Source organism: Chamaea fasciata, unplaced genomic scaffold (assembly GCF_029207755.1).
Source record: "Chamaea fasciata isolate MVZ Bird 193981 ecotype frontalis unplaced genomic scaffold, bChaFas1.0.hap1 SCAF_2, whole genome shotgun sequence".
NCBI classification, from domain to species: Eukaryota; Metazoa; Chordata; class Aves; order Passeriformes; family Sylviidae; genus Chamaea; species Chamaea fasciata.
In genome coordinates, this window is record NW_027094087.1 from 592326 (window position 1) to 795398 (window position 203073).

Genomic DNA, 203073 nt, shown 5'->3' on the forward strand with positions numbered 1-203073 from the left:
CTGATGGAGCCTCTGCGTCCGCAGTGCCCTCCTGCTCCCAGGCTTGTGCTGGGGGCAGGAGTTTCTGCCTGCAGGATGCTCCTGGCACTTCCACCACGTGCCGGATAAATCTTTGGGCAAAAACAAGGCAGCAGATCCCAGCTCGGAGGGGAGGCCCGTTTGCTGTGATTTATCCACTTGCTGCAGAGGATGAGCTCTGATGCCATCACGATTGCCCCTTGTAAAGATCCTGCCGTCTGCAGCAGCCTGGCTGCTCCCGCTGCTGTTCCTGCTGCTGCGCGGCAGGAAAGCCCTGCAAGGTGACTGCAAGGGCCAGGCTGCCCTGGCCCTTGTAACCCTTTTAACTCTTCCAAAGCCAGGAAACTCCTCCTGTGCTCCTCACAGTTTGGCCAGAGCTTCTCCTCGCCCTGGCGAGAAACACTGAATGTCTTTGGGTCTCAATTCGAAGGTATCCCCGAAAGGAAAACGGAGAAGCCCTTTCTTTCCCTGGTAGCTGCAAATCCCTGCTGGTACTGCCTTGGAGCACATCTGAGCATGTCCCCGTGATCTGCTGGATGTCTGAGCTCCCTCTGCAGCGTTCTCTCCGGTTTGGGGCACAGCACAACGTGCCAGGGTAAGAGAGGAGTGTTTGAGCATTTCCTGACAGTCCTGGCACTCAATCCCACACCCTGTAATCTCTTCAGCGTGTTGCTGCTGGAGAGCACTGGAGTTTCACTAGACACCGGGCATAAACACACTCCCACACTCTTAAGATTTTCATCAACCTGCCAACTCCCTCTTATCTGAGACTTGTTTCATTCTGTTTCCCTCTCTTTATCCCCTCTGTGTGCCAGTCCTTGAGCCAGCGATGACAGGAGATGGGAAGTTCGGAGCTGCTGCAGCGCTCCCATCCCCAATCCCAGCAAAACCAGCTCCTCCAGGAGGGGAGAGGGAAATTCTCCCTTTGATTTCCTTTGGGTTCCTCCTCTCCCTCCGTCGCTGCCCTGAGCAGCTGTGCCAGATGAGGTTTAAATATGACCCTTTTAATCAGGTTACTCAGTGTAATACACGGGAAATGGTGATGAGATGGATGCTGTTCCTGCGCTCCCTATTTTTATCTCCATTGATTCTCCCGTGTCTCTCATGAATCACCCTCCTGAAGAAGTGACAGCTTTATGTCAGCCACAACAGGGCTGTGACAATATTAGCTCCAGCACGAAGCCAGCCTGACACCAGAATTGTGTCATGCTTGACCCTGTTTGAAATATTTGTGTGCAGAGCGGGCAGCTCTGAGCTGAGCTGCACAGAGCAGGGCCAGATCCTTTTCCTTCCCTAATCCCACCTTTTCCTCTCGAAAGACAGGTTTGTGCTTTTACTGCTGGCTGCCCTGGCTCCAGGCATGGGGTTGTATGCAAATAAGAATGGTATTTCTAGGGACTGGGGCTAAAAGATGTCCCAGCTCCTCACCCCATCCCAGCTGGGATAACTCACACCCAGCAGTGCTGGTTCTTCCTGCAATCCAGGGAACTGGGGGGTCCTGTCCCTGGCTCTGCTCTGCTGAGAAAGGCGGGCAACAGGAGGAAACCTTTGCAGAAGTGGGGCAAAATCAGCGGCTGGAGGTAAAACCAAATAGGAGGAGGCCTTTCCCTGCTGATTTCCTCCAAGTGAGGGAACACAGAACCTTCATTTGCAGTTTGGATGAGCTGCACTAAATTGACCAACTGTTCTCTTCTGCCAGAATAATGCACTTGCCAGAACCTCATCACTGTAAACTGCTGCAGCTCCATTGACTCCGGCACAGGCAGAGCTAAAGGAGTCTTTGGGTCATTTGTTCTTCTTTTCCTTTTTTTCTTCTTCTGAGGAAAAGTCTTCTGCCACTTAAAACAAAGGGCAGGGAGCCAGAGGAGATGATTTGGTACCCAATTTTCTCACAGATTTTCTGTGAGAACCCACAGATGAGAGCAAGGGCTTGGATTTGAAAGAAGTTTTGCAGTTAGACTTGCTAAATTTAAAGCTCCTGCCACTGAAATTTCCTGGAGAGGCTGGATGTGAATTCATTGGGAGTCTAACAAGGTGACTCCCATGGGACAAGGACCAAGTTTTGACTCTTTGGAAGCCTGTGGCCGCTTTCTTCAGCCCTGCCAACAGTAGAAAATTATTTTAGCTATGAGGCACGAGCTTGTCAGCAGCACTTTCCTTAGCAGGAATCCAGCCTCATTCTAAGAACTGCCATAAAGTGCACTCTTGGTGTTGCAAACAGATGAGTGCAGACATAAAAGTCTGGGATTTTAGCGTTCATTAAAGCTCCCCAGCAAAGTTTGCTCCTCATCTCCTCAATTACCCAATTTAAATTCTTCAAATCCTCCCAGTTCTCACTGTGCTGGTGCTCTGGCAGCACAGAGCAGCTCAGCCCCAGCTAAAAGGCAGGGACACCTTCCACTATCCCAAAGTGCTCCAGGTTCTGTCCAGCCTGGCCTTGGACAATTCCAGGGATCCAGGGGCAGCCACAGCTCCCCAGAGCACTCAGGGCACATCCCAGGACAGGACAGGGCTCAGCCCCCGGGAGCTGCTGGGGAAGGGAAGGGCTTGGGCAGCAGAGCAGAGGGAGCACGACAGGCTCTTCATTTCAGAGAGAAAAATCTCCATTCTTGGGGAAACACTGCTCAAAAATTCCATCTTCATTCAGCTCAATGGAGCAGCCTCCTCGTTTACAGCAGCAGATAAAGCTGGGAGATGTAATGTGAAACACCTGAAGCAGCTCTCCCCCTGATTTAAAATGCGCCTTGGGCAGCAGAGCCTGAACTGCCCTCGGCGTGTGTTTCTGGCAGATAAGTGACCAATTTGGAACTTTCTGAGATAGTCACGGGCAGGGAAGCAGGAGCTCCCATGGAACTGCAGCTGCAGGGCCCCGCTGATAAGGTTTTGGGGTGGTTTGGCACAGCTGAAAGGAAGTGGCGCCGCAAGAATGAAAAGCTTTTTGTGTACAAGTTGTTGGATCAGAGATAGCGAGAAGAAAGACATCATTTTTTACAGGAGAGCTCTGAGCAGTGGCCTCGGGGGCAGGGGTGAGGCTGAGGCACAGGGCACGTGGCAGGGCAGCTGGCAGGCTGGGAAGCTCACAGGACATTTCCAGTCGTGTTTCACACAGGGACACAGCGTTGGGCTCGGACCTTTCCTGTAAACACCGAAGATTTAACAGTGAGGAGGGGAAACACCGCACCAATGTTGACTGAGCAGCTCCAAAATCCCACTTGCACACCTATTCCACAAGATTTCTCCTCCTTTACTGCAGCCTTTCTCTGGGGCATTTTCCATTTAATATTTGTAAGAAATAAATTGGGTCTTTAGCCCCCTGTTGGGCCCAGAGCGTGCTGGGCTGGCAGGGCTCCGTGGCGATCCCCCAGACCAGCCCTGCCTTGCATGGACACCCCAGGACCCCCGCCCTGTGCCCTGTACCAGCTATTTACTCATTCCTCTCCCATTCCAAGTGGCCATGAGGGATCATCCCTTTAAGTCGCTTCCTCTGCTCTTTCTTAATTCTAAAACGAATAAAAAGGCAACCAAACCCAAAGCAAAACAAAAATATTTCGGTGAGCAATTGTAATTTTGCCTCCAAGCCGCGGGGAGGAATTCTGAGGTGGCTCACAGCCCTCGGTGGTTTATTGCCCCATTATTTCCCGTGGCCAGCCCAGCTGTGATCCACGTGGGACTGCTGAATTTATTCACGGTGCATTCCCAGTGCCCGGCCCTGAAGTGGCAGTGACTGACAGCCCCTGGAAAAGTGTAGCGCAGCTCCAGACCTGACCTAACTCTCAAGCAGCCTCCCGTGTGACAGTGGCACCATCCAAGGGACTTTTACACGTGTCAGCCTGTTGCTGCAGCAACCCGGCTGCTCGCAGTGCTGATAGGCTCAGCTCTGCCTGAGCCGGGCTCACAGGGCTCAGATTAATCCCCCGGGAGCGGGCCAGGGAAATCGGGATTCGTTCGCAGTTCCTGGAAAATGAAGTGACTGTTCCACGGAGGCACCTCCTGACATTCCTCCCGCTCCCCGCCCTCAGCCACAGCCTTGATGGGGATGGCTGGGCTGGCACGGGGCCCCGGGACAGTCAGGACAAAGCTCTTTGTGCCGCAGCAAGGAGTCCCGCAATGGGTTTGGCTCTTGTTGTGTTGTTTTTTTTTTCCCGAGTGTGAGCACAGAAAAGGTGATTTTTGGGAAGGCAGGAGCCGCGTTTTGGGGGGCTGTTTTCCCTCTGGGTGTTTGTATATCAGTGCATCCAAACTCCAGCTCTCCATCGGGGCTGGGAGGGAGGCAGGGAAAGCCAAGGGCTGTGAGCACTGGGCTGTGCCTTTCCCAAAGCCATGGGGACACCTGCGGCTGGGATGGGGACTTCAGGGCGTGGAGGGACATCCCACATCCCTGTGGCTGCTCCAGAAGCCTCTGCTGGGGCCCTGCTGGCAGCAGGAGAGGAAAACCCGGCCAGGGTGCTGCCAACAGGGTTTGCCTGGAAATAGGGCGAGTTTGGGTGTGCAGAGCCGGGGGCAGGACGTGGGAACAATCTCGGTGCTAAAAAGAATTTATAACTCTCCTCTTTTAAGCTTGTGCGGTCTGAAAGCTCCAAGGGAAAAAAAAAATAAAATAAGACAAGCCAACAACAACCCAGCTAGAAGGTGTGATTGCAAAAAGCCTGGTGGACCAAGAAAAGAAACTCCAAACTGAGTCTGTGACACCAGTTCTGCCTCTTTGGCCACAGAGCTGATTCCCATTTCCCACTCTTTGTGCCACCCTAATGTAGTGAAGCTCTACGAGTATTTAAGGAACCTTCTGCTCTGTCAGAGGAATTTTTAAAAAAAAGAAAGCAAAGAAGTTACCTCACCAGCCCTATCAGATACTGGCTCCTGTAGCTGAAGTGAAAACAATGCCCATGTGGAATGATGAGGCTGTTTTAATTTGGAACTTTGATTTTTCCCTGAGAAAGCAAATTCATCCTTCCAGAGCTCATCATTTCCCGGAAAATACCCTATAACCTTCAGCAGGGAGAGAGAGGGAAGGGTAATAACCTCCCTCCGCCAAGCTTGCCCAAGATCATAAACTCATTACTGCAAACCAAAATCTAAAGTCAGCCCAAACTAGGACAGGCTGGGCTTGCTGGTCACAGCCCCAAAGCTGTGCAGCAAAACTAATCAGTTCTGGGATGGGATTTGTTTCCTTTGCTGCAGCACAATCTCTGGTTTAGTTGGTCAAATCAAGCCTTTCTGAGAAAAGAGGATTAGAGGCAGTTGTTCCAAGTATTGAGGGGGGAGAGGGATTTAAGCTTCATTACCCACCAGGATATACAAAACAGACTGTAATGAAACAAACAGTTTTGGGATTGGACTGCCAGCCCAAATGGAAAATGCTGAGAGAGGACAGGGCCATATGGAGGAGCTTAGAGCCGGGCCAGGGGGGGGATGTCCTGTGACTCGGGGCTTGTGGGGAGCTTAAAACAACAACGAGCGCACCTGAACGCCACAGACAGGCTGCTGGGCAAGGGAGGAACTCGGGAAATGGCTCTTGACCTGTTTGTAAGGAGGTTTGTGAGGAGGGCTCCCCCTGCCCAGAACACCTCTGCTGGCAGGGGCTGCAAAGCGTTTTGCCTTTTTTAGGGAATTTTAACTCAATTACCCATTTGGAGCCGGACAAACATTGCCCTGCCTCCCACTTGCACAGTGCCCTCAAATCCAGCAAGGAGGGAGAGGCGTGAAAACCAAAATCTGGATGCTTTGGTAACAATCCTTTAGAAATACTTGCAGCAAAAGAGTTTTCCCTCAGTGTAGAATAAGGAAACTTAGGTAAAGTGTATCACAAAGGATTGATAAACCACTGAGCATTCAGAGTCTAGAGAACAAAATGTATTTAATGTCTCATCATCTGGTAGGCAAAATGCAGCTGCACTTCCTATAATACCATAAAATAGAATAACTTGTAGATATCCAGTAACAAATGCTGTAAATGGACATTTTTCATGATGTTCAAATACGGTAAGGGACTTTCCAAGAAGGGTTTTGGCCATTTCACACTGATGAAGCTCAGATGTGTGTTAAAATCGTCCCCTTCACAAACAAAATCTCAAAAAGAGTTGGCAAAAAGTAGCAGATTTGCAGAGAAATTAATGAGGTTTCTGCCTTTATCATTCTCACAAGGGAAGAATGGCAATTTCACACCAGGAAAAGAACCCACAGCTTTAGCCCTGCTTGGGGAAATCCAGCAGAGATTGTGAAATCTGTACTGAAAATTTCGACTCCGTAGAAATTGATATTGTGTGGGTTAGGTTGACTGGCATGTGTTTGGTTTAAATCTGATATTTCTCAGTTGGAGATAAACATTATGGGGCCAATCCTGTAGTGTGGAAAACACAAGTCACTAAATGTGGGAATTTTGCTTGAGTAAAGAGTAAATCAGTGCAAAGGACGAGGCCTTATGTAAATACTCCATTTACAGAAACACACAAATTACTGAAAATCCTTTTGTGGTCTGTCTCCTCATGCCGAGCAATTCCTACAAGCCCTGAAACCTGCTCACTGGTTCCTGTGCAGGAGCTGCTAATTTCAGAGACAACTCCAAGATTCATCCAAGCAACTCCCTTTCTCTTTGGAATAACTCCAAAGGAGCTTTGTTAAGGACTCGCTGTTGGCCAGTTCTAACCCAGAATGGAGCTCAGAGACAACCAGCTGTAAATCTTCACAGAATATCACTGAATTTTACCCTTGTAACCTGTTCAGAATCTGTAATGCATGTCCAGGAGCGAGAGCTCTGCATCCAGCACTAACAAATGTTCTGTTGCTGCTGAGATGTCTTTGGAAGCTGTTTCTGCACCTGAGCAGCTGCTCCAGTTCATTGCTATTCTTCCTTGGAGATCATTTGTTTTGTACAAGTGGTGCAAGTGGCATAGATGAGGAGGACTTGGTGTAAAAACTGGGAATTCCTTGGAATTCAGTAAAAAGTATTGGGGTGGTGAACTGTAAATCCACTTTAATGTAATACAGTGTGGAGGGTAATGTGCAGATAAAGATGGTCTTTCCTTGGACAGCTCCATGAGCTCCTGTGCCAAGGGAAAAGCTTTTGAACAGGAGTGGGGAAGAAAAACCCAGTCAGACACCAGCATTTTATTTTATTACTCAGACTTGAAACTCTATCCTATCTCAAAACCCATCACTTCTATCCTAATGAGTCAGTTTCAGTGATCACATTGCCACCCCTCATTTTTTGTTTAGAGAGCTGGAAAAGGAGTCATTAGTCAGATGCTGAGCAATAACCAGCATTCATGTCACTCACACGTCCTTTCTCAAATAATTAAACACCAGCAACACCATCCATTCATTTCCATTACAAGCCAGGAAAGAAAAAGATTAATAAAAAATAAATCTGAGAGCTCCCTGACAGTGGCAGATGCAATTAAAATCTCAGTGTATGAACCCGGGTAGAAACTGCTGCACCATTGTAGGGCAGCACTTCTCTTCCCTTAATTAACTAAAACACGGGAGGGCAATCTGATGGCTCGATGGCATCTCCTTCGCTGTCAGAAATGCTTGGGGATGATTTTATGATGTTGTCACCAAGAGATGTGGAGCAGTTACTGCCATTGCTCCCCTCTGCCACCTCCAGGAGTGACAGATTCCACTGAGAAACTTTGCTGCTGTTCAGCGGCACGGACGTGAAGGATTAATATTTTATATTTTTATATAAATTCATATTTTATATAAATACATATTTACATTAATATTTGATAACATCGTAGCTTTGTAGGCAGCATCGCCACGGCAGTAATATTTTATACTTTATATTTTATATTTTATACTTCATGCGTTCCCAGCCCTGTAACACACCTGGGGCACCGATTCCCCCGCACATCCCTCTGCATGGGTGCGAGAGAAAGAGGATCAGTTTGTCAGCTTTGTGGCTCTCGCTGTCCTGGCGGCAGTGGCAGCGGGGAGTCAGCGCTGGGCTCCCATCCCCGCGTGCCCCGAGAGAGCAAATGTGAGCCAGGAATTTCCCCGGCCCTGCGGCAGAGCAGTTTAGGGAAAGGAAGGCGGGCAATGGCCCGGAGCCCCGCGGGGCACAGCAGAGGCGGCGCACAAGTTCTGCAGGGCACAGGAGGGACCCAGAGCTCTGCCCTGCGAGGCTGAAGGCGGCTGTGAAGCCGAGCTTTCCTCCTGCACACGGGCATTTAGGCTGAGCTCAAGCCCCTTAAACACCTCCGTCCCTCAGAGGCTATTCCCACCAAACCAGAGCGAGTTAAGGCAGCATTCTGTGCGTGCCCAGAGCATCCCGCCGGCGCCTGTGGCTCAGGGAGTTGGACACGACTTTCTTCCCCCGGTTTCGCTCGAGGAAATTTCCCCGAATTCCCCCTGTGGGATCACGGCTCCCCTGCAGGGGTGAGCCGGCAACAGCAGACTCCACCCGAACCCCCGGGATGCTCTCTCTCCCCGCTGCCGCTAACAGCTCCTTTCCTTTCTGCTTTTTTGATTTGTTTGTTTCCTTCCCCCCCCTCCCCTCCACGTTCAGTGTTTGCCAAGCGACAGAGGGACAGGCACAAACAGCAGCGTGCCGGATCCTGCCCACAGCTTTCCCACAGTCTCTCCTAACCCCGAACTCTTCCCGTACTTTGTATTCACCGTCTCGCTTGACTGACACAAGAAACCCACTGTAGGAAGAGAGGCTTCCTGTGAGCCGAGCCCCGTTTCCATGGTGCGGAGTTTTCGCCTTAAAAATAAATTCCCGGAGTTTTCCGCGCAGCCCCGCGGAGCTGCCCCTGCCCGGGGTTAGCGGCGAACACGTCCCGCATCCCCGCCCTGTTCCCCTCGGGAACCACAGCCGCCCGCCCTGCGCTCCCACCGGGACACTCCGCATCCCTCGGCGCAGATTTCAGGGTCACCGAACCCTCCCTGCGGCGGGGACAGGGGTGCCCGCCCGGCCTTGGGGGCTCCTCGCACCGCGCCCCGCGGAGAGCCCGGAGCCGAACCCCGCAGGCTCCGGGGCTGCTCCGCCGGGATCCCCGCGCCCGACTTCCCCGGCACCGCTCACCGGGGCCAGCTCTGGTCACCCGAGCGCTGCAAACCCGAGCATCCGAGCAGCCCTGAACGTCCCCGGGAATCCCGAGCAGCCCTGGAGATCCCTCAACATCCCTGAAACAGCCCCGAGCATCCTTGAACAGCCTCGAGCATCCCTGAACAGCCCCGAGCATCCCTGAACAGCCCCGAGCATCCCCGAACATCCCGGAGCATCCCCGAGCATCCTGGAGCATCCCCGAGCATCCCGAACATCTCGGAGCATTCCGAGCATCCCCGAGCATCCCGAGCATCCCTGAACATCCCCGAGCATCCCGAGTAGCCCTGAACAGCCCCGATCATCCTCGAGCATCCCCGAGCACCCCGAGCATCCCTGAACATCCCCGAGCATCCCGAGTAGCCCTGGACAGCCCCGAGCATCCCCGAGCATCCCCGGCTCCGGAGCGGCGGCAGCGCCGCGCGGGTCCCGCCGCCCGCCCGGGCGAGCTCGCCGCGGCCCGGGGGATGCCCGGAGCCCCGGCCCGGCCCCGCCGCGCCCCGGCGGCACTCACCGATCCGCAGCACCTGCTGTGCGCTCCGGGGCAGCCCGGCGGCGGCGCAGAGCAGCAGCAGCAGCAGCCCCCCGGCGCCGCCCGGGGCCGCTCGGCGGGGCCAGCGCGGGCCGAGGCCGCTGGCCATGCTCAGTTCATGCCGGCTACCCCCGGGCCACGGGCCGGCTCCGCTCGGCTCCGCGCCGCCCGCCCATGGCGCCGGGGCTCCGCGCTGCCGCCGCCGCGCCGCCCGCGCCCCCCGCGCCCCGGGCACCCAGGGAGGGATGGAGCGGGAGGGACGGGGCGGGAGGGATGGAGCGGGAGGGATGGAGAGGCAGGATCCTCCCGCGGGGCGGCCCCGGGCGGGGCCAGGCGGATCCGGGCTCGGCGCGCACGGGGACACGCGCGCGCGCACGGGGACGCGCACACGCGCCGAGCGGTCCGGGCGCTGGGACAGGGACAGGGACAGGGACAGCTGCCCAGGGAGGGCGTGGAGTCTCCCGCTCTGGGGACATCCCGACCCCGCCTGCACGCGTGCCCGTGTCACCTGCTCCGGGTGGCGGCGGGGGTCAGTCTGGATGCTCTCCAGAGGTCCCTTCCGACCCCAGCCGTGCTGGGACCCCGCGGTTCTGGGACAGGGACAGGGAGAGGGAGAGAGGCAGAGCTGTCCCTGTCGCTGTCCCTCCAGCCCCCGCGGGTCTCGCCCCGCAGCCCCTCCTCGGCGCGGAAGAAGCTTTTCCCCCCGTGCCCTCCAGCCCCGCCAGCTGCTGATTTTTTGACCTGCCGGTGGCACGGGGCTCTGGAGGGATGCCCTGTGCGGGGCAGCTCCGTCCTGCAGCGCCTGGCAGGCACGGGGTGGCGGTGACAGGTGTGCAGGCAGAGGGACAGCCCTGGGGACCAGCGGGAGGGAAGGAAGCACTCCCAGCAGCCGAGCAGGGGACAGGCGAGCTGTCCCCTGAGCGCTGTCCCCAAGCGTGGCAGGAGCCTCAGCAAGGGACAGCAGCGATGAATCCTCGGGGCCGATTTTGAGCTCTCAGTCACGGGGATCATCACAGCATCCCCTGGCCTCGCCTTGGCCACCAGATCGCTTTCCCCGAGTCGGAGCTCTCCAGGGATTTTTTAAATCTGGCGTTTGGAGGTTCAGTGGGACTCCGAGTAAAGCAAACATATGGGTCCTGAGCTGCTCGGAGAAAAGAAAACACCACCCGAGGAGAACGACTCCCACCTAGCAACAGAGCTAAAACTGCAGAGCCGAGATCCAAAACTGAAATCATTCAGATTTGTGTGCTTAGTATTCCTCTCCAGCCCCCCTAACTATTGTTGCAGAAATTCACTCCTCCGAGCAGTGGCAACACATGCTGGAGCGCAATGGAAAGAAAAGCATCCACATTCTGTCTCCCATGGATCCTGGGAAGAGCTGCCTCCTGTTTCTGGAGCAGTCCGGGCTGTGCAGGAGTTCCCAGCGCTGGGATTCCCAGGCAGGATTCCAGCTGGAGCCCCGCTTGGCATTTCTTAGGCATGTTTTGGGCTCACCAGGGACAATTTCCCCCTGAAATCAGCAGTTTGATTTCTTGTTTGTTTACCTGAGGGTAAACACGTAGTGCATTGATCTTAACAATGGTGACAGAGCCCTTCACACAGGAGTTTGAAGTCTTCACTCTTGCTCCCCAGCACCGAATTCCAGCTGGATATAATGTGTGACTATTACACAAATTGCAGATCAATTCATATACACATTCAAATGTGTAGGGAAATGTGCAAGTTTTCCCCGAACCCCTGGAGGTTTTCTCAATTTCTTGGTCAAGTTCTGAGAAATTTGAGCTCCGTTGCCCTCAGGACTTTTGACCAGACCCTACCCTGTTTAAGGCACTACAGAATATTTTAATAAGATTTCCCCCTCTCTTTAACCGCATGTGACCAAAACACCCCTGAATTCCACGGAAGTGAGGAGGTAAAATTAGGTTTTAAATTCAAAAATGCTAAAAATGGTGGGCAGTGTTTCTGCTCCAAGGTCTTTCCATTGTTCCTTCTTACAGGAGAAATAAACCCCCCCAAACCAACAACCTTTTAGCAGATAATGAGGAAGGGAGAAGAATTCATTTCATGTTTTTATTCCACTGCTCTGGTTTCCCAGTGCACAGTTCTCTTTTCTGCCATTAGTAACTATTAATTATGAGCCAGCAAATTAATGACTGTCCCAAATCTGTGCCAGAATCATTTTCAATGTGTCCAAACTAATTTTTCCCCCTCCACACTTATTTCAAAAGAGTGACTTAAATGTCAACAAGAGAGTATTTCACCTTATTAACTTTGTTCACCCCGGCCCTGGCATTGCAGAGCCTTTTCCACTCATCCACAGATGTGAGACAGGGTTTTGGGAGGAAAAAAAAAACCGGTTCCACTGCTTAAGAGCTAGCAAAAGTTTGCACACAGGCAGGAATATTTCAATTTAAACACGTGTAATATGTGCTTTGATAGGCCATATCATCATTTACCCAGCACCTGGCAAGATTAAACCCACAGACAGCTGCAGCTTTTGGGTTTAAATCTCTGTGTTCTGAGGATGACTCTGTGAATGTTTTGTGTCTCCCTTGGCATTTGCATGATCTATTTTATACACCCCCGCAGGATATGTGATAAAAACAATGGATAGGCTTTGGAGTATGTGTGTGAACAGGTTTAAATTTATATGTGTCAGCGCACAACAACTGAAAGGATGCTTGGGATGTTTCAGGGTCTGTGTATTACACACTCTTGCACATAGTTGAAATACAATCTGTGTGTATATTCTATGTAAATGTGCCACTTGGAGCTGGCTCCAGGGAGGAAAGGTGCAGGAAGAAGGGGCAGAGGAGCTGCAGGGAGGCAGGAATTATTTGGGCATGGATACGTCTCAGGAACATCCCGTTCTTGTGGCTGCCGCCAAGGGTCCAGGAGCCCCTGGGCTGGGTGCAGAGGTTGGCAGGGAGGAAGGAGAAGGATTTTATTCCTCGGAGAAAGAAGAGGGAGTTTGCGATGCCTCCCCTGGGTCTCAGGGAGCCTTCCCCAGGCTCAGGCAGGCCCCAGCTCAGCCTGGAGGGGTTTTCCCCAGCTCCAAGGAGCACAGGGAGCTGCCAGTGCCTGCTCTGCTCCTTTCCTGGGGCTGCAGTCACAGTGGGACTGGGATGGAACATTCCCTTTCCTGCTCTGCTCCTCGGGCTGCCCGTTCCTTTGGCTTCAGGGCTTGCACCAAGCCCTTCAATACTCTCCTGTCTGAGCTGATTCTCACCTCGTGCACTCCCAGGGCTTCTACAGGAACACAATTCCCGTGTTACATGCCATCAGGACGAGGAGAGGTCCTGTAGAGGCAGCCAGGAGGGACCAAACCATGTTCTCCTGACAGCTCTGTGTGACTGGGATATTCCTGCAGGGCTGCTGGAGCCCAAACCCGACACAAACCGCACTTGTCAGCACCTTGTGCACGTTCCTGAGGTGCCTCTGCAGAGCTCACACTGATCCTCAGCTGCTCTGGGGCATCTGCAAACCAGCTCCTTGCCTGGTGTGCCTCCTGCCTCTGGCACCTCCAGCGACGCTGAAGATTCTGGTGTGAGCACGGTGCTGTGAAGTGGAAGGAGTCCCGTTCCCCCTGCCTCTCGTTCCTGCCTGGTTTGGTTTTGTTTGGGGCTGCCTTTGTGCGGGCTAATTCACATTCTGCCCGCTGCATTGTGTTGCTGCATGAATGCTCTGCAGCAGCTGAGCAGAGACCACGATCTGACCCAGGAGAGGCCCTCTTCTCCTGCTGGAAGCAGGGCAGCAGAACACACATTTCAGCCTCTTCTTCTTTCCCCTGCGCTGTGTCAACAAATCAGGGCTGGCATCATCGATGGCTGAAGTGTCCCTTTGGAAAAAGTCCTGTCACAACAAGCCCCGATGCCTCTGAGCATCTTCTCCTTCTCCAGCCTTGGCACTGGTGTCCTGTGGCCCAAGGCAGGGCCAGGGGAGATGCTCAGCTCTGGAACCATGCAGCTGTAACTGAGGAACCCGAGGGCAGCATTCCTGGGCCGCTTTTGGCGTGGTCCTTAAGGAGCTTGAAGTGCATCCGTCTCCCAAACCGGTGGAATTTGCCCATTGGATGTGAGGTTCCAGTGCTACAAGCCGAAACGACGTGAAAGCCACACACAGTGAAGTGAAATCAAATCAGATTCCTACAGCCCAGGGACCCAAAAAATCCTCTGTCCATGGAGGAGTGCCATTGAAAATAATGAGCTGCTGTTGTCCCCCGTGGCCGGGAAGGGGATTCCCAGGATAAAACACCCGAGTTTAACTGTGGGGCAGACAAAAAAACCCCCAATAAATCCATCCTCACCAGCAGCAATGAGGGCTTTCCCTCTGGGCATTTGGGATTAAATCGCTGGCACTGCACTCAAACGATCTTTTTTTATTTTTTCCCTCAGATTAGGTGTAGCATTGAGAGCAGGCAGAGGCCCAAATTCCTCACGTGTTCTTCTGGTATTTTACACTCTGTATCCTCACCTGGTGTTCCCCGCAGTGGATTTCAGCCTCAGTGGGCTTGGGTTTATTCTGGTTAAGCTGCACATTCACCCTGCTGCTATTCATGGTGGCATTTGCTCCTGCACAGCGATTTTTATCAGCTTTGCTCGTTCTGCGATAACCTTGCTGGGCCTTTCTCCACGTGTAAATATTTCAGGGGAGGAGTGAAAACTTTTTCTTGTGCTCAGAAGCCACCCCCAGGTGAGAAGCCATCTTAAACCAGATTAAAAATGGGACGGAGGGTTTGTGCTGCAAAACCTTCTAAATATATTAAAAATTTCCTCTGTGCAGCAGCAAAATGAGGTAAAAAAAAATATTTTCTTCCTCTATTCAGCAGGAAAAGCGTGAGCTCCACAAGGGGTGACCTACATATGCACTTGCTTGTTTGTTGAGCTCCAAACCTTTGCTCACATCCCATAAATCAGAAGCATTTATGTTTGAAAAGGCTTCTAAGATCACAGAGTCCTCCATGAGTTCCTTAAGTATCCACATTAATTCATATTGAATCTCATTAATCTTGAATTGACAGAGGGGAGGAAAAAAAACCCAAAAGAACCCACACAAAATTGTGAACAGCATTTCTATTAAAACACCAAAGCTGAAATTAGGGCTCCTCCTGTCTTTGACAGAACAAGTGCCTGGTGTGAAATGTGACTTTTAGTGTCAGGAGCAGCAATTTCTGGCCCAGAGGCATTCCAAGACGGATCCAGAGACCTGGGACACGCACACGAGAGTCTGACATGTTTTTTAGTGGCACCAGGGAAACAATTCCAGGAGCAGCTCCCCGTGCCTGGCCCGGGATGATGTGATCCCCAGTGAAGGCCCCTCCTGCCACAGCCCAGGGACATTTCCACGTGTGGTCCTGCTACATGTATTTCCATGTGTGGGCAGCTCCAAACCAGGTCACGCAGGGCTTGGAGGGTTGGAACATCTGCTAAAAAGAGCCCAGGTGTGAGAAACATCCTTGTGTCCTGGAGGAGGGGCTGTCAGAGGACTGTGCAGGGCTTTAAAACATCTTTTCAAACACTTCAGTTGCAGAGAAAAACCCTAAATGAAGAGGGGGGCACAGCAAATCTGTTGTAGGCTGTGGGACAACGATCTCAGTGGAGCAGTGGATGAGATGGTGAATGAGATCCCTATAAACACAGAAAACCAGAGCGGCTGGCAAGGAATTAGGTATAAAACAAAAAAAGTTAACACATACAACCAAGAGATTCACTGTGTGCAACAGTGTGGCGTGCGCAGGGTAAGGGGAAAACATTTCCTTTGTTCGTTATTTCCTAATTTTAATAATTACGGTCACAAAGTTTCCCAGGCAGGGTTGTGATATATAGAGCTCGTTGTAGTTTGGTGATTCTCCATCTGAAACGATGGAGAAGAGAAAAATGATTGCTCAGATTCCTGCCTTTGCATATCCCTTTGCAAATCTATCATTTATTATCCCGTACCTGTGTATATTTCAGCCTTCATTTTTCAAAAAGATCTCCATAAATTGAACAGGAATTCGGCAATCGCTGAAGATTTATTTTGTCACTAATGATGCTCTAGCAGAGATACAGGTAAAATCCTAAAGGCAATTTCTTAGGGCTTGAATAAATTTGCTTTTTTAGCTGCTTCTTTCTGGAAAAGTTAACAAGAGGCAGCCTGGCCATTTCCAGGAGAAAACCGTCTTTATTTCCCCAGGGTTATGAAACAACAAACAGATCTGACAGATATTTCTTTGAATTGTTCATTCATGTTCCAGAGCACGAATTTCGCAGGCCGCTTTCCATGTGGCTGCTCAGGGGTGTGGTTTTCCTCCCAGAGAGCATCACTGCCTGCTCTGCCTGCTCTGGTACCCCGCTCTGCTCCCTTCCCCGGGCTGGGGATGGTGGGGAGCACGGAACTGTGCCCAGAGTTGGTTCTCTCTGCTCTCAGAGCTCTGGAGCAGCAGAGCTGTGCCCTGAGCAGCTGTCCTTGGATCCCTGGCAGTGCCCAAGGCCAGGCTGGATGGGAGCTGGAGCAGCCTGGGACGGTGGAAGGTGTCCCTGCCCATGGCAGGGGTGGCACTGGGTGACCCTCAGTGTCCCAACCCAACCCATTCCATAATCCCAGGGGAACTTTGCTGTGCTGTCTCAGAAAGGATTCCTTTTCTTTCCCAGGGAAATCAGGACAGGGCTCGTGGTGTTTTTGCCTGAATGACCTGCCAGCCATAACAATTTGTGATTTTTGCATCTGACTCAGGCTATTTTCATCCCGAGCAATGTAAGGAAGCGAAGCTTTCTGCTGACACAAAAATAACCCGGCTCTTGTTTGTGGCAGGAGGACTCTGACTCTGGCTGCTGCAGCACAGAACTGTGTGTGCAGAGAAAGAAAAGGGAATTGTAACCCTCCCCCTGAGCTCTGTGGGTATGGCAGCACTTTGCCCTGGTGTGAAATACCTGTAGAACAAACCCCAAACGCGTCCCTTTCATGAAAAATGTCACAAGAAATATTTTCTTGCACAAAAGCACTCCGCAGCCGTGTGCCACGGGGGCGAGATTTAATTCATGCTTTGGCAGCCCAGTGAAATTCCCACGGCAGGGGGCAGGGGCTCAAAGTACTCCGACAGGGGATTTATTTTCCTGTGCCGGGATGTCAGCGGCATTGCAAGGCACGAAGACAATGACAGAACTTTGCCATTTGCCACCTAACCTCGGGAAAATGTGCTCTGCCATTATCCCGCGCTCGCTTAATTGGCAGACCTTGGCTGTTTGTAATGGGGTTATTTGTAACGATGAATTGCGCTCGGGGACCTCCTAACAATGCTGCCGGAGAGGAGCTGGATCTCTGCTGAGGTTTAGAGGAATTAACAATAACCCCGAGGAGTCGCAGAATGCACTAGGTTGGAAAAGACCTTTGAGAACATCAAGTCCACGCTGTGTTTATCTGAAGCACCCACTGCAGGATGTTGTGCTGACACCTCAGGCAGAGACAGAAATTCAGGGGAGCTGGGGAGGTCCTCAGGCCCGAGGGACAGGAGCCCCCTCTGCAGAGAGGGACTGACAGAAAGTGCCATTTTATTATTCCTGGTCTCTGTGATCTCTGCTTTGCCTCGGCCACGCTCTGAGGCCCCACACAGGGAGTGGGTTTTCCAATTCACCCTGAAAATACACTTGAGAAACGTTTGCAGGTTTGCAGGGATTGGGTGACCGGCAGCATTTCTCTGAAAGAAGAAGGGTTAATTGTTAGTGGCATCACCCTTATGACTCCAGGGTCTTTTCTGTTGGAAAGAAATCAGAGTGACTGAAAGTGTTAAATGCTGTGCTGAGGATGAAAGGGGGTGAGGAGGGTCATTTAATTTGATTATGAGGATCCGAACGCACCGAGTGACTGGAGTACACAAAATCCTCGTGATGTGCCCTTCGGTTTTGGGCTCCTGTGAATCCTTGAACAGAGTGGTTGTCCCTGAGCCAGCAGAGAAAGCAGTGAAATGTTCCATTTCTGCTGCAGCACGTTTTCATAACGGCTTGGGGTGTTTTATTCATCCCTGTTATCTCCATCTGAGGTGTCTGAGGCAGGGAAGAGCTGCTGACAGCAGGCGAGGCTGGGAGGGAAGGGTGTTACAGATGGACACCGCCAGAATTCTCTTCACTCAGTGACATTCCTTGAAGCTGAACTTTTCAGCAGATTTGCATTCATTAAAATGTGTTTTATCTTGGTGCCATAATTACTTGTTGTCGCTTCAATGATGTCTTTTTGATGTATTGAGATGGCAGGTGGGCCCTGTGCCGTGCCAGGCTCGTGACTTTGAAACCCAAACTTGGTTTTTTTGTCCTTGGTGACTCCCTGTGGGTGTGTGGGTGCTGGGATCCAGGACACTTCTGGGATGTGCAGGTCACTTGTGCTGCCTCTTAAAGACACACCTTGGGCAGGACAGAGCCAAGGTGGACCCAAAATGGTCACAAAATGGACAAACAGCCACGAGCTCTTACATTTTTATGAGTTTTGGTCCATTTGCACGTTGGGGTTTAATTGTGCAGTTCCAGCTCCAGGTTGTGAGGTCCCATCCTTGTTCCTTCAGCCCACCCTGGTTTGTTCCTTTGGGCTGAAAGTTGTCCTTGGTGTGCAGCAGGAAGAGGAATTGTTTTGCCTCCCTGCTCTGTGCAGAGCTGAGTGACGCTTTCATAAAGCTTCTCTCATCCCCCTAAAGGACTTTGTATGGTTATTTATCCGACTTTTATTCAGGTGTCTCATTTCTGCAGCACCTGATCCTCCCTGGGCCGTGTGGTGCCTAAACTTTGCCTCCTTCTCTTTGGTTCTCTCAGGGTTTTGGTTTTTTTTCAGGGACTAGCAGGGGATGGGATGAAAAGGAGAAAAGGGGTTTCTACAGAGTGTGGGTTTCTTTGGGGGCACCTGAGATTTCTGTAGGGAGGGCTCTGTTCCCACAGGGAGCCCTAAGGTGACAGAGGAAGGGAATAAGGTGCTGGGGGCTTCCTGAGAGGGAAAAGAAGAAGCAAAAAAAGCTTTTAGTGTGTGTGTAATTCCTGATACATAAAGAGACCCCCTGGCCAGAACTGTGCATCAGCTGAGGCTGAGTTTGTGCTTTAGAAAGGAGGAAGAGGAGGCTCCTGCTCAAGGTGGAACCCAGAGGAGCCCAGCATTCCAAGGCTGTCACCTGGCGGTTTGTTGCTTTTTCTGCTGGAGGAGGGCAGGGAAATGTCACGTGCGCATGCAGAAAAACCCTGTTTGACATTTCCTTTCCATTCAGGAGAGTCGTTGCTGCGCAGCCCTTCCCCACGTGTCACCATGTTCTCGGTGAAGTGAACCAGATTAGAACATATTGTTGGGGGGAAAAAGAAATGACTCATTTCCCATTTAAAAAAAAAATGGCTTTTAAACCTTCAGCTTCCCTTTTGATGAGCTAAATACCAGTAAAGGGCAAAAATCAGCTTTGTGCCTGGGGGCCCTCTCCCCTTCCCCACCGGTGTGACGAGGGTTCATCTCTTTTGTCTGGACTGCGTTCAGTGCAGCAGCTTTTAGGCTCCTCTGAATGCCAGGGTCTGGCCTATATTTTCTTTTCCCAATCATGGCTATTAATCCAGGTTTGTGCAGCCCTGTGGGTGGGCCTGGCCCTTTGTGGGTGAATAAAAAAGCCACCTCTTCTCTGCAGAGCTCAGCATTGCAGCGTGGAGCTCCCGTTCTGCGTTTTCAGAGCCCTTTTGTAGAGCACAGAGCAAAGACCTGGGCTCTGCTCCCTGCAGGGACACGTTAAATGTTTCAGTCGTGCCCCTGAATGGGAAAAAACGCCTTGTTCACGCTGCACTTGCAAATATTTCAGCATTTTCTGGTACTGGTGAGGAGCAGGCTGGGATGGGGCTTGGAGCAGCCTGGGACAGTGGGAGGTGTCCGTGCCCATGGCAGGGAGGTTTGGAATGAGAGGATCCTCGTGTCCCTCCCAACCCAAACCCTCTGTGAGCCCATGGCTGGGGTTTGGGTTCCCCATTCCTGATGCCCCAACACTGACAGTGGGAGCTGAGGACCCCGGACTCTTCATTCCCTGCTGGGGAAATTCCACCTTTGGGCCTCCCCAGGCCCTCTGAGTTAACAGCTTGTTACGCCTAAGGAGCACAGAGCCCTGGAAATTATTATGGCCCATATGTTACTAAAAGGGTTTTAATGGGGATTAGGGGCTTATGTAACGTGTGAGCCTAACCCACATCGGGCTTAATTTATGGTGTTTTCTCCTTGTCTTTAAAAAAAAACCGGCTTGTTTCCTAATGGTAAGCTTGAGCACTAATTTAATTTACATTTTACTGCTCCCAGGCACAATCAGAGCACACTGGAGTAAACACTGAAAGCCCCTTACGAAACTATTGGTTGGGTCTGCCATTATTTGAATTTTTTTTGAGCAATGTTCTTGTTTCCCCCTGATGAAACAGTCTGCTTAGGTTGGATTTGGAATGATAGGATCCACAAATTAAAACAACGAGTCTGCTACAATCTGCAGTCTCCTTGGAGAGAAAAAAAAAACCAAACAACAAAAACTTCAGGAAAGTTCGGCAACAATAGGAATTTTCCAAGCTCTTGGAATAAGAAAAAAAACAGAAACATACAAAGAAAATAAAATCCTAAAACTAAATAATTACATAGCGTAGTTGGTGGGGGGGGGGGGAAATAGAGGGTTAAATTGGTGATGAATTCTAAGTTTATCACCAAAAAAAAAACCAAAACCACTTTAAAACTTTCAGATTATTTTATTCCCCGTGTTTCCCAGCAGACAGTGCCGCTGGGGAAGATGTGGGCTGTGTTTCTCAGAGCAGACATATGTTTGCCTGTGATGTGTCAGGGCTCTGTTGCCAGCTCGGCGTACTCTGGGGCAGCTCGGAAATGCTGAGCTGGTCTAGAAACTGTTCCAAATGAAATCACAAATGTGCAGAGATTCAGATTCTCTGCCAGCCAACTCAAAAAAAGAAAAAAAAAAAAAGCAAAAAAGACAAAGAGTCATCTGTCTTTTGTTATCTGGTATTACAGTTATTGCTAATTTGCAAAGAATGTCCCAGATGCACCAGGCATTTCTTCCCTGCACAGAAGCCAGGGGGGTGTGTGCCCAAAATCCATTTATTCCTGTACAGAACATTCATTCATTCATTCATTATTTCCCAGACACTGATAAAACTCCGGAGTTTCTCTGGAATATCTCATGCTGGATGCCAAGAATTCCTTCATTAATTACATCCCAAACGCTGATAGAACTCCCATTTCTGGACACAGGTTTTCAAATTCCTTCCCCAGACTGTGACCCATTCCTGCCAGGGATGCATTTGGGGTGGGATTTTTCCCCTCTGGAAATCTTTTTTTAACGTCATTCCCAGCCTGGGATGTGGTGATGCCCTGAAGTGCTCTTTAGGTTACCTGCAAACATTTTACCTTTTCAGTGGCTCCTTTCAGTGCCTTCTCAAGCTTCTTTTCTTCCCCCCACCGCCCTGCTTGTAATTCCACTTCTGAAGTGAAATGTTATTATGGTGGATTTGTGTTTTGACTTTTCAGCCTCCCAAAAGGTCAGATTTGAATACTTTATGGCCTCCTTTGCCCAGAAAAAGTTCAGTGGCTGCATCTCAAGGCAGGTCACGTACTCTGCTCGGAACTAAATCAAGGATGGCTTTTCCTTTGTGGGTTTTGGGGCCAATTAATTGAAGAGGCGATCCTTGACAGTGTTTAAATTCGTGCTGTCTGCGAGAGGCCCTGTCCTGACGGGGACTGGGTCTTCATCAGCACAAAGCCAAAATCCACCAGGACACAGAGAACATTTGCCTTTTTTGATTCCAAACACTCCTTATGTCCTTGTTTTCCTCCCTGAGAGCAGCCCTGGCCTGATCCCCCCAGTTTTCTGAGCTCTCACTTGGTTCCTGCTGTGGATTTTGGGGCAGCCAGCGTGGCTGGGAGCTGTGGCTCTGTGCACGCCTGCTCCAGCTGAGGCTGCTCCCTGATTTCTGCCTGTGCTGGGCTGGGGATGTTCCTGTTGAGCTGGCCTTTGCTGTCACTGTGTCGTGTCTGTATTCCAGCCCATCCTTGCCATCCTGTCCTTTGTGCTAGTCCCATTCCCTGTCCCTTGTGTTAGTCCCATTCCCTGTCCCCTGTGCTTGTCCCATTCCCTGTCCCTTGTGCTTGTCTCATTTCCCTGTCCCTTGTGCTTGTCCCATATCCCTGTTCCCCTGTGCTTGTCCCATTCCCTGTCCCTTGTGCTAGTCCCATTTCCCTGTCCCTTGTGCCTGTCCCATATCCCTGTCCCTTGTGCTTGTCCCATTCCCTGTCCCTTGTGCTTGTCCCATTCCCTGTCCCTTGTGCTTGTCCCATTCCCTGTCCCTTGTGCTTGTCCCATTCCCTGTCCCCTGTGCTTGTCCCATTTCCCTGTCCCTTGTGCTTGTCTCATTCCCTGTCCCCTGTGCTTGTCCCATTCCCTGTCCCTTGTGCTTGTCCCATATCCTTGTCCCTTGTGCTTGTCCCATATCCCTGTCCCTTGTGCTTGTCCCATATCCCTCGGTGCCTTCCCAGGCCTGGTGACACCTGGTGACAGCTGTAATTCCCCCTCCCAGGAGTGCAGGCAGCCCTGGCTGCCCTGTGCTCGCCTTCAGGATGCCCCATTAGTGTGTTCATCCCACTGCTCCTGTCTCCCCTCGGGGGACACGGGATGGGCTGGAGCAGGATGTCTCCAGGACATCCCAGGGAATGCCAGGAGCCTCACCCGCCATGGTTTAACCACGGCACACTCCAGCAGCAAGCTTGGGCTTAAACACGGGGCTGGATGTTTGCTGGGTGAGCCCCAAAGCACGAAAGGAAGGGAGAGTTTCCTTCCTCCTCCAGCTGCCTCTTACAAGTGATTCCTTCCGCTCTGCCAGGGAACCGCTGCCGTGGGGAGCTCTGGCTCTGCTCTCAGTGAGCTTTCCCAGCACAGAAAGGGAAACGAGGAGGAGCGTGGTTAATTCTGCTTCGCGGGAAACAATTACCGCAGGGCGTTGTCCAGGTGCTCCTGCGAAAGGTGCAACTGGTACAGATACATCGGCTCTTTCTCCTGCGAAGCAAATGACGCTGACCCTTGCTGCTGAGCAGCGCCTTTTCCCCGCACTGTAAGCGATGCCGGGAAAATCTGGGGGGTCGTTTAGTCCTAGCCTGGGCAGCCTCAGGGTGGGGTTTAGTCACCTGTGTGGAGCGGGCTGTGGGTAAACATGCGTTCAGTATTTTGAGCCACAGCAGGGCTGCGTGGGCAGGGAGCCCGGGGCGGGACTAAAGCCCGGACCCCGCTTTAGGCCGCCTTTGGGAGGCGTTTCCCTGCCCGGCACACGGCAGGGGGAGCGGCCCCAGGTGCCTCGGTCTCCCTGCTTTCCCAAGGCCCGTGGTGGATAAAGCTGGGAATGCTCAGCCTGTGCAGATGGAGCCACGCTGGCAGGCAGCCTCAGCTCCGGCTGCAGGCTCCAGCTTTGGGGAACAGCCTCGGGGCCGCCCCGGGAGCTCCCGTGTAGCAGCTTTGATGTGGCAAATGTGCTCGCACACGTGCTGGGTCGGAAATTAAAGGGAGCGGGGAGAAGAGCGAATAAAGAGCCCTAATCAGTGCTCAGGGTGACGGGTGAGATCCAGATGCCGGAGGGAATGCAGGGAGAGGCTTGGAAAGTCTCCCTGTTCCCCAGGGATGGATGCCACCTCCGGAGGCAGGCAGGGCAGGGCTGGGTCCCATCCCCAGGGTCCCCAGAGCAGGCTGGCCATGGGATATCCCTGATATCCGAGCACAGCCCCGCCCTGGCAGCCCGGGCACTCCCCGTCAGGAATGTGTTGTCCTGAATTTATGGCCGAGTGAGGAACGTGCAGGACACGTTACCTGGATAAATGCTGAAGGTGTCAGAGGAATGGGTTTCATTTGTAAAAGTTCAGGATGAGGAGAAGCTGATTTACAGGCAGGCAGCGTTCTGGGCCCTTTCCAATATTTTTGCACATAAATACAAGGGTCGACAAGTGGAGCTTGTTTTTCCACGGAGGCTACAACAGCTCTTGATTTAGTAAACCACAAAAGTCAATGTATTAAAGCAAATAATTTCTTAATTCGTTGTAGCATTTTAATGACTCGCTGTTTATTTGGATTCCAAGCTGGTTTTTTAAGCCACCCCAGCTCCTTTCTACTCAGGTAGAATAGATAATTCTGTCTGGCATGAAGCAGGCACTGCCACATAGTATAAAAACATCTCTACGAGCTTCAAACCCTGCAGGAGATTCACTGCACTGACCCTGTACCCAGCAATAAGGCTCAAGTGTCTCCTGGAAGGTCTCAATGGTCCCTGGCAGGATTTTGCCATCATTCTTATTTAGGTAAAGCAAGACAATCCCTGATTTCTGGGGTTTGTGGGTTTAGAGTCTTCATCTCAGTCTCTAAATTCGGGCTCACAGCCTGTGCTTCACTTTTGTCTTTCCAGTTTCCTGGCTGGAGGTGACTTGCAGTGATTGAAGAATCCTGCCCTCCTTGTCTCCTTGCTCTGTCCAGCAGCCTCGGCCAAGAGAACAGCACAACAAAGAAGCAGGAATTTGGACCGCTCCCCACTTCACTTCCAGTAAGTTCAGCTTTTAATCTGCCATAATCAGAGGTGAAAAACGTGGCAGGATATTCCTTTTTCTCCAGGCTGCTTTAGGCTCGTTGCTCTTTGTCTTTAGAACCGTGTGTGTTGTTCAGACTCCAACAGCTGGCATTTGAAATATCCTCATGACACAGCCTACATGAGGGCCAGAATTCCCAAATCTGCGGGAATTCTGCAAGGCTTGTGTGCTGGGAGTCTCCTCCTCAGCCCCCTCACCTGCAGGAACTCTGGGGCTGCAGACTCTGAGAGTTCTCAGCCCAAAATTAGCAGCATTTTCCCATTACCAGGCAGGTATTGGCTGAGATTGCAGAGCTGCAGCACATCTGGGCACACCTAGAGCAGGAGAGAGCTGATGGAGCAGCAGAGACATTCTTATTTCCCCTGGTGGGTTTTTCCCTTGAGTCTCCTGGTTGCTTTCAAGGGCACCTCTTACACACACAAAAACTCTAAACAGGCAACCAGAAAGTGGAAAATTTGCACAATGATTAGATGTCACTTCCAATCAGTGGGTGGCTGGGTCAGCAAACTCAGAGGCCAGCATGGGCCAAACCTGCTGCATAATCTGCATTTGCATTACACTGGTCTTTCTCCAAGCGGTGTGCTGTCACTGAGAAGAAAAGTGGCTTTTCCAATGGCCAGCTTCTTCCCTGGAAAAGACTGTTTGGCAAACCTGAGCCTTTGTGCTCAGCTCAAATCCTAAACTGGGTGTTCCTGTCAAATCCTAAAGCTGGGTGCTCCTCTGGGCCTCTGTGCACAGCCCCAGGCAGTGCCCAGGCTGCAGGGAAGAGCCAGCACTGGAGGAAACAGCTGGGAAACGCAGGATGCTCAAACCCTCCGCGCCTGGGGAGAACGAGTGCAGAGAAGGGAACCTGGGCGTGTTCACATTTCCTTCAGCTGAGCTCCTGAACATCCTGCAACCCCCCTGGGAGCAGCTCCCAGTGCCCCTGGGGCTTTCTTACCCAAACCCATCTGGAGAAGGTCAAAATCGTTCTCACTTGAGGCAAACAGGAATTGGTGACTTTTCAGAACCTTGTATCAGTCTGGGCTCAGCTGCTTCGGTGTTTATTCCAAGGATCTCCCTCACAATCAGCTTTTTTCAGGGGTGTGAAATCACTGCAGGGAGTGATGCCCCAGACATTCCCTTCCAATTACCCCGAGCTGGAAGACTCAATTGCTCTGAGTCATTTCATCCTGCAATGACTGTTTTCGTGGATGTGATTTAAATGATGCCAAAGGTTTTTAATTAAAGTCACCCTTGTCATGCAAATATTTAATTTGGATTGATGCATTTTAGCTATAAACCACTGCCGTGATTTTTTGGAAGAGGCTCTTTAAAATGCAGAGGAGTGTTTTAGTACAGCACAGTGTTGGTTGTGACATGAGGAATCTCTCACTCACTCACTCACTCACTCCCTGCCTGGCTGCTGAGGCTGCAGAGATGAAATTCCACCTCACACTCTGCCAGAGCAGCAGAGGTTGTTGCTAGGTTTGGACTGTTTCAGCAAAATATGAATAAAAATAATACTTCATAAAGGTGGGCTTGCAAAAATCTCACACCTTTTCCCGAGCTGGTGGAGTCACCTGCCTGCAGGAAGAGCTGAAGTGTTTTTCTGAAGAGTTCTGGCTTTAGTGTTCAGCATTTTGAATACGTGTTTTAATACAAGAACTTCCAAGAGTCAGAGTCCAAAAAGTGAGCAGAAATAGCTGCAGACATCTTTCTTTTCTTTTCTTTTCTTTTTTTTCCTGGCACAGCACTGAAGTGGAGAAGCTGTGGAGTGTCTGTCCTTTGAGTTATTCTGATTCCAGAAAGCAGCTGATGCAGAGTTGAGCAGGAAGCCAGATTAGCTGGCCTCTGGAGGTCTCTTCCAGCCTGTGCTTCCTAAAATTGCTTGATTTGAAAGTCATCTTCACCAGAAGTTATGAGCCCGAGGATTGCCACATACTGAAAACCAGTATTTTTTCCTCTATAGACCTCAGAGGAGCTCTCTATTTACTATGCTTCCACAGTTCCTGCTGCATAATCCCCTTCTCGGAGCCTGTGCTGCGTGCTGGGGAAAGGACGAAACAGAAGCCTTTGGTTTGTGTGTTCCCGGGATGTTTGAGGACCATGGGATGGTTTGGGCAGGAAGGGGCCTCAAAGCCCATCCAGGTCTGTTTTACACCCTCAGGGAGCAGTAGGAAACGGGGCAGTGGCTCTGAGGCTGCTGCCAGCCCAGCAGGAGTGACCCTGGAGGGCTCCCAGCCCTGGTGTGGGGCTGGGGAATCCCTCCCTGAGTCAGTCCCTGCCCTGGACTCTGCCCTTGGCCGTCGGCTCCGAGCCCTCCTGGGCACAAAGAGGCCAGAAACCATCCCTGAGGTGGCACAAGGGATGTCACCTCACCTCAGCTGCTTCTCCTTCTTTGGTGGAGCCCTGGGCTCTGAGGATTTCAGGCTTTCTGTGCTGAAAATCCACATTGCGGACCACAAGTATTTGGTCATCGGGTTAAAAGTAGAAACAATTTGGGTGTCATTTCATAATTGGAGAGTTTGTGCTTGAAAGACCTTGGAATGAGTTAGAGACAGAGCCATTTTCCACTTTGTTAGCCAGAACTCACAGCTTGTGAGACTGTAACATGGATGAGAATTAATACACATCTGAGTCCAGACACGAACTCCATCTCTTGGGCATTTAATCCTGGCTCTACCAGAAGAAAAGAAGGTAAAACCCCCATGCCTCTCCTCCTTGTGAGGGCTCCTTTTCCTGACCATGGGTACAAGGCCCCCCCGAAGCAGTCAGTGACATCCCGGGGATTTTTCTGTCCCCACAGGGACTGGGTTAGCACCAAACCCGCTGTGACAACTGCACGGCAACCCAACAGCAGAAGGGGATGGCACTAAAAGGGAGCTGGCCGTCTGTGTGTGGCCTCCTAAAGAAAGGGAACTGGAGCAACAAAGGCAGCAAACACCTCCGAGAGAACTTCGCTGCTTTGCACTCCCTTGCACGGGATGCCGAGGAGGGCTTTTCCGCGGAGTGGCGGGGGCTGGAAACAGAAATATTCCTGCAGCTTTTGCCTGTGAGATAGCGGTCTGAGGGAGCCGGGAAGGCTTCAGAACAAGTTTCTGCTCGGTTCAAAGGTTCTCTGTCCCTTTTTTGGCAGCCACATTTAGTACTCTCTGCCTGTCTGAGGTGCCTCCAGACACACAGCATCACCAGCCGGGCTTCCCAGGAATGTGTGTGGTCAGGAGGAGAGCAGCAGGGCACGCCTGCAGGGACGGGAGGCTGCACCCACACCGGGGAGGGGATGCTGCCTGCAGCCTCCACTCCAGGGATTCTGCTCTCGCTCGGGAAATCCGCTCCTCCCTTTGCTTTGGGGCACGAGTCGGACTCTGCTGTGCGCTGCTGCCTTTTCCAGGTGACCTTTGAGACGAGCGCAGGGAATGTGCTCTGAAAAAACGTTGTTAACTCAAGAGGTGCTTTGGGAAGCAGAAAACCTGCAACGATCTTGGGTTTTCTCCGTCCACCAGCCAGGCAGAGATTCCCAGGATCAAAGCAGTGGCACCCTTTGGTCCAATCAAAGGTTAATTGAGTGTGCACTGTCAGTCAGGCTGAAGGGAGCGGGGCAGGGCTTCAGAGAGCAGCATCAAAAAGCCCCATTTGGTGATCTGCAGAGGCTGTCAGCTGCTTGACAGCAGCGAGCTGAGCTCTTTTTAAAACAAGCTTCTCTTCTTAATAACGCTCCTGCTTTCTCCAATTATCTGCTCATTGTTCTGTGAAAGACTGAGCACTCTGAGCATCGCAGCGAAGGAATCACAGCCTGCTGGTGTACGGCGAAGCGATGCCACAGAAGCTGACCCCAGCACTGCTTGTACCAGCTGGTGTCTCCCTCTAGGCCAGCCCAGACCCAGCTGCCTCTCCAGACACAGAGCACCGGCCTGATTCCCTTTCTGAGCATCCTCCGACGCTGTGGCTCTGACCCAGTCAGCTGGGATGTTGCTCTCTCTGTTCTCCCAGAAACAGCCGAGATAAAATCACAGATATTCCAAATGAACCGGGGCTTTGCTCTGCAACAAAAAAACCAAGGGAAGCTTTTTCTTTTTCCCCCAGAGGAAGGCAACAGGAACGCTTCATGTGCTCTTGTCTTCCCCTGCACCTCTGGAAAGCCAGGTGAGGGAATCGGAAGGTGAAATGGTTTGCCAGAGCAGGAATTGTCCCCGTGTCTCACGGGTCCCAGACACCTCTCCTTGGCTGGCAGTGGCAGATTTCTCATGGCACTGGTTACCATTCCCCTCAGCACAGGGCCCCAGCAGCCTCTGACCCACAGCTCTGAGAGTTTATTGATTTCCACGCCTGTTAGGGCTGCCTGCCTCAATTCCAGTGCAGTGCGTCCCTGCACTGAGGATCAACGGGACCTTTTGGAAATGAGGATCAAACTTTTGGCTTTGGAGATTGTGGTGCTGGCATCAAACCCACCCAGTTTCCCTGTCCAGGTTTGATGGTTGAATTCTGGAATTTGGGATTTTTGGGATGTCTCCAGAGATGGAGACTCCAGGCCCTCCCTGGGCAGCTGTTCAGGGCTCTGCCCCCTCCATGGACAGAAGTTCTTCCTCAGGGTGAGGTGGAACTTGTGTTCAAGTTCATGGCCACTGCTCCTCACCCTGTCACTGGCAGAGCCTGGCACCATCCTCTGACAGCCCTTGGGGATTTTTGTGTGGAATTGTGGGATATTTGGTGGGTTGATTTGCCCACACTGACCCAGCCCAAGGCTTTGTGAAGCCCTCCACAATCTCCTTTTGGAGAAAGGGTTTGGATTTTCCATCTGATCGGTCTATGTCCATGAGTCAAACTCACTCTGAAATGTAAATCCATGCCTGTGTGACTATTGGCTTCCCATTCCCAAAGTCTTTCTCTGTTTCTGGTTTTTATCCAGTTCTGAGGTGGTTTTTAGCCAGTGTGCTTCATCCAAATGGGATGTAAGCAGTCATTTGCCACCACCACGTTTTTCATCTAGAGTGAGAGCAGTCCCTTCCTCATTTGTGCCCCTTTGCCACCCGGCACTGTTGTGTTCCAGCACCTCCTACACCAAATCAACAGGAGGCAGGGAATTATTCATACATTTGGGAGCCTGAGGCTCTCTCTTCTCACCTTCCGGTAAAAGCTCCCTTCAGGCTAAATTGAGGGAGTTTATTTTTCGCCTTTTCATTCTCACACGGACAAACCCTTGATTGGTGTTATTTGCTTCTGAGGAGTGTTTAATTCAGGCTGCTTAATCCTGGCTTTTCTGCTAACAAACCGAGGCATGGGCCATCAGTGCACCCGAAAAGTGATTTCTGAGCGTGTCCTGAACAAACATTCCGAACGCAGTTTTTGTTCCTTGTGTCCTGACGTGTCCAAATCAGGTTTGCCACTGACCTCTTTGGTTTCTCCTCTGGCAGTTGAGCAGATGGAACTCGCACAGAGGCCAACCTCAGTAAAGGTGTGATGGGATCAGTGCCTGCAGTCATTATTGATTCTCAGCATTCAGCAACCAGGGTGGCTGGCACTGCTGCTTTGCTGCAAGGGACAGGGTGCAGTCCAGTAATAATTGTCATTATCTGTCTGCCACAAATTAAAACCTCTCTGTCCCTTGGCAGAGCTCTGTTGCTCCGCCCGCTGTGATTAGAGATGCTTTCAAAGCATCTTCTGAGAATCAGACTGGGATTTTGACAGACTTCACTTCCACATTTATTTTTACTCTTCTTCACTCCTTTTGCATATAATGTGACTGTAAATAATAATAATAATAATAATAATAATAATAATAATAATAATAATAATAACCCGATATGCAATAATTCCATGGGTTTTATCAGAACAATTCTCAACAATTCCTGCTTCCCTCCTTCACCCCGGCCCTGCCCTGCAGCTCCAGCAGCAGCAGCTCCCTCTGTGTGATGAAACTTCAGCAGTGTGTGCTCGAGGTGCTCTGGGTGTTGACACAGAGATTACAGGGGTTCTACCCTGACCTGCCCAAAAGGAGAAGTGTGGGCAGCAGGGAACGGTGAGCAGTGTGGGGGTGAGGATTTGGGGCAGCACTTCTAACAGAGGCCAGCTCACCTCCCCACTGAATTCTAAGGAGAAATGTGGAAATTTGGGCCAGTTCTGCTGATCTGAATGCTCCCAGGTTTAAACGGATTCACGGCAAAGAAAGGCCATTCCTGGGGCAGAGAATTGCCCTGGAACGCAGCACCAGCACAAATGTTCACACACACTTTGGATATCTACCTCAGGGTGCTCTTGTGCACGGCACCTTCTCCTGAGCTTCCTTCACCTCATCAAGAAGTTTCTTCTGCCAAATTTTCCAAACTCTGCTTCGTGCACTCATTAAGGCAATGACGAATGATACAGCACGAGTGGGGGAAGTGCAGGAAATGATCAATTTAGGTGCCTCCTCGAAGGCCAATTAGAACAAGAGACACAGTAATTAAGAAGGGGCTGACAGGTCTCGCTCTCTCGCTGCAGGTGCAAAGCTGCAGCTCCCACCTGAGGGGAGACATTATCCCTCTGTCCGTCCCCTGGAAACAGGAAATCCGGGGGTCCTGTTCGGAATGCACCTTTCTCTGCTCATCCTCCAGGCAGAGCAGTTATCCCTCACTGCAGAGCCCGTGCCCTTTGCCCGGTGGGCGCTGCACTCACCCCCAGGGGATTTCTGGCTCCAGAGCTGCCTGTGGGTGGCCTGCAGAGCCCTGGGGTGTCCTTGGGGTGAAGTGTGCTGCCTCCAACTTTATTTCAAACTGGGCCCTTGGAAATGTTTTGTGACCTGGCATGTGCTGTTTGGGGTTTTCGGTCCATGCTCAGTTTAAATGCCATGTGTCCCTTGTCCGAGTTAATTACATGCTTGGGTTAATGACTCCTTGCTCCAGGCTCCTGAGTGGGGAACGTGGCCAGCCACTGATGCAAACTGGCCATTTCACTGCCCTTGGGGTGGGCTCTCCATCCAAAACCTCCACGCTGGGGCCTTCAGCGGCCAGGCAAGGCCCGGCAAGATCCCTTCTGGTGGGAAACTGCCACTGAGTTCAGGAGGGTGGGGTGGTGGGCAAAGGAGCCAGCTCAGAGTCCAGGGAGCTGGACCAGTGTCAGTGGGACATCAGGGGAGTGTTATGGGACTAATAGTGGGACATCAGAGGAGTTCTATCAATATCAGTGTGATGTCAGGAGAGTTCTATCAATATCAGTGTGACGTCAGGGGATCTATCAATATCGGGGGAGTTCTGTCACAGTAATACCAGTGTGACCGAGGGCTCAGTTCCCAGCCTGTCCAGAATGGCAGCTGCTGCCTGGAGAGCAGGAGCAGCTACCACACCTCTGTGGAACACTTCACCAAGAGCTACCTGAGAACTTGTTTTGGGCTGGCAAAACCTGCACGTAGCTCAGAAACCGTGAAACCCCGGTGAGCTGGAGCCACAACGCTCGGAGGGAATCGAGCCAGGGCATTTGGAGCTGTGGCCTGTGGGAAACAGGCGCTGCTTTTGATTCTGGGAGACGGAAGCTCATCCATGGCTGTGATTCTCTGGAGAAGTGAACAAGAAATCCCTCCCAGCACCTTTGAAAATTCCCATCTCTTAAAAAAACAACAGATGTCATTGACCACTGGAGGCATTTTTTTCCTCTGAAGGAGAGAGGAGGTGGAAGCCCGGAGTGCAAATTTCACTGTGCTGCTAATTATAAGTTCCTCTCCTGAGCTGGTTAGCAGCTATTTTGATAAGCTGACGTTCAAGACCACTTAGTGTCAGGATTCTGGCGGCTCTTCCCAAACCAAAGATCTGTTTCAGGCAGCTCCGCTCCCCTCCTCAGGTGAGGCAGCTGCGTGCAAGCCTCGGTGCATCTGTTGGTACCTGGCATCCCGAAGGCGATGTCTGTTTCCATTGCTCGGGCAGGCGGAGGAGTCGCTGCTCTCACCTTTCATTCATGCCAGTATTTCTCGGGAATGCGGCTCCAAAAGGCAGGAATGTCACTGACGGCGACGCCTGAAAGGCTCTTTCCCTGCCTTACAAATGGACACGCGAATGAAATGACCGCTGTTAATGCGTGCCCACGCCGGGACCGCAGCCGGGTTTGGAATGCTGCTGAGGCGATTCTCTCCTTCTGCAGAGCCCCGGGACACAGGGACGGGGTGTGCCGAATTCCCGAATTCCCGGGACACAGGGACGGGGTGTGCCGAATTCCCGAATTCCCGGGCACAGGGATGGGGTGTCCCAAACTCCCGAATTCCCGGACACAGGGATGAGGTGTCCCAAACTCCCGAATTCCCGGGACACAGGGATGGCAGGGTCCAAACTCCCGAATTCCCGGGCACAGGGATGGGAGGGTCCAAACTCCCGAATTCCCGGGCACAGGGATGGGGTGTCCCAAACTCCCGAATTCCCAGACACAGCGATGGGAGGGTCCAAACTCCCGAATTCCCGGGCACAGGGATGGCAGGGTCCAAACTCCCGAATTCCCAGAGATGGGGTCTGCGGAGTCCCGGGTGCCTGGACACAGGGATGGGGATGGTCCAGAAAGGAAAATCAGGTGTTCATGGAGGAAGCTTAGTGCCAAAGCAGAGGTGACACCCAGCTCCCACCCCGGCTTAGCTAATAACCTGCTGTGGCTGAAGATTGATTTATTTCGCGCCACCATCCTCATCCTTTGAGGGAACAGCTCCCAGGGAAAACAGAGCTCTCTGTGCTGCAGGAACTTTTGGAGGTCACCGAGGCAAAACTGGGTTTTATTGTCACTGTGCTGCTTGACAGGGCCCCGGACACAAACTTCAGCCAAATGTTTTCCTGGAGGATGAAACTCTGCCCGAAACTCTGGCTGTCCTGCCATGCACATGCAGAGCACAAGGAAAGAGTTGCAGCTGAGGAAATGGGACAGCTTTGGAGCAGGGATGTGTTCTGAACTCCGAATTAACAAGCCCTGTGACATGGAAAAGCGTCAGGAACCGCTCCATTCCTCCCGAGGTTCAGCTCAGGCCCTTCTGCCTTCTTAATGCTTCCCAAACATTTCACCTTCTGATACCAGAGCTGGAAAATTGGAACTTCCCGGGGGAAATCAGTTTAAAGCAGGGCTTTGACTAAGAATTTCTGTTCCCAGGGCTGGGCAAGGGCCGAAGTGCAGAGCCAGCAGCCGCTGCTCCTCAGAGCAGTCCCAGGCTCAGGAGAGAGCATCCCATCCAAATCAGCAGCTCAGGAAAACCCCCCTGGCAGGCCCAGAGGAAATAACCTTTGCTCCCTCTGCAGATCCAGCCTTCCGTGGAGCTCCAGAGCCACTGCAGAAGGAACCGATATTAAAGCTCTGCCCCCTTGGCTGTGCCCGAGCAGTGTCAGACAAAATGACAACAAGACCCCAGTGAGCCCTGGGGGAAACAAACAAAGAGATCCAGAGCTGATCCTTGCCGACATCCATGGATTGGTTATGCCAGAGATGACAGACACGACCTTCAGGAATTCAAACTCAGAAATTCCTTTAAGGAAGGGAAGGAGGATTTTTATTATAGTTCTGTGCCTACATGCAAATACATATGCATACATATACATATATATATATGAATTCATTACGCCAGCTGTTAGGATTTAGTTGGAAGTGTAGCTGTGTTTGATGTTCTTAAACTCCTTTGAGTCGATGGATTAAGGAAGAATCCAAACTTCTGAAGTTCTTCCTAACTTAAAACATAACTCCAGCTTTTATGATTTAATGCAAAATTCATGAAGAAGAACCCGAGGACTCTGAGACACAGAACACACACAAAAAGTCTAAGTCAGTCATTTGGCTTTAAAATAGGATTTTAAGCAAATTTGGAAAATTTCATGGTGGTGGCAAACAGCTCCACACACTTTGGTGTCTGCAAGTTTGGTTCAGGTCCCAGACTCTGGATCCCAGACTTCAGAACCCCCCAATATTTAATGGTGCCAACACTCCTGTTTCTTTAATGATTTTAAAGACATTTTAAACTCTTTAATAATTTTAAAATTCTTTAGTAGCAATTAAACTCTGTTTAATATCAGAACATCCAGAGTGAGGCACTCAGTGGCCACGTTCAGTGTGTCCATCTCCCCAGGGCCGAAGGAATTTGGGGTTCATGCCCAGCAGGAGATGCTCTGGATGCTGTCCCAGTGCTGGCTGCCAGTTTTTACCCCGTGCTGGTGTTTATTGACCATCTGAGCTGGCACAAAGGACAGAGGTGATCCGCAGTGCCAGGGCACTCTCAGGGTGGGGAGGTCTGGGTGCTCAGACTCTGTGCTTGTGGGAATTTGGGAATTTAAGCACTGCATGTCTCCTCTCACAGCTGACCTGGCTGGAAACCCGCTCTGCCTTTTTTAGGCGATTTATTTCAGCAGGAGCTTCCAGCCCTTCTTTTCTGTGTGGAACCATTCCCCCTTGTCCTGTCCCTCCAGGCCTTACAGCTGTTGTCCACTTCATGCCACGAATAAATGCATTTGTTTGTATTCCCTGCCCTGCTGAGTTATGATTTTATTTTTTTAAGGCAGCTGTGTGAAAAGGAAATTATTTTTATCCTGGGAAACAAGGCACAAGGACAGTTTAGGAACGTCTGGGGGTCCCCAAATTCCCTCATTTCCAGCACGTTTGTTCCTGGTTCTCCAGCAGCTCCCCGCTGGCACTGGCAGGGGACAAGCCCAGTGTCAGTGATGGAATCTGATTCTCACTTGGGCTTTCTGGAGTGAAATGGAAGCCAAACTTACACTTGGGAAGCACAGAAAGGGACCCACCGTGGTGAAATTAGCATGACAATGTTAAAAAAGAAGTTCTTCTGCTCCAAGACAACCACAACCTGCCAATATACATATTAGCAGCATAACTTGGTGCTCGGGAAGATTAAAAAAACCTGCAATCTTTGGGCAGATGCAAAGAATTAATGACAGCAAGTGAAAGGATGCTGTGAAGAGCACAAAGCCAGCCCTGAATATTCTGAAGGAATGCTGTTGTCAGGCAGGCGTGAGTGTGTGAGAGAAAGAATTGTTTTGCTGTTGCAGGCTTTAGAGAGAGCCCGGACGGATCTCGAGGGCGGGCTGTCCCTTTGCGGCGTCCAGAGCGGATCGAAAGGATCAAGTGGAGCACAGGCGGCCACACCATCGAGTCCCGCCTGCGGCCGATCCCCCCTCGTGGGGCTCTTGGGTGTCCCCGGGAGAGCCCGGGGCTCCCATCGGCCCGGGAAGCCCGGCAGGGAGCGCTCGGGCTCCCGCATCCTTCGCCCCACGCGTGGAGTCGGCGCCGCCGGGCCGCGCTGAGCCCCGGGGGAGGGCGGCGGCGTGTGGGGCAAGGTCTGCCGGGCTCCGGGGGGGCGTCCTGCCCCCGGCCCCTCTGGATCCGCCGCGGAGACTCCAAAGGCGGGAGCGCTGCCGTTTGGGAGCCGGAGCGCTGATGAGCCCGTCCCGTGTGTCACCTGGCGATCGGCTGAGCCCGCAGCCGGAGCGGGTCCCGCATCAGCGCGGTTACTCCGGCTGCTGCTGCCGCAGGGACGGGTGAGTCTGCGCTTTCCGCTTTGGAAGCGCCTTTTTGGCACAAACGTGTCGGGGTTGTCGCCGCAGTTGCCGCGAGCTCTCGGTGTTTGTTGCGGTGGTTGTCGTTGGAGCGAAGAGGAATGTTTTACGAGAGCGGGAGTGCCGAAGGGAGCTGTGCGGTGTGTTCCTGGCCGCACGGGTAGCGTTTGGTCGCGATCACGCCTCGTCAGTCTCCCCGCAGCAGCGGGGTTTGTTCTGGGGGCAGGGAGGGGCCGTGGGGAGCAGCAGCCCCGGCACAGACCCGGGTGGGGCTGGCTGCCCCGGCCCAGCACCAAAGGAGAAGTTTACACGGATTGCCCGGAGAGCCGGGCCGTGTTTGAACAGAATCCCCTTTGGTCTCGGTGCCCCTCTCCCCTCGGCACTGCGGGCTGCCTGTATTTATTTGTCTCAAAGCCTGTCTGCGTCGCCGGTAGGGACACGAGAGAACCACACTCACCCGACAGGTTGAAGTGAGGAAAGAAAAAAGGCCGTTTGTTGTCGGTTTGGGGTTTAAATAGGATTTGGAGTTTGGTCTGGGATTGGAGGACAAAGGGGGTACTCCTCTGACCCCAGTGGTTATCTTAGAAGTCTATTACACACTGGTGTGTGAAAACAATCTACTTGTTTATGTTACATCTGTGAGAAACTCCACTAAAAATACGTAAACAGTCATCAGAAGGCTGAAAATCAAAACAACACGTCTGCGTCCCCCCTCTGCTCGAATGAAGTGTTTGCTAAGCCGTTGTTTTGACCGTAAATATATTCCCTTGGCTGCATCCTTGTGGTGGGTTATTTGCTCCAGAGTCTTTTCTTTTCCTCTCAGAGATGAGTATACATTTCAGGTGTTGGAACACCCGTTTGCTTCAGGAAACTTCTGCTGAGCAAGTCTGGGGAAGCAGCACTAAATCAAACTAAAATGTAGATTTTATTTCCCAAGGAACCAGAGCCACTTTGTTTATTCTCTAGCAGAACCCCAAGCAGAATGTAAACCCCGAGGCTGAATCAGAGAGGAGCTTTATAAAAACACCGAAGCTGTCTGTGCCTGGCAGTGGGGAAATGCGTTCCTCCGCTTTAGTCTGGAAAGAGCCGATCCGGTGGTGAGGAGCCAAAGCCAAGGGTCGGGAGGGAAGCTCCCGTCTTTCCAAACAGCTCCGCGGGTGAAGCTGTGGGTGTGAGCGCCCCTGACACGGGTCCCGGTGTCTCTCCCGCCTTGGGGCAGCACCTCTGGGGCAGGGTTTGGCTCCTGGCACGGACACGGCTCTGCACAGCCCGAGCTCCGGAACGCGGGGCTGAAACTGGAGTTTCACCGGGGGATGGTGGGGGCGGCTCGGGGCGGCTGAACGTGCCCGGAACATCGGGCCATGCGGCCGGGATCGGCCTGGGATGGAGGGAGCGGCAGCCCCGGGAGAGAGAGAGAGGGAGGGAGGGAGGGAGGGAGGGAAAAAAGCAGGAGAGAGGGAGAGAGGGGGAGAGAGAGGGACGGCTTTGGGGTGCCTGGAAGGTACATGGAGCGGCTTTGGGGTGCCCTGTAGGGTACAGGACCGGCTTTGGGGTGCCCTGTAGGGTACAGGACCGGCTATGGGGTGCCCTGTAGGGTACAGGACCATCTTTGGGGTGCCCTGTAGGGTACAGGGACCGGCTTTGGGGTGCCCTGTAGGGTACAGGACCGGCTATGGGGTGCCCTGTAGGGTACAGGGACCGGCTTTGGGGTGCCCTGTAGGGTACAGGGACCGGCTATGGGGTGCCCTGTAGGGTACAGGGACCGGCTTTGGGGTGCCCTGTAGGGTACAGGGACCGGCTATGGGGTGCCCTGTAGGGTACAGGGACCGACTTTGGGGTGCTGAGTAGGGTACAGGGACCGGCTTTGGGGTGCCCTGTAGGGTACAGGGACCGGCTTTGGGGTGCCCTGTAGGGTACAGGGACCGACTTTGGGGTGCTGAGTAGGGTACAGGGACCGGCTTTGGGGTGCCCTGTAGGGTACAGGGACCGGCTTTGGGGTGCCCTGTAGGGTACAGGACCGGCTTTGGGGTGCCCTGTAGGGTCCAGGACCGGCTTTGGGGTGCCCTGTAGGGTACAGGGACCGGCTTTGGGGTGCCCTGTAGGGTACAGGGACCGGCTTTGGGGTGCCCTGTAGGGTACAGGGACCGACTTTGGGGTGCTGAGTAGGGTACAGGGACCGGCTTTGGGGTGCCCTGTAGGGTACAGGGACCGGCTTTGGGGTGCCCTGTAGGGTACAGGGACCGGCTTTGGGGTGCCCTGTAGGGTACAGGACCGGCTATGGGGTGCCCTGTAGGGTACAGGACCGGCTTTGGGGTGCCCTGTAGGGTCCAGGACCGGCTTTGGGGTGCCCTGTAGGGTACAGGGACCGGCTTTGGGGTGCCCTGTAGGGTACAGGGACCGGCTTTGGGGTGCCCTGTAGGGTACAGGGACCGGCTTTGGGGTGCCCTGTAGGGTACAGGGACCGGCTTTGGGGTGCCCTGTAGGGTACAGGGACCGGCTTTGGGGTGCCCTGTAGGGTACAGGGACCGGCTTTGGGGTGCCCTGTAGGGTACAGGGACCGGCTTTGGGGTGCCCTGTAGGGTACAGGACCGGCTTTGGGGTGCCCTGTAGGGTCCAGGACCGGCTTTGGGGTGCCCTGTAGGGTACAGGGACCGGCTTTGGGGTGCCCTGTAGGGTACAGGGACCGGCTTTGGGGTGCCCTGTAGGGTACAGGGACCGGCTTTGGGGTGCCCTGTAGGGTCCAGGACCGGCTTTGGGGTGCCCTGTAGGGTACAGGGACCGGCTTTGGGGTGCCCTGTAGGGTACAGGGACCGGCTTTGGGGTGCCCTGTAGGGTACAGGGACCGACTTTGGGGTGCCCTGTAGGGTACAGGACCGGCTTTGGGGTGCCCTGTAGGGTACAGGGACCGGCTTTGGGGTGCCCTGTAGGGTACAGGGACCGGCTTTGGGGTGCCCTGTAGGGTACAGGACCGGCTTTGGGGTGCCCTGTAGGGTACAGGGACCGGCTATGGGGTGCCCTGTAGGGTACAGGACCGGCTTTGGGGTGCCCTGTAGGGTACAGGACCGGCTTTGGGGTGCCCTGTAGGGTACAGGGACCGGCTTTGGGGTGCCCTGTAAGGTACAGGGAGTGGCTTTGGGGTGCCCTGTAGGGTACAGGGACCGGCTTTGGGGTGCCATATAAGAGACAACGTGTCACCAAAGCTGGCCTGGTACACGAAGGGCTTGTGGTTGCGCCATGGGTGGGGTGAGTGATTTTGGAGAGAATTTGGTGGCTGTGGGGGCTGAGAGGCCCCGGGCAGTGGGAGCAGGGGATGGAGAGGTGGCAGGAATCGGTCAGAAAGGCACATCAGGTGTGTGACGGATGTGAAGGGCGGGCTGAGGAGAAGGCAAAGGAACAGGCAGGGATAATGGCACAGTCTGAACAAGCCCTGAGGGGGAAACGTGCAGGGAGCCCCGGGAGCAGAGGGCAGGGGCAGCCACGGGACAGCAGCTGGGAAGGAATCCATGTGCCATTTGTAAAAAAGAACACGACAGTGGATTGTTCGGGGTGTCAGGATCTGGAATATTCGAATAGATTGCTCAGGGTGTCAGGATCTGCTGTTCTACCAGGGGCTCACCACACTGGAGCCCTCTCTGGGCCAAGACGTGTTTCCTGGTAGTCCCAGGAACTTCCGTGTCTGACTGGAATTTTATGCCAAAGGGGGAACAAATGTTCAGATGTTCTTTCGCTCCGTGGGGAAGGTGAGCAGGCGCATTTGATTCAGGCGCTCGTGGTGACTGTGTGGATGGGAATTCCCACTGTGGGTGTTCCATCCAGAGCTGCCTCTGCCCATCCCCTCCAGACTCGCTGTACAGGGCTGGGAGAGGCCAGGAGCGTCCACTGACTTGGTGTGTGCTTTTCCCGTGGAACAACATTCGTCGCTTTTGGGTTTTTAACCCAGGTTAAGACTCTGTACTGGCTGTGCGCAGCAGAACTGAAGGGCCACCCTGAGCCAGGTGAATTCTCTGGCTTGCTCAGATCCTGCTGCTGAGGAGAGGAGATGAATGGAGGGACCAGGCTGGGAGGGGAGCTGTGGGAGAGTCTGATTTGCAGACGGGCTGCTGCTCCCTGGGAGCTGAGGGCGCAGAACCCCAGGGGCTGCTTGAGGACACAGGGGTTGCTGGAGGGGATGTGGGGACTCCTGAGGTCCCTGGGCAGTCTTGGGTGACAGTAAGAGACGAACCCAAAGTGTGAGTTCTGTCACCGTCTCCATAAGCTGCTCAGACAGGTGAGGCAGTGTTCTTCCTCTCTTGCAGGACTCGTCTCTGGCAACTCCCCCCGGGGAATCTCTCTGCTAATGGCATCAAACCCCTCTGCATGACCCCTGAGTGACATCATCCCGGGGGAAGGAGCCAAGCAGTCCTGCCTGGAAACAAGCTGAGCCTTGCAGCACCACGAGCACCTTGCCTGCTGGATGCCCAGAGCAGCAGAGCTCCGTAATGAGAACGGGACCTTCAGAGGAAGAGCAGACCCTTCTGCCATCAGGAGCAGATGTCCCCCGGCCAGGGAGAGAGGACACACTGCACAAGGTAACCTCTGGTTTTCCCTTCAGGAGCAGGGGATGGAGAACCCACCTCCTCCTCAGCAGCCGGCGCAGGGGAACTGAGAAGAGCGACATCCAGCCCAGGAAGCTCCTCTGGAGTCACGGCTGCTCCGGTCTCGGCACAGCCGGTCCCAGAAACGGGCGTTTCAGAGACCCCAAAGGACCTGGCCGGGCTTTTGGGACAGCGGCTGCAGGGACAGAAGGCACCGGCCCACTGAACACCCTGCCTGCCCTCTGAGGACCCCTCTGCTGTGGCGTGGGGCTGCTGAGGGCTGAAGAGCAGCAGGTGCCAACAACAGTGCACCAGCAGCAGCTCATCAGCAGAATGGGAATTTGCTGTGGAACATCTCAACAAGGGCAAAGTGCTGCTGCTGCTTTTTTTTTTTTTTTTTTCTTTTTTTTTTTTTTTCATAATTGAAATAAAATAAAAACCTAAATCAGACTTATCTCAGCTTGTGTCTGTGGGAATCACAGGAGCTGATTTGGGAACCCAGGCTGCTCTGACAGACATTAAGGAGCATTTGTACAGGGTGCTCCAGGTCATTTGAGAGCTTCATCAGGGTAACTTGAAGTCACAGGGGTCACTGGAGGTCAGATCCAGGTCATTTCGGGGTCATTCGGGTCATTCAAGGTCATTTTGGGGTCACCGGGGTCAGTTGAAGGTCATTTCTAGGTCATTGGGGTCATTTCTAGGTCATTCGGGTCATTTCTAGGTCATTGGGTCATTCGAGAATTTTTCGATTTTCCAGGGGTTACTTTAGGTCATTTCAAACCTCGAAATTAGGTCACCAGAGGTCAGTTCAAGGTCGTTCAGGGTCATTTCTAGGTCATTCGGGTCATTCAAGGTCATTTTCGGGTCACCGGGGTCAGTTGAAGGTCATTTTCGGGTCACCGGGGTCAGTTGAAGGTCATTTCTAGGTCATTGGGGTCATTTCTAGGTCATTGGGTCATTCGAGAATTTTTCGATTTTCCAGGGGTTACTTTAGGTCATTTCAAACCTCGAAATTAGGTCACCAGAGGTCAGTTCAAGGTCGTTCAGGGTCATTTCTAGGTCATTCGGGTCATTCAAGGTCATTTTCGGGTCACCGGGGTCAGTTGAAGGTCATTTTCGGGTCACCGGGGTCAGTTGAAGGTCATTTCTAGGTCATTGGGGTCATTTCTAGGTCATTGGGTCATTCGAGAATTTTTCGATTTTCCAGGGGTTACTTTAGGTCATTTCAAACCTCGAAATTAGGTCACCAGAGGTCAGTTCAAGGTCGTTCAGGGTCATTTCTAGGTCATTCGGGTCATTCAAGGTCATTTTGGGGTCACCGGGGTCAGTTGAAGGTCATTTCTAGGTCATTGGGGTCATTTCTAGGTCATTGGGGTCATTTCTAGGTCATTGGGTCATTCGAGAATTTTTCGATTTTCCAGGGGTTACTTTAGGTCATTTCAAACCTCGAAATTAGGTCACCAGAGGTCAGTTCAAGGTCGTTCAGGGTCATTTCTAGGTCATTCGGGTCATTCAAGGTCATTTTCGGGTCACCGGGGTCAGTTGAAGGTCATTTTCGGGTCACCGGGGTCAGTTGAAGGTCATTTCTAGGTCATTGGGGTCATTTCTAGGTCATTGGGTCATTCGAGAATTTTTCGATTTTCCAGGGGTTACTTTAGGTCGTTTCAAACCTCGAAATTAGGTCACCGGAGGTCAGTTCAAGGTCGTTCAGGGTCATTTCTAGGTCATTCGGGTCATTCAAGGTCATTTTCGGGTCACCGGGGTCAGTTGAAGGTCATTTCTAGGTCATTGGGGTCATTTCTAGGTCATTGGGGTCATTTCTAGGTCATTGGGTCATTTGAGAATTTTTCGATTTTCCAGGGGTTACTTTAGGTCGTTTCAAACCTCGAAATTAGGTCACCGGAGGTCAGTTCAAGGTCGTTCAGGGTCATTTCTAGGTCATTCGGGTCATTCAGGGTCACTTTGGGGTCATTTCTGGGTCATTGGGGTCATTTCTAGGTCGTGACTGAGTTTACTTGAGGTAATTTAAATCGACCTGGGAGTGCTTGAGTTCATTTGGGATTACTGGAATAGGAAGCCCAGGCAGCAGGGATGTGGCCTTTGGTGTCCAGAAGGTGCAGGCAGGAGCGCAGGACCTGCAGCCAGGACAGCTGGACACGGGGGGACCCGGGGGGGACACTCACACTCGAGCCAAGGTCTCTGAAGCCCCGCAGGTTTGGATCTCCCAGCTGGAAGAGAAGGCCGGCAGACCCGGGCCCTCCTCAGCCGTGGGCGAGGCCCTGCAGCGATTCCCGGCTAATAGGAACCGCCGGCCCCTGCTCTGTCCTCTGGATTGATCGGCCGCTCCGAGAGGCTGCGAGGGGCTGCTCCCACGCTCCGGCTCTGCAAAGACAAACTGAGAGGAAAGGTGTGCGCCGGTGTCCTTACAAACCGCGTGACGGGTGAAGCTGTGGGTGTGAAATGGTCCCCGATGTCCCCGCTGACTCCGGGCGGCTCGGCTCCTGAGATCCTCAGGGAGACTTCTGGCACCTGTCGGGACACAAATCTCCGGCACCTGTTGTGTTTTCCCGAGCCCGTGCGTTCATTTCAAACTCGGGCAGACCCCGGCCAGACACGTTTGTCCCCAGGCACTCCGCCCTGCAGCCGCCGGGCGCTGAAGCGCACGGAACACCAGGCTGTCACAGCGGAGGGCTCACCGCGGCGTGTGAGCGGCTCTTCCCGGGCAGCCCGGGGAGGCTGCGGGCTCTGCGGGGGCTGCGAGCGCACAGAACCCGAGCCACGCCCGGGCTGAGGCAGCCCCGGCCCGCCACGGCCAAGCGCAGCCGCAGCCAAAGCGAAGAGCCGTCGGGAGTGACCGCCCGCACCTGCCTGCTCCACCACGGGGACACGCTTCTGTTTCCGGGGGCTCCTTCCCCAAAAGTCTCGGCTGCTCTACTGACCGTGAGCGCCCTCTCCTCACCTGGCTCCTGGAAGGACGGTCCAGCCGCCCCAGCAAGCTCCGGGAATCCCCTTGGACACTCGGGGTGCCGGACACGGGCTCTGCCCGGATACAGCCCAGCAGGAGCCAGAGGTTTTCCGGAGCGAGGGCAGCCTTGGGCGTGGGGATGTGTCCCAGCCCCTCCCTCAGTCCCCCCAAGCCAAACTCCTCCCGTTCCCCATCAACAGCAGCACTTCAGTCTCAAACTTCAACCGCTGGGCTCTTCCCGCTGCCTTTTCCTGCTCCTGCCCCCAGGCTGCAGCCCCCGAGCCAGTTCAGACACCTGAACGGGAAAGGAAAACCCCCGTGTCCCTCGGCAGGCACAAAGGCGCCCGCGCAGTGCCAAACGCCTTCCCAGCACCCAGAGAGAAACACCGACCGACCCGCGAAGCGCTTTTCTTCCCGGCACAATCCGCAGTGTGGGGATTGGAGACAACCCACCCTTACCTCTCCCGCAGATTAGCTCCACCTGACACAGCTGCTCCTGCTCCGAACCCAGAAACGCTCATGGCGCGGGCTCCCAAACCTCCTCCCGCCCGCCCGCAGGGCTCCAGCCCGTCCGCAGGAATTGCCGTCGGCGCCGCCCGCGGCCGGGACGCGCCACCGGCAGCCCGGGCTGGCCCCACCCCTGGCAGCAGGGCCGCCTTCCAAACCCACCGCCAGCCCCGCCTCGGGCTCTGTCGGAGCTCCGCTTGCCATCCGCTGCGAAAAGAGAGCGATGGGGCGATGAGCGGTCGCCAGGTGCTGATGCCAGCCGTGAAAAGCTCAGGCTTTCTTTGAAATCGATCTTAAATGCTCGAATAAAACAGCTTTACCTTTCTACTCTTTCAAAACAAAGTTGCCGCTGCGAATGGCGCACCCAGCCCCAATTTGATTCCTGGATGAGGCCACCGATGGTGGAAGCATTCAGGATCCTCTAATTACTGTCAGAGAAAACCGTATTTAATTACTTCTTAAGCTCTTACATCTGCATAAAGTTGCATTACGCCGAACACATCATCATTTAAATCCCTCACCTACACATAAATATGTGCCAGACTTGCATTGCAAATGTCTTCGTCCTCTGCTTTGTTAATCACAAATATCACACCTAAATGACTCCAAAATGCGCGCATCTGGCTTCCTCACCCAATATTGCCCTACGGAACAAGATACGCGTGCTAGGACAAGATTACAATAAAATAGGAGGTGCCGTTCCTCGGCGTGGTGGAAATCAGTACCAAAGTCACCGGGATGGCTCCGCTGAAAGCGGCTGTCAGTGACAGCTGCCGTGACAGACTCCATGAGACAACAGGAGAAAGCACTACATGGTTTGGTGCTAGAAAACCCGTTTACCGCTGTTTGCTTCAATTTCCGTCTAGAATTAGCAAGTGCTGATTTGCCTGCTCAAGTGATGAGCTGGAGACATTAAACCTGTTGTGTGGCGCCTCGGAAATCCCCACCGCAGGATCCGAGCCGGTTGCCTTCCATGCAAATGCTCCGGAGTTAATGCGTGTAAGGAATGTCTGTCTCCTCTAAGTTCAGCTGAAGCCGCGTTAATAAAAGGTTTCTTTAATTCAACGCAGCTTTCCGAGTTCTCTTTCCAGCCGAGCAGTCAAATGAACACACAGAGACATCGCCCTCCCCGGCCCAAGCGGTCACGACAGCCTTGTCTCAGCCCCGGCCACGGGCACAGGAAAGGCTCGGGCTGAGCCCCGTGCCATGAAATTACCCTGGAATGTGCATCCACCACTGCAGGGGGAAGAACCAGAAACTGCACCGCCTTCGGGCACCCGTCCATGACGTGGGCACACTCCAAGGGGTTCAGCTGGGAATGACAAAACGCCCAGCTGCACACGCCGCTGGATCCTGCCGGACGGGCAGCCAGGGTCGGGCTGCATCCCCAGATCAGCCTGGCAAGCGCGAACCAGCCGGAGCCGGGCCAGGGCTCGGCTTTTGGGGTGCGCTGGGGGCCGGGGCCAGGAGCTCTCCCTGCCTGAGGGGCCGGCGGGCATCGCCTGCGCGCTCCCTGGCGCGGTTAATCACCCTGGAAATTAGCGCAGGCTGCCCGGCACGGAGGCGGACGGGCTGTCCCGGCTGTCCCAGGGCAGCGGGAGACGCAGGGGAGGAGGGCTGGCAAAGAGCGGGGCAGCCAGCGCTCCCACGGCAGGCTGCGGGGAAGAGATCAAAAATGGGCCCCACGAGCCACGTTCCGCGCCCTGCAGAGGAGATGAGGAGGATACAGCAGCTCCACAAGCGTCAGGGAAACCCATGGACAATCCCAGAGGCCTCTGCTGGGGCAGCGCAAACACCTCCGTGCCGGCCCTGGAAACTTCTCTGTCCGCTGGGCTGCACACGGCTGCCAGAGCACTCCTCACGGAGTCTCTCCGCTCCAGAGGGAAATGCCCTGCTCCCCCTGCGGCTCAGGCTCCGGGGGCAGCAGCTCCTTCCCTGCAGCCCGGCACAGGCTGCTCATCTTCCCGAGAGCCTCGTGCCTGCTGCTGTCCCCGTGCCGCTCCTCATCCCCGGAGAAACGGGGACTGTGCTCTGGCCAAAGACCTGAGTCAGGGCGGCTCCTGCCAGGCTGCTAGAGAGCAGATATCCACGTCGACAGGGAGCGGCAAAGCACCGAAGTCACTCCTCCGTTACGCACCCAGAGGTGAACTCAGAAGTCGATCAGCACGCGTCCGGCAGGAAGATCGCAGGATGCCCCTGGCAGCGTCCAAAGCCGGGCGGGACGGGGCGCGGAGCTCCCTGGGATGGTGGAAGGCGTCCCTGCCGTCGTGGCCGGGGCGGGCGAGGTGGTCCCTGAGGCCCTGTGCGGCCCGGAGCAGCCCCGGCTCCGTGCCCGGGGGCAGCCCCTACACGTAGGCACGGACCCGCGGGGCCGGGCCCCCCGCCCGGGCCGGCCCGGGGCAGCTGGGGCCGGGGGCAGCCCCGCAGCGGCGGCGGCAGAAGGCGGCTCCTGCGGCCAGCAGCAGGGCCCCGCTGCCCCAGCCCACGTACAGGGCGGCCCCCAGCTCCCGCTTCAGCGGCGCCGGCACCGCGGGGTCGTAGAAGTCCCGGACCACGGCGGCGCCGGTCCAGGACACCGGGATCAGCAGCAGGGCGCCCGCGAGCAGGAAGGCCACCCCGGCCGCCAGGATGAGGATGCTGACGGCCCGCGGCTCCTGCTTGCCGCGCCGGCTGTACTTGACCCCCGCGATGGCCGCCAGGAAGGAGAGGACGGACAGGAGCACGGCCACGCACGCGAGCGCCCGGCAGGCCTCGAGCGGCGGCGGCAGCGCCAGCGCCGAGTCGTGGAACTTGCACTGCAGCCTGATGCCCAGCTGGCTGATGCAGTCCATCCACAGCCCCTCCCAGATGGTCTCGAACACCACGATGTTGCCGTCCACGTAGGCGGACACCCTCCACTGGGGCATGGCCGCGGCCGCCAGGGCGCCCGCCATGCCCACGCCGCCCAGGATCAGCCCCGTGGGCTGGAGGGCACAGCAGGCCATGCTGCTCCCGGGGCTGCTCCCAAAGCCGGGCCCAAAACTGCTCCCAAGGCCGCTCCCAGAGCTGCTCCGGCCGCTGCCCAGGGCTCCCAGGGTCGCCTACTCACACAGCAGGAGAGGGAACTCTTGTCCAGCGGTCTCCTCCAGCGGCAGGTCGGGTTTTTGTCTGGAGTCCAAACGGGTGGAAATCCATTGCTGGCTGCTCCAAGGCGCTGCTGTTTTCTTTTCTTTGGCTTTGAAATCCCCTCTGAGCGTAGCCCGTCGAGCCCGGCAGGTTTGCAGCCAATGGCAGCCCGGGGAGAGGTGTGGCAGGGCTGGTCCCACCGCTGCTCACAGCCTGGATGAAGGGCTGCTTAATTAAGCAAGTGGCAGGGATGCAATTAAAGGTGCCTGGTTGCAGGGCTAACAATTCCTTAACTGCAAGACTGCAGCCCTGGTGAAATCCAGAAAGGCTGAACTTCCTTCTGCCTGAATACTGCGTCAAATGGATCGTTACAGTTGTTCCTACAACAAAAGCTAAACTCGAGGCTCGAGTGGGGCTCATTTTCTGACTGCTGCAGCCCCGGGAAAACATCGGATTGTTATTTTCCTTTAAACCAATCCAACAGGCACTTGGTGTAGCCCTTTAATGTACATTTCTCATTTTGATCAAGTACAAAAGCCTGTTCATGATATTAGACAGGTACAGGAAAGTCAAGCGTTCCAGCCAACATCAAAGCTTCGCTCTCATCAAACCAGCTCCAGAATTCGCAAGGGCAGCGAAGCCAAGAAGTGGCTGAGCCTCACACTCCTGCTTTGGAATCCAGGAGCAAAGGCACAGCGAGGAGGTGATCCTCCAGGAGAAGGAGAAGGGAAGCGTTGTCATCGTGTGCGTCCCACTCCAACAAATGACCTCAGCCAGGTGGCCCTGGGGGCAGCGCTGGGATGTGGGAAGGATGCGCAGGGTGTGCAGCACACCGCTCCGGAGCCCCTCCCGCGGAGCTGCAGCCCGGCCCGCACGGATCCCTGCAAGCCTGGGCAGACGCACGTTCCAGAGGCTGATGCGCCTCGGGCAGCCCGGGGATTGCTGCTGCTGCGCCTTTGGCTGCTTCCTCCTCCTCCCCGGTGCTGGGTGATGACGGCTCCCAGCTGGCGGTGAAGGGCATGTGCTGCGGCTGCTCACTCCAGCTCGTTGAACCGGCCGATTAAAAATAAAGGTTTAAAAAATCGGCCCACCAAAGACAGTAAAGGCACCTGGAAGTGCCGTTGAAGACAGACACATTCTGGTTTTCTTGCTTGTGGACTCTGTGTGTTTGGAAATACCAGACCTTGCCTTTGACGGTATTAATTTAATTACAGCTTTAGGTGCCCACACAACACGATCAAAGCCAAAGCTGAACGCAGGGAAAGGGAATTGTCCACCCAACCCACCCACAGCCCAGTTACTCCGTGGAAGGAAGGAAGTGCCAGATAATGCAATTTATTCCCTAGAATGTTACGTTTCCATGTGGAGAGCGCTCCCAATAAATCTGGGCAATTCAGCTTCGAGTCTGCAACCAGGAATCTGGAAAGGAAAGAAAACGTCTTCAGCTGAGGTGTGAAACACAGAAATAAACCCATCATCAGGTCTGTGCTTACAGGGAGAGGAGTGTTCCGCCACTCTCCCACAGAGAGCAAAGAAGAATCCTGCCGCGCAGAAATTCGCCCCGTGCCCCGGAGCAGGAGATGAGGTCAGGAGTCCGAGCTGGTCCAAAAGAAGCTCCCTGCTCTGGCAGGACACGGCTCCCTGGGAGGAGCCCTGCACACCAGAGCTGTGCCACGGCACTGAGCACAGGCTCCATCCGTCCTGCTGCACCTCCTCTACCTCCAATTCCCCAGACTGTGGGTCTGGGTCTCTTATTTTAACTCCACACCCAGAAATCTATTTGTGATGGAAAATCCCTCTCAAAACCAGCATTTGTTGGTGTTGTTTTTTTATTTTATTTTATTTTATTTTATTTTATTTTATTTTATTTTATTTTATTTTATTTTATTTTATTTTATTTCAAACAGAAAACTCCTTTGTGCAGCATTTTCAGGCAGGCAGCTCCTGAAGGTGAGCACAGACCATGCCTGGTGCCCTGAGTCCATTCTCCTGCTGCCTCATCCATCAGGGCTGCTGGAAATATTTCTCCCTTGGATGCTCCAGGAGGGTCAGCAGGTGAGGCCATGCGGGAAATCACCAGGGCATGGCTGCAGAGATGAAAACTGCTCAGTAAAACGGGATTAAAATGCAGCAATTCAGCCAGGGAGGGCCAAATGGCCCAGTGGGGTTCGCTGTTAGTGGGAATTTGGGGGGGCAGATCCTGGGCAGGTGCCAGCAGGAGAGGGGGACACCCAGGGGACACTGCCCAGGTCCAGTGGCAGGATGGTTCCTTTGGTCAGAACCGGAGGGGAAGGAGGCAGCAGGGGGAAATCACCAAATGGAAGCCGAAGGCAAATTTCAGAAGCTAAAAGCAGCTTTACAGGAGACAGGCTGGGATAAAACCCCAAAACACCGTGAATATCTTGGACCTGGAAAACCTCCTGAACCTCCCAGATGCCAGTGAGTCCCTGACTTTGCTGACCTGTGGGAAAAAGAACATCTTTTGCAGGTAAACCCCGTGTTTGGCTCAGCCTGGAGGGAGCTCTCCCAGCCCCGTGCCCCCCAGAGCACCGCGGCTCCAGTTAAAGGTGCTCAGAAAGAGAGGCTTGGCTGGCTGGGGCATTCCCAAAGCTCCTTTCCCAAAGCTCCCTCTCAGAGCAGGCGGCACGCACAGGCTCCCAGGGTGGGCACGGCCCGGATTTAGGCTCAGCTGGGAGGAAACAAAAGGAATTCCCTGCTGACACCTGGCCAGACTTTGTGCACTCCTCGCCGTGCATCATCATCCCCCGGCCGTGCTCTCTGAACGCTCCGCAGCCTCGGGAGGACGGGACCAGTTCTCCTGCAGACACGTCCGCCCCGACATTTGCCTTCCCAGAGGGAGCACGGAGCCTGCACACCTCGTCCCTGCCGGGATCCCCGCACATTTCCATTGGCTCTTCCCTCCCAGTCGGGATGTCCATTTGGATCTCTCCCTGGGCCACCACCTTCTGCTCCCTCTCTGCCTCTCAAAGTGCTGCTGCCCCTTGGAAAGGGAGAAGTGGAGCATCCCCAGGCCGCGGGATTAACAGACCCTGTCACTGAGCCTCGGTGTTTGATTAGTTGGAGACATCAATAACATAAACACCGGATTGCCTCCCCTAACGCAGGATTAACTCCCCTTTGAACAACCTCTCGTACCTGTCATTTCACAGTGCTAACACACCTAGAGAGAGAGCAGGAGTCTCTGATCCTGTACAAACGTGCAGCCACGATGGCCAGAGCTCGTGGTGGGCTCCCAGCAGCAGCAGGGAGGTGGCCGTGCTGCAGCCTAATGAGCCGGGCTGGAGGCTCCGGAACGCTCCTGAGCAGGCAGAGATGAGATTTATCAAAGGCACACCTCAGCTCAGGGCCTGCTGGAGTCCCAGTGATCTGCGGCTCCCGGCAGGCTGGGGCTCCCTGCATCATCCCTGCATCCTCCCTGCATCATCCCTGCATCCTCCCTGCATCATCCCTGCATCCTCCCTGCATCATCCCTGCATCATCCCTGCATCATCCCTGCATCCCTCCGTGGGCAGGGGGCTGCGGCCGCCCCCTGCTCTGCCAGGAAACCTGCTGGGTTTTGTGAGAGCGGGCTCAGGGCGGGCTGGGATCGTTCGTTTTGAAAGCAGGAGGGAGTGACCAGCTCCTTGCTGCTGGTGCCTTGCCCTCCCCAGTCCTTTCCCGCCGGGTTACCCTCTCTGTTTTCAGCTCCTCGAAGGGCTGCTCAGTGAGAGCTCACTCTGCTCCGCTGCTCCCGTGCCTTCCTGTGGTGTTTCGGTTGACTGCTGCCTCTGGAGCCTGCTGCTGAGGCACAAGGCGATCTCGGGTCTGGTTTTAGCTCGGGAGAAAATGGCCCGAAGCCAACAGAGATTTTTTTATTTGTGCTACCTTTCATATTGCTGCCCACGCCCCTGTCATGTTTTTAATGGTACAAGATGAAAGGTGATGAAAGGTCACCTTCTGGGGTGAGAGGAACTCCTGCTCTGCTCAGGATGGGGTGTCCCCTGGTCACCTGGGGCACTGACCTCCAGCTCCAGCTTTGAGGCGGCCCCTGACTGACGCTGGAATCGTAAAGAACTCACATTTCCTTTCTGTCACCTCCTGCAGCACACCCCAAATGCCCGGGCTGACAGAGCTGCCAGGCTCCCCGTGTGCGACGGAGCCTGGCTCCTGGACACTGAGGAACCTGCTTGCAGAGGAACAAAACCCTCCGGTAATCAAATATTAAACACTCCTGCGAGGATTCAATCCACTAAAGCGCTCCAGGCTTTTGCAAGGAATCTGTCACCTCCCAGCCTGCACACAGGGAGCGGGACAAGCTGCCAGAAAACTGCTGCCATGCTCTGCTGCTTCCAGGCAGCACCTGCAAGGGCGTTTGGGGGCTCCTGGTGGCCCCCAGCTCCTGGAAACGCAGCAGATTCCCAGGGCATGAAGAAACCATGAAGAAAAGGGGGTTTTGCAGCTTTCCTGGTCGTGATTTGGACACTTACCTGCCCAGTCAGGTCCCCCTCGTGTTTTGGCTGCCAGGGCACAGACCAGTGGCACCCCACTCCTGAGGGCACAGGGCTCCTCCTCAGGGACAAGGCAGAGCTGTTCCTGGCCAGGCAAAACGGGAATTCCTCTGCCCACGGTCCAGCAGCAGCTGCTTCCCTTCCAGCTCTGAAATGCACAGAGGACAGCTCGTCAGGAGAAGGAGGGATGTCTAATAAATATTGATCCCAACCATGTGCTGGGAGTTGGGGAAGGAAAAAGGACGGGAAGCAGTCTGATGTGTGCAGACTGACTGCAAACCAAGGGTTAAAGGGAAAAGAAGGAGGAGGTCTCAGGAAACCTGTTATGCTGGAGAAGCAGAAGATGGAATTGAAGGATCTTTAGGATGAGGGGAGCTGCATCTCTGCACAAGGCCATTGCCAAGGAGGGGAGAGTGCCTGGAGCAGCCAGGGAGAGCAGCTCCTCTGATCCTGAGCACTTCTTCTTCCTTAATTACACCGGACACCTCAGGGATGCATGAGGCTTAACAATTCCTCAGGAAGCAAATGGAGAGTAAAATAAAATGCAGCGTGGATGGAGAGAAAAAAAAAAAAAGTTCAGGTTTTGTTTGGTGGCATTTTCTACTTGATAAAATCGAATCCATTTGGACCTCATTAAAGCATCTGGGCCAGCAGTGGGGAAGTCCCAGAGACACTGGAGGGATGGCAAAGAGTAACAGGAACGTAAAGTGGAGGCAGTGAAACAACACAAGGTGTGCTGGGAGGAGAACTCTCCCGTTCCCATCTCCAGACACTGATTCCTGCTGCTGCTGCTGGAGCCAAGGACTTCTCTGGGGTCTCCTCTTACTCCCCCCAGGACTCCAATTCTCTGTGCAGCTCCCCTGGGATGCTCTCCTTGGGTTTGGGGCAACAGACCCGAAAGGGAGAGGAGAAGCAGCCCGAAACCACCTGATGGGGTGAAGGAGTGTGGGCTGAGTGTGAGGAGAGGGCCAGAGAGGAAAGGCCTGGGGGTGATGAAGCTGAGCTCAGAGAGGCTCGGGAAGTCAGCTGGGAGCAGGGAAAGCTTTCTGATCTAAAGGAAAGCTGCAGACTGCGGGAAGGGAATCTCGGAGCAGCCTCAGCCTGCAGTGAGGACATGGAGTTCAGGCCTCCTGGAAACCCTTTCCGGGGAAAATGATCGTTGAGGGCTGGGCCAGATTTCTAAGGACACCACAGCACAGCCAGCTCTGCAGGTTTCAGAGCAGGAACAACTCTCGGGAGCAATTGTGGTGGGTTTATCACAGAGAGGAGCAAGGGAGCAGCTCAGAGCTTTTCCCGAGGGAGCTTCACCCACCTGAGCCAGAGCAGATTTCCCTCCTCTGCCCTGCAGGGTGTGCATCCATTTCCAGAGGGCACCTGGAAAGGCTCCACTCCCATGGAATGTGCCCAAAGCTCGGGGGGACAGGGCAGGGCCCCTTGGTTTCCTCCCTGGAGGCAATTCTGCTTATGCCCCAAAGAATTCCTCTTGTCCCTGAGCGGGGAAAAAAAAGGGGTTTCACATCATAAACTTCCAATGAGATATTAAAAGAGTCAGTCAAACTCCAGAACGAGAACGTTGTTCTCCATTAAACACCACAAATTGAATGATGTCCCCAGTTCAGTCAAAGGCACAATTCCATTGATTTCCGTGGGTGTGGAGTTACACTTCATTAATTGGTCGCAAAATTCTATTAAAATATTGCTGCTATTGATTGCTTTGGGTCATTCATTGAATCAATTTGTCTGGAATTGCTTCTTTTTTTTTTTTTACTGGGCTTTGTTTCTTTACATTGCTGCTCATCCTGGCGACACGACCTTAACGGGAACAGTAAAATTCAGCCCGTTCTCGTGGGAACTGTGAGCACACCCTGTGCTTGGTTCTGTCCCTTCTGCCTATAAACTGTGCTGCTGTGAGTGGGTCTCGGCAGAAACTCTTGCCCGGACTGCACTAAAGACCCCTGTCTAAAAAACACGTATTAGTATTTATATTTAGGTTTATATTTAGGTCTATACTTAGGTTTATATTTAGGTTTGTAGTGTTTACATTTACAATGTTTATATTTATAATTATATTTATGTTGTGATTACATTCACATTTATGTTTCTATTTCTACTTATATTGATACTTATTTTTACACCGCAGAGCCCTGTGGCAGCAACCAGCAGAGCGTCTGTGCTCTGTGCAATGCTGGAACAGGAATGCTGCAAGCCACGGGCTTGCTGCCTCTAAAAGCAGGTTGTGAATGAGTGTGACCGAAATGGGCTACAAAGGAAATATTACCTTTCCCTGGAAGGAGGGTAATTAGGATGTGCACAGAGAGCTGTGTTTATTCTCTGAGAGAAGGGAAACTTTTCCGTGTATTTCAGCTCACCTTCCTCTGCTGGGCAAACTCTCCATGCAACCCTCCATTAAGCCTGCAGTAAATCAATCCCTCAGTGAATGCTTTTCTTTTAAACCATTATTATCTTGTCTTTATTCACTGTCATCCCTCCTCTCCCAGGCAGAAAAAAAAAAGAACCCCTCAGCCGCTCAGCTCTGCTCTTCATTGCAACAGGGCAGAGTTTGACACCGTGCTGTAATGTTCAGCCCTTGGTTACTGCTTGTCCTACAAAATGCACCCCGAGGCAAAAGCAGAGACACGCAGCCCAAAAACTGTTCCAAAACACTGCTAAAATAACCCCAGGTACTACTAAAACAACCCAAGGGATATCAAAACAACCTCAAGTACTATCATAATAATCCAAGGAGTATCAAAATAAGCCAAGGAATATCTAAATAAGCCAAGGAATACCAAAATCAGCCAAGGAATATCAAAATAATCCAAGGAATATCAAAATCAGCCAAGGAGTATCAAAATAAGCCAAGGAATACCAAAATCAGCCAAGGCACTGCCACAGTGACGCTGCCCAGAGGCCACTGGGGTGGCTGAGCCCGCAGCCACAGCAGAGAGCAGCAAGAGGCCAGGGCAGGTTCTCATCCCCCTACTGTGCCCACCCCTGAATCCCTCTGGAAGAGCTGGGAGCAGCCAGAGCCCCCTGGGATAAATGTGCCTTCCGAGGCAATGCTCTGCCCTGGAGTAATTCTTTTTAAAAGACAATAATAAACCCCCCAAGCGCTGCCCTTTGCTGTGCTCATGCTGAGGGGTGGATCAGCCCCCCCAGGAAAACCCTGCTGCGGTCCCTGGGTTGTTCTGAAATCAGGAACGTTCCACCTCAGCTCAGTGCCAAAGCTGCAGGGGGAAGCAGAGGCAGGGAACAGGCAGGATCCCCGAGATGTCCATGTGCTCCAAGGGCTGCACACTCAGCTCCTCGGGATGGGATGGGATGGGAGCCCTGTAACAAATGGTTTTCCCCTGCAGGAGTCAGCAATTTGCCTGTGATGGAAGAGCAATGGGAAGCACCTGTGCCCCAGGACCTGTGAGAGCTGTAGCTGCACAAATACTTCACAAAAACACCCCTGCTATTCAAAAACCAAACCAAAAACCCTTTAGGATCCACGGCAAGAAGGGGAACTGCTCATTAAAGAGTTCTGGTGTGATGTGACCTTCCTTTCCTTCCTTCCTGGAAAACGCCAGGTGATATTTTCACAAGATATTTGTGGAAAGCAGAACAACAGGAACCGTAGGTAAAAATCTAAGAAAAAAAAAACCCCAGACAGACAGGGAGCAGCAGATCCTTTTACAAATTCCTACGGCTATGAATGTGTGCATGAAATGTGCAGCCCAATCTCTGAATGTGCCCTAGCATGGGAAATAAAAACCCAGGCAGAAAGCAGCATTCCTCTGTGGCAAAACCGAACTCCACATTAGGAGAAAACCTAATTTGTTACACGGGGAAAGAACAATTGAGGCTATCACTACCCAGATATTGAAATACAAGCCTGCTGCAATCCACCTGAACTTTCCTGCCTCTAGTTCTGCTCCTGCCACTTACATCTCTTCAAGAGCAGAAGCAAAGGCAGAAGTGCTGAAGGTGGCACACCAGAGGCGTTGACTGGGAATGTTTTGTGCTCCCCCAGCGTGGAAAGCCGTGGTCAGGAGGGGAGGCAAGGCAAGAGGCATTCTGCAAATCCCCACATCCAGCTTGTCTTTCATAGCCACTGACTTACCCAACCTCTGCAGCTGCTGCTGCTGCCCGGGGAAACGTGGGGAAACGGGAAGGCAGGGGAACCTCTCCTCCTCCTGCTTCTGGCCCTCTGAGCCCCGGGTTGTCCTCCTGGTTTTGTTTGCTGCTTTGCTTCGCCTGCTGCAATCACTGGTGGGTACAGGACTGCAGGAAAACCGGGTGGGGGCAATTCCTTGGAGAACCGGGTTCCTGCAACCACAGGGTAACTCGAGTCAGAAGGAGCCCCTGGACAGCGTCTCATGCTTGAAGCTGTGCCCTTCAAAATCCCGAGGCTGAGAACCCGGTCAAGGAGCATTTCCACCACCAAAAATCCCCCCAGGTTTTCCTTAGGGGGGTTAAATCCTGCTCCCCCAAGGAGGGCTTTGAGGAGAGCCCAGAAATGCACAGCATTTCCCTGCTGGGATGGATTTGACGAGAGTCCACACAGAAGAGCTGGAATTGTCACTGCAGGGCTCTGCAGCCCCGTGGTTGCCACTCGAAGGGCAAAGGGAAAGCAGAACAAATAAACAAGCCCTTCAATAATGCATCAGGAGGGAAACACAGAGGGGGGACAGGCAGCGGGGCTGATTTCTCTCAGAGGCTGCTGGAGTTCTCACTTACAGGACTTGGGAAATAATTAGCTGAGCAAATATAATTTCAGCACGTTATTGATTAATTTACGGAACCATTCAGCTTTTGTGCAAACTCGTGGTACGATTGTGTCTGCAACGAGGATTCGGTGTTTGTGCATTCTTGGAGGGATTAAATTTAAGTGCCTTATCTTGCTCAAAACCATTTTTGGAAGGAAGTGTGGGGAAATCTTATTTCATGTAACGAATTGCATCTGCTCGTTTATAATTAAAAGGCAGGGAAGGGGCAAGTCAGGAATCTCATTTTTTGTTCTTCTCTATTCAAACATGTCATTTCATCGTGGGGAAATATCAGAAATGCCTGTGAGTGGCCTAATCAGAGCTCCCTGTCAGCCACAGGATCCTATTAGCGTGTTAGAAAACAAAGACGTGCAGGCAGATTTTGACTTTTCCTTTCCTCCTTGCTTTTTTTTTTTTCCTTCCCCTTTCCCACCACGTTAAGGCATTAATACCCCCGAAGTCAGTTTCCAACTTGCCTGTACAACCTGCGTGTTTTCCTCCTTGCTTGTCCCAGCTCTGCCCTCCTCCTCTTGCTCCTCTCCAGAGCAGGTGAGAGCTGCAGGCACTTTCCTTCTGTGTATTTGCACCTAAAACGTCCTAAAAACAGACGGGTACAAATATTGCCCAAGCCGACGTGGTGAAAAGTTTCACATCTCCGGACAAAACCCGTCATTCTGGCCCTTCTGCTGCAGGTCACACCACCACATTACATTTCATTTCCTTTTCTAACAGGTCCCCGGGCTTTTGTATTCAGCATTCCTGACATTCCTGCTGTGAAGGGCTGGCTCCCAGCACTCCCACAAGTGTGCCAGGACACTTCATTAGAGATAAAAACCACTGGGCAAGGCTTCTGTTCCAGCCCGGGTTCCTCAATGACTGCGGCAAGATTTCACAGGTGGGAATTAGAGCAGAACTTCAGATTTACCTGCTTGCCCAGGCCCTGCACTGAGAGCTCAGCAGGGAAAATCCAGGCAGGAAAATCCAGGCAGGGCAGAGAATGGATGGAGGTGCTCAGGTGAGAAGCTGCTACCCCTAAAATCAGTTTCCTCGGCAGATAAAAAAAAAAAAAGAAAAAAATTCCCTTTTGGTCAAATGCCTCAGGCTAAATCCATAGTGTTGGCTTCTATCATGAAATTAAAGATCAAACGGTAATGGCTGGGAAACCTGTCCACACCCGTGGCTGCTCTCATCCGTCCTGGTTTTCCATCCCTACACCTATTTAATAAAATGATTTCTATATTTATATTTCCTATAAAACATGCCTGTAAATAAATACCTTTGTGAGCCTGGCGTGGTTAACCCACGACTCACCCTCTGCAGGGAAGCAGGGGCAGGGAATTGTTCCTGTGGAAAAGCAGCCAGAGCAGGGGCAGGGAATGGTTCCTCTGGAAAATCAGCCAGGCCAGGTTCCTTCCCATGGTGGCTCCCGCAGATTTTTGTGCAGCTGCAAGGACAACAAACAAAGGGATGTGCTGGAGACGGGCATGAGGAACACGGCGAGGAAAAGCCCAGCCCTTCACTTCCAACCCCTTCTCTTCCCTCCCCTGCAGTGCCCCAAATAATCCTTATCTAAATATTTTCTTCTGAGGCTGCCGTTGCCTCTTATCTTGTATTTGATCTTAATCTTCCTCTGTTTAGCTCGCACCAGCCTCTGGCCTCCTCACACTGAAGGATTTTCTGTCTGCAGAAATTTCCCATTAGGAGTAAGGGGGGAAAAAACCGTGTTTCTGTGGATAAATTATCACACAGGATCCAACGTTATATGTGGGGGGGGGGGAATGAAAGAGAAGGCCATTTTAGCATGAATTCATTTTCCTAAAGCTGGAAGAAGAACGACATCATTCCTTTTTCGCTCGGTGCTGTTTTCCATGGGATGCAGGCAGGATGGAGGCAGTGCAGTGGAGTGGCACCAATTTACAGCCCCGCAGCTCGGCAGGCTCCAGACTCTCTCCAGAGTGTGCCTCCAGCTCCCGTCAGCAGCTCTGGGCTCCTCGGGAGGGAACATTCGCTTCATCATTCCACCACGAACTGGAGAGTCAACAGCAGCTCTAGTGCTGCCAAACTGTCCCCCCCTCACAAAAGCAGCTGTGAAAGAACATTATCGTTACAGATCTCAAACAGGCTGCCTTTTTTTTTTTTTTCCTTCGGTTGTTGTTACAAATTCCCATCTGAGGCTGTTGATGAATATTAATTCTCATTATCCCAAAACACCGCCAGAACGTGCAGTCAGTCATGAATTCCTCATAATCAGGACTTCATGTCTGCAGCCTGCCAGGACCTACCTGCAAGAAAAATGGAGAGAGGCTGTTCACAAGGGGCTTGGAGGAGCAGCATGCGGGGAATGGCTGCAAAAGGAAAGAGAAAAGGTTTTGATGGGATATTGGGAAGGAATTCCTCCCTGGGAGGGTGCTGAGGCCCTGGCACAGGGTGCCCAGAGAAGCTGTGGCTGCCCCTGGATCCCTGTCCAAGGCCAGGTTGGAGCAGCCCGGGACAGTGGAAGTTGTCCCTGCCCATGGCAGGGGCTGGAACGGGATGAGCTCCAGAGTCCCTTCCAGCCCAAACCACGTTTCTGTTGGAGCCAAGGCAGCAATTACTGCCCTGAAATACCTGCAAAAGCTGTGCTAAATATTCCCCGCAAACGATGAGTCCTCGGGCTTTGATTTCCAGGAATCTGGCCTCGAAGTCCCGGCTTCTTCACTCCAGGCTGCCTCAGCCCTTCCCAGATGAGGGCACCGTGGTCAGGCACAGCTGGGGGAGAGAGACAAAACCCGCTCTGATGAATCCTGCCCCCTCATTCCCTGCGGCACAGCACCCAGACAAAGGCGCTCAGGGTGTTCCAGGCTGCTCAGGGGTTTGATCAGCCCAGAGCTCCCCGGGCTGAGCAGGGCTGCAGGCAGAGCCGGGCTGGGAATCCGGCAGGAATGACCCTCGGGTATCTCAGCGTGTCCCGCATCAGAGAGAGATGCTGAACACCTGAGCTCGGGTGATAACGGGGAAATTCCTTTTGGAGTGTGATGAAACCTGTCCCTGCTCCCTCTGGCGCCACCCCCTAGAGGCTGCTCCTTGGGAATTCTCTCTAGAATTCATCCTTTAGGGGCTGCTCTTTGGGAATTCCCTCTGGAAGCCATCCAGCAGCAGCCCTGGACAGCAGCACTCTCTCCCTGCTCCGTTTGGCACAGAGCTCCAGCGCATGGGAAAAGGAATTCCCACCTAGGCCATCAAAGAGCTGCGCTGGGAGCTCCTGTCCCCGGCACCCAAATTGTCACCTCTCACACCTCCCACTGTCCCAGGCTGCTCCAAGCCCCAGTGTCCAGCCTGTCCTTGGACACTTCCCGGGATCCAGGGGCAGCCACAGCTGCTCTGGGAATCTGTGCCAGGGTTTCACCACCCTCCCAGGGAGGAATTCCATCCCAACATCCCACCTAACCCCGCTCCCTTGCACTTTGCAGCCCTGCTGCAGTGCTGGCAGGGAACTCTGCAAACCCTTCCCTGCCTGTTCCCGACACCCCAGGCCGAGCTCACCCAGCCCCGGGGACAGGGGACAGGCAGGACAGGCCCTTCTCCAGCCTCGTCCTTCCCACACCAGCGGGACCAGGGACACCGGGCACAGCTGGGGCTCCCTCCCTGTTCTCCTGGACAGCTGAAGCCAGGAAAATTCCTCCCTCTGCAGCCCCAGGGGCCGAGGAGCATCCGTGTGCCAACCCTGCCCACCAAATCCCAGGAGAGAGAGAATATGGGCTGGGGGTGTTCTCTGGGATCTCAGGGGATGTTCTCTGGGATCTCAGGGGATGTTCTCTGGGATCTCCGAGCAGCTCCCGGCCCAAGGACTGTGCTCCCGGTGCTCTGAGCCCCCAGGGAAGCAGCCCAGCCCAGCAAATGGCTCCGGGGCTTGTTGTGACCACGTCCCAGGGATGGGGAACAAATGGAACACAAGGCACGAGGCTTTTGCCGCTCTCCCCTCTTGCACCAAAAGCAGTTCCCAGAGCTGCTCCTCACCACAAATCCGTTACAACCAAGAGGCAAAGCCAAGCGAAAGCCCCACGTCTCCCCGGGGAAGCACAATCCCTTTCCAGCCCCATTTTTTATCCCAAATTTTGCTTTTCTGTGGCCAGCCAGCCTAGGGGTGGGGCAGACAAAGCAGAACCACGGCCTGTTCCCCAGTTCCCTGCGCAGAGAGAGGGAAAGAGGGGCAGCAGGGGTGGGAGGAATCACCACTGCTCCCACAGAAGATGGACAAGCTGGTTCCCCGGAGCATGGAGAGCTCCAGCTCCAACAGAACCATCAGCAGAGGATGGAAACGGAGCCTCTTTCAGCGCAAGGAGGGATTTCCAGGGAGGAAATCCCTGGAAAGGGGTTCATGGGGGTCTGGGAGCAGAGAGGATGCCCAGGGAGCCATTGGATCAGCGCCGGGGCGCAGGGGCAGCCCCAGGCAGGGCAGCGGAAGATACAACAGGCATTAAAATTCCAGCCAGGAGCCAAAGCACAGCTGGGGAGTCAGTGCCGGGTGCCACCAGCGCAGAGCTGGGCGCTGCACTCACCTGGGCAGGGCGGCCAAACACAAACAGCCGCACACAGCGAGGCCTCAGCTCCTGCAGGAGGGGGACAGCGCTTCCCCCAGATTCCCACTCCTGCTGCGTGCAGCCTCTGCGCCTGCAACGCTAAAAACAAACCAACCGACCCTAAAAACCCCGGCAAGAACAAACCAAACCCAAACGAAACGAGCAAAACAAAACAAACAGAACCCCCCAAACAAACCAAGAAAAAAGGAAATATTTACCGCTGGAGAAAACCCAGAAAGGCAGGAATTTCCAAGGCGAGCAGAGGAAAAGCGGCAGTGAAGGGGGCAGGCCAGGATATGGGCAAGAATGGCACACAGGGGATGATGGCACTCAGGGAATGTCACACCAGGGTGGGGGACACGGGGCTATTCCAGGCTGGCAGAGGGCAATGAGGAGCCATCCCTCAGCTGCACAGGGACACCACTGCCATCCCCTTTCCCTGGGAGCCGCTGCTGCTGAGGCAGAGGCAGCTCCCTGCCGCCAGCCGAGCTGTGGGCACCAGCAGAGCTCTCATTTCCATCCAAATATTCCCCTGGAGTTCCTCTAATACCCCGTGGCTCTCACTGGGAGCTGAGTTGGTTTCCACCAGCTGCTTCCCACACAGGAACAGTGGGCTGGGAACTTCAGCGCTGAGCTCTGAATTCCACTGCAGCTCCATGCCAGGGTTCCTGCGGGAAAAGGTGGAGAAGGAGCTGGGGAGTTTTGGCCCCAGGATTTTGAGAGTTTGAAACCCCAGGGCTCACAAATGCCGGGGCCCAGCTTTTACCCGTTGCCTCCTTTGGATGCCCTCCAACAGCTCCTGTAATTCTTCTTACACCCAGTTTCTGCAGCGGGGAACTGCAGACAAGTGAATAAACCCGACAGAAAACACGGGGAGGGGGGGGGGAAATGATTTCAGTGCTTATCTCGGGCCAGAGAACACTTAAAAACTGCTGTGGCTTGAACCAAGTGCTGGGCAGGAGCAGCAGAGGTGCCACGGAGCCCTGTCAGAGCAGCTCAACAACGCCCCGTCCCTCCCAGCCCTGCACACTATTTCAATATTTCATCTCCTTCCTGCACTCAGGATTATGTATTAGGAGAAGGAAGGATCTGGAAGATTGTTTTCCTGTGCCCTTGTAAAGCTTCTCTCTCCCTCCCCAGCCTGATGCCCATATGGCCTGTTAATAATGCAGCACCATAATTTAACGGGGTTTGCCTTCGGATAAATCCCAAAGTAAGCATGGGCCGGGATAATGCTGCCTTAACAGGACGGGCCTGGCCCAGAGGGAACCAACCAGCAAATCAAACCAGAAACGTGGAAAGGGGGGAGAAAAATACACACTCTCTCAAGCACATCAATAATAATAATAATAACAACAATATTAATAGTATTTTTAAAAATTATTCTCTTGAGCTCACATCCCATCAGCTTGAATGAAAAAAGGATTAGGTCTTATTATACTCCAGCAGTTCCAGCAAGGTGCAAAGTTTTGATTGGATTGACAAAGGGATTTTTGTTTTTTTTTTTAAATCTTTTAGAAGGAAGTTTGTGGTTTTGTCCTAATGGATTCTGGGAAGGGGTTGTGTTTTTTAAAAAAAAGAGATCTGCTGATTATATTGGTTCAAATTGACATTTCTATCCACCCCACGTGTCTGTTTGCTCAGAACACACCTGCACCTACACAGGTGAGTGGCAGCAGCCCCACAGCCCAAGCCTGGGCCCTGAGGAATCCCAGGAACAGCCCAGCCCTGCCCTGCTGCACCATGTGCTGTATTGATTGCATGGCATCCCATGGCAAACCCACGTTAGCCAGCCCCAGAGAGGCTCAGGTTTTGGCTAAGGATTAATTTCAGAGTTTTTATGCGACGCAGGCAAATCTACTTTGGCTTTGCAAAACGTTCCCAGGTCTGAGGGAATTTACCGCGCCAAAATCCGCTTTCCCCCCACGCTTAGAGGGGGGACAAGAACATTATAAAGCATAATTCTACATGATCTACTCAACGCTGGCGTGCCCCAGTTCCACCAGATCCCGGAGATTTGAACCTCACAGTTCTACCTCTGCCAGTGGTTACATTTCTTGCTGTTTCCAACCTCCCTGAAAAGGATTCTCCACTTCTTTGTGTTTGTTGTTCTTTCAAAGAGTTTCTTCTAAAAGAAGAAGTAGCCACACTGATGACCAGAGAAGGATGCTGCCTGTGGGCTCCCACAAAGGATTTTCACCCCTGCTGACTCTTCAGGTCTTACTTTTTCTGGGATACTTCGACCTGCTGGACCAGAAGGACTTTGGGAATGTCTTTGCTGCAGACACTGACGTTTTTGGCAAAGAACAGCAATGGGGTATTTTAAAAGCACCCACAAACCCCAGAGCGGTTCTCCCGTGGGACTGCACCCCAGGGAGATTCCCGCTGCTCCTCCCAAAGGCAGAACCATCCTGTCTGGGCAGTCCTCCCCCAGGCTGAGCCCAAACCCCAGGGCAGGGGACGAACAGGCTGCTCTGCTCCTTCCTGCTCCTCCAGTGCTCAGAGGCCAGCCAGGAGATCTCCCTCCCTCCCTGCCTCCTTCCCGTCTGCATCACGCTGCTCCCAGCATTTCTTTAGGAAGGGTGTCTGGGAGATGCTTCGTCAGCCGCCTTTCCTTTCCTAAGCCAGGTCCCAGAGTTCGGCCCCGCGTCCAAAACCTCCTCTCAAAGCGCGGATGCCGCGCGAGCTCAGCTTGCGGCAAAGCAGAGCATCATGTGCTCACAAGAAACAGAATTCGTGCTTTTGCTGGGTCGCAGGGAGCTGCTGGGGTTTGTTTTGCTTGCTAGGAAGCAAATCGAATAGAGCTGCTCATTAAAGGCATGGAGGCAGGGCGGGTTGGGGCTGGTGCCAGCCCTGTGCTGCAGGTTAGGATCAGGCAAAGGACGCAGCAAAAATACAGGATCAGATGTAACCACAGTTCCTCCGTGGCTCAGAACCCTCTCTGCCCATAAGTTACACAAACTTACCTAATCGCTCAAAATCTATTCATAAAAACATGCAGCTGTGAGGTTCCTTAACCCCACATAAACACCTCAAAAAATTAGAAACCTTTAGCTCAGTGAAAATAGATTTGTTTACATGTTATTTGATTTTCCTAAGTCAAAACAAAGCAAAGACAAAATCACAAGTGTCACTCCAACAGGGAAGGTAAGTGTCGGGTTCTGGGACCCGCCACACTCTCCCCAAAAGGCAAGAGCATTCTCCTCACAGTAAATGGTGTTCCCAGAGGAAAACTGTCCCAAAAACTGGGACTGAAGAGGGCTGAAGTGGGCCCAGCGAGCTGTATTGTGCTCTTTCTGAGCAGGACTTGGCCTCTAAGTGGGTAAAAGACCATGCTGGAAATTAATTTCAGTCCATACATTCACTGGCAGTAAGAGCCAGGAGAGTCGGGCTTTGGAAATCGTGAGGACCTCCATCAAATCATTTATTCCTGCCAAATGCACGGAGCAGCTTCATTAAGGTTAAAAAAAGAGGCCATCATCTGCAATCAGGATGCCATTATTAGGAGAGAAACCAATTATTCCAGCGACCCTACACCTTTCAGAAGGCACAACATTGTTCCTGCAGACAGATGGGAAAAGAGCCTTTAGTGAGTCACCTCTTGGCAGCAAAGAGTGAAACCTATCTGGGTATCAAGAGCTCTGAAAGGTTTTTAAAAAATGTTTAAGTTCAGGAGAGTTTCAGGCACAGCCACGTCACCCACACTTGCTTTTAGAGCAGCAGGAAAGGAAAGAGAACCTCCTTGTTTAGGGGAGGGCTATTTCTGGCCGCAGTAAATGAAAACAAATCTGTCCTGTCACCTCGGCAGACATGATTTCCCCCCTCCTCTCCCAGGGGCACTAAGAGCTCTTGACAAGAGAAGCGCGTTTTGTTTGAAAGCAGGCCGAATGCAGCGCCTCAGGAGCTCAGCCAAGCGCAGGAGGCTGAACGAAGCAGCGAGCAGCAGAGCCCGTCCTCCCTGGGCAGCCCAAAACAAACCCCCCTGGCTGCAGGAGGCCTGGCAGGGCTCGGGGTGGGGAATTCTCACCTTGGCAAGCAGGAATCTGGGAGCACACAGCCCCACCCCAAAGTCCACGTGTTTGCGCGTCGCTCCCGAGCCGCCGCGTTTTCCCTTTCCACCGGCGGCGTTTGGTCAGGCTGATAATTCAGCCTGATGAGGATCCCCTGGCAGCAGCATTAGTTCTGTCAAGCCCCTTATCCACGGCGTGAGAACAGACGGGCGTTTTGCGGGGACGGTAAATCCATTGTGTCAACACAATTAGCGCTGTTCACCGGCGACAACGTTCTGTCGAGGACCAAAAGGCGCTCGCTTAATATCTTTATCTAATTGGCAAAAAGCAAATTAGTTCGGAGCCTTAGAGAGGCCTGTGAAGCGCAGGAACCCGGTGGCAGAACTAAGAGGTTCGTTTCAAAACGAAAAACAAACAAACAAACAAACAAAAAAGGAATTTAAAAGGTGCTTACAGTAAACACCCAAGGAAAAATGTCAAATTCTACCTGGTCCTGTCCCCTGCTGGCTTCTTCCCAGCCTCCCAGCAGCCAGGTTTTCCCCAGCAGTGCAGCTCCAGGCGATGCAGATGGAATGATTGGGAATTGTGTGGCCATCAATAGACTCCTGATTAGCAATTTTTCCTCCATTTGTGCCTGCAGCGATTAAGAAACATCCAGCTGTTTCTTTCATTTTTTTTTTTTACAAAACCTTCCCTCGTCTTCTGGGGAACGAGGAGCCTGCGCTGTGCTGTGGCCACACAAGGAGCAGAGGGGCTGTGAGCACAGCTGGGGGCTGAGTGTCTCCCGCGCTTCCCCCGGCCATCCTGCAGGATCAGTCCCTGTGGTTTTGAACTCCCTGCTGCTCAGCATCTCCAAAGCCCGGCTCCCCGTGGGTGGGTCCTGCCCTCCTCTGGACTGGGGACAGCTTTAACTCCACAGCCAAGGCTCCCTCATTCCTCGGGAGCTGCTGGCCCCATAAATTTGGTATGACAGATATTTGCTGTGTACTTGCTGTGACAGCTTTTGAGTGGTTGTCTCAACACTCCCCTGGTACCAAATCCTCCTCTCGGCAAGTCAGGCACGGCTCTATTCCTGACAAAATCCTTTCCCACTTATTTATACGTCCTTAGCAAAAAAAAGAAGAAATTCTTGTTCATTGGTTCTAAATGACATCATTCTCTTTCATTAATTAGCGTTCTATCCTCTATTGGCTGTTATTTCTCACTTCCCATGCTAATTAATCCATGTTTTTAGTACATTTCCCCTCCAATTTCCAAGACATTTTTTAGGCTCTTCTTTACCTTCTGCCTTCTGCAAACTGTCCTTGTGGCCCATAAGTTCTGCGTTCCTGGTGTCCAACCACAGCGATCCATCTTCCTCTCCCAAGCTTTGGTCATTAGAGCCCATCGGAGTTTTCCAAAAGTTAAAGTTTCAGTCATTCTCCCCAGCTGTGTTCCCACAAAAGCAGCTTATCACAACTTTGCTGAGAGTAATCTAAGAATAACACACAATTTATAGTTTATATGTGTGTTGGCTAATTAATTAAAGCCAAGATTTTAAAAGGTCACTAAAACCATTTCCTACAATTATTTTAAAGCTCCCTCATTTCCACCAGGCTCAGACCTCACCTGTGGTGTCAGCTCAGGGCTCCAGAGGTGGCCCAGGAGCTGGCAGCAGATCACACCCAGGGAAATTCATTCTGCTGCTCAGAGATGGAGCAAAGCCCCGAGGAAAACAGGAAAAAAAAACCCCCAAAACCAAAAACCAACTTGTTCCTGTTTATCATTGGAAGGCCAACTGTTCAGAGGTGACATTTGGCTGTGAAATCCACTGTCACACCCTGCGCCCTGAAACACCCTGCAGTTTCTTTCTCTGCAAAACCAGGGAAGGTAACCTCGGGGCTGGGCTGCACAAACTGCTGGCAGTGAAATCAGTCATTTCCCCAAGTGCCAGGGTGAACAAAATCCCCTGCCACGCTGAAGAAAAGGTGTATTTGTTGGAATGTATCCCACACAAACCTCATCTCTTTCTCTGCTTTGCCTTTAAAGGAGAAAATGAAGCTGTTTGCCCCCTGCACTGAAGGGACCTGCATGTCCCAGCCCCGTGCAGGTGAGGAGCTTCTCCTTCCAGCAGGATAAATTTGTCTGTGCTCCCTGTGAAGTCTGAGCAGGAAGAACTTTCCCCAGGCAGGGGCAGGCAAACTGAGCTACCAGAGTCCTTTGATTTTGATTTATTCCTGTTCAAATCAAGGCTGTCAAGGATTCGCCGAGCCTTCTGCCTTTGTGTCGTCCCCAACTCCTGTCTCAGTGATCAGACAGCAGTTTTCACAGGAACTGACGCAAAACCTCCTCATCCCCTTACATCCATGGCAGCTCCTGGAAGGGTTCTTCTGCTGTCACCAAAACAAGAGAGCCACCAGCAGGAACGGTTGTGGTGGGTTTTATCCCTCTGTGTCTGAGCACAGGGCTGTGTACTTGCCTCTCTCAGCATTTCTGTGTGCTGTGCTGTGCTGTGCTGTGCTGTGCTGACAGTCCCTCCAGGCCCCAATTCAGCTGAATTTCATTGTACCAGCCGAGGGACAAAGCGATGCCGTCCCTTTGGCCCTGTGCAAACACACACCGTGTCCCAGGGATGTTCGGTCAATAACCTGCAGGCAAGGCTGCCTGGACAGTGATGGAGGAGTCCTGGGAAGAAAATGCTCTATCCAAAGCGGACACCACAGGTGAGTGGTGCAGCCCTCAGCTTGGTGGGACTGCTGTTGTTACCTCCAGACAACCCCACCTCCCTCTGGGACGGAGAAAAGCCCTTTCCCTCCTCTAAAAGCAACAGAGGGGACAGCCCTTCCTCATCCCCTTTTCACTTCCTTGCCTTCAGGACCAGGAATCCAAGAGGAAGTTTAATCGATGCACTGCGATTCCCCAAAGAGGATCTGTGCCGCACTCAGGTGTAGCTGCCGTTTTTGGGAGCAGGAGGATTGTCTGACAGCTCGAAGCCCTTCAGCCTAAATATCCTAAATGAACCTGCCCTAACTCCCCCACAACTGAACACAACTGCTCTGTGGTGCTTCCTTTTCATGCCTCTCTTCCCAGCCACATCTTCTCCCTGCCCACCCTCCCAGCCCGGTTTGGAGTCCCCACACTGATGCTCCTGACTTTGCCCTGCCCCAACAGCAGCAGCATCTTTCCGGGCCACCTACAGAAGTGATGCCAGGAGTTGTCATTTCCCTGCACTGCCTGGAAATCCTGTCCTGAGCTCCCTGGGGAGGTGCAGAGAGAGCTGAGCCCTCAGCTCCAACTCCTCTGTGCCACACTGGGGGGAATCTTCCCACACTCAGCTACTGCTTTCAAAAATGGGGTTTTTTTTTTACAACCTTTATCCCCACACTCTGTTTTATTTTACCTTTTACAACAGTTCTTTCCCTGCCTTTTTACACAGGGAAAGGCAAAGGAGGGTTATTTAAAAGCCTCTTCATTACCAGCTGCTCATCTTCTCATGTCTCATGAGGGTTAGAGGGAGCAGAGGATTGGATTTTCTTATCTTTTCAAGTAACTTACTTTTAATCTCCTTTTCCTGGCGTATTCCGTGCTATAATTCAACTAATAGCCTGGTATTGCAGTGACCTCGAAGAAAGCTGATGTTCTCACTCCGCTTGAGCCTTTTAATTTCCTATTGGAGATCTGAAGGGCTTTTAAAGTGCTCTCCCAGCACCTGTGGCAGGGGGTGGAGTAGATTCTCTGTGAAGTGCATTTCTACCCGAGCTTTGTTCCCCATCCCTCTGCCCGCTCCAGCGCTGAGATCATTCCCAGCCTCACCCCTCCGAAACAACCGCGGAGTTACTCTGCTCTCTAATTCCCCTTGAGGAGTTAATTAAAGGGGTTTAATCTCCGCCGAGATGAAGTGAAGCCGAATCCATCCCTGGAAATGACTTTCCCTAATGGAATGACGCACAAGCCCACCGGCACGGGATGGTTCTGCCGCGCCAGCAAAGCGGAGGATGCTGCCGCCGCCTGCCCGGGAGTCATCTGCTGTTTATGGCTTTGGAGAAGGACGGGAAGCGCTCGGATTTGCGAGGAGCCGGCCGGGATTTGCGGGAGAAGGGGGACGCCCGCCGGCCGCGCCGGGAACGGAGCGGGAGCAGCGGGATGCGGGAAATGCCGGATTTACCTGGGAGAGAGCATCGAGCACCGAGCATCGGCACCCAGCATGGCTCACTGCGGCCACGGGCACGGCACGGACCGTGCCAGGCCAGCAGGAATCACCGGGAACACTCCGCAGCGCAGGGAGAGCCCCATCCCGCGGTGCCGTGCTGCGGCTGGCAGCTCGGAGCAGCTGCAGGGAAAAGGCTTCAGCACGTCTGGGGGGAGAACACTGGGCTGCCGCACCCCAACCCTTACACTAACCCTAATCCTAACCCCAACCCCGTGCAGCCGAAGGAACCTCCAGGCTCCCACAGAAAAAGTTTAAGGAGCAGGATTCCTGCTGGACCAACCCAGAAGGCGACAGGTTTTTCTCCGCTGGAACCACGGCTGGGCAATTGGGTTTAAAATGCAGCATCCAGAGGCTCCTCTGGCTCTGGGAACTGCTGATCCAGAACAGCCCGTGTCCTGTTCTCTGGAGTTCCTCCATCTCCCCAGCATTGTGGGCACGGGCAAAACGCCCTCTCCTGCCACACTCTGAGCACCCCAGCATCGATTCAGAGCGTGCCCTCCACCCATGGACAGCCCAGAACATATTTAATATTCTACCCACACCTCCCTGCAGCTTTATGGATCCCAGTTTCTGCCTTTGCTCAGTTTCCCACAACTCGAATTCATTCCAAGCCCTCTGTATTTGTCAGCACGGCATTTCTAATTGTTTCCTTGAGTTACCTGGTTTGTTTCCAACGGAGTTCTCCCCAGCAGCGGACCATTTGGCTGTTGGACCAAGGTGTGAATGCAGAGGGGTCATCAATTAATTAAGGGCACCCTGTGGGCCGGGGATGTGGCACAGGGGACACCGGAGTCTGCCCTGGCACAAAAACAAGGTTTTGGTGCTCACCTCTCCCAGCTTCACAGGGAATTGCAGCAGGAATTTCCCCTCTGTCGTCCTCAGTTTCTGGCTGGTGGCGGCCCAGAGCTTTAAAGCCCAAGCGTTTCAGCTGTGGAGCTGGTACACACACCTGTCACTTGTCACCACTCACGTGCTGCTTTCTTCTTGAAGCCCTCAGTCTTCTTTTCAGCATTTCCCGACTTTCCCGAGGAGCTGGGATTAGCCTGCTCGCCTTTCCAGCCGGAAATAACCCTGCCTGAAGCAGCAAGCACTGCACTGCTGCAGGGGATGCTGTAGGAAGTGCTGCACATTTCCCTCCCGGGTCACTTCTGTCACCCCTCAGAGAGCGCCCGTGGGGTGCCTGTGCCGTGCCAGCCCCGGGGCTGTGCCGGCCGTCCCCAATTTCCCCATAAAACTCCTCCCTGTGTGCAGCAGCCCGTGCAGGGACAGCCTGGCAGCACTCACCTGCCCGCAGCGCTGCCGTGCTCCCGGGGCCAGGGAAGCACAAACACCAACCCACGGCACACCCCCGGGGTTTGGGATAAAGCCAGCGCCCCAAAGGGACAGGGACTGGCCACAGAGAGGCTTCTGGAATTCTTCCGGAATTTGCTGTTTTACCTCGTTTTTTTAAAACACTCGCTGGAGGGTTCCTGGTGAGCAGCCTGGAAAAGCGGCAGGAACGGCCGGTTACGGATGCCGTAAGGGAAATGGGAATTGTCCCCTCACCAAAACAGGAGCAGAGCCTTACCTGAGGGCTCCTTCCCGAGCTAGAGCAGCTGGGAATGCAGGGCCTCCTCCCTGCTATCCCCCTTCCACCTCACAGCCCTGCTGGGCCAGGCTCCACGTGGCCCTGTGGCCTCCACACACCACTCTCTGCAGCTACTGATTTGAAATTTTTTTTTTTTTTTCCCCAGTATTTTATTTCTGACAGGCATTTACAACGTTCCATTCATAGAACTAAAAACATAAAAATAGACCTTCTTTCAGCTTATAAAAGAAATATATAAGAACCTTTGACATGGACATGTCATGACATTATGTACAAGAGCCACGGTACCTTTCCCAGTACCAGCCTTTCCAGTATTTGAGTGCTGGCTGCATCCTCTGGGAGCAGCCCAGGACAGCCAAACCCTCCAGCACGTGGGACACGACCGACAGGTGATGGTACAAAAACAACCAGGTGATCATACAAAGGGGGTAGAAACTCCTCTAAAGCTCTTAAGAAAAGAAAACCAGGAGATATAGCAAAAAGTTACTAGAGAAAGCTTTCAGAAGTCGAGGATAGTGCACCAGAAACCAGGGGAGGGAGGGGGCGAGGGGAGGATGCCAGCTGGGACACACAGACACTGATGGATGTTTGCGGGGGAAAGGGGGATAATTTTCCTTATGTTTTAAAATATAGTCAGAGTGGATTTTATAAAATATAATCCTAAGGCTATTATAAAATTTCCGGTTCTCAAAGGACCTGCTGATGTGTCAAACATCAACAGGTACCAACGAAACAGAACAAAATTTCATATAATCTTCCTCTTTTTTTTTTTTTTGTTTTTCCTATAGGTGAGACTGCAATGGGGAAAGCTATATAAATCCTAAAAAAAAAAAAAAAAAGTGCTATTTTGTGTTTCGTATTTGGAAGTCTACTTAAAAACCGCGAGATTTTAGTCACGTTTTACCCTGTTTTAGCTGTTTAAATAAAAGATTTAAAACGTTCAAGAAGTTTACTTGCGCAGAACTTTTTCCATCCTCTGTTGCAGTGGAAAAGCTTTTATAAAGGAATGAAAACACACTAGTTTCACCCATGGAAGGAGAGTGGGTGAGGTCAGTTTTTTGGCCATGAATTCCCTGTCCCCTATGCCCAGACTCTGCCAGAGAGAGCGGAGCAAAGGGATCTGTGGGGCTCCACCAAGGGCACACCACGGATCCCTCTGCTCCGCTGCAATTCAGTCACGTCATTTTCTTTACTATTCGTTTTATTAGCTAACTAAACTCCAGTCTCAAACATATACAATAAACCTCTTCCTGAAGAAAGTTATACCTAAATAAGAGTTTCCAGTTCATATTTTAATATAAAACCACCATTCCTAACCCTCTGCAAAAAGCTAGCCTCGTATCCTAGACGTGGAGCTACCCTAAATCTCTTACCCCTCTGTGCCCCTGCATCTCAGGTAAAATACAAAAAAATATTTCTTCAAGTGTTAAATTTGGGTCTCTTTTAAGAGAGTTTGGCATCTTTACAAGAGTATGTAAAACTAGAGCTTCCAACGGCGACGTTAAATTAGACCAGCCACAGACCGAGAGGACCGAACACAACATAAAATCCCAAACCTTTCCTCACGCATTCCTAAAATACACGGGTATTCTCTTACATTTAGAGAGGGAAAGGGGGTCAGAATACTGCGACTGTACAGGTTAAAAAGGCAGTTTCCTTGTGAAGGAGACGAGCCTACGACCGACGGCTTTCAGGGCCACCAACCCCTCTGTCCATTCGCTGCACAGGGGTGAAGACGTCCAGAGCGATCTGCTTTCCAGTGACTACGGGTTCAATTCCAGCCCCTGATTGTTTTAGAATAAATAAAAGAGTGAAAGCCCTTGGGTAACGTAAGACAGGACCTCGAGCTCGTTTCGTTCCCGCTTCGGGCGCGTCGGGAGTTGCCTAAAGAAGGAGTGGCCGCATGGCTTCGGACACGGGAGCTGCCGCAACGGTGTGTGCAAGTGCGCAATCCATCGTGGGGAGGGGGACGGGGGGACACGGGGACACGGCTCAGAGCTCCGTGTTGAGCTTCCTGCCGGGCGCAAAGTCCTCGCGCCGCACCCAGATGACCTCCTCGCCGTGGCCCTCGGCGGCGCCGTTGACGGCGGGCAGGGCGGCCTGCTTCCTCAGCTGGGCCATCCTGGCGGCGTGCGTGTCCCCGGGCGGGCAGGGCCGCTCCGGGCAGGGCCGCCGGCCGCCCGCCAGGGACGTGGCCTGCAGCCGCTCCCGCAGCTCCCGCTGCGCCCCACGCGCCGCCTCGCAGAAGTCGTCGTCGTCGCTCAGGATGTCGGTCTCCTTGATGTCGTCCTGCTCCTCGTACTGCGCCAGGTCGAACTGCTCCTCGACCCAGCGGTCAGTGTCCCCTCCCTGCGCCGGCTGCGCGGGCTCTTTCTCGGGGCTGCTGCCGTGGACGGCCTCCGAGTCAATGGTAAACCTGTTTCGGGCCAGCCGCCGCCTCCTCCTCCCCAGAGACTTGCTGGGGGCTGACACTGCACACACAAAGATAAAAGCCCACAGGTGTTTTACACACACACGGCACGGCCCCGGGCACAGCTAAGCCTGGCCCGGTCGCTGCCATCCTCCCTGCGGCCGTGCTCACGTCCAACCGCGCTCAGCTGCTCCTCCTGAGCCCGGGCGGGCAGCCAGCACCACGGGCCTCTGCCCAGCTCAGCTCCTCGCTCGCAGCCCCACAAAATCCAACGGCTTCACGCCTTGCCGAGGGAAATCTGTCTGGGCTCAGAGCGGCACCGCAGCCTTCCCTGTGGCTACACCTCAGCGCCGAAGGTGCTGCGCTATTTACAGGGAATTACGTGCCCTGTCCGAGGTCTGCTTCTCCCTTCCTCGCTTCCTCCCCACTGGGCGAGGGAAAAACCAATCCCCCAACCCAGAAGAGCTATCACAGGTTCCTTGCTCGGCATCTACTCAGCGACTGGCCCAATGAGCAAATTCCCATCTTCTGTGTCAGGACATCTTCCCAAGCAGGGGCAAATCCTGCAGCAGGCACCACGGTGCTTCGGGGGCACACACAGAGCTCTGCGGCTGGAGTTTGCTCCCCTGCACTCAGCAGCACCTGCAGGGTGAATTTATCCAGCTCTGCCACGGGGCTGAGGTCACGTTTTAATGTCCCTGAGCCTCACAAGGTGCATTAAGTACAAGGGCTCAGCAGTTCCAAATTGTATCTGCAGGGAGAGGTCTGGACACCAAGGTGGGGTTTGAATCCCTGCAGAATTCATCAGGCAAAAGCCCCACGGAGCCAAACTGAGAGGGGGTCCGGCACCTGCAGCAGCCAGGGCCAGCAGCACCCCGAGGGAGAAGCTGGGCTCAGCTGGTGCTGGTCTGGCCTGCCCTGGTCAGAGGAGGAACAGAAACCCTGCTTGCCTACAGGGCTGGATCTAATGAGCAGAACAAGCCATAAACCACAGACCAGAACAAAACACGCAGCGGGGCCGTGGACTTTGCAGCTGGGAGCAAATGTTTCTTCCCTCCAGCATCTAGAGTTCTGAAAATGAAAACCTGCTTTTCCCTGGGATTTTCTCACTGCTTTTGCCTGAACTGAAAAGGAAAATCCACGGTTTAGGACAGGCCACTACAAAAATAAAGAGTACCAAGTGCAGGCTTCTCCAAATGTGGGAAGGAGGAGCACGAGCCCTTTAGCAATGGAGCTGAAAAGGCTCAGGTGGAGGACACCCACAGCTGCCCCTTCAAACCAAGCTCAGGGGAGCTGTTTTCCCTTGTGCATTTCAGTTCCAAAGTGCTCGGGTCACCTCAAAATCCTGCACACGCTTTTAAGAATCGCACAGCTTCTGTTCAGCTGAACCCCAGCTCAGGTTAAAGTGCACAGCCAATAGGTACTGCCAGGAATCCCATTTCCCTTCCATGCCAGCAGCAGTGCTCTGGGGCTGAGCCTCGAGTGCAAAGCAAGGGAAATAGAGGCAATTTAAGGCTCTCAAGGAAGTGAAGCATGGAAAACCAGCAGTTTTTACACACACAGGACAGAATGCTAACCCTAATACACAAGTGACACACACCACCACGTGTCCTACAACGGTGCTGGGGTTACTGGGATCTTGAAAGTCTGTAGCCCTACAGTACCTGCCCTGTTCATGGCTGGCCTTGCACCTTTTAGAGCACACAATCTTTTCCCACCAAAAGGAACATATTGCTGGGACGAGGGCAAGCTTTCGGTTTTAAGGAGCTGTCTTCTGTGCTTGTCCCGCAGGATGGAGTGCACCGCCTTCAGGAAGTCCTTCCTGTGCTCTGGAGAGCTGAAAAAGAGGTGGGAATACAAAAGGCAGAGTTACCCCTTGGGAACTGCTAAGAGCTGGCTGCAAACGAGGTGAACAATGGCCAGTTCTGTGATTTAAGACCGTGCACATCGACTGGCAGGCGCTTCCCAGGAGAAGACTCCACTGAACTCAGCATTTTCAAAGCAAAGCTAAACCCACGGTCACCGCAGTGGGCATCCAAGGAAAGCACTACCCAGGTCATTAACAAAACACTCAGTCCTTCAGCCCTCTGGAGGTTTCCTTTCCCTGCAGTGCCACCCACACCTGGCTGTGTCCGATACACACCCAGTGACCTGTGGTGCTCAATCTGTCCCAGCAAACACAGCCCACAGCTGCACAGCTCCCCCAGCTCGTCCTACGAGTAGGAACTGGCTTGGCATCAGCCCTGTTGGATCCTGATGAACTTGTGCTCCAAGTTCTCCACTTGCACCCTAAAAACACGCCAGGGCAACCACCACCACCACAACAGTGGGCGTTCATTAGAGGAAAGGCAGACCCATTGAAGGTCCCAAGTGCAGAGGTTGGGACCTGGCGCCACAAAGGGAAGCAGCTGAACGCAACGCCTGCCAGAAAGATCCGGTGCTGCAGTTTAACTGGAAAAGTGCAATAGGGCTTTTCCCAGAAAGGTGCAAAGCTGATCGAGCTACCTGCCTTTATTTTCAGAGATTGTACAAAATCCTGCCTTGCAGAAGTAAGGTTTAACACCCTCTCCCCACTGTCCCTAACTGGCTGCTCCCAGATTGCCTCGAAGGAAAGGCAGGGGCAAGCAGGGATGCAGCTGCCACGGAAAACAGGGAAACCCTTACCTACAGCAGAGGTGAAATGTCCTTTCTGGCCTGCCCTCAGACTCAGATTTCACGTGGACAATCTCGCACACAGAATTGGTCTCTGCATCTGAAGGGAAAACCAAGCAGAACGTCAAGTCTACCCTCGCGTGTAACCCCAAAGCCTTTACTGCCTGCCCAGCGAAGGGCACGGCCTCCAAGGCTGGCAGGTCCCAGCTGAGGGCACATTACCTGCGCTGGCCAGGGCCCGCACCTGCAGCGCCTCCAGAGGGATCATGTGGCGGAACCGGAACGGATCCCAGTCCTCATAGATGGAGGCTCTGTGTGATCCTCCCTGGAAGAATTCCAAATGCTGTCAGGAAACGAGACACCGCGGGGCAGGCACAGTCCTGAGCCCTGTGCTGAGGGCTCCCAGCTGCAGACCTGCTGCAATCCTGGTTTTCCCAGCCCAGCACCTCCCTGAGGGGCCTCTCTGTGGAGAGCTTGCTGAAATCTGGACCAGAGCAGCCCCAGGGCCCATCAGCTCCTAGCAATGCCCTCCAAAGTCACCCAGCCCAGCCCTGGGGGCACACACACACACACACACACACACACTGGAGTTTTGCGTGTCACTCTGAAGTCACCCCGTGCCAGCTGCCTTTCCCCACGAGGCACATGGAATCCCTCTCTGCTTTATGCCATGGCTAGGGATCACTGGTTTCCCTGTATCGCTATGGACCATGCCCCCACTGGAGCACTCTCAGCTTTACCTTGGAATCCCAAACTCTAGTGGGATCCCTGAGCCACTCGTGATGCAGCTGAGAGCAGCCAGCACTCGTTTGGTGGCACACAGCACCCAGGGCACTGTGTGAGGTGACAGACATCAATTAGCTGTCGGACACTCACACGCACTGACCAAAGAATCTAAGCCAAGGCGCACACCCCAGTGCCATCTTCATCCAGGACCATCCACTCCACTGCAGGGAATGGATGCGGCAAGCATGGCAACCAAGGATAAAGGAACGCCTGCTGTGCCCAGCCAGCCCCTCAGACACCAGGGAGCACACATGCCAGGGCACATCCCAGCTCCAGGGCTTCGTGGAAAGCAAAACTCCATCACAGCCCCAGAAATGCCCACAGCATCGCCCAAACAGCCCCCACACACTTACGAGTTTCTTCTTCTGTTTGGAGCCATCCTTGTACACAAGGACCACGGCAGTTTTGAACACTGGAGGAGAAAGGCACAGACAAAAGCTATGGAGTCACAGAATCACGAAACCCTGGGATAGCTGGGCTTGGAAGGGACCTCTGGAGATCACCCAGTCCCACCCCCCTACCAAGGCAGGGTCCCCTGGAGCAGGTGACACAGGAATTCTGGAATTTGGGATGTCCCCAGAGATGGAGCCCATCAAACAAGCCCTTGTTTGAGTCCCAGCCCTGGGGAAGGCCATGCTCAGTTACTCTCAATGTCTGCATTCAACATATGCTTGAAGGCATGTGAAATAAAAGTCCTGGGATACAAACCGAACGCTGCCAGCTCAGGTTCCTTCTTCCACTTGCCCAGGGAGGCAGGAGGGTTCAGCCAGATCACTGTGTTATGCAAGAGCAGGTCCCCCATGGAAAGGTCGGCCACCTGCCAACGCCAACCACCGAGGCTTTTAATCAGCTCAAGGAGTCCGAGGTGAGTTTTTAGCTCAAGAAAACGTGCACGAAGTCTAGTCCTGAACAAAACTCCCCCCAGCAAACTCCTGGAGTATTTCATCAGCTGACTGCAAACAGAGGCATGTAAGCCCCTAATTAATGAGCATAAATTAGGGTAAGTTAACCTCAGCTCTTGGAAGTCAGGGTCAAAACCAGGTGTTTTCTTTGCCTTTTGTTCCCCTTTGTCCATTTTTCCCCTACCAGTTTCTCTGTCTTTTGTTGGAATATTTCAGCACACATGCAGTTTGGGGTAAAGTTTAGAGACTGCATCAGGTGCAGTGGTCGAAGCATCCCCCTCCCCACAGCTGCTGTGGCTCTTGACTTTGCCCAGGGGCTCCTCTGTGGACACCGCACTGCTGGGAAGGGACTAAGACAGGAGCTCCCAAAACTGCTGGGAGACGCAGCAAGCAGACCTTTGTCCTTATGGTCCCCCAGAGTGACAAAGTGAGGGCCACCCCCAGTTCAGGGGGATGAAATCCCATCCTTCCACCCTCCCCACAGTGAAGCCTCAATTCAGTTCAGCTCTTGAACTGAGCTGGGATTTATCTGTTTGCACCAGGGTCTACTTTAATGGCACAGCAGGAAAGGTAAATACTGGCACCGCAGTAAGAGCCCTTTCCTCTCTACATCTGATTTTTACCTCTTTTTTCTCCCCTGTTTGTTCCGCTATGAGTTGGTCAAACACTGCCCCATACTCTTCATGGATTTTCTGCATCTCATTGATGTGGCTGGCAACTTTGTTCATTGTTTTGATGGCCACTGGAAGAGAGACGGGGGATGAGCAAAAGGGGATTTTAACCCTCTGAGAGGAAGGGAAGGGAGAAGGCTCAAGAGCAGAGGTGAACCAGAGACCACCGGGGTCAAGTCCTTACCATCAAGGTGATAATGCTCCTCACTGTCCACGTCAGTGAGAGCGAAGAGCTCCTTGAGCAGGAGGGGGTATTTGAGTATCCTCTGGATGGGTTTGATGAGGTAAGACTCCAGGGTGGAGGAGTGCTGCCGCCGCGGGTTCTGGGCATCCAGGAACGCCTTGAAAGCAGTGTCTGTCTTGGCTGCAAGGTTCAAAGGAAGCCAGGGGATCAATGAGAAATCATCCCTGCTGCCCTGAGAAAGCAACTTCTCCAGGTTTAAATTGGTTTATCCGGAGACATTTTGGAAGGAAGTGCAGATTTCTTGGGCCTGCAGAATTAGATTTCCGCCCTGCAGGATTTGAGTCACTGACACTCTCCCTGGATGTGCTATTTAGGATTTCACAGCAGGCATCCACCTCCAGCACGGGCAATTTTTACTTTGACTATCCATGATCGAATTCCCTGAGTGGGAAGGGCCCCACAAGGACCACCCAGTGCAGCTCCTGGACCTGCACAGACCCCCCAACAATCCTCCCACCCTGCACAGACCCCCCAACAATCCCACCCTGGGCCCCCCTGGCAGCGCTGTCCAAACCCTCCTGGGGCTGTGCCCATTCCCCGAGGAGCCTGGGCAGTGCTCAGCACCCTCTGGGGGAAGAACCTTTTCCTAAACCCAACCTAATCCCCCCCTGGGCCAGCTCCAGCCGTGCCCTGGGCGCTGTCCCTGTCCCAGGGAGCCGAGATTGGAGCTGCCTCTGGGGAGGAGCTGCAGACAGCACTAAGTTCTTCTGGCCTGGCAACTATTTTAGAGCAGCACAAACTGTTTTAATCATCTGTTCCCTCTAAGCAAAGTCTCAAATTGGACATTTGTGAGAAGTCACTGCTTCTAAGCCATGGTGCACCCACAACTTTGGCAAGGCTGGCTCTTGTTACCTCATTAAACCTTAAAATGCAGCACTGAGTCACCACAGCCATCCGGAGCTGGAGAGAAGCAGGAGCAGCAAACTGAGGCTAATGCACCAGATTTTGGGAGCACAGGCAGACTGGACACCTGATTGCCATCATCTTTTTCTACCTGACTGCTAGGCATTTATAGAATTGCCGTTTTCTCCGTTGCTCCCTCCACTGGAGCATAAGGAGGGAGGGAAGGAGGAGGGTGGTATTTATAGACATACAAATTATTCAGTGCAGGAGCAATTCCACACAATTGCTTTTATTGGAGTCGTGTCCCCTGCCGGGGTTGGGGGTTTTTTGCAGGCAGTCACCTGATTTCCATAAAGCAACTCGAGTTTCAAGTGCAAAAGGCACCTGCACCTCAGCTGAGGACGCCAAGTGACACCTGAAATACACTCCCAGGCTTTTGAAGAGATTTATCTCTGGAATAGGATTTTAAGTTCAGTTTGTGCCATAATTCAAGCACAACACTTTCTCATTTATAAATACAGTCAGCAGTGGAAAGAAAAACAAAATAACCAGATCTACCTAGTCTACAGCCTTAACATTAGGGTCCAATAGAGTAATGCCAAAAGAAAGCATGGATGTGACTAGCAACAAATCATTTATTTATGTATTCCACAGAGCTGCCAAGTATTCTTTGCAGCACAGGGAATAGAAGTTTACAAGCTGAAATGAAAAAAAATGAAAAGTGCACAGAAAAAAAAACAAACAAAACCAACCCTAAAAACCACAACCTCCAAACCAACCAAGAAACAAAACAAAAACAATCAAATTTTCTGACTGTCAGACATCGAGATGTTTGAAAAACAAGAGTTCCTCCCTAACTGGCACTGCTGCTACAGCTGGAATCATTTGTTTGTTTAATGTCTTGGCCAAAAAGGAACCTCACGAAGCGCTGGTGACTCCAGGAGATTTACACTTCCACAGGGGAAAACATCCCTGGGAGGCAAGCTGGCCCAGGAGCCAGACCACAGGGCTTTTATCTCCAGCTCCGCAAGCCAAGCCCTGCTGGGAGTTGTCCCATGGAAACTTCTCAGGCGAACTGGAATGAAGGCAAGAGGAAGGAGAGAGGGCTAAAACATTTCACCAGCTCCCATAAAACATTCTCCCAGGCTGATCCTCTCCTCCTGGCTGCCAGTGCTCCACCGCCTTGGCTGGGGCTTCCATGGGACTGCCACCAGCAAGGCTTGCTGGCACAAACTCCAGGAGGATGCAGAGGTCACTACAGAGCCAGCGCTCCTGGTTCCAGAGCACGCAGTGAGCCATCAGCACAGAGCCACGATGTGATTCCATTCAGGAAACCTTCCCGGGTGACCGAAAGCAAACCAAAAGCAGCAAGGGAGAATAACCAAAATGTGGGGAGAGAAGAACTGCGAGCAGGGTGAGCCAGGTGCTCCAATGCGCTGCTCAGGGGTCACCAGGGGCTGCTCCCACAACCCCCACGGCACAGAGCCTCTCCAGACTTAACTCCCTACTCCAAAGGCTCCTGGAGAGCAGCCAGGCACCTGCGTGCCCCCACTCCTGCCCTGAGAGGTTTGGGGTGCGCTGACCACAGCCAACATGTGGCTGTGAGGGCTCTGGGAAGGGCTCTTACCTTTGACCAGGACTTTGGGGACTTTTGTGTGGCTGGCACAGAAGGCACTGTACAGCTTGAACCTGTCGGCGTAGTACAGGAAGGATCCACCCAGGGAGAACAGCACTTTCTGGGATTCAAAGAGGAAAAAGCATCAGTACAAAGTGACAGTTAGTTACTTTGCCTTCAGCCAGGTCATCCGGAGCTTCCACCCAGCTCTTGGAGGACAGGACAATGCAGTTTTAGCATCACCAGCCCAGTCCCATCCTGGAGGCAGCACTAACTCCACAGGGACTGGGCACCCAGCTCCAGAGCTGCACTTAAACCCTCAGTGACCTCAGCCCTGCAGTGGATCGGGGCACTGAGGAACTGCAGGCAACACTCATCCCTCACAGCTCGGAAATGGGGCGGTGTGTGCAGGGTCAGCCACAATCCCAAAATGTCCTGGGAACCAGACAGCACTCCCTGAGGGGCTGAGACACACGTGGGCAGCCTGCGGACAGCGAGTGGGAGAGGGGGAAGCAAAGTGCAGAACTGAAACCACAGAGCCCCACGTTTCACACCCAGCTGCTTTCACACAGGGCCCAGGGGCAGAACTGAAAGGGAGCCTGGTGCAGTTCTCCTGGGAAGAGCTGGAAGCAGCAGCACCCAGGAGATGGAGTTTTCTCTGGAAGGACCCTTCACTGGCACTCCTCTCTTCCAGCTCAGAGCACACAGGGGCCAGAGGAACTATTATTATTATTATTATTATTATTATTATTATTATTATTATTATTATTATTATTGTTATTTATTCTCATCCTGTCCTTTACCAAGGTGAGTGGTGCTCAGAGCCAGAGTGGAATTCCCCAAAGGAAAAACATTCTGTCATCTCCTTGCCACGCCTCCACGACCAGCACCACTGCATTAGACACAAAGTGGAATGTGTTCCCACGCTTCCCTGGGTTTCAAATGAAGCTCACGGAGCTGCAGGTTACATTTCTACCTGTGAAGATGCACACCTGCTGAAAGGCAGAAGTATCTGCCACCGTGGACTGAGTGTGGAAACACGAAATTCCATGTATTGTTCCGATCTGTAGCCCCAGAGGGCTCCTGAACATGAGACTTGTCAGGACGAAGGTTTTATGTAACTTTCCATTTCTAGCATTTCCTGACAGCTCAAGGCAAGAAATCTGGCAGAAGGGCAAGAATAGAACCAAAAAGCACATGGTTTCTGGTGCTCTGTATGGCTAAATGTAGCATAAACTACAATTGCAGCAGGATAATTTTTCAGTGGCACCAGCATCATCTGAAAATGCAGAAAATCCATCTTAAATGGAAGCAGATGCAGGTTTTTACACCAACAGTGGCAACAGTCAGAAAAATACCATGAAGACTTGAAGGTCTCCTCAAAATTTAAACAATGAGACAATGCAAATAATGTGTTTTTCATATGTGAAAGTAAACAATTATTACCTTGAATTGCTCAACCTTTTCAAGCTTTTCCAGGTCTGGAACCAGCCTTACTCCATCTTCCAGAGTTTTCAAGAACTCTACCTGGAACGCTACCATTTCAGTCAGATTCCCAAAGAGAACATCCAGCTAATAAAAGGAGGAAAAAAAAAAAAAGCAGAATGCTGAAAATATCGCTTTGAGGCTGAACTGTGTTTTCTAGACCTGCAGCAATTCTCAGTCCAGCTGCATAATCAACGTGATGTCAGGAAAAAACGAGCTGCAGACATGACTGAGCAGCACCTCGATGCTCTACTTAATCCATTATTTGAAAGGACTGGAATTCAGTGGAATTAATTTCAGACACACAAGCCCAGCTGGGCGGGCAGAGTGGAGGGGCAGGCAGAAGCTCTCCGGCAAAAAAAGACAAGCAAAGGTCAACGTACCTCATCTGGTGTGAGGAAGGTTTCTTTTTGTAGAGGCTTCAGGTATCTCTCCATCAGACAATTTAAGTCCTAAAAAAATCAGGAAAAGATTCCCGTGTTGGGCTCTCAGACTGCCTCTGGATATTTACAGCAACCATCCACAATATTCTGACAATTTTTCCAAAAATCCTCAAATTTTAAGAACTTTAAGAATTTAAAAATCCTCCCAAAACAATCTGAGAATTTTTCCTCTTCACACACAACACAAAACAGCTGGATCTCACACAGTTTCAGGGAGGAAAAGGAAACGTTTAAACGTTTCTAGCTACAAAATCAACGCCGGATCTCAGCGAGCACTCACTGCACACCAGCTAAGCCACCCCAGAACGAAAAGGGCCATTTGGAAATGCCTCCTTTCAGTGAGTTAGGTTATATTTCAGGCCCAGAGTGCAGAACTGAAGGCAAGTTCACCAGCAGAGGAGAAAGGTGATGGTCTCTCACCTTGACGTAGGTGCGCTCGGTCTCCAGGAGCTCACAGATGACCTTCCTCAGCTTGTCAGCGTCCGTGAGCTGCCTCATGGTGCTCAGCTGGGGCCCTGCACAGTCCTGGGGGGGAGCACTGCAGTCAGAGGGGTTCATTTCATGCAGGCTGCGACAGAAAGCTGCGACCTGCTCTGTGCTCTTGGGAGAGAAGGGAGAGGAAAGAGCAGTGGTAATATTGGAAGTCAGAGCCAGAGGAAGCAGGGGGCTGAGGAGGAGCTGCAGCTTGGGGATTTTTTCAACAGGCAGCACAAGTGTCTATCCTGTCTCTCTGTGACTGGGGAATAAAGGGAAAGAAAAAAAAAACCAAAGAGCTGCAGAACTCAAATTAATTGAAGTGCTGTTCAACTCCATTCCTGGTTTCAGACACGTGGATTTTAATTAAAACAGGCTCGTCCAGCACTTAACGTTGACGAACTCACAGAGGGGCCCAAGAATTGGGAACCAAAAGTGCCTGTGCAAACAAAACACAGAGCCCGGCCCCCTGGCAGCTCCCCAGGCGGGGCTGCAGCAGGGCTGTGCACAGCTCTGCACAAACCCCTCACACTGGGCTTTGGGGAAGCAGAGCTGCCCAGCTAAAGGCCCTGCAGGCTCCAGGCACGAGCCCTTTGGGAAAGCAGCTCCGTCCCCAGGCTGCGTCTGGAAATGTGCCTGGCAGGGTGAACTTCTTCCCCGTAAGTGCCGCCTCCCAGGGCTGCTCCATCTCGCTGCTTGCTTTAATATTTAATCAGCTGCCTATATAAAAAGGCAGTTATCCTCACTTCACCCCCTTGTGTTAGATCATTTCCTCACATCTTTCATTACCCTGAAGAGTTTGGAGCAGGAATAGTCTCTGGTGTCAGTGACGACAGCCCCAGGCTTCCGGGATTGCCAAGGCAGCCGTGGGCTGTCCCCATCCCTCCCAGAGACCTGGAGGGAAAAGGGCAGCTCCAGTGACCACACCTGATAATCCTGCCAGGGGATCTCAATCCAGGCTCCGGCATTTCCCAGCACTGCCTCTTACAGCCCCCCCTCCCCAGTTCAGGAATTTCCCCATGGAAAGGGTGGGCAGGCACTGGCAGGGGCTGCCCAGGGAGGTTTGGAGTGCCCATCCCTGGAGGATCCCAAGGAATTCCTGGACGTGGCACTCAGTGCTCTGGGCTGGGGACAAGGTGGGGATTTGGCACAGCTTGGACTCCATGGTCTCAGAGGTGTCCTCCAACGTGTGTAATTCTGTGGAACAACTGACCCAGAATCAGCCTGTTCAACCAGAGAAACGCACAGAGGGCAGAGGAGGGGAAAAAAAGAAAGAGAGAAAATAAAGCCCATCCCCACCTTGCAGTTTGGAGACAAAGCTCTGCCCCTGGGACACCACTTCACTCCCACCCACTGGAAGTTGTGATCTCCACGTTTTCTAAACCATGCAGTCTGCTCACACAGAGCTATTTCCTCTCCATGCACCTACAGTCCACATTAGGACAAGGAAGGATTTCCACCCCCTTCCCTTAGAGGTCTCTTAGGGCTGCAAATGCTCCCCTGAGGTCCCACTGCACAGCACATGAGCAAAGATGCTCATTACACAAAGGATCATTTTCTTCAGGACACAGGTGTAAGCCAGGAACTCATCGTAACTGCCTGTCTGTACGAAAACGCCTTTTGGACACAATTCATTACGGGGAAAATATCCACCTTCCGTTTCTGAGGTTTAACTCCGACGTGGAAGAAAGGAGAAATGTTGCAAGTTGAGGGCAGTGAGGAGGAAGCAGTGAGTTGGAGCAGTCCATCTCCAACTCACCCTGCTCCTGCCATTCACTGAGATTGGAGATTCATTAGTCTTAATTATTCAATAATTCCTGCTATTTCTCAGCAAGGTTCTACCCATACTCGCTGCGCTTTTAAGCCTAAAGCACACCCAAAGCTTTAGATTAGATCAGATCTGCATCAGATTTCAGCAGGTGTGACCTTGATCCCAACAGCCCCAAATCCACCAGGGGCAGTAGGTGAAAGCCTTTAAAACACCTTCCCAAGCCTCCTGCTCTGCTGGGAAGGCCCAGAGAACTGAAGCCCAGATACAATAATCCCAGCACAGGCAGGGACTGGCTTTGTCAGCACTACTTGAGGCAGACGTGTCCAGTGGTGTCTTGCTTCAAGATCCAAACGTACAAATAAACCCAGTTCTAATGCCTAAAGCACGATCTGGAATCAAACCCCAAAATAAACCAAGTGTTTTAAGCAGTTCCTGCCTGCCCTCCTGCAGATGCTCCCATCCTGAGCACGCTCCTGCAGGGAAAGATGGGTCACCCAGAAAGAGAGAGCGAAAATCTGCTCGGGGTGTGAAACACCAGCTCAGCACTGAGGTTGAAATAACTCCCACAGGCATGTGGTGTGCCCCAGCGGGAGCAGCTACACCCAGATGGCAGGAAGGAAGTGTGGAGGACTTCCCAAAGCCGTATCTCCACTCGTGCACGCTCAATAAAGCGCTCCAGGGCTGCAGCCACGGCCAGGCTGCCTTCCCACTGCCCTGCCCCACATCTCCTCATGCCACACACCCCACACCCGGGGACACAGTCCTGTTCACAGGCCTGTTCTCGTGCCCGTCCACGGAACAGCTGTGCTGTGTGACCACACCTGGGTGGGAAGGTGTCCCAAGGTGTCTCCTCAAGGCTCGGGGCTCCTGGCCACCACAGAGCCCTGGGAAGCGATGAGAACTTTGTGTTCTTAGCCAAGGGATAGGAGACATTGGCTTTATAATAATTATGAAATATAATCCTTCAGACATAAACCACTGACCGAGTCTGGACTAGAGCAGATCCAGCTGCACCTAAATCCCTCCGAGTTTAGCAGTTCGGAGGGTCCTTTCTGACCCTCATCCCTCAATGGGAGGCTGCAGCAAACAACCAAGTGAGCCTCACCATCAAGCCTTGTTAAACCACCATCATACTGAGCAGCAAACTTGGTTACCTTATCAGTCCATATCAATAAAAACATTGCTGTTTCTCTCCTAGAACTGAAATGCATGACTCCACCTGCAACAGCTGCTGTGCCTCATCCCCACCACAATCCTGTCTACCCGGTATTCCTTTTAAAAAATCCATTTCCAGACACAAAGCAGACACACATTGCACAGAGGGGGCTCCGGGGCACAGCTGTTCTCGTGAAAACTCTCAAGCAGATTTCATGAAAACCTCTCTGTCCCCATTCTCCCACAGAGAGTGGATAGAGTAGGGAAGGTGTGGAAGAGAAACAGATCCTTTTATCTCCCTGCACCAGCTCTGGCAGCAGTGACAATGACAGCACTGAATCAGGATTTCTTTGGAATTACAGCGCGACACTTGAGGCACAATCCCGCAGGCAACCCCTTCAAACAAGCTGAAAATGACCGAGGGCTGCCACAACTGGAACTGGAGTTGCCCAACATTCACCCCTCCTCGGCAAGGGGCTCAGCAGAGGAGCCCAGCTCACATCCTCTCCATGGAGGAGGACCAAGGACATTCACAACCGCGGGGCTGCTGCCCACAGCGAGCAGCTCTGGCTGTTGAAAGCCATTTCCCTGCCACGCAAAGACATGCAGGTGCCCGGGCACCGGGCAGCTGGCCCTGAACAGCACGGCGCACTCCGGGCAGCACGCTCCCCGCAGCAGCGCCCGCCCAAACAAAGCAAGGCTGACTGCATCCTTCCAGCGCCGCAACAAAGAGCCTCCGCAGGGCACACGGCCCCCAGCTCAGCCGGGGCTCGGAACCTGCCCATTCCCCGGCACGGCGATCCCCTGAGTGCCGGCTCCGCTCACCAGGTACAGCATTCGGAACAGGGAGTCGCCGTCCCTGCCCGCGCTCTCGCTCCGCAGCTTTCGGTTCCCCCTCCAGAGCGCCGACATCGCCGGAGCGGCGGCGGGGCTGTCACCGGGCGGGCAGCGCGGCCCCGCGGCTGCACATCCCGGGGCTCCGGGCGGCTCCCCGCCCCTCCCAGGCACCTCGGGGTGTCCCCCCGCTCCTCCCAGGCGCCTCAGACTGCTCCTCCCAGGCACCCCGAGCTGCTCCCCCTGCTCCTCCCAGACACCTCAAACTGCTCTCCGCCCCTCCCAGGCACCCCGGGTTATCCCCCCGCTCCTCCCGGGCACCCCGAGCTGCTCCCCCAGCGCATCCCAGGCACCCCAAACTGCTCCCCCAGCGCATCCCAGGCACCCCGGGTTATCCCCCCGCTCCTCCCGGGCACCCCGAGCTGCTCCCCGTGGGTGTGAGCGGGGCAGGGCGGGGCAGTGCCCACCTCCCCTCCCGTGCCATGTGCTCACCGCATCCGCGGGATCCCGAGCCGGGCGAGGCCAGAGCCGGGCGCTGCTCTGGGAGGCAGCTCCGGAATGCAGCGGAGTGAGGGCAGCCGGGGAATATCGGGAATGTTCCGTGTGCGCTGCCTGTGGCTGAGCGGAGCCCGGGAATACCAAACGGCGCAAGGGACACGGCGCAGAATGAAAGGAACTTAAAAAGAGCCGCTCCTGCCGCTGGGAAACCGACCCCGCAAATCCCCCCTTTTAATCCTTTCACGTCTCCTGCAACACACTGAAGGTTTGGAGACTTATGCCGGTCTCGAGTAATGCTGCAGAGAGCAGCCGACCTACTTTTCTTGGAAAAAAAATCCCTTCAAGTGGCACAGGCGTGCACACACAGAGCCATCAACCACGCTCCCCCAGGCCCGCTGCTGCCAGGTAATTGGCCTTCCCTGCCACAGGCACACGGCTGCAATTAGGAACAGGGAGAAAGCGGCGCCCTGCAGCCATTCGAACTGCTGACACTTCTTACAACGCATCCCCAATTAAACTCAAAGGACCGCGACAGGAAAAGAAAATACACCAGGACTGATTTTGAGACTCAGTACAGCACCTGTATTAGCCTCTGGCAAGCTGCAACATCAGGAACCCACATAGCCAGTTTTCGGGGTGCCCCCTTGGAACCTAAATATTGGCAAGGCCAAAATAACCAGGTCACCACAGGGGCAAGTGACCATTGAAGAACTGACTGTGGTGTGAAATGTTTCTGATGTTCTGTTGAACAGAGGCTAACAGAGGGACATGCCCCCCATTCCATAAACGGCATGAAATTCCGTGCTAGATGAAAACAAGCCTGAAAAGGTGGCAGAGAGCAGGCTTGCCTTTCCCCCACTCTTCTCCCTCCCTGCTCTCCCCTCCCCTCGCCTCCTACATGAAATAGGGACAGAAAGGAAAGCCAGAAGTCCACCCCAGAGCAAAAACACCTTGTAGAAAACCTCGGGCAGGGCCAGTTGCACGGCTGAAAGAAACGGGCTGCACCTGGAAAGCACCTGGCTCGCCACCCTTCACACAGATGTCACCCCAAGAGATAAGAGGGTGAAATCAGATAGGGAGCGAGTCCGGAGAACAGCAGCTATCCCACACCACTGACACCTCAGCCCACCTCGGAGAAGGGCTCCCAATATTCTACCAGAACAGCCACAGACACCTCATCTTCCCTTATTCTGTGCAACGGAATCATTACTCTGGAGAGCAAAGCTCTGCATTACCAGGCCTTTAGGATATACAGAAGACAAGCTCCTCAGAAAAGGGAGGAATCCTCAGAGCTCCTGCTGCACCTCCAAATCCTTCAGCACCACCACAGCTTGGAAGCTTCTGCAGATTAAGAAGCAAAAGCAGCACTCCTAAGGAAACACACACCCACACATGCTGGGCTGGGGGAAGTGACAGAGGAGAAAGAGGAGAGGGGACACATCCCAGTGCCTCCCACAGTGTCACACAGCCCCCTGCACCTGCCTGGCAAAGGCAGAAGGGACCAAGGCCAGCTTTTGGTGGGATTTCCCCCTCTTACCTCACCCAAAGCCTGTGCTACGAGAGCAGACGAACGCGGGCTGCGAGCACCTCGCTCCTCTCCTCTTGCCATGAATCATTTATGCTGCCCTGGGATCTCTTTGCTGGCTGGAGAGCCAGGGAGCTATCCCTGTGTGCAGTGCTCCCTGGGCATGGACGGAGCCCTGCCCCAGGACCGGCACAAGACACCCCAGGGGCTATTTTGGCATCTCCAGCCCCTAAGGCTGCCTCTGTGCTGGAGGGAGGGGAGCTCTGCACTTAGCTGGGGAGCTGTGATGCTGGAAAAATGGGAACGCTCCCCTGCTGACCAGCAGTGAACGGACGGGAGTGTGCTCCTGCCCTGCTGTAGCCAAAAGGGCAGAAAAATAAGGGAAGTCTCCCCTGAGCTCCACCGTCCACGGCTGGAGCTGAGGATGGGATGAAGGGGATGGATAGGATAAAGGGGAACCTGGCAGGAGGGCAGAGCCTTCCCCTTGCCCGTCCAGAAATAACTAACCCCTGTGAAACAGCCCTGAGGACACCACCTTAATCTGCTGGGCCATAATCCCAGGAGCAGGGGAAGGTGTGGGAGTGCATGGACAGGAAAACACCTTCGTTTTTCTCCTCGCCACGTGACTCCCCATTGCAAGAATCCTTCCTTCCCATGCACATCAGCTTTCCCAAGCACACAGAAAAGACAAGGGATTAGGAAAAAGCCTCAGCTGAGCTTTTTTTCTTCCCCACTACCATATCCTGGAATTTTCTACAGGTGTTGCAGAATAATTTGGGGGTTTCTACAGTCAGCAAGGAAGGCACTGAGTGTAGGGCAGGGACAGCAGCACCCCTGAGACTGCCAAACTGAGTAGGTTAGATATATTCCATAGGTACGTTGTCCTTTATTTGTGGGAGAACATTTCAAGCAGTTTGAAACAGGGAAAAAAAAAAAAAAAAGAGAATAGCCTGACTCCTCTTCACCCCCCACAAATACAGAGACATATTTCTGTATCTCAAAAGGAAACACTCAGTGATGTCAACATTTCACTGCAGACAGGCAGAAGCTCCTCCCGCTGGAAACCAGGGCTCCTTGGAGCTGGGAGTTACTCCTCCAGGATGGAATATTAAGCATTAAAGCTGCTAACGCCCATTTCTCAGTTTGACTAAATCTGCTGAGCTGCAGAGCTAATCGGGTAATCCTTACGCCTTCTGCAGGCAATTACAGCTCTGAGCGTCCACCAGACAAGGGGCAAAACCCCCCAGCCTGGGGCACAGCTCGGGAAAAGCAAGCCCTGGAAAACCCACGGAGAGCACTGATTCCCCAGCAGCCACGCGCTGTGCTCGATGCCCTGCCACAGCTCCCTTTGACAGAACAGGCTCTGCTCAGGGCATATGAAAATCCCACATATTTACAGTCAGAAATCCCAAAACATCAACACACACCTCCACTTACTAAAGAAGAAATTGACAGTTAAAAATCCCGAACCATCAACAAACACTTCCATTTACTAAAGAAGAAATTTACAGTTAAAAATCCCGAACCATCAACAAACACTTCCATTTACTAAAGAAGAAATTGACAGTTAAAAATCCCGAACCATCAACAAACACTTCCACTTACTAAAGAAGAAACTGACAATTAAAAATCCCGAACCATCAACAAACACTTCAATTTACTAAAGAAGAAATTTACAGTTAAAAATCCCGAAGTATCAACAAACATCTTCACTTACTACAGAAGAAATTTACAGTTAAAACTCCCAACGTGTCAACAAACACGTCCACTGACTGAAGAAGAAATTATTTGTACTTACAAGAAAAAGCTCCTCAATAAAACCTGGAAACAAACTGCATGAGTAATCACCCTCTCTGAGAGCATTTCATGTTTGCCCGTATCTGACTTCCACGGTCTGGCTGTCAAGGACAGAACTCCAGGCCAGAGTGACACAAGGGATCAGGAAACAAGAGGCCAAGGTCTTTTCCTTCCTTTCTCTGCAGCAGAGCAGCAAGGGACCAGCCCAGAGCTCACTACCACACAGCTCGGTTAAAACAGGAGAGAAAACCCCAACAAACTGAGATCTCATTAGATCGTTAACTGTGAAGAAAAATAGCTGTAAACTCTCAGCATCCACCTGTGTCACAAACACCTAAAAGCAATCAAAATAATCTTGCTGGACTGTGCCTCAGAAGCCACCAACCATCACCCACTGTCACCACCAACCACTGTCCCTTAATCGACGATGGCAATTAGCAACATTTGCGCGAGCTCTCAGCTGTAACTGGAGAGTTCTGCTTCAGTTTGAGGCAGATTGGCCTTGATTGGTTTGCAGTCAGAAACCCGAACGTGAGCGATGCTGCTGCTTTAGGGAAATACAGTTTAATACATCAGTCCTGAGCCTAGCGATCAGGAAGGAGTAAGATATCCTGAAGATCCACATGGTTTAGTGGAGCTGCTCTGGGGATGGAGGTGATAAACCAGCCCCTTCACAAGCTGTGTGGAGAACATCACAAGGTACCCAAGATGTGAACCCACCCTGGAAAAAGGGGCACAAATCTTGCTGGAGAGGCAGCGGGTGACCAAAGCCGTGCCTTGTTCCGTCCAGGATCATCCAGGAACACAAAGCAAACCCAGGAAAGGAGCTGTGGTCTGGCTGCCCTCCCTGTCAGGTGCAAACTAAACCTCCTCACCTTGCTCATCTTCTCGGCCTCGTCCGACGACTCCAGGTCCTGCGCCTCCACCTCCTCCGGGGCGGCCTCGGCCGAGCTGTCGGGGTCACTGCACAGGGAGAGCCCTGCAGGGAGCGACACGGGGGTGAGAACACGGCCACGATCCCCCAAAACCCACAGAGCCTGCTGCAGCTCCCATGGAACACGAGCACGTTCCAACACGAGCTTGTGCCAGAGGCACCCAGTGACCTCCCAGGAGGGTTTGCAGCACGGGTTTAAGGACAGGGGTAAAAACAAACAGGTTGTGAGCAGACATCCTTCACTGGCAAGCGATCGTTCAGAGATAAGGCTGAAATGTCACATTGAAATTCTGACAGCCAGCATTCACTGCCTGGCTGGTGAGCAGGGCCAAGGAGCTTTCCACCCCGGGGGTTTCACGTGGAAACTGTGGTGTGCTGGTGCTGGCCAGCTCACGTGGGACACGGGGATTCCACTGCCTGCATCTCTGGCCTGACACTCTCTTTGCTGAGGAAACAAACCCAGTTTCAGACATTTTTATGAGTCAGGACCCAAAGTTCAGCTGCTGTTCCTGCAAGCTTTTGGACCCCGTTATTAAAAATAATTTGCGTGACTGTGCAAGATTTCCCACCTTGTTCTGTCCAGAGAGAACCCGGAAAAGCCAGAATTCAGAAATCTGGAAATAACTTCAGAACATACCCTGCACACCGGGATGGAGCCAAGGTGGGCACTGATGAAATGGAAAGAACATGAAAGGTAGCTCAGAACTCAGGCCCCTCTTCTGAAGAGAGAGGGTTTACCTTGGAAAAAGATGTGCCTGGAGGGGCTGTTTGGCAACACAGAATCTGTTGGAAGAAGTGTTTTTTTCTGTAAGAAGTTCAATTTTCTGAGCCTTGCCCAGATTTTATCAGATCTCACCATCAGCTTTCCGCTCTCCCTATTAACGTGCCCAAAGGAATTCTCAAGGTGTCCATTCAAAAAACCAGAGCAAAGAAGTGCCATGTGCCTTCACTAGTGGGGGGCAGGCCGTGTTTTTCCTCTGCAATTCATTTCCCCTCTCCAGCCGTGTGAAATGCACCTTGCAGCTGTTTCTCACCCCAAACCAAGGTATTGATATTTGCTCATATGACTTCTAAGCCACCCCTTTTTCTTTTCCTGCATGTCAAGGCCCCATTAAACCTGCTTCCTGCACTTTTAGCCAGCAGACAGGAGCCTTTCACCGGAGCAGACACACAGCACGTGTGCTCGGGCTGTTCCTGCTGTCTCTGGCCAGCAGGGATGTGAGCAGGTTTGTGTGCTGCTGGTTAAAAGCAATCAGAGCAATAAAGCTGCACGTTCCTGCCCGTTAATACCTCCCGGTTCCCGTCCCACTTCTGTCAGGACCGTTCCATCACCTGCTTTCTGCCCTGGCAGCCCTGATTTAGCTCCGCCAGGAGAACGTGCTGCTTTCCTGCTTCCTGCCCACTGCCATTTGCTGCCTTCCGAGGAATGAGAAGGGGAAATCCAAAAAAAAAAGCAGCAGGAAAAGGGGGTCAAATCCCCGTGGCCCCAGCACAGAGGGAGGTCCCAGGAGCCCCAGGCTGCCCCAGCAGTGTCGTACCTGTGACAGCGTGACCAAAGCCCATTAAATAACTCCCACTTGTGGCTACAACCAGCACAATAGAAGGAAGTCTTCCATCACTGGAGCAAAGCTGCTGGGGCTTCAAGGCCTGGAGGGTCATGGAAAGCTTCGGCACCAGCCCAGCACTTGGCCAGAATTTCCCACGGCTGCTGCTTCCAGTTTGCAGGGCTGGTGTAACTCAAGGTTTTAATGAGACTTCCACAAGGTGTGGTACCTCTCCTAAAGCCCCCTTCTTGCTGCCAGGCTACGGATTTTTTTTATGACGATTTATGTATTTCTTTCAGTGCCGTGGGAATAAATCTCCCGAGCCAAGCTCTGCCAGCTGAGCTGCAGCACAAAGTGTGCACCCTGCTAACACAAAATACAATCCAGGAATCCTGCACTTGAGTGCCTAAGCTTCAAAAACACCCCAATATCACCTGCCTGGGCAGTTCAACAGCAGCTGCCCTAATCCAAATGCTGCCAGGGAATGACAACAGAACACGCCGCTGTCATTAAATGCACCATTTTTGACAAGAGTTGTTAGGGAATGGTGTCCCAGATTAAATTCTTATTTAGGGTGACATTTCACCGATAAATCCGCAGTAAATCAGGTGAGTGCGTACTTTTTTCTTCCCGGCAGAGGAACCCTGGTTAGCTCTGAAACAGTGAACAAGGAAATTCCCTGGGACGCCGGGAACGAGGGATGCATTTCCATGGGGAAATGGGGAAAACCGGCCTCGCCTCCTGCGGGTCCAGCCCCGGCGCGGCCGCCAGAGGGCGAGGCAGCACCGCCGATGGGGAATTCGGGATGACAAATGAACCCGCATCCCAAACCCCTCCAGTGGCTGCTGCAGGAAGTGCCCCGGGATTGTTAAATCGAGCACGGAATGAGAACGGGGCTACAGGAGATCCGAAACCAGCTGTCAGCCTCGTGAAAATGACCCTGAAGGAATTAGGGCGGCCTCATCTGGGTCTGAAATCCAAATTACTCAGCCCAAGGGGGCCTGTGATGGACACGGACAGAATAAGAAACAGTGGCTGTTCGTACAGGGCAGTAGAAGTTCGTTTCAGTTTTACAGCACTGATTTAGCCTGTGTGTTAGTAACTCCAGCCTCTGGCTGCTCTCTGAGCGACAAAATAACAAACTCCCTAAAACACCCACGTGTGCTTCCTCTCTAAGAGACACATTCACCCCTTCCAAGCAGGGGGGCACTTTCTTTTCCAGTCTTTGTCCATTCTGCATGGTGATTGATGTGCTTCACGTTATCCCCCGTGCTGAAAGTCCCCAAAGTACAGGGGCAGGCAAAGCCTAAACCTCACAGACTCTGCCCCACACTGCAAGGAGTGAATTGTGGGGAAAGCTCAAACCGACCTGGGTACTGCTCCCATTCCCAGATCCCCTTCTAACAGCAGAATACCTTCCTGATGGTCTGGGGCAGATCCAAGCTGTGCTCCCAGCTTTTATCCCTGCACCAAGGGGGGCAGAGTGGGCAGGCAGAACCCCTCGTGGGGAAGGGAGACAGACCCCACTGACCCCTTTAGGCAGAAAGGAAAACCTGCTGTGGGGCCCCAGACAGAGCCAGAGCTAATCCTCCTCAGCCCAGCTGATGCAGGCTGCGTTAGCAGGGGAGAACCCAGAGCCAGGAAAAGCAGTAAGAGATGAAAGGAACAGAACTTGTGGCTCTGCAAAGGCAGTTCCACGGGGAGAGCATCCATCGTGCCCAGGATGGCAGCTCCCACATCAGTCACAGACACAAAACCCAAGGTCACTTCCAGAATAACCTGTTAAGCAAACACAGTGAAGTAACCACGGCCACAGAGCTGATTTGCAGCTCCAGCCCCAAGCTCAGCATGTGCAGGGGAGTTCCAGATGATGAAAGAGCTGTGAGAGATGTCAGATTTAACAGGAGCTCTGGCAGACACTCCAGGGAGGTCAACTCCCAGAAACACAGCCCGCCCTGCTTTGCTCCTCCAGACCTCCCAGTCAGCACCAAGGCACCAGGAAAGCTTCCTTAAATAAAAAAAAGAAATCTAACACGTCTCTCATATTCTGAAAATACACAATATCATTTGCCTGATACAAAAAATAGAATCTACCCTTTGGTGCCCTGACAGCTGATGAAGAATTGCTAGGGAGGAAGATGAGGACACCAGCATGATCCTATACAAGCAGATGCTGCATTCCTGGAGAAGGGATGTGCCCACAGGTGCTGCGTGCCCCCTGGCACTGTGACCCTGCTGAGAGGGGGCTGCACTGCCTCAGGGCCACACACACAATCTGTGTCCTAGAAATAAAGCATCCAGCAGAAATCCTGGGGCTGATCTGCCCGGCCAGCAAACTGCCTGCAATCAACAAGGACACAGATAAATAGGTCAGTGGGTATTTCATACTTGACTGCTCTCTGCAAGGAGCTGTGGAGCCAACAACAAAAATCGAAGGTAACACCGCAATATCCCAAATCCAAGCACAGATCCCTTTTTAAAACGTCACGTGGAATCCACTTCAGGTATCGGATCCCTGACAAAGCACAGGAGCAGAAAAAAGCAGGCTTCAATAAAACACTGTGATGTACAATCACAGAGGGCAATGGGTGGGGAAGATCAGCACTCACACTCTTGGGTGCAGAGCCTGGATGAGGATCCAGCACTCAGGGTTCCAGTGACAAACCACAGGCAAAGACAAGAGCCTTGTGAAAAGCTGGTCTGGAGTATGGGGGCATCTTGTGGCCAGCCGTGAAAACGTACAAGGTTTTCCTACCTCAATTTTCCAGCACAAAAGCCTAACTAGGAAAAACTTCCAGGAAAAATGGAAAGGGGACAGTTTCCCAAAAGTCTTGAATTTTAACTGCCTGTGTAGGTTTAGTCCACATCTTACACGAGGTTGCTTTTCAGAGGGATTCGCAATAGGCTATTCTTGCTCCCCCTTCTCCACTTGCTATGAGTATCACACTCCCCAAAGCCAGTCTCAGCTCAGAACAGTTTTGATTACCAGGAAACTACTTCATTCCAGCAATTCCACTGATTTTTTCCTCTATTTTAAATGATTCCAAAAAACCGAAGCAAGAGACCCGACCAGTGTCCTGTTCTGTGGTCAAATCTAGAGGAGCACGTAGAAATTCAGAAGGCCAAACTCGTGGCAAACAATTCCCAGGTGCTACAGATGAATCCTCTGCCAGCTGGGTTCTCTGAGCGGGGCACTGTGGTGGGCAGGAATGTCCCTGCCCACGGCAGTGTGCTCTGGGATCAGCTGGATATGTCAGGCTGTAACGTCAATCCCTATCTATAGGTGGTTTAAAAATCCCTGTGAGTTATTCATACATCTCATCCAACACACAGGGCCCCTGTGCCCCGGGCTGGCCCCAGAGAGGGTTGATCACAGAGCCACAGAACCTCCTGAGCTGGAAGGGACCCACAGGGATCATCCATTCCAACCCCTGGCCCTGCACAGACCCCCCAACAGCCCCACCCTGGGCACCCCTGGCAGCGCTGTCCAAACTCTCCTGGAGCTCTGGGGCTGTGCCCGTTCCCTGGGGAGCCTGGGCAGTGCCCAGCACCCTCCAATATCCAACAGAAACCTCCCTGGTACGGCTCCAGCCCTTCCCTGTCGCTGTCCCAGAGAGCAGAGATCGGAGCCGCCCCTCTGGAGGTTCCCCTCAGTCTCCTGGCCTCCAGCTGAACATTCCAAGTGTCCTCAGCTGCTCCTTGTACGGCCCCTCCTGACCCTTCACCATCCTCGTGTCCCTCCTTTGGACACTCCCCAACAGCTTGAGACATTTTTTATGTAGTGGTGCCCCAAAGTGCACACGGAATGCTTTAACTCTTCCTTCCGGTGCCACACGTAGATCCTGTGGGCAAATCCAGAGCAAAAAGCACCTCCTGAGCTGCCCAGAAGGGAGGAATTGGTTCTGTGACTGTCTGCGGGCACAGAGAAGTGCCTTTGGCCATGACACAGGTGTCACAGCCATCCTTTAGGGCACCCCTGGGACACCCCAGAGCTCCCAGAGCCCGCGGGACCGTGTGCCCGGTTCGGGCTGCGCTTCCCCTCCCTCCCAGCACGGAGTGTGCGCACAGGAGGGATCTGTGCCCTGAGCCCGTACCTTGGCTGCCCCCAGCGAAGGCCAGGGCGCTGTCCCCAGGCTCTGGGGGGTTCTCTGGGCGCCGTGGGGGCGGCTGGCCCAGCCTCTGGCCCTCCTCCTCCTCGGGGTGCGTGCGCACGGTCAGGCACAGCGAGGGCTGCACCAGGGCGTCCTTCAGCAGCGCCGAGTCCAGCTCCTCTGCAGCTCTCTGGTTGATCTCCACCACTTCATCGCCGGCTTTCAGGCCTGTCACACAGAGAACAGGTCAGACTCGCAGGGCCACGTGCTCCCCGCGCACATCGAGGAGCTCTGATGGGGGTCTGTGTCCAGACAGCACCATCAGTGACTGCAAAGGACACTGAGATTGGATGGACTTTGTGGGATCTGCTGTCTGGCTGCTCCTCCAGTGCCACCCGAAGAGCAGAGTGCCCAGGAAGGCCCTCCCAGTGTGCCAGCAACAATTTATCCCCTTTTTCCCCCGGCGGCACAGCCGCTGTGCCTGCTGCACCCTACACAACCCAGGCCTCCCCCGCCACCCTCCCCAAAGGCCACGGCAGCACAGGGATCTTCAAAAGGCAGATCTGAGCCCTTGCTGAGCTCGACATGGCTTTTTCCCAGCCTGATTGCAGGAGTTATTTATAGCAGCAGTGCCCCAGGGAGCAGGGGATGTGCAGGGAAGCAGCTGACTCCTGCTCCCCGGGATGCTGGGGAGGGACAGCCCTGCAAGGTGACACGGGACCCCTGACCTTCCCCACGGCCAGCCAGCCCGCCCTGATCTGCAGAGGGCTTTAATCCCAAAGAATCCCCGGGGCCAGGGAACAGCAGTGCTGAGAGCCCTGGCTGCTGGACCAGCCCCAGCTCCATCCTTGCATTTCCAGGGATGAGAGCTGGAATCTACAGCAGCCGAAGAATGGGGTGACCATCCCTGCCATGCAAAGGAGGAGGCCTGGCACCCTGAGAGCCTGGAGGAATCCTCCAGGAGACTGAGCACTGACCCACATTCCAGGGAGAAACGTGGAAGGGAGGAGGCTAAGGAGCTTCCTTAGGAAAATGGAGATCTCCCTAAACGCACGTAATCGTGCCCAGAAACTCCAGCGTGGTGTGCAGTTTCAGGGAAAATAACATGAACTAGATGGAGTAGCTACCCAGTAAATGGACTGTAAAATCATATCTGAAAGAAGGACAAAACAAGGCAAGTCAAGCATTTCCCATTATTTAATTTACTCTACTTAGTGATTCTGTGGCATCATAGTAGCACACCAACAGGCCTGCAACCACAAACACTGGAGCTGGGGCTTCATTTACTCTTTGTGGTCTTTGTTTTGGATTATTTGGGATAAGGCATCGCATCTGTCTCCGTGCAATCAAGGAGCTCCCATTCCAATGAGGAATGCCTGCCTTGCTAAGGCAGACCAACGGAAGAAACAAAAGGATAAATCACAAAAATTAGCAGGAGAAAATGAAAGGCTTCTAATTGGAGGAGAGACTGAAGATGAAATGCAGTAGCTCAGTCAAACGCAGGCAAGGCATGTAAATAATGGGAGGCACACAGAGTTTTCCTCCCTTCCCGCTGTACCTCAGGGAATCTTGTCCCAATATCCTGCTGGCTGCTGTTCATACAGAAGTGCCCTTCTGGGTCACTTGTGAGCAGCTACAAACCCGGGAGTTTTTGCTGCCTGTGCTGGCACTGCAGCCCCACAGGAGGCACTCTGTGCTCACACATCCATTCAAACCGTTCCTCCGGCGGGAGCTAACAGCAAACCAGGGAAGCCCTGAGGAAACAAACCGCCACCCACCCTCACCTAGCACTCGCTCTGCTCCTCACAGGAACCCAGAGGATTTTGTTTCCCCGTGGCAGCCTGGCAGGGAGCCCCCCCAGGCTCTGCTCAGGGCTTTTGGCAGGATATCCATCCTGTTAACCAGGAACGCTGTGGGGCTGAGGGACAGGAAAGAGCAACGTGGTCTTTCCATGTTTCACACACACCTACGTGGGCTTCTGCAGCTGGGGTACAACTCCAGGCTGTCCCCACTCCCTGACCACTGTTCCTTCCTGTCTGTGCCTCCACTGTGCCCCTCTGGCCACCCATTCCATCCACACTCACCAGCTCCACCAGGCCGGGGTCACAGGAACTGCCAGGGCAGTTTCCCATCAGCTGGACCGGCTCAGCAGAGTGCCAGAGTCAGCACCAGGCAAGGGATGCAGCAGCCTGGGAGAGCGGCCTTTGGAACAGCTTTTGGCAAGGGCCAGCTGCTGAATAAGCTCTGCAAGGCCACACAAACCCTTGCCAAGAGAAGTCTGAAGGTGCTCCCGAGGACTCTGCACACACCAATGGGTTATGAAGAATCTTCCCACCCCTCACGCTCCCCATGTTCTGGTTCAAAACGTGGGTGGGTTTCAGCCGCCCAGCTCCTGAGCAGCCTGCCTGAGCAGCAGGGGAGGCAGTGAATGGGAAGTGCAGCAGCATGGCTGGCCTCAGCCTGGCTAAGCTGCATTAAACCGGCCCCTGCTCTGCCTTGGGACGAGCTGGCAGCCTGGGTATCCCCGCTGCCTTCTGCTCCAAGTGCTGCAAGCAGAACCAGGGGCAGTAATCCCAGCCACAGGGAGCACTGAGATGCCTGTACTGTATTTCTGTCACAGTGAGTGACTTGGGAGGGCTCTGGGGAGGGCTTTACCTTTCTTGAAAGCCAGGCCCGTCTCCTTGACGCCGTTCACGTAGAGCCGGCGAACCCCCTCCTCTTCCACGGAGGACAGGGAGAAACCTGGGGAGACACCAGGGAGATGGTCAGAGGGTCAGCCCCTCGCAGGGTGTCCCAGCCACCAAGCCCTGCAGCCGAGGCTGCGCTGTCCCTGCCACGAGCACGCGGGGATCCCTCCCCTCTCCCTTCCCTCAAACCTTTACAAACACAACGGGGAAGTTGAACGACGAAAGCGGCTCGAACAAAAAGCTGCACTGAATTTCTGAGCGCACACCCCGATTATCTAGAGGCAGATCTGAGGATACCACAGCTGCAAGGCCTTGGAACAGACTCCCAGTTCTGTTGCCATCAAAGGAGGTTTTGCCGTTTGCAGACCAAAGCTGCCCAGAGCCGTGGTTTGGGACAAAAGCCGGGAACCCCAGAGCCACGGCTGATGTGCCACCCCAAACTCGGGCGAGGCACAACACCTCCTGCTACAACAGAGTGCTGACCTCTGCTTCTTGAGATTCCTGGGCTGGGCATGTCTGTAAAATGCCCCTTTCCCTTTGCCCCTTCCCCTTTCCGCTGCCTCTGGCACAAGCTGCCATTGGCCAAGCCCAGCTCTGTGCACGTTTCACGCTCAGCAGACGCCTCCGGAACAGTCCCGGGGTGGAAGTGCTGACACAGCCTCACCTCAAACACTGCAAACGGGACTGGGAGCTCTGGGCTGGGGGATTTTCCTGCCATTTGTGGGTGACACAGTCAGATAGCGCCGTGTAAAGGAAATACAAGCCGCCAAGTTAAACGCAGGTTGTTTGTTTACTGTGGAGAGTTATCTAAAGCAGAACATTTGCCTTTCTGAAACTTCATTACTCCCTAAATGAGTGCAGGCAAGCATTTGCTCTCTCTTTTTCTGGAGACTAGAAAAACATTTGCAAACCTCTGGGGGGAGTCGTTTGTTTTGACATGGAATCAGCCACCAGCCAAGCTGGTACAGATGTGCTGGGAGTCTGTCCTGACTTCAGGACTCCCTTCAAGCTGATCCTTATGGCTGAGAGTTATTTTTTCCATCCGTGATTTAAAAATAAAAAAGAAGAAGAAGAAGAAGAAAAGAGGGGGAAGAACGTGGCAGCTCAGAAGTGAGAAGCATATGGCCTTTCACGACTTACTGAGCTACTTGGAAGCTGCATTCAAGATCCTCGGGGCTGAATCAAAGGAAATTCGTGAAGCTCACTCAACGCACCAGCTTTGGCAGAGAGAGAAACCCTCGACTAAAAGAGCAGCTGTAGGATATAGTAGTTATTGGCTGTCAGCACCACAAAGCCCACCTGGAAAACCCTCGCCCAGAAAAACAGTGGAGTGTGCCCAAGGCTGCAGTTTGAGTCGGCACAAAGCATCAGCCCCCGAGAGCGTGGCCCTCTGCAGCTGAAGTGCTGCTCTGGGCCAAACAGCACACGGTCAAACCAGGCTGAGGGGCAGCCTGGGCTCCTCTGAGGGCAGATCAGAGTGTCCAAGAAGCTCCACCTCTCCTACAAGGAAAGGCTGAGAGAACTGGGATTGTCCAGCCTGGGGAAGAGAAGCTTTGGGGCGACCTCACTGCAGCTTTCCTGAAGGGAGCTCACAGGAAGGATGGAGAGACACTCATTTCAAGGGCCTGGAGTGACAGGACAAGTGAAATGGCTTCCCACTGACAGAGAGTAGGTTTAGATGGGATACTGGGAAGGAATTTCCCCCGTGAAGGAGGTGAGGCTCTGGTACAGGGTTCCCAGAGCAGCTGTGGCTGCCTCTGAATCCCTGGAAGTGTCCAGGGCCAGGCTGGACAGGGCTTGGAGTGTCCCTGCCCAGGGCAAGGGGTGGAATGGGATGAACTTTAAAGTCCCTTCCAACCCAACCCCTAGAATTCTGGGATTCTGTGATTCCTCCACGAGAAGACCTCTGCCTCCTTCAATCCATCAGGCCTAAACGCACACGTAGTCGCTTCTCAATTCATCTTTCAGCCATACCCATAAATCCTGCAGTTACTCCTGGCAGAAAGGGCACAAGGAGCAATTACACACGTCCTCATCAGCTTCAAGAGATGAGCGATGAGCAGCTGGCAGCAGCCTGGGAAGGGTCGTGTCAGACACACAGTTAACCCCTCCACAGACAGAGAACGTGACCCTGCCCTGCTTCGTTTCCACGGCTGTGACAGCGGCTGCACCTCACACTCCTTGCAGCAGCAGTGCCAGTGCTCTCCCTGCCATGCCCCCAGGTGAGAACACCTCCTCCCAGGGTGGGTGCAGCCTGTCCACACACAGGAGACAGCGGGAATGCGCAGCTCCCGCCTGGCTGGGTGCCACAGGGGCTCCACACAGACACTGCAGGAGAGGACGGGCGGCAGTGGGTGGAAGGCACAGCGATTGCATAAGCTGGCACTGCTGCCAAAAACATTGTCATCAAACTGTGCACGGGCTCTGAAACACAGGTGGGAAGAGATGGGTGCTGACCCAGGCAGAGCTCCTCTTCACTGCAAAGTTCTGATGACAGGAGAACAAAAATCTGCATCCCTGAGAGCACGTGGCCTCACCAAACCGGCTCAACAGCTGAACAAATGCACCTCCAGATCATCCCCTCAGCCCCCTGGCACAACCAGCTGCTGGTCAACATGCCAGCACCTTCCTGATACATCCACGAGCTGCAGTCCAAGGATTCTGACTGATTTCTGCCCTAGCAACCCTGGCAAAGTGGGAGAGAGTACCGGCCAAAGAGGTGAGAACATCTGTGCTCAGGCATGAGCAAAGCATCCCCCTGAGAGACCCACCACCGGCCAGACCCTCCAGGAGTGCCTCTCACTCCCCCAGACACACCACGGAATGCTCCCAGGTGAGCTCTCCCCGAGATGTGGGTTGGGATGAGGTGATCTTTAAGGCCCTGTCCAGCCCACACTGCTCCAGGACGGCGTGATTCCAGCACACCCTCGTCACTGGGTGAACACACGAGGACACACATACAGACCACGGAAATCCTTCTGCCAATTAGAGGCAAACCACATTTGGCTACCTGCCCTCGAGGAGAGAAAAATCAGCTTTTTTGGGGGGGGCTTTTAGCATTCCCTCCCTGCTGCATCCCACAGCTGATCTCATCTCGCAGGACACCACTGTGCATTTCAACGTTTTTTTTTTTCCATCTATCACTTAGAAAAAAAAAAAAGGAAAAGAAATAAACAGGAAATGCTATGACAGCCCCAAGTCTTGCAGTGCATTCAGGCACTGCATAAATATGAACCCTGAACCATCACTGGGCTGGTGAATATTTCTTTCCTAGGCCTTCAGTATTCCAGCCCCAGTCAGTCCCACTGCTTGGTAGCAGAGCTCAGTACTCCAATGGCCTGCAGCTGTATAATAAGCAGTTTGGGGATTCAGAATCATCCTAGTCATTAAAACAGAATATTCAGATGAACAGCACAAAGATGCAGACTGGCTTCCTGCGGGGGAGGTTGCACAGAAAACTCTAAAATACACCCCAGAACTGCAATTGCCAGGCCAGAGGGCAAGCTCCCCAGGCTGGAGGGCTGTAACCTGAAATACCTGAAAGCTCAGAAGTAGGAACTACACAGAGATGAGAGATTCTGCTGAAATTACACAGGGAGGCCTTCCCTTATGTTTCACACACATCTGCCATGTGTCACATCCTGGTGTCCGTGGGACATCCTCGAGGGCTGGGGCATCCCTGGGACACCCTGGAGCTGGGCATCCCCAGCCTCTGGAATGCTGGGGCCAGGCAGGAACCCAGCCTGGCTGCCCCTGGCAGGTGAGAAAATGCCAAACAGCCCCTCTGGAGCTGCCTGGGCACACAGCTCGAGATACCTCGTACCCACAGCGATGCTCTGAGGAGGGGAGGACAAGGAGGAAGGAGCGAGGAAGAGGAAGGAGTGCAGCTGCAGAGCCCAGCGGGCTGTGGGCAGTGTGGCAGCCGCAGCACAGCCCCCACGAAGGCTCGGTGTGAGATGTGACAGCTGGCAGAGGATGCTGCTCCCACCCACAGCCTCCGTGGGTGGAACTACAGCAACAAGCAAACATTTGTCCTCCCTGCACATCCTCCAGCTCCAGGAAAGCCACGCTCAGAGCGCTCCAAACAAAGCTGTCCTCCTCCAGGGCAGGTGAACGTTGCTGTGGGTGGCTCAGGAATCAGAAGTGCTTCGCTTTTCTCACTGTGCTCAAGAGACCTTTCAGGTACCTCAGTAAACAGCACGCAGAACTGACTGGGAAGAAACAGCAAAACAAGTCAGGGAGAAACTCACCATAAATATCAGAGGATGCATCAGACTTCTCCATCTGAATGTGCTGGGTAATTTTCTGACAGATTTCTATTTCCTTGTACAGCTGAATAGAAGGGAAAAAACAACAAACAAACACAGAAATATGTTACTGTGGGAGGACACACAAATTGTAGCCGTTTGGAGCAGATTCTTGGGCTTTAATTACAGGCAGAAGAAAGGGACTGTGGTCATTATCTATCAAACAGTTTCTCTGCACCTGTGTGAGAGGCATTAGCAGTGTCACTCAGCTCTGCTGTTAGAACACAGTGAGAGAGGACAGTGAAAACACAGTTTTCCCACCCCCATCACAACACAGAGCAGGCTCCTATTCCACTCAGTCAATACGAGAAACAGAGCTGCTCCTCCTGTTTTCCTGATTTACAGGTAGTAATAGCTTCATGTTTTCATATTATTTTAATGAAGACATTGCAGGAATTCAATCATTCGACAGCATCGAAACCACAAGGAGTAGCTTTGTTTCTTAAATACACTTCTTCATTATCAGACTGTCAGATTTGCTGTAGCTCTGCACGACATTTCACCTTTAACGCCCTGATGTTTATTTGCGCCAAGGAAAGCCCCCAAGCCTTTGAAATGGTCATTAACACGCTTCCTGGGAGACCAGCACAAATTCACACCTAGGCAATAGCCCAGAAGTCCCCCCATCCAGCTGCAAATCCCCCTGCCTTTCAGCACTGAATAATAAACCAGCCCTTTGTCTTCGGCAAAAATCACAGCCCCAGGTGAAGGAGAGCCCACGGGTGAGTATCAATTCTCTTTACACGCTGCTGGGAGCGTGTAAAAATGCAACTCCCATAATTAACATTTTGAAACTCAGTGTTTGGACCGCAGCGTGTGAACTATTCCTTTAGAAAAGAAGAGGGACTCATTTGCAAAAGGTTTCCCTAATGAAAATGCAATTTTATCTCCTGCTTCTATCGGCACTGCAAAAATCCGTATTCAGATTGCAAAAATCAGTACTTCAGTAATCAAAAATCAGAACAGTTACAGCCCCATGGACGTGACCGCAGTGTTCTCCCCAAATAAACAGCCCACACAGAGCAGCAAGCACACCAAGTGCGTTGGTTTAATATCCACACATCAGACATCAGGCTGCAGCACCGGTCTCTCCCCTTCCCTTCCAGCATCTGCACCGACAGAGCTTTGGGGTAATTACAGCTTCTCAGAACAAACAGTAAGTGAGGACTCTGTCAATCCTACACCCTCTCAACACAAGACAAGTCCCGAAGTCCTTCCAGACAACGACAGCTAAAAGCTGTCTCCTCTGAGTTTTCATTTTCCCCAGCTATATCACACTTCCCAGCCCTAGCACTCCTCTAGCACTTTCTCTCTCACCAAGTCTTGTTGTTGCTGTTGTTGACAGCATTAATGGAAAATCTCAGAAGTCCTTTGCTAAACGGGCAAAAGCCTCCATAACTAGCAAAGTTTTACTTTTTATAAGTAAGACAGTCACCAATGAAAAGGGCTTTAAAAAGGTTTATGGCGTGCCTGTGTAAAATCACAGAGTTAAAGCATGACACTAATCCTGTTTGGTCTTTTTTTTTAATCTCTCGTGGCAAAATTCCTTTGAAGTCTGCTTTGGAGATGAATGAGATGAAAACAGCCAGCTGAGGCAATTAAGGAAGTATATTCTCACACAGAACTCCAGACCTTCTTGACCTCTATCTTTACCTTACCATTAGGAAAAAAACAAAACCAAAACAACAAAAAACCACCCAACAACTTGTGTATTTGCCCCCTCTTTAAAACTCAGACAGGGACTGCAACAAGAAGTGCCCAGGCCTCCACACCATGTCTTTAAAACCTCCACGGACAGCCGTGAACAACAGGAAAAGACAACTTGGAGGGAAGTTAAGCTTAAATGCACCTTAGAGTGATTTTCACACATTGCCTGTGGCTGTCCCTCCTCTCTCCCCAGACACATCCACACACAAACATGAGCTAAACACCAACGTTTGCAGAGATCCCTTTGCTGAAGGCCAATTTGCCATGGTCTGCAAAGCACCATAATTGCAAACTAAAAAGCACAACTCCGTGCTGCAGGACGTCAGATAAACACTAATTAGCAGCGTCCTGCCCAGAGTCATTTCGTTTGCCCAGTGGGCAGCATTACCAGTTCATAGATCTCCTCCTCTGGCTTTGGTACATAGCACTGGAGCTGGTTCTCAATGAGGAACTTGAGGCGCAGGTAGTGAGCAGAGTAGTCCAGCTGGTGTGCCTGCAAGAGACAGAGAGCCTTTAGACAGACAGACAGCCTCCCCCTCGTCTCTGACCCTCACAGGAACCCAGCACCATCTCCTGCCTGGAACCTGACCAAAACCTGCCCTTCCTGCTGTCCCCCAGGAAAAGGATCCATGTACCCACCTGGGAGCAGCCTGCTCGGCTCTGCTGCCCTGGCATTCTGCTCCCACCCAAGCCATCCCAGAAATAAGCCCATGCTGGAACAGAAACCTCTCAGCATTAAATATAAATGGATATTTCACTAAATGTTCTGCTAACAGAGCAAAACGTAGCAGGAGAGGCGATTTCTGTTTGGTTTGGGGTTTTTTTTTTGAGCATCTTCATCATTTAGCACGTAAATACGATGTGGCAGGTTTCAAGCAAGGTTAATAAACACAAAAAATATCTGTCTGTCTTCTCAATTCAAAGCAGCTCAGGGCACACTGGCTTTATGAGGATAGAAGAAGCCAAGAGTTGCATCCTGGATCGCATCCCAGTGGAAACAGGTCACACCATTTTAATGAATTAGTTATAATTAGCTGAGGATACAGCATTTGGTCTGGGAGATGTTAATGACCTTTTCTCAGCATGATTAATAAGGTTGATTTAAGCAGAGGTTAATGCAGTGTGTAATCAAAACACATTATAAGTATGATAAACACAAAGGATATTACCCAGAAGTTACTTTCAAAGTTCCCGAACTAAACCTAATGAGAAACCCCGAAGTGATTCACAGATACAGGAGGTAAATTCTCCTCACTGTCACCTCCGAAATCCCACTATTAAAGGCTTTTATACCTCAGCCTTTTCATTTTACGCCAGCAAATTACCCAGGTTTCTCAGGCTGTGCTGAAAACAATGGCTTATCTGAAAATTCATGCAAGAGCATCAGTATTGCCTGCTTGTCCTGGTTTTTAAAGCCTGGCTTTTCCAGTTCCAGCCGTGATACAGCAGCACCGAGGTGATGAGCAATGTACACTGAGGGAGCTGGGGAAAACATCCCACCCTGACCCTCCAGCAAACGCACAGAGAACAGGGAATGCTTTGGAAAGCCCGGATTAGCCCAGGAGTAAAAAGCTACCGATAATGAGAAGGAAAACCAAACCAGATCTGTTGCTGCACTCTGCACGGTGCTCTCTTCAAATACGCCCAACCCAAAGATCAAATTATCCTTGGATGAAACGGAGAACCTGAAATGGAATAACCTCCACAAGCCAGGCAAATTCCTAGTTAATTAAATAATGACTGAAATCTACCAAGGGCCAAAAGAAAAACAGCTGAATGTAGGAGATCTCCTTGCCCCTCACTGTCTTCTTTTTTGGAAAGCTTCTTGCTTGCTCTTCTCACTGATTACTGCTGTTCTCAGTAGTTTTCTCTTTACTGACACGCACATACAAACACCTCAGGAACTAAAGGGAAGCAGAACTGGCATTAAAGGTTTACAGGAGCCCTGGGTTACTTTCTGGTCAGCTTACTTTTCTGTCCCTAGACACAAAAGCATCTTAAACAAAAACTCAGAGAGGAGACCTAAACCTGCTGAGTGCATCCCCCACGTCTGGGGGTGTCCAGGGCAGGGAAGGGAGCCGGGGAAGGGGCTGGAGCCCCAGGAGGGGCTGAGGGAGCTGGGAAAGGGGCTCAGCCTGGAGAAAAGGAGGCTCAGGGGGGACCTTGTGGCTCTGCACAACTCCCTGACAGGAGGGGACAGCCGGGGGGGTCGGGCTCTGCTCCCAGGGAACAGGGACAGGAAGAGAGGATTTCTTCCATCAGCCCAGGTGGGTGCCATCAATCCAGCACACTGCAAGCCCACCCAGGTCAGGAAGGAGAGACCCAAGCACGGTGCAGCCCCATCAGACACCCCATTTAGTCAACTGACATCCTACAGTTGCCCCAGGGCTGTGTGTACCTCCAAATCTGACACTGGCTAAAGTGTTTCAGACGGGGCCATGATGTTCTACGGAAGTGAAAGGAAAAGGTCCCTCGAATGTGGACACGGCCAGGCTGCCCTAAAAGCCAAACCATTAACCCGCTTTTCGTTGCTGGGAGCTGCATCCACATGTGGGAAGGTGGGAGCAGAAGCAGGGCAGCTTTAATGATACGAACATCCTTTCAAGACCACCCAAAATACCTTCCAGCCGTCCAAAGCGGCTTCTTGGTTTATTTATCTCTCTCCTAATAACTCTGGCTGTGTCTGGACTAAATTAAGAAGCTAACCCCGCTTAAGGCACAACCGAGAAGAAAAATTCACAGCTGGGCTGGGCTCCCACTCGCGAGGCTCCAGGTGCCACAGTGGGCTGGCACACAAGGGCAGCTCTTCACCCAGCCTGGCTCCTTCCTGGCCAAGGAGAGGGCCTGGCACGTCCCCCCGGCTGGGTGGGGTGACCTTTGCGGCAGCACCACCACAGGAACACGGCCACCAGCCCAGGGCAGCGCTCCTGTGTGGCCCCAGCTCTCCCAGCAGGAAAACACCAGCCCAAAGGCAAAGGAAGCCCCCAGAGCATCAGGCTTCAGTAACTTCTCGGAGGCTTTGAGCACGAGCCCAGAGACCTTGGGGTATATCTGCTTCTTGCCCCCCATGCAGGTCCCTTTGAGAAATGTAAATTGCGAGAGGAAAAAAAAACCCCAAACCTTTCTTGCCTCACTTTTTATGCAGTCGAAAGACAAAATGCCATGTAGTCATCGAGGCTTGTTTTTTTTTACTGCTGTTATCTCCACATTGGGTTTTGGTGTCATTATCTCCACGCTGGCTCTGCCTAAATCCATACACAGAGTGTGATTTTCTCCTCCATTTTAAGACATACCATTATGCAAATGCCAGTAATGCATATACATTCGTTCACACTGAGCAGTGCCATCATCACAGAATCACAGGATGGTGAAGATTGGAAGGGACCAGCTACTTCCTATCAGCCACAGAAAGCAATTTAATGCATATGCACTGAGTCTTCCTGCCTTCCAAGTGATGTTGCTAGTTACATCTTAGGAGAAATCTTTGAGAAACCACTTTGAAAATGCTTTAAACACTCCTCCCACCAATCTTGAATCATAAAAATGTCACAAAGCATCCTCCAAAGCCTAACTCGCTGTACAATAACAAGCAGCGATGTTAGCATAAGAACACATTTTCCACAATCGCTTTAGTGCATTTAATGTTCTCCAACAGAAGAATCAGAAGCTCCGTTTAGCAGCACAGATTTAACCACATCTACAAACATGAGGAGGTTTATATGAAACGTAGAGCTTGAAATGTTTACTGTACCAGAACTTGACTGGTTCTCAGATGGCAGATGGCAAACTGATGTGAAATGATGTGGATCAGATATTAAAGGGGGGAAAATGAGCTGAATGCAGGAGACAGAAGAAAGAGATTGATTATTAAACGCTACGAAAAAAAGGCATCTCAACAGTGTTTTTCAGGCTGAAAAGTCTCACAGAAAGGAAAGAAACAGATAATAGCTCTTGGAAAAACACTCAGCAACCTCCCCTTCTCCTTAAACATGCCCACCCACCACAGCAAAAGCACAGTGAGAGACCAGACCCTCAGCAGGCACCTGCTGAAACCACGGAGCTACACCAGCTCACCCCAGCCAAGGATTCAGCCCACGAGCAACCATCCTCACCCAAAGGAAACCATAAATCCTGAAAATAAATCATTGCTAATAACGTGTCATCCAGCTTCCCCGCTATGTCTCCCTCCAAAAATGTCATCCTCTGCTGAACACAAAGCAGAGCTTTCACAAGCCGCAGCGCACCTGGCAGAGAGACGAGCGCACCGTACAATTACTGGAAACAAACGCCTTTCTCTCACTTTCCCTCTCTTTGGAAGCACATGCAACACGTTCTGAAAGTCCCCAAAGTTCAGCTCTCAACAGTAATAAATGTTTCCTTTTCTCCTGCTGTTGTTGCTGTACAAAGCAGACTCGCTTTCCAGAGCAGCACGTGACAGGAGTTGGGTCTCGCTGGCTCAGAGAACACACGTTACGGAGCTGCCAGATCTGAAAGCCAGTGTTTAATTTGTCAAAGTTCCCAACTCTTTAGAGATGTAACTCTTTTTAATGGCCCAATGCCTCTTGATACTTCATCTGGCAAAGAAATCCAGGTGGTTTTTCTCCACCCCCCCTCCCCAACTCCAATGTAGATAAAAAAGCTTTCCCCTGTCCCCTCCTGCCACCCACACGAGGTCGGGTCTGATCCTGCAGTGCAGGCAGCAAACACTGGCACCTTCTCCCACTCCTGGTGCTGCTGTTCTCCCAGCGCCAGCCTGAAGGGAAGGAAGGAGGGCTGGCACCAGGAAACAGCCCCCTGGCTCCTGGGATCACCTCACCTGCCTGGCAGAGGGGGAAAGGGCTGTGGGAGGGACGCAGAGCTGGGGGCACCAGGGTGGCTGCACCACCACAACGTGGGGCACCCCGGGGCCGGGAGGGTGTCCCACTGAGGGACAGAGGACGGCTGGCTCTGTGAAAAGCAGCAGCAGAGGCACAGCCAGCCCGGGAAAGGCACTGGGAATGCTCTGCTGCGCCCCTGGCCTCAGCGCTGCGGCGCAATCTGTGTTCTTCACCTGACACACACCCGGCGTCCCGGTGCAGGGCAGCCCAGGCACTGGCTCAGGAGGCTGCACTGCCGGCCCAGCTGCCCCAGGGCAGGTTTACCTTGCAGATCATTTCCAGCACGTCCCGGGACGTGTCCCCAGGCCGGATGACCGTCAGGGCAGGCTGGTTGTTGGGCAGGCAGAACCACGAGGGCGTGAAGTACTCGTGGACCCAAATGTCGCAGTCGGGGTTGTGCTGGTGGACACTGCTCAGGGCCACTTCTTTCTCCCTCTGAAGAGACAAAAGCCAGCATGACCATCCCAGCCCGACACAGCTCCCTCTCCAACAATAACCAGTGCGTTATGTGCTGTATCAGAGCCCTCTGGAAAAGAAGATATTTTGCTCCTAAGCCCAGGGTGAAGGCTTGTCTGAGCAGGATAGAGTGTGCCTCCTGTGCCACCCACACAGCTGCAGTGTGCTTCTCCTGGGATTTCACCCTATGGCTACTGGGAATGCTAGGAATGTAACACAAAAATAGTAGGGATGAAAGCAGATTTAAATTTAAAATTGAAATGTGCAGTGTTTCTGGGCAAACCAATGCCAACAGAACTCTTGCTCCAATGCTCAGAAATGGCGAAACGGCAAATCTTCATATTTATTCTGAAATTCCTGGCTGCAGACATGGGGGAAGGAGGCAGCTGGAGAGCTGGGGTCTTACCTTGCCATCCGGGACTGTGTCATCGAAGATCCCTTCGAGAGATTTCTTCACTGAATCGACTCCTTCTCCAAACACCTGAGGAACAACAGAGGGAATGTGCTTTAAAACACGAACCCGTCTGCAGCACATGCCACGGGCAGAACAGCCTGTCTAACATCCAGCACGGAATTCAAACTGGGCAATACAAACATCCATCTCCAAACACACTGCCTGCAGGAAATTTTCACTGTTGTAGAAATTTGGGATGGGGAAAACCTTCTTCAGGGTGGGTAAGTCACATCCAGCAGCCCCTCTAACCTCTTTCTGCTTGAGCCTGTCATCCAAAAAGAAACAACACAAGAACAAAGAGGTGTTTTCAGCAGAGGGGGGATCCCAAACACCAGGTCGGCTCAGGGAATACAGGGAAGTGCTGTCCTGTGTCCCCCAGCCCCAGCTCCTCGCTAGGCCCGCTCCTCCAGGGCACAGGCGTGGCTTTACTGACACAGGCACACCTTTGCAGCAGTCTCTGTCCACACCCAGGCCCTCCACCAAGGTTTGCAGGGCAGTGAACTGGGGGACCTCTCCAACATTCCCTGCCTCTGCTGCAGATGCACTGGAGAAAAGGAAAATAGCAGCTTGATGGAAGAGAAGGTGAGCTGAAAGACAAGCTGGTGATGGGGTGGTACAGGAAGATTAGAGGCCACTTCTGCTTGGAGGCCTGTCCTGACTTCCTTGGCGGAGCTGGGCTAATTTTCCCTCTCTTTCTGCCGGGTTTCCACACCAGTGAAAGTGGGAAATGAACACTTCCCCACCTCTGCCAACACTGACAGCTCAGGAGGGCTCTGCCTCGGGCTGGCTTTGTAATGACCCAGCTGCCAAAAACGTACTCGGCAAACATTGAAGCACAAGTCAGCGTAACCCTTCCCCAGTGAAACAGGAGCTGGTAACCCAGCATGAGCCAGAGAGCCAAAATCAAGAGGATCCCGTGCAGGAGGAATGACCCAACAGGAATATTTGCAGCATCCACCCCAGATCAGCACAGGACTGCATCAGATGGGCAGGCAGGGTTGGTGCTGCAGCAGAATCCAATCGTGAAAAGTTGTTCAGTTTTATAGCTCCACATCAGCACAGCTGTAGGATCCAGTTGCTGGGCTGGTTAATTATTCCCTGGCTAAAATGAAGCAGGGACCAGGCAGGATGGGAAAAGGGCTCCGCCTTTCAGGGATTTACAGCTGGTTGTTTCCAAGAGGCAACACTTTGCACACGTGAGGGAAACGTGTTCAGGCACTGCATTTAGACACTCTGCTACTTTCTCAAAAGTTCACACTTTCTACAACTCTCTCCACAATGACGTTCCTTTAACCTGGAGCAGAACCCCTCTCCGTGCCTGTGCTGTGGAGGAATGAGGGGGGCAGGAGCAGGGGAGGCAGCGTGAAGAATGCGATTATCTCCACTGAAAGGAAAAACAAAAGGGAGAGCTCAGGGGAAAAAAACAGGTTTGAAAACACAGCACAGGCAGGATCCCAGCTCAGGACAAGGGATTTGGGGCAAGTAAATACAGAGCAACGGGGATGCTGCAGCATGGGCACAAGGAATTGGGGATGTGCTCATGGAGCTGCAATCCAGCTCAGCCTCTAAATATCAGGTGAACTTTTAGTGTCTCGCTCCAAACAAGCCGAACAATTGCACGGCATTCATCCTCTGCTGAACAAAACAAACACCCACTGCTGCTTCAACAGACAGCACAAGGAATCACAGGGCACAGAACAACGTGTGTCCCCAGCCTTTCTCCCCACAAGAAGTGAGAGAAGAGAAAGAAAGGCAGGGCTCACATTTCCCGCAATTAGATGAGGTATGGCTCTCAAAAAGTGAAAGCTGTAATTAGGGATGTTTGGACGGAATAACAGAGAAGCACCTTCCTACCACAGCGGAACACGTTTTCTAGAGAACGATCTGGGCAGTGACTAAGTGGGAACAGCAAAACTTCTGGTTTTTTATGAATCTGAAGCAAAACAGGGAGTGTCCCGACTAAATGCAAAGCTTCTTGTCGCTTTAGGAAGTTTTCACCAAACTCAGCTACGTTTAAAGCATTACACAAACTCATCATTTTAAATTAAAAACAACCAAACAAGCCTGGATTGCTGGGGGTTTGTTTCTCTTCAAACTTGTATCACTGCTCCCGAGATTAGGGAAGGCACCTGCAGGAAAAGCAGAAGCAGCAGAAACGCAACAAGAGAAAGAAAAACCAAAGGAAGGGCAAATGCCACACCTTGGCTGGGAGCTGCCGTGCCCTGCTGTGCAGCTCCAGTCCCTGCTTTCTGAAGGGGATGAGGAATGTGACGACTGTGCCAGGGGCTCTTTGTGCCCGCTGGCAAACCCACCAGCCCAAACCTCCGCCTGCTTACCTGGTTGATGCTCGGCCTCCCCTGCTTCTTCTTCGAGGTGGTGTCCAGCCCCCAGAGGGAAGAGAACCTGCTCCTGCGCTTGCTGGCGGACCTGGACATGGCCTGTGTCCTCCTCCTCACTCCCGACTCCCCCGTGCGAGCCGCCACCTGCCAACGCCACACGGCTTCAGCGCCGGAGCTGCAGCGGCCCCGCCACACCCCACACCTAACTGGGGGTCTGGGGGGGAACAAAGGCAAATCCTATGGCAACAAAGGGTTCTTCCTCACTGCTGGGAAAGCGGGGATGCTGCCAGGCTGCTGCCTTCTCGCTGCAGATTAACTTGCTTCTCCCCGCATCAAACATTGAAATGGACAGGACACACCACCAACATCATTTTCTGGCATTCGATGGGGAGATATTTTAAAGAAGCCTAATCACCATAGAGCAAAACTTCAGCACCAGTGAAGGCTCTGGGTTTTTTCGTTTATTTTTTCTTTTCCTAGCAAGGTTTCAAAGCCGGACGGGTGAAACCTGAGATTTCCAGACTTATCTGTTGCTTCCCAAAAACTCGGTCTTCCTCTTTTCTCTTTCCTGTGGAAACAGTCTGGCCATCCTGCTGCTGCCTCAGAAGTGCAGCAAGGCCAGATAAAGGCTTGCAGGGAGCTCACGGCATTTAAACCTGCACTTCCTCAAAGATAAGTGACATCTGCAGGACTGAGCCAGGCACAGGAAGGGGAAAAGCGAGCTGAGATGACCCTTCCCATCAGAGCCGTGTCAGCTGCCGTGCAAAATGCCCCGTGGCAACGAGAGACATTTGCCTTTCCTGAGCCCAGCCGTGTGGGGAGCGTTTCCCAGGAGAGGAAGCTCTGTGGGACATCACTCAGAGCTGAAGAGCTCAGCCCAGAGTCCAAGGAGATTTCCCACGTGGAGGTGGCCTGAGGAGAGGAGCTCCTCTCCTGCCAAAAAGGGAGCGGTAGGGAACGGCAGGTATGAACGGGAGTGAAGGCACAGTCAGTCAGACAGACAGACAGACAGACAGACAGCCCCGCCCTGCACTTCCTGCAACACCTCAGTGCTGCGTTCCCACAGCCCAGGCCGGCAGAACGGCACTGCCACACGTGCGGGATCACCCACATCCCCGGGTGATGCCCCCAGCTACCCAGCCGAGGACCTGCCTGCTTGGATGCAGCACATCCCAAACCACAGCTGGGATGCACAGAAGGCTGGCTGCTGCACACGGGAGGGAACTCTGTGAGCAATGGGGGCTCTCCCTGGGAAACGCGGGGACACCAAGGAAAAGGAGAACTTCACCACCACAGCAACATCTCCACTGCCACAGCCCGGACTGTGGGAGGCTTCGTGGTCGTACCTGGGACATTTCTGCAGAGCCACCTGGGATAACCTAGCACATCCTGGGATCAATGGACTGGGGAAGATCTTCAGGAGACTTGGGCCATGGAATCACAGAATGATTTGGGATGGAGGGGACCGTAAAGCTCATCCAGCGCCACCCCTGCCGTGGGCAGGGACTCCTTCCACTGTCCCAGGTTACTCCAAGCCCTGTCCGACCTGTCCTTGGACACTTCCAGGGATCCAGGGGCAGCCACAGCTGCTCTGGGCAAATTCCCTTCCTGAAATTTGAGTTCGGGCTCCTAACATGAGGCTGCATTTCCCCACATTCCTGGGGGCAAAGGAGGACACGAGAGTTTGCTGAGAGGAGAAGAGAACACGTGTCTCTTCCAACACAACATTTTCAAAACACATTTTTTCCCTTGGCTCTCCAGAGACGCCAGCATGAAGAGGCAGACTGTTTTTCAGGCTAACACTCAGTGCTTTGCTTGATGCAAAAAAAAAAAAAAAAAAAAAAAAAAAAAGCATAAATGCAAATTACAGCCCGCCACTTAAAAAATATAATAAATCCACCAGCAATTAGCAGGATGATGACGCTAATCTTTTCATATAGGAAAGAATAAAAACGCCCCTAACTGAATTACAGCTCTGCATTCAACTGAAGGGTACAGCTGACATCTACAAGACAACAGTGGAGCTCAGCTATTCCTGTGAACCTCCAGGAGTCCAAGCCGAACCTACAAGAGCTTGATTTAAATTCATTAAAACCCCGCCACTTTGCAAAACATCTCCCTGTACTTTTAAGAGCCGGGTTGTTACAGTACTTAAATTTAAACAGTCATTATTTGCCACACCGTGGGTAGCAGAGAAGAACATTGCTGCTGCCTCGTGGAGCATCAGGTGTTGATGACCAGCTGGAATGACTGGTCAGTAGTTTCATCCACGTGGAATGAAGTCAGATATGCCTGAGAAGGTCTCAGCCAGCACATGCTGAGGGCCTCAGAACGGCTCCCACTGACTCCACAGCACGTGTGCATCGAGCCCAAGGCTGTGGACACTCGAGGTGACCCTGCTCTCCTAACAGGAGAACCTGTTTGTGGTGGAAATTCAAAATGACACGTGCAGGACAAGGACGGCTCTTGCCAAGGCGGGGGCAGCAGGCACCTCAGCCACCCCCAGTGAGAGCAGGCTCCCCCGCAGGCCCAGCCCAGCCCCGGCACTCACCAGAGCGTGGAAGGAGGACACGGAGAAGATGCCCAGGCGGCCCATGGCCACCTTGGTGGGGCGGCTGGCGAAGGCCAGCAGGCGCTTGGGGTTGGGCAGCTCCCCGCCCTGCAGGCTGGCCAGGTAACAGCGGTACCGGAACAGATCCATCTGGAACTGCTCCAGGTTCTGCTCCCACACGAAGATCTGCGGCGGACGAGGTTCAGCAGTGAGGGGAGAGAGGGGGAGAAGAGGGCGGTAAATGCCTTGAGAAGATTCCCAGTAACGCACCCTTCTCCCCAACGCCGATCTCACCCAACAATTCCCGCTTTTCCCACATTCCCCTGCCCTCCCAGCCCCCCCAAAGGATGCAAACAGTAAAAGAGTTTTCATTAGATGGAAAACAACTTTTCCTACATTCATGGCAGAAGTGTCCTCCTGGGACAAACTGCTCCTTTGATACAATGCTAATTAAGGGGATTAAAATTTCGTTTTTAATTTTCTTTGTATTTCCAGGATTCTCTGCTCAGCAGTCCCTTAAGAGGCTTCTTTCGGGCATCAAGAGCATCTGCGGAACCAGAAGAGCAAACCACACCAAACTCCAGGCACAGGGCATCCCAAATCAGCAGCCGCAGCAGCAGCTTTGCTGTGAGCAACAACAGAGCTTGAAAAAGTGCCATACACTGGGGATAATTAATCTGATCAGTGGAAGAGTGCTGTAATCAGCCTACGGAAGGACTTATTTAAATAATTCAAATAGCTTATAGGAAACTGTTTCAAAGCATCCAGACAAACTCAGTTACATAAAGAGGGAGACTGCTCTGCCCTCTCCCTGTGACTGACAGCCTTGAGTGGAGCTCTTCAGCATCTCCCTCCCCTCTCTCCCCTTCTCACGGGCTTCCAGGGGGTACAAATCCCTTTAGCTCAGCCCCAGCCACTTCCCATGCTTTGCACGACAGGCACACTTGGCAGCCGTGCTACGGGAGCTCCAAATGAGGGAAGCAGGAGCCATATGTTGAGCTTCCCAAAATAAGGTGCTGCTGCAGCAGCGGGAGAGACATCTGCTCGAGGCTCTCTGCTGCTGAAACCCAGCCACGCTGTCCACTTGAAGGCAGGAGGAGCGGGCCCAGGGGGAGCCAGGGATGCACCACCAGGTCAAGGCAGGCCCTTGTGACAGGCAGAAACCCGGCAGGGCTCCTTCAGCCCAGCTGCCAGCAGAAGCAGCAGCCTCTGGCACACTAAAAGCAGCAGCAGCAGCAGCGTTTGTTGGTGTGTGAGCAGCTGTTCCCCAAGGCATCCTCCGGCCATGGCCTGGCAGCCTCCTCAGCCAACCTCCTGCTCTCCCAATCTCCTGGAGGCCAGCAGAAGCCAGCCCATGCTGGACCTCAGTGGAGAAACGGTGCAGCTGAGGCAGCCAGCACAGCTCTCCTGCTCCCACCAACCTCCCAAAGGCCTTCACCCCTCGCTGGAGACTTCCTTCACACGAGCGAGAGTTTACCTGATCCAGTATGGTCTTCTTCTTCTTAGAGTCTGTCACAGAGGACAGCTGCATTTCCCCCATTTTCTTCATCTTCTCGTCCATGTCGATCTTCTGCTCCAGCTTTTTGATCTCAGTTTTGAGCAGCTTGACCGTGTCCTCCTTGTGGTGCTGCCGCGCCACGGCCGTGGCACAGGCCGAGTGGATCGCCGTGATCCAGTTCTCCAGCTCCGTCTGGCTGCTCGTCTGCGCACAGGGAAGGAAAAGCCGGGAGCCTCTTTGAAACTGATTGCAGATTAACAAATGCAATTCCAGGGAGTTTCCTTTTCCTTTGATCTCCAGACTCAAAGCCTTACATCCACTTACTCCTGCCGAAGTAATAACCCCCCATCATCCCTAAGCAGGCCATTTTTAACTCGGCACCAGGCACTCAGCACTCGGAATCACACCTCTATCTGTGCTCTGCAGCTGGGGGGGCTTCCCAGCAAGGCCTCAGGAATTACCTCCCTGGCTCAGAGCAGTGCTGCCACCATTTCTAGCTCGGCATTTAACGATGATTCCTAAACTCCAGTTCCTTAAGGCAGGGAATGCAGGTTGGAGCAACCTGGAATGGTGGAAGTGTCCCTGCCCGTGGCAGGGCGTGGAACTGGATAATCTATAATGTCCCTTCCAGTCCAAACCACTCCGTGAGCCACCAGGCTGGAGCACGGGACACCAGAACTTTTTCCCAGAAGGGAACTATTCTGATTAGAGGCTTTTGACACACAAAGAAGAATCTTTCCAGATTCCTCCTTCCAGATTTTCAAAACAAAAAGTCAGTCTTCTTAAGCCATTTACTAAACTCCATTCCTTTTCACAGTAGGTCATAAAACTTTCCAGCCAGCTCAGGGTTGCAGAGGACTTTCTGTGAGTGTCAGCCTGTGGCAATAATCACACTGGTATTTGGCTCCTGGCTGGAAAAGTAGCAAGGTGCCAAACCACCTTGTTCTAATTAAACTTTCTGATGATGCCTGATCTATTAATAGACAGCCCAGCATGACTTCTCCATGTGCTGGGGAAGATGAGGAAGGTCATCCTGGCTGAGGTCACAACCACCAGCCAAGGATAAAGCTAAGGAGAGCTTCCCAGAGAAGCCCAGCTGGGCTTCAGACTGATGCCCCCCAAGCTTTGGTGGTGCTGAAGCAAGTGGGACACACGTGTCCCAGAATGACACCACTTTCCTCACTCTAAAAGCCCTAAGCACAAACAGGATCTGCTCCAGAAGGACTGAGCTCCTCCTTCCCAATTCCCTTGCCTGCAGCTGGCACGGGACACAGGGCATGGCTGAAACTGGTCAGGCTCTCTGCCCAGGCAGTACCACCAGCAAGCTCTCATTCCTCTGCTGAAGACACTGGGAAGTCCCTCCTGCTGAGCAATGTCTGCTGGAAAGACAGGAATTATCTGCCAGAACAGGAGACACTTTGCCCGCAGTCAGGTGGTGAAACCTCATCCCCAGCAGAGGAGAGATCAGCACTGGACTTAGAACGAGATCATGTGTTTGTTAATTCCTAGCAAAATCCTTACAGCGTTTGTTATCTCACTGAATTTCAAAGTACTATCTGTATACCATTAGATTCATTTTTCCTTCTGGTTTCCTGGGGAGAGGGAGGGGAAAAAAGGCTCAGGAGTGGATTTTAGGAGCTGGCAGATGAGCAGGCGATGGGAATCACGGCCCCTCTCAGGGAAAGGGCCACACACAGAGGCTGCACACAGCTGACACACGTCCGTGGTGTCACAGGTTGCTGTGAGCTGCTGGCACACACGTGTGCCATGTGCCATGTGCCAGGGCTGGGTGTCTGTGGGCACAGCCAGAGCTGCCTGAGCGCCGTGGGAGGGGTGGGATGGGATGGCTGCAGGGCTGTGGGCAGTCCAGGATGTGTGGGATCACAACCAGCCCCGCTTCCTCTCCCACAGCACACAAACAGCCTCCTGCAGGGCTGGGCCCCTGCTTGCCAAACCTGTTTCTGCAGCTCTGTGCTGGCTGAGGGGCACAGACAGCCAAGGGCCACTGCTCTGAGGGCATCCCCTCCTCCTCCTCTGCTTCCATGGCAGAAGGGACACATCACAGAACATTTCTGCCAACAGAAATTACTGAGTTTTGCTTGAAAAGCCTCAGTTTTGCTCCTTCCCTGCATAAAAAAAACTACCCGTGGCATAATGACACCGGGCTCTTAGGGGAGAGAAGCTTTGGGGTGACCTCACTGGGACTTTCCAGTCTGGGAGCCCACAAGAAAGACAGAGAGGGATTCTTTGGAAAGACATGGAGGGACAGGACACAGGGAATGGCTTCCCGCTGCCAGAGGGCAGGGAGAGATGGGATATTGGGAAGGAATTCCTGGCTGGGAGGGTGGGCAGGCCCTGGCACAGGGTGCCCAGAGCAGCTGTGGCTGCCCCTGGATCCCTGGCAGTGCCCAAGGCCAGGTTGGACACTGGGCCTTGGAGCAGCCTGGGATAGTGGGAGGTGTCCCTGCCCATGGCACGGGGTGGAACAAGAGGATCTTTAAGGTCCTCTCCAACCCAGACCACTCTGTGGCTCTGTGATTCCCTCTCACCTGGAGGAAGGTCTCCAGGTGCCAAAATACACATCCCCTTCCCAGGGAAGACGTGAAGGACAGAGGGGCAAAGCAGATTTGACACTGATGATGCCCAAACCACGTCCTTCCTCCAGTGTTGCCAGAGGAAAACCCCAAACCTACTGGAGCCGGCAGGATTCAACCAGAGCTAGGACACCCTCCTCGCCGGGAGACAGAAAAAACCTTTGCCAAAACCCACCTGGAAGAGGAAAGCGTCCCCGAGGGAGTTGCTGAGGCAGAAGACGAAGTCCTTTTTGGGGTGCTCGGGCACGGCCTGCACGATGCTGTTCTCCACCCACACCGCGTGCTTGGGGATGCTGTTGTGGTCGATGCCAGACCTGCCGTCCGTCTCGTAGAAGAACAACGTGCAGCCTGCAGGGGACAGCGAGCAGCACGTGAAAATGCCCTGCTGGTTTGGGTGCCAGGCAGGCACAGCCCGAGCTGCAGGGCACACCATGGGAACCCTGACCCAGCGCCGTTTTGTTCTCCCCTAGGATTGCCAAAACTGAACGTCATGGGCAGTAAAATACACTCCCTGATGAGAAACATCGGAAATCTGGGGTCACCCATGGCCACCCCATGGCAGGGAAGATGCAGGTGTGAGATCCTGGTCCCCTGAGGGTGACAACCAGCCCTGGGAGCAGACAGCCCCCGGGCATGGGCCAGCCTCAGCCTCTGCAGCTGCTGCTACAGTCCCTGCAAGGCAAAGATCAAGCCATTTAATTACTGGATGCAGACAGTAACTGGAATTAAAATGGGCTGGGATGAGCTGTTCTTGCTGAAAGACTGCCGGACAAAAAAACTTAGCTGGGGACAGCAAACAACCTGCTCGGTGTTAGAAAATAATCTTCACAATCCTCCCGGGGAAGGAAAACAAAGTATAGAGCAAGGGTGCAATTTGGGAGAGTCCAAAAAGAAAAGGGTCTCCTCCTCTCCCACCTTCCCACACTATCTCCAATTGTTTACAGGCTGGCACATAGTTGCTGTGTCACTGGAAAGGGATGCTCCGGTACCCAGCCTCTCAGAAAACAATTTGCAGCCGAACAATGGCAGCTGTTCACTTCAAAGCCTCGGTTAAACACCGCCAGTACCAGGGCACAGCAATCCAAGCAGTTAACACTCCACTTGAGCCAAAGCACTTCAAAACAACATCACTCCCCTGCTCATCCTTCCCCTTTCTTCTCCCAGATGGCCCTTTGTTTGCCGGCTCCTCATGCCAAGATCCTTCCTGCCCCCTTCCCAGGAGACCAGGGCTGCCCCTCGCCTCCCTCCTCTTCCACTTCCCCAGCTCTCCAGCCACCCCAAGGCAGAGCTGGCTCTTTGCTGTTGGTTTTAAAAGAGCACTGCAAATTAAAACGGAGCATTTCGGGTGACCCCCCTAGAGCAGGAGACACGGCTCTGCCTCTGCTGGCTCCGGCCACCACAGAGGAGAGGGAGGCCTGTCCCAAAGCTCTGGCTTCCCGTTTCCCTGCTGATGAAGCACGTGAGGATGAGTTTATGAGCGTGTGCCCAGCAGTAACTGCAACAACCCGGGGAGAAGAGGGTCTGTGGCCCGGGGTGCCCACCACGGAGTGGGTGACACAGCCAGAGCCACGTGTGAGCCTTGATGACCAACCACAGCTTCCTGCCCACCCTGGAAACGTGCTGCAACCCTGAGTATTTATGCTCATGAAGCACCTCTCAGGGAAGGAGAGGTACAAGAGAGATGCAGAGCACGGCAGAGACCCTGTGTGAATGCCAGCCACTGCCATCACCATCAGCTTCTCCAAGGGAACACCCAGTGCCCAGGGAAGCCTCCCTGGGTGGTGCCAGCAGGGCTCCAAGCAAGGCATGAACCCCACTGCGGCGTCTTGGACTACACCCGTGCCATCACTGAGCACGTCAGCAACCGCCAGGTAAAACCTCCGGAAAACAGCAGGGCCGCTCGCCCGCACTTCACCCCAATGACACATGGCACCTTCTGCCATGAGCCCAGGCCCCTGGTTTGGCCACGCCACAGGACACACCCCTGCCCAGTTCCTCCGTACCTTTCAGGGACACCCAGTAGTGCTTCCACTTCCTGCGCGTGGCCGACTCCACCTTCTTGTTCTTCTTGTGCACCAGGAAGTTTTTGACGGCCAGGGCGCCGGCCTTGCGCACGGTGCCCTGCGCGGCGCTCAGCAGGATGTCGGACTGCCCGGGGGAGCTGAGGGTGCCGCTGCTCTGCTCGTCGCTCAGGGCCGAGCCCGCCTCCTCCAGGGGCTCGCTGTTGGCCGTGCTCATCTCCAGCTCGCGGCGGAAGTTCTCGTAGACGCCCTGGCGCAGGCCGTCGCCCGCCGAGCTGCTGCCGCTGTCGCTGCCGATGAAGGCGCGGCCGGCGGGCGGCGAGTAGCTGGCCGTGGTGGCGTTGGAGCGCCGCGACAGCAGCTCCGTGTCCGTGGCCGCGCCCTCGATGCCGCTGTCCGTGAACTCGCTGCCCTCGCCCGCGTTCACGTCCTGCTCGGGAGAGAGACACGGGGTCAGGGGAGAGCTGGGCCGAGAGCCGCGGGCACCGCGGTGCTTCACGCCTCTGGTTCTTCTGGCGGTGGGAACCCCTCGTCTCTTCTCCTCGCTAAGACAGACAACTGGAGGAAAAGGTGGGGTGGTGACCAACGGGCTGTCCTGAGGCAGGGAAGAGCTCTCCACCTTGGAGAGAAGGGCGAAGCTGTCCCAGGCACTTCCCTGCAGCTTCACGGGGACAGCTGCATTTTCAACCCTTAACATCTCACGACTCCAGGGCTGCACTTTCCCGACTGCTGCAGGAGCCCCTGTGGGTCCATCCTTCGCCTTTGGGGCATCTAAGACAAGATTCCTTCCTTCTGGAGACAAACAACTGGAGGAAAAGGTGGGGTGGAGGCAGAGCTTCCAGCACAGGTTAGGAAAGACCAGCCACACGTGCACCGCTCCAGGTGGCGCCTCCACGGCCTTGGCAATTTGGAGTGTAAGATGCAGCATCATCTGTTTACATTAAGCCAAGTTAACAGTGCTAAAGGTTTCGCAAAAGAAGAACATATGGTAGCAAAAACTGGCAGTGTTGAGAAAAGCAGCGCCCAACCTACGCGTTTTGAGGAGAAAACATTGATATTGTGCATTCGCACCTACAGCTGAAGACACATTTCAGACACCCCAAGGCCGACCTTTGAAAATTACGTAACCACGAAGGTTCTTGTTTTGTTTTTTTCCCTCCTGACAGGTTAACGTGGTTGAGATTATTTCTGTTCTCATCACAAACTGTAATGATGGGCCATGTGATATTTCCCCACCAAACCCCACAGACCCTTCCTGGTCCCCTAGAACTTGCTGTGCAAGGATCAGAGGAGACAGGAACACAGCCAGTTTGAGCAAGACAGGAGAAAACCCCACTGAATTGGGCTTTTGATGGCTGTCACTCAGCCTGCCCCCTGCTACAAGGCTAATCCCCCCCAGGAGGATGCCCACCACCACCTCGGTATCTACAGGCACATCTGTGGCAGATTTTGGAGGACAAACAAAAGCCAAACCCTGTAAACAAAAGCTTGGAAACAAACATTTTAGGTACTTGAGTGAAGAGGATGCAAAGAAGTGAGAAACACGGCCAAAAACAACAGGAATTTCAACCTCTACCTCTCCTGCAAGAGCAGCTAGTCTTGATTCACAACTTTAACAGAAAAAAAGAAAGAAAGAAAGAAAGAAAGAAAGAAGATGAGTCTCTAAGAAGAGGTAGCAGAACGGGGTATTTATTTGGAGAGAAAACAAGCTTCCAGATGTTGGCTCAAGCACCAGTTTTCTTTGTATCCAAGAGCAGCTCTGTGGAAACAAAGAAACCCTCCATCAGCTCAGTGTGAAACCCTCCTCCTGCGGAGCAAGGGCCAGACTCAAGAGCTCAGGGGCAGGGGCAGGGCTGACTAACTTTCAAGGCATTAATTTGCAATGGATGGGCCCGTTCTTTATAAACACCGCTTCCCAAGGGACCCTTGGAGTCCAGCTGGAAGAATAAGCACTTCCTTCCCCGCTCACTGAGCGCAGTTCTGCTGGTCCATCTGGTGACTTCATGCAGCACACAGCGACAGACAGGCTGCTCTGGCCAGGCCAGCGCCGCTCTGCTCCTCCACGTGCGGATGAGCTGCTGAGCAGGGTTTCCTGGAAGCACAGCCCTGTCCCCACCCAGAGCAGCTTCCACAGCCGCCGCACGTGGATGCTGCTGTTCCAACACTCCTGGTTTTGGGAAGCCAATTACCTCCTCATTCTGTGCAAAGGAGGAATATCTGGCAAAGGGGAGGCAGAGCTGTGTTTACCAGCCCTGCCACAGGCAGAGTTTCGCACTGTGCCGTGAAAGGCTGGATGGTGCAGCTTCCTCCCCTGAGCCCCTGTGCCAGGGCACTGCCCCTCTGCCAGCACAGACACCTGCAAGTGGGGCTGAACCAAACCCCTGCCAGCACTGGGATCATCCTTCCCATGGAACCACTGTTTCCCGGGCCCCACTTCACACTGACACACAGCAGGGTCAGCTGGGATATTGGGGAGGAACATGGCAGTGTTCAAGGCTAGGCTGGACAGGACTTGGAGCAGCCTGGGACAGTGGAAGGTGTCCCTGCACATGGCAGGGGGTAGCAATGGATGAACTTAAAGGTCCCTCCCACCCAAATAATTCTGTGATTCCATGAATCTCTGCTCTACCAAAAGCGCACAGTTAGTTCCAGAACCTTAGCTGATGTAACTTTTAGGAAGCCTATCTCACGCTCCAGTTAAAATGAGCTGATTTAAGAAAACAAAGAACTGCTAGAACAGCCCACCAACTTGAGGGAGATAGGATTTGTAAGGCTACAGCCTTTCCAGATGACCTTGGTGAGACGTTGTTTTAATTGCCTCAGTTTCCTTGTCAATAAATGGGGCTTATACTCTGTAACTAATATAGGAGCATATCAGCTCATTAAAAAGAATTATAAAAAACCCTCAAGGATGGAGAACTCAGAGTAAATACATTTGTTACACCTGCTCATAAGGTTAAACCGTAGCACATTTTGCAAAGATCCCCACAACCTTGACCACAACGCAAATGACGGGCTGGCCTGCTCAAAAGATCTTTTCAGTGTAATGCTACAGCCCTGCTCCTATCTCCCTCTGCTCCCTGCACTCCCTTTCCCACTCCTGAACGCCCCTTATCAGACACTGGTGGGCAGCCCATTCTTCCAAGGCCTCCGGCAGGAGCAGGGTGTGAGCAGTTCACAGCCAGGATCGCTCTGCCCCCCCGGTTATCCAGCTCCCATTGAGGGAGCCTGGTGTGCCCCAAGCCTGCCCCGGGGGGGAGGATCCTAACTGGGGTTAGGAGGGCTCAGGGCATCCAGTGCACAGCTCCCTGCCCTGAGCTGCTGCTGCTGCAGTGTCAGCTCGTTCCCCTCCCAGCAGAGGGAAAGCTCCAGGCAGCTGCTGCCATCTGCTCCGGGAGCCTGGACACGCTCAGCTCAGGGCTGCGCACAAAGCACAGAGGTTTAGTGCTGTGATCCCACAGAAACCTGCTGGGGCTGGGGGGGACACCGCCCCTGGCCGGCAACAAACCACGGCAGGGCTTGGTGAACACGGGGGTCTCACTGCTCGGCTGAAGGTCACTCTGTGGCAAGCAGGGAGAAAGGCACGCGGAGACCAGGGGCTGAGCAAGGGAACTGAACGGGCTCTGGGACTGTGCTGGCATGGGGAGATGTGGGAAGCAGCAGCAGAGCTTCCCCCGGGGATCTGGGATCCCTGGCACTGCCGAGGGGCTTGGAGGAACAGCACCATTCCTTACACTGGCAGCGCCTACAGTGTCCCTGGGGTGATGAAAGGAGGCTCAGCAGACAGCCCTGCGGGGAAGGAGGACGGAGAGGTGGAATGCCCAGTGCCACAGAGGTCCTGAATGGTGCCATTGTCACCCACAAGGCCACGTGCCAGGGCAGCCCTACCAGCATCCCAGAGCAATGAAGTGCAATGAGTTATCACAGCCCCATCAAGTGCAGAGAGCAACTGAACTGCTGGACCAAGTGGGTAAAGTGCTACTGGAAGCATTAGCAACCCACTTAAACATAGGGGTTTTTCTTCACGTGAACACTGGGTTTCAGGCAAAACAAAGCAGCGGGGAATAAAACTGTAATGCAAAAGCTCCATCAGGCTAATGCACCTGGTGCTGCAGCTTTTGCATAGGCTCACGTGGTACTCATCCCTCTGCATGCCTGCTGCAGCCACATCAGTTAAATCACTTCTGCTAAATTTAAAAGATAAACAGAAAAAAAAAAAACCACCCAACCTTTGCTTTAGGAACAATGTCTACATTCAGCTAGAAAAAATCAGGGGAGGAGTTTTGGGGCAGGTTCCAAGTGTCCCCACGTTGAACATACCTGGTACTGGCCTCTGCTGGAAGAAACCACAGGATGGGACGGGCCTTGCCCAACGCTGGTTCATGACTGGGCACACTCAGAGTGCCTGCAAGAGCTGCACTTCCCAGCACCAGCCCTGCCGCAGACACTGAGACAGGCCTCGGTGAAACACCTTCTCCTGCCCCACCAGCAGCACTGCTTCAATGGGCACTTGGGGGCTGGTTTAGTAGGAAAAGTCTTACTTCCATAAATATAAACAGTTCCTCGTGGTTAAAACTTTCTAAACGAACCATTAAATTAAGAGTACAGCTGAGTGGGGGGTTTTCTTGGAAGGGGCTCCCTCCAAGCCAATGCACATCCTTTGTTCCCTGTCCTGTTGAGCAACAGAGCAGTCAGATGCTCACACTCAGCAAGAGTGATTGCACACAACCTGTCTGGCTGCTCCTGAGGCAAGCACCGCAGAATACATTTCAATTGGGCCAGCAGCCTGATGGTTTGCATGCTTTTATCTGACTGCTGGCCCTTTGAAGCGCCTGTGTGGAAAAAGATTGGCCTGATAAGTGTTTTTCCTTTCTTTTCAGTACTGACTCTGCCATCATTCGATGGTCAAGGTATGGCTTGCTGCAAATCCAAATTGAATCCTTCCTGCACGGTCACGTCGGGAAGCAAAGATAAATCCTAAACTGCAGCTGGAACCTGAGTGGGAAGAAATGGTTTGATCCCTGCTTCTGTGCACTCACAGCACTGGGGCAGCAGCTCTTGAGATGCCTGAAAGAGTCGACATTTTTAAGAACTTAAATTTAGAAAAAACCAAAATAATCAAACCCTTGCACGTGTCATTAAAGCTGCTCAGGGTAGTATGATAAGCAAGCAGGTTTGGGCCATGGTTCTCTGGAACCAAATTTGCCCCCGCCAAAAAGGGATTAGGCCAGACCTCCAGATACTTCTCCTGGCAAAAAACTCCAGTCTTATCACGAAAGGATGAATCACAGTCACAGGTGTCTGGGCAACAATCCCTGGGAAGGTCTTAGGGCACGGATTTCAGTGGATCTGGACCCAGGGTTCCTTTGTGAGCTCATCGAGGTGAGCCCTTGCAGTGCAGTTTGGCACCCTGGAAGGACAGACAAGGCACCCAGGAGACCCTGGGATGTGGGAAGGAGCTGTGCATGCACTGTGCTCCGTGCCAGGGGTCTGAACGCCCCAGACCTGCAGGCAGCCCAGGCTGTTACCTCAGCACTGCCCTCGGCTCCTTCCCTGTCACTGTCACTACGCTGTCACCTCAGCTCTAGGCACGGAGGCTGAGCAACACTTTGGTTCACTGATTCCCCAGCTGTTTTCCACCCAAAGTGTGGGCCCCTGCAGGAAGATCATCCCTGTGCTTCCCCAGGGAACCTGGTTCCTCACCTTAGATGCCCTAAAGGCAAATCACGGGCACACGGGGACAGTGCGTCCTGCAGCAGCCAGGAAAGCACAGCCCTGGAGCTGTGAGACATGAAATGCTGAAAATGGAATCGCCCCACCAGCTCCTCCCTGGCTCCAGCACTGACTTTTGAAGGGTGCTGATGTCCATAATTCCATGAGGGAGACTCCAGCCCTAATCCAGCAAAGCCTCTCGCAGTGTGGTCCCTGCCTGTAGCTCCTGACACCCGCACGGATCCGGGGCCAGCTCCCACTTTCCATCCCCTCAGTTCTTGGGTGCTGCAGTGTTTGATGCCCCTGCTCCCAAAGGATGCACCCAGGAACCCCCAAATTTACCCTGACTTCATCCCACCGGACCACCCAGCTGAAGGAAGTTTCCAGAGGAGCTGAGTTAACCATGAACTAACAAAAGCAGCCGAACTGTGCTCGAGTTAAACCGAGGGCAACGTGCCATCAAAATCCTCCCAGTTCAATTAAAATACAGGGTTGGGTTACTTTTTGTTTGCTGGAGCCAAGAAGAGGCAATTCTTCCTGAGAGGCTAGAAATGGGGGACAGCCGCTGGAAATCCAAACACCCCACGTGGGAGGAGTTCACCTGAACACAACCTAAGGAAGCAGGGAAACGCCTGTCAGCAGGGATGAGAACCAGGCACAGCATCACACGCTGAAGCTCCCTGAAAAGGAACACTTCAATGGAGCACTTCACTGCGAAGGAGCACTCCTGCAAACTGCATCCGAAGCACAGCCCAGCGAACAAGCGGCTGGGACAACCTGTCCGTGATTTTTTTTAAGTGCAAAATACTTGGAACTAGAACCACGCAGTGTGTACAGCTTTACGGAGGATACAGCTATTGCCAATGTTGTTACATACACTTCAGATGTATAAATGACAAAGTCCTACTGTTTAAAAAAACATCCCTGAGTGGAGCTAGATCAAATATCAGGACTGGTGATTTGCTTTCCCTTGGCCTCCGGCCGAGAGCTAAGGAAGAAAAACAAATTAAGACCTTTGAAAGGATATCAAAATATTTGCCAGTGAAGACCAAAACACCAATTTTCACATGCTCCTTTCCCTGACAACATCGGGGCAGAGCTGTGTGCTCTGGAGGGAGTGACTGCTGCTTGCTTTGAACTATCCCGACTAGGAAATACCTGATCTAATCTCCTCCATCTGGGTGACAGGGCAGGGAAGACCTCTGAGCCTGGAAGCGAAGCTCTCTCTTCCAGCCTTCCTCACCGAATCCACTTCCAGCCAGCCAGGCTATAAACAGCTCGTTTGGCCCAGACACCCAAGGGCTCCGGTCATTCTGAGCTGCCACGCCACGACCCAAGATGTGGATTCCCAAGCAGTTTGCCCTGCTGCAAGCCCGGGCTGCCACAAAAACGAGTGGTTCCTGCTTCCCCCAGCCCCTTCCCACCCCTTCCGTGCCCTCCCTGCCCTGGGGCTGGGGCTGAAGGCACAGATATTTGGGGCTGGTTTGCCTGGAGGCTCAGCAGGGTCACAGCTGACCACTGCCCCTCAGTGGGATCCAGCCTCAGGAGGATCCCATTCCCAGCTTCTGGGGATTGGGAACGTGGCTCAGGCTACATCTGAGACCTTGGGAATTGGGTACACAGGGGCTGGAACCAGTGAGCCCAAGCGCAGCTGCCAACCAGTAACACCCTGCTTTTAGCTGCTCGCTAACCTGGGCCAGGAATTGTCACTGAATGTTGGCAACTCTTTATTTCCTTCCTTGATTCCACCCGGAGTCAAACAGCTCAGATTAAAGGTCCGTGTCCATCTGATGAGGAATCCCACCTAGGCTGGAAATAGCCATGTTTTCCAGATTACAGGCAGAATTCCTCTGGAGGAGCAGAGCTTCAGCTCTGCCTGGAAGAGCCATGGCTGAGGAGGGCTGAAAGAGCAGGCTGGAAGGCCACAGGCGCTCTGCAGAGAGTGAACAGGATGCAGTGGAAGGCAGAAGCAGAAAATGATTTCAGAAAAGAGAATCCATGGCGGACAGGTCAACCCAGGAGCCTTGGATGCATTCCTTGCCCAGGAAGAATCCCATCTCTGACCTGCTGGCTTAGGGAGAAATGCCCTGAAGGAAAATTCCCCCAGCCCATACTCTGTCTCTCTTTTCCTGAGCAGTTGGTATCTGGGGAACAAGGCACTGGGCTGGATGGTGCATCCATGAGACTGACCCAGTGCGGTCCTTTTCCATTTTGGGCTCACATCCTCTAAGCCACGGAAGGATTTTGTGAAAAAGTTTTACACAACTTAAAACCAAGTATCAGCTCTCTGGAGTTCAGCCGTCCTACAGAACATAATGGAACACAGTAACCAGCTACAAAATTCCCTGAGATAGTAAAAAAATAAAATCAACTGGAAAGATTGTCTAATTTTAGACTGGTTTCTCTGTACATCCTGATCTAATTCCCACAAAACCCCTTGGTTTCATCTCCTGCATATTCTGCAAAAATTTTTATGTAGGATTCTTTTTTTTTTTTTTTTTTTAAGGTTTGAGATCCCAAATTCCTGCAGGCTACCTAGAGAGGCCTAAAAATAGCAATAAATTTGAAAATTGGACAAAAGGGGATTTAACACACCAAGGACATGGCCTGGGGCTGGTGCTGAAGCCAGCACAGCTTCCAAGTGAGTCAGGCAGGAAAGTTTGTTCCTTTCCCCCCACTCAGCTACGTGAATATGGAATAAAGAGGTGGCAAGACAGGCTTGGAAGGGGCACAAAACCACATCTCAAGGCTTTCATCCCTCAATTCAAAGAATCACAGAAGGATTGGGTTGGGAGGGAGGTTCAATCCCATCTCATCCCACCCCCAGCCACGGGCAGGGACACCTTCCCCTGCCCAAGGTTTCTCCAAGCCCCATCCAGCCTGGCCTTGGATACTTCCAGGGATTTCCAGGGGCAGCCAGAGCTTCTCTGGCAAATTCCCTCCTTGGAATGTCAATTAGGGCTCCTAACAGCAGGTGAGCATGGGGTACATTTGTCCCTGAATGTCTACCAGGAGGAGGAGGAGCGAGTCTCCTGCGGGCAGATGCTCAGCTGCCACAGGACACAACAGGGCCTCAGAACAAAATGTGGATCCCACAAAACAGGCTGCAGGATCCCGGGGATCTCACAACCCACAGTCAGAACAGGCTGTATCCAAGCGGTGCTCTCTCCCTTGCAGGGAAAACGGGTGCAAATGTCAGCCAACTGAGCCCTTCCCACCTACACCACATCAGCTCCAAAAGCCAAACAGGATCCCAGCAGAGCTCCCCGGGAGAGCTGAACCCTGAATGGCACAACGCCGGCAAAAGCAGAACTGCTGCGTGGGTGCCCCAGAGCCACCCTGGGAGCACTAATCACTTGTGCACATTGAATGGAATTGTCTCTCCATGGGAAAAAAGCTCCCTTCAAGTGGAGACTGGCTCCCACCGTTCAATTTAGGGTTTAAATTTGGACACAGAGAGATTTTCTTCCCTGTTTTTGGTGTGTTGCTGGTTTTCCCTTAAATGGAGACCCTGTGCTTGCAAAGAAGCCACGGATAAGGCATTGCAACAAAACATGTGCAGCCATGATTCCGGCACCTCCTTTGCAGGATGCATCTGTCCAGAAGCATCGGCCAGCACAGCCCAGAAAGTTCAGCCAGTGACAACCTGCAGTAAACTTAACTTCCAGAAACCATGGTGGTGTTCGTGAATGCAGCTGGGCATGCCATGGAATGATGGCTGGATGTGGGAACCAAACACCAGGGCACAAGAGCCAGTGCTCAGTGGTCTCAGGCTCTCCCTTCTGGCAGTGACCTCTTTAGGAACTAAACCAGTCAGAAGTCACCACCAGTGATCATCGGGCCCTTCCAGAGCAGCTGGATCCGGGCAGAACCTTCACTCCTGGCCAGGAGGGAAAACTGTGTCCAGCACCCCATTACACTTGGCCCCGGGTCACCTCTGTGTGGTGCCCTCATGGCCCTAAGATGTAACAATTATTCTGTGGGATTGGGATGGGGGAAGCAGTTTAAAAGGCTGGCCAAAACACAGATTGATAGCAGGAAGGGTTTTCCAGCATGAGGACACACATGGCAGGCTCCGGGACAGCAGGGTCACCCAGAGTATAAAGACAAAAGTGCTGAAAGAATGGGAGGGCACAGGGAAACAAAACTGCCCAAAAGGTGCCCAAGTGCCAGCTGGCACAGGGCACAGCTGCCACTCCACACCAGCAGTGTCGAGGAAAGAGGAGCAAAGTGAGACACTGCTGACCGGGGACCTGCTGCAGACACAGACTGGTCACTTCCCTCCCCTCAGCCCATCCAGAGCCACCTCATTGGGCTCACCAAGGAACTCCTCTCACTTTGTGTGCAAATTTGGACTCCATTTCTGCCTTTTTAAACACATAATGACAGTCGTTTCCCTAAGCTTGCTCAGGCTAGGCTGGGGCTGACATGACTTCACTGCTGACAACTATCTTATACTTACAGGATGCTGCTGGGATTAAAGACTTGGGAGGAGGAATTCTGACCTTTGCAAAGCTTTAATTTTGTTGAATTTATCCGTGGTAATAATCACTGCTAAGACTCCTCACAGCAGTCATCTCCGCTCTTGGGAGACACATCTAGTGAAACCAGCCCCACAAAATAATTTCCCTGGGTACGGCTGAGGCTTCACAAAATACTACTTGAATTCCAGACTTTCACTACATGCCTCGGAGGAATCTTCTGAATGCCAGGATAGGCACCAAGAAGAAAAACAAAACTGCTTGGCTGTTCATCACTCACTCCGTTCTCCTTTTCCTTAAATACACTCGAAAGCGGGCTGCAGGCAGCAGTTGCACCCAACAGTCTTCAGGAAAGCTGTTAGGTCCAAGGCTGCCAAAAACCATCTATGGGTTTTTGGGGGTTTTTTTTTTGCTTCTTGTTGTTCTCTAGGTTTTTATCCTGCACTGGCACACCGGAGGCTTTTCACCTCCGAGCATGAAGAGCTGACTCTGAAGAACAAAGCTGCTGATGTGGGATGCTGCAGCATCTGTCCCAGCACGTCAGTTTTACATTTAGCAGCAGCCCATCTCCACAGACCAGGCACAACCAGGGGGTCCCTGAGCAGCCCCATCCCAGCAGCTCCCACCAGTCAGTGCCAGTGGATGGGGGGACACGGGCTCCCGGTGTCTGCTGCCCAGGCTGGGATCTCTGGGGTCTCTGCTGGAGGCCAGGGAGCAGCAGGACGAGTGCTGGCCAGCCTCTGGCCATCACCAATGTGCACCTCTCCCCCTTTTCTGGGTCAGGCGCTGCACAGCACACAGGGTGAGCCAGGCAACGGCATCAGAGGAGCAGGCCTGCCCCATCCCTGCTCTGCGTCCCCAGGCCACGTTTCTGAGCCATTTCTAGAGAATAGTGCACGTAAAACACACCACTGCCAGCTCTTCCACCAGGCAGCCGGACCTCTGCTCTCAGAAGATCCCAATGAACTCAAACCGAGCACAATCTGCCCACAAAAGCGTGTGCCAGGCATGGCTGGGAGAGGAGAGCAGAGTTTGGAACTCCTTCCTGCCCCTCTCTACAAGTCATCTGCCACCGAACTGCCAGCAGAACCACTGCCTGCAGCCTGAGGAAGAACTCCATCAGACAGGACAGGGAAAAGCAGGAAAACGTGTAGGAAAGCCCAGAGATCACAGGCCTGGTGTCCGGAGTGCAGGAGGGGCACCTGAGAGCCAAGCTGCTCTTGACTCTGTGCTGGCCCTGGCTCAGAGGAGCAGCATCTCCTCCATCCATCTCCACACCCCACCATTTCCCAGTTCACAGCAGGCCTGGCAGTGCCAGGGCTGTGTTTGGGGAGATGTTTTGCACGGACACGAACATCGGCTAATTAGAAGAGGGAAATTTCAGCCCAGTGAGTGTCTAGCACGGAGGGGAAACACTGACAGGTTTTTTCTTTGCCTCCAGCCCCGAGTGCAGGCAGGGGAGGGCGACAAGGCAGGGAGGGCAGAAGGGGGGACACGACTCTGCAGAGGAGCGATCGGCTTTGGCAGCTATCCTGGAAAAAAAGGAGCCGTCAGCACTGCAAAACATGCAGGGAAATCTTCTGCTGGCAAACGCAGATTTCCCTTTCTCAGAGGCAGTGAAGAGTGGAAAAGGCCCAAGGAGAGCTGCAGATAAGGAAGGGACAGTGATGGAACCGAGCCAGCTCTGGAGACCGGCTAGTTCAGCTCTCTGCTTGGAAAGGGGGTGTCGAAAGAAAACACAGCCTGGGAGAGCCCGGAAAACCTCCATCTGCAGACCCAGCCCAGCAAACGCCAAAGCGCAGCGGAAAACCGCCTTACCTGGGTGGTTTTGGCCCTCCTGCCTTGCATGCTGCTGCTATGGCTCATCTGGGGGTTGGTGGCCCCTTCGGAGAGGCAGTGGGACTTCCTGCAGGGGAGCGTGTTGTAGTTACTGTAGGAGGCGGGCGCGTCCTCGGCGGTGGCCGAGGCCATCTTATGGCTCCCCAGCTCGGGGAGGTCGGACGCCAGGTTCCGGCAGTAGCCCCCGAAGGCGTTTCGGGGGCCGCCGTTGATGGCGGCGCCGGGGCTTTTGGGGGAATACAGGTCACTCATGGAGTTGGCCCGCTGGCAGGGCACCAGGGGCTGCGGGCTGCCGCCGGCCTGCGGGCCCTGCGCCGCCTCGGTGTCCTTCTCCTCGGCCAGCCCCAGGATCTCCTCGTTGCTGGTCAGGTGCTCCTGGCTGAGGTCGGACAGCGAGAACTCCAGGCTGTCCTCGCGCCAGATGTCGGCCGACTTGGAGCGCTTCTTCTTGAAGGCGGCCGCGTCGGCGAAGGCGGCGCCGTTGGCGGCGTAGCGCAGCGCCCGCCCGTCGCCCTCGGCCAGGAAGGGCGGCTCGTCCCCGTAGAGCCGGCTCTCCTCGGAGCCCGGCATGCTGTGCACCGAGGCGGCCGTCAGCGCCGTGCTGCTGTCCACGCTGGGCGTCACCGACGAGTCCGTGTGGTAGGACACGGGCCGCAGCCCCACGTCCACGCGCTCCACCCACATGGCGCTGCCGAAGTCCTCCAGCGCGGCCTCGGGGGCGAAGGGCTCCAGGCCGTTCTCGGCCAGCGACTGCGGGATGCTGGGGGTGCTGCTGGAGCGCGTGCTCACCTCCGAGCTGCGGTGGATGATCTTGCCCGAGGAGGCGTGGCGGGCGCGGCGCGAGGCCTTGCCCGACAGGCGCAGCGAGCGCGACGTGTGCTTGCGGCCCAGCCCCGGCTGCTTGTCCCCGTAGAAGGCGTGCTCCACGCTCTGGCTCTCGGCGTTCCCCATGGCGTCACGGTCTGCGGGGGACACAGAGGGCACCGTTAGGGGAGGGAGGCACACGGACACCCCAAAACACCAACAGCCGCTGCTTTATTTCAGGAATTACCGAACCTGTCCCAAAGCTTACACCGCAGATCCTCGCAGGCACTGCAGCAGTAATCCCAGAGAATTAATTACGGGAGTCAGGGCCGTACCAGGGAACTCAGAAATACAGTTACATCAGAATGGAGCAAACAGGCAGACAGCTGAAGAGGGAAGGAGTGAAGGCCGGAGCTCGGTGGGAACTGGAACCGGTTTAGCCCCGCGGTGCCATCTCAGCTCCGCGCACATCCGCCTGACTCTCAGCATCAGCCTCGTCATCCCGGCCAACTAACTCAAAAAATCAACAGCTCTTGTTTATCTCCAGGTAACAGATGCTGAAAAGTAGAGGGATGTGCACCTTTAGCTGAGACTTCACCTTTTTTTTTTGGCTAGGGACTGCAAAGTGAAGCACCAAATTGCAAAGCGCAAATCCACCCATTTGGCAGCGAGCTAATGACAGGTTTGATTTCTGGAACCAAAAAAACTGTGCAACATTAAGCAGGTACAGAGAGCCCCACACAAGAAAGCCATATTATGAAAAATAAATCAGCATGAGTGACTCAGACTATACAAAAATAACCTCTCCTTCCCACTCCCTCTGAAGCAGATAAGCAGATCTGAGCTCTTTGATCTGAGCTGGAACACAGGGATGGGGTTTGTGTCCCCAGCCCCAGCCTCCTGCATTATTCAGCTGTGCACGTCCCGCCGTGGAACAGGTTTCCCATCCAGGTGGTGGGAGTGATGATCTGATTCAACCTTGGAAAACACTTTTGAGGTCTGTGATCTCACTCAACAAATGTCAGAAATATTCTGTCAGTAGTACTGGGTCCTTCCTCCTGGCCTAACGGCAAGAAGAAGAAGAAGAAGAAAAGTAAATGCCAACGTTCAAAATTAAACAGGAGACCCTGAATTACACACAAGACAATCACATAGAGAAAAAGAGTCCATCAACCTCGAAAATAAATTCCAAGACAAAACTTCTTTGTTTTGAGGTATTTCCATTAGTTTTGGCTGAGAATAAAAAAGCTGCCCTGACGGTAAAATAATCTGGAGTTTTTCATTTCGTGGGGCAATTTCCTCTCCTTTGCCAGGATGCTGATGGGTACTGATCCAGACGCTGGGAGAATGAATGCAACCACGTATTTTCCCTCACTATCTCTATAGACAGAAGCACCAGTTCAATGCTGCTCAGTGCCGGAGCAACAGACAACACCGTAAATATCTGGGCATTTCTGTATTGAACAAAAATGCAACTGCACGTGAAGTAAACGACAGCAGGAAATGCCCTACACCTACTGAAATGAATGGCAGAACTCCCTTGGGCTGCCATGACTTGCTTAGAAGAATAAATGCACTGAAGAAAGGGCAGGTTTAAATCTTAAAACAAAAAAGAAAAAGACAGCTTTATCAATCCCTTGACAAAGGTTTATTACCTCCTAAGAGCCACAGCTCTTTGATACAGATTGAAAAACAGCCAGCTTTTGCCTACAGAACATTTTAAAGTACAAAACCCGCGTCTTTTCTTCGGCAGACACCTAAAACCAGACCTCAATGCTTTTGTCCTGCAGAAGAAACCCTCTCGGGGCAAAGCTTTTGCTGCTTTGGTTCTTGCTGACCACACTTCCATGCAGCGGGATTTCCACCGGCTGCACAGCCCGGCAGAGCCTGCACCACTTATCCCCAGTCTCCAGCCCTCCACCCCATCCCCAGCCATGCCTTCTCATCCTAAGGAGAACGAGCAGTTTTACAAGTCCTCTTGAAACCTGGAATGATTCTTTACCTTCCGACCACACCAGGCAAGATTTCTTCCAGCCAGAAGAGCAACGGGACCACAAACGGGCTTGGGGAGGAAAGGAGCAGCAGCTCAGGCTGCATCCCGAGAGGAAATAACACTCTCCTGGAAGGAGGGAAGTCTTCTCTCCACAGAAGGAATGTTCAGGGAGTGATTTCACACAGTGAAGTAGCTGCTAGAGACTGGCAAGAAGTGTCAGACTTCAAAGCACAGAGCTGACCTTTTTTAACTCCGAGGATTGGCGCTTTGGGTGAGGACATTTGCAAATCCACGAAGGGCCATCAGTGAGCCCACACCTCACTCCTGCACCCTGGAAAGGCCCTGCCTAACCCCACTGAATCCCCGGCTGCAGGAACGCTCTCCAGTGGGTGCAAGAGGGCTGCAGGCAGTGCAGCTGATCCAGCTGCGGCCATGCAGGGCAGAGCCATGCCCCGAGTGTGTCACATCCCCTGGCAGAGCCCATCTTCTCCCCCGGGAGATGCAGGGCACAGCTTGGGTGGGACAATCGACCCCACCAGGTCAAGCTGAGGGGGGTCCTCTGAAAGGGACCCCCATCCTGCCTTCTCACCCTCGCTTCTGCCTCCCTTCTGCATTGCTGGCTGAGCATTTCCAGCAGCTACCCTGAACCAAATCAAGTGCTCGTGCAGCAGAGTCCACTAAAACAGCAGAGAATAAATCCAGAGGGGGAAAAAAAAAACCCAACAAAAAGAAGAGCTTATTAGTGGGTTTTTGCTGAGCTAGCGAGCTGGCCTGGCACGCACCAGGGCAGCACAAGGGGACACAGCAGGGACAGGAGCGGACAATGCCTCTGGAGGGTGACGCAGCAGCCAGGAGGAGGGACAGCGAGTGACACCTCCTCGTTTTTTGGCAGCAGGGAGCCGTGAGGTGAGCTGAGGCAGATGTGGAAAGGCAGCCCGAGAGGGGAACTGGCAGGGCTACAGACGCCGGCATCCTCAGCGAGCGGAGCTGGGCAGGGGAGGGGAGCCCCAGCCTCCCCCTCCCACGGGCCACAGCAGACACCCTGGGGCAACAGCGTCTCAAACTGCTCCGCCACGACTGCCAGATGCTGCCTGTCTGTGGCTTAACTGCATTTAGCACACTCAGTGAAAAAAATCTGTATCAAATTAAGAAAATGAGTAATGTTAATGGGAGCTGCACGCAAGTGCTGGTAGGACAAAGGCTCCCCTTGTTAGCTCGGGCAGCCAAATGCAAAGGCCACCCTTAAAGACCCATCGAGGTGGCACCGGGATATGACAGGGATCGAGTGTGACACATCTCCACGCTTTGGACAGGTCCGTGGTGGTGTGGGCAATCTGCTGTGAATTACCCCGCACCTCGCAGAGATCAGCACGGGGCCACGCTGCGAGCACCGCCTGGACGTCTTCCAGCAGAAAACGTCGACTCACCAGAACCCAAACTTTTTGTGGGAATAGAGGGCCTCTGACGAAACCCCCCTCTCTCTGGGAGGGAGAGGTTTGAAAGGCAAAGCAGGGAGACAGGCACGTCTCCTGGAAGAGGCACCAGCGCCCCGACTCAGGCGCTCGCCGGAGACGCGGAAGATCCAGGTTCGGACCTGCAGCCCGAGCCAGGCAAACGAGGGGTGACAACTTCTGCCGCCGCATCCTCACAGAGGTGGCCTGACCATCCACGCTGGCAAAGGGCTCTCCCTCCCAGAAAACCTGCTCCTTCCCGGCTCAGCGCCGGGAAAATGCCAGAGCTGTGGTGACTTCAAGAAAGTCACCTTTAAGCCAGCTTGCACAACAAGAGACAGGACAGGGGGATGAGATGCGCTTTTTGAAAGCTCAGACTGCAGACTGACATCAAGGTTAGGCTGCCAGCAGGGAGAACACGAGTTTTGCAGGAAAGGTTTGGAAAAGCAGCGTTCCCTACACTGGGTATACTGGAAAGGCAGACTGACCTCCAGCTGAACTGCTGAGGTTTTGCTGGATGACTCTTCCATGAAATGGTCACACGTAAATTATATCACATTCTGGATGGCCACTGATGATGGCCCACTCAGAGAACGTAATTTCCTTTAAAAACAGTCATTTTCCTTCCTCTTCCCCTACCCTGATATTAAATTATTTCTTAAAACAATTACAACACCAGAATACTCATTTCAATTAAACCTATGTTACTAACTCTTAAACCTGCAAAAGGTTGGACCACTAGATTCCAGAAGCGTATCTGAAAAACACTAAATTTCCAACCAAATTTGAAGCACCTCACAAGACAACAGATTGCAAATTTAAAATTAGATTCTAGTGGGAGGCCCTGGTGACAAATCTGTATTTTTCTCCTGGAGCGTAGCTCGAAGGCTGTGAGAACCAGAACAATGATCAAATCCACAGCGGGCAGCGAGCCTACAGAAATAAACTTCTGCTAAAATCTGCCAGCCAACAACAAAGATTTTTACTGAACTCACCAGAACCACATAGAAAAAACGTACAAGACTAATAACCAAGTGTGAACACACACATTTCATTGTCATTAAAATGCGCTTTTTCAAAAGGGCAACAGAGAGGCTGAAATTCCACAGAAAGCCTTTGAGTTTCTCAGAAACTCCAGCGGTGTATTTCATTGTTTTCACATCACAACCTCTTAACCAGCCACTTCTTTTTTGTGAGCCGCTCTCACATGTGTTAAAGCACGGGATGGACTCCAGAAAGGCCCTGCAGGCAATTCGAGTAAGAGGAGGAGGGAGGGAGGGAGGGATGTCACCAGGAGCTGCTCGACAGCCGCTGAAAAGCCCCAGTGCTGCCAAGCCGGGTGCCCAGAACATGCAGCTCACGCCTTGCCCTCCCCGAGCATCCCCGAGCACAGCAAAGCCCTGCGGAAACACACAGGGACGCACGTGTACCTTCCGAGGCAGTCCCGGTATCCAGCGCAACCTTCCCCCAGAGAGCTGTGGCATTTAGAGGCCCAGAATTGCAAATGACCCCAAAGTGAGCAGTTACTGGGACTGCAGAAGCTGTCAGCACCTGCCACTCAGCGACTCCATTACTCCCGCGTCAGAGTCTATGACTACATGCCAAAAACCTGGGGAGAAAGGGGAGAAAAACAAATCAGACAAAGGGTTAGCAGGGAGGGCTCTACAGGAGCATCTTCTGCCGGGGGCCTGTCATCAGCACTTACCTAAGGAGCGCCGGGCAGGACAGCACGGAATGCTGTGCTCAAATTCGGATGATGGAAGCTGATGGTGGCAGAATAAATGAAAAACCCGGTCAAGCACCGCCAGCCCCAACCACAGGACGCAGAGAGCTCCTCTTCCCACATCTCTGCACAACCAAAATCCCCGCAGACTTGAACATTCCCTCGCTGAGGCCGGTCTGTCTCAGCTCGGGGCCAAAACCACACCTGCAGCTGAAGAAGACCACCAAGAGAGGCACCTTCCAACAAAGCAGGGCTGAATTTCTGGCAGCCAGGGGAACCCAACCGCCCAGGAGACGCTGGGAGGCCTCCGAGGAGATTTCTCTGCGGACTGCCTCATTTATGGAAAGGGCTGTTTTCCAGGCAGGGATTTCATTACCGTTTTCCAAGGGGGAATCAGACATCGGGGCAGAGCGTTTACATCTGGTTTTGTGAGCAAGGAAAGGATTCTCGGGTTAATTGTGCTCACAAAGGCGCAGAGACAAGAGCCCAGCCTTTGCTTACCTAGACCTGAGATGAGCCCTTAGGACAGCCCTCAAGTCAGGCACTGAGCTCCTGTGGGTACCAACCCCCAGCCCTTTCCGGGCCTGGTACCACTGGTGAGCTCCTTGCAAGGAGCTCTAGCCCAGGCCTGGGAGGGGCTGAGTGTGTTCCCAATCCAGCTCTCACCCAAATTCCCCTTCACCCAGCCAAGCACCAGCACTAAAACATCACCTCAACGCTGCACACAAACTTGGGAGAGCTATAAACTTCCCCACAGGTCCCGAGGAACAAAAACCCTGGGCAGGGATCACTGCTGCCCTTCATGTTCTTAAAAGCTGCTTGGTGGGGAATCCACTCTCAGCTGGATTCTCAAAAGAGATGAGAGCCACTTGCTGTTTGTAAATTTAAAAATATTCTCGTTTTCTTTCTCTTCCTTCACGTTCCTTCTTTGCTCCCCAAGCTGTTGGTTGAGATCTGAAAAGCAGTTCATGAATTGCTCAGGAGCTGGCAGAAATTAATAAAATGAAGCTCATTTATATTGAAATGGACTCATTGTTGTGCCAGCTGCCAATAATCTCCAAGAGGGGAATCTTGCTGACAAAAAGGGTCCTACAGGCAAGAGGCTCCCCACCTGCACCACTGCACAGGGAGCAACCCTGCCACGAGCATTCCTCAGCCCCAGGAAAGGGAATTGTGACCATCTCTGCTCACATCAAACCTGACCGAAAGGAGAACAAAACAAACACAGCCCAGCATTTTATCAGACTTTCCACCCTGACATGGCTTTTGAGAAGTTTGGTGACTCAGTAAAATCTTCTCCAGGGTGACACAAACTCTGGTCACTCCCCTGAGAAAGCAGCTCCAAGGCAGCCCGTTCCACACACCACCCGTGCTCCTCCAGCAAAACCCCTTCTCTCCTGGCAGCCCTTTGTTAAAAGAGGGATGTTTACACCTGGATCCTGCCTTACCCAAATCCTCACACTGCTCCGGTGCACCTGAAGGGCTGGCAACATCCTGTGCCACCAACAGGTGAGTACTGGGCAAGCACAGCTCCTCCGAAAGACAAGAATTTGCAACTCTTGCCTAAAAGTTTTGTCCCCATTAACTTCCACAACTCGGATGGCCTTTCCTAAATTAAACCAACTCATACCTTTCCAGAAGAACGTCAGTTTTTCAGACTTTGTCTGACATTAATATGCACTGGGACAGCCCTCAGCATCCTGGTTCGTTCCTACAGCCCCAGGCTCTGCCACAGCAGAATTTCTGGAATTCTGAAGCAGCCTCCAGCAAAGCCTTCCTTCCACCTTTCAGCAAGGTCTTGGAAGGTCCATCAGGGCAAAAAGTGATGCCCACGCTCCTCACCCAGGAGGAAGGGCTGAAGCGAACATGAGCACAGCCCCATCACTTCCTTTCCAGCACAGAGCCCTTTCTGGATACGTTTGCTCCCTCGCATGCTCCCGTGGAGACTGGCCAAGGGGGAAGCTGAGCAGCGGCCCACCACTCTGTTCTCAGGGGAGACGGACAGCTGTAAACGCTGACACATTAAACAATTGATCTAATTTCTTTTAAAAAATGAAATAAAGATTTTCAAACTTCCACCCTCGAGACAGAACATCCCCTGTCAGCACGGACTGCTCCCGACACACCCAGGCACATCCCTGGTGTGCGGAGCCAGCGCCTGCACACGTCAGAGCAGCTCCCCGCGTCCTTTGAAGGTCTGCAAGCAGCACAGCTGTATTTACTGCACAGCCACAACACAGTGCCTCCAAAAACCAGGCCAAGGAGTTCCCACAGGGCTCACCGTGCCGCCAATCCCGGCCGCGGGAGCGCAGGAAACCTCCACGGATGGATTCAACGCAGAGCAAGGAAGCAGAACAGATTAAAGAAGTGCCTCATTATTCTTCGCATCTGCTACCTGGGACTCCAGGTACAGCACAGAGCTCTGACTTCCACATGCTGGAGCGGTTTGCGATGACAAGAGTCTGGAGAAAAATCCAGCACAGCTGTTTTGTTTTTGCTTGCGGACGTTTGACAGGAACATTAATGGATGAAAAACACGGAAGCTGTAGCTTTCGAAAATCCTCCTTTTCAGAATGAAAAAAATCGGTGTGCAAATATATCCCCTTGTCCAGGGAACGGGAAAAGTTGGCGAGAAGGATGAGAGCTCTCTTTCAATTCTATTTCTACTTTTTCATTTAACGAGGCATTCTTTTTGTCAGATTTCAAATGCAAGCACTTGGTTGTTAGGTACATCTTCATCCGGTTTGGAGAAGCCCTCAGTAACCCTACCATCAAGCAGGACGCACGCACAGAGACAGGAAGCAGTAGGCATTCCACACAGAAACCATTCAACATTCATCAGCAGCTCCGGGCTGTGCTCCCCACCCACCATCCCAGTTCCACGCCACTGTAACTCCAGTGTTCAATCCCATCTCCTGAAATGGAGAATCAGGCCCCTGATTTGTGACTGGAGGCCACATTTTGTTAGTTAAGAGTTATTAGCTCATATGAACTGCTGCTGAAATCAGCCCAGGCAATGCCCTGCCCTGAGAGCGAGGTAAATGCTCTCCTGTGCTCCAGGGTTCTGGCCCTCCCCATCCCATCCCATCCCATCTCCCTGCGCTGTCCTTCGCAACAAAAAACCCACAGGCGAGGGAGCACAAAATATCCTGAGCTGGAAGGGACCCACAGGGATCAGAGCCCAGCTCCTGGCCCTGCACAGACACTTCAGCAAGCCACCAGAGCCCTCACCCTCCTCGCGTCCCTCCTTTGGACGCTCTTCAGTAGCTTCAGATCCTTCTTAAACTGTGGTGCCCAAAGCTGCCCCCACGCCTCGAGCTGAGGCCACACCAGTGATGGATCCATGGAAGGATGGATGGACGGAGGAGAGACTGCTCTGTGCCCAAGCCTTTGTTCAGAAACGCAATCCAGAAATGCTCCCAGCTTCCCCACTCTCAATCTGACACTGAGCCCCAAGACCAACTTCAGAGGATTGCAGAAGCTCGTTGACTTTTAAAGCAGCAAAAATAAATGACAAACGTGCTCCTCTCCGTGTTTTCTTTCTATGACATTTCAAATGTCATAGAAGCCTTTTGTTTGTGAGAAAAATTAATTTCAACCCGGCACTGCTTGTGAGAAAAATTAATTTCAAACCACGCATGGCTTTTACTACCTGTTGAGGAGAATGGCTGCTCCTGAAATGAGGGTCTGATGACAAGGACCATGCAGAAAGGTCGGGGATCCATCCATCCATCCATCCATCCCCAAGCACGGGCTGGTAGAGCTTCAATTGCAAAACCTCCCTGCGAGCGTCTCGCTCACACGCAACCTCCGTGTCTGTCACGGCTGCGAGAACAATGCTGGTGATCCTCCAGATGAAGAGGAGGGCAAAGAAAAACAAACCCACATTCCCTTTGAGAAGAACTCCTAAAGGGGAAGGTGTGGGAAGCCCTGCTCCTCCAGCTGCAGCACCGCCCCGATGACAATTGCCAAGGGAGGGAAGAAAAAGCAAAAAGAGAAGGAGGGAGGGAGGGAGGTTTGTCAAGAGGCCTTAAACTTCCACAGAGCCCACAGTCAGCCATCCCCAAATCCCAGCTAAAGGAAACAAAACCGGCAGCACAGCACTGAGAAAGCACCGTGGGGCCTTGGCAAGAAATTAATGGAAGAGCAGAGCAGGTAGCCCAAGGGAAAGCCCCCTCTCCAGGGCTTCTCTATTTATAGAGGGGATGTGAATAATTGACACGGTTGTGGGTTTGTTTGTTTTTCAATCGTTTTTACAACTACCTGAGCATGTCTTAACTCTTTCTCCTTCCCTTCCCTTTTATTTTTAATGGTGGGAAAATCCCCCTCTCTGCCCTGGGGGGAATCTGCAAGGTTTTGCACGTCTCCAGCAAAGGGCAGAGCAGGGGAAGGATTCTAATTTCAGATCATCAGGCATAAGCAAATCTATGGGAAGCCAGGAGGGCAACTCCCTGGAGCCTGTGGGGCAGACTAAGCCCAGCCACGAGGGCTGCAGGGAAGGAGAAGCCCACTCGGCCTCCGAGGAGGCTGCAAGGGCTGCGCGTACATTTACATCACACTTGAAAAACTAAAAGAATTCCCAAAACGCAGCTGAAATGAAAAAATAAGGTGTGGCTTGTTTATTTACCGTGAGGTTCTATGTTGTTGTTATTACACTTTGCTTAAAAAGGGCTTTCTGCTTGTGCCAAAGGAGCAGAGAACTGCAGATACACAGCAAGGGTGGGACGAGCCAAATGCACTAAAAAGATGGAGAAGTAACAAGAAAATGTTCAGGCCAGGAGACAGAGCTCCAAATGGATCTGCGGGAGCTCTCACTGTACAGCCAAGGAGTGGGACCTTGCCTGCACAGAAGAACCACCCAGCACCACAGGCTCCAGCAGTAAAAACTGAAACCCTTGGCTTGAGTGACCGACGAGACAGGATGTGAAGGATTAAAATGTTGTGGAAAAAAAATTAAGGGCAATAATTGTGGTGGGGGGAACTGGAGAGGAAGTGCTTAGCGTATCTCCTCATTTAAGCACTGAGGTAAGTAATCTGATTTTCAAGCAATGCCAAAGACCTCACACAGATCATTAAGATGGTGCCTGAGATACGAAGTATCTAATTTTAGACACCCTGACTTAAGTACTAGGGAGGGATTCCAGAGGTCTGCGGAAAAACCGGTGTGAAACACAACTCGGGCAAAGGCACCATCTGCAGGGCTTTCCCCTTCTGGTCCCTCTCTCTCTGAGGGAGCATGAGGAACCTCCCTGAGCACCAAAGCTGGGTAAGGTTCCTCAAATACTGCCTCAGGGTCAGGAGAAAGGACAGCACCGTAACTTCCACGCCGAGGCCACAAGGGAAGTGCGTAGTAAGAAAAAAGACCGAAGCAAAGGATGTCCTTTGCAGACGACAGCATGCCTTGCACAAGTTCTGGCACCAGGATCTCTCTGTGAGCTTGTGCTTTTAAACCAGCACTGCTCGGGGCTCATGCTTCACTGGGGTGGGATGGAGAGGCTGAAGCTGCAGCACTGCAGGGCTGGATTCCTGCTGCCAGATTCCAGAGCCCCCTTCTCTCTGTGAACATCACTCTCATAGCTGCACAAACACCCACCACAGCCACATCCCAAAGGGAAAGGGTACTGGGTGACTAAGGAGGAAAGCTCTGTCCAAACAGCAGAAAGCATGCACTGAACATCCCAAACTTCCCCCAGCCAGGAGTTCACGGCCTGACATGTCAGTGGCAGCACGGACACGGCTCTCTGGTGGGGCAGGGACAAGTGAAGATGCTGAGACAGCCACTGACCCAGGCCCTAAGCCAGGACTCCCCCAGGATTCCCACCCTCTGCCCGCTCCGAGCGCTGCCAGAGACGATGGGAGCAACAAGAAGGAGCCCAAGCTTCCCAAAACCCGACTGGGAAACGTGTTTGATCAGAGCCTGTGTGTTCACCCCTCCTGCTGCCAGCCCCACCTGCCCTGCGGGCATCACCATCCACAGCCCCGCTCCTCCAGCAGGCAGATGGAGGAGCCACCGAGGCAAAGCTGGGCTGGTGGCTACCAGCCTGGCACTGCTGCAGGTAAATTAAGCATTCAGGGTTTATCTTGCACGTCCTGACAGAACCTGATGGCTTCAGCTGATCTGGGCTGACCGGTTTCAGTCACGACTCGTCCATCACATCTCCTGACGCGGCTCCGCCCCGAGGGAGGAACACACAACCCCAGGGCCACACGTTTGGGTGTTGCCTCTTTAATTAAGAGGGGACCAGACCCACGAGGGATGGAAATCCCAGGAGAAGACACCTTCGGGGCTCAGGGGGTGAGCCCCCACCCTGGGAAGAGGTGGGAAGGGAGCAGAGCCAGAAAAAGGATGGATCAGCAAATGCTCCGGAGAGGAAAAGTCGGAACTACCAAAGCCAGGCTAAGGCGGCTCAGGGTGGAAAGCCGATACCCATCAGCTCTGAGTGTGGCCTCCAACTAAAATGAAGGCTTTGCCTCCTTTTCCAGGGAGTGCAGCGTCAGGAGAGGCATGTGAATCATCACATCTGAGGTTATCAGGAGCAAAATCCAGAGTTCAAAATGCGCCAGTCAGCAGCAGCTTTCAATCTGCATCCCAAAACTATCTGAGAAGCAACCACAGGGATACGGGCAAGAATTTTTATATTAAAACCTGCAGATCAGGATCCTGCCCGGCACTGCAGAACAAGTGATCCCAGCAGTGATGTATCCATCCGTCTCTCAATGGAATGCCAGGCCGGAGAGCACAGCTGAGAGATGGAACCGGGAATGACACGGGAAGAAACTGGAAACTGAATTAATTCCTGCCTGCTACTCTTCATCACTCCCTGCAAGAAGATGACCCATTTTCCAGAGGAGGAAAGGCAGAAGACACCTTTCCAGGAAACTACTAGTGGAGCTGAAGATGACAAAAGCTGGCACAGGAATTATGATCTGCATAAGAAACTTTGCACAGAGGTTGTGCTGAGGAGAGAATTACCTCACTCGAGTTTTTTCATGTTTTCAGCGCCGACACATTAAAATGAAATGTGCCTGTGACTTGTGCTGAGGACACAAAGCCGGGAAGAGTCACAGCACAGAACAGACCTTTTGTCTCATATCGATCCCAGAGGGCCAGGAGCTCCCAGTGTGACAGAAATGCCAAGAAAAGCAAACGTAAATCAAAGGCTGCACCAAGCAGGCCTTGCCTGGCAGAAGCAGCAGAAGACACTGACCTCATCTGGAACACCACGTGCAGCCCTCACCGTGGCCAAGGTTAACACACAGCAGACACCTTCAGCAAAAGCACGGCCAAAGTGAAGCTGCACTCCGAGAGGAGCTCGGGACAAAAAGGCCGCTGTCAAATGGAGCACAAGCGGAGAGGCAGCCGAGCAGCCCCAGCGCACCCAGCTGGAGGGTTCAGGGGCTGAACACTGCCCTGGACCCCGGAGCAGCCCCGGCGAGACCCACGGATCACTGCTGCACAGAGGGACACAGCTCGTCCTTCCCAAACTCACGCCGTTCCTGAGCAATAGGAAGAAAACAACGACAAATCCTCTGCAGTTTGGCAGCACCACAGTTGGTCCTGGTGCTCCTCTGGCTTTGCAAGCTGTGGTCAATAAGAGGAGAATGTTGTTGCTGGCACACAGGAGCTGCCTGTGAGCGGTGCCAGGTGACCAGCTGCAGGGCTGGTACCTGTGAGCTCCTGACATCCTGCCAAAACCAGCTTCAGTTTAGTTCTCCCTTGCAAAGGACTCCAAAAGTAGTGCCAGAGAAGGAGCAGGGAGAGATGTTCCAAATCCTAGCAGGAATATTTCAGCACCAGGCTCTCGCTGCCTTTCCGCGCAGCTCCTCCCGGGTATAGTCACAGAAACAAAACACCGAGCCGAAGCACAAAGGAGTGGGATTTTTCTTTAGGCATTCTAAAACGTGTGCCAGAAACGCAAACTCCTCGTGAAACAACAGCCATGCCTCCTCCAAATGCCAGGCTGGTGAGGTATCAGCCACAGCACCAAACAAAACCACAGGAAATCTACAGAGCACTTTCATGACTGGCCATGGCACCCACGGCTGGTGACATGAGGGGCATCAGGCACAAAAGACCCTTTTCCAGCCTCTGTGATCCTGTGATTGGTATTTTCAGCAGCTGCAGCAAGTGCCATTCCATCATTTCAGTGCTTCACGTTGGCCCAAAATAGCCCTGGAAGAAAATAACCAGCTTCTTCTTTACATTTAAAGAGCAGTTGATGATTTTAGTGGCTGTGAAAACCACTGGTATTTTCTGTGGCATCATTCCCAGGCCAAATGAAAACAAACCCTGCAGCAGATGCACACTCGGTGTCTCTGTGGACACACTGACCAGAGTCACCTTGCCTGCGCTACAAGGGAATTTCTCAGCCCACCTGAGCTCACAACAGCTCCTGAATTCACCTGAACGGCTTCCTCCCCCCAACAGAGCCACCTCCAAGCTGCAGGGACATCCAGCCTTTCCCAGTAACTTCCCGGCACTGTTTTTGTCTGCATGCACACAGCTCCCACTGTGCTACTGCTTGAAGCAACTCTTACTCAAAGGGGTGTTAAAAATAACATCAGGGACCAGGAATTTCCTCTTGAAAGATGCTTTTCCCACCCTCCTGAGCCAAAGCCACCAGGAGAGGTGACTCTCCCCTGCCTTCCACTCCACCAGCAGCCACAGCCACGTCTCCACACCGATCCTACAGATCCCGGCCAGAAGCAGCAACAGTTTCTGCAGTGAGAGGATGCAGCCCAGACACAAAGTGACTGCTGCCATTTTCAAGGGAAGCCCTTTAAAGAAGGGACAAAAGAGAGAAGCAAAAGCCATCTTTACAAGACAGCGAAACAAAGATTCTGTGGTTCTGCACCAGCCCTTGCATCTGTGTTTGGGAGGCAACAACCTCTGAGCCAGTTCAGGGGGTTTTACCTTGAACCTTTCCGCTCTCTGTATACTACAGGTGCTCTGGAGACCTCTGGATGTTCTGCTATCAAAGACAGCCTTGGTCTGCAAAGATCTCCTTGTCACACATCACTGATGGGCTGTACATCTTTTCAAGTCACCCATGAGCAACCCCAGAATATTTCAAGAGCAATTCCCTTCTCAACTTTGTTTTCTTAGGTTTTTTTCCATCACTTTTCAGAGCTGACATACCTACATGAAAAGAGGGGGAAGAGGTAAAAAAACCCCGTATTTTGCACTTTATTATTGGCAGTTTTCAATCAACTCCTACAAAACCTCTCTCAGGATGTTATTCCCTGTACATTAAAGGAGGAAGGACAGCTCTGTGCAGCGCAGGAATCAAAGCACAGCCCCGACACTGAGCCAGATCTACATTACAAATATTTGCCAGCACAGCTGTGATGGGACATGACCTCTGACTGTGCCTGCAGAGGCCACTGCAATACAGTAACAGGAGCAAAATTACGATGTGACTTACAGTAACACATCTTTTTTGAAGTCCCAAAGAGAACCGAGCTCCAGAGAAGCTCCTCCAGCAGCAGCAGCAGCGGCGCTTTGCTGGCGTGACACAGCAACACAAACGCTCCCAGCTTTCCCGGTGGCTTCCCAGGGCTGCACCAGGGCTGGGCAGAGCCCTGGGCTCTGGCAGGGGAAGGAGAAGTGTCTCCCTCCCTGCAGAGTGCTGACTGCAGCCTTTTCTTCCCAAGGGAGCTGCCAAGGCTGTGCACATGGGGCAGCTGGGAACAAGCTGCCACACGAGCAGCCCGGCCGGCTTCCGCCCGCCCCAACAGCCTGAAATCAGGGGAAACTCACTCCAGGGCTCTGGGTCAGGCCCCCAAAGAAGGGACGAGGTTTGAAGAGTGACAAAAAGCTCAGCCCAGCTTCTGGCATCCCTGAACAGCAGCGGGAAACCATGCTTTGCCTCGCGCACAAAACGTTCACACCGAGAAGGAAAAGGCCAAAGGGAGCAAAGAGCAGAGGGGGAAAATCTCAGAGAAACAAGACGTTACTTCTCTGGCTTTTCCACAAACCATCTCCTCAGGGGTCGTTTTTAGGACCTTTCCTTTGGCTCACAGCCCCCACAGCAGCCAGGCTCCTTCTCCTCTTCCTCCTCCTTCCCTTCCCTGCTCTGCCCCAGGAGACCCAGCAGTGCCGGGGAGGAGGAGGAGGAAGAGGACAACGATGAAGCAAAGGCAATTCTGCGCCATCTCCCAGCCCCACCCCAGGTCCCAATCCCCATCTCATTTTCCCGTTAACACAACGAAGTGCCCTTCAAAAGAAGCTCACAGTAAGTTCTGAAAACACCCTTGTTAACAACTTAAGCACAGTTTTTTAAAATACCTGAAACTGTCCCAGCAAAGCACCCAAAAAGCAGCCAGATACTCTCCTCCCTCTACAAAGAGCGTTCGTAGCTCTGAACTGCAGGGAGCCAAAGGAAGGCAGCACAGGCTGGAGAAATCCATCCCTCCTGGTGCCATCTGGGAGGCTGCAATTAGCTACCAGTTTTTCTGTAACCCTACACAGCGTGGCAAACAGAAAATCCAGTAACTGGGACATTTTTTTGCGGGATTTCTGTCAGTTCAGTTGTTCCAGAGGCTTGTATTTACAGAAGATACAAAAACCTGATGCGCTTCCTTCGTTCAGCCCTTCACAAAGATCCACCAACTTTCAGGGCTCAATTCCACTACAATTATTAGATTAATAATTATGTAAACAGGCAGCAAAGCCCACTTAAAGACAATAAAAACATTTGCAGAGTAACTTAACGTTCAGGAGCAGAGCGAAGCCGCTCCAAGCATCGCCCGAAATCCCACTGCACCAATTAATATCGGGATATTGTTTAGCCTGACCATTTACCAGCACAGCAGGTCACGAGGGAGGAGTAATTTAAACCAGCCGTGGAATGGCTTTGAAATGAGACAAATAAACGACTCCAGTGATGGCTGGAAATGTGGTTTGAGGCCCGTTTCCAGCAGCCCCATCCGCCGTGAGCTCTGCTTTACCTGAGGAGTCAGAATGACCTCACAGGGCAGCAGGACAGGGGGAAAAGGGGGCAGACCTCATTCCCTGGATGGGGTGGTGGCATGGGAAAGGGGTCAACAGCAAGCACCATGGTGAAGAGAAGATCCCCTGGACCACCCCAGCCCTCCCCATCTCCCACCAGCACCTGCGGGGCAGGGCTGAGAGCACGAGGAACCAGGCACTGAGGTTTGGCACGTCCTCCCTACGCCCAGCTGTGGGAAAGGAGAGGAGCACTCCATTATCGCTCCTCACACAAGCTTTGACATGCCTCAACTTATTCTCTGCCTCTTAAAAAAACCCAAACAAGCCATGAAAAGGAATGTATAATCACCTGGCAGGGCACCTCTCTGCTCCAGCTCGCAGGCTCTGCCCCACCGTGCTCTTTTCCCAGCCCGGCGTGACTTGTGAAACATTTTACACAATGGGCACCCCGAACTTCACAGGGGAAACAACCTCCCAGCCCCACTGAGGGCTCCTGACAAGGAAACATGCCCCAGTGGGATCTGGACGCGGAGGTGGAATTAGGAGGAACAAGTGTTTGTTCATGCAGGAGCCAAACGGCATCCCAGTGCATGCCAGGCTCTGGAGGAACCCTTCCAGCCCCACAAAACCCCACCTGGGGGGCCGTGCCCAGCCCGGCAGCACAGGGGGGCAGATGCCAGGGGGAAAAGCCTTCCCAGGAAGAGTCCAGCTGTGGGCAGGCAGGAAGCAGTGCCAACACTGCCGACTCAAACACACTGCGCCTCCATTTGAGGCACGAAACACTGAGGAAAGCCCAAGCCCTGAGGAAGCAACAAGATCAGGAATACGGGAATCACAGAACCATGGAATGGTTTGGGTTGGAAGGGACCTCAAAGCTCACTCAGTGCCACCCCCTAACAGGCACAGGGACACTTTCCACTGTCCCAGGTGGCTCCAAGCCCCGTCCAGCCTGGCCTTGGACACTGCCAGGGATCCAGGGGCAGCCACAAGCAGGGCAAAGGGATTGCAGTTAATCCTCCCAACAAACAAAAAGGCTGGAGAACTCTGGGAAGGTTTACTGTGAGGATGTGTCTCTGCTCCCAGGGCTCAGCAGGGTTAATAACCTGCTCCTCTCACAGCCCCACACAATTCTGGGGCCCAGGGCCGCTGCTGCGACTTCATGCTCAATAGTTCCATTTTAGTTTTCCTCCTTGAGGCCTGACTTCCAACTGCGTTCTGAAAAGGAAACAAGTCCTGGACTTGTTTGAACAAGTGGGCAACACCTGCTACAAGCTCTTGGGCTTTACTGCATTGTCTGGGGTTTGAGGTTTGCTCTTTAAAGCCCAACCTAACTGGCTTAGTGGGAAAAAAGAAAAGCCCGTAACCAGCTTCAGGAATAACAGAGAAAAAGACTTCATTCATTCACCCCTTTGTTTTCAGGAAACTTACCCTGACGTTTCTTTGCCAATACATCAGGAAAACTGCAGAAAATGCAGACACAGGCAGGATGGTGCTTCAAAGGGAGAAGGTGCAGCCCTGCTTTGGCTCCAGTTCCTCCTGACCCAGCCTCTGTGCTGGGATATTTCTGTATCAGGGAGCCCGTTTTACTGGAACTCTGAACAAGCCGGGAAGAGCACGACAGCAGCCCGCCTGCCAACTGTAATTTGTTTATGCAAGATTTCCAGAATCCATCTTCTTTCCTTCCCCAGAAACGTGCTGCAGCCTCAGAAGGAAGGCACTGAAGTGTCACCATGTGAGAGTCGGGCAGAGCTGAGCGCTGCTGGAGTGGGAAGTGGCTCCAGCAGAGTCTGGGGATGTTTCCATCCCAGCACTCCTGTGATGGAGTTCTGCACTGTCCCACAGTGCTGGGTCGAGCTCACTGCTGTCCACAACGTCACTGAACTAACCAAGAGCCAAAGCCCTGCACAATTCCAGCAGAATCAGCCCCTGGCTCCAGCCTGGAGCAGGGATGGATGTGAAGCAAGGGTTGCTAGCTCGCCTATTCCCAGTGAAGATCTCCCTGCTCAGGCTTTTTCCAGAGAACTTCCAGATGGAGATTAATGGAGACAGGAGGACAGCTCCCAGTCCAACCTGCCAGCCAGTGACTTCGGCCTAAATTGAGTTGGGAACTGGGAATCCCACAGGAACACTGCTTGGAGCTTTTCTCTGCCTAAACACGATCCATCCGCATGAAACAGAAAAGAGTTATGTATCTGTCGGGGGCGATTCTGCTCAATTAATTCATTAAGGAGTTTGGGGGGGAATATTCTGGAGAATGCCACATGCTGGGAGCAGATAAATAACGTGTCCCACTCTATGTGTTTCCTAACTTAGCCTGTATTTAAGGCAAGTAATAAATAACAGCACTAAGCACGGTTCTTAACACCAACATAAAATTAAAAACCCCAAACGCTGCGTGATTTTGTTGGTTCCTTGGCTGTGCCAGTTGTAACAGGTTGATAAATTCTCACAGAAAGGACATCATTCATAAGGACCTTGCATGCCTCTGCTGGGACAATTTTTAGGGATGTACTCCGCAGAAGATGATGCACAACGGGTCGCGTGCACCACAGTGGGCTGGAATTTGCACACAGAGAAGAATAAATCAAAACAAATCCCATTTACTGTCATGACAGCTAACTCTAGATTTTAATATAGTTGAAGGGAGACCAAATACTGACACCCTGGACACGACTGACCATGAAGTTTTGACTGATGTCGCACAAAGCTAACCTGATGCTTAAACAACAACAATTAATAAGTTGTTAGCTCCATCAACCTTAAAAAGTCAGAATTCTACCAATATTTTCCCGATCCATTCAGGTGAAAAGAACACCAACTCAAGAGCCGTCCAGCTTCTTCAAGATTACAGTGACTTTCATGAAAGAAACCAGGAGCAATGCTACCTGCCAAGTCAGTAAACAAAAGCAGACCTAGAAGAGTAATAAATTCCATTTTTAATCAGGGAAAATGCCAGAAATAATTAAAAACTAATACTCATTACGGAAGCCCAGCTGAAATATTTGCTGATTTAAAATTAAAATGGCCTTGCATTGGAATAACAAAGAGTCGTATTCAGAATATTTCCAACGCTCCCTCAGTAAAAACGTGCACCCGCCTCCCTGATACCAGAGGGAGCCACAGCACACGGTTCTCTGCAGCAGGCTGTGAGAAGCTGAGGCAGGAATGGTCCTTCAGTGCCAGCCCCCACTCAATTCCTGTAAGAAAGCCCGATAACCCAGCCCAGGCACACGCTTTGAAAGCCTCCCGCTCTCGGGGACCAAGCTCCTCACATCCATTTCCACGTAATCCTCCGAGCGCTGTTACAGTGCCACAATGGGAATTAAATAACAGCTTTCGAGTGCAGCTATTGAGATAATCGCAGGCAGCCCGGGAAGGAAGCGGCAAACCCCAGTCCCCAGCGGAACCGTTCGCGGTGCCAACAGGTGGCATTTCAGAGCCCGCTCTGCCCTGCTGAACCAGCCCGGGCTCACACAGAGCTGTCCCTGGGGAAGCCCGTTTTCTGTCATTATCCCCATGGAACAACCTGCACCACTCACACGGGGTGCTTTCCTGCCCGCCCATATCCAACGTTTCCAGAGAACACTCAGCTCACATGCGGGGGGGGGATGTTTATCACAGAAGGCCTGGGGTATTTAAAGCTGAGGGCCCCTTTTATTTCTTCCTCCAAGTTGTTAAATTCTAGAGGATTCTGTTCAATGGCAAGCCAACAATTTCAGCATGCAGCACCCCGGCTGCCTGACAGCTTTAGTGGGTTATTCAGTGGTGAAGCTTAAGCAAAAGCTGTGGCTGAGAGAGAAGGTGCTAGATTAGGGCTCCACTCTCCAAACTCATTCCAGGGATTCACAGGCAAGGACCTGAAATCTCCCTGGGTCTCAAAACCCCTTGTACAGACAGAGGAGGTCCTTTGCTGTGTCACTGAAATAAAGCCAAAATAAATCACGGGATGGTTTGGGCTGGAAGGGACCTTCAAGATCATCCCTTCATCCAGGTGAGGTGCCCACGGCTGTGGTGGTGACAAATATCTCCTCAGACAGCAGGGGCTGTGCTCAGCACGGAGCAACTTCATCAGAGTACCACAGAACACAACCTCACTTTGCTCCACCGAAAAGGTCTCCAAAACCAACTGAAAGGAGTCACACGCACCTCCAGAACTTGGCTGCCACACAGACCTGTGGGACCCACTCAATTACTTTGGGATAATGTTGCCATAAATCGTAGGTCAGGCGTAGTGGAATATGAATCCCTGGCCTCCGGCGTTCCTCTACTAGGTTTAAAAAGAGAGGTTGGACAAAGATAATCCTCTTACGGCTCTGTCAATTTTACCAGCAGAGACTCTAAATGCGAAATTGGGTCCAGCTTGAGCAATAAAAAGCGATTTTCATTTCCAGACTCCCAAGAGCTCCGGCTGGGAGCCTCACCGAGCTCCAGGAGTTTGAGAACTCCGGGCTTTTAAAAGCCCTTCGAGTGGGGAGCTGAGAAAGAGCCTTCCACACAAATGGATGAAGTTCCAGAGACCTCAGGAGCATTTTGCTCCGAACCTCCCGGCAACACGTTGCGGCGCCGTCTGTGCGAGCGGGGCTGCGAGGAGCAGGAGCTGCCAGGGAGGCGTGAAGTCTGTCCCTTCTGTGCCCAACTCTGAGCAACGTGGGGACGTGACTCACAGCTCCCTGCACACTGAGCCAGCCAAGACATTTCGTTGCCATTTAGACAATGAATCAGGAGCTCTGATACGACCCCGACGAGGTTTTATCTCCCTGGATTCAAAACCAGGTTTTATTTTTGAGAGGAATTTGATGGAAGGGTAATTTTATATATACCTGCTGAAAATGTTCTCGTCCTTGATTCCTTCTCAGCAGCCTCCTTCTACATCCTGCCAAAACCTCGAACTACAGATCCACGGAATATCCTGAACTGGAAGGGACCCACGAGGATGGAGTCCAACTCCTGACGCTGCACAGGACACCCCAACAATCCCATCACCCTCCTGAGAAATACCTGGCCTCTCTTGGATGTGTTTTACTTTTTCCATGAAGAATCGAGGTCCAAAGCAGGTTACAGAAAAGTCAGTGGAAGCAACAGGTAGGCAGAGGTTTTGAAAAAGTGCAGCTGCTCCCTTAAGTGACTCATTTTGGGGTTCAACGAGCAAAAAGAGCATTAAAATTTCAAAGGATTCCTGTACAAAAATAGCTCCGCACAGCTGGAGTGGCTTCAAGTGAGATGCACACTCTGATGAGCAGGATCAAGATTGCTCTCAAAGAGCTAAATATCTGCAATCTTGTGCGAATGCCAGGTGAGCTGTGCTCCTCCTAAGGAGGAAACACGGGCTGGGCAGCCATTTCACCCACAGGATGATCAAACCTTGGGATAAGCACGGCACAGCTTGAGCAGGTTCTGGGGACCAGCAGGACGAGCTCCTCGACCCAGGAAACCCTGGAGCTCGGACTAGAACCCCACCTCAGTGCAAGGGAGGATGTGGTCACGGGGATGGCAGGTCTGCGTGCTAGAAATGAGGCTGGCTGGGCCCCAAACTGACTGCAAAGGCAATCCCTCAGACTTCTTGTTCCCCCTGTAGACAACGGGTCCCGGCAAAAATGCACTGGAAACATACAGACGCCGGGGGAGGCTCAGGTTGGGCATCTGAAGGAATTTCTTCATGGAAAGGGTGATTAAGCGTTGGCAGGGGCTGCCCAAGGAGGTCTGGAATTCCCATCCCTGGAGGTGTCCAAGGATGACCCGGACACGGCACTCAGCGCTCTGGGCTGGGGACAAGGTGGGCATCGGGCACAGCTTCGACCTGATGATCTTTGAGTTCTTTTCCAGGCTCAGTGATTCTGGGATTCCATGATTCTGATCCTGAGGAAAGGCCCCATGGGATAACACAGAAACTCGTGCCCCGCCATCAACAGGGAGCCAGCTTCACCTCCAGCCAAAAGCACCCACAGGAAAAGCCTGGAATCCCAGACTGCTCGTGCTGTCCCTACAGCTCTGCACACTTTGGTCTGTGGGGGTGATTTTTTTCTCTGAATACATTGACTTGCCTGCTTAACCACGGGCTGTCCAGGAGCTGTGAGTCTTACTGGGGTCCTTCAAAGACTTCAGCCTTTTCTGCCCTGTGCATTTGTCCTCAGCCCCAAACCAACCTTCACTGCAGCGCTCCACAGGACACATCTCGCCGACGCTCCGCGTTGTGAATTGTGCAAGAAGAGCACAACTCCACTGACACCTTCCTGCAGGTCTGCAAATCCATGCAGCTGTGCTTTACACACTCGAGGGCTGTGCTGTCTGCAAGCGTCTTCCTCCTGGGACACCACCCACCCCAACCACTGCGGGAGCTGCTCGGGGGCCCTGCTGGATTTGTCCTGCAGCTGTACGCGAGAGCTCTGGCCTGGGCTGAAACCAGAGCTCCACAGTCACATGAGGATACGTGATCCTGGGTCCAGGGGCTCACACAGAGCTGGAGCCTGTTTTCCTGTCATCGCAGACCTGGGATTGGCAATTATTTCGTTTCCATCTATCTGGTGCTGGTGGGGGAATCACTGTCCTGCCCCAGGCTGCAGAACAGTAATGCCTCTATTTCCAAATACCCCAGCCCCTTCTCCCAAAGATGCAGCTCCTGCAGCCTGAGCCCCTGCAGATGGATCCACTCTCAAAGCCAGACTCCCAAAAAAGCTTTAGTTTCTCTCTTTGCACGTGCCCAGAAGCACGGACCAAGGGCTCTGCAATTTTCCCATGGCCCCAGACAGTCACTGCCTATTCCCTGCATTGCTTCACGAGGTTTGGAAATACAGACTCAGCTGCTGGAGCACCTACACGGATGTGCAACTCTGCCCTTCTCTTGCCTCAGCCCCTGCTGCACCAAGGCTGGAGGGCACATTTCAGGACACAGGCACCGGCTGAGCCACACGGGAATGGACAGCTCAAGACCAGGGGCTCCCAGGGATTTTCCCAATGGGCCCCCAGTCTTCATGGAGGTCTGGACATTTATATGAATTTCAGGTGGCTTCAAACAAGTGACTGCATCTTGTTCCTCCTCAAAAATCTCTTATTCCTTTCAATTTCCCTTTTAAAAAAAAACTCTTCATAAACTCCAAACTTAAAGGTACACTCAGGTAACCATGTCAAGCATAAAGACCTGTTTGAAGCAGTAAACAGGAGCTGAAATGTCATGGATTCATTCAGGTGCCTCCAGGAATGACAGCTCGAAGGAACACATCACACAGTATGACTTTCCAAATTTTTAAAAACCAGGCTGGTAAATTACAGTGATTTATCACTCCACAACAAGGTACACACACACACACACACACACACAAAAGCGCTTCCCAGAAAAAGATTACCAAGCAATCATCCAGATGTTACTAAAGCATTAAGATTAATTTGCAGGAAAAAAAAAAATCAGCAAGGAACCGACTCCCACTGGCTTTTTATTGTCATAAATTTCATCCAGCAACTTCCAAGAGAAGAGAGTTCTGGATTGTGCCTCAAGTCTCATTGACTGTGTGCTTCTGGTGCCTCTGCTGCCCACCTCACACCTCTTAGCAGAACCCTCTAACTCCCCATGGGGGGCCATGAGAGTCAACAAAAACACAACGTTCCTCCCACTTCAGAAAAAAAAAACCCACCAAACCACCAGATTTCCATTGTTGCAAAAGAAGAAAGAAAAGGCTCCTTCCCACTGCTAAAAAAAGCACGTCAGTCACTCTTCACCAAAACAACCTTTGGCATGTGTTACACATCACCTACAGCGAAAGGCACGGGATGCCTGACAAAGCCTCTCAGCCACTGCTTGAATTCCCTGCACAGACCTGCAGCCATCACCCGACCATCACACACACCCCCGGAAACCTGGAGCACTCCAGCTCCTGCCCAGGGGCCTCTCCCCCGGGATCCCCTCACCGGGAGAGGAGGGAAAGCACCGGCAAAGGGAGGGAGCAGCCTGTGCACAGCCCTGGGGAAAGCTGGCAGGATCAGGCACAGCCTCTGAGCTGGGTCTGCCAGTGCTCCTGCACCACTGCAGCGCCCATCCCTGGAGGCGTCCAAGGGGACACCTGGACGTGGCACTCAGTGCTCTGGGCTGGGGACAAGGTGGGCATGGGGCGCAGCTGGGACTCGTTGACCCCAAAAGTCTTTTCCAACCTAAAAGATTCTGCGCTGCTGCGAGGTGGCTGCACCCAGCAGCTTCCCAGCTCCCTTCCCAGGGCTGGCCTTGCGCAATGGGGATCCTTTGTCTCCATTTCGGTGTCTGAGGGCCTGGGGCACGCTCTGAATACACCTTCCCCACCCAGGTGAATGCAAATGAACAGCAAAGCAATTCCCAGCTGGGGAGCAGACGGCAGGAGGTTCTTTGTTCTCCCTGCTGGAGCGACTGGACTGGGAGCACAGAGGGCTCTTTCCTCACCTGGGAAAGTTACAGCTCTTTCGGATAAGTGAAGCCAAGCTGCTGTGAGGGTATTTCAGCACTGCCACTGGGCAGGGGAAGGTATGGAGGGAGATCCTGACATCTCCCACAAGCACACGGGAAGAAGGTATTCATGCAAAACTTACATGGCTTCCCTTCTTCTGCCCAACTTCGGCTATTTCAGAGACCCCCAAACCACTTTCTGGCTTTGGACAAAATGCTGCAGGAAAGGTCTGATAACTTCCCCAGCTCCGCCTCGCTGATGCCCTAGACTGCCCAACTTCAGGGAGCCTCATCCCTGGAGGGGTCACAGCTCCAGCACTAGCTGAAAGGGACATTTCCCTACACACACAGGAAAAACACCTCTTTCACAGAGACACTGCAATTCCAGAGCTGGTTCTGCACTTATTACCCAGTATCACATCCCCTCTACAAGTGACTCATTCTTCTGCACCTCACAGGAGAAACTGAGCCCATCGCTTCCAAACTGTTTGGAAGGGAAAACAGAAATGCAGAGCAGCTTTCAGAAGAAAATAACTGTTCCTGCCTCTTCAGAAATAAACACAACTGCTCCCAACCCAAGGCTGCCCACTGGCACCCCTCCTTCCCTTACACCCGCAGAAGAGCACGCTCATTGTGACTTGCACATTCCTGCGTCCACGTGGCTGATTTTTGGGCAATGTCCCTGCCTGCAGGATGGACGTGTGCAGGGTGATTTGTGGTCAGCCCCAAATCAGCTTCCAGAGGTGCCGCTCGTTCCCTGTAACTCAGGGGCACCTCTGGCAACGCGAGGTGACGCAATTTATCCCCTACCAGTCTTGCTCAAGTGGCACCACGGCACATTTTCCGTGCTCCTCCTGACAACAGGCACGCAGCTCCTGCAGCCCTGGATGCCTGGCCACTTGTTAAACTCTGCTAACATCACCAGGAGTCTGAGCTCCTAATTACCCCATACTCTAGAACCATGGAATCACACAGTTGTTACAGTTGGAAAAGACCTCCAAGACCATCGAGTCCCACCATGGGACATCTGTCTAGACACTACTACAAAGTGCCAGAGTGGAACCACTGCTGCTCTCCCAACCTCCAGCCTGCCAGCCCAGAACTTGTTGCTGGGAAGACCAAAGGCAGAAAGCAGAGTGAGAACTGCTGTGGGTGCTGGAAGCAGCGAGACCATGGAGATTCCTGGGCAGAAACAAGGAGCAGAGCCCCTTCCCAGGAGCAGAGCTTTCCCTGGGCTCAGCCTTGCAGGTCCTGCCTGATGGGCACCCCCTTCCCCTGCCCAGATCATTCCTCTGCTTGGCTTTCTGAGGCCTTCCCAAGCTGCCTGAGAACATCACATCCCAACTGGCACGGAGAGGCTAATTGGAAGCCTCAAAAAGCAATTACACTAAAAGCACTCTGCAGTGAATCAAGGAGCTGTCTGGCAGCCGCAGCGCCGGCTCACGGGGCCGTGCCTCTGGGACACGGGCACGCAGAAAGGCTTCACACGTGGAACAACGCCACAGCTTCCCCTGGAAGGGAGGAGGGGCTGGCAGGTCCCACTGACGCTCCCCCTTCCCCAAGTCCTCTGTCTCCATCCCACCGGGAACACAAACGCGCTGCCGGGAGCGAGGCTGCTGAACCAGGGCAAAGGATGTTCGTGTCTGTTTCCAGTTCACTTAGAATTGGAGATGTCACGACCAATAAAAAGTACATTCTGGTCCTAGAAACCCCTAACTCTTTTGTGACCTGTGCCTTGTGAGGCTCAATATAAACATAAACATCTACGTGATAACTTCCCCTTTCACCCCCTGCTTCTGCCACAGCTGGGCTAATCCCATTTCCACTGCTCTGCGTCCTGACCTCCTTAAACAACCCCATGCGAGGATGTTAAAACACTCTAATCTATAAATAATGTATTCCCCTCATCCAGAGATGGATTACTGGGCCATAAAACTCCCTGGAACGCTCCTCACAGTCGCCACTTTAACGAAATAATACCCAGGAAGACACATCAGTAGAGACTCGTTCTCCTTCTTGATGAATTCTCGCTAAGATTCGATGCCCCTGTTACTTTTGCACTGGATTTTTCTTTACAATTAATTATTTAGAAGCTGGTGTTTTTTTTCTAGCGGCCTTTTTTTGCTCCCCATCAAAGAGCCTTTAATTTTTTGAACTAAGAACAGTCACAACTGAGAGGAGACCAGCGCTGGGGAACTCATCAGAGCCAAAGGGAAGCAACGAGGTCTTGCTGCACGAGGTCACAGTTTAGACCCAAGCCAATCTGTTGTCCTAAGCAGGGAGCTCCCATTCTTGCCCCCTCATCCTCCTGCCCCAGCTTCTGGCAGGAGGATTCCCAGGCATTCCCTGGACCAGTCCAGGCCACTGATGCTGCAGGGATCGAGCTGTATTTTCCTGGGGGTTCGTTTCCAAACAATCATTACCTACAGCCCAGGCCACAGTGTGTAACTTCATTAGAGACAAACGAATCCGCTCCCAACACTGACGCCTAATAGACTCACTGCCACGGCAAAATCAATGCTTCTTCTCAACACCAATTCCAGCAGGAGTCCTACCACTGATTTCCCAGAGCAGAAGCATAAAGCTCAAGCAAACGTTTAAACGATGCAAATTTGCGGTTGGGCTGATTTTTTTTTCCTGTCAGGCATTTTGGAAAAATAAAGTGTTTCTGCCTCAAAACAAGTCAGAAACCAGACAGGCACCCTTTAAAGAGCAAGTTCCCCAGGAAGCATAACCAGGCCGGCCACATTTGGGCACCTGATCCCTCAGCTCCGTGTGCCGTGCTTAGCACAGCAATTTCCCACACCTTTTCCATAATGCACAGCTCCCTTTTAACTCCGAAAGGATGGGGGAGAACAGGCAAGCCAGCGACACCCACCAAACCTGCTCGCTCCGTTCCACAGCCCTGATCACGTGTGGAAATGTAAATCCCTCCTGCAATATTAAAACACCATCCGAGGAGCTAACAGCCAGCTCAGCGACAGGGCTCTGGTATCCGAACCAAAACTATGAAAGCACATTTCCAACAGCTCCAGAGTGACTTAATTCCCCGAAAAAGGGATGCATTATCCTTTGCCTCTGCCCCGGAGGATTACTCATGGCTGATGGGTTGCACAGCTCTGAGTCAGGGCTGAACGCTGCTGCCTGTGGGAAGGCAAGGCCGTGCCCCTCGGGAAGCAGGAGCCAGCCCCGACATTGTCACAGCATCCCTGGGGACAGCAGGTCGGCCTGGGGAGCCGGGACAGGACGGGGAGCCCAGGGCCAGGGGGCAGCGCTGCCGCTCGGTGCTCAGCCCTGATGCTTAGTCACAGTAATTGCAGAGCCAGGGCTCTGTGCTCACATTTCCTGTCACCAACCCAAGAATTAGGCAATTTAGATTCAGAGATAGCACCCGGGATATTAAATAGCTTGATAAGCCATCGTTGAAGGAACCAGGAGGAAAATGAGCAGCTCGATATGGACCAGGGTCCCCCAGTCCCGGCTCCGCAGCGTTCCCAAACCTTTGGGAAGTGGGGATCCCCCCAGGCCAGCCTTCCCCCCTTCACAGCCTCCCGGCTCTCCCCACCTCGCAGAGACACCCAGCAGAGCCGGAGTCAAGTTGAAACCTTTCACGGGGCTCATTTTCAACAATTAAAGAGCATGGCAACCTGTAATTATGGAAAATAAAGCCAGACAGCTGGAGAAGGGAACATCTCCAGTCGGTAACACGATACTACATTTTCTCTCTCAGGGAATTCAGCTGTGAGGTCCCCAGCTCCCATTCAATCAGTTTGAGCCCCAGGTGTCCAGGCGAGCAAAAGCAAACAGCACTTGACAACCCAACTAAACACAACTCAGAGAAAGCAACACCTCTGTCCACGCCGGGGAAGGACGGGAACTGGGAGAGGAAAGCCTTCCCGGACACACAGCGCCAGACAGCCCCCCAAGACATTTCGCCGGCTGCCCCCGCCCGGCTCGCAGCAGGCAGCAGAGTCCCGCCAGGCTCTTACCGCTCATCATCAGCAGCACGAACATCTTTGCCTGTTGTGCTTCCCAAGCCCCGGCTGCCGCTAGCAGAAAGGAGGAAGCGCCAGCATTTCATTCCCCTCCTGCTCCGGAGTGGGTGTAACTCGCGAAGTTTCACGCTAAGACGAGACGGGTCAATTGGGTGTGTTCGAAGGTTTGGGGTTTTGCCATCCCTCCCTCCGTCTCTTCCTCCCTCCCTCTCCTGCTTAATTCCTCCCGTCACAGGCTTCAGACGAGCTGCCACTCAACCCCGCTGGCTCCTGAAATCTGAATTCCTAAGGACATCCCTCCGGGGTGACTTTAACTCACCGGCGCTGCGAGAGGAGCCAAGAATTAAATCCCGGTTCAGCCCACAGAGCCCGACCGGCTCCCGCATTCCGAGTGCGCCAGCTCCACGGTGCTCGGGATTCTGCTGTGCTTGCAGGCAGCAGCTCAGCAGCGAGACAGAAAATAAAACATTCTGACCTACGCCGCGCCTTTTGCCTCTGCCCTGGACTCCGCCAGGACCCCGAGGGTCTCCCTGGGTACGGATCTGGATGGTGCGGAGGAGGAGGAGGAGGAGTTAAACACACACCGGCCGCTGCTCCCACCGAGCTGCCACAGGTGCAGAAGGGTTTCCAGGATGGGGAGCTCCAGGGGATCAGAAATTACACACAGATCTGGTTTTACTTAATTCCCTACTTCCACAGAACTGTGTCTGGATTAAGATTTGAGCAGCAGCATCCTCCAGACCGGGGCCGGCTAATGGTTGCTATAAATAAGAAATACCAACACAAAACCCAACCCGTCTGTGTTTATCCCCCAACTTCCCCCTACACCACGTAGATGGGGCAAGAAAAACAGGTACGAAACTGCTCTGAAAGGGAAGCAGACAACGCAGTAAATGTTCTTTACAAGCAGAAATCAAATTAATTAACAAATTACCATTTACAACTCTGCGCGATACTTCACAAATCCCGAGCATTGAGCAATAACCCCTGCAGTCCCGCCCTCTGCAACCCGGCAGTGACCACAAGTCGGGAAAAGGACAGAACCATGAGGAAAAGAACAAAATAAAATGGCAAAAGGGACGTGCAGGAGCCCAGTTCTGACCCAGGGCTGGACATGCTGCTGTGGGACTGAAAGCATTTAACAGCTGGGGCGAGGCTGTGGGGTTCCACACGCCCGGGTGCTGCGGGTGCAGAGCAAGGGAAGAGATGATGCTATTTTGGGACAGGGACAAGGTATCCGAGAAGCAATTTGACATGGCACAGTCATCCCTACAGCCCCCATGACCATCAACAGGGGCGAGCACCGAGTCTGAGCCCACTTCAAACAGCACCTTGGGTTTAACTTCTCAGCGCTCAGAGCCGCAGATGTTTCCGACAGATCATCCCACGCTCAGCACGAGGTGCCCCCGTGACCACAGGCACACCCCACAGTGCTCCACCCTGCCAGCAGCAAAGGGCTGCAGGAGGGATGGGATCAGACGCTGTTTGGAGCACTAAACAATCCTCAACGTTATGGAATTTAAACCCCGAACGAGCAAACCAACAGCTCCCGTCTGCGGGCAAACACACGGGAGAGCAGCTCTCAGCGCGGGGAACCTGCAAACGCCGAGCAGACGAGCAGGTTTGGCCAGCCACGAGTGACTCAGAGGGTGACAGGGGCTGCTGCTGCCTGCCTTCGGGTCCACTGGGGCACGGCCACCTCCTGCCCGCTGGAACAGGTCAGAGCTCCCGCACCGCCCAGCCGGGATCGCTCCATCGGAACCTGCACGCAGGTGTGCACACGCCAGCTCCCACAGACGCAGCAGGCACATTGCCACACTCCAGAGGAGGGACAGGTGCTTACTACGACAGATTCAGCAGCGATTGTCTGGGGCCATTTCCAGATTTGGAGGGCAAAAGGCAGCACCGCCCTTCTGCCACCAGCACCGGGGCCATCTGCACCCTGCCACAGCAGCGTGGGGCATCTCTTCCTGCCACCCAGAGCAAACCCCTGGCATGGCCAGAACCTCCCAGGAAAGCCTGAGCCGCTGTAAAAACAGCCTGCAGAAAGCTTCAGACACTGGTGTAAGCACTGGTGGGTTTTAAATCACAGAATCATTTTGTTGGAAAAGACCCCCAAGGCCATCGAGTCCAACCTGTGCCAGATGCCCACCTTGTCACCAGCCCAAAGCACTGAGTGCCACATCCAGGAATTCCTTGGACACCTCCTCCAAACCTCCCTGGGCAGCCCCTGCCAAGGCCTGAGCACCCTTTCCATGGGGAAATTCCTGCTGCTGTCCAAGCTGAGCCTCCCCTGGCCCAACCTGAGGCCGTTCCCTCTCCTCCTGTCCCTGTTCCCTGGGAGCACAGCCCGACCCCCCTGGCTGTCCCCTCCTGGCAGGGACTTGTGCAGAGCCAGAAGGCTCAGTGCAGATGTGTAAAAGAAAAGCAGTGACTCCCCCTTCAATCACGACCCACGGCACTGGAGCAAAAACCAGCAAGCCACAAACAGCAAGCCTAACGTCTAGAGAGAGATCCATGGAGGGAGAGGCAAGGGATGCCTTCTCCTGAGTCATGCAGGATCCAACCCACCCTCCTCCTGAGACACGAGATGCTTCCTGCAGGGAAGCGTGGCTGGCCGAGTGACCCAGCAGGGCCGGGGATGGTGGGAGCAGGAGGCTGGCCGCGCAGGGAAGGCGTGGAGCAGCCATCCTCACCGGCAGGGCCAGCCCGGCGTGCCCGCTCCCGCTGGGGAGAACAGGCACTTCCAGGCCCCGCTGACGCACTGGGATACACCCTTTTGATGTGGGCTTCCTCCGAGGGCGCGAGCCAGCTTGTGTAAACAGCAGTGCTCTCCTGCCTGCGCCAGCCAGGAACTACCAGAACCTGTTCTGAGACAGCCCCAGATATGCCCGACAGCACATTCTGCCCCAAACGGCACGGAGACAGCCAGGCCAGCTCCAGGGAACGTCACCTCCAGGAGCTTCAAGAAGTAGCCATGGGCTCAGCCCTGTAGCTGGGCACAAAATGATGCTCCCCTCCTCAGCTGAGTCATGATACCACTGGGGAAAGTCTCTTTTCCTTCCATCCTTCTGGCAGGACAAACCCCACCAGTCTGGAGAAGACTTAGGTCCGGCCTCAATGGGGGCTGCAGCTCCTCCTGAGGGGCAGCTTTGAGCTCTGCTCCCTGTGACAGGGACAGCACCCAGGGCAGGGTTAGGCTGGAGATCAGGGAAAGGCTCTTCCACTGCCCAGGCTCCCCAGGGAATGGGCACGGTCCCGAGGCTGCCAGAGCTCCAGGAGCCTTTGGACACTGCTCCTAGGGGTGCACAGGGTGGGACTGTTGGGGTGCCTGTGTAGGGACAGGAGCTGGACTGGATGATCCTGGTGGGGCCCTTCCAACTCAAGACATTCTGCGATCCTATGAACCTTCCAGGGAGCCCACAGGCTCTCCCAAATACCGAGCTGAGACATGGCGATCCCACCACAGAGCCCAGAGGAGAAAGGTGCCACGACACAGCACTTCTCTGTGGTGAAAGGAAGGGAGACACAACGCAGGTCTGTATCCTGCACAAAGGCGTGTTTACCAGCCCTATTTAACATCCTGGGCCTCTCACACCCTGGCACACCTGCTAATTAGCACACACCAGTTAATATCATTTTAACAATGGATTAGCACTTGGGGCAGAGAAAAGGGAGTCACTTCAGCACGGTGACTCACCCTGAGCACAGCAGGAAGGTGAGACACCAGGAGCATCTGCCACCTCACACAGGGCTCTGCAGACCGTATCTCCTTAACTAAGGCTTACTTTACAAAGCCAAGGTGCTTCAAAAATTCATGATTGTATCTGTCTTGCTTTTCACCTGCACACACAGGTGGCCTTGGAGGAGTGTTCTGTCTCCACCATCCAGACATCCGGAGCCACTCAGGTCCTTCTGCAAGCCACGCTGAGTTCCTGAGGTGATTATCACCCACCCTGATCAAACACGTTTCAGGACACGACCTGGGGCCCACCAGCCACTAATCATCAGTCAGGAATATCCCCTGGGGAACACCCAAGGAGCTGATGCCCACAGCCAGTTTTGGTGCTTCTCCCAACATCCCACGAGCACAGATGACGCAGGCAGCGGGCACGCATCACCGGGATATCAGTGCCCTTTTCCACGGAATCCTGGACACACTGCAGCCCTGCACACATAACCTGGCCTTCAAAGCTCCCTGTGGATGATGGGGCCAAGCCATGAACTGGCTTTCACCCCAGAACCCCGCTCTTTGAGCCCGTGTAGCCTCACGCACCCGGCAGGAGCAAAGGGTTGTCTCGGCATAGCAGGGGACAGCTTGACTCGAGCCGTCTTGTATTCAACCATGAACTGAAGAAGAAAGTCAACTTAGCTTGCATTATTTTTTCCTAAACCTCAGCTTTCAAACTGGGTATCTGTGCTGCAGCGCCTCACAAGAGGGCACTGATGGAAAACCATCACAGCACCATCAGAATGGCTTCTACCCCCTCAAACTGATGTTTAACACTGCCTGCCTTCACTTTGTCCAATAAAAACCCGCAGACCAACCCCTGGCAATTACAGAACATTAATGCCAGGAAAAATTACACTGGCTTGAACGTATCCACACTCCCTGCTATCAGAACGATTTTCTCAGCCTCACGTTTCTATTTGGGATTAGGAAGGGAGTTGTGAAAGGCGAGTATTGTTCAGTCACAAAGAGTTCCCTTTCAGCCTCTACAGAAGTCAGGTAATGAATTACAGGAGGTTTCTCTCCCTTTGGAGGGGTCAGCAGATACATCAACTCCTGGGAAAGCTGATCCCTGTTGTTTGGCTACGAGGGGAGCTGCAAAAGGCTCCTAATGAGCTCCGGGGAGTGGATGCTGGCAGCGAGCCAGCACCTTTGCCTGTGAAACCAAGTGACAAGAGGCAGGCACCACCTCTGGCCCAAGCCCAAGTTAAAAGGAAAGGTTTGCATTTCACGGCGCTGCCGGTGGCTGGCAGCTCTCACACCAACGCGGGCACTCTGCCTGCAGACACCCAAAGAACCTCCTGAGCTGGAAGGGACTCACAGGGCCCCTCCAGCCCTGCCCAGACACCCCAACAAGCCACCTTGAGCATCCCTGGGAGCGTTCTCCAAAGGCTCCTGGAGCTCTTGGGGCTGTCTCGTCACCTCACAGGGCTGCTGCCGTCCCCTGGGCCCGTGCAGGTACAACGCACACCTGTGCTTGCGCAGGATCAGCACCTGCACAAAAACCCTGCTCCCTCTCATCAACACAGCCCCTGCACTGGGGCAGCTCTTCTGGACACACACACGGGCCCAGAGTCACCACAGGCTCTGCACTCCCCAGCCCCAGGGGGGTTTATGGGGTGCCCAACGCCCCACTGAGCTGGGTGAGCTCCTCCGCCCCGTTCACTGAGCAAGGATCAGCCAGAGCTTAACAGAGCAGGGACTGCTTCCTTTTTCCACGGCCAGGCTCAAGGAGGAACATTTTGTTCAAGACCTCTAATGCAAACACCTCCTCTCTTTTTTTTTTTTTTCTTTTTTGAAACCAGGCAGTAGCTGCTGTCATTTTCATGCTGCGTTCTGACACACTTGCACCACATCCCTGCCAATAGTTTTAATTTCATTGGAAAAATCAGCTCTGAACGAGAGTGACAAGCTGCACGCTGGTGACGACGCTGTCAAGTGATGGATAATGTAGGTTTACTTTAGCTGTCAAAACTTTTCAACGCTAAAAATAGGTATCACAAGCTTCTGGACTCACTGCACTGAAGCATTAAACACACAGGATATTGACACCCTCAGAAGCGCCCAAAGCCACTCACAGCTGAGTAAAACCAGCAATGTGTGATGGACAGCAAAGGGCTCTGAGTTCTGCTTACTTGGAGAAGAGAAAAACACCACCCTACAGGATGAAATCTCACACCCACGCTGGCCAAAGCGAAGACAAGATGCTGCACACACACCGTGAAACAGAACAGCACAGTATGGGATGCAAACCATGGGATGCAAAGGCAGAGGGAAAGAAAGAGAAAAGCTTAGAGAGAAATCTTGTTCCCGGTTATCCCAGCTCTTGGTCCAGGCCCCACAGAAAGGGAGGGCACAGATCCTCCCACAGCAGCTCCTTCTTTCCTGCCTGTCGCCCCTCACCTGCCCCTGCCCAGTAAGAAAGGGCACAGAGCTGTGAGGCTGGGAAGGATGGGAAAGCAGGGAAAAGCAAGGGGTTTGGCCAGAGGGATGAGATTTCCATGGAAGGAGTGAGTCCTCCCCAAGCAGTGACCCATCGATGGACACCAGCCAGGCAGCCGCTCACCAAAGGGGCAGTGGTTTTGTGGGTCAGGTGGAATAGGAGGAGGGGGATAAAGAGGCACCATTCACGAACCAAATCCAGCTTCTTTTATTCCCTCTGAGGCACTGGGATGACAGGCACAGGCAAGGCGGTCCCTACATTAGGCCAATATTTATGGCAGAAAGAAAACGAAGCGTCATAAGGAATTACTAATTAGATGTTATCGTAACCCTGTGTATAACTGAAGCAGCACTCCGAGGGTGCTTTGTAAATAATTAGCAAATTAACACGCACAATGCCCCTGCAAGGCAAGTATTATCCCCATCTCCTACACGGCCATGATGGAAAAAAAAAAAGACAGTTTGGGCAGATTGTTCCCCTGCCCTGGACAACTACAGAGCTACCCAAACACAGGGAAGGGACATTAAAGAGGAAGGGGGAACTGGAGGCTCAGGAGGGACCTTGTGGCTCTGCACAGCTCCCTGCCAGGAGGGGACAGCAGGAGGGTCGGGCTGTGCTCCCAGGGAACAGGGACAGGACGGGAGGAAACGGCCTCAAGATGTGCCAGGGGAGGCTCAGGTTGGGAGCACTGGCAGGGGCTGCCTGGGGAGGTTGGAGTCTCCATCCCTGGAGGTTTTCAAGGAATTCCTGGATGTGGCACTCACTGCTCTGGGCTGGGGACAAGGCGGGCATCGGGCACAGCTGGGACTCCATGGCCTCACAGGTGCTTTCCAACCTAAATGATTCTGTGATTCCATGATTCCTCATGTGCTGCAGGCAGGAATTCAGAGGGGAAATGCCCTCCACTCCCAGCAGACCCAAAGGAAACAACTCTGAGCAACCGCTCCTTTGCAGACTGAGCAAACTGAGCACACGGCTTCAAGCACGGACCATCGGAGCCTGCCGACACCAGGAATCACCCTGCCACTAATTCCTCTGTCCAGACAGACCTTCCCTGTCCATCCCATCCTACCTTCCACCCCAGCAGGAGGGCTGTCACGAGTGTCCTTGCTCCCTCCTCCTCCCACACAGAGGTTCCCAAGGGAGAGGGGAGCAGAGCAGCACCGCAGCCACCCGCCCACACCCTCCCGGTGTCACTGCCACCTTCCCCCCCGCCGCCTGGGGCTGGCTGGCACATCCAAACCCAAGTCACTTCCTCAACAGCTCACTGCCAAGTGGTGGGAGCAGGGAAGTGAGGGGAGGGAGCACAAAGGAAGAGGGCAGGAGCACCAACGCTGCTGTGACTTGGTGCCGGATGCACGCTCCCAAAGAGGCAGACTCGCGTCTATTTTAGATGCGCTGCATAAAAATAAAAGATGCTGGTTGACTGCACATGTTCTCATTTTTAGAAAACAAGCTCCAATTTATTTCTTCTATTGCAGCCAGATGGTAAAAAAAAAAAAAAAAAACCAACCAAAAAACAAAACACATCTCCCCTCAATGTCACCTCAATGAAAAGAAGCCCTGACCTGGTTTCAACCCCCCGGACCAGAGCACGGCACAGGAACCACTCTGTTAACACCTCTCCCAGGGGGCCCTGACCCCACTCACAGCCTGACCCAGAGCCCTCCAGGGTGAGCAGAGATCTGCGCCTCAGGTCCTGCCCGGAGGGCCACCAGCACTGACTGTCACAGGATGACTCAGGGCTGTAAACATTACAGCTGGCACAACTGGGCTGACCGCACGTCTCTGCTCTGTGGCTCAGTGCCTTCCCTGCTTCTCCTTTCCTATTAACTTGTTCTAAGCTGCCTTGAGGGGTCTTTTTTCCCTTTGAAAACTCACATCAAGTTATTTAATTGAAAGGGCAACACCCACTCTGTATGAAAGTAAATGCTGATTTTTCAACTTTCCCTATTTATCCTCCCCTCATTCACGGCCATGCCACAACATCCCATGTAACTCTATTTCCATGTATCTGTTTGCCAGAGCTGCGCTGCTCAGGAGGAACAAACCCTTCATTTCAAAGCACAATCTGTATCCATCTGTGGTCTCTGCCAGGCATACACAGTGGTGGGGCCCTGCCAAGTCAAGTGCACCGTGTTTCAGTGGGACACAGGGAATCCCGGGCAGAGCAGCTGGGATACACCAAGATCTCCACCATAAAGATGCCCTGGCAAAAAGGAAAGTGGGATCAGGTCCTCAGGAGAGGTTGTGCCTGCTCCATCCTTGGGAGGCTTTCAAGCCCTGAGGAGCCTGGCTTGGTCCCAGAGCTGATCCTGCTTTGGGAGGACCTCACATGCCCCGTCCCACCTGACTGACACAGTGAGCCCAAGCTCAGGGGAACTGCCCAAGCAATTCCCAAATGCCCAGGACCACCCATGCCTGGCAGAGAGGACACAAGGCAGAGAGGAATGATCTCCACAGCAAGGGGAGATGAGCCCCTGCCTTGACGCCACCTCACAGCTCATGGAATGGCAGGAACTGAGAAGCACGACCAGGGAACACCTTTAAACAGTGACTCTTTTCCATGGCCAGCAGGACTAGGAGAGGAGAGGCAGAACAAGTGCAAAAGAAAAGCATGAAGCGACTGGAAGCATCTTCTCTGAACTGCAGTCAGAAGTCTTTGGTCATCTTTTGGTACCAGCACATTTAAAAGAAAACAAAGAGCCTCTTAAACCTTGCTCCAAACTACTTTTTGGAGGAAGGCCACGGCTCCTTACGGACACAGCAGGCAAAGAATACCTGGTTTGTGGTGCTCCAAGCCCAGCCCTGCTCCCGCAAACCCGTTCCTGAATGTCTGCACAGCAGCAGCAACCCTGACAGACAACAGCTACAGCCACGGGTTACACAGTCACCCCTGGAAGGGCTGCATCAGGGTCTCACCTGAGCCTCCAGCTTCTAATGCCACTGCTGTGTGACCTTTCTGGTACAGATGTGAGACTGAAGGCTCAGACATCCATCGTTTCTCTGAGTGATCCCTAAGACTCAGAGTTCACACACAGATTAACTTCTTAAGCAAGCTCAAGGCCAGAGACCTGGTCCCTTCTACTGGCAAGAGCCTCCATTCTGAAAACCATAATAGTTCCAGAACTGCTGATTACTTTTCCTCATTTGTACTTTTTTTTTTTTAAAGTCCTGCCTGTTCCTCCTACTTCTTATGAGGCTTTTCAGTATTTGTCTGTTACTTGAACGCTAAAGCCTGATTTAGGATTAAACACAACATTTGGGAGGTGGACTCCAATGCTGCCTGCTGTCACCGTTCCAACTCTAAAAAGCTCGGAGAGATATCAGGGCAGATCCTGCTCTGCATTAGTCTGTGTGGCCAAAGCTATTTTCCCTTTATTCTATTCCCCCCACACACGCACACGGACGTGATTAATACGCAGGGCATGGGGTGGATGGTGGTGGAGAGGCATTAAAGCTGCAATAAATAGGCAGGGAGAACAAAAATACCCTGCAGAGTAACCAACAGCTCAGCTTCATGGGCTGCACTGATTGCCCAAAAGCAGAAGTGGGGGATCGTGTGCTGAAGCATGGCAAGAATGCTGGGCTTGGTCACTTGGAGAAATGGCTTTTTAGAAGGTGGCACTTCCCCCCTGCAGCCACACTCGGGGCAGATAAGGGAACCGCTCCCACGCAAATAACCCCGTTCCGCATTTCGGGTTCTGCAGAACCCGCCGAGCTGAGCCAGGCCAGCGCAGAGGTGTGAGCATCCACCTCCTCCTCTCCCATTTCAGTAACACACCAAACCCTGAGCTTCCTACACCGGCCACGGATCACAATCCTGGACAGACCTCTAAGAATAAAAAGCACAGAAAACCTCAGGTCCCCTGCACGCTGCCCATCAGGGGATCCCACGGCACGGGTGATCCAGAGCCTCTCCAGGGAGGAGCCTCCTCTTCCTCCCTGGTCCTTCCAGCAGGTGCCCCTGGGACATCAGCTTGCAGGACACAAGTGGAGAAGCTCAAAGAGCCACAGGAAAGCAGCCCAGCCCCACAGCTGGCAGGGAAAGGCTAAACTGAAAAGTGTCCATCTATAACTGGGCTTTGGAGTGAAGTGTTCTGATGACACTACTGGGACTACAAGAGAGCCACACCAAGGCTCCAAGACACCTCCCTCCTCCTCAGACCTCTCCAAAAATGACCACATCAGGGCTGCCACATCCTGCCTGCCTCTTCCAGCAACCTGGCTCCCAGAACACAGCTGGCCAAAACGCCACGGTTTTATTTTCTGGCCACTTTGGCTCCCTGAACTTGCTCCCTGTGCCCTGAGCAAAGCCCCAGTGCTCCTGCAGGGAGGGGAGAGGGAACACAAGGCCCTGATTAAAAGGACAGCTCAGGCTCAGAGCCACGTCCCCACCACTGGGCAGGGAAGCACAGAGGGAATTGAGGCTGGATTTGGGCTAACCAGGTGCACAAAACACGGGTCACACTCTGGATCAGCACCTTGGGCTCATCCACAACCACCGGCCCCTGCAGCTGTTTCAAGCTAGAAGTGCTCAAGACTTGCTCTCACAAAACCCACACAAGCACAAAAGCATCACAAATGGTATCTGCCTCCCAAAATTGAATAATAAAAAAAAAGGGATTAACTTCTATGCTTGCCATGGAAGGAGCACCAGGCTTCAGGGCAGCAGCCCCTCTGGGAGGAGTCAGGATTTGATACAACACAGTGGGAGGAAGGGAAGAGAAGTGGAAACCTCTGCCATCTTTCTGTTATTTTGCCTTAAATGCACTGTAGTTTATGTCCTCAATAAAAGCCTGTGCATATCTTTCCAACTTAAATGTGGATTGGAACCTCGGGATTAGTGCCCTGGCAGAATTAACGTATTAGACATAAAAACCATAACATTTCATTATCCATTGTAAACCACATGTGCTTTCCCCCTGGGGAGACTGGAAATATCACCCAATTTCACTATCACTTGCTGTTAACTGACTGCCCTGCCACATGTTCACACACTGGCACGCTCACTTTGATGATATAGCAGTCCTCTGGTTTCATTCTTCTGCCTTTATGATGCTGACATTTTTTAAAATCATGTTTTTCTGTTTGTTTTTGTCTCTGTGAAAGCACCACGCTACAAAACCGCTCGGCTGGAAAAAAAAAAAATCTTACCCTGGAACAAAAAAAAAAACCAGCTCATATTTGTCTAGCTGGAAACATACCATAACCTGACATCTGAAACAAGGGTAGAAGGCAAGGCAGAGGCAAGGAAACCTCAAACACAACAGGCAAGAGGACTCAGACTCCTTTATGGGCACAGTGGGGTCTGTGGTCAATAGCGAGGCACTGAAGAGCAGAATCTCTTCCCTCTGCAGTTTAAACTCCCTCTATTCCTCCCTCTCACTGTTAGGCTGGCTGCAAATCCGAAGATTTGCACAAGCCGCAGATTTTGTCCGTCTCTTTGAGAGGTCAAAACCCCACAGAGGACGAATGGGCCAGCTGGCAGCAATTTGGAGTGACCACACAGAGGAAGTGTGGGGAGGAACAGGGGCCAGAGAGGAGCCTTTAAAACCCTGGGTCACCCTTATACTGCAACTCAGAGGCTGCCTCAGGGAATCTTTTTTATTTAATCAGTTTTATATCTTTGCAAAGATTAGTGACCAACTGTCCCGATTTAGTGCTGCCATGCTTCTATAAACATTCCTGGACATGCTTGCTTGGATAAAACATGCAGCTGCTGACACGGTCTCCTCATGTAAACATTTCACTCTGCATCTCCAAGAAGCCTTAACATTTTCATTCCCAAGAGCCCACTGGTTCTGCTCTGCAGGCTGGAGAGGGGAAGGGGAGGCGAGCAGAGCAGGAGGAGGGTGGGCAGGAGCTGCAAACACACGCCTTCACCAAACCCACCCCAGCCCTTACTCACCTGAGGCTGTCACAGCAGTGAACAGGACCAAAGGGAAACATTGGTTGTCCCACGCAGCTCCTGGAATGAAAAAGGAAGATGAAAAGGTCAGCATGCAGATGCACAGAGCTGCTGCTCAGCTGCCTGACCCCTCGAAACACACCTCGGCCAAACTCTGGCAGCCAGACTTTTCCCACTGACACCACCTGGAGCTGCTAGCGCAGGGGGGAAACAATTCAAATCCAAACAGCTTCTCACTGTTTGTTGCTGTTTGCATCTTGCCAGAGCCACAAAAGCCAACAGAGGTGGTTTCCCCTGGGCCTGTGGTCGGTCAGCTCCAGACACTGAAGGTTGCAGACACCACGTACTTGTCCTAAAGCAACTCCTTCCACAGAGCTAGGCTTCAGCTAATTGTACCACTGCTATTGATCCGGGGTTTTACAGAAAGCTCGGCTCCCAGCTGAATGCTCACAGCAAAATTATGCTCAGGGTGCGTGTGGATCTCACAGGACAACAACCTGGAAGCAGTGGCAGAGGTTTCAGGTAGCAAAACAGAATGTATTTTAAAAATAAACCTCTAGAATGCCTCCACAACGAAAGCAGCAAAAGGTCACTTATCCCCAGCAAACAGCATCCCCACACGCTGCTCAGAGACTGGAAACAGGAGTGGACTGACAACTCCTGAGCATCATCCAGCAGAGATTTCCTACGGCTCTTCTCCCTGCCCCGTGCATCCCATCACCTCAGGACACGGATTGCTGGGAGGCAGAGCTTGCTGACGGCTCCTTATGGAAAATGGTTGTTCTCCCACACCAGGAAAGTGGGAAGAGCAGAGCATCCCACGGCCAACCCACCACAACCCACCGAGCCCTCCAAAGCCCTGGCAGCTCCAAGGGCTGGGATGATGTAACACCATCAGACATCTGCCAAATAAATAAGCGAGCTCCAACATGCCTTGCTCCAAACCTGCCCAGCAATTTCCATTCCAGAGCAGGAACTTGTACTGGGGTTTAATGCTCTCTCTCCAACAGATCCCTTTCCACAGAGAAAATCCGTGCCCACTGCTCCAGGAACACGCGTAATCCTTGTAAGCAGATGTCAGCCTCCAAAGCTGAGAAAATGACTTTGTTCCTGGGGACCAGGGAATTGAAGATGCGGGAAGTTGGAAGGTCCTGATGAATTTGGCAACTTAAACCCTCCCCTCTCCCAGCAAACCACGCACAGAAACAGCAGCATTTCCCAGGTTCTTACAGCAGGTAAAGCACTGGGACCTGGCATCTCCCAGGGGAGAAGAGGCACAGCCAGAACAAAGGGATTTTCACCAAAAAGTCAACAACAATTGGATGTAGTCATTATCTCAGAGATCTGCTTGTGCAGTCCCACAGGATAAAGCCCTGGATGGAAGAAGGGCCCATGAAACCTGCTTGATACTCAAGGATCACCTCCTCCAAGCAGGAAGGCAGGTAAGAACTCCAGGAGAGCTGTGTGGACGAACAAGGAGCTCCTGGGAAAACTCCAACACAAAAAGGAGGATGAAAGCAGAGACAGGTAGGCTGGGAAAGAGACCGTCCCAGCAGCCAGGTTGGACAGGGCTTGGTGCTAGTCCATGGGAGGTGTCCCTGCCTGTGGCAGGGGGCTGCAATGAGATGGGATTTAAGGGCCCTCCCAACCCATTCTGTTTCTTGTGCTGGCTGCAGCTTTGCCCCAGCAGAGCTGGGCTTTCAGGAAAGGAAACAGACAGAAGCTCAGCTGAACACAGGGTGTCCCCCACACCTTGCAGAGCCAGGAGGGCTTGGCACAAGAGGGACTGTGTCTGTAGGGGGCTCAGGACAGGCAGCAGCAGAGCAGCAGCACCTCTGGGAAATTATATCCTGTGAAGGATATGGAGATCAGCCTGGAAGTCTTCATTCCTGCTGGCCTGAGTCCCAACGATGGGCAGAGCTGTCACTGCACCACGATTAAATCTGCGCTGATACCCGGGGCTGGGCCGGGTGCTTCCCCTTCCCACCACCCCCGGAGGGGTGTGGAGAGCCCCACGGAGAGGCTGTGCTGGCCCAGAGCCCGGCTGGGCACGCAGCAGCTCCACAGAGCCTCCACCAGCCTGGGCTCAGCACCGACGGGCTCTGCCAGGACCCAACGCTGGGGGCTGCCATGGTGTCCTTCTCACAGCCCAAAAATCCCTCCTCCCAGCCCCAAAAACACTCTCCTCCCAGCCCCTGCCCCATCACAAGTGTCTGCCCCCAAGCAGGTCCCTCGGACACGAGGATTTCCCTCCCTTGCCTGGCTGGAGCTGAAGAGCCCCAGCGATGGACACACGGCTCATGAGCAAGTCCCCAGGAGAAGCAGATCCCGGGTTCCCCAAACCGAGAGCAACTAACATCCTTCCCCATCCTGGAGTCCCTCTTGGGACACAACCAGGGTGAGGGCAGCCCAGTGGCACCAGCACTGCCAGGAATGAAGCCTGCTGCAGGCGAGGCAGGAGCTGTCCTGTAATTAACACTGCATCACAGCCCTCACAGGGAAAGAGACCAAACCCAGATTAGGCAGAGCAGCTCAGCTCCGACAGCTCCTAAGCTTAGCTTAAAACTAATACGGCCCTCAGGATGTGCAGAGTTTTTAATGCATCTCTTGAAAGGTGAACAGAAAAAAACAAACGAGAGTGTTGCTAAAACCCCTCCGTTTTCCCATGTAAACCAAGGGCAGTTCAGCTAGAAGATCTGCAAAGCATTTTAACTTAGTGTAAGACAAACCTGTGACACCCGACTACCCTCAGGTCAGAGCACTGATGTTTTCTCCCCCCAGGAGCTCCAGCCTTCTCAGGGATCTGTTTTGTCTTATCTACAAAAGCCTTTTCTTCCCCTTTGCTGCTCTGGAAGCTGGCAGGGAAACCCCAGCATCCCCAACAACCGCTGCAAATCCCCAGTTCTTCCCTGATTTAAGCAAGGCTACAACAGCCCGGTGTCACCAGCCAGTACTTATCCTGGAAAACACGTAACTCCAATTCAACAATCCTATTACATATGCTCCCAGCTTTTGTACAGGAGAGATTTCGCTCTTAGCTCTCCATTGCTTTATCTCTTCCCGGGTTTGCCAGGGCAGAAATTATCTCAGGCTCTAAAGGGGTCATATCCAAACGCTTCTCCTGTCTTCGCTGCAGCTCTGGGGAAAAGCTCACGTGGCCGCTGGGCACTGCCCAGCTGCTTTTGTCAGCAAACTGAGCCACCACCGAGCCATCCTGTGCCTCAGCAGCACACCCACCTCTTGCATTAAAAAATGAAATAACTTCGAGCTAAACCACTTCTGCCTCACTTTTTCCAGGAGCACTGTTCCCACAGGCCTCTCTCCACGAGATACGTGCGCAGCTCCTGAATCACCATCTCCTCCGTCTGACACTGACACCCAGTTTTGAGGCTGTTTTCCCATCCACCTGCCAGGCACCTCTTCCCTGTGCTCTTGCCCAACACCTGTCTCTTACCTCACCCTGCTTTTCCTCTCATCAACACCTCCGACACGCTCTTGTCAACTCATGGTTTACTCACTGTTAGCAAGCCCAAGCCCCGGCTGTCTCGGCCAGCGGGACTCTTCTATCTCTGTGAGAACATCAGCCCAGCTCCCTGGATGCTTGCTCCCAGAAAGTCTGGGGCAGCCCACGGGGCGGGCAGCTCTCGAGAAACAACTGCCAGGGCAACAGAGGCACTTCCAGAGGCTTTGGGCTCAGCAGCTCCACTCAAGGAGCACCAACTGGGATGGACGTGGAGAGGAAAGGAAGGATTAAGACAAATGGCTGTGCAGATGTGTCAGGAAAATCAAGCTGCCCAAACCCACAGCAACCCAGTTCTGGAGCATTAAAAAGTAATTTGAAATAATAGAATCGCCCTGATACTCAAGGATGTAATTTTTTTTTTTTTCTTTCCTGGAAAGCACGCCAAGGGAAACAGAGAGCAGGTCCAGCAGCACACTAAAGCTGCTCACAGGAGTTTCTCCTCTTTTCCCCTGTAAGGCCAATTGCTGCTTTGGCTTCCAAGGCCACCTCACCTTGGGAGCACTGCATCCAGCCCCGCAAGGAACCATTCCCAGTAACAAAGCCACAGGGAAATAAAACCCTACAATCTGCCTGGGAATGGTCCCAGCTTTCCTCTGGAAAACATCCTCTCCCCTCCCTTGCAGCGCCCTGAAGTGCTCTGGCTGTGCTGTTTGGCTCTGCCCCCACGGTCAGACCCCGAGGTGGGGCTGCTGCAGCCCCTCACCCCTGACCCAGCCACTTCCAACATCCGCTTCTCCTCCTCCTCTCTCCCTTTTCCATCCGGCCCTTTCCCACCAGCCAACAAGCCCAGCCTTTGTGCTCCCCTCCAGGCAGCTCTGCTCCCCTGCCCTCTCCCCACTGCATTGTGGCATCCAAACACTGCAAAGTTTAGGAGCGTGGAAGAGCTTCTGGGGGGGGAAATTTAAACAACAGCCCTTGAGTGTGTGCTGAGTGTTTTTATTTCAGACAGAGCTTTCCCCTGACTGCAGACACCGCTGACTGTGGACACACTCCTCACCTCACCTGTCACCCAGCTCGCCCCACACCTTTCCTCATGGAAAACCTCGACTGGGGTCTTTGCCTTTGGTTTCTGCTCTACAAGCAACTCTGCAGAGCAAGAGAGCCTTGCAGCAATGTCTCCTGGCTGGGCACGGTGGATTTGCTCCCACAGGAGCCTCTGGAGGAGCCCGGACACAGCGCCGCAGGTGCAGACCCCACAGATCAAAGGGGGAACCTCCCCTGTGCCTTCGCCTCGGCTCTGCCTTCCAATCAGCCTCTCTGATGTGCTGCTTCTCTTTCATCACCGCTCCTTTCGCCCCCTGGTCCTGTCCACGGCTCTGCCCTTCCACTACACCATCAGCTCCATCATCAGGAATATTCTCTCAGCGCCTGCCCGGCTCTTCTCTTCCCCCAGACTCGCCCTGTGCCCCCGCTCCTCCCAAGAGGAGCACTTTTCCCCAGCCCAGGTGATGGCTTTCTTGGTGGCAGGGCTGCAGAGCTGAGCCGTCCCGGGGCTGAGCACATCCCCCGTGGCAAAGGCCGGCCCTGGGGACAGCACAGCAGCACGCAGGGAGGTGGCAATCCGCACCAGATCTCTGTTTATACACATACACACACACAAGAACGCTGCTAAGTGCTTTTTGAGAGGGAGGTGGGACCAGAGAGCTCCTCTAACCTACACAATCCTACCATTCTGTCACTTTCTTGTAAACAAAATAATCCCGGGCTGGAGCTGGAAGCGGCTGCTCACTTGACAGCCCAGCAGAGAGGTCCTGCAGCTCCGGGTCCCCTCTGCTGTGCCATTTCACTTCTCGAATCAATCACAGCTCCGACAGGACATCAAAGGTCTATTCCTAGTGCTCTACCTCTGGAAATCCTCCCGTAAGGAAGGAGATAATTGCACCTGCTTATTAAGGCTCAGGAACATCACCACAGTGTGAGGTGCAATTATTGTAGCACCTGGAGAAATCGGATAGAGAAACCACCAGTGAACGTCCCCGCTGCTCAAAAAATACTTCATGCTACTCCCTCTCCCCAGAGCTTTGTGACAGGGAAGGGAGGGCCGATTCCTGGAGATAGGCTATTTCAATTTAATGTTTAATTTTATGTGGCAGCCTGTTCCCAGCCCGGAGGTGTCCATGCCTTCCAGTGGCATTTTCCAAAGGGGCAATTCTGCCCCTGGAAAGCGAGGAGCTCACCAGTAAGAGAGAGAGATGATGCTCAGTTTGACAATGAGACTGTCAGTGGGCTCTGAAATGTCACTCCCACACCTCGCAGATGCAGTTGGCTCATCCCTTGTTTCAGAGGAACGAACTGGAGCTCCTTTTGTAACTGACACAAAATGTTTCACCAGGCTGGAGCTTTAATTTGGAAAAAAAAACCCCTCTCCTTCCCTTTCCACTGAAAGGCATTTTAATTAATTGTCTTGAACATATTTAAACTGTTCCATCCTTTTTAAAGACACTTTTCCAGGGACAAACCATGTCCTTAAGGAAAACCCATATGGCACCAAGCTGAACTAAAAAAGGCCCAAAACAACACAAAAAAAAAAAAAATGAACTGCTATTTCAAGAAGGTGGATCTTCCACCTATCATCATCATTCTTGTCCCTGACTTCGCCAGAACTTACATCTGTGAACAACTCTGGAAGGATAACCAGGACAAATGTTTGTATAATGGCAGCTTGACAATGTAACTTGTTTGGAAAACAAGCATGTAAGATAAATCACAACTGGAGTGACAGGGAAAAAAGCAAGCGAGAGGAGACACCAAAAACCCGTGGGAGAAAGAGAACACAAGTCCCGCCGAGTTCTGGTATCTAATCTAACAAGTGAGCCCACCATTTCAGTACCAAAAACAATCTATTAGATGAGCTTTTAGCATCGATTTTCAATCCATATAAAAATTGTCCCAAAAAGCCCTCAGCACCACCACTGCAATCTTCACATCCTCTCTATCCCTTGACTTTTCTTGCTCCTCTCTGGCCAAATGCAGGTGGAAAAGGAGGAAAGCCCTACAAAGCAGCCCAACTGCACTGAATCCTGGATACAGGAAAATGTGGTTGTAGAAAGCCAGATTTATCCCTGAGTTGATATTTCACCCAGAAATAAAGCTTCCATTTTAATCCTGTGACAACTCAAGGTCCCCTCCTCGCCAGTCCTGACTTGGAACTTTGTGCTGCGGCACTTCCCAAGGGCCCAGATCTACACAGCCACGTGCTGCTCTTCAACTTCATCGGCTCAACACACCAGATTTGTCTCCTAGGGCCGGAACAACACTGTCTGCTCCCTGTTCCATCACACAAAGTTTAAAAGTTCACTCGGTTAGGTCGGTTATTTGGCTAAAAACTATGGCAATGGTCACTTCATCACTGGCAATGAAACCAGCTTCTCCTTAGAACTCACCACAGCTCTGTAAACTGCTCTTCTGTTTCCACAGGAGGCTGAATTTCCTTCTTGGAAGAACACTGGCTATGAACAAATATTCCCTGTACATAAATCCAAATCAGCCCATGGACTGGCCGCTGATATTTGGTTGGAGAAAGGAAGACAAGCACACCCCACACCAAATCCTGTGCAGTTGTTCTCCATGACACAAATACTCGGCAGGCTCCCAGTGCAAAATTGATGCACTAAAATTAGCTCTCACAATTGCAATCAATTGCAATAATCAAGCATAAGTAATACCAGGGAAAGGAAAAAAAACCAAAAAACAAAGAGGTGAGCATGGCAAACAACGCCAGGGCACTGCAGTGGCTCCTCCGTGGGTCCATCCTTGTGTCCAGCAGAGTTTTCCCGCCTGTTGTTTGTAGCCCTAAAAACTTTTTACCCTCCTGTGTGCAGTACTCTGCACGCACAGCCATGCCACAGTGCCAGAGCACAGCTTTCTGCAGGTTTTTGTTTTTTTATCCCCCCTTGAAACAACAATTGGCGAAACTGGTAATAAACGTTACATTGTTTGGAAGGAAAGGCAGAAAATGTATATAAACTCCTGGCAGGCAAACACACATGGCAGGAGTATGCTGGAGAATACAGAATGCTCCAGAGAACACAAGGAATCGCAAGCCCTCCCTGGGTAATTGAGTGTAAATATTACAGCTGATGGGCTCTTCTCTCCCACACACAAACAAATATCTGCGCCCCCACCTAAATCCCGGCTGTCCTCTGCCTCCTTACACCAACAATCTACATAACTTCTGGCCCCTGAGAACCTACATCTTGCATGTCATCACACATTAAAACTCAATTACCTGCCACTGTTCTCATTCCCTTCCAGGGTTTGGGTTGGATTTCTCTTCCAAACAGGTCACAGCTGTATTATAAAGAAGCACAGACAATAAACAAGCAGATGGTGTTAGAGGCACGTTTTAGCGCTGCAAGGAGCACAAGAGGCTGGCACGGTACAGCCTGATCAGACCAGCAAAGCCTTGGTACCACAGAAATGTCTCCTTTCCTCAGTGCCCGACAGCAGAGGCTCTTCTGACCCACACCTGTCCCACCAAAGACAAAACCAAGCATAAACCCTCCATATTCTCATCACCTAAAAGCTATTTTAAACCCAAGCACGCTGGGAACATTTGGGATTATTTCATATGATAAAAGTTACACACAAAATGTAGGGGTGAAGTCAATTTATCTAAAATTCCTTGCTGTGAGTTTGCATCAAGAGCAAAAAAACATTTAGGGAAAGATTTTATTTTAAATGTATGAGCTACCTGGGACAGTTTTAAATATAGCAAAAAATGGAGATGGCTAGAGGAAAGGATCTGGAGGGAAATGAAGCTGATAATCAGGAATGGTGGATGCAACAACACACCAGGCTGCAGGACGCCCTCCAAAAGCAATGGAGGGATAATCTTTGCAAAAAAGCTTTGCCACAGCAGAGGACGACCTCAGAACAGCTCTCCATAAATCTCCCAGTGCTATGGAAATGCAGCGATAGCCCAAACACAGGAATCTTCTTAGACATGAGGGACAGGGAAAAGAAAACAGCCACACTCCAAAAGAATCTTCAAATATTTCCTGCGCTGACTATCACAAAAACAAACAGCAGCAGAGAGGAGAGCCCTCCTGGAGTGGCTGCCCTGTGCTGCTCCAGGGGCACCAGCAGCCTCTCCAGCAGCAATTCCAGCCCTGGCACCACACATGCCCAGGCAGGTGACTGCTCAGGCAGCAGGCACAAACACACACTCGGACACACGGGAGGAACACAGGGGCTGCAAAGGCATTTCCCTCAGCACAGGAATTCCTCTCCTGCCCCAAAGAGCATCTCTGGTGCACCAAGCCCACCCAGCCCTGGTTACTGCTGTCCCACCCCACCAGCAGAGACAGAGCTGAGGCCTCCGAGCGCCCTGGGAGACCCCAGAGCCCCGTCCTGAGGTTCAGAGAGGCTCTGCCGCCCTGGCAGCAGCTATTTCTGGAGATCTCTCTGGTTGCTAGGGCAAACTCCCAGCAATAACACCATCCTCCAGGCAGGGTCTTGTGTGCCAGTCAGGAGAGGGGGAAGGAGTTGAGAGGAGGGATGACTAAGCAGGGGAACGTGAGAAACCAAACAAAATGCCAGCCTGGGGAGAGAAACATGGTCGTGGCTTCTTCCATCAGCTCAACTCCTACGTGAAACAAGCCTGGCTGGACTGAGCCAACGGAGCCCAGATCAGCCTGAAAGACATTTCCAAAGGCTGCGCAAGGCCTCCTGCTGCCCCCCAGGCGGGATTAACTCCATCCAAAAACCAGCCCTGAGCCAGAGCATGTGTTCATACAGCTCTCCGGGACTGCTGTTACACCAGGGAGGCAGCAGGGCAGACAGAAAGGAAGCACTCAGCCCTCAATTGCACACCAAGTCTCCTGCAAAATTAGGAAATTGCTCCAGATGCTCAAAACCCCACAAATAACTGACGGATCAGGTTTCTAGGAGCTGTATGCATGGACAGCTTCTCATTTTCAAAATGACTGGAGCCTTGGTTTACACCAGCCTCTTACACATCTGGATAGTCTTACATAGTTTACACAAGACCGTGACGGTTTTCTATCCTTTTCTGTCTCTTATTTTGAGCTTTCAGCTCAAAAAACATCTTTAGAAAGTTAACAGGGCAAAGGTGGTAAAGAGAGGACAAAGCTGGGGGATATAAACTCTGTTCCTTTTTTTCCACAAACAGTGAAGAGACTCGTACAATAATCTCACTAAGGCTTCTAAATAACTCAGTTTTGAAAAATGGGGTTTAAACACCACTGAAACCTAAGACCATAAAGAGAAAAACACATGTGCACATGGACTTAGGAAAGCAAACAGCTTTTCAAAACAGAACTCCTCTGACACACTCCTAAGGAAAGTGTTTTCTATTTAAACCATCATCAGCTGAAGGGCAGGAGAAGGACTCCACACATGTCAGCAAGAACTCCCACTCCACACGGGCAAAAACACTGGCACAAAAGTAAACTGATCACTCCCTAAGCTGTTAAGATGCCATTATAAATTACTATCTATATATACATATATACGTCCATGTGATGCTTGCACAGGAACATATCCACTTCTCCCAATTTAGGGCTTTCTTTAAAATAACTTCAGGAGAGAACTTGGTCATAGGACAACACCCTTGTATAGAAAAGACTGAAGAGGAAGACAAGCTCTAATCCAAGTGAAAAATCCCCCACAGTCAGGAGGCCCAGCCTTGTTGACAGAGAGCCTCGCAGGTCTCTTCCAACCCTGATGATTCCGTGATTCCCTTCTCCACTTCCCATTAGAGGAATTACAGGTTAATAAACACTGGGAAGGAAGGTGCCTGCAGCATGAGCGGGATGCTGAAGTGGTTAGAAGTTTCCTGGAGCACCAGGAAGCTCGTGGGGAGGACACAGAACTCACAGCTGGGGAAGGAGGATGGAAGGCCCCGGAGGTCTGAGATATTTGGGGTGAGATACACACACGGGCTCACCCCATCCCTGAGTTTCAAAGGTGCTTTAATCTGCCTCAGATGTGTATAAACAAAGCCCACAGAAACAACTGCCTACAGCAGCCTGGGGAAGAGGAATTCTGCTATCAGCTTTCACTGTGCAGCTCCGTGCTGGAGAGGAGGGACGAGATGGAGGAGGGAAGCAAGGGAACCACGCTCGGCATCACGGCTGGACACGAACAGGCCTGGTCCCTTTGTATTCCTGGTCACCAGCATCGGGAATCCCTTTGCAGCAGCTCCTGCTCCGTGTCTGGCAGCACAGGGAACCGGGTCCAGCTTCTCCAGGCTGCACACGGAGCAGCTGCCCTGTGCAGGTCTGGGGACATGCCAGTGACACTCCAGCAGCACAGGACAGGGGAGGGCAGAGAGGGAGGGACAGCAGGGCCACATGCCAGCCCTGCACATCTGGGAGGGAGGGAGCGAGGAGGAAGGCCAGTGCCTGAGGCACAGCTGGATCACCCCGCTCAGACGCTGCATGTGCCCCTGCAAGAGCGCTGGAGGTGATGGCAAGGTCAGTCCGAGCTGCCGCGCTTCTCTTGCCAGCCCTCCTCCCCGAGCTGCACAGTTGCTAAATTAATCCGGGTCTTTGGGCTTGTCGGCTTTTATTGCCACTTCTTAGGGCAAAGCCCGGCTTTCCTGCACGGCTGAAATCCCCCGACAAGCCCACTGAGTGCTTTCTGCAGTTCGCCTTTGCCCTCACTCGTCCCAGCGTGCTCCTTTAAGTGTCTCCTAAAAACCTAGGGAAGGAAATGCTCTTAGTCTCCTCCTCAGCCCCCGCTCCCTGCAACTTTTTAATCAGGACAGGCCGCCCGCTCCCCCCCGGGAACAGCCCTGCTTTGTGGGATTGTGCTCCACGGGTCACACCAGGGGGTCAGCCTGCACCGATCCCCCCTCCCCAAATCCTGACCTCCCGACTCCAGCATGCCAGAGGGCAAGAAATCCTGCTTCTGTGCAATGAGGCTTTGTTAAAGGCAAAATTCCTCTTTTCTTTTTTTTCTACATCCTTTACAAGTCTGGGAGAATTGGGATTGTTCAGCCTGCAGAAGAGATTGTGCTTCGGGGTGACCTAGCTGCAGCCCTCCAGGACCTGAAGGAAAGATGGAGAGGGACTGTTTGAAAGGGCCTGGAGTGACAGGAGAAGGGGGAATGGCAACCCACTGCCAGAGGGCAGGGTGAGATGGGATAGTGGGAAGGAATTCCTCCTTGGGAGGGTGGTGAAACCCTGGCAAAGGGTGCCCGGAGCAGCTGTGGCTGCCCCTGGATCCCTGGCAGTGCCCAAGGCCAGGTTGGACGGGGCTTGAAGAACCCTGGGACAGTGGAAGGTGTCCCTGCCCATGGCAGGGGTGGCACTGGATGGACTTTAAGATCCTTTCCCACCCAAAGCATTCTGTGATCTGTGTGTCTCTTGCCCCAGAGCAGAAATCATCCTACACCCACCAAAACCAGGCAGGGATTTACTGACCCCGCTCAGACACTGCAGGGACTGAGCCAAAGCCTGGAAACCTGCACTGGCCACCACAGCAGAACCCCTTCCCCAGGCCAGCTTCATTTAAGTACAGGCGGGGGAAGAAGGAAATAGTCAAAAGAGGCATTTAACTAATAACTGGAAACCCTGAGTTAACCCAAGCAGGGCACTGCACGGGGCAAGAGAACACGGTAACCACCCAGACATAAGCCACCGTGCCCCCCTGGCAGGGTCAGCTGCTCAGATTCAACAGCCCACATCTGTCAGGGCTGGCAATTTGCAGCTGGAAACTCTCAGGGAGGGCTGATTAATGGCTACACTATGGAATTTCCACGTCTTAGTTTGACACTGGCAGCTTGGTAGCGAGGGAAACCCTGAGGGAAACCCAGGCAGCAGGGGAATGGGGGCAGGAGAAAGAAGCTCCTCTCAGACATGCCCAGGGAGCATTTTCCAGCCACAGGAAAATCCCAAATCCTCCATGGGAGGGCAAGCCCAGCACTGGCCCAGGGCTCAGGGACACACTGGAGAAATCCCCTCCTTGCAAATCCTCTCTGGAAATCTGGTGTGGCCAAGCCCCAGGCATCCAAACCACGAGGTCCACACTTCACACCTGGGGTTTTCGGAGGGGTTTTTCAGTGGGTTGGTTTTTTAAAGTGCTACTGGGTCCACGTGACAAATTTTAAGCATGTGAAACTTGAATCCTCATGACTAAAGGGGCAGAGAAAAGGGAGGGACACACATGATGCCACAACAGACACCCACACCTTAAAACTATAAAAACCTAAGAGGAAGGATAGCACAGGCAAACACCTGAGCTGCACTCGAGGCTTTCCGTTCCCACGTGCTCCCCACAAGAGGCCTGTCCCACCCAGAGGCTGCAGCCCCCAAACAAAGACATTTGGAATCGTTCCTCAGCTAGAGCAGGTGGAATGAAGGAATGCACCCACCGCTGCAGGGTTTGGAGGGAGATCCCCAAGGGACAAGGAGGCTCAGCAGCTGCCAGCCCACATCAGCTCCAGAGCTGGATCCTCCAGGACCAGCCCCAGCCGTGCAGAGCCCGCGGTGAGCAGAGTGACCCAGTAATCCCATTAGGCTGTCTGGAGACGTAAACCAAAAGGAAAGGAGAAGGAAGGGAAAAGGAACAGGAAAAAATCTCTGCCTAAAGCAGAGTGTATCCTCCCTGCCGCCCCAACCTGCAGCTCAGGCAGGAGGAGACAGCCCTTCCTAAGCAGCCTGCTCAGGAAAGCTTGGAATGGTGACTCCAGCCTGTCCCAGCTGCTCCCCTGCCTTCTGGCACACAGCACTCAGCCACTGCCAGGTATGCTGAGCAGTGCAGCGTCCAGGAAACTCGTGGCTGCGATGGGACAAGGGGAGATGATCCTCACGTGTCCCTCCCAACTGCAGATAGTCCACGATTCTGGGATCGTTCCTCCCGAACACAGCCGGGTGGCCGAGGCTGCTCCTGGGAGCCCTCCTCCCTCAGGGTGCCTGTTCCCTTCTGTCCATGCCACCAGGTGCCCAGCTCCAAAGAATATCCATCCCATGGATGCCTCACATCAAACACAAACATGAGCAAGTCCAGGAGAAAGCACGCATTCAGCTTTAAAGCTCAGAGCCCCCAGGAAGAAAAGGGAAGCGCAATTAGGAAAAAAACCCCACCACGGCGAAAAGGGGATTTCTGGGCAAAACAAGCGTTTAACTGCCAGTGGTTTTCACGTGCCCGAGAAATGAGCATGGCCAAAGTGCTAAAAACAAGGACTCTGGCTTCTGCTGAGACAGGAGGTCACAACAGACTCAAACCCAGAGCAGGAGATCGCAGCCACCAATGGATTTGTTTGTGGGTGTAAAAGCTCAAAAGCACAAACCCATCACCTGAGCCCCCACGCCGGAAGGCCAGACAGCATCACCTGGGAGCTGGGAAAACAACAAAATTAAAGAAAGAAGCCTTATAAATGCCATTGCTCTGGAAAACCAGAGTTCTTAATAGGAAAGTGAACATAAGGCTTGTTCTAGCTGATGATAGCTATCAGCATGTCAGGGCTTTCATGGTTTCCCCATTATTGTAACAGAAGCATCCTGCTTGAACTGCAGGAGTTAAAAATGCAGAACATCCTGACTTCCCAGAGATAATTCCGCAAACAAGGAGTGACAAGGATGCACTTCCAGCACTGGTTTCTCTCATGAATAACTTTATCAGCACTTTCACTCCGCAGGGAGATCCAGCTGTTTCATCAAGATGGATTTACGATCCAAGCTCCAGGTTTGAAAGCACGAAAGGCTGAGGAGCTGGGCAGGAGCCTCTTGCTCAGAAAACTCCTTCTCCCGAGTGTGAGCCAAAGGGACCCTTTTCCCTCTATGCTGTGACACACATGAGGAGGAGGCACCAGGGAAGTGTCTGCCAGGCTGCCAACCCCTGTGTGAGCGTGGCCAGCAGCTGCACAGGCCCAGGGAGCCCCCAGACCCTCAGCAAACACAACATTTTTGTACCCTCTCCACGGACGATTAGCAACAGAGCCCGAAATGTCAAAACCCAGCTCTTAATTACCGAAGTCGGCGCTTAATGACTCCAATTACAATTTCCGCTGATTTCTGAAAATTGGATTCTCCACTACAGTTGCTGTGTTTAAATGAGTTTCTTACCTCATTCGTGGTAATTATACTCTGACAAACTAATTTAAAATACGGTGGAGATTTCTAAAATAATACTTAAAAATAGCGGGGATTTAAGAACAAAACATTGCTTAAGCCTTCCCCCTTCCCACACTTTTTACCACGTTCCTTTCAGGGCCCAGGAAGGCAGAGGGTTAAAAGATGAGAGCTGCAAAGGACAGTATTTTGCCAAAATGCCATCAAAAGGGTGTTTTACGCGTAGGAAACAGTTTCATTCCTGTGATGAAACTCACTGTCTTATTCCCCCCACGTCACAGAATCTGACTTCTCCTTTTATCCTAAATCCCCCTCCAGAAGTTGCTCTTCTCCGGCTCCCCACAAGCAGAGCCCCAGAGGAGCCCAGCAAGAAGGAGATTCACCAGGAAGGGAGAAATCCACGTCTGAGGCTCAACCAACAGCTCTGTCCCTCACCTGCACGCTGACACCCAGCAGCAAACCTGCCTGTGGGGTGAGCCTGGCTGCCGCAGGATGGAACTGCACCCACAGGGGTGGCTTCCCCTGTAGGAGGGAATTGTTTCCAAGCTCCTGTTCATAATCAGTAAAAGAAATGGAAAATGACAGGAGAGTCCATTTCAAGAAACTAAAGCACCAACAGAAAGAACACATTAAAATGTGTTATCTCAGGGCTCGTATGACACAGAGAGCAGCCGTTGCTCCAGAGCCTGCCTTTTCCGTGCATTTTTCTCCTGGAAAAAAGGGAAGGAAAAGCCACCAACAGCCCCCAATGCCTCTGCCAACCTCTGAAGTCAGAGATGCAGAGCGCAGAGGAGTCGCAGCAGCCTGGCAGGAGCCACGGGAGCTGTCAGATGTCTACAGGCAAAGCCAGGGTGGCTGTGCCAGACAAAAACATCACAGGAGTGAGCCCCAGCACCCGGACAAATTCATCCTGACCCCTGCAGGAGCAAAAGCCACCTGAGGGGAAGGTGCCAACAGGGGCTCAGTCCCTGAGGGATCACAGCCACCCCAAAGGAGCAATGACAGCTCTTAGAGGGATGCTGGGGTGCCAGCCTGCAGCTCCTCACAGGGACACAAAGCCCCAGCTGAGCACAGGGCAGAGCTGCTGCACGTGTCCACTGTGCACAGAACTACTCCAGGAGGACATGGATGCTCAGGGTCACGTTCCCACCCTGGCACAGCTGCTCCTTGCAGTGATCCCTTTTCATTCTGCTCGTTCCTGCTTTATTTTCCTTCCCGTCTTTCACAGATAACCCATTACTCAGCAGTGGTTGTAGGATTTTATGTTCACATATGGTTTAAAGAGGTGGCTGTTTAATGTTCCCTATATGTAAATAACTGCATGCTGCTCCAGTCCCTGCTGAGCAAGTGAAGGAATGATTAGATTATAAATCTCCAGCACAGAAACATGCCAGGTTGGTTTTTATCTACAAACACATTAGAGCTTACACTGGGTTACATTTGCTATCTTCCCTTTTACCCACAAATTCCCGTTGCTTTTAACGAGCATATAAAGCAACCAGCAACAGGAAAAATTATCCCAGAAAGCAGGAGCCCAGGGGAGCAGGCAGCATCCCACGGCCACCCCTGTGCCTGAGGCAGGGCTCTCACCACCACAGTGCAAAGCTGAACCCGGAATGTCAGCTCCAGGGCTGTGCTGGGGGAGCCTGGGATGCCCATGGCAGAGTGGGGAGAGCAGCCCTGACCCTGGGCTGGCACTGCTGGGCCACCTCCAGTGCTGTGTCCCCTTCTGGGCCCCTCCTGACAAGACAGCCCTGGAGGGGCTGGAGCGTGTCCAGGGAAGGGAACAGAGCTGGGAAGGGGCTGGAGCCCCAGGAGAGGCTGGCGGAGCTGGGAAAGGGGCTCAGCTGGAGAAAAGGAGGCTCAGGGGGGACCCTGTGGCTCTGCACAACTCCCTGACAGGAGGGGACAGCTGGAGGGGGAACAGGGACAGGAGGAGAGGGAACAGCCTCAGGTTGGGCCAGGGGAGGCTCAGCTTGGACAGCAGCAGGAATTTCCCCATGGAAAGGGCTGTTAAGCATTGGCAGGGGCTGCCCAGGGAGGTTTGGAGGGCCCGTCCCTGGAGATGGCACTCAGTGCTCTGGGCTGGGGACAAAGTGGGCATCGGGCACAGCTGGGACCCAGTGGCCTCGGAGATTCAGTGATTCCACCTGGGGAAAGGCCCCGTGGGATAACAGGGCAACTCCTGCCACCCTCCATGGCGGTGCCCCTCAGGAGCAGGAGCCACTGCACAGGCAGCCAGCTTCACCTCAAACCAAACCAGCCATGGGAAAATCATGGAATCACGGAATGGAATCACAAAATGGAAAAAACCTCCAAGCCCAGCCAGCTCCAGCCCCTGCCACGGGCAGGAACACCTCCCAGCAGCCCAGGTGACCCAACAGTGCAGCACGGCATGGTAGGAGCCAGGAGGACAAACACCTGCATTTCAAATGACTCCGCTTTTCCTGTGGCTGTGGCATAACCCCAGCGCTGCTGCTGGAAACCAAAACACGTTTTTCAGTGTAATTTATCATCTGTTTCACAGGGCTGACAGTATTCATTTCAAACCAAAGCTCCCAGGCCAAGCACATTAAAACCATTCCTATTTTTCAGAAGTGAACGCCACGAGGGCCAGGAGCAACATTAACATATCCACTCACATTTCCAGCCTGTCCGGTATCAGACACCAGCACAGAGAGAATAATCTTTTGAACTTTTCCAAGGTGGAGAAGCACTCTTTAAATAAAGAGGAGATACATAAATCCTTGCTCAGCTGGTCTCTTTTCCTTGCTGAGCCACGACAGACCAAAGGAGAAACCCCTGATACTCCCAGGCCGTGCAGAGCGAGGAAAGCAAGGCAGAAAGTTCTCCCTGGATCCCAGGAAGACATCCTACAGCCACAGGTAAATAGGAGACCACCATCACAGGCACCCCCTGCTGCACCCACAAAGGCACCAAAGTCACTCAAGTGTCACCACGAAAGTGCCAGAGCTTCCCCTGCAAGCACCCGCCTGGGTGGTGGGTGTAGAAATCCATCCCCGGTGGCAAACAAAGGAGCAAAACCAGGGAAAGGCTCATAAGGCAGAAATGAAGATGCTAATCAAGAAGGCAGGAGGAAGGAAAAAAACCCCTCTGGCCCGTGGAAGCAGGCAGCAGATAGCCTGAAACTGGGTATTAATTCAATTTATACAAACGCAGTCCAAGCCATCCAGTCTGGGCACAGCCTCTCTGTAGTGAGGACTCATTGGAGCGACTGCGAGAGCTACAGGAGCCAAAAGACGCTCCAGAGCAACACTGCAGCACGAGGATGGAAGGAGCCCCAAAGCTGCTCAGGGCTGCTTTTCCCTCCCCAGCCTACCCCACACTCTCCTGATCCACCAATGAGGAATCCTTGCCCGAATCCTGCCCCTGTACCCGATTTCTGCTGACCTAAAGTTATCCTGCAGCAGATGATGGATATTTCCTACCCCAGCAGCCTCTGCTGCCTGGCATTGCTCTGCATATTAATGATCCCTAATGACACCTAAAAGCCTCTGCAAAGTCTCACATATGGATTTTACCACTTAGGCTGGAGCCATAAAGAGCCACCAACGGCAGAGTGTGTTTAATGACCAAAACCAAGCAAGGAAAGCTTTCATTAAGACATCATCTGACTCTTGTGGAAAGGGGCATTAAGATGATTTTTCTCCTGGACCAGTGGTGGGAGGTGAGGGAGGTGATGAGCAATATCAGTTTGAAAGGGATCTTTAAAATATGCACTCTTTCAGTTGGCAGGGAATAAGTCTGTTCAGTGGAAGCAGGAGAGGGGGAGAACTGGCCAGGGGAGGGAAGGAAGAGAGCTGCCTGTCCGTGACATTGTCAGCTTCAGACAGTGATGGAAGATTAGTCCTCAGGAATATAAATCACCTTCAGCCAGGGCTCCTGGAATGCCCTGCTTCCCGTGACTGCTCAAGAGGCACTGTCAGCTGATCCTCACCTCTCGAGATCAGGATGATGACTTGGGGGGGGATAAGGCTGAAAAGAGGGGTTAATTAAACAAAGAGGCAAATAGGCAAGAGACTTGAGGAATTGATTAGACAATGAAAGTAAATGACTTGGCAAAACAACCCTGGTATCACATCCAACAGATGCAGTGCTGTTCTAGTGATTGATATTCTCACTGGATGTTCCTGGGAGTGCTGGGACATTTATTGGGGTAAATGAAATCACAACCCAGACGCCTCCCTTTTCGACTCTGCGCAAGGAGAAAAAGCTGCCAGGGATCTCTTCATCCAGAAATCAAAGCATCACCAAGGACTTGAGAAAATAATCACTTTGTCAAATAAGACTCAGACAAATATATCCATCAAGCTTCCGTGGCATTTGTCATTTGCTGGCTTGGAGGAGCAGAGCATCAACGTCCACACAGGTGACCAGACCCAGAAAAACCCAGTGTCCTTCCCCATTTCTGCTCTCTAGACAGGCTCCAGATTTTCCACGCTCCCATGCAGATCTATTTCTGTTTGGTTGCAAAGTCACACGGCCAGGGGACGGCCCAGAGCCTTGGGAAAAAAACGCATGTCAAACACAGACCATGCCTATGTTACTCATCCAAAGGTTATTTCATGCTTTTTTTTGTAAGATATCGGTCAAGAAGAGAGACTTCGGTCTGGTTTCAAGCCTTGAATCATGGTGTTCATGAGGTCAAAACCACAGCTGGTATAAATTTCCTTCCCACCACCATCAATCCCGGCGCTGAAACATTCCGGCCGGCCGAGCGGGCACGGTGCAGACTGCCCTGCATTTTTAACCTTGATTATACATAATTGTTAATCACTGACCCATTCTCCGGCCGCCCTGGTTGCTAAGCGACCCGTTTTTGCTCCAGATACTTTTTAAAGCTGGTTAAGAGATGGCCAAAAGTCAACAGAGTGAGAGGGGAGTAATGAGGACAGATCCTCATTGAGGATCCTCATTGAGAGTAATGGGGACAGATCCTGTGGGAAGAGAGGGACACTCCCCCACACCTCCAGCCACGGTGTAAAGAACCACTCCGTGATAACACCTTGGGACCTCTGGAAGCCCCTCAGAGCAGCTCCCAGGGAAACCCAGGCTCCTAATGGGAATGTAATTACCCTCCCCGGCAGGAGGGAAGGGACGTTCAGAGACCAATGATTAAAAAAAATAAATCAGGTAGAATTAATCAGGTGAGGGCAGAAATTGTCCAGTCCATGTTTCTGCACCCCGCAGCCCTCCCTTCCCAGCTCCCCCGTGCCCTGCCACCTCCCAGCTGTGCCCAAATTCCTTCTGCTGCTCCCTTCAGCAGCCTGGGGCTCTCGTGCCCACCAGGATCCTTTGGAAGGGACCTCAGAACTCCAGGACTTTCACCCTGCTGGCAAACTGAGTTGAGTGGGACATAGTGCAACATCCACAGTCCTCCCTGGGCCATCCACCTCTGGTTTTCCCTCTCTTGTTCCTTTCTTTGGAAAGCATTTAAGAAAGGGCCACACTTGCTGTGTTATACAATCCCAGGCAATCTCCTCCTGCTGTTCCACCCCTGTGTCACCCTCTCGTGAACTGCCACTGTGGTGTGTCCTGATTAGCTATAGAACACCATTTATATCCTGTAGAAACCAGAGGTTTAAATGCTACAGATTCACACAGAAGCAACAGCGAGCAACCACATGAATTATTAAAAAAAAAAAAAACAAAACAGGATTTGCAAGGAACAGGAAAATGCCAAGGTTCTGCTTTTTCTGCCTTTTCTTCTTTTAAATATAACCCCGTGGTGTGGGTTGTGGGCACAACTGGAGTTACTGGTGTAACCAGTGTAAAGGAGAGCTTTGAGATCAGGTTCCCAAAGCAGCTGAGCACTACAGTAGGAGGTTGTGGCCATGTGCCAGTGGGAACTCCAGGAGCTGAACACCACCTTGTTTGCATGAACTGTTATCAGTTCAATACATTGATGCCAACACGCCTTGTTTGGGGCTTTTTTTTTAAAGCTTGTCTTTAAACCTTCAAGAAAACTTAAGCACAACCTAATATGTCCAAGGCCAGGCTGGACAGGGCTTGGAGCAACCTAGGCCAGTGGAAGCTGCTCCTGCCCAAGGCAGCAGGGTGGAAACCAGATGATCTTTAAGATCCCTTCCATCCCAAACCAGTTTGTGATTCTCTGATTCCCTAAAGTGCTGGGCTACGTACACCCAGCCTGCAAAGGCTTCCAGCTTGTGCCTCTCCTCCAGTCACAAACCATCTTCTCACCAACAGCTGCCCGGGCTACAACACCGATGTTTTCTGAGTACCAGGCATGGCTTAAAGCACTGTTTTGTAAACATGGGGAGAAAGGTCTGGACAGCAGGATGACAGCCAAGGGACAACAAGCAAACAAAACGCAGAGAGGTATAAGGATCGAGAGGCTGCTATGAAATTATTAGCTTGGAAAAGAAATGATTAAGCAGGAAGGAGTCACCCAAAACCAGAGGGCCCTGTGAGTAATCCGAGCACTTGTGTTGGGATATTTTTTGATAACGTGTTATAAAGGAATGAAAACCTAAGCCCTGCTTGCTTTTACTGCTGCTCCCGGGGCCGGGCAGGTTTAGGGCAATAAATAAATAATATTTATAAATAAAACCAAGAGTTGTGCAGCACAAAACTCTGTCACTGCCCTGTCACTCCCTGCAGGCAACACGATCCCATCACCTCCAGCTGACCCGGGGAAGTTGTGGGCTGTTTCATGAAAAAATCCTGGAGCTCGCTGATGGCAACCTGCCCTCCAGACAGGGCTTGCACAACCCCGACCCGTCCCCAGCCAAGGCACGGCCCAGCGGGATTGAGAACCGAGACAGACACAGAACCAGGGGCTGGGGAAGGCTGCCGGGATCAAACAGCGGCGTTTCCAGCCCTGCTGCCGAGCAGGGGCTGGACACAACCCGAGCAGGAAACCCTCCAAAGCCAAGCCAAACCAAGCCGCTGGGAGCGGCAGCGCTCGCTGCTCGCTCCCGCCAGCAAACGCTTCCAGGAAAGGAAAACAAACCCCTGTCGGGCCGGGAAGGGCCTGGAGGACAAAACCTGCGCTCCGCTCTGCCCTCTGCCTTCCCCCAGCCAGAAGGGTGCGTGGGGAGAGCAGGACAGTGCGGGGTGTCCGCACACAGACAAACAGGCGCTGTGCGCAGGGGACAGACAGCAGAAGTCCTTTCGTCGCAGGGATGCCCACGGGACGGACAGACGGCGCTGGCACAGCCGCTCCTGGGCTGAACCCCTTCTGCTGAGGAGGCCTCCCCTTCCCAAAGAGCCGCTAATCCACCACCCTTCAGCTCTGAAATTCACACAAATGATTTTGTTCATAATTAATTAAGGTCTGTAAATGTGGAAATTAAATTACCATTTACAGTGCAGAAGGAGGCAGCAGAGGAAAACCGGGATGGCAGCGACAGCTCTGCACGGATCGGGAGGACGTGGGGGATGGGGGCTCTCTGGCAGGCATGCTGAGGAAGCGTACAGTGAAATCTGTGTTAGCTCAAAATACACATTTCAGCACCTTTGAAAGGCCGCTCAGGCCCAGTCACCAAGCAAGAGACCTTTATGTCTTAGGTTCCAAATTAACCCCAAAACTCAGGCGCCCCTCAGCTCGGCTGTCACCAGTCCCAGGACTTTGCATTAGGAGCACATTTTCAGGACAGCAAAACCCCACACGTTCCTGTCGTCGCTTGGCCCCTCTGCTGGCAAACAAGCTGTTGGGAGAACAAAGGAGCCGCTCCTCCTCGGCCGGTGCAACCTCACCTTTCCACTCAGATCAGGCTGCCAGGGAGGAGAGGACATACAGGAAAACAGATGGCCCCGCACCGAACACGAGGCAGAATTCACTCGAGGGGCTGGGGAGGGAACAGGATGAGCAAACTGCACCTCAACGCCGTCCCTGAACTCAGCCCTGCCACCACGGCAGGGGCCCGCTGTGACAATCCACGGCCACCAGTGTTTGCTCCCTGATTCACCAGGGCAAGACCGTGAGGAGTAATTCTGCTTCTCGTTTCAACGGTGAAGGAGCACCTGAATGAGTGGCGGGGATGATTCCATGGTGGTTTCAAAGGCAACTCCTCCCATCCCAGATAGCCCAGGGATGCACTCAGCAGCAGAACCCAATACAAGGGTGGGGATCTTTTTCCCTTATAGTCAGCTGCCACTTTGCCCAATTGCCAAGGGATTTTTAGGGTGAGACGATGATCTGCACACAATTCCTGAAAGGGACCAGGGAACAGACGTGTCCCACACATTCCCATGCTCAGCAGGGTGGGCAGATTGCAGAAAGGGTAATGCCCATGTTGAAAATCAGCCAAGAAGAAAAGGTTCACGTACGTGACCTTTCTGGTTCTGAGCAGCCAAAAATCATGATGCACCCAGTACAGGGGAGCTTCAGGGTAAGATTCCCCCAAAAATCCTTGGAGAAGTCAGCGAGGGCTGAGTGGGTGCCTGTGCCAAGTTTTCCTCACAGAGGAAACGGGGATGCTCCTTGTAGGGCCCCACCAGGAGCCTTTTGGGATCGGTCCTCACTTGGCAAGGCAAACCCACCATGCCAAGGAACAGCACAGGCATGTTTGGTGCTGGAAAAGCAGGCTCTGGAGAGATTGAGAATGTGGATAGCAGGAACAAGAAGAACTGCTCCGTCTGGTCCCCCCTCCTCCTCCTCACGCGCCCATGGCCACGAACCCGCTGTCAGTGTGACTCCGGCCACCTGGTGAGTCCCTTCTGCCGCTGACACACCAAGGATGTGGGATTCCAGGAGGGATCCACGTCTCCCAGGATGGTGATTCACGCCTTCAGCTCCACAGGAGCCCAGGTCAGTTCCGGAGGGGTGGCTGCTCCATGAGCACCGTCAGAGGTGAGCACTTCCAAAGTGCCTGCAGGCACGCTCACACACACTGAGACACAGCAGAGCACCAAAAGAACTGCAGCTCCTCACGGAAATTTCCTCATGGAAAGGGTGGTCAGGGATTGGGAGGAGCTGCCCATCCCTGGAGGTGTCCAAGGAACTCCTGGATGTGGCACTCAGTGCTCTGGGCCGGTGACAAGGTGGGCATGGGGCACTGGTTGGGTTTGATGATCCTGGAGGTCCTTTCCAACATAAATGATCCCATGATTCAGTGATGCCAGCATCAAGTCAGTGCCAAATAATGAGATGCCCCCCGAGCTGGGTGTGAACGCTGCCATCCTCATTCCTGCCCCAAGGAAAAGCCACCCATGTCCTGACAGCCCAAATCCCAGACACTTCCCAGTAGCCCCAGCACAAACTCCGGAGCACGGCAGGCAGGAAAACAGCAATTTCCTCAGCAGAACAACTTCCACTCGCAGCAGGACCCAAAACAGCCGAAACACCTTCTGCAAATCCCCCCTCACCAAAGTGAGGGCACCTCACACATCATAAATAGCAGCCTGAGCTGGGCATCAAGGGCTTCGCTTCCTAATGAGCCCAGACAATGAGCACAAAACAATTACAAAGAATAACATTGGAAAATGCCCATTAGGAAGAGTACATGAAGAAAGCTTCAAAGGAGGAAAAAACTTTGACAAAGACACTCCTCATTTTTACCCAGCTACAGACAGTACTAATTTAAGGGAAAACATTTGGCTGAAAAACACAGAATAATAGAACAGAATTTGCTTTAATTATGTAACTGACTTCCCACACAAACAAATCCAAGCTACGGAAAACGCTTTTAAAATGGCACGAGTTGAGCCAAAGAGGAGAATATGCCACAGTAATTAATGTTTCTTTGCAATCTCTACAAGGTATTCACCACTAGGTTTTGCCCAGGGGAAATAAACACTGCCGCAAAGTGACATAAAACACTGCTCCAGAGTAAAACCTGTCTCTGCCCCGTCCTGATTTCCAAGGTGCGGAGCCGCGTCAGGCACTGCCCCAGTCACAGCCGTGCCAGAGCGAATTGCTAACCCAGCAATGAGCACCAGGATCCCAGGGAATTGCACACACAGGAAAAAAGGAAAATGAGGTAGATATATAGACAGATAGTGAAGAAGAAGAAAGCGCACCAGGCAATTAAAAAGAAAAGAAGAATATAAAATTCCTTCACATCAGAGGCGAAATCGTCATCCAGGCCATTGCACTCCAGTAACTTTTTAGCAGTGCTACCCATTCAAGGCAAATATCAGACAGAGAATTTGTACTTGAAGCCTTTTGAAGCAAACCTCCTTCCAGAAGAAGGAAAAGCGACCTGATAGCAATCCATTTGCAGTGAGGAAAAAAGGGTTTTACTCTCACACACAGCAAAGTCAGCAGCAAAACTCCCCGATTACTGCAGCCTGGGGTCAGCAATGCATCTGATTTGAAAGGAGTTCAGAAGCCAAGGCTTAAAACAAGCCAGTAAAGTCAAATTCAAGGGTTCAGAGGCAAAGGTTTTCTGGGAGCTCTGACATATTTATTTATTCATGTTTTTCCTCCCCAGTTTGTGACACTGTCGTATGAAAAGCTCGATCGAAACCCCAAAGGGGAAAATACCAGTTTATTGTGGTTTTATATCCTGTTTAAATGGCAGGAGGAGATTTTTGGACCCTCCCTCAGGCAGCAGCTCCAGAGCCAGGCCGCTTTCCCAGGGAAGAAGCCAAAAGCTTCTCCTGTCAGTGGGATGCTCACACAAGCCCTCCTTGCTTCAGTTAGGGGTTAATCCTGATCTCCCTGCCTGTGGAGAAGGAATTGAACAGTGGGAAGGACAACTTTCTCTGCAACCCAGCAAAGGTCTGACGTGAAACGCAGCCCAAATTCCCCCAGCATCTAAACCATTTCCACTGGGAATTCCCACAGCCAAGGAAGGGAGAGCAACAGCAACTCCAGAGTCACAAGAGGCGCAAAGCAGAGCACCAACCTCCCATCAAAGACTTGTCCTATTCCAGCACAAGCTCCTTTTGTAAAGACAAAGGAAAAAAAAAAAATTCAGATTTCTGCTTAGAAGATATTTTGGACGTTACATAAGGGATGTTAAAAAAACGAAAACCCTTTTAATTCTTTGTTAAAAGGAAACATCCTGAATGAAGGCCCTGGGAAGAAATAAAAATAAACTCCTGCCGCAGTTGCACACCATTGACTCGAGACCCCTCTGCTGAATGCACACAAGGAGCCTTCAGGCAGGGCTTCCCCTGCACTTCCGAGTGTTCAACTCCTCTGCTCGTAACACTGGCTCAAATAAATAAATCAAATTGAATACTGTATGCATGAGGAACTCCTGACTTCAAATATTTATGCCACACTATTCTCACTGCCCCCAGTGTGGGTCATCCACAGTGCCAAGACATCCAGATCCACGGCAGCGAGGACCGGGGAGGATGAGCAGCAGGAATGCTCTTTGCCTCCTGGGATCACTGGAGCTGCTGGTGGGTCTCTGCCACCAGGGTCCCCACAGCAACTGGATCAGACAGCAAAGCCAAACGGAGGGATGGGGGATCCAGGGGGCATCGGGAAGAGCATTCCCAATGGGATCAGGGAGGGATCCTTCCCTCCGCTCAGCCCAGGGCAGTGCCCCAGCCCTGAACAGAGGCCAAGAGAGGGTGTGGAGTTTCCCTCCCTAGGGATATCCCATCCCTCTGTGGACACAATCCTGTGCCCTGGGATGGCCCTGCTGGAGCAGGGAGGTGGCACCAGGTGACCCACAGTGGTCCCTTCCAGCCTGACCCATCCTGGATTCCGGGATTGTGGGAAGGACTTGGTTTGACTGCAGGTTTCCAAGAGAAGTCTGCTCCCAAACATTATCCCGCACTGAAGCATCCACACAAGTTAGATCAGCACAATTAAAACGAGCCAGAACAATCCTATTACAGCTAGGCTGGCTAGTTTCTAACACAGACAAGCTTAAATACATACTTAATTAGCTATTTTAAGGAAGCTCAGTAGTCTCTTTCTAGGAGCAGCTTTCCAGAACTCAAGGGATCACCAGCAGCAATTTTTAAAGACGAGGAAAATCCAGAGCCCAGAGCACAGGGACACACTGCTCCCCCTCGCCAGCCCTGGGGCTGTGCAAACCCACATCTCAGGCTGCCCCGAGACCCCCGTGCCCCGGCTGGGGCTGAACGCCACACCTGGAGCTGCGGCCACATTCCAGGGGCCAGGAGAAGTCTCACTCACTGCGGCAGATAACAAAAGTAGCGGAGCAAGGAGCTGCCTCTTTCTTGCCATTATGCAGTGTGACAGGGAGCTGGCGGCCCCTGGCAGGGTCACTGCAGCTGAACAGCATCCTGTGATACTCACAGCCTCCTGGTTCGACCTGGGTTTATTTTCTTTTTCGGTGTTTTCTTTGTCAGGCGGACGCCAGTTGTACATGAAACGTTTAAGCACGCTGAGCCTTCGGGTCACGGGCTGGCCACCACTTCAACACAAATAAATACTGAGGGGTATGCTGGGTTACAGTCACCTCAAAATAAAAAAAAAAACCCACCCACAGCTAAGGGCACTACTTGAACCAAAATAGCAGCATGTTTACTTCAGGCCTCTGGAGTGGGAGCAGGTATTGCAAGGCGAGTACAAAGAGGGC

General features: G+C 52.8%; 2 protein-coding genes and 2 long non-coding RNA genes across 4 annotated transcripts; 1 reads left to right on the forward strand and 3 right to left on the reverse strand.

The window, feature by feature from the left end:
• The first annotated feature begins 41046 nt into the window (after window positions 1-41046).
• On the forward strand, window positions 41047-41447 carry LOC136303610 (uncharacterized). Its single transcript, XR_010724264.1, has 3 exons — window positions 41047-41086; window positions 41118-41311; window positions 41343-41447. It is a non-coding gene; the product is annotated as an uncharacterized lncRNA (long non-coding RNA).
• Window positions 41448-46050: 4603 nt separating this feature from the next.
• LOC136303074 (claudin-8-like) lies at window positions 46051-49209 on the reverse strand. Its single transcript, XM_066206690.1, has 3 exons — window positions 49125-49209; window positions 48304-48897; window positions 46051-48229 (listed from the first exon to the last, which is right to left on the reverse strand). Exon 3 carries the CDS (start codon window positions 46687-46689, stop codon window positions 46051-46053), a length of 639 nt encoding a protein of 212 aa, XP_066062787.1. The 5' UTR covers window positions 46690-48229; window positions 48304-48897; window positions 49125-49209.
• Window positions 49210-49277: 68 nt separating this feature from the next.
• LOC136303619 (uncharacterized) lies at window positions 49278-61293 on the reverse strand. The gene is made up of 12 exons (XR_010724269.1): window positions 61193-61293; window positions 60608-60727; window positions 58677-58817; window positions 58352-58414; window positions 57346-58154; window positions 56995-57115; window positions 56546-56666; window positions 55424-55629; window positions 52631-52807; window positions 51298-51466; window positions 49992-50996; window positions 49278-49499 (listed from the first exon to the last, which is right to left on the reverse strand). It is a non-coding gene; the product is annotated as an uncharacterized lncRNA (long non-coding RNA).
• An 8429-nt stretch (window positions 61294-69722) lies between these two features.
• TIAM1 (TIAM Rac1 associated GEF 1) lies at window positions 69723-202835 on the reverse strand. Its single transcript, XM_066207232.1, has 30 exons — window positions 202791-202835; window positions 176018-176077; window positions 140291-140469; window positions 134592-135574; window positions 122563-123010; window positions 120735-120907; window positions 117945-118169; window positions 116468-116653; window positions 113914-114060; window positions 111530-111604; window positions 110932-111102; window positions 106179-106283; window positions 104027-104108; window positions 99745-99831; window positions 97093-97317; window positions 91396-91499; window positions 82887-83066; window positions 82407-82475; window positions 81985-82110; window positions 80551-80659; window positions 78021-78200; window positions 77789-77907; window positions 76972-77080; window positions 76617-76675; window positions 75700-75802; window positions 75490-75577; window positions 74490-74662; window positions 70395-72886; window positions 70112-70308; window positions 69723-69902 (listed from the first exon to the last, which is right to left on the reverse strand). The coding sequence occupies exons 4-28, from the start codon at window positions 135561-135563 to the stop codon at window positions 72408-72410; spliced, it is 4794 nt and encodes a 1597-aa protein (XP_066063329.1). The 5' UTR covers window positions 135564-135574; window positions 140291-140469; window positions 176018-176077; window positions 202791-202835; the 3' UTR covers window positions 69723-69902; window positions 70112-70308; window positions 70395-72407.
• Between the last annotated feature and the right edge of the window lie 238 nt (window positions 202836-203073).

Bases quoted from the DNA above. Each gene is read 5' to 3' on its own strand.
- LOC136303074 (XM_066206690.1), bottom strand. From the start codon at position 46,689: ATGGCCTGCTGTGCCCTCCAGCCCACGGGGCTGATCCTGGGCGGCGTG.
- TIAM1 (XM_066207232.1), bottom strand. From the start codon at position 135,563: ATGGGGAACGCCGAGAGCCAGAGCGTGGAGCACGCCTTCTACGGGGAC. The intron at 97,318-99,744 runs GTAAAGCCCTCC...TCTGTGTGACAG, and splicing joins GGGCCTGGCTTTCAAGAAAG to GCCTGAAAGCCGGCGATGAA. The intron at 75,578-75,699 runs GTAATGTGCCCT...TTTTCCCTTCAG, and splicing joins GCGGGCCCTGGCCAGCGCAG to ATGCAGAGACCAATTCTGTG.